The sequence below is a fragment of the Balaenoptera borealis genome (genome assembly GCF_965194805.1).
Source record: "Balaenoptera borealis genome assembly, chromosome: 17".
Taxonomy (NCBI): domain Eukaryota; kingdom Metazoa; phylum Chordata; class Mammalia; order Artiodactyla; family Balaenopteridae; genus Balaenoptera; species Balaenoptera borealis.
Genome location: NC_138876.1, coordinates 77,584,572 through 77,872,929, shown reverse-complemented (window position 1 = coordinate 77,872,929; position 288,358 = coordinate 77,584,572). Strand labels below are relative to the sequence as shown.

At 42.8% G+C, this 288,358-nt stretch overlaps 1 protein-coding gene, 4 long non-coding RNA genes and 1 pseudogene across 13 annotated transcripts; 3 read left to right on the top strand and 3 right to left on the bottom strand.

The window, feature by feature from the left end:
- Positions 1-5,977: 5,977 nt before the first annotated feature.
- LOC309615328 (mitochondrial intermembrane space import and assembly protein 40 pseudogene) lies at positions 5,978-9,836 on the bottom strand (annotated as a pseudogene). Its single transcript has one exon. The product of its transcript is annotated as a mitochondrial intermembrane space import and assembly protein 40 pseudogene (transcript).
- A 2,751-nt stretch (positions 9,837-12,587) lies between these two features.
- On the top strand, positions 12,588-34,770 carry LOC309615343. The gene is made up of 2 exons (XR_014236758.1): positions 12,588-13,800; positions 13,837-34,770. It is a non-coding gene; the product is annotated as an uncharacterized lncRNA (long non-coding RNA).
- Positions 34,771-59,171: 24,401 nt separating this feature from the next.
- LOC309615344 lies at positions 59,172-60,395 on the top strand. Its single transcript, XR_014236759.1, has 3 exons — positions 59,172-59,196; positions 59,289-59,324; positions 59,859-60,395. It is a non-coding gene; the product is annotated as an uncharacterized lncRNA (long non-coding RNA).
- LOC309615340 lies at positions 59,357-60,499 on the bottom strand. The gene is made up of 2 exons (XR_014236755.1): positions 60,389-60,499; positions 59,357-59,681 (listed from the first exon to the last, which is right to left on the bottom strand). It is a non-coding gene; the product is annotated as an uncharacterized lncRNA (long non-coding RNA).
- A 568-nt stretch (positions 60,500-61,067) lies between these two features.
- Positions 61,068-261,819, top strand: FAM110B (family with sequence similarity 110 member B). 7 transcript variants are annotated; one of them, XR_014236723.1, is made up of 6 exons: positions 61,068-61,106; positions 94,146-94,241; positions 116,561-116,610; positions 138,238-138,326; positions 160,100-162,333; positions 163,206-169,557. XR_014236723.1 is itself a non-coding variant. In XM_082364778.1 (6 exons), exon 6 carries the CDS (start codon positions 194,935-194,937, stop codon positions 196,048-196,050), a length of 1,116 nt encoding a protein of 371 aa, XP_082220904.1. In that variant the 5' UTR covers positions 61,068-61,106; positions 94,146-94,241; positions 116,561-116,610; positions 138,238-138,326; positions 179,550-179,630; positions 194,605-194,934; the 3' UTR covers positions 196,051-196,423. The 7 variants fall into 7 exon arrangements, 5 of the variants coding, with proteins under 5 accessions (XP_082220904.1, XP_082220903.1, XP_082220901.1 ...); XM_082364778.1 differs by lacking the exons at positions 160,100-162,333; positions 163,206-169,557 and adding exons at positions 179,550-179,630; positions 194,605-196,423; XM_082364777.1 differs by lacking the exons at positions 160,100-162,333; positions 163,206-169,557 and adding exons at positions 132,875-133,369; positions 194,605-196,423.
- LOC309615338 lies at positions 203,232-218,492 on the bottom strand. Of its 2 annotated transcripts, none has more exons than XR_014236752.1 (3): positions 217,427-218,492; positions 207,559-209,080; positions 203,232-207,495 (listed from the first exon to the last, which is right to left on the bottom strand). It is a non-coding gene; the product is annotated as an uncharacterized lncRNA (long non-coding RNA). The 2 variants fall into 2 exon arrangements; XR_014236753.1 differs by having other exon boundaries at positions 203,232-209,080; positions 217,427-217,695; positions 217,824-218,492.
- Positions 261,820-288,358: the final 26,539 nt, after the last annotated feature.

Here is a 288,358-nt window from a genome sequence, read left to right as displayed (position 1 = left end):
AATTCTGAAACTTCTTTATTTGCATACTAAGTTTGAACAAATAAGTAAATACAGTGTAGATAAGGAGAACCAGATTTGTTATTGTTAGAGAAAGAAGACACAAATAAGGAAAGGGGAAAGGCTAGAATGAACCCTGTGGTACCAGATTGGACATATCGATATGGAGTCATAGTTTATTACCTTCACACACACACACACAAACACACGCAGGTAAGTTGATTCTCCAATCAAAGAAACCAGGGATTCTTGGAGAAATGGTTGATTCCAGGGATGAGGCTAGAAAAGTACAAGGTGAACCTGGAGCATCTTATGGTTACAGAAAGTAAGAAAGAACTGAAAAAGAAAGAAAGAGAAAATGGCAGGGAGAAAGAAGAGAAGGAAGGAAGGAGGGAAGGAAGGAAAGAATGGAGGGAGGGAGGGAGGGAGGAGGGAAGGAAAGGAGGGAGGAGGGAAGGAAAGAAGGAAAAAAAGAAGGAAAAGAAAGAAAAGATGGGGACTTTGCAAAAGTCATAGGAACCAACCTGAAAGAGCTCCCGATGGCCAACATTAGAACAACTTAAGCAACAAATCAATAACAATAAGTTCATATTATGGGACAAAGATAAAATAGATATCCATGAGTTCATATTGATAGAAATAAAAATTTTTGGTCTATAATCCAAAAGTATTGTTACTTATTTCTTACTCGAGTTGTTCTGTTTTTTGCATCCTTCTCAGTGTTCCACAGCTACTAAGCGGCAAACACAGGGTTGAAGCCAGATTTTTCTAATTCTCAAGCCCATGATAATTCTCCTGTAACCACATACCAGCTAATAAGATACTTCGTTTTACAGTTTACGATCAAGCGATTTTTATTTGTTTTACTAGCTCCAAAGCTGGCTTCACATGCTTTATTTCTCCATGATGAGTCTTTACCTTTCAAACTGAAGAGTGAGCCCCATCCTCCCATAAAACTCTCTCCTCACAAAGGGAATTTTCATCTGTCTTATCTTGATGGACCCACCCTGAGAGTGTGAGTAAGAAGAAAGGTTTTCTACAGTCTGTATGAAACCAGCCCTGACCGGTGTGATTATGCATATGAGTCTGAGCAACAATTCTTTCCTTTCAAAGTGGCACTGCACCTTGACTTCATCTGGCATAGCACAGCGTCCTAGTCTGAGCCTTACTGACGAATTATGTCTCCACTGGGGTTTTTTTTCTGAATAATGTTGAATTAGATTTAATCTGAGAACTTCTCCAGTCAGCTTATTTCCTTATAGCAAGGATTGAACTGGATCTCTCTTCTGACTCCCTTGGTTCTTTTCAGATGAGAATAGCCCATCTAATGAGATCTACATCATTCCTGGATTTGAGCAAAACCTTCAAAGCCCATGTGACTTAGCACAGTAATAAATACCTCAAATGTAGGTAAAAGAAGCCAAGGTAGAAAGAGCTGCCAGCACTAAAGCAAGGAGGGAAGGAGTAGGCAGACATTCTTTGCGGTTAATTGCAAATTAAGTCTGTCTGACAAGAAAAGAAACCCTTCCTGATATATATATTTCCCCCTTAGGATCTTAACACGGGCGTTATGCAAAATCTCTTGATAGTGATTGTCAGTGAATGTTGCCATTGCCTTGATACATATTATTTGAAAATTGGTGTTATGGAAGTAATATTCCAGAGTAAGTTTTTATTTGGATGTTTACTCATCACCCCAAACTAATCATGTTCTAAACTGAACTTACTAGTTCCCTTCTCCCACTTTGCCTCTGGCCATTTCCCTTCCTTGGGTTACCTGGCCCTGGCAACGGCCTTACCATTCTCATGTTGAACTTGGAGTCATCTCCAGTTTTACATCTTCTTTAAGAGGAAGTACAGTGCTGAGCAACTGGGCTTTGAAGTCGGATCAACCTGGGTTCCTACCCTGACTCCACCTCCTGTTGATTACATGCCACTGACCAAGTTATTTTAACCAGTTTCCCCTTTGGCTCACTCCTTGGTAATATCAGGAGCATAAAAGTCAGCCTTGCAGCACTATTGTGAGGGTTAAATGAGATAAAGTAAATAGAACATCAGGGTCTGATGCATATTAAGAGTCCAAAGTATTATATTTAGGTTCTCATTCTTTTTTTTTTTTTTTTTTTTTAAAGATTAGTTGTTTTTTTTTTAATACTTTATTTATTTATTTATGGCTACGTTGGGTCTCTTAGTTTTCGTGTGAAGGCTTTCTCTAGTTGCGGCAAGTGGGGGCCACTCCTCATCGCGGTGCGCGGGCCTCTCACTATCGCGGCCCCTCCCGTTGCGGGGCACAGGCTCCAGACGCGCAGGCTCAGTAATTGTGGCTCACGGGCCCAGTTGCTCTGCGGCATGTGGGATCTTCCCGGACCAGGGCTCGAACCCGTGTCCCCTGCATTAGCAGGCAGATTCTCAACCACTGCGCCACCAGGGAAGCCCTAGGTTCTCATTCTTAAAGATAGAAAAGAGAGGCTCTTGAAAACAATGTCTGCTTTTTTAACCAAGCCATGCGGTTAGTAAGCCAATTTGAAATTGCACCAGTAAGCTGCCACAGAACAATGGAACCTAACAGAGGAAGGACTCGACAGAAACACTCAGTAACAAGAAAACAGCTTGGTTTATACCCACTACCTTCTGGTCAACCAGGCTGAGAGGAGAAATGATTACATGACCCAGAGCAGAATTTCTCAAAGTAGGACGTTTGGGGGCAACTGGCTGGTTGTGAAGGACCAACCAGTGGGCAGCGAAAGGCTCTCAGGGAAATGCAATGTCCACACCCACAGTGTTTTTAATTTCACATTTCACTGCAGGCTCTGTATTAGTAACCTACTACGAGAGTTGTTAAAGATTAATATTATTAAAAAAAAAAAAAGATTAATATTATTCATTGTTCATATTCATAAATATTCATGCATAAAGTGAGCGCATCCATTTGTTTATGAATTGTAAAGTTCATACCATGCACACTCATAGAGTTCAAATGCCTACAATTCTCAAGAAAGTTCCAATCTCCGTTTTTTTGCCAGATACTTATGTAAAGGATATTTCTTTTATATAATACCTCCCACATACAAGTGTTAATAAGTAGTAATTATTACTGTTATTTAATTCCCCGTAACCATTCACTTGCCAAGTCCTAGATATTCTTCCTCCAAAAAGTTTCTCTCTCTCCACTTCTACCATAACCACCTTAACCCCAGCTGGCATCATCTCACAGTTTGATACTTTCCTACTAACTTTAGGCTCCCTGCCCCTTCTGCTATTCCACCCTACAGCTAAATCAAACTCCCTGAAATACCACTTGATAGTAGCATTCACTTTCTTAAGATATCTAAATCTAAACACATTGATGTGTCTGATTCTTAAGACCACCCTCCGTAATCTGCCCTTCTTATCCAGCTATCCTTAATTCCCACAGTTTGTTGATAAAAATTCTCCCTTCCTAGCAAGCCAAGCTCTTCACAGATTCACAAGGTCTATTGGGAATCCGGGAGTGGGGAGTAGGCGGAGCTTTAATTGTAGATAGGTGGAGATCTTCCCTCCACCTCTCCCAACCTCGCCAGTCAAGATACACACTATCTGCCTCCTCTTCCAAACGTTCTTTCCAAACCACTCTAGCCCACTTTCATTTCCCATCAACCAACCCTCAAAGCACTTAAATACTGTGCCACCCAATTCAACACTGTATAAATAATAAATTAATTATGCATTGTCTCACAAAGTTCTTGAACCACTCCGTATAAACTTCCCATAAATCATCATTTCCTTTCCAATAGATAATTTCCCCAAGGATGGAAAGTATGCTTTATTCGGCTCCTGCATTTTAAAATAGTGAGCATGTAATATAATGAGTTATCACATAGTATACAGTAATTACTATTAGCAAATTACGAGGCATTTTAGCTGAATTATTTAATTTAATATAACAGCAATCCTGTATGGTAGATATTTATTATAAAGATAAATATTCTGAGATTTGAAAACAAAGTTATATGCCCAAGGTCACAGAGCTACTAAACAGCAAAACCACGAGTTAATTCCGGGAATAACTGATGCCTGAGTCTTGACTGTGGCAAGTACTGAATGCAAAGTTGACTGGTGATTGGTCTTTAATACCCGCTTGTCCTAATGTATACAACTTCAATAACTTCCCCACCACTGAACGGAGCAGAGCAGAGTCTCAAATCTCAATGAATACTTGTTGGTTGATTGACTATAGGCAAAAGTCGTGTAATCAGCCTAATAAGCTTTTAGTATTTCAGTGATTAAGAGAGCACATGACTACATTTTCCAACACCACTGAGAATTTTTTCAGCTTATTTTCAAAAACTTGGAGTTCTACTACACATTTTCCACTTGGGGAAATGCACAAAGACTACCCAGATGAGAACAAAAGGAGGCTATTTATTCAGAGCTTGTAATAGCAATGGGAGTCAGCCACTATCACTTGTGTTTGGCAGGCAGCAGGGAGGTGGGAAAGCTTTATGCTGTAAAAAGGCAAGCCTTCAGGAATGCCCTGATTGGAAGTTGTTGGCCTGAGGGACGTGCAGTTGAGCTAACCAGAGAGGCTATCTCATGTGATTGGTTTGGGGAGCATATGTACCTTTCTGTGTTTGGCCCTGAGTTGAAATGGAGGTGGGATTGACAAAACTAGGAAAGCTGGCAGTCACTGACCAAGTTCTGACCTTTCTGGGCCACTTGCTGCAGAGACTGTGGGTCAGAGATCCATTGTCCTGGCCATTGTCCATTGGTTTATTCACTCTCTCACGTTTAACTCTGAGCCACGTTTTATCCTAATTTATATTTTGTAGGTATTTGGAGTCCTGCTTCTATTTGTTATTATAGAAATCCAACTTGATTTCTTTCCAAAGACTTAAGTTTATTGGGTTAATAAATTGCTTTCTTGGGAAATGCAATTTTCTATAGAGGCTCCTCATTTCTTAAAAAATAAGCTTTTCTCCCAAAAAAAGTATGAAGAAGCAATTAAATCAGAAGATGACTACAAGTGTCACTTTTCCTACATAAAACACTCAGGGAAATTCTAGTGCTAACAAAGAATGTTATTTCAGCAACCATAGGTTATAAATAAGGACATTGGCCTGGTTTCAATATAGATTACAGTGAACCCTCTCCCATAACCACACTCAGCACTATTTTAAATCTCTGAAGGTTTTGACATTTGTAAAGTTGCTGGGGGTTTTTTCTCCCACTTTTACAAGGTTCTGCCTAGCTTGTTTCTGAAAGTACCTAAAATACAGAAGGCAAAAATCCTACAAGATAATACACGTACTGGGGCAAGGGTTATATGGGAAATCTTTGTGCCTTCCTCTCAATTTTGCTGTAAGAGCAAAACTGCTCTAAAAAAAAAAGTTAAGTCAAAAAAAAAAAAACCTATTAGGTATCATATTTTTTCATGATAGCAACTCTATAACTAACTCATCTGAATTTTTGTCAACTAGTTTTGTCAAATCCAGGTGTTGAAGGACTTTATTCTCTGAAACACTTATCTTTTTTGATGCTCATTTCACTGAATCACAAGCCAATTTCTCCTCCTTACTGTAAATTAAATGTACTCCAATTCTCTCTCTCTTTCTTTCTTTTTTTTTTGGCCGCGCTGAGTCTTCGTTGCGGGCTTCTCTCTGTTTGCCACGCATAGGTTTAGTTTTCCCGTAGCGTGTGGGATCTTAGTTCCATGACCAGGGATCGAACACACGTCCCCTCCGTTGGAAGGTAGATTCTTAACCACTGGACCACCAGGGAAGTCCCTCCAATTCTCTTTATGCAGCTCATACTGGGTTGGAAATTACAACTGGTTTTATTCAAAGCTTTAGTCCTGGGTCCAAGAGAATACAGTACTTCATTATTTAGAATTGTGCCGTTACCTGTTACCTGAAAATTAGGGACAAGTCAGCATATGCTCATCCAAAAAAAAGAAAAAGCAGTTTTCTCAGGAAAAAGGTAAACTAAGAATCTTTTTAAAAATTAGGATTCTTAAAAATTAGAATTAATTAGCAGGCAACACTTTGTGCTACTGAGTAAACCAAAGGACATGGAAGCTGACCTGGTTTTCAAGAAGTTCTGATCTAGTCAAACATCACAATTCTAAGTAAACACTCCAAAACCACCAGCCCAGGTAGAGTGGAAAGGGAAATGCAAAGTACTGGAATGGGATCATACGCATGTGGGCCAGGAGGGGGGACATTAGTGAATAAAGCTTCCTGGAAGAGGCCAATTCTTAGCCAATTCTTGAACTGGCAGAAGCATTTATGATAATAAATATATATTGTAGAGTATTTTAAATATGTTCTACACACCCTAGGTGGGCAAGATAACTCACCTACCCACTGCTACTTAACTTGACATCAACTTTCAAGCTGTACTTCCTGCCACTCCAAACTATGATCTAAATGGGGTCTTAAAAGGGAAACTAGTTCGGAATTCAGCATTGCATTAGCCCAGCTGCCGGTTCGAATATTATGCCTTAGGAAATAATTCAGCATATTCTCTTCTACAAGTGCTTCTAAAACAATTTTTCTTTCTCTCTTCTGCTGCCATAAAAATGAAAATAAGAAATTCCTATATGCCTGGTGTTAGAAACATAATAGTAAATTAAGCAACATGAACACACACACACACAATACACATCTTAATTCTTGCGATAGTATTTGCATTGTAGCCCAGTTGAATGCATGAGTGGTACGGTTCAGGTGTAGTTTTGAAATTCTAGCTCAGTCTGCTTTTTCTAGTTATGACTATCAGCGAAGTCATCTGCATTGGAGGTCAGCCCTGGGAGAGAAGGAAAAAGCTTTGTCTCTGGCCCCCAGGCCACTCTTTCCAGGGAAGGAGAAATGCTTTCTTATTTCAATCCCACAACCATCATCTCTTTACGTGTCCACCTTCCTCACACTAGACTGTGAACCTTTCCAGGGCAGGGGCTGAATTCCCCACAGGGAGATCAAGGAGAGACTGCATCAGGGGGCTGGATACCTGCATCACTTTCTTTCCTTGGCAAAGTCAAACCTTTAAAGCATTTACAATTCGGCTTCGCGGCAGCCATAGTGGAATTCCTTCTATCAATAGTTTAACCATGGCTTTAGTTGCTTCACCTCTGCAACCAGCAAAACAGCCCTAACTCTCTCCCCTTGTGTGTGTCTGTGTGGTTACTGAACACGATGCACTTAGTGTGTGATCTTCAAATTTCACTGTCTGACATCTCTAGTTTACCAGCATTTGGGGAATAAATGCCCTTGACAGCTGTGTTTGAGCTGGGTTTTGGTGATGAACTAGATCAGAATGAGTGTGCCTCTGGGGTAGGACGTGTGGTCCCATCTGGTTTTTTCATTTGTTTTAAATCATGTTTTCCTTTTAATTGACATGGTTTCCTCTCTTGGGTGCTACTTTAGTAATGATTAGGTCCCCACCTCTCAAGAACATTGCATCTGAACAGGCTGAGACAGAGCCAGTGTGAGCACAGACCCCAAAGCAGGGCTTTTGGAATAGCAAGAACAGAAAAAACCAGCCTTTCTCTTCACTTACAAAGGGGGTCACTCAGAGGGTCCAAAGCTCTGTTTTCCAAATGTAGAAAACCTGGAGCTCAATGCAAACTGGAAACCAAAATATATGAGAAATGAAGCAGAGTGCTTCATCAAATACTCAAGGTCTGATCATCCCGCCTCTTCTACAAGGAATGGCCCCCCTCCAGCATTTCTAAAGGAAGATGTTTTGTTTCTGTTTCACTTTCCAACTGGGTATAAAATCTACTAAAAGGGATACAATGAATCAGAATAAATCAGCTCACCCACAAGACACTCCCAGGTAATGATTTTTGGTTGCTGAGATTATTCAGCACATTATTTCAAAGTGGCAAAATTCAGGACAATCTGAGAAGAGAATTCAAAAGTGGCAGCTACATTCGCTGATAGGTTCATGTGAGACACACATACGTACAACCCATTTTTCAGTGTAGATGTCCAGGGGCCAAGACCCCTGATCAGCTCAATAAGTTACTTTGTACATTACAGTGCACAGAACAACAGAGGGAGAGACACTTTCTTGGAGAGGTTCATCCTCTCTGAAGGAGGCTGGAGCCCAGCGCCCAGGGCCCTCATTAGCTGGACCCCTCCTCTTCTTTGGTCGTGGCGGCCTCAGAGACAGCCGTTTCCTCTAATCGATCCACTGGCTTCTCCTCCTCCTGGGGATAGAGGTCTGGGTACTTCTGCATGCACTCCTGCATGGCCCGGAATGGTCTACACAGTCCGACCCCTTGACATCCTCTGTGCTGTAGTGGAAGCAGGAGAAGGCCGCCTTGAACTGTTCCCCACGTGGGCCGCTGGCCATGCCCCCAGGCATGTTCCAGTTGATGTCGTCTCGGTGGGGCAGGATCAGTCCGTGCTCCTCGTGCGGGTCATTGGGGTCGCCGGCCACCAGCTCCGCGTTGCTTGGAGTTTCACGGTCTTCTCCGGTCACCAGTGTGATTCTATCCTTCCCTTCCTGCCGGCAGCAGGCCATGGTGCAGCCCGACGCTCCGACCTCGCGGCGATTGCGGCGGCGGCCTCACGCCGTCGGTCCCATCTGTTCAAGGCTGATGTTGAATAACTGATCATGAGTGACCAGACTCAAGTCATGCCCTGGTAACAAGATTGTTTGGAACAGCAAATACCACTTTAAAAAATATATTACAGATAAATGGTATCTCTTTGAATGCCTGGTCTAGTACTTAAAGGCCAGTTTACAATTGTTCAGTTAAAGTGATTCCTTCTTGGTTGCGTTAGTGGCAAGAAAAAACGGACACTTTATTTATTTATGGCTGTGTTGGGCCTTCGTTGCTGCACGCGGGCTTTCTCTAGTTGCGGCGAGCGGGGGCTACTCTTCATTGCGGTGCACGGGTTTCTCATTGCGGTGGCTTCTCTTGCTGCAGAGCACGGGCTCTAGGCGCGTGGACTTCAGTAGTTGTGGCTCGCGGGCTCTAGAGCACAGGCTCAGTAGTTGTGGTGCACAGGCTTAGTAGCTCCGTGGCATGTGGGATCTTCCCGGACCAGGGCTCGAACCCATGTCCACTGCATTGGCAGGCGGATTCCTAACCATTGTGCCACCAGGGAAGTCCCCCAAAAAAGGGACACTTTAGAAAGAACAGCAAATCATCCTGGTAAAGATATTTTAAGTATAAACAATGATTTCAGGAGCAAGAGTAAATATGTAATCACTTTCTCCTTAACTTCAATGTCAAACTACTAATGATCATGAAATACAGTTAAAGAATGTAGAAAAAGGAAGGTTAGAAGGAAGGAAATAGCTTTTGTACTTTTTCAGGTTTACCAGCCAGTTTTTTCCTTCCCGACACAATAGCCGTATCATTTAATATATAGAATGAAAACCCATATGTATTAAGACATGCTTGTTATTCACACAGCAACCCAGATTTGGAGGGAAAGATTAATAAAAACTAATTATGGCACAGAAATAGAATGAGAATTAGAACTCCAGTTTCGCTCGGTGTTCAATTATATTTTTATCAGCCTTAGAAGCTAAAAGGGAAAAATCCAAAACCAATAAAACCAGTAATTGATGGAAAGGTCTTTTAAAGATGCAGCGATGAATTTAAACTTTCTGCACACAATTTTAACGGTAGTGCTGTTTTTCCCCAACATTTCCTAAATCTGTGGCTTTGAGCCCGGCACCATGCTGTCAGTCTGCTTTAGCACATCATGAAGGGAAGATGGGAAACACTGCTTTTGGAACTGCATTATAGGATTTTCTAACACAGTGCCTGAGTGTATGCTTAGTATCTTAACACTTGACTTAGAAACCACTTTGAAGCTTTGAATTAGGATCATCAGTATAATAATTTGGGGCTTCCCTGGTGGCACAGTGGTTGAGAATCTGCCTGCTAATGCAGGGGACACGGGTTCGAGCCCTGGTCCGGGAAGATCCCACATGCCGCGGAGCAACTGGGCTCGTGAGCCACAACCACTGAGCCTGCGCGTCTGGAGCCTGTGCTCCGCAGCAAGAGAGGCCGCGATAGTGAGAGGCCCGCGCACCGCGATGAAGAGTGGCCCCCGCTTGCCGCAACTAGAGAAAGCCCTCGCACAGAAACGAAGACCCAACACAGCCAAAAATAAATAAGTAAATAAATAAAATTTTAAAAAAATACATATATATATAATAATTTGACAGCAATCGTTCCCCTTGGTAATAAAAAGTGATTCTTTTTTGGATTCTCTTCGCCTTACCAAAAAAACAGAGTATTCAAAGATCTCCAACACAGGTTCTAGCTCAAGGACACTTGTGTTCTAATATATATTCCTAATATATATTTGTGTTTAAAAAACATTAATATCCATTAGCCTCATAAATTTCACCATTATAATTTTATTTATCTTTATTATTAATCTCGTATGAATACTGAGGATCAAGGAATTGAAGTATAATCCGCTTTGAGACTGTCTGTGTCAACAGACTCTCAACTAAAGCCAGTTAAATATGATTTTAGGTTTCTGAAAAGCCCATGGATTATGAAAAATAAATTAGTCATTAAGAGATCTAAGATGTGGGTGAGGGAAAATGTTCCAACCAAAAACACTCTGATAACAAACAGACATAGAAAACAAATGTATGGTTATCATAAAGGGAAAGGGTGGGGGAGGGATAAATTAGGAGTTTGGGACTAATACAATAGATATACACTACTGTATATAAAATAGATAAACAACAAAGACCTACTGTATCGCACAGGGAACTATGGTCAATATCTTGTAATAACTATAATGGAAAAGAATCTGAAAAAGATCTGAATCACTTTGCTGTACACCTGAAACTAACACAACATTGTAAATCAACTATTACTTCAGTTTTTTTAAAAAAACCTCTGATAAATTAGGAACTAAATAATGACAGAGTCTGTGACACAGTGTAGAGAAGAACAAGAGGATTACAACAGTAACCTACCACCCAGGTCCATCACACTGAGCCAGAAGAGGAGGGAAAGGCAATAGCACATTTAAGGCATTAATGGCAACATTCTGACACACATTTCCACAATAGCTTCTATGGTACAGAAGACACACACCAAAATTTTTCTGTTTGCTTCTTAAAATATATGCATTTTTAAAAGTTTACTCAGAACTGAGTTAATTTAGTAAGCAAAAATTCAATTTGACTGTTGAAACAGGTGCAGGCAATTGCCTAGACTAATAAAATTAGCTGTAAAAACTACTGAAAATGTTAAATGATCTCTTAAAGCTCTAATTTGTCATGGAATAATAATAATGCCATAAGGAGTCAACATTAGGACTGGTACTGAAACCGTGCACCTCAGACTGGGACTTGAACCCATGTGCCTGGACTCAAACCCAGCCAAAACCCACAGTCTTCCAACTGAGATTACACACTTGGTTTCAGAACTTAATGAAACTCAGGTTCTTGATGTCTCATCGCAGAAAGAATTCAGTGAGAGACAAAGTGATAGGTAAGAAGTGGATTTATTTAGAGAGAAACACTCCGCAGACAGAGTGTGGACCATCTCAAAAGGTGAGAGCAGCACCAGGGTATGGAGGTTGTCAGTTTTTATAGTGGTGGGTAATTTCATAGGCTAATGAGTGGGAGGAGTATTCCTGCTATTTCAGGAAGGGGTGGGGATTTCCAGGAATTGGGCCACCGCCCACTTTTCGATCTTTATGGTCGGCCTTGGAACTGTCATGGTGCCTGTGGGTATGTCATTTCGCTTGCTGTTGTGTTATAATGAGCATACACTGAGGCTCAAGGTCTAGTGAAAGTCAGCTTGTCTGCCATCTTGGACCCATTTGGTTCTAATCAGTTTGTCATGTCCTCAGTCTACATCATTCTTCTAAAGGTTGTGCCCTGGCCCTTTCCCTCCTGTTTCAGTACCCTGATGTAGGTTATTGAGAAATCACGCTTTGTAGTTAGTTGCCTGCTCAAAGTTAAGTGAGATCAGAATTTGTAGGCTCGAGACCAGATTCTAGGAAGCCGGGAGGTCTGCGTTTTAGGCTCTTCTCACCCAACCCTTCCATTTCTTTGAGAATCCTGGGAATGTCTAGCTAAATGTCACTTCCTCCAGGAAAACTTTCCTGAATTTTCCCAACTCTGAAAGTTCGCTGTTGTCTCTTTTTCCTATACTTTTTGGCACACATCCCAGCAGCCTTGTGCATGCAGAACAAAGACTGACTCTTCATATTTGAATTCTCAACCTTTCAGAAGTTAACGGTAACGGTAACGAATACGCAGCACTCAGCGTGTGCCAGGCACTGGTCTAAGCAGTGTGTGTTTATCAACTCTCGTCTTTTCTCATAGCAGCCCTCGTGTAGGTAGTACTCTGATCCCCATCTTTCAAGTGTGGACACTGAAGCACAGAACTGGTAGGTGGGTCACCCCAGATCACGGAGCTGGCACCTCCTAAATGACCTCACCTCTGTCATGCACTGGACAGTGGCATTCCATGAACATGCCTAGATTTTGTATTTGACCAACTACCCAAAATCATACATGGAGAGTTTCCTAAAGTCTCTTCCACACCCTTAACAATTTATTCTTTTAGGGTGCATGTGTGTGTGTGTGTGTGTGTGTGTGTGTGTGTGTGTGTGTGTAAAATCTAAGCCTTTTTAGCCTCATAAAATGCAAATTTATTTTGAGTGTTAAGACTTCCTACCATACTAATTCCATTCTGGCAGTCTCCCAGGGCCTGGGATAGAAGCTTGGGGCAGCCTGCCTTTTGCTTAGCAATACAGGGCTGGGACTAAGCCCAAGTCCTGGTTTCCTCCAATCCTGACAGAAAAGTTGCCAGCCCGTGTGGCTATGGATATGTGCTCTCAGGAAAAAAAGTAACCTTCTTAGTTCCTTTTGCTTTTCCTCATTTTTCTTTTTTTTTTTTTTTTCTTTTCACATATTGGTTCCTTTTATTTACAGGGTAGCAAAATAGTTATATTTTTGTGCACTTTGTATTAGTTTTCTCTTGCTGTCTGAACAAATCATCACAAAAATATTGGCTCGCAGTTTGTAGGGCAGAAGCCCCAGTGGGCTCAGCTTGTTTTTCTGCTCCAGGTTGCACAGAGCAGAAATCAAGGTGTCAGCCTCCCTATTTGGAGCGAGGCTCAAGAGATGGATCTGTTTCCAGGCTCATTCAGACGTTGGCCGAAGGCAGTTTTTTGCAGCTGTAGCACTGACGACTGTCAGCTTCTGGAAGCCTCTACACTCCTTAGCTCAGGGCCCCCTTCCTCCATCTGAAAGCCAGCAAGTGTCCCTCTCCCACTTGGAATCTCTCTGACCTCCCCCTGTACATCCTCATTCTGACGCTCTGCTTTCCTTTTTGTCATTTAAGGTCTCATGGGATTACACTGGGCCCAAAACCATAATCCGGGATAATCTCCCTATTTTAAGGTTAACTGATAAATTACCTTAACTCCATATGAAAAGTCACTTCACAGCAGTATCTCAATTAGCATTTGATTGAATAACTGGAGGACAGGAGTCCTGGGGGCATCTTTAGAATTCTGCCAGCCACACCTTGTTGACCCTCAAAGTGTAAACATGAAAATGTTTCCTTGACCACAAGTTAAGAATGCTCATGTATTTTCATTTTTTTTTTTAATAAATTCATTTATTTATTTATTTTTGGCTGCGTTGGGTCTTCATTGCTGCGCGCGGGCTTTTCTCTAGTTGCCGTGAGCGGGGGCTACTCTTCGTTGCGGTGCGCAGGCTTCTCATTGCGGTGGCTTCTCTTGTTGTGGCACACGGGCTCTAGGCGTGTGGGCTTCAGTAGTTGTGGCACGCGGGCTCAGTAGTTGTGACTCACAGGCTCTAGAGCGCAGACTCAGTAGTTGTGGCTCACAGACTTAGTTGCTCCACTGCACGTGGGATCTTCCTGAACCAGGGCTCGAACCCGTGTCTCCTACATTGGCAGGCGGATTCTTAACCACTGCGCCACCAGGGAATTCCCGTGTTTTCATTTTTTTACTCCACATATTTTCCAACTTACTAGCTATGGTACCTGTTAACAACAAATACATTGAAACTAGGAATTTAGTTATAATTCTAATAAAAAGATACTTTTACCAGTGGGTGGATTACCTTCTATAACATTCCCTTTATGATGTGTAAATATACCAATTGAATTGAATGAAATGAAATATATGAATATGTGTATTAATATCTGGGATTTTTTACTATCAATAAAACTGTCTATAAAAATAATTTCAACATGATGATTAAATTTTGCTTCAGGTTTTACATACAGCACAGTGATGCTTACAAGGAAAGTTCTTGGTGAGTTGATGGCACATAGCCTCTAGGTGTTGTATGCCTAGAGCATTCCAGAAAGACAGTGTCGATCTTTCTCAAAAATCTCCCCAGTTACCCTACTGCATCAGACTCTCAGTGTTCACGTTTCCTCTCCTCTGACATTTCCACTGCCGCAACCAAAGGCCATTTCCTCTTGGCCTGTCAACAGTGGAAATTGAAAACAGCTGCTCCCCAATCCTTTGGATAATAGGTTCTCTGTGTACACTGGGTTACCAGGTCTTTAAGGTCACCTCCAATACCTGAAGAGGTCACAGAGGTGGAGAGTTTTGAAGTTGAAAGTGGTCTTTGTAATCATCTAATCCAATTTCCACCCAAGGCCGGGGTCCCATCTGTAACTTCCATCCCCCAGCCATCCTCTGGCCTCTGCACAAACACTTCCAGAACAGGAAATTCGTGATCCCTAAAGCAACATATTTCTCGTTTAGATGACTTGAATTGTTAGAAACGTTATTCTTTTTTTTTTTTTTATGGGTATACTATTTTATTATCATTTAAATTTCACCAAGAATGAACTCAAGTACATGCTAGCCACATGTTCAGGTTTTTGAAATAAAGATAAAATGGAAAAACAGCTTTAAGGGTGCAATGTACTTAACACTGCATAATATATTCAACTAGACAATCTAGGGGGTGGCATAACTATACACTTAGGAACACTTAGGAGCACAAAAAATATAGGGATAAGCCCTGGAATTGGAGGGAAAACCATTCGGGACTGAACAGAGGTCCTTGGTTGCTGACAGAATGTCCCCTTGACTTCAGACTTGAGACAAACCCAGGGAGTCTGTCAGAATACAAAAACCACTGATTTCAGAACGGTAATAGGATAGATTGGCCAGAGCCAATTCAGACTGCGGGGTCCAGTCTGAAGCGAGCAGGGTTGGCTGGAGGCTGGAAATGTTGTAGCTGAAGCCCAGCATCGGTAGACGAGCAGACATCTTCTAATGCACAAGTTCTGATTTATGCACAAGTTCCTAAGACCCTTTTCCCAAACAGGGTAGAAACGTCATTCTTATATTTAACTGGAATCTGACTGTCATTTCTACAGGACCTTATGAGAATGCATTCATGCATTTTCTTTTACACAGTAGTTCACCTATATGAAGAGGTCTCCTGTTCCCCTACACGGTTTATTTAAACTTTATCATTTCTTCATGTGAAACGGTTTACATTCATCTTATCCATTTTATTAATTTCTGTATGCTCTTTATTTTGTGAATGCCCCTCTTTTAAAAACTTATTCAAATAATGAAATAAGTGACCTACAGTTACAGTCAAAAATATGATTGACATTTAAAAAACAGAATACTCAGTAAAATAAGGAAGGCTCAAAAGAATATAGTATATTTCCATTCTTATAAATTCAAAATCTATCTTGTTTACAGTTGCATACATAGATATTATTATTATAAAGAAAAGCCAGTTAACAATTATTATAAAAGTCACTATAGTGCTTAATTCTTGAGACAGAATGAGGGGTGAATAGGGAAGGCCATGGGGTTGGGTTTAGGGAATGTTTTAGAGTATCAGCAGTGGTTTTTTTGTTTGTTTGCTTGTTTGTTTTGGTTTTGGCCATGTTGTGCAGCTTGTGGGATCTTAGGTCCCCAACCAGGGGTCAAACCTGTGCCCCCAGCAGTGGAACTGGGGAGTCCCTAACCACTGGACCGTCAGGGAATTCCCCTCAACAGTGCTCTATTTCCTGACTCTAGTGGTGATTTCATGATATTCACCTTACAGTTTCATTAATTGTGCATATACTTTTTTTTTTTTTTTAGATTCCATATATATGCGTTAGCACATGGTATTTGTTTTTCTCTTTCTGACTTACTTCACTCTGTATGACAGCCTCTAGGTCCATCCACCTCACTACAAATAACTGTTTCATTCCTTTTTATGGCTGAGTAATATTCCATTGTATATATGTGCCACATCTTCTTTATCCATTCATCTGTTGATGGACACTTAGGTTGCTTCCATGTCCTGGCTATTGTAAATAGAGCTGCAATGAACATTTTGGTATATGACTCTTTTTGAATTATGGTTTTCTCAGGGTATATGCCCAGTAGTGGGATTGCTGGGTCGTTTGGTAGTTCTATTTTTAGTTTTTTAAGGAACCTCCATACTGTTCTCCATAGTGGCTGTATCAATTTACATTCCCACCAACAGTGCAAGAGGGTTCCCTTTTGTCCACACCCTCTCCAGCATTTATTGTTTCTAGATTTTTTGATGATGGCCATTCTGACCGGTGTGAGATGATATCTCATTGTAGTTTTGATTTGCACTTCTCTAATGACTAATGATGTTGAGCATTCTTTCATATGTTTGTTGGCAATCTGTATATCTTCTTTGGAGAAATGTCTATTTAGGTCTTCTGCCCATTTTTGGATTGGGTTCTTTGTTTTTCTGATATTGAGCTGCATGAGTTGCTTGTATGTTTTGGAGATTAATCCTTTGTCAGTTGCTTCATTTGCAAATATTTTCTCCCATTCTGAGGGTCAGAAGAACCTAAGGGCAAGACAGGAATAAAGATGCAGACCTACTAGAGAATGGACTTGAGGATACGGGGAGGGGGAAGGGTAAGCTGGGACAAAGTGAGATAGTTGCATGGACATATATACACTACCAAACATAAAACAGATAGCTAGTGGGAAGCAGCCGCATAGCACAGGGAGATCAGCTCTGTGCTTTGTGACCACCTAGAGGGGTGGGATAGGGAGGGTGGGAGGGAGGGAGATGCAAGAGGGAAGAGATATGGGGACATATGTATATGTATAACTGATTCACTTTGTTATAAAGCAGAAACTGACACACCATTGCAAAGCAATTATACTCTAATAAAGATGTTAAAAAAAGAAAAAAAAATTGTGCATATACGTTGTATGCATTTTTCTGAATGTATATTTCACATTTGTACCCCGTTATTAGCATTTTTCTCTAAAAATGTGTATGCCTATATTTTGACTGAACAATTCACTTTCTAGAAAATTGTCCCAAGCAAATAATGAAGAATATGCACAAAATCTAGCTCAATGTATGTTTAATGCAGTAATGATTATAATAGGCAAAAAAAAAAAAAAAGGCCCAGAGTAAATTAAATACCCAAAGTTAGACTGAGTTATTTATGACATATGTATGTATTGATAGAAAAACAGTTGTGATTTTTTTTTTGCTAAATATAAAAAAATAAGATACAAACCTGTATAATTACATTTTTAGAAAATCTGAAAAGGACTTCAATGAAATATTAAGATCATCTCTCAGAGGTTTAATATGGTTTATTTTTATTTTCTTCCTCTTTTCCATCTCTGCTTTTAGATTATTCTATAATGATGTGTGCACAGTACAATTTTGTAATACAAGTATTATTAAAAATAAAAATGTAATGGACCTCGTGGACATAACACTCTAAATGTGTTGTGGATCCTGGTGACTTACCTCCTACATAGATTCCATGTGCAGCCAGTTTTGCACAGTGTTTGTAGAAGCAGCTACAGGACACTGTGTGAGAAAAGAAATGGGAATAGTCAAGTGAAATGCAAGATCAGCTGAATTCAAACCACACCTTTTTTAATTTAGGTTTTTAAAATCAAAGTTATTTAACAGCATAAAGAGTCAAGTAGTCTTGTCAAAGCCTTGGTAGGAGAAAAGCAAGCGCCAGGCTCCTCTCTTCCCCTATTTTCCACTTCCCAGATGCAACAGTTTCAAACCTTTCTGCTGATTCTTGTAGTACCTGCCTCCCTGTTCTAAACAACAGGTGGATATGGCTTCATCTTGTAGCCTGAAGCATTATCTATTGATTTCCCACTACAGGAGGTAAAGATTGATCTCTTTTCACTATTACACACATGCACATTCCTGTCCTCCCAACTTCACAAGATCACAACTTAGCTTATAAATATTTAGTGTTTACATCATCATGACAAGAATGCAACACAGCTGAGTCACAAAGTATTTATCACTGAAAACCTTTTGTTTGCCTTGGCGTTAGTAATTGTCTCCGTTTATTTGCTTGGTTTTCAATGTTCTTATCTTCCTCCGTTGTACAAACCCCAGACTCATCCCCAGTTATATAAACCTCCTCTCAGTTCATTCAATACATTCTCTATTGATCAGGTTAACAATTTTTTTTTTAAAGAAATCTTTCCCAGAGCTCCTGACTGTCTCTCATCAGACCTGGCTCCTCACTCAGACCTCTTTTGTCATCCTGGGTATTCCTTTCACTTCCCTCTTGTGTTGACCTGTGTCCTGCATCCTGTGATGTCCTCCTTCTTGAAATGTTTCCTCCCATATTTTGGTGGAACACGTTCCTTTGTAGCTTCCTAAGCAGAGCTGCATGGAAAGTCATTTCTTTTGCTATTTCAAAAGTCCCAGAAGTCTTTATGCTACCTTTTCACTTAATTGATGATTTCTGTAAGTACAGAACTCTAAGCTGGAATCATTTTCTCTCAGAATTTGGAAAGCGTTGCTCCCTGTCTTCCAGTTTCCAGTGTTGCAAAGTCCGATACCAGTTAGATTCTTGAATTTTTACAGGTAGTCTTGAGTTCTTCAGTTTTGGAAATGTCTTGAATTCTTTCTTTAATAATTTTTTCACCTCCATTTTCATACTTCTTTCCTCCTGAGTCCTCTCTTATCCAGATGTTGAAACTTCTGGAAGAGCCTTAATTTTCTTATCTTTTCTATCCATTTTCCATACTTTGTCTTTTGCTCTGCTTTCTGAGAGCTTTGTTCAAGTTTATCTCCCAATCATTCTACTGAGGTTTCCATTTCTGCTATTGCATTTTTAATTTCCAAGAGCACTTATTTTGATCTGTGAATGCTCTTTTTTTTGTATTACCCTGTTCCTAGCTCATCAATGAAATAGCTTCCCTTATCTCTCTGATAATAGTTTCTTTTTTATTTTTATTATTACCTTCCTTTTGTATTGTCTCTGTTTCTTCCAAATTGCTTTTCTTTCTCCCCCCTTGTTTTGATCTCTTATTTTCTGTTATTCTTGGCTGGATACCAAAAAGCTGATTGGAAACTCTACAAAAGAGAAAAGGGCTTGTCAATTATGGGTGTCACTGTGAGGTCATCCGGCTGAGCCAATTAGCTGGAGAATCTCCAATGTTCCTACCTTTAGATCTTTTTTCCTGGAGTTATTTGGCTTGACAGAGAAGAATTTTCTAATCTCTGCCTGAAACCAAGCAGGACCCTGTGGGGCTCCTGGGCACGGAAGACTTTCCGTGTTCCCCATTTCTTGTATGTAGGGAATGGACTCCAGCCTCCATGACCTTCCCTGAATCCCAAAGGGCAGATTTGAACAGCCTCTAATCAGGGAAGGGAGGGGATACAGAGACAAGGGCGGAACAGCCAAAAACAATAGTGCAGCCTTAGGGCAGAGTCCTGGTTCCCCCTCAAGGGATACACATAACAATATCTTTGAGAGCTTTACAGAATTAAAATCCCCAACAGTGGAAGATGTCAGCATTCTTCATTCCAGAGAAGATCACCTGCGGCCAGATTAAAGGAGCCGCAGGCTCGGCACACACCCTAATCTTAGCAGCAAACCTGCCCTTGAACCATTGCTATAAAACTCCTCACCAAATTCTCCTGCGCTGGGAAGCACAGTTTTTGAGGGCAAGAGCTCCAGCTCGCTGTGTCCCTCTTTGCCTGGCAGAGCAATAAAGCTAGTCTTTTCTACTTCACCCAAAACTCTGTCTCCGAGATTCAATTCGGCCCCCGTGCACAGAGTCCGAGTTTTCAGCATCATGCCTAGAGCGAAGAGGCCAGCATCCTAGGTCTAGCGGGGGAAGAAAGCTTGGTGGTAAGGGGGTCTCAGTCTCAATACGTGCACACTGTCACATAATCCCCCTGTTTTCAATACAGAACACCAGCTTTCAGCTCTACCAGGAGTCCTCCAGTTCGGCCAGATATTCACGAGTTTACCCACCCCAGATACTAACATCCAGCCTTTCCCAAAACCGGAGGGGAAACTGGGAGTGCCAATTTCTTAAAAACCCTTCCGTGGAGTCTTTCAGTCTCTAGCTCCCCTCTCGGCCATCTTCCAGGGATACTTGGTGCTGTTAATCCTCAGCTTTGGGGATTTTGTCCAACATGAATCAGGTGCTTCCCAGCTTTCCCACAGCCAGCTGAGATTCAGCTTTCTTAAGTCTGCTAGACCAGTAAGAATTCATCCATCTACTTTCTAGCTTCCAGTTGTCTTCTCTCCCTTTTCTTTGCCCTTGACAGTATACGTGTATTTTTTTTTTATAATCCAATTTATTAGGGATTTGGCAAGGTGCATGGATAAACACGTGTGTCTCATTCACCATCTTAATTGGAAACTACCCTTATGCTTTGTCATATGAACTTCTCTCATTACAAGTTTTTCCATATTTCATATGTTCCAATCTATTCCCTGAAAAAAAAAAAAAAAGTAGGCATGTATACTTTCAAATTTTAGGCTTGTGCTTTTTTGCTCATTTTTCACCATTTAAAGGTAATTTGGAAACTCAATCATGTGGTAGAAATGACAATAACAATAAAGAGAGCTACTATTTTGTGTGTATCCAGCACTCTACTAGATGAAAGTAATATGTATCCCTCATAAATGTGTGTTATCTGCACATCTGAGAGCTATGTTCTTTGTCTTTATTTAAGTCATGGGTTGGGAAACTACAGCCATGGCCCAAACCTGGCCTGCTGCCTGTTTTTGTAAATAGTTTCATGGGAGCTCATTTGTCTACATATTGTTTATGGCAGAGTTGAACAGTTGCAACAGAGAGCATATGATTTGTAAAGCCTAAAATACTTACTCTTTGGCCCTTGAAGATGAAGTTTGCCAACCCCTGCTTTAAGTTATTGATAAAACATTAAATATGACAAGACTGGATCTAATCCCATTCAGTGAGGCACTAACCTCCTTGTCGGCTGACATTGATTAATTAACCAGGACAATTAGACAACGAGCAATAAGTCTACTTAACTGCATGGTTTTTAGATTATACATATCAATTATATAAGGTAAACACTTAAAATTTAATGCTGACCTTAAACTGAATGTATAGTCTCAAGAGATAAGAAATCCCCTTTCGCTTTGCATTTAAGCAGTGATAACATTCAAACACAAAAGAATCACTGTAGAAACATATTTGGGTACAGGTTTCCCTAACCCTGTGCATGGGATTCTAAGGAACGTGGAATTCTAAGGGATTCTCGGAACTCACAAAATGGGTTCTAAGGAATATTAGACCTGTGGAAGAAAAAAAGGATTAATGCTACAAGTTTGTAAAATATCGTTTACTAAGTTCTCCCTCTTGGAGATTACCAATATGTTAGCACATGAAAGATTTTGAAAATTCCTGCAGTAGAAAAATCTGAATACCTTTGTTTATGCAAATGTTACCCATTGGAAATTATCTCTTCCAATTCCGAGACTCTGTGATTCCATCTTACCTGCATTTATATCATTAGAAACATTGTCAAATGCTTTGCTGACATCATGGGTACTAACTAAAATGATTAAAAATATTTTTCATGGTTTTCAGAAACTCTAACTTTATGGTTCTCTGGGTATTATAGCAGTGTTTTTCATGGAAGCTAGTCTAAAAGAAGCAGATGGTAAACCAAGACAGAGTGTTGGTTAAAACCAAGGTGTTTGTCATTCAGAATCATTAGTCATCAGGATAATCCAAATTAAAGTCACAAAGAGATACCACTACACACCCACTAAAATGGCTAAAATTAAAAAGATTGACTCTGTCAAGTGTTGACAAAGATGTGGAGCCATTAGGACAGTTGTACATTTCTGTTAGGACTACAGAGTGGTACAAACACTTTGCAAACAGTTTGGAAGTTCCTTAAAAAGTTTGACATATACTCACCATGACTCAGCAATTCAATTCCTAGGTATTTACCCAAAGAAATGAAAATGTATGTTCCCACAAAGATTTGTCCTTGAATGTTCAGCAGCTCATTATAATAACCAAAATTGTTCAATAATACCTGAATGCATAAACAAATTATGGTGCACTTACGCAACAGAATGCTATTTGGCAGTGAAAACAAAGAACGACGGATAAATGCAGCAACATGGATGAAGCTAAAGTAATTAGGCTCAGCAAGAGTAGTCAGACACAAAAGAGTGAATGCTGTATAACCTCATTTTATGAAATTCTAGAAAGGTGAAAGCAGTGCATAGGAACAGAAAGCAGATCAGTGCATTCCTAAGGTTTGCAGTACAGGTGGGGCAAGATGGAAATGTTCCTAGACCTAATAATGATGGAAATTACACAGTTGAATATACTTGTCAGAACTGTACACTTAGAATGGGTGTGTTTTATTGTATGTAAATTATACCTCAGTAAAGTTGATTTCTTAAAAGTGTACATACAGAAATAGAAAAAAATCCAGAAGTACATATTTAGGTGGTGGAATTATGGGTGATTTTTACTCCCTTTATTTTGCTCTTCTGTGTAATCTAGCATTTCCACTATTATATATAATGTTAGTGATAAAAAAAGATTAAAATAAAAATGGTATCTATTCATTAAAAAAGGAAAAGCCATGTATGTGTTTTTCTCATCTCCCAGAGTAATTTTCTTATCTTCTCATGAGAGCAAGGACAGGCTTATTCATCTCTTAATCTCCTGAATCCAACTGTAGAAACTCTAGTTCAGGTGCCTGAGCACAGCAGCCCTTCATATCTGGTGAAGTGAATTGAAGTGTTAGATTCACTTTAGATTCATCCATACCTACTGCCTGGCCTGCTGCTTCTTGAGAATCATTTAGAACTTTCTCCATCAAGGCTCTCTTTCTTAACTATTGTCCTCCACCTAGTTTTATAGCTCTACAGAGTGTATCAGTGAAAAGCTAGAGATGGGCAGGAATTAAAGCGGTAAAAAAAAAAAGATTTTACTCAAGAACTATTGCAATGGGGGAAAAGAAATCGCAGTATAAAACTAGGCTCAACTCCAAAGACAACAAGGAAAAGTGAGGATTTACAGCCAAGAAGCAGGGTGAGAAGTACTAAGACAAAACATCAAGAGTGAGGGGGATTCTGGCTAAACTGAGATCACATATCATCTGGGGGACCTGGAGGATGAGGAATTTGATCAGATACCGAGGGTAGCGATTCTTGCTAAAGGGACTTAGCAGGATTCTTGCTCTTGGTCCCAAGATGACCCAGGGGAAGAAGGGCTCAGAGAAGCCTGGTTCAGGTGCGGTCTTTGCCAGGTGTCTTTCCTCTTCCCACTCCAAATTTCAGGTGTCTGCCCTGTGTCGGCAGGCCCCCCTTCCCTGTAAGACCCAGGCAGGGAGCGGTCCCTGGAGGGGGTCCCTGGCTGCCAAGACAACCCCCATCCCAGAGCAGGGCTGTTGCCCTTCCCTGGCCCTGAGCCCACTTCCTGCCGGTAACAGGGCTCCCCCCACCCCCAACGCGGGGAGGATCACTTGTGCGGTTCCCTCTTCCTGGTCCCTTCACTCCTTGAAATCTTCTTTTTTTCCCTTTTCATTCCTCAGGCAGGAAGAGCAGCCTGCGTTTACATCACAGCCCTGTGGCTTGTGCCTCCTCCAAGAGAAGATAGAGAAAGTATCTAGCCCGTCCTGTACAGCACAAGAGGCTCCCCTGGGCGGGGGTGACAGACCTGATAAATTGAATCAGGGGACAACGGGTGAATTCCCAGGCAGAGGAAGTAAACCTCTAACACACCAGGAAACCAGCCAGACAGGAGGCAGCAAGCTGGCGAAGGTTCCTATGTGTCTTACCATCTTGCTCCGCAGCGCTTCCTCTAATGTTGGGTTTTTTTAATCATAGTCTTTTAACCACGATGTCAACAAGTCATCTCAAAGAATCGCTGAAAAGGTGCCACTTTCAGAGAATGTAGTCAGGAGACTTGCACCCCTGCCCCGCTGTGCTTCAGCCCTCGGGATGTGCAGGGGGCCCCACGGAGGGCACAGAGTTCTGGCGTCACCCGAGCCACTGGTGCAGACAGGACTGACAGCTGTGATGAGCCCTGGGCTGCGGAGACTCCGGTCCAGGGGCCTGAGACGTGACCAGACACGTGCTCCACTGGAGGGCGTGGTCATATGGATTCCGTGTCTCCTCCGATACAATGTTTCGCCTTCCTGACTCTAAATGTTTACGTTTGTGTAGAAGGAAGACAAGGAAATACAGTCATCTCTGTAGGACTCATGGAGTTGCATATAGATCAGTTGCTAAATAATTTTCAGCTATTTTAGTTCTTATAGAAAACGATAATACTGATTCAATTCTAATGGGGAAATCTGTGGTGTTGGAAATGCCGCAGACCTAGCAAGGTCACTGTCATATTCAATATTTGATAAGAGCATCTGTGAAGGATGAAGGGGGGTCTTTGGTGGAGAAATAAACCCTTGAGCCCTGCACGGGGTAATCTCCCTGAATGAATGTTCAGGGCTGAACAGAAGGTTAATGGGAGAGAGATACAAAATAATCCGAAGGTTTGAAAAATACAAACCTTTCCTCTTTCCCTTGTTATGTCCTATTTCACTTAAAGGGCAGGCTTTTTAACATGCCCTGTCTATTATCAGTATAACAGTCAAGAGTAGGAGTCGTTAAGTGAAACAGTTGCGAACTAGAACTCTTTGAGACCTGGTGTGAGTTCTTCCCTTTCAGTTCAGTGCTCTTTTGTCTGCACAGAAGGGACACACGGTCATTAAGTGGGATCAGTGAGATTACCCTCCTAAATTCTTAATTAAGTATAAGATTGAAGGAGCTACTCATTCTTCTGAAAACTGCCATTTTGCCTGCAATCTATGTCTTTAGTAACTAAACAAAATATTGTCAAGTCATGATCTTCATTTACTCCAGAACAGGAAATTCATTTATTCTAAAAAGGAGAGAAATACAGACTGATATAAATTTTAAAATTCAAAAACAAATTTTTAATGCATTATTGTTGACCAAAATGTTTTCTTAGTATTTCTGTAAAGCAGGCTCACAATAAGGTTGTTCTCAAGATCGATTACAATGTCATTACATGAAAGTAAAATCAAAATCAAAATATATGTATTACCAACTTTTCTATTTTGGTCAAATCTATTTATGGTTGGGGGGGGGGGTAAAATACAGTAAGGTGTTCTCCAGCAGTCTTCCCTGAGAAATAAAAATAAAATTGTGGTTTTGAAATACTATAATTTGTGTATTCCTGAAAAAAACTGAAGAATATTTGAATTTATTCATCAAACTAATGAGACAAATAGGCTTGATAGGCTGACAACTTAAATGCATCATTTTCATTTTCATCAAGTTTATGTCTTCATTCTGAGTATATAATAAGTAGTTATTGTGGGATTTATTGGCATCCGTTATTAGGAAGGGAAAGGTTAGATACGGTTAAAGAGCCTCAGGACTCTGGTGACAATCTGTCTCAGGGCCTAACTTTTGGAAACAGCCGGCGACCCTGCTCACTGAGAATTTCTTGGTTCTGCTTTTGTACCAGTCAACCCAGTTGAGCACTTTTGCCAGCAGGAGCCTGGGTGAATTCCGGTGGTACTGAATTTCCCCTGGAACTCTAAGTGCTACATGGAGTAGACACAGAAGGGGGCACTGGCTCATGTGGGACCCACCTTGAGTTCACAGTACCTTCTAGTAGGTCAGAGATGCCTGCTCAGCAAGTACCTGCTTTGGTTCATGGATGCAATTTTTAACACAGGGGAGAAAGCAAACCACTGTCTACCCAGGTTTCCACCTATTTTGGAAATATGAAAACTTTCCAGGCTGGCCCTTTACTGGACTCCTTCCTCCAAACATCTTCTCAAAGTTTGGTCTGTAAAAGTGGAAACTAAGTTATGGGAGGGAGCTTAAATCTGCCCCTTTTTCCTCCTAACTTTCTAAGATTTCCTATTTTCCACCAAGATAGAAGAATTAGTGGAAAAACCCTTACTATAATGTTTTGCACCTCTTTGTATACAATCCAAACTCAAAAGTGGAAGAGAGTTGTTTGTGGAAACTTAAAAACAAAGGAAAACAAAATAAAACCCCACATTCTTAGATCTCCAGTTGATGAATCCCAGACCTTTGCAACTCTCTTGAATCTACCGTTTTTAAAAGTACTTAATTCTGGAAAAACTCATCAAAGAAAGGTTTCATTCCAGTTGAATTTAAGATAAAGGCTGGGGTAGGAGGAGGAAGGTACATAAATTTGAAACTTGATTCAAATTGTTCTCCAGATTCTCTGATTCTCTCCTTCCTTTTTCTTCCTTACTTGAAGTGAAACTTTTTTTGAGAGTCAAATCTTAGTTTATAAGGGCATGAGCTGAAACAGCCATTCAGGGTTTTCTCCTGCATTTCTCTTTCTCTCTCTTTTCCTTCTTCTTGCCCTTTGATTCCTCCTCTGCCCAACTCCATCCCAAGTCTAAATTACAGTAAGTCCCCTACATACAAATGAGTTCCGTCCCGAGAGTGCGTTTGTAAGTCCAATATGTTCCTAAGTCCAACAGTGTTAGCCTAGGTACCCAGCTAACACAATCGGCTATATCGTACTGTACTGTAATAGGTTTATAATATTTTTCACACAAATAATACATAAAAATACAAACACAAAAAATAAAGAAAACATTTTTAATCTTACAGTACAGTACCTTGGAAAGTACAGTAGCACAGTATAACAGCTGGCATCCAGGGGCTGGCATCGAGTGAACAGGCAGGAAGAGTTACTGACTGGAGGAGGGAGAGGAGGTGGGAGAAGGTAGAGCTGAAGGATCGTCAGCAATAGGAGATGGAGGGCGAGCTGCAATTTCACTCACGCCTGACGTCGATGGCACAGGTTCTGGTTCCTTGCTGGGACCAGATGCACGTTCGAATCTTTGAAAGTTGGCATCTTGAAGGTTCGTATGTAGGGGACTTACTGTATTTTGTTCCTACATTATTTAGTCATTATACATTTCCCTCAGTGTTTCGGAGTCTCTTTCTCACAAGTACCCTAAGGAGCTCACCATGCTTCCTCCAGACTCGGCCAGGAGACAAGGACATTGGATTCCTCCCCCTTCCTTTCTCATCCACCCCATGAACAGAGAGATCATGGCTCCAATTTTCTCTCCAGAAACCAAGGCTTCTTCTGAAGCTCATTCTGGTGCAAGGAGCTTTCAGTGAACGTCGAGAGAGACAAACTCAATCTTGTCCCCGAGCAGAACGGGTAGCTTCTGTGCAAGTTTATCTGCACATAGAATCATCCCCCTCTACACACACCCCCTTGGCCAAATCCCTACCCCCCTTGGACTCACGATTTAGGACTTGGAAAGTTCTGAGGGAGTATCATCTATCCTACATCCTCAGGAATGCATCTAGTAATAACTTCCTCACCCCAAGGAAGCAATTCAGGCACAGTGGAACTTGGAAAATTTTCAAATCAGAGCTCTTATTCTTAGCAGACGTCTCCAAAATCGCGTTGAACCAAATTCATGAATTTTCACTTACAGAAGTCACAAATTCTTTTGTCTCAAATCAGGCCATTTAAAAAAATAATTTGGATTTCTTAATTAGATAGACTAGGTAATACAATAATTTGCTTGCTTACAAAGTTTGTCACTTTGCTTAATGATGCTAATAATTGCTATTCACTAGAAATATCAGTGAGTTAAACATACACTCCTCTTCTGTTTTCATTTCAATCATTTAGTGGAAAAGAAAAATAAGTTGAGATATCTTGAGTTACACTCAAATAACAAAAAAAAAATATTTTCAAGGGATTTCTTTGTAGAAATGTTGATGTACTGGTTCTTAGCTAAGAAGAATCCACTTACGAAAATATTTTTAGTGGTCTATGGAACAACATTAAATTCAGGAGAACACTCTTGGGTAAAAATTGAAGTATCAGATTGCAATGCCTAACTTCATTTATATGATTGTTATTGTGCTGACCTTCAAATCAATATTTCTACATAAAGAAAAAAGAAGTTTCCCTGGGTAATAATGCATTCTCTGGACTTAATATTGATTTTCATATCTGAATGTCATTTCCAAACCTACCAAAAGTAGATAATGACAAAGTGAGTCATGAGACTTCCTCTTACAAACCAAGCATGTTGTGGTGAGGTTAAAGTTTTAAATTCCTCTCCAGAGTCACTTTTCACAAATCTCAAATTTGATGCATTTAAAGATGATGCAATTTTTTAAATGGATGCCAAAAACACAGCCTGATTAATATCTACCTAATAATGTTTTTCAACCTGACGAGTCATTTATATAGTCTGGTGAAATTTTGGAATTCAAATATAGGGATATGTCCTAAATCCGATCTCATACGTGGATACTGTACACATACTCTGCAGATGTCAGCTTGAACTTACAAACCTTTCTCAGGAAACTTTGTGTAGCTCAGTGCAATTTTGGAGCTTCTGTGATTCCCTGATCTATAGCTAAAGTTCAGCTTGGGAAGGGTCATTACAAATTTTTCCATTTCAGAACTGTCCCTAGGAAATGGGGAAATGATGAGTGACCTCCAAGTGGGCTGAATGACCTCCAAGATGGGCCTCGCCATATTCTGAATTCAGACACAGTTGTAGAGAGTTTCCTAAATAGCTTATTATAACTCCACCACCATGCAGATCCAATAGTGGTAGGTTAAATCAAAGAATAACAATAGGCACAAGCATGCACTTGTGAATATCTACTCTCATTTACAACCTGAGAAACAAAAAGTAACTTGCTTTTGTGGGTCATTATTGTTTGATGTCTGTTCTTCAACAGTATATTCAGTGATTCCTTAATACTTTAATAAAGTTACTGCACTTAAGGGCAAGATAGTATAGGCACATGTATATGCTATGTAAATGTGTAGAAACTTCTGGTTAATGAGTCTTAGAGTAGCACACTAATAAGCCCTGTTCTATTCAGTCATGTCTGCTTCAAGGACCTATACTGAAAAGCCTTATTCTTTAAAGTTAAAGACCTTGAGAACTTTGTGTTTAAAACCATATCAGGGACTACAAAAACAAAATAAATAAGCTGTAGGCTGGGACGAATCAGAATGGTGAGCATGGTGACACAGCCTCGCTTCAGTCTGGGGACAATGAAATTCTTTTCCTTCTCTGATAGGTCCCATCGTAATTTTCCCACTTCTGTTAGAACAAGTCAACACCCTGTTCATTCACCCAACATGGTATGTGTACGATCTGCTCCTATATTGGTGAGTGGTGTTTCCAAATGCAGGTCTTTCTTGCCCAGCAAGAGTAATAAATTCAGTTTTCCCTTTTAGTTGTTTTGTATTCTTATTAACACTTACTCTACTAAATGCATTTGTCTGATCAGACTTTCATGTTCATGTATAATTGCAATGTAGACAAAAAACTTGATACCTGTTTGCTCTTAAACCTCTGAACCATTTCTCCAATATAAATAGAGGTAAATATTCACAGGATTGTCATTATGACTAAATGGATTAAAAACACAGAAATAGTTTGTAAATTAAAAAGTGTTTACAAATGTTGTTTATTATTATTATAGTATATAAATGCATTTACTGTGTTTTTCCTTAGATTATATCATAAGAGAAAGAAAAATTAATACTTCAGTAGTAGACTTTGTGAAAACACTTATGGATTTAAAATACTTACCTCTTACTTTTGAAGTAGATGCTGAAATTCATTAACTTGACAAAAGGATGTAGAAAAAAATTCGTAACTTTTGGAAACTATCAACTTAAGAGCATTATTCACTATTGGCATTAACTGCCCACATCACACTAGATGTTGGTGTGAAGATACAAATATGCATAAAAGACAGCTCCTAATCTCAAATAATATAAAATTTGTTTAAGCAGATGAAAACTAATGTGTACAAAATAGAGAATAATGTAGTACTAAATGCCATGATCCAGACTAAAATTAATATGAGTTCAAATAAACAAGTATAAATGAAAGTGTAGCATTCTTTGTCACTTTTTAAAACAGGAGAATCTCACTAAGGAAGAAAAAAGAAATCCATAAGACTAAAAGAAATAGGTCCTGAATCAGACTAAAGTTATTATGTGAAAAAGCGATTCTGAACCTCAGTTACATGCCATAGGAAATTATACTCTCATGGTTCATTTTATAATTATTTTTGTCTTTAAAAAACTTTAATGTAGTTAATAAAGTACTCTTGAGGAAGAAAATCTTACTGTTTTGATGAATAAAAGAGGTTAATCAAACAAGGAGAAAATATTAGGGGTTAACAGTATTATATAGCCAACTTCCAGTTGACTAGTTTCTATAACCTTGATTCTCAGACCTTAAGAATCATGTTAAAATGCAGATTACTGTCCTAGAATCCTAGACCTATTGAATCAGAATCTCTGGGGGGTAGGTCCCATATATCTGAATATTTATTAAAAACCCTGGAGATTCTGATGCAGTTAGTCGAGGGAAAACTCATAGAGAAACACAGCTCTAAGAAGTGAAAAGAATTCATGGAGAATATGGCGTCTTATCACTTAAAGGAGTAAGCAGTTTAGTTTACAAGTTAGGAAAAATGTTTTATTTAATGGATATAATTAGAAAGATTTACCCAGCTTTTAGAGAATATATATATATATTTTTTCACATGGGGAATTTATAAATATTCACCATGTTCAGTATCATATGAGTTACAGGATATGTCTATGAGAAGAAAATATTAAATAATTAATTTATTATATAGCAGGGGGAATTAGAAAATACCTAGAACTGAACAAAAATACTATATATTGAGACTTGTAGGATATAACGTCAACAGTACTTAAGGAGAAATTTATAGCCATAAATTCTTTTCTTAGGCAAAGAGAAGGGTTGAAATTTAATGAGCTAATTGTCAAAGGTAAGACAGAGAAAAACAAGAATAATTGATCCAAAGAAAATGAAAGTAATGAGATGATAAAAATAAGAGCAGAAATCAAAGACAGCAATTATATAATGAAGATCAGCATAGCCAAAAATTGGGGTTTTTTTTTAAAAGACTATAATAAAATAGACAAAGATGTCTGCTGAAAATCGTTGAAGAGAAAAAGTGATGGTGCACACACACACACACAGAAATATTTTAACAATGTAAAAACGGGATACAACATCAAAGATTAAAAAGATAGTAAGGATAATATGGATGACTTTGAACCTATTTAATTTAAAACTTGGATAAAATAAATACATTGTGGAAAAGATCCCTAAAAAATTGGCTAAAGGAGAAATACACAACCTAAACAGCCCTGTAATATTTAAAGAAATTGAATCGGTATTTAACTCTCTTCCCACAAAGAAAATATCAAACTTGGTTGTTTTTTTAACTATTTCAGTTTTCTACCAAATAGTCTAAACAAGAAAAAAAAAGGGTGTGCTCTGAAGCTCATTTGATAAGACTAAAATTACCCTGATGCTAAAATAAGAAGAGCAAATAAAAATTAAATTATCAGCCAACCCACTCATGTACATAGACACAGAAATATCCATCGGCCAAATGAATCCAAGCAATAGCCATGAACATCTAATAGATCATATCAAAGTGCTATATTTCAGGAATTGAAGATTGGTTTAAAATTAGAAAACCTATTCAAATATTTCAGCTTATTAGTAGATTAAGAGAATAAGAACAGATAATATTTTCAATAGATTCAGAAAATTTTTGATAGAACTCAAAACCTATCTATGGTAAAAAATTTAAACTTTTAAATTAGAAATAGAAGAGAATATATACTAAAAATTTACAACAAATATTATAGGTCATGATCAAATATTAGCAATCAGGAACAAGACAGTGATGTCTTATGCCATCATTTCCAATAAACATCATTCTGGAGACACTAAAAATCAGATCTGCATACATTTTGCAAGAGACTTCCAAATGTCACTACTCCAATAGGTATAGTTCCAGCCAACAAGTGTCACCTCATGCAGAGCTGATGCCTCACACACACCTGTCTTCTGTTGGAGATGTTATTAATTCCACAGCCTCCCAGACCATAACTGGAGTTTATAAGCATTTAATGGTGAGGATCAGTCCTAAATGATCTCTGTGTATTTAAGCTGAACCAAGTCCTTATAGAGTCAAGGACACTTGAGACACATCATGATTCTGCAACAGAATTTAGGATGCTGCCTGCAGTCACTGATGGAGGTAAGGCTCTATGGAGCTTAGAGCCCAAGGAAGAGGCACGTTGCTTCTCCCCTACCCGGCTATTTCTAAACTATCTCAGTCTGAAAAAGAGACCAGATGCCTCCCTTTCTGCCTAATGGGAAGAATATTCTTAAATACTGAAGAAGTGAGAAAACGGAATTCCCTGGCAGTCCACTGGTTAGGACTCGACACTCTCACTGCTGAGGGCCCGGGTTTGATCCCTGGTTGGTGAACTAAGATCCCTCAAGCTGTACGGCGTGGTCAAAAAAAAAAAAGTGAGAAAAAAAGAGAAATCAGCATAGAGATAAAAATCCCAAACTAGACCACACCAAAGATGTCGCCTGGTCAGTTCCTGAGAAATGTGACATTCATTGATTTGAAGATGAACTTGGGGAGGATACTGACTTTCGTTCCCTCAGCATCACATATCGAGCCCTGCTATGAATTCAGAATGGTGGGACGTACTGAGTCTGTCAGGGCGGTCCCTGGTCTTGAAGAACTTCCTCCAGCAATTGAAAGAGACATGAACCAGATTGTTGCAATTTTACACCCACGCAGAAAAAGAAGTTTGTGCAGTGGCAGGTTGAGGGATCTGGAAACAGTCTTGGGTATTCAGGAACGGTTTCACCAAGCTGATGTCATGCTTGGTATACAAAGGGTAAGGAAGAATTCCCCGGGCAGGGAAGAGAGAAAAGAGAAGAGAGGAAAGGGACAATCATGGTGCAAAGATAAATATGTACAAAAGAGCCCGTGTACATAAGTACACGGAGGCCTAGTGGTTCAAAAGTGAGGTGGAATTTTTAGGATGTGTGACCAGAAAAGGGGATGGAAATGGGACAAGAAGAGTGGTTTGAAGCCAGATGGTGAAGGTCCCAGGTAATCAGCAAGAGTCTAGAGTGACCTCATAGTCACCAGAAGACACAAGAGAAAGATGAAGAGATTTGGGTTTGGTGAAGCCAGGACATGAGTCAATGAAAACAGGGAAGGGTCCACTGGTGGGAAATCATCTGGGAGCCTTCATATCAATCTGCCCGAGAACACAGGGAGGCCTGAAACAAGTCTTGGTTGTGAGTGGGATCCGGGGGAGAGATTTGAGAGATATTTCAGAGCAGAATCAACTGGATTTTTCTCACTGGGCAAGAGGAGAAACGTGCCATCTGTTTAACCTGCACTTCTTAGCTTGATTAACAGTGTGCACTATACTATTAACTGAGCAGGAGAAAGAACAGAGTTGGAACAGGTTTGGAGAATTTGGGTTAAAGAAAAGGACTGAGTGGGTTGGTGGGGTAGTGAAAAATCAGGCCAGACAACTCTGTGACTACACTAAACAACATTCATTGAATTATACACTTTAAATTGGTGAATTGTATGGTGTGTGAATTACATCTCAATAAAGCTGTTAAAAAAAAAAACCTATTGAGGCCAGGGAGGAAGAATCCGCAGAAATGATAGAGCAGAGGTAACAGCATTTCAAGGAGTAGGAGGCAAATATCCTCCAGATGCTTCCTTACTTTTCTTGTTTGTTTTTTTTTTTAGAAAGACTTTTTAAAAATTTATTTATTTATTTATTTATTTATTTATTTATTTATGGCTGTGTTGGGTCTTCGTTTCTGTGCGAGGGCTTTCTCTAGTTGTGGCAAGTGGGGGCCACTCTTCATCGCGGTGCACAGGCCTCTCACTATCGCGGCCTCTCTTGTTGCGGTGCACAAGCTCCAGACGCGCAGGCTCAGTAGTTGTGGCTCACGGGCCCAGTTGCTCCGCGACATGTGGGATCTTCCCAGACCAGGGCTCTAACCCGTGTCCCCTGCATTAGCAGGCAGATTCTCAACCACTGTGCCACCAGGGAAGCCCCACTTTTCTTGTTTTGTTATTCCTATTATTTCTTATTCTATTTCCCATCTCGAGTTTCCTATTTTTTAATTCCCACCAGAAAGGGCTTGAAACTCATTTTTTAATGGACCACAGATTCTGATGATTCTGAGTCAGTAATAAACCCATGTGCTCACATTTCTCATAAAGGGAACTTGTAACTGGAGAGAGATGGTCATTTGTGCTTGATTGAGCATATGCAGAATGTCACAGAATGTACTGCACTCTAATAAAGTGAGATGTTGCATTTGCTTTATTTTTGTAAATGATTGTGAACAACCATATCAAGGAATCTTCAGAGCTTGGCGCTCTCACTGCCAGGGACCCGTGTTCGATCCCTGGTCGAGGAACTAAGATCCCACAAGCCTCATGGCACGGCTGAAAAAAATAAAAATAAATAAATAAAAGCCTTTAAAAAAAAAAAAAAAATATATATATATATATACACATAAAATGAATAATAAAAATAAAAATAAAATAAAATAAAAATAAAAATTGTATATTTTTAGGCTGTATATTTTTTAAAAAAGATTTAAAAAACTAACATATGATCTAGCAATAAATATATAATATATTTCATATATAAAATATATTCATATTTAATATACATAAAAATAAATATTTAAAAAAATTTTTTAATTAAAAAATGTTTTTAAAGAAAAAAGAAGAAGCCAATCCAGAGTGATTCTATTAAAATGCAGGTCAGATCATCATCGTGTCTCTCTTCTGCTGGAAGCCTTCCCAAGCCTTCCCGTCTCATTCAGAAAAAAAGCCAAGGGTCTTCCCCTGGCCTGTGAGGCCTCATGCCTCCTGGGCTGCCTCCCCACCCCACTTACCTTCCTGACCTGCTGTCCAGTTCTCTGCCCCCATGTCTCATGCTCCTGTGACTCTGCCCTCGATGGACCTTGAACATGGCACTCCTGCCGTTTGGCCCTGACTCTTGCTGTGCCCTCTGTCCAGGAAGCTCTTGGGCTGGAAACCACCTGGGCAGCTCCCTCACTTCCTTCAAGTCTTGATGGCCTTGCCCCCGGGCCTTTCTGTCCTCCTCCCCTGCTCTATGCCTCCCCATAGCACCTGCCCCCTCAAATGACCACATTACTGTTTATTTGGTTTCACGTCCCCTTCCCCACGCTTGAATGATGGCCCTACAGGGGCAGAGATGTTTGTTTGTTTCGTTCACTCGTGTGTCATCCACACCCAGAAGAATGTCTGGCACATAATAAGCTGTCTGTAAATATTTTTAAATGAATGAAAGAACCTATTCCTTAAAGTTTGGTCAATACATATTTATCAGTAAGTATTATAGAAGTCAATACATTCTGGAGAACTAAAAAAGATTTTTCTTGTTAACATGTATTAAGACGTGCCATGTATTTCTAATTAAAATTTCACCTCTTTGAAGTGGTGAGAATCCATTATGAATCTTAAGTACTTCAAATGATATGCACTGTATAAAGGAAATAAGTATACACAAACATGTATCGATCCAGCCTGTGGTTCACTGCTATTAACAACTGAATGTATATCAAACATCTATGAGGAGGTAACTCAAACAGTGGGTAATGCTGAAATTCTATGTTTATTTCTACATAAAATAATATTTAAATATGAATAATCTTAGTGAAATTTCTTGAATTCTTTTGCATGTGTATATATGCTTTCTTTAAATATATATTATGTTTTTTTCCCGTGTGTTGTATTTTTCGTATTGCTCCGTTGTTAACTCTGAGTGCAGAGAATACTTATCTATTTTCCTCTGTATTATTTTCAAAAGTTTTACCAAATAAATTAAAGCCAGCCCATAATATAGGTTGCTGGATGTTTGAAAGTACACAAAGACTGAGGAAGCACATTCTAAGAGTTTGATTTGCTCACAGTTATTTTGTCCAGGGCTAACTCTTCATAGAACTCTGCTCGGATTAAACAAATGATTAAATAAATAATTGAAAATCATTAGCATCTATACTGTTTGAAAAAATAATCTCTCGAGATATAGCAGAAAACACACACACACACACGTGCACACATTTTCATGAGACATTCTATTTCAGAGTCTAAAGAACATTTGGTTCATTTGGGGACATATTTCATAACCTTAAGAACGTGGAGTGGCCAAAGCCCAAGAGAATGAAATATCATGAAAAGTATATTCAGCATTACTTGAAAAGAATTTTATTGCAAAATGGTAAAGATTTATGACTGAGTCATGAAGATTAACAGTACAGTTTTCTCACTTTCTTTAATAAATAAATCATATTAATAATAGCTTTAAAAAACATCAGCCAGGTACAATGTATAATGTTTAAGTTACATAATAAATAGTGACTGGAAATATTACTAAACCAATTAAAACTTATATTCAAAATTCCCTAGTAAATTTACCTATAATTATTTTAGAGGTCTGTGAAGGTTTCCATCTTGCTGACCTGAATTTAATTACCACTTGATGTATTTTATGCACATATGTTCAAAATTTTAAGAAGTTCTACATAGATTATTAATCACTATGTCATATTCTCCCCCTCCAGTTGAAAGGTATATGGAAACAAGGAGAACAAACAAAGAGTAAAAGTTTACTGTGCGTTCTTCCATGTCCTGAATTCGACAGAGTATAAATATTGTTCGTTTAGAAATCTGCTCTTCAAGGATCATCTTTCTGAGCATAAATAAAAGAGATTCCTAATGTTATAAAGACAAAGGGAGCCAGCCAGCAGCAGGGCAATGAACTAAATGTCCATTATGAAAAGCAGATTTTTCTGACAGAATATAATGGGAGAAATATTTCAGCACTTATCACAACTATTCTGACTTCAAATTTTATGACATTGTTTTTTTCTTTATGAGTTTTAAGACCGTGGGTGGAATTTTAGCATGATTCTCAGAGCCCTGTGGTTGGTGTGATGTCAGCAGGTTTTCAGAGGCGGTTTTCACTGCTCACTCTGCCTAGCTGAGCTCTAAGAACACCATCTGTAGGCTCCTTTGCCCATACATAAGTCCATTTGCTCCTTTTAGGGAGGTATATAGGACACTTACAGAAATACGGTGTAAAACATAGACAATGCCCCTCCAACAATTCTAAATTCAGGTAAGAATATTGTCTTACTGGGAGGTTCAATTTATAAAGCCAAGAACTTCTGGGGAGAAAGTATGTTAAGACCCCAAATATAAATATCCCAAGAGCAAGTTACCTCTTCCACGACTTTTCTCCCAGCCTCTTGGCCTCTATCTGACCATAACTTGCCTCCCCAACTAGCTCTGTCATGGGAGGTCGCTACCTGTCAAAGAGCATCTAAGAAACAAACATGGAGGGAACCCTCCGAGTCTAGTTTGGGGAAGGTTTCCACAAGCTTTCCGTTGCTGAGGTGTGTGCCCCGACTTCCAGAGTGTCCTCAGATATTATTCCTCTGTACTCTGCTCTCTGACCTTTTGGAAGCAGGGCTAAATCCACAGAGTTAATAGACTGAATATATACTGTCCCTTGGGGGATATTAGGCTGGCTCTTTCTCCAGAAATATCTCTCCTTTATCCCCTTAAGACAACTGACTTTTCACCATCAAAGAAAACTTCACTTATTTGGGTTTCCGTAAAAAGAAACACCACTTGAAGGCTAATAATGTTTCTACGACTTGCAAATCCAATAGACAAAGGGAATCACTCATATGTTAAAAGACCAAGTCGTCAGGCTTCCCATTGAACAAGGAAGGGTCTGAGCACCACTTGGCTCACCTTTTCCCAAATTTCCATTAATATCCCAAGACAACATGCAAAAAAAAACCATGAAAGCTTATATCTGCATTTTAAACTCAGAATGACAGAACATGATATGCCAAGATTCTAGGGCAAGCTTTTACTCACTAGTATTAGGGCTCAGCTGAGAAAAAGAATAGTGGGTCATCCTACACTCAAACCAGTACAGCATAGTTGGGAGAAGGAAAACATGCTCATTTCTGCTCACTATTCGTTTTAAACATCCATCCCTCCCACCCACCAGAAACTGAAACTTCAAGTACAAAATACAGAGAGCATCCCAGAAAGCAAAGAAACTTTAAGAGGGGGAAAAAAAGAACATTATAGGCAAGAGAAGAGAGAAGATTCCTCAAAGAAATGTATGCTAAGGGATCTTGTCCCTTGTGTACCTAGCCCGGACCAAAAAGAACTGCTTTCTAAGCAATAAGAAGGCAGCGGGTAAAAGAGAATAATACAAATCTCACCTCTCACCTCGGTCTAAAAGATGGTACTGAATAAATATTGGATCAGTCAAAACTCTTTCTGTTGGCAGTGACAGAAACCTGAATCATCGTAAGCCAGAGGGAAGTTTATTGGCTCAGTGTTTATCTACACTCCAGCAGTGGCAGAGGTGAAGCTGGCCTCAGGGGAGGCCTGATACCACATCTAATTACCTCCCTCTCCCTTCCTTCCTTCCGTCATTTCCTTCCTTCCTTCCTTCCCTCCCTCCCTCCCCCCCTCCCTCCTTCCTTCCTTCCTTCCATCCTTCCTTCCATCCTTCCTTCTCTCCTTCCTTCCCTCCTTCCTTCCTTCCCAGTCCCTCCCTCCCTCCCTCTCTTCCTGTCTCCTTTCCTCCCAACCCTCTTCTCTCTGCCCCTTTCTTCATCTTTCCTTTCTTCACCTCAGCTTTATTCTAAGTGCAGACAGGCAACTCCACGTAGTGGGAAAACAGGCTTCCAGCAGCCCTGGGCTCATCCCGAGGTCTCTAACAGCAGAAAGAAAAGGTATCTTCCCTGTTAGCTCCATTTTAATCTTGAAAGACACCGAGAGGCTTGGCTTGGGTTACAGGCCCATCTCCGTGACAGGAGAGACAGTAACATGACCAGCATGGCCAGGGTCACATGTCCCCATCACCATGGCTAGACTGGGAGGAAAGAAGTCACCCGAAGGAAAGGGAAATGCTTTAGAAGAAAGGGTGAAAAATTCACATTATGTTTTTACTGCAAATGCCTGCAAAGCATTGGAATTTTTGCTAGGTCAGTGCTAACCTCCTCTCCAGGTATAGATTTTTTTTTTTCACAACTTCATTGTAGCATCATTGAAGCACATTAAACTTCACATATTAAAATGTACAATTTGATCAATTTTGACATATGTATACACCCTTGAAATCACCACCACAATCAAGACAATGAACATTTCTATCACCCACAAAAACTCCGTCATGCTTCTTTGCAATTTGTCCTTCTCTCACCCAGGCAGCAAAAGACCTGCTTGCTATTACGATAGATTAGCTGGCGTGTTCTAGAATCGTGCATAAGCAGAATCATACAGTAAAGGCTCTTTTGTGGCCTGACTTCTTTTACTCAAGATAATGTGTTTGGGAATCATCAGGGTTGTTGTGTACATCAGTGAGGTGTTCTTTTTATGGCTGAGTTGTATTCCATTATATGGGAGTCCAATAATTTGTCTATCCATTCAACTGTTGATAGACCTTTGGGCTGTTTTCAATTGGAGGCTATTACAAATAAAGTCATTATATATACTTGTGTACAGGCCTTTGTGTGAACATATTTTTTTGTCTTTCTTGCATAATTACCTAAAAATTGAATGACTAGCTCATATAGGTGATGTATGTTTAACTTCTAAAGGAACTTCCAAATTGTTTCCAAAGTGGTTGTGCCTTCTCCCTTTCCCATCAGCAGGATGTGAGCATTTCCGTTGCTCTACAACCTTACCAGCACTTAGTATGATAGGTCTTTTAAATTTTAGCCATTCTATTTGATCTACAGTGGTATCTCATTTTTATTTCAAGTTGCATTTAAACCTCATGATTAATGAAGGTGAGCATCTTTTAATGTGTATACTGTCCATTTTTGAACTGTACACTCAAGTCTTTTTAAATTGGGCTGTTTCCCTTCTCGTTATTAGCTGTAAGAGTTCTTTTTATGTTCTCCTTATAAGTTCTTTGTCTAATATATATGCTGTAAATATTTTCTCCTAGTCTACAGCTTGCTGAGGTATAATAACAAATAAATATTCGGTGCTTGTACCCTGTTCCTGGCACAGAGCTCCTAAAACCCTTGGGATTTCCTGAGTGATAGGAAAGTCTTTTATTATTCATAACAGGTCCCTTTCAACCACACCTGAGTTTTACTAATGAGGTGGCTTAAGGTGAGGCCAGTAAATAGCCTCAGAATGGGGTCCCCAGAAAGATCAAATAATTAGAGCATTGTTGGAACTTTAAGTCCCACCCATCTATCTTAGGTGAGGGAGTCACCTGGAAATTGAGCTCTATAGAAGCTCTTGAACATGGAGATTTGGGGAGCTTCTGAGGTGAACACATCCACGTGTTGGGAGGTGCCATGACTCAACTGCATGAGGTGAGAAGCTTCTGAACCAGGATCCTTCCAGACCTTGCCTTATGTATCTCTTTATCTGGCTATTCATTTGTATCCTTCACAATAAACCAGTAAACATAAGTAAAGTGCTTTCCTGAGTTCTGTGAGCCATTCTAGAAAATTATCAAACCTTAGGAAGGTGTCATGGGAACCTCCAACTTACAGCCAGGTGGTCAGAAGTGTGGGAGGCCTGGGACCTGCAGCTGCATCTGAGATGGGGGCTGATCTCATGGGGCTGAGCCCTTCAGCTGTGGGGTCTGTGCTAATCCTGAGTAGGTAGCATCAGAACTGAATTGCATTGAATTGTTGAACAACCAGTAGGGTTGTTGGAGAATGAGTTGGTTATTGGTGTTGTAAAACACCCAAACTTGCCTTTTCATTTGCTTAATGGTGTCTTTCACATGATACAGTCCAATTTCTCAATTTTTCCTTTGTCTTTCATGCTTTTGGTGATCTATGTAACATATTTTTTTGCCTAATCTAAGGTCTCAAAGATTTTCTCCCTATGTTTTCTTCTAGAAATTTTTATAGTTTTACATTTTATATTTAACTCTATGATCCATTTCAAGTTAATTTTTGTTTATGATGTGAAGAGTTGAGGTTCTTTTTTTTAATACAAATATCCAGTTAATCCACCACCATTTGTTAAAAAGTCTTACCTTTTCCACATTAAATTTCCTTGGCATCTTTGTCTAAAATTAATTGATATATATGTGTAGGTTTATTCACAAAAATGGGAGCAATAAGTGCCCCAGCAAATCTCCTGCATTCCAGATACACTGTTTATACATTCTGTTCCACTGATCTGTAATTAATCTTTTCACTAATTTCAAAATATTTCAACTTACTGTAAGGTAAGACTTAAAATCAAATAGAGTAAGCCCTACTTGTGAGAGATTGATTACCTGTCTCAAAATTGTTTCATCTATCATAGGTCCATTGCATTTTAATATATATTTTAATATCAGCTCTTTAAATTTGTATAAGAAATAAATGGAATATATGTTGGGAGTGTATTAAATCTATAGATCAATTTGGGGAAACTTGCATTTTCACAATATTAAGTCTTCCAATCCATGAGCATTGTATATATCATTTCATTTATTTATCTAGGTCATCTTTAATTCCTCTATGCCATATTTTATAGCTTACAGTGTAAGGGGAAGGTGCTTCAACTTCTTTTGTTATATTTATTCCTATGTATCTGTATCAGTTACAGTTCAATCAGAGAAGCAGAGACATTATATACATATATACATTTGTAACAGGAATTTGATCTAATGCAATTGTGGGAATCTCTGAAACTGTTGTCTTTGTGTTTAATGCTGAAACCTGAAGACACAGAGCAGGCAATCCTGAATGCAAGATAGTTGTAAAGTGAGGAACAGCAAAGACAAGCTGGAACCCATGAGTCCGAACTGGAACTTACGAGTATGAGCTGCTTGGAACCCACGAGGACATACTGGATCCCTGTCAGTTCTCACTGCCTTCGCCTTGATGAACTGCATGTCCTGCAGTAGAAGTGATACCCTCAGTCATGGAGATAAACACACACCTGCAGAAGCTGAAGGATGACTCATGGGAAAGTGGAGCACTTGCAGGCCCAGGCGTTGCCCCAGACCAGCGAGCTGAGCCGGCAGATAAACACCAGCATGAGTGAGCTACAGAAGGTGTCTGCTCCAGCTTCTCAAGCAAATACACAAAATGGCTCCTTCTTTACTTCTGCGTTACAAATCTCACTTGAAAATATCTCTTGTAGGGACTTCCCTGGTGGCACAGTGGTTAAGAATCCGCCTGCCAATGCAGGGGACACAAGTTCACGCCCTGGTTCAGAAGATCCCACATGCCACGGAGCAACTAAGCCTGCGAGCCACAACTACTGAGCCTGTGCGCCTAGAGCCTGTGCTCCGCAACAAGAAGCCACCGCAATAAGAAGCCCACACACCGCAACAAATAGTAGCCCCGGCTCGCCGCAGTTAGAGAAAGCCCACGCACAGCAATGAAGACCCAACACGGCCAAAAATAAAAAATATAAATTAATTAATTAATTAAAAAAAGAAAAGAAAATCTCTCTTGTGGCCCTCCTGGACTGCAAATATTCAGGGAAGGGAATTCCCGGAAACGATGATCTTGGACGAGTTGACACATTACAAAACCACACCAGTCCACACCTTGTCAACTTGCCACTCATACACGTGTCTTTAAGCCATGCATAATTTCCAAGTAGAAATAATAGCAAAGTCACATTTCTCCAAAACATGAGGCATACAACAAAAACAGGGTAACCCTTTGCCCAAAAATGAATGCGAATACCCTTCTTTGTCTTAGGTTGATGTTTATTCTTCTTCTAGATGAACTCCTCATTTGCTATCTTGTAACTTAAATACTTAAATACTGAGCCATAAATAAACCACTATTAACATATGTTAGAAGATTGGGAAAGGGGAAGAAAAAAACATTGGTATTAAAAAACATTCGTATTAAAATAAGGAAAAATGCTCAACTATTACAATACTCAGTTCTCTAAATGGTACACGGTCATAGGTGGTAATTATAACTAAGTTCTTCTACCACCCATTCAAAATTCCCTTTGCCTTCAGGAAGTGCACAGCTGATGGTGGTTCGGCTCTCGTGGGTGACCCAAACCTTCATTCCTGAACGGTCTGGTCATTAGCAATCCTGCCTGAATTGGGTTTTTGTAGTTTCCATTGACTTGACTCTCAGGACAGAAAAGTACTGAGACGTGCCCCCAGGGGACTGTGTGCATTCCAGGCGCACTGCTTCTCACCACCACTGCAGAGTAGAACCCAATGGTTCCTTATGGGCACGATCAATCATCCCAGCCAATAGAGTAACTACCTTCTTTGCCTGTTGGTTCAGTGGCTACAGCATCCCAAAGCGGCCAGGCGATAATCCCTACTTCCAGTTTCACGGAATTACTGTTGTTTTCCCTGATGGAAGCATTCCTCCCACTGGAATTTAGATCTCCAGATAAAGAGTCTAAATTGGAAGAAACAGGAAGTGCCTATTTTTCTCATGGATCACCAAGAGTTAGACATTTCCAATCCCTGATTCCCAGATGCCTGAATCCAGGGTATGAGAGAAACAACTGATTAGGGGTATTACTGTATCCTGGAGGAAGTTTCCCCAGCTCCCAAATTGCTGCTGTATAAATGATGCTCTACGTGAGTCTCCAAGGTCAGTTTGTCAGTTGCTTCAGGATGCTGGGGGACATGGTAACACCGGGGCCCAGAGGTGCACTACATTTGCTATGAAGTGAGTTTCTTATCAGAAGCAATGATATCTGAAATACCATGATGGTGGAAAAGGCATTCTGTAAGTCCACGGACGGTGGTTTTGACAGAAGCGTTGCAGACAGAGAAGGAAAATCCATATCCAGAGTAACTGACTATTGAAGTGAGAACAACGCACTGCCCCTTCCATGATGGAAGTAGTCCAAGTAATCAGCCTGCCAGCGGGTAACTGGCTGACCACTGCGGGGAACGTGCCGTAGCTGGTGCTCCAGGTTAGTCTCCACTGCAGGCTGCACACTCAGAGGGGCTGTAGTCACACCGGTCTTGGTGAGTAGAAGTCCATGTTGCTGAGCCCAGGCAGAACTTCCATCCCTGCCACTAGGGCCATTTTGTTCATGAGCCCACTGGGTTGGGGAATGAGGCTGACCGGTATCTACAGAATGGGTCATCCTCTCCACCTGATTATTAAACTCCTCCTCTGCTGAGCTCACCCTTTAGTAAGCATTCACATGGAGCACAGATAGATTCACATTTATTTTCCCATCCTCAGGCCCACCCATTCTCCCCTTCCCCTTGTGGCTGGCACTTGCACCATCCTGAGAGCAAGAACCTCTCACCGTCATGCTGACCCAGGCTCGTATCTCCAAGTCCACGTTACTGAAAGACCAAGCACATTCTATTTTAGAACTTCTAGTGTCTAACTTTTTAGAAATTGAGGAAAATGGAAAAGATGCCAGAAGACTGAAGAGGAAGAATTATTGACCAACCCTGCCCAGAAATTCTGGAAGCTATCGACTCATGCATCTCTTTACATAACCTCTAGAGCATGTCAGGCTGGGCAGTTTGGACTTTATGCTGAAAATAATAGGGAGTTATTGAAGAGATTTAAGCTTATGGAAAATGACAGATGTCATTAGAGTTGTGGTATTCATAGAAGTCTCTCTGATTGCAGTGTGGACCAGATTGGAAACGAGGAGGACACGTGTTTTTCCTGAATAAGCTTAAAAGAAATGGTGGTCATTATACCTCAAAAAAGTTGATAAGAAAAGAAGTAGTGGTCAGTTCTCACGCTAGCCTAGTCTAGGGGTGAGGGTAGGGGTATTATTGGAGTAGGAGAAACAGAGAAGTTGTAAAGATGAGATAATACTTACAGAGTCTTAGAAAAATGTGTAGATAACAAAGAGATGAGAAAAAGGGGAAATTAAATTCTAGGTAAAAAGTAAGCTGATGATAGGGATCTAGTTTAAGAATTATCAGGATATGTACAGAGTTGTTAATATGGCCCCCGGACAAGGTAATCTCGGGGAACATCAGCCCCTAGGGAAGAAGTAACTTTTTTCATCAAACCCTGAGAAATTCTAGTGCATGCAATGACACGCACATATCTATCTGAGTACTAACTGTCCTATTTCCTGCTGTGGTCCTCAGGCAATTAATTCATTTAACCTCTCTCACATCCAGGTTTGTCTTATGCACAATACTCTGAAGGTTGTTTGGAGAACTGTGAAAAATTTAACTCCATGCCCTTATGCATTAATTGCTCACAAATGGTAGTTATTATTATCACAATTATTAATAATGACAACTTGAAGAAATGTGTAGGTATGTAAATTTGTGAATCCTTCCCCAAAACTGATCCATTAATTAATGGATGTTATCCTGAAATAGGATTTTGAACTGATTCTGTCTTTGGGTTATTCTTGATTTGGTCCTATTCAAATTATTAGCAATAGCTTCAATGAAAAATAGAATACAAGTTTATTAAATTTACAAATGACATCAAGCTGGGAGAAAAAGTAGGTTTGATAGCAAACTAGAATTCAAGAAGGAGGCAAAAATGGTGGCAGGGTAGATCATTAGATGCAATTAGCAGAGATTTTTTTTTAAAAAAAGAATAAACCTGTATCAATTTTCTTTTTAGTCTTCAAACACAAAAACATGCTGAGTTAATTCTTGCATTACGGCTTTTGTGCTAGTTTTTTTCTTGCCAGAAATGTTCCACTCACTTGGCTGGCTCCACTGTGTCATTCAGATCGCAGCTCAAAGGATCACCTCTTTGGAGTGGCTTCCTTGACCCCATCTTAGACAGAATATCCTCTTCCTACCGGCAAGTTATCCTATCATTTTGTATCATTGCTGTCATTTCATTTATCCAAGTCTAACAGGTTTTCATTTCATGAAGCTCAGTTGGAATATGGCAGGTTCTTCCCTTTGTCTAATGCCTATTTCTCTGACAAGATTCTTCTTTGAGGCATTTACAAATCCAAGATCCTACACATCCGGGACTCTTCACATCTAGGCTCTGCCTAGAGTCAGAGTGGGCGCTGCTGGTCCCATAGTCAACTGCCTTCCATCGTCTCTTTAGGGAGCTGAAGTCTCCAAGCTAGAAAAAGAGCTACTGGTAACAATGGGGAGAACAAATAGGTAGGCCATTGTCTTTTCTCTGAATAGGGCCAACTCTTGTTTTCTGTTTGGGTTGGCAGGAAGCAAGGGAAGGAATTGCTGGATTCCAACATTTATTCTTGCTCAGAGCTTTGCTCCATTTTATCTGACCACATAGCTTCAGGCTAGTGATAGAAATTCTTAAAACTCCACTGATTTTTTTAAAAATACCTTATAGAAATTCTTAAAACTCCACTGATTTTTTTTAAAAAAATACCTTCTGGAAAATTGTCCCAGAAAATTGTCTGATTTTTGCAATAGGTTGACTGACATTTTGGTCTTTTCATTCTATTATCAGCATCTTTATTGCTATTTTAGAGAAAGGTTAACAGGGGCTTGGGGGCTACTATCTAAACAACCCTCATTCATACCCCTTGGATATCTTTTATATGTTCTGTTGACTGCATAAGAAGAGGTTATTTGTGGTTCTTTTAAACAGATGAGAATGACTTCATACCTATACCTATTAAGCTCCACCTTGTAGATTTGGTTTATTGTCCCAACCTGTTGCAATCTTTTAAAAATCTCTTTCTGTCAGTTTGTTCCCTTAATTAGATGCAACTTTGTGTTTCTTGAGATATAATAGGTTATGTTCATGGTTAGAAATTTATCAGTGTTATTTTAATTCCTTTCTTTGTATGTTTTTAGTACAATTTTAACTGAAACATAACTGACATGCAGATATTATTTACACATATTTAATTAAAATGTAACAATACAGATTTACATATCTATATATTTAATGAGTATAACTTAGTATACAAATCTTGAATGTAAACTTGCTGAATTATCACAAAATGAATCCCCACATAGCCACAATCCATTAAATAAACATCAAATTACTATCAACTCTTAAGCCCCTCTTGTGCTGCTTCCAAATTACTAACACCACCCTGTTGCCCAGAAGTAACCTTTATCCTGACTTCTAAAACTATAAATTAGTTTTGCCTAATATGAAAAGATACTCAACATTGTTAATTATTAAAGAAATGCAAATCAAAACTACAGTGAGATACCACTTCACGTCGGTCAGAATGGCCATCATCAAGAAGTCTACAGACAATAAATGCTGGAGAGAGTGTGGAGAAAAGGGAACCCTCTTGCACTGTTGGTGGGAATGTAAATTGATACAGCCACTATGGAGAACAGTATGGTTGTTCCTTATAAAGCTGAAAATAGAATTACCATATGATCCAGCAATCCCACTCCTGGGCATATATCTGGAAAAGATGAAAACTGTAATTTGAAAAGATACATGCACCCCTATGTTCACAGCAGCACTATTTACAGTAGCCAAGACATGGAAGGAAACTAAATGTCCATCAACAGATGAATGGATAAAGAAGATGTGTCATATATATATATATATATATATATATATATATATATATGTCATATATATGTGGAATGGACGACCACTCATCCATAAAAAAAGAATGAAATAATACCATTTGCAGCAACATGGACAGACCTAGAGATTATCATACTAAGTGAGGTAAGTCAGAAAGAGAAAGACAAATATCATATGATATCACTTATATATGGAATCTAAAAAAATAATACAAATGAACTTATTTACAAAACAGAAATAGACTCATAGACATAGAAAACAAACTTATGGTTACCAAAGGGGAAAGGGGGAAGGGATAAATTGATAATTTGGTATTAACAGATACACGCTACTATATATAAAGTAGGTAGACAACAAGGACCTACTGTATAGCACAGGCAACTATACTCAATATCTTGTAATAACCTATAATGGAAAAGAATCTGAAAAAGGAGATATATATATAATATACATATATAATCACTTTTCTGTACACCTGAATCATTGTAAATCAACTATACTTCAATTTTTTAAAAAATAAAGAAATAATAAATTAGTTTTGCCTATTATTAAACATTTTATAAATGGAATCATATGGTACTGATTCTCTTGTATCTGGCTCCTTTTATTTAATGATGTGTTTGTGAGTTTCTCCCTTGTGGTTGCATAGATCAGTAGCTAAATTATTTTCGTGCTGTGTAGTATACCATTGTATGAGTATACCACAATCAACTTATCCATTCTGTTGAAGGACGTTGGCTTTTCCAGTGCTTGGCTCTTGTAAATACTACTACTATGAACATTTTTGTGCATGTCTTTTGGTTCATGTATGTACATATTTCTTTGGGGCATATATGTAAAAGCAGAATTGCTGGGTCTTAGCGTATGAGTATGATCAGCTTTGGTAGACACTAACACAGTGCTTGTACAAACTTACACACCTCTCAGCTATGTATAAGAGTTGCAGTTTTTCCACAACTAGTCAGTTTTTTTGTTTTTTAATTTTACCCATTCTGATAGTTGTGTAATGATAATTTATTGTGGTTTTAATTTGCATTCCCCTGATTATTAATGAGGCTGGACACACTTTTCTTATATGTTTTCTGGCCATATGGACATCCTTGTTTGCGAATCCTGTTCAAATGTTTTGCCCATTTTTCTTTGTTGTCCGTGAGTTCTTTACATATTTTGTATATGAGCCTTGTGTCAGTCGTGTGTTACAAATGTCTTCTCCTACTTCGTGCTTTGCCTTTGGATGAACTGAACTTTATAATTTTAATGTAGTTCATTTCAATAATCTTTTATTTTATGTTTTAATTACTATACCTTTATAACAAATCTTGGTATTTAACAGTAAAATTCCTCCAACTTTGTCCTTTTTCAAGGTAGTCTTGAATAAAATTGTTGAAATGTTATTTAATTATTCTTTTGTGCATTTTTTAATCCGATAGGTTATAAGTTACTAAAAGGCAGATCATCATTTTTCCTAGAAAAATGATTTACAAATTGTGAAAGTTTCACATCTGTGTGATAAAAATCTCTATCTATCCCTCTGTTCTTTTCTGTAAACTAGATTAAAATCCTTGCTGACCCCAAAATGGAATCAACAGTGTTTCTGTTGTACTTTGGCTTATCCTCAATCATATCAAGTAACTGAGAGAGTTTTAATTCACTCAGTAGACACATAACCCGGTTTTGACATTAGAGAATCGTATGTTCCTCTGCTTTCAATTGATGGTCTTAATTACCCTGAACTAATTGTTTTCTTAGTCTCCTAGGGATACAAGACTCAAAAGAATTGTGAAGTATACTTTGTTTCTTAAATCTGCAAAGTTCTTCCTGATCTCAAAATGGAATATTTTCCATTACTAATTGATGTCACTTTTTCATGCCTAGTCCTTTACAGAAATACGGAATTGCTCAATCTCCTACCCACCCCACTACTCGAACTCTCATAAATTTTAAGGGTCGTCTCTCTCCTCAGTCCACCTATGACCTATTTCTAATTCCCTGAAAAAATTATCTTTGCTATCTTTAAAATGTGATAATAAAAACTAGACAAAACAGAAAGTGAGGGAAAGGCTATTTCTCAGACTTTGAAATTAACATTTTTTTCCAAATATACATTTCCAGTACCATACTGACTTTTGTAAAGCAAACAGTCTCAAAATTGTCTCATATGCAACTTATGATTAGCTGAATGAGGCTAATGAAGCCGTGGTTTCCAGACGGGGTCTCATCACTGGAGTGTTTAAGCAGAAGCTCTGTGACCACCGCCCACAATGAAGTAGGTAGTTGGGGCTTGAGATTGGACTATACGTCCCATAAGAGCTAAGGCTAAGATTATTTGACCCCTGAAACTGTTCCTATTAGTACTTCCTTAGCCTGCATTATATTGTATTTTCTTTTTTTAAAAAATTTATTTATTGTATTTTTGGCTGCATTGGGTCTTCTTTGCTGTGCATGGGCTTCTCATCGCGGTGCCTTCTCTTGTTGCAGAGCATGGGCTCTAGGCACGTGGGCTCAGTAGTTGTGGCTCGTAGGCTCTAGAGCGCAGGCTCAGTAGTTGTGGTGCACGGGCTTAGTTGCTCCACGGCATGTGGGATCTTCCCGGACCAGGGCTCGAACCTGTGTCCCCTGCACTGGCAGGCGGATTCATAACCACTGTGCCACCAGGGAAGCCCTATATTGTATTTTCTATTGTCAGTATTTATCATTAAGGGTTACCATTTTTTAAAATTCTGTATCTATATCTAATTCAATACATTATACAATCCATCTTCAAGTTCGATTCATTACACGTTCATTACACATTCCTCTGTCTTCATTACGGCCACCACGTAGCAAGCAGCCTCCATCTGCTTCCCTAGACCCCTGAGAAACTTCCAGACTGGTCTCTCAGCTTCCATTCTTAACACCATCCACTTCCCCTCACCTGCCCCCCACCCCCAACCCCAGGGAATGTGTGACACCTCAGCTAGATTAGTCTTGCAGGAACACAGGCAAGTTATGCAGCTTCCAAGGGTCCTCACCGCATGCAAAATGAAACGTACATTCCTTATCATGACCTTGCCCCTTCCCCAGCCTCACCTCCGATCCCTCCTTGCTCAATAAAAATCCAGCTATACTAGGCTTTCTTTTTCTCAAACTATAAACATAAATTACATTATGTTGTCTTTACAGCTAGCTCCTTCCTACCACAGGGCATTTGCAATAGTTATTCCTTCTGCCTGGAATGCACTTTCCCCTTATTTTTGCGTGGCTGGTTCCTTTTATTTCCTTAGCTCTCAGCTCAGATGCCATCTCCCCAGTGAGACCTTCCTGACTACCTGGTCTAACAACTCCACACCTCCATAGCCACTCGCTTTTTATCCTATTTAAAACAAACACACTCACCATCATCTGAACTTATCTTATTCATTTATTATTATTTGATGATTTTTGCTCTTCCACCATGAGAAAACGGTACAAGCACCTTGTCTACTTGCTTCCTGTTGTATTACCAGAGACAGAAACTGAGCAATATATGTTGGTTGAATAAACAAGTGAATTAATGAATAAATGAATGAGTGAACTCTTTTTATGATGTACCCATCCTTTCTGCATTTTCCTTTACTATCTTCCTCCTAATTCTGACTTGCTATTGTAAAAACAACATAATGTAATTTATGTTTATAGTTTGTAGAGTATGTAACTGCTAAGGTCTCATCTTGCTTGGTGAATTCTATAAGTCTACTTATATACAACCAGACAACCATTATCTTCAGCTTATAAGTGTTCTAGATTCTTTAATCTTTGGTTGGTCAGGTTGTTGTAAATGATTGGAAGGCTTTGCCTGTCATTTGGAGAAGCAACAAAGATACTTCATACTATTGCTGCGGTCCAAGTAACCTTATACATACCTGGAATTTCTCTTATATAAAATACTAGTCTTAGCTTCTCTTTTAAGAGTTTTGAAGCTTTTCTTATCACTGCAGAGAAAAAGTCCAAGTAAATTAAAAGGAACAGAAGCTGGAAATATGCAGGCATATTTGTGGCTGGAGTTATTCCACTACTTGTACATTACGTGGTTTACCTCAATGTGTGGAAAAATACAGTAAGTGCTTCATTGTATGGGGTGTAGTTACAGTATCGTGTAACTTAGATGGTTTATTCTTTCTTGGAAATATTTTATGATAAACACACAATATACTGAAGTTTTTTCTGAATAATTAACGTCTACTTACTTAAAGAAACATAATTGTTATCTATAAAGGATCTTTTTAAAAAGTATGTTTCTGCCTGCTCTTCCTTCACCTTTACTAAAAACCTTCACTAAAAACGTTCCAACTCCACAAATGTGGGAGAAAAAACGTCTTTAGGTTTACTGAAGTCATTTATGCATGGGAATATATGGAATAAGTAAGACCTGTCCATCAAGAAAGAAATAAAGGAAGAATTCTGAGTTATAACTATACCAGACTTGCTTACAACAGGAAATTTACAACTTTTCTATTCCAGATAACAACATTTCTCTACTATTGTTTTGGGAGGGTGTGTAAATTAATGTGTATAGTGTTTACAGAGTTTTATGTTCCACGTTTTGCATTCTTCAGTATGAACTCTTTAAAAGTAAAATCATTAAAATCATCAAAATATTTGGCTTAGCTCCTGGCAAGAAAAAGAAACACTTTTTTCTGTATTTAGTCTTGAAAATTAAGAGGGTCTTCAAGATCTACTGCTTTATTTTTCATTGCAATCTTGAGAATTATGGGGACTTAATGTTATTTTGCTATACCTGTAATATTCTGATTTAGACATTCTAATCTGAATATAAAATTAAGGTGATTTCAAAAGCATAAACCAAAACTCTTTCTTATTCCAAATGCTCACAGTTGTTTTTTTATGTACAATTTCAAAACATCTGTTTTATATTAAAATTTGTTGAATAGTAAATCATATAATTATGATTCACATTACTGTATATGTCAACTAATCCTGTCTTTATTTGTACATTAGAAAGTCTTATTTTACCAATTAGTCATGCCTATCAATAGAGGTCAAAAATACTCAACAACAATATTCTATATTAAGTTAGAGATAAAGGAACAGTGACCCTCTTGTGACTATCTAGAATCTTTGGAAACACTGTTTAGAAGCAATAAATGGCTGGCGTGCTACTGGTCATTCACTGGTGATTCTTACTCTCTCTACTTCCAAACTATCTTCCTTTAATAAATCTTTAACAAATCTATCTACCATAGACTCTTCAGAGTAGATATCAATTTTTTTCTAATTTATGCCTTATTTAATTTATAATTGCAATTTCTCTATAAGAAAAACACCACCCTCCTCTTTTTAACCCTCTCAGTATATAAAGTCCTATTAAAACTTCACTTCCTTAAAGAAACTTTTATAATTTTCCTCCATCTGATTTCTCTATAAAGCATCTGTTTGCACTTATTTGAAACTGATCCTGCATTATATTTATTAGACCTTTTTTGTCTGCTCAGTTTTTTTCATGGGTGTATTATGTTACTTAAAGAAACTGAAAATTATTTATGGGTAGAAATCCCATCTTATAATTTGCTATGACTCCTTGCAGCCCTTCTATACCATATGCACAGTGGATGTTCTACAATTTAGTGAGTGATCTTTGTAAAACCTCTTGTTATGACAGAACACAATTATTGATGAGGTGCATCTCCGTAAATTATGTAATCGCTTTATTCTGGTGGGACAGGGCAGAAGATCGCAACCTGTATATGCCAATCTATTCCTCATGCAATGGTTTATGAAAATGCCCTTTAAAATACAATAACCTTCAACATTTAAGTAGTTTTGTCCTTGTTTAAAAGATTCTCTCATTAAGCACAGCAAAGACTTTCTTAGTGAAATTATTAGTATGTGTACATATATAGAGGTAGGCAGATAGATGGTAGTGTACACATAGAACATTGGAAGCTTATGAATAATACAGTTATTGCCTAATGTCACTGCAAGTCACAAAACACTTTGCAAAGTGATTTATAGTACATTTATAGTTACAGCATTGGGTCTGTTGTGCCAGAGCGGAAATCAGAGTCTGTGGGGGGGAAAGACAGAAAAATTTACAAAATAACATTTTCTAGCACCAGAGTTGGTGTGTGCACTTCCTTCGTAGGGCGCTGTCTGGAGTGTGGCCTGTGGAGTTGGGCAGTGGAAGCTGTGTGGTTTTGTGGGGCAGCCCTGCAGAAACCAGAGGGTGTAGAGATGGATGCTGTAAAGTCTGGACTAAACCTGTTGGCTAAACCTAGTGTGGTGATCACTTCACAATATATACATGTACCCTATCATTATGCTGTACACCTTAAATTTATACAATATGTCAATTATACCTCAATGAAATTGGGGGGAAAGGACAGAAAATATTAGCACAGCCATATGCTCCTAGAGGGAGAAAGCAGAGCCAGGTGACAGGCAGGCATGCCCAGAGGATATCCCTGCCTCCAGGTTGCCAACATTCTGAAAAGCCCGTTCTCCTGCAGACCCTCCATCACCCCCATAACCCTGCCCAGATGAGTCTCGTGTCTTGTTTGGTACGAGAACTCGCATCACAATTCTATTTTCTCAAATATAGTATTTACGTGCAGAGAAAAAGAACACCTTATTCATAGGAGATTAACAAGAATATTTTGCAATTCATGTTCTTAAATGTGTGAGCTTATGGATCTTTTCAGATCCAAGGAGGAGTTAGATCTTCCTGGAATGCCCTATTCTCATTGTCTCCTGGATTCTGATGGGTGTCGCCAGCTGGGAAAGGTGCCTGCTGGCTCTCGGTAGCTGCACTCAGACTTGGCCCTTCTCCAGGATGACAACACTTCCTGTGCTCAGGACTGTGCAAGAAAAGCTGCAGTGTCCACACTTTGTACCAGTTCCTGGGGACTGGACGTTGTTGACTATAAAGTGACATCATAATTATGCCACTATTGGAGCATCTATTTACCCCAGTGAGTGTCTGATGAAATTCTGTCAGTTGCCTCTGCTTTTGCTAAGTAGTGTGAGAAATTGCACCAGGGGGGTCAGCTCCATCCCCTGTTTTCATGTAGCTCACAGTCTGGAGAGGTTAAGGAGGAGACACTCGAATACCATCAGTTGAGTTGGACAACTTATTAGTGTGTAGTGAGATCTGAGTTCCGCTATGCAATCGAATCCAATGTAACTTAGAAAGACCTTCTAAGAACAGCATGAGTAAGATGTTCACTAAGAGTTTGCGAACCCAGCCAGTCCAAAATTCATAAGGAATTATTCTTCTTTATGATTATGAGAAAACTGTGCTGGTATTTAAATTTTCTACCTATCACTTTGCATAAAACTCTCAGCTAACAAATAATAGGAAGTACAGGCTGTCAGCGGAAGACAAGTGCAAATTGATAAAATGCCATAATTACACATGGACATTTTTGTAGCCGATGCTGATTGTGTGTGTTTCCATACTTCTATCAGAAGCACCAAAATGGCAACCTATGCTGATTTGTTTTCCCAAAAGATTTCAAAACAGACTCTGATTTAGTTCTCCAGCTGAGTTTGGACAGAGCTTTTCCAATTGGGTGGAATGGTGAGCTGGGGAGTAGACACCCCCTCCGTCAGCCCATTTTGTTTTCTCCCAACCGCCCTTCCTCCATTCCTCTACCTCATCCCTCTCCTGCGACAAACTGGCTGGCAATTTGCGAATGTTGATATTCCAAAAGGATATCTACTTAGAAGTCTTGGCTGCTGGTGGTGAAACTAGCAGAAAATTAAGGGTATGTGGAATTTGTGAGTAAATAAAACAAGTTGGAATCACTGAGTGGCTGCTCAAAAGATTGATTTTTACCAATTTCGGGAAAGGAAGAATAGTCATAGAAGAGGTAACAAAGAATCCATCTGACTGGTTGTGTGATTACACAATGGACAGGGAAGCTATTGTACTAAGGGCAGGTAAGATGTGAATGATTAGATGCACAAGTGAAAACACTGACAATGAGAGATTCGGTGACAGATGAGTGAGGGAAGAATGAGTGGGTGGATTAGCTAAAATGCACATCCTTCCCCAAAGCATTCTGACATTTTGTTAAAATTTCCCGATAATTTGCAGGTGATTTCTACAAATGTCAGTTATAGCATTGCTCATCCTTACGATTAATACCAGGTGACATGAAATTCTGAGTATATCTTTATCAAACATTGAGAAACCAGAACATCCATTTTAAAAAGAGTTCGGGAAAAAGATACACATTGAACCCTAAGACTCAGAAGTCTGTGTACCTACTCACACGTGTTTTCAAGAGAAGAAACTAGTGATGAAGCATCATTACCATCTGTGGCTCAGAGACCTCATATTCCCTTACTTGTCCTTTTCTCCTTGTTCTCTCCTGCTTATTGTCTATTTTGCTCGTTAGCTGCTCTACGATATAATGGTAGAAAGAGGAGAAAAATCCAAATTAGTTCATTTTTCTGGCTACTAATGAACCGGTTTAATATTTGATTAGGAAGAGGTTGGAATGAAATTAGAGATTCCAGCTATTTGTGTCACCTCTGATTTTTGATTCCAGGGAAAATGAGAATTGGTGAGCTCTGCACAAAATAGATGGATGATATTTCTATGAAGTAGGTGAACATTCTAAGTTCATCTTGTCACACATAGTTTAACTATCCTTAGTACGTTATTTCACCCTGTCTATGAGACTACAGAGGGCACATAATAAACCTAATATTCCATGTACTATGCAAGCAAATTCTGACAATTTAATCCTTTCGAAATAGTTGAAAATCTTGAAGTAAGTGAAAGTTCCGAGCCAAATGAAAATAAGAGTTCATGTATTTATTTCATAGAAGCAGACACAGCATGTCAGTGCTGAAGCCTAGATCAGTTTTAGAGCTGGAAAGGACCTGAGCAGCTTCAAAACTTCTGCATCACTAACTTGTTATATGCAATATTTAGCAATCAAGAGTTCCCCAGGAAATTTTTATATGTGTTCAGTGTCAATAACAGAATAGGAAATTCAATTCAATTTAGTTAAACAGAGAGCATCTGCATGCCCTGTATGGTCTCAGCTCCTGGGGGCAATCCTTGTTATTCCTGGAAACTGATCAGTTCATCAGCTCCAAATCCCAGGGCCCAATGACACCACCTTCTCCTTTATCTGCTCTCTTATGGGAGAGTTTCCTGCTCCTGCTAAAATCTAGGTTGGCTCACCTTCTCTTGTTTGTCTTTTCAGCTTCTCCAGCATTTTTGTAAGTGGTTCCCTGTATTCACTTCCCTGTTTCCTGCCTAGATCCTGACTCATGCTTGGGGGATAATAATAACGTCAGTATTGACAAGTGTAGGTAAAGAGCAGTAGGGGCCCAGGAGACCACCATGTGGAGTCAAGTACAGTGTTTGTTTGTCTGTTTGGTTTAAATTTCCAATCCATGGCAGTCTGTTATTTACATATATACTATAGAATACGACAAATCATGTCCCAGCAGTGTCGGATTGCTAGAAAAGTGTCTAAACACAGGCTTCCACCTTATAAACCCATCTTGTCCTAGAGCAGTATCAACAATTCACAGACCACTGCTGTGGTCCAGAGACAGCACTCTATAAGTAGCACCAGTCCGGTAAAGGGCTAGAAAAAGAAACTGTTCTGAAGATCAGACACCGAGGTGGGAGTTAGAGATGAAAATTCTGCAGTCACTGGCAAACTGGTGGTAGTTGGAGATACGGAATTGGGAAAAAACCCATAGGAAGTGTGCACAGGCAAGTTTGGTTTAGAGTAAAAGATACACAGGCTTTGGCACCATGTGGATCCGCCTTTAAATCCCCTAATTACTAACTCTATGACCTTGGATGTGTCACTCGCCTCCCCTGGGCCTGAATTTCTTCTTTATAAAATGGGGTCAAAATATTTATGTTTAGGGCCATTGTGATGGCTGAAAATGAGGCAGGTATACAGCCTAGCACAGACCAAGTATTCAATAATGAGAGCTATTACTGGTATTAAATGATGTGAGTCTGTATTCATGAACATAACTCAACTGTTCTGACTCCTCTGGTCATTAGCATGAACAGGTAATAAACCGTGAAATATGCAATAAGAGATTCCCCGGGCGACTGTCTCTGGCGGAGTCACCTCTTCCCGAAGCAACTGGCCATGCTTTTCTACTTAGAGATTCTCTTATCTCTGCCTTGCTGTGAGCTGTCCTATTTCAGCGTGATTGCTTCTAGCAAATCCTCCTCCTCCTAAGGAGCATTCCTCTCTGTTTTTTCTATAACCTTGGAGGAACTAAAGGCTGTTCAGGGGAAAAGATAAATTGAGCTTGTTCAATCAACTTTAATTTTACATACAATCCTAAATCAGTGGAGCCTGACCAGAGGCTTTCTCAAGTCTCTTCCCGTGGAATTAAGAGCAGGTATTCGCAGACCTTGTTTACTTTCACCCTGGCTGATCATCACAATCTCTTAGGGGAATGTTTTAAAAAATACATGTCTGTCCCTCCTCCCCCCAGCCTGGAGACCTGGAATTCAGGAGCACTCAGGTGATTCTGTTTCAGGGTTTGAAAGCCAAGGGTGTATGCCATGTTCCCGGGGTGGGTTCTGGACAGACAGATGAGGTTGTCGGAGCCCAGGTGAACTCGCAGATTGCTCTTATCACTCTTGGGTAAGGAAATGGCACAGACATTACTTGGATCTGGCACAGGGATGCGGGCAGACTCTGGATATTTGATAGACATTTCCACTGGAGAATCATAGCGAGTCATTTGGATGTGTCATTCAGAGCTGGGCTAGGATTCCAGAACTACTTTTTCTTTACTTTTCCTCCGAGGCTGCCCTGTCATGTTTCTGGAGATGGTTCACCTCCATGTACTGTTCTTTTCTGGGACTCAGATCTGTTTATGATATATTATTATTCGGCTCATGGGCTTTTATACATGAAATTCCGCTAGTTGTCCACACAACTGGGTACATATCCATGTGAAGAAAGGCTGATGAAAACTCTGAATTGAGATCAGAGTTCCCATAAGAAAAAACTCTTGGAATCAAAGGCTCAAAGCAATGCCTTTGGGCGCATCCAGCCCACTCCCTTGCCATCAACACTCCTAGTGTTCACCATGACCTGTGAGTAATGGTTAAGCAACACACTGATTAGTGTGTGAATGCTCATTAGGGTACTAGTCAAATATTTTTACATACTTTTAGAGACAAAAGTCTCTGTGAGACAAAAGAATTCCAAGCATAAGCCAATGGCCTACTTCTCCTCAACAGTAAAATTCCAGCACAACAAACCAATCTCACCAGTCCCCAAGAGTCTGTAGCTGACCCTACAATTGTGAGTCCAGAAAAGAAGAAAGGTCTTATATCAGCAAATATTCGGGATTATGAAAGCACCTTTTACTGGAATAATTGATAAAAACATTTACTGGGATGTTCTAGTTTCGATGTGTTTTTCTCTTCTCTCTCATTTTCTAACCACATCTTTTATTAATTTTTGGTTTGGGGAAGGACAATGTGAAAATATGAAATCTACCCTGGGCAACAGTAATTCCCTAAATGAGACCCTTAGTCCTGCCACAAGGTAGGGCTTCCTGGTAAGTGGACTTCTTGGTATCTACTTTATTATGAAGAAGCAATTTAAGTGACAAGGAAGCTACAACTCATTGGTTACATTCCTGATTTTCAGAGCATGGGTCATATGGGAGCTTCCACGGCTTTTTAAGTGAGTATTTTGAAAAGCAGCCTAGCTCAAAATAGAATAAGCTAAAAAGACAATTTATTGGTGCATTTCCTCAGACGTCCAGGAGTTTTGACTGGTTTCGGAGATGGCTGCCTGGACGGGCTTGTTAATGTCATCAGGACTCTGCCTGTTTCCGTGGCGCAGGTGGCTTTCTTCTGGTTTGGCTTTCTTCTCTAATAGGCTACCTCCAGCTGCTGTAGGCTTACATGGCATGGTCTCTGAAGCTGCCATATCAGTTCAGAAAAAGGACCTCCCCGCCTTTGAACATGCGCCAGCCCCCTCCCCTTGGAGGGGGGGCTATGAGATGCACTCTGGTTAGCAGACCTGGTTCATGAGCCCCTGAAATGGCAGGGGGTAGGGTGTCACACACAACAGCACGGAGCAATTCCCAGAAGGAACTTGTTGGGGCAAAGAAGTTATTATTATTATTATTTTTTAATAGACTACTTTGGAGTGAGAGAAGTTGGTTCATTTGCCATGGGAATGATGAAAAATAACTTCATTTTACTGTTACAGGACTTTTGGAGTTAATGGAGACCACAACATAATCTGTGATCACATGGAATGCATTAGTATGCCAAAGGAAAGTTCCATTGAAAACCCAGTATCATGTCACTTTCTTAAAATGGTTCTCTTGTAAATGACCAAAAATTTATTATGGGAGCCTGAGTTTTATTTATTTGATAATTTCTGAACTAGAGTGAAATAAGAGTCATACAATTCAAATATAGATGATCTTTCTGAGAAAATGCGATGAATGCAACTGTATTTCAAATGTACTAAAGATACAAAACACATTTTTGCTACATATTTTAGAGAAGTAATCATGTTGTGAATTCGTGTCGCATTCAAAATCAACCGTTTTGATAAATATAGATTTTGCCTTTTAGAATTCCCAGTAGCAAACACTCAACTGGAATGGGTTTAATCTTCCTAAAACAGTAAACCCCTCAAAACCCCAATCAAGTTATTAAGCAAATCTAAAGAAAAAGCATTACCAAGCCATGCAATATGAAATGAATAAGGATGCACCCCAAAACGCTTACTTGATTTTGAAACATCAGCTGGCCCCTTCTCTAGGGCCAGTACCTTGTGGTCGGAGATTTTTTTTCTACATTCTCTACTGTCTTCTTCAAATCTTTTTTGGAGTCTTACAAGTGCCTTCAGAAGGTTAGTCTACAAATACTAAGGCGGTCCGTCTGAGTGTATGAAAGTTAGTCAACAGAGGATGTTGTCAGGCACCGGGATCTGGATGGACCGACTGTCGGGTCATCACGCTCACAAAACAGGCTCCGGGTCTGGGGTTTCCTGGCGGTGGAGGTCCGGCGGTTCTCCACCGGGGAGGGAGCTGGGGTCGAGCGCGGGGGGTTTGGAGGCGGGGCGGGAGTGAGGGGAGGGGGCGGGGCCGTGGGAGGGCGGGGCCTGGGCGGGGCGCTCGGGGGCGTGCCCACTCGGCGGATCCACGCGCCCGGGGCCGCGGCGACTCGCTCCAAGTTCCCTCCCTCGCGCCCTGGCGAAGGCTGCCCGAGCCCTCCCACTCGGCGGAGACCGAGCCGCCGCGGCCGCCGCCGCCAGCCGGGCCCTCCGCCGCCCCGCGCCCCAGGCCTCTTCGGCCGGCCCCGTCCGCGCTCCGCCCTCCCGCGGCCCCGGCGGCCCGGCCCCCGTCCCTCGCGGGCCCCGACTCCTTGTCTGTGCAGCCCCCGGAGCCCGGAGCCCGGAGCCCGGCTCGGGCCGCACCGCCCGCGGCCGGGGAGAGCGGCCGAGGTAAGGCTGGGCCGGGGGCCGGGTCGGGGGGCCGCGCCGCGTCCCAATCGCGGACAATGCGGAAGCCGCGCGCGGCCGCGGAGCCGCCGGGTCCGTCTCTGCCGCTCCGGCCCGGCCTGGGGCTCGGTCTAGCCGGGCCCGGGGGCCGCATGGCCCGGACCGACGCCGGCCGGCGTTCCGGGCAGCGAGCTCGCCGCGCGCCCGGGGTCGGCGGGAGGCCGGGCGGAGGCCGGGGCGGGGGCCGGGCAGGCGGGGTGCGCGGGGCGGGGGGCGGCGAGGGACGGGGACCCCCTCGGCCAGGGCTCCTCGCAGGGCCTTTCGTCTCGGGGGCTGAGTGCTTTGGGAGCATCGGGCTCTCCCCGTCGCGGGCTGGGAATTCCTGCAAGAAATGCAGATTCGGAGGCTCCGAAAGTTTGTTTTTGGTGGCCCCCTCCAGCTCCATCCGTGGTCTCCGTTGTCTCGACTTTATTTGAAAGCGTACAGATTGAAATGGAATGAAGTGACCCCTGGCGCACTCGTGCTCCGTCACGCCGCGGAGCTCGGAACTCGGCCGCCCAGCGCTTGCAGGTTGGGGGGAGCCGCCGAGCCCGTTGCCCAGCCCGGGGGCCCCGCTGGTGGTGAGAACCCGTGCGGCAGGGTGTAGACGGTGGTGACAGCTCTCCCTCCGTGCAGGGTGCAGGCCGGGCAGGGAAGCGGAGAGAACTTCGGTGTAAGCTTAAATCACTCTGGAGAGTGGAAAGCAAACGCCAGGTGCCCGGCTTTTTAACCCTTTCGAGTTGGTATTCAGATGTATTGAGCCACAAAAACAAGCAGGCTTTATTTCCCGCAGGAGATGCAAGCTAACTTTGCGCTTTTCCTCCCGGCCACGTCCTGTGCAAAATCTGGCTCACATCTGTGACAACACCGCATGGCTGGCGTGGTGAGGACTACACACGGGTGTGATTCTGAGAAGGGGAATATGATAGTAGACTAAGCATTTTTGCAGTATAAATAGTAAATGACTGTAAATGACTTCCATTTTCTCCATTTCCCCTGTTGGCGGTGAAGATATTTATTTAGCCTTTTCCCCCCAATTTACACTTAGAGTCATTCCATGGAAAATACCTGTATTAACTTGTACTTGTTTTGTGACATCACCACCCCTGGTCGTTCCAATGAGCTATTTATTAAGCATAGTTTTTTTTAACATAAGGGTGAGTTAATGGTAAGCCAGACTTCTTCCTCGGGTTAACATTCCCTTGACTTACCCTATGGTACTTAATCTATGGTATTACTATAGATGGTATTTTGACAACCTGATAATCTGTAAAGAGCTTAGAATAGTGCCCTACGGAACACGGTGCTACGTGCCAGCTGGTTTTAGTTTTAATTTGTATTATCGGTTCATGTGCTTTTTTCTCTTTGGAAAATGGTTGTTTTGGTTTTTTAAGTCCCAGATCTTTTAAATCATGGTCTGTTTTAAGTCTGCAGTTTAATTTTAGGTCAGAATTGAGGTTGGGTTTTTGTTTTGCTTATGACGGACAAGCTGTTCTGTGTATTCTTATGTATGAAGTATAGCAGATTTGTGAGGACGAGAACACAGTCCTGCACCGGGTCGTATGCCGGTACGTTTCGCGAGACTTCATTATCCTGAAGGGCCTACCTGTCTAAGGAAAAGCCTAGACATTAGGAGAAACCTGGGCTCTGAACCCCTCCCCGAATCCCCTTGTTCTATAGGTTGAAAATCATACTTTCCATTCCGCGTTGCTGCTATAAACAGCGGTTAGGTAACTCCTACCATGTCAAAAGGTAATAAAAGATAAATATATGTACTGTATACACATGCATCAACCAGAACGGATAAATCTTACCCGTGCTTTAAAATCTGCAGAGCAGAGTTTATAGTGTAACTAGCCAAGAAAAATTAAAACTACTTAATTGTCTGTTAGTAACCAAAAGATTATGTTTGTTGTCTAGATATTTGAAAAGATTGTCAGGAGTTTACCTTCATTCTGAGGTCGCCCCCGCTTTTAACTTTGAAGTGACATCTTTTTCATTCCTAAACAGTTAACTTAGCTAAGCTGAGGCTTGGCGTTAATTCTTGGGGGCCCTGCAGAGCCAGGGCTGCTGTGCGGACAGTTGGGCAGTAGATGGCGCTGTGGATGATGCTGGTGGACAGCCGTGTGCTCAAGGAAAACTGCAGGGATTCCTTTAGCAATTTCACTGCTTGCCCTCTCCCCAAAATATACTCTGTCTGCACTGACACTTCCTAACAATCTTCTTAGGAATAAACTTTTTAAAAAGTTTGTCCTTTGTCTTTTCAACTTTTAAAGAATATTGGCCAGATTTTTCTCTCTGAGAACCAGGGTATTTCAGGTGTTAAGAGAAACATTGTCAAAATATTATTTAGTCGACTGTACCCTTTACTCTTATTTTCCCATAATAGAGTAAGATTGACTGTTCTGAGCGTTGGGGATCTCCAACAATCCTGGACTTTTTTTTTTTTTCAGTGTTTAACTTCTAGGAGAGAGAAACAAATGATAAGAAACCTACTTGCTTCTTGACTTTAATTAAGACAACAACTTCCTAGGGTGAATTCTCATTTATTCTGGTTTTTACCACCATTCTGCCTCCCAGTATGATGCAGTGAGAATTGCAATTCAGGCTGAAGGCTCTGGAGCTCTGCAAAGCCATGACTCATCACGAAAACATATTCATTCTACTTAGTACAGCACCGAGGAGAGGAGGTGCGCTCGGAACAAGGGTTTTGTGGATTGTGATGGGAGTTATCTCTGCGGCCGGCGTGGGGCCCCGTCCAGTCCCAGACAGATGACGGTGCGTTCCCTTAACTCCTCCAGCGCGGGGTCCTTGCTGCAGGTGAGGCAGGTGACTCGGCTGAGTCACGGAGCTCAGAAGAAGCAAAGCTGATTTCATGTTGTAATGGTGATCTTGTTTGGTATTGAAAGCATTATAGAAACACACAAAGGTAATGCTTGAGAATTGTTCAGAGGAGAACACAAATTATGCCCAAAAATGTTCATCGAAGAAGCTAAATGTAGCATTGATTCTGAACTTTGTCAGGATAAGTTACGGGGTGATTTGCATGGAAGATTTTGGAGAATAGTAGTTAAGAAATTTAGTTTTTCATTGTTCATGGATGTCATGGTCCAAATAATTAATTGCAGGTAATTAGTTACTGGCAAGGAAATGTATTGCAGAATACATTTTCATCCTGTTTTTAAACCGGGGTTTGTTTCCGGATGATCTTTTGTAATACAACATTAATGAATTTAGGTCATGCATATTCACTCCTATTCTGACATGTTTGGTTCCCTCCTACTTGTGAGAAGGGCCTGCATGTGATTTTCACATTTTTAACTTTTTGTGGTTTGAGTCTCACAAGGAGAATCACATAAGAACACAGCATTTGAAGACATCAGTCTTGTTTTTTAAAAAATTAAAAAAAAAATTTTTTAAGGAAATGTTAATAGGTGAAACAAATTGCTTCCTTTTTCCAGTACGATTAAACAATTCTAAAGTGGAACTGGCGCTAAAGATGGGATTTTTAAAATTGTAAACACTTCACGGAGAAGTTCAAAGGTGAATACTCAGCCCAAGGAAACCATACGTCATTCAGCAGACAGGTTTCTAGAAGAATTATAAGGATTCTGTGCTGTATTTTATACATCAGAGCAAGATCAGTGGGTTTTGAAGTTGTCCAGTTCCGGGTAAAGCTTTTCAAAGTACAATTTGGAAGCATATGGGAAATTTTGGAGTAGTTATGTTGTAACGCGAAGCATTTTACCCCTCAGGGCCCCTTTAGAAGTTCGTTGCATCTTTTTGTCTTTTTCAGGAAGAATCACTGATTTCCTTCAAAATGGTCATTCTTGACAGCAAGTTTTATGTCCCATTGACTGGACTGTGATGAAAAGGAAGTAATTATGTGAAATAATGTAATTTAGTAATTTCTTCTATTATGATTGTTATATATATATGTTTTTTAAAGATTTATTTATTGATTGATTGCTATGTTGGGTCTTCGTTTCTGTGCGAGGGCTTTCTCTAGTTGCAGCGAGCGGGGGCCACTCTTCATCACGGTGCGCGGGCCTCTCACTATCGCGGCCTCTCTTGTTGCGAAGCACAGGCTCCAGACGCGCAGGCTCAGTAGTTGTGGCTCACGGGCCTAGTTGCTCCGCGGCATGTGGGATCCTCCCAGACCAGGGCTCGAACCCGTGTCCCCTGCATTAGCAGGCAGATTCTCAACCACTGTGCCACCAGGGAAGCCCTATATATATTTTTTTAATTGTTATATATTTTTTCTTTCTTTATTATTTTTTGGCTGCGTTGGGTCTTCGCTGCTGCGTGTGGGCTTTCTCTAGCTGCGGCGAGCCGGGGCTGCTGTTTGTTGCGGTGCACGGGCTTCTCATTGCGGTGGTCTCTCCCGTTGAAGAGCACGGGCTCTAGGCCCGTGGGCCTCAGTAGTTGTGGCTCATGGGCTCTAGAGCACAGGCTCAGTAGTTGTGGCGCACGGGTTTAGTTGCTCCGCGGCACGTGGGATCTTCCTGGACCAGGGCTCGAACCCGTGTCCCCTGCATTGGCAGGCGGACTCTTAACCACTGCGTCACCAGGGAAGTCCCGATGATTGTTATGTTAAACAGATATTTATAGATTGATTGTGTGCCAGGTGCTGGGGATAAGCAGTGCCCAGGAAAGACAAGGTCCCTGCCTCTCTAAGGCATCCTAGTGTCAAGTGGGGCAAAATAGATGATAAAGTAAACAAACAAATGAAAAGCTAACTTGAAGCAGTAATGATTGCAGTCAAGAGTGAGGGTGGCGTTCTCATCTGGGCTGGGTGGTGTGGGAGGGCCTCATGGAAGATGTTTGAGCTGAGACATATGTGAAAAAAAGAGGCAACCTCTGGAAGGCCTCTGGGCAGAGAGGACAGACAGCCTGTGCAAAGGCCCTGTGGCCTTTGTGAGGAACAGGAGACAGCGGCAGAAGAACCAGGTCAGCAGGGCCTTCCTTGTAGCCCACCTCTGGATGGGAAGCTGCAGTGGTAACCTGCATCCTGTGCAAGTGGTCTTACTGATTCTCACAAACCACATGAGAAGGTATTTGTAGATGCCGTTGCTTCCAGGTGCACTGCAGGCTGATGGTGTCAGAGATCAAGGAGACTGGGACAGCCCAGATTTGTCAGGTTCAAGGGGAGTCACAGACACCGTGAGCACATTCAGAATGGGTGGCAGATCCCTTGGGAGTTCTGAGCTTTGTCTGTTACCCCATTGGGGGCGGGGCAGGGTGAGGGCTTGAGCACCGCTGCGGGGATTCCAGGCCAAACACTTAGTTGTCCCAGCAAATAGGTAGGTCAGTGCCCAAGGGGCTGGGAGGGGGCGCATTTCTAGTTGAGCCCGTCTGGGTGCAAAGATCGGCTCTGTAGGTTGAACAGGTTACCCAGGCTTCTGGAACCTCAGTATCCCGATCTGTAAAATGGGGAAAACTGCAGGACCTACTTCATGGGCTCGTTGTGAGGTTTTAGGAGGAAGATGCTTGCACGGTGCCGGGTACTCCGTGGAGGTTGGTTGCGCTTGGGTGTTACTGTCTCGTGGATGTCATCCGTCCCTCCATCCGTCTTGTATATTCTTATCACACGGGTAACAGGGTGAAAGGCACTTTTTCAGAGACTCACCCTGACTGCTGAAGCTAAGGTTGGCCCTCCTCCAGCCGCTCCGTGTCCCCCAGTCCTATGTTATTTTATTCACAGCCCTCATTCCTAAGGGAAATTGTGTACTTTGTTTAGACGTTGTTATTAGTACATTTCTCCTGGTTGAGATGGTCCCTGTCATGTCGGCTGCTGTATCCGCAGGGCCTGGGACGGGGCTTAGTTACCAACCGACTGTGCAGATGACACTGCTGACTCTGGGGTCCTTCCCGTGGGAGCCAAAGGCACAGCAGAAATGCCTGTCCTCAGGCAGGGTTCTTCTCTGGCTCTGTTTTTTGTGCTGAGATGATGGGCCTTCCAGCCCAGGTGTATAAACCCGGGGTCCAGCGGGCAGGCTCCAAGCCGGCCTTGAGAGAGCATTTTGGGGACGGGGGTCAGAGGAGAGGGAGAATTGGTATCTGGAAACGTGGGTTTCTTGGGGTAGTGGGGCATGCTTATGGCTTTACCCCGGCACTTCAGAGGGTGTCACCTGCTTCGTCTTCCATAAATGTCAGCGGGGGCTTGCCTAATACCTGAGATGCCAGCTTAGAGGCACCCACCTCCTTCTATAAACCACAAGAGGAGACATGTGGGGAAGTGCACCCGCTGCGAAAGGGACCATGCTTGTCACGTTGCTCCCCCCCGGAAGCGGGCACTGAAATCAGGGCCAGAGCCGGCAGCCTGGTGGACCTGCCTAGTCAGCGCTCTGGACTGTGGGTTATTTCCCCCCACCCCCCGTTTCCAAGTCATATCTTGTCACTAATGATGCTGTGTCCCATTATAATGACGTTTGTTGGTGCACTGATTTTGATTCTATATTTTTGTATTTTTCAAAAGGAAATCATACCCATTTTAGAAATAAGAATATTTATATGTTCTTCTCCAGGCTTTAATCCTTCCCAGTACTGGCTTGTTGACTGTAATCTTTGGGTGAAGTTTAGTGAATGAAACGTAAAGACGTATTTTCAGGTCGTTGTGCAGACACTCCTCCATCCTAGATGTGTGAGCCTATGTATTTGCACACGTGCAAACTATCATCTTCTGATCCCTGGCTACCAGGGGGCCACCGTTTCCACTAGGGGGTCAGAAACAGACAGGTGAAACGGGAAACTCAGTGGTGTCCGGAAATACCAGTGAATCCTGACAGCACTTCTGTGTTTTGACTACATCGTTAGAACAAGGTGAATTGGGAGTTTCCCTGTACACTTAACTTGAGTTGGGGATTTTTCAAATCCTTTTAATCTATCCCTGGCCGGTGCTCATTCAAATGATCACTGATTGGAATGTTGTGATTTTTAAGAATCAGATGTTTTTCTTCCCTGTACATTTTGTTCTTGTTCAGTGACCATGAAGGAAGAAGAGAAATCATTGTTTAATTTAACAGAGATTTTTTTTCTAATCCTTGTTAGTGAATTTATATTTACCGTTCTTATAGGGGGAGAGTATTATAGAGTCATATAAATCTATATTCTGTGGAAAGTTGGAATATTCTGTTAGGTCGTGCTAGAGATTTGCGGTTTATCTGTAGAGTCTGGAATTTGGTTTTAAGAGAACTTTCCATGTAAGTGATGGGAGCCCCACACATGTCACATAGTTGGGGTGTGTGTGTGTGTGTGTATGTATATGAGAACTTCACTTCTCCAGCTCTAAGCCCCGTGTTCAGTGTGAGCTTCCCACGGTCCACGATTACCCAGTTAGAAGCTGCCCTGCCCTCGCTCCAGCACTGAAGGGTTCCAGCTCACGTGGCCTGATGTGCTTATCGGGTTTCTCCCACAGGTATTTTTCCTTTCAGAATCCACTGGCACAGGACCGAACCGCTTTGGTTCTTAATCCCCCATTGCTATTTCCACATGCTTTTTCCAGAGTAATTTCAGCATGAAGCATTCAGCTGTTGAAAAGCTCTGTCCTCTCTTTGGATCTTTCCCCAAAAGTGTTTAGGTGAGTTCAGTTAATGATAAAGAGACTGCATCCCAAAGCCTTTTAATTCAGCACGCCAAGATGTTATCAAACATCCTTATACGCTTTGTGTCGGAAATACCTAAGGATCTTCATTTTAATTTGGATTTTTCATTTTACCAGATAGTATTTATTATTCTATCTGGTGTTAACCCTGGTGTTAGTCAGGGTTCTCCAGAGAAACAGAACCAATAGGATCTTGGTCTTGATCTCAAGGAAGTTTATTATAAGGAGTTGATTGGCTCGTGCAGTTTTGGAGGCTGAGAAGTCCCAGGATTCGTCATCTGCAGGTGGGAGACCCCAGAGAGACGAGGGCTCAGCTCCGGTGTGAGGGCGAGTGGAGACCCGGGTCTCAGCTCAGCCGGGCAGAGAGATCTCCCTCCCCCTCTTCCCCCCTCTTGTTGGGTTCAGGTCCTCCACAGATGAGACGAGGCCACCCACACCGGGGAGGGCCACCTGCTTTACCCAGGGCACCAATTTGAATGTTAATCGCATCCAGAAACGTCCTCACAGACACACCCAGGACCACGTTTAACCAAATGCCTGGGCACCTCGAATCCCAGTCCAGTTGATGCGTAAAATTGACCCCGACACGTGGGCAGTATAATCAAAGCATTTCAGGAACTAGATGGGCTGTTGTGAAAACGTTTTGTAGAACTACTGTTTCCCAAGCCTGTTTCAGTGAACTGCCCCCCGGAGTGCCAAGGCCAGGGACCCGCCTCCGTGAAGACTCTCCCAGCAGGACCTGCAACGTTGCACCTGTGCCTTGCCGGCCAGCACTTCCTGCACTCATTCAGTTGATCGCTGTATCTTCTGATGTGTTCTTGGTTCCTGGTTCCTTTAGTGAGACAATGAGTTCATCAGGGATGGAGGCACTGTGTGTATTTCTCCGCATGAGTGTTGCCTGCACGAGGAAAACACAGTCGTGTCACTGACACCCCTTCTTCTCCCTATCTGTGTGGTCCTGGTGTAGCCCACACCCATGGAGATGACCTTCACAGCCGTGAGCACGGAGGCCTAAGTCTCCACCTTATGGCTGATCCCCGACACAATTTACGTTCAAGTTTAAAGCAGTTACCCTGTATAATTATGTCTGATTTCCAGTTTGTTTGTTTTGGGCTGCGGCTTGTGAGATCTCAGGTCCCCAACCAGGGGCTGAACCCAGGCCACAGCAGTGAAAGCCTGGAATCCTAACCACTAGGCCACCGGGGAACTGCCTCACTTTTTTTTTTTTTTTTTTCCTGAATGAGAGATAGGTGCCTTTTGTTAAGAGAGTTCCCCTCACTCTTATTTGGTCTTAAGATTTCAACCTGTTAGGGAAATGTCTCAAAGCTTGGTGCTCTGTGATGAGCTCGATTGGTAGGATGGGGGTGGGAGGCTGGGGGAGAAGGAGGTCTGAGATGGGAGGGGACGTATGTACATGTAGAGCTGATTCACTTCGTTGTACAGCAGAAACTAACACACCATTGTAAAGCAGCTGTACTCCAATTAAAAACAAAATTGAAAGAAGAAACTTGAAAACATACATTTTTCTGGTTTCAACAGAAGGTAGTTATTAGATTTGATGGTAGATACTATTTATTATTGCATAACCTAGTGAATATAGGAAGGAATTGAGTGCAATATTTGTTTTTTATAGGATTATTCATACCTCTGATTTTTCCCTGCCTTAGCCTGTGTAATCAATGATAATGATAACGATATCATTATCAAGTCAGACCCTTACACAGTGTTTAGTACGTTCCATCACTCTTTTCAGCACTTTACCTATATTCTTTGTATTTGCGTGATGGCTCTGCCATCTTCTAGTTGAAATAGTTGATGCATTTATGCTTATTTTTTTCAGTGACATTGAGCTTTAAGAGGCAAATAACTGATCAGTTGCCTGTAACTAAAACTTTAATTTCTCCCAGAGGTCACTTTTAGATTGACTTGTTTAGAATGGTCTGGGCTTTCCTGAGGTTCCTTATCTGGCCGTGTTTGGATTATGAGTTGGTTTGAGACTAGAAGCAGCAGTTTGGTACAGGGCCTGGTGACCTTGACAACGGTGGGTGGCCTTGGCAGGTTCCAGTAGGCTGACTTTCAGGTCTTTATTAGACCCCAGAGGAGAGTTTTATCTAGAATCCTGATCTCCTTAGATAAAACTGGCTGAGGCCAAGGTACGTAGAGCTAAAATCTTCTCACCTGCCGTGTTTCACCATTAGGACATGGACGCCATGCTTCATTGAGCTGTTTTCCAAAACCAGTGTTCAGATTCTGGTCAGCTGATGCAGGGACTAGGGGTGTCGCTAGTCACTGGCACCACTTCCATTTCAACACATGCATGCTTGAGTGCCTGCTGTTTGCCAGGGACCGCACTGCTACCAGGTTGGGTGGGCGTCGCATCTTCACTCGTCCTGAAGCTCTGGGCGGCTCCGAGCCTATGGGCCACCTCCCTTAGAACTTCCATCTTCATCTCAGCCATCTCTTAGAACTTCATTTCTTCAGTTCTGACCCCAGGTTCCTGCCCATCATGGAGAATTGACGTGACCTCAGGGTGCTTCCACCCGCGTCCATCCTCTGAAATGTCCTGTTGCTCTTGTTGAAATTGTCAGTGTTCCTTGCGAGTGGGGTCACGTGATTCACGGTGTTGCCCACTTGACGTGGGGAATGCAGCATCCCTGAAGCAAAGATTCGTCTTTTTATTCTAGGAGAAAAATAAAGCTTCGTCCCTTTTTCTTTTTACCGTTACTTTTTGGCCCCTCTATCCCCTCTTTGAACAAAAAGTAATACCGAGAGAATATTATGTCAGAAAGTATTTTTTTCTTGCATTTTGAAAAGGAGCAGCAAAGCTCCTGTAAGAAACTTCCTTCTACCGATAAGAGCGTGAATGCCTCAGACCTAAAATAGCAAACCTAGTAGCAAGCAAGACAACTTCGGTCTGTGCTCGTAGATGTTAAATGCTTTGTGGTCTAATGAAGCGACCGCGTAGGAGCCATGAAAAGCTTACCTTTGGGAAGGGGTGACTTCTGCACCCGCCCCTGCATCTGAGCTGATCTGAACTGACGGCGGAAGGCAGGCTGGTGTTCTTCAGCCTGTGCTCCTGCCGGCTGATGCCTAGCTCACCATCACCCCGTCCTGAAGTGAGGACCCTCGTCCCCTTTGACATCCTCTCTGGGTTTTCCCCTCCATCTGATTCTGAAATGTCTCTCCTGCCCGGCCCAGCTCTGCGTTCCTGATGTACCTTGCCCGACCCTCGGTCAACTGAGACCGACCCCCAGGCCTCCATCCTCTCTTCTTTGCTGGCTGATACCCCCACCTTGGCCTTCTTCCCTTTCCTGCGTCTATTGCACTTTCTCCGGAATTAGCTGCATCGCCGGTCTGTCACGTTGCTCAGCCGCTCCAGGGCCCGCCCAGGTGCCCAGGACAAAATCTTGTTAACCCACCGTCCAGGCTTCCCTGACTTGGCACCAGGGCCCCTCCAGCCCCTTCCCTGGGCGCCTCCCGTCCACTGCACCTGGTGTTTCCTCTCTCTCTGCTTCGTGAAGTCCTGGTCATTCTAAAAGGCTCTGTCACGCCTCCTCTCTAATTCTTTTCCTTGACTTCATGTGGTCTGAATAAAAAGAACAGAGGAAACAATCACGCCTTTTATGATGCTCAAGTAACGTGAATGCAAAGGCGTAAAAGTATATCTCTGCCTTGTCACTCGATAGAGGGGTGGGAATCATATCCAAACCAGTAGCCTCTTGTGAGAATCTGCTTCACTCTTAGCCCACTCTGCTACCCTGAAAGTGGTTTGCATCTCAAGATTGAGGTGAAGGGCCTCTCAGGTGCGGAGGGAGTTTGCAGATGGGATCAAGGTAGCACTATTGATAATATCCTGAGAGATCATGGAGAAGACAGGGGGTGCCAGAATTAAAATAAATGCCCTGAGTTTTCAGAAAACGCCACGAGATCCTAGCCCTGCACTGTCCAGTGTGCTGGCCGCTGGCTATGTGACTGGCCTGAATTGCTATATCCTCTAAGCGTGAAGTAGCAGATATTGAAGATTTGCTTGAAAAAAGAATGTAAAATAGCTCATGAATAATTTTTTACGTTGCATGTTGACATGATACTATTTTGGACGGATTGGGTAAAATATATTATCAAGTTTATGAGTAAAATATATCATCAAGATAATTTCATCTGTTTTTTTAATTTTTACTACAGCTACAAGAAAACTTAAAAGAACGTACACGGTTCACGTTTGCAGCTTGCATTCTGTTTCCCTGGGAGGGTGCTGTTTTAGACTCTACGATTCATTGCTTTTCCTTCACATCCTTGGCAACATCCTACAGCACAGTGTGGAACTGATGGCTGAGTGCTCGTAGGAAAGGAAGTAGTCAGAGCTAAAAGCAGGATAGTTTACCGAAGAACAAATCATGCCAGGCCAACGTCATTTGTTTTTCGTAAGGTTACGAGGCTAGAAGATCAGAACAGTTCTGTAGATTCATATTGGAAACACCTCCTCTGATGAGCTCGAGGACAATTTAGGGAACGTAGAGTTGTGGTTGATGGCGTGGCCGTGTCTGTGGCTGATTGAACGCAGTTCCCAGAATGTCGTATGTTGATGGTGGTGTCGGGAACAGGCTGGGGGATGCTCTCAGTCTTCCCAAAGAGCTTGTTTCATAAACGAAGGTCATTTATGAAGATGTCAAGTTTGACCAGGTTTTGGTAGTCTGGGAAAGGTTACCCATGCCAGCTGTGGTCTGGAACTCATTCACCGAGCACGTGTGTTGAGGGCCTGTGTGCCCAGGCACCTCGTTGGTTGGGTGCTGGGAGTGAGGACTAATGATGTATTGTCCCTGACCTCTAGAGTGACCTTCAAACTGTTGTTTCTGAAAGAACATTCTGGCTTTGCCCACTAGGTACCTGTTTGGCTGCATCCGTACAGAAGTAGATGGTTCTGCGTCTGGTCAGGGTTTTTGAACTTTAGGTGAAAGTTATGGACCTTCTGAGCTCTTAACAATCTGAAGCTTGTGGGAGATTCTTTCTCATGTTTCTGCAGCCCATCCACTGCTCTGCTTCCCTCAGAGTTCATCTCCTATGTGTGTAGGAAGTAGCCGTAGGCAGAGTTTAGGTGACAAGGAGTCGTCTTAGACCCTCCTGGAATGGCCTTCCTGACGGAGAAGCCCTCTGGTCCATGCCGCTCTCCACTGTGGTTGGAGGATATTCCAGAAGCGGCCACATGACACCTTTGCCTGTATTTTGGTGGAGATGTTGTCAGTATGTCCCGCATCGTTATCACTCAGTGTGCTCAACCATTTACACACTTACAAATTTGTCAAAAACATGCAAGGCAAATCACTTGATGATAAACGGTAAACTTTAGGCAAAATTGAAGCTCGACTATAACAACTTAGTAGGAAATTATGGCTGGTTTCTTCTCTATCTTGTCCTGTTTCTATGCTTTAATTTTCTCTAAGTCCTGAAATTTTAATTCTCTGTTTGTCTCTGATTTTATTTTCTTTTTTCTTGAAGGTATCTCACATCTTTTTGTGAAAGAAAGCAAGGCTTAAAGTAAAACTAGACGCTTTCTTAATGGTTGTTTAAACTCTTTACATTGGGAAGGTAGGAGTTTTATATTTGTATCAAAGCTTTCACATTACCTATTTAGATCAGCAGTGGGCAGCTTTCCAGTTTTTTATTTATGTATTTTTTTGTAGATGAGAAAAATATTTAGAGGTTACATTTTTTTTTTTCCATTCAAAATTACAGGACTTATTGATACCTTTGTGTGGAGGAAGGGAGGGGCAGGATTCTTACAACCTAATTATCTCTTGAGTAGAAAATCTCGAGGAGAAGTTTGGTTATGTTTCTGGGCCATGAACGGGGCCCTCTCTGGGCGTGTTTGGGTGGTCGCAGTGCCCGGCAGGCAGGCCTCTGGGCTCCTGTGCTTGTGCGGGGATGCTCCGGGTCCCCTGGGGTTATCCCATACCTTTCTCAGAACAGCCTGCGGGGTTGGCATTTCTACTGTCCCACCTAACTTGGTGCCGAGAGCTGAGGTGGGATCTTCCAGGTGCTGGCGAGGGGCAGAGCTGGTCTAGTGCCTGCACTCAGGGAGCCAGGGCTGTGGCCTTGGCCGTGAGCGGAAAGAGAGGTCCTCACTGCCCTCCTGGCCTGGCCTTCCCTTTCCTGGGCTCGTGCATCTCACCACCCCCGACCTGGGCTGGCGGGGTGGAGTAAACATCCCCACCTTTGTCTTCCCCGGCTGGAGCTCCCTGCCCGGGGCTGCTCCCAGAGGCCCTGAGGTCCGCTCTACCCAGGGCTGTCCCTTCTGCCCACCCGCCCTCCCCAGGCCTAGAGGGGCTGTTGATGGGGCTGGGGTCCAGAAGGGGCTGGACAGTCAGCTCTCTGTCTCCCACGCCGAGGCCCAGATTATTTCCATCCTGACACGTGTCGGCTTCACCCATAACCTGCTGTTGCTGTTGCCATTTCTAGCACCATCTTTTTTTTTACTTCTCATTCTGGGTTTATTGCATCTCGTTTAGAAGCTCTGAGTCGGCTCCACAGTAGATTTAACAGAGTCTATTCAGGGCGCTGTCTCAGGGGCACGTTGCTGGAAAACAAGGTCACGTCTCTCTTTAACACCAAGACAAACTGATAAATGCTTGTAAGAGGAGCGAAGTAGCGGCCTTCAGCTCTGGAGTGTTTGTTCCCGTGCTGGGAAGGAGGCCGGGACCTGTGTCTCCTGGGCACGGGGGTTTTCTGTGCCCTGAGATCCGGGCCTCTTGTGTGCAGGGTCATGCTTTTGCCCTCTGTTCTCTCTGGCTTGGCAAAGGGCCAAGCAAAATGGGAACTCTTAGGGTGAACTTGGTGTCACAGTTCTTCCTCGAAAGGCCCTTCAAGATTACCTGCTCCAGTGGTCCCCACCGTGGGCCCCTTAAGGACACCTGGGATTCTGTAGCATCCTAGTGGGAAATTGGGGGAGCGCCCAGGTTGCCTCTGGGGGTGCCAGTGATGGGCAGGTGGCTTTAGGAGCCCTTGATCTGGGCCAGTGATTCCCAGACTCTAGCACACCAGAGTTAACCTGGAGGGTTAAACACGAATAGCTGGTCTGTTCCCAGAGTTTCTGATTCACTGGGTCCTGGAGGGCCTGAGAATTTGCATTTTTAATGGATTCCCTGGTGATGTTGAACCTGATCTGGGGGAAGTCCTCATTCTTAAAGATGCCTGGTGCTTGATTTGAGAGCCCCCAGGCACCAGAAAACTTTGCAAGATCCTGGGCTGGAGGGAGGGTGATTGAGGGTGGAGGTCTTATAGGCAAAATGTTGCGAAGGCAGAAAGTGTTATAAAAGCTCACCCTGAGGAGATGACCTGTGTGTCACAGGTTTTAACTTTCTCACCAAGAATCTGAAACAGAGTGGATAACTTTTAATGTAACACTTCTGCTTAATTAGCCAAGAATGTGTTGTGTATTTCTATAGCCACTTTGCATTTGTCTTTAGTTCCTGTGCATTTTCATAGTTAAAATATCAGTTCCTTTATGGTTTGCTTTGGGGGCGGGTACCATTTATTAAGCATTTTAAGACATTTGGAAGCAAGACTATGAGCTTCATATTCTATTTTAAAAGAAAAAAATTTTAATGGAAATCTGTTCTTGGAGCATATTCAGCTTTTATAAAATATTTTAAAATGAAGTGAGTATAAGATATCTTTGTTAATTAACATCAAGACTTTGGACTGTGAAAATGTACTTTATTTCCTTAGATTTAAAAAAATGTTTTTATGAAATAATATCCTTGTCTTGGGAATTTTAATTTTTTTAGCTGCGTTAGTGCTGTTCCTGCTTTCAGACAGCTTGGTTCTTTTTTAATTGTTTTAGAGTACATAAAATTTACATTCTTGGAACACTTTTTCTTATTTCAACAAAAATTAATGTAGGTATTATTAAATTGATTATATTTAATTGAATATAGTGAAGATAATTTCTAAATTTAGTCTTAGGTCCTTAAGTAAAATTGCCCTCAGTGAGCTGAAACTTTTTTTTTTTTTTTTTTTAGTTACAGGGATTTAAAGTGACATCTAGTGAAATGTATATTCTATAATTAAAATAAGTCCCATTTGGAAACAAATTTGACTCATAGATAGAATGTTGAACTATTTCTTATTATATCATTCAATGCATTCTATTTTTATGATTTAATTATATAGTTGACCCATTTAATCTGAGTACCTCACAAAACAGAAACTAGGGTATCTTTTAAACTATTTTAGAATCTGAGCAATCGGCTGTCTCTTTGGTGAGTGTGGCCAGAGGGAACCAGAACATGTATTCTCTGTGTCCCTTTGATGATCTTTTTATCTATGAAATAGATACTTTTAGATAAATGATTACACTGGGCAAAAAGAACACTAGGAGTTGAAGTAAAATCTGTATTATCTACTGTTGCATAACGAGTGACCCCAAAACGTAGTGTCCCCAAATGATAAAGGTTTCCCATCTTCACATTTCTGTGGCATTCGGGTGTCTAGGGGGTTGCTGGGTCCACAGTCCCCTGGAGGTGGGACACGGCCTGGAGGAGCTGCATCTGAGGTGGCCCAGCTGGGTGGCAGGTGGGTTGATGCTGCTCTAGGTGGGTCGGGAGAGCTGGGTTCACCCTCACCTGGGACCTTTCCTGGCACTCTCTGAACTGTTTTGGTTAGAGGTCAACTTCTTAGCCAGGGAAGCACCAGACGGGTGATCCTTCACGGTGTCCCAGACTGGCTCGCTGCCCAGCTCCACATATTTGTCCTGAGGTGCCACCTTGTGCCAGGAAGTGCCAGGCACCACGTTCCGTGCCCCCAGTGAGACGATGCCCTGAGCAGATGCGCAGGTGTGGGAGGGATCTAGCCCAGGGAGGCTTTCCTGAAGAGGGTCCCATGTGGGCCCAGTCAGATCTTCCTACCTCTTAGGGAAAGGTGGGTGGGTGTTCGGTAGGTGAAGGGATGGGCTGGCGGAAGGCCGCTGGTCGGGGAGAGATTCAGAGGGAAATTCTAGCCAGGTAGGTAGGACCAAGTCAAGGGATTAAGGCGTGAAATGGCAGAGCAAGCCTGAGGTGCTTCTGGTAGTCTAGATTTGCTGTGTGAGGTGAAATGCTTGAGCTGCAGAAAGAGTCGGGGAATGGAGAAACCTAGCGCGGCAGGTGCAGGGCTTGCACCTCGTCCTGTAATTCCGCGCTTCCGAGCCACACAGTGTGGATGCGGGGTCACATTGTTCATCGTGTGCATTGTCTCATCATTCCTTTGACGAAGGGCTGAGCACCTACAAGGTTTAAGGCTTTGCACCGCGCCCCTTCCTCCCGCGAGGTGGAGATGTCTCCATCTTGCAGAGGAGAGACTGGTGGAGGGAGGTGAATTGACTTGCGCCGGTTCCTGTGGCTGGTGAGCACCGGCTGAGGGTTTATATGCCTCCATGTGAAAATGTAAAGGTAGAGTTAAACGCAAACTGGTTTTTCATAAGAATCACCCGAGGCACATATTTAAAACAAAGAGTTCGAGCCCCACCTTAGAGTTATTTATCTGTAGGGGAAAGGCCTCGGGGGTACTGAGAATTGGTGGAGTTGAGAGCCTAGCTTTGCTTTAGGCTGGGACTTTGTCTCAGTGTGGGTGGGAGAATTGGGGGACAGGGGAAGTTATGTATGGGGTGAGAGGCATGAAGACCAAAGGATTTATTGAGAAAGTTCTGAGTGACATTACAGGAGTATTTTCTTTTAAAAGATTTCCAAAGTTTCTAAAAAATAAATTGTGAAAGAAGATACCCAGAAGCTTCAGTATTTTGGAAAGCAACACACCATTTGATTTTTGATAATTGATTTGATTTGGTATTTGTCGTTTGGTTTGATTTGATATTTCATTTGAGTGAATAGCTGAAAGGTGCTAATGAGGTATTTGATACTTATACTGGAACCAAAAGCTGAGAAATACCTGAACACAAGAGCCCAGACCAGTATTAATGTCCTGGGTTTCCTTAGAACTAGAGAAAACCATAAAGAGTAAATTCCTAAGAATTATTTTAAAAAGGTACTTTGGTGTTAAGGATTGCTCTGTATTTCAAGTTTATTTAGAAAAGAACACTAGTTAATTATGTTTTTAAATGCTCAAACCAATATATTCAAATTTTTTATACCCTTATCAATTTTTTTGTCTACTTCTATCAGTCATTGTATGAAGAGCGCTAAAAATCTCCAGCTATCCAACTATGATTGTGGATTTGTCTATTTCTCTCCTTAGTTCTGTAAATTTTTGCTTTATTTAGTTTGAGGTTCTATATTAGGTGCATATACATTTAGAAATCTTAATGTCTTTGCGTTGAATTGACTCATCATTATGTAATGTTCCCTTCTTATCTCTGGGGAGACTTCTTGTCTTGAAGTCTACTTTTTCTGATCTTAATGTAGCCATACCAGTTTTTATGATTTGTGGTGCGTGATATCTATCTATATCCATCTGTGTATGTCTAGATATATAAACACAGATACCTATGGATATACACACAATCATGTACCATGATATATTATATATCATGATATAGTATATATCGTATTACTATATTTTATAAATATATATATATGTTGTATTCTTTTATTTTTGACTTACCTGGTTTTTACACTTAAAGGATGTTTCTTATAAATTGCATATAGTTAGATGTTGCTTTTTTATCCAGTCTTGACAAACTCTCCCTTTTAATTGAGAATTTTCTCCATTTACATTTAATATAATTATTGATATGGCTGATTTTAAGTCTGCTCTCTTATTATTTGTATTGTTTGTCTGATGTGTTTTTTTCTTCTTTCCTGCCTCATTTTGGATTAATCAAGTATTTTTTAGTATTTTATTTTGCCTCCTTGGCTTTTTAGCCAAGGTTTGGTTTTATATTTTACTGGCTGCTCAAGGGGTATATATACATATATATAAAATCATTGTCTACACTGAATTAATATTACTACTTAACATTTAATCTAAGAATATTGCAACTATATATTTCCATTTACTTTCTTCCCATACTTTGTGCTGTTGTTATATATTTTACTTCTACGTATGCTATAAACTCCACAATATATTATTATGCTTTGCTTTACAGCCAATTGCCTTTTTTAAAAAAAGTTTTAAAAAAGATACCTTTTTACATTTATCCCCACATTTATCATTTCTGTGTTCTTCATTCCTTCCTGTATATATGTGAGTTTTTCCATTTGGTACTATTTCCCTTCAACCTGAAGAACTTTTTCAGTCATTTATTGTAATGTGGGTCTGCTAGTAACAAAGTGTTCAGTTTGCATTTAACAGGAAACTTCTTTAATTTGCCTTCATTTTGGGGGGGTAATTCTGCCACGTATAGGATTCTAGGATGGTAGCTTTTTTTTTTTCCTCTTAGCATTTTAACTATGCTGTTCCATTCTGCTTCCCTTATCCCTGATGAGAAGGTAGCCATCATTATCTTTGTTCCTAGTGTGTCTTCCCCCCCCCACCGCCGCTTTTTAAAAGTTTTTTCTTTCTATGTTGTATTTTCAGCAATTAGACTATGATGTACCTAGGTCTGGTTTTCCTTGTATCTACCTGGGATTCATTGAGCTTCTTGGGTTGGTGGGATGATTTTATCAAATTTCGTACATTTTATTCACATTTCTTCAAATATTTTTAATACTATTGTTCTCTTTCCTCTTCTCTAATTACCATATTTTTTTATCACAGTAAATGATACTAATTCCCAAGTCACTGATACTTAGTTCATTTTTTCCTGTTCTTCTTCTCTGTTTAATTTGGAAAATGTAAGGTTACTGACTTGTTCTTTTGCAATGTCCAATTAGCAAGTCTATCCAGTACATTTTTAATTTCAAATATTGTATTTTTAGTCCTAGATTTTTTTTAGTTCTATATTAGAGTTTCTTTTGTATCCTAAAATAATTAATCTCTTTTCCCATTATATACTTATTTTCCTATAAATTCTTTAACATATTTATTATAGTTCTTTTAAAGTACTATTAATTTCATTAATGGGGTCATCTGAGATTTTGTTCTTATTAACTGTGTTAATTCTTAATTATCGGTCACAGTTTCCTATTTACTTATATGTTTTGTAATTTTAAAAATTGTATGCCTGGGGCTGTGAATAAAGTAATAGATTGAAATATAATATTTTGTTTCACTTCTCAGAGAGTGCAAGGGTGGAGTGAGAAGTGGACATTCAGATCCCTCAGAATCGAGCTAAAGTCAGAGTTACACTTCTAACTAGTTTGAGTTCACCTAATCTGCCTTTTTCATCTTTGTCAGTATTTCAGCTTGGAGAGGGTAGGACTACAGTTTTAGCTATTTTTGATTTGCCTTTGGTTTCAGAGATGGAAGCATCATAAGAATGTATAGGCTGTGTGATTTCTCTCTGTTTTCTAAACTTTATACCGTTACTTTCTCTGATACTTTTGGGGGTTGGGGCGGACTTACTAGGAAAGGTGATTTGCTTTTCACTTGTTGTTCTTGCGGATTCCAGTCTCCTCTACCAGTTCCCACTGTTGTGTCAGGCTTGTCTGTCTCTCCCGTACCTGCTGAGTCTCTCTGAGGGTTCCTCCTCCCCAATCCAGGCTGGCAGGGCACAGCCCTCAGATATGGAACCTCCATGGGCTTTCAGCTCGCCTGCAAAGGCCTTTTTTTCTTGTTGAAATTAGGATCATTAAGTCTCCATTGTATTTATTCCTCTTTCCTAGACTCATAGAAAAGTATGTTTTCATTTTGTCCAGGTGAAATTTCTTGTTACCATGAGATCAAAGGCCTTTCATGTACCCTGTATCTTAACTGGAAATGGAAGTCACACATGCATTTTTTTTTTAACGTCTTTATTGGAGTATAATTGCTTTACAGTGGTGTGTTAGTTTCTGCTGTATAACAAAGTGAATCAGCTATACATATACATATATCCCCATATCTCCTCCCTCTTGCGTCTCCCTCCCATCCTCCCTATCCCGCCCCTCTAGGTGGTCACAAAGCACCTAGCTGATCTCCCTGTGCTATGCGGCTGCTTCCCACTAGCTATCTGTTTTACATTTGGTAGTGTATATATGTCCATGCTACTCTCTCACTTTGTCCCAGCTTACCCATCCCCCTCCCTGTGTCCTCAAGTCCATTCTCTATGTCTGTCTCTTTATTCCTGTCCTGCCTCTAGGTTCTTCAGAACCTTTTATTTTTTCAGATTCCATATATATGTGTTAGCATATGGTGTTTGTTTTTCTCTTTCTGACTTACTTCACTCTGTATGACAGACTCTAGGTCCATGCACCTCACTACAAATAACTCAATTTCGTTTCCTTTTATGGCTGTAAATGCCTGAAAGTATGAAGTCCATCAGTGAGTTCCCTTGCCCTGTGGCCCTGGGTTGACCCATGGAAAGCAGTGGCAGAAGATCAGTATCCAATTGAATGTATTGAGTGACATTCTTCTAATTTTTCCTTTTCTTGAGACTAAAATCTGTGATATCTGTGTTATTCTAGTGAGCCACCACTGGTTACTGATAACTGCCAACAGAACAGGATATCTGAAAGGGAATAAAAAATAAAATCAAGCATTGTTCTCTAGGACTTGCCCTGAGACAAACTCCTTTTCAGTTATGAAATTGCCTAATCAAATGTAGGTCAGAGAACCGGAAGAGTTAAAGATATGGGCATAAAGTGCATTCATAGCTGTCGTGGTCTCTTTGAGTGGCTCCCCAGACTGGGTGGCTTGCCCAGCAGACATTTACTTCTCACAGTTCTGGCAACCGGGAAGTCCAAGATCAAGGTGCAGGCAGATTCCGTGTATCATGAAGGCTGGCTTCCTCGTTCATAGACAACAATCTTGTTTCTGAGTCCTTTCTTGACAGAAGGGGCAAGGAAGCTCTCTGGGGTCTCTTTTATAAGGGCACTAATCCCATTCCTGAGGGCTCCATCCTCACGACTTAATCACCTGCCAATACCATCACATTGGGGTTTAGGATTTCAACATATTAATTTGGGGGGAACACATTCAGTCCATTGCAATAATGGTCCTACTACTAATGGTTTAAAGGTGATGGATTATTTACCATGTTTCAGGTTCCAAGTCAGTGGTGTTAAATGTATTGTCATTTAATTCAGAACAAGTTTACCTTTAACCACCAAGATATAAATACTACCTGGTTTAACCACTTTTTTGGATGATTAATCAATTTATTTTTTATGTTTTAGATTGTCCTATCAATCCCTTTTTGATCAACCCATAATATTTTAATCTAACACCTACTTTATTGTGGACATTGATTTGAGAGTAGAACATGATGGACATAAAAGAATTCAAAGACTGTTTGTGAAACATACAATTTAGTTAGAAAAGTAAGGATTACATAAAAGAGCCAAACAGCCAAAAACTGCTACAAACGATCATATACTAAATGCCCTATTTTATGGAGCAAGCCGTATTCCTTACCATGCCATTTAGTATTGCCATTAAGATAGCAGAACTACCTTAAATGTAACGGGGCCATTAATTTGATGTTTACTCATAGCGTCCCTCTTTCCATGCCAGTCCTTCCTATTGACGTTCGTTTCTCAAAGCCCTAAAGATAGCCTATAGCAGACACTGAAGATGAAAATTTCGGTCCTCGGTGAAACTTCACCCTGACTTATTTTACAGACGTGCCGGCAGCCTGGCTCACACCTCCCCTTGCTCACATGCTGGGGGGCAGCGCTGAAGGTTTGAGGGTTGCACCAGGGAGAAGGGGGCTGACGGCAGCCTTCTGCAGGGCTGGCGACACTCGTCGTTCTGGAGGGGCCTTTGTGGTCAGGCTCTTCCTGTCATAACCACAGTGGTGTATATTTAGCCCGTCCATTCTTAGGGCTTCACAGGTGAAGAGCACCTGGCTCTACGTTTCTCTCCTGAAGCTGTTTTCCTGGGACATGAAAAGTAAAGAGGTGCCCATTAGACACCCGCTACCCCATGGATGAACCCGGAGGATATGGTGCTGACGAGTGAGCCGGTCACAGAAGGACCACTGCTGTACCATCCCGCTTACAGGAAGTACTTAGAATAGTCCGATTGCTAGGGACAGAAAGTAGAGTGGTGGTTGCTAGGGGCTGGGGGAGAGGGGAATGAGAAGTTAATATTTAACCGGTACAGAATTTCCGTTTTTCGAGATGAAGGGTTCTGGAGATGGATGGTGGTGATGGTCACACAACAGTGTGAATGTACCTAATGCCACTGGACTATATCCTTAAAAATGGTTACGATGGTAAATTTTAGGTTATATGTATTTTCCCAGATTAAAAAAGTATAATACTGTAAAACAGGATGCCTCAATAAAGCCCTGCTTAAGTGTTCACAAAAAAGCGCCCCATAGATTATATTACATTTTATTGATATTACGCTGAATTTTTGTAGGAGAGCAGAAGATACCAGTGTTTATGTTGGCACTGTTCTCCATTTGCTTGTTAATGAGATGAATAGCTTTGTTTTTAGAGAAAGCTAAAAGTAGAGAATCTTTGGCCTGAAATCATTGCCACCTGCTCTGGAAAGCACTTGAAGGGGACTCCAGTTACATTTCTTACCTAGACAGGAGAGCCCCAAACCTCAGGGTTGTGAAACAAGTTTGTTCTCTTGAGGACCAGAAAATAATGTGGGAAAGCTGTGCCCATGTGCTCGATGAGCATTAGGAGTGCGTGTCTTTCAAACAGCTTAAGTGATACTTGGAGCCCCTGTAGTCCAACATTGACTATGCCGTGGAGACTAATTTTTTTTTTTTTTTTTTAGGTTGCATTGGGTCTTCGTTGCTGCACGCGGGCTTTCTCTAGTTGTGGCGAGCAGGGGCTGCTCTTTATTGTGGTGCGTGGGCTTCTTATTGCGGTGGCTTCTTTTGTTGCAGAGCACAGGCTCTAGGCGCTCGGGCTTCAGTAGTTGCAGCAAGTGGGCTCAGTAGTTGTGGCTCGCAGGCTCTAGCGCGCAGGCTCAGTAGCTGTGGCGCACGGGCTTAGTTGCTCTGTGGCATGTGGAATCTTCCCAGACCAGGGCTCGAACCCCGGTCCCCTGCCTTGGCAGGTGGATTCTTAACCACTGTACCACCAAGGAAGTCCCACAACTAATTTTTTAAGAAAAAAAAAAGAAGAGGAGACTTTAGTCTCATCAACGCTCTCTCTTATTTGGTATTTAGAGATGCCCAGGAGGATGGAAAATTGCCAGTTTATAATCATAGCAGAAAAACAGAAATTTGTTGACAAAATTTCTTGGCATGATATTCTAGGGTTATTTAAATAATATTACATAATTTCTATTTTTGTTTTTCAAGGAACATAGTGACTTATTTAATAGATAGTCATTTAAAAAATATACTTTATAGAAGTAGAATTATCATATGACCCAGTAATTCCACTGCTGGGTATATACCCAAAAGAATCTAAAGCAGGGTCTTGAAGAAATATTTGTATACCCACGTTCATAGCAGCATTATTCACAATAGCTAAAATATGGAGGCAACTCAAGTGTCCATCAAAGGATGAATGACTAATCAAAATGTGGTCGATACACATGATGCAATAATATTTAGCCTTAAAAAGGAAAGAAATTCTGACCCATGCTACAACATGGATGAACCTTGAAGACTTTATGCTAAGTGAAATAAGCCAGTCACAAAAAGACATACCATATGATTCCACTAATATGAAATACTTAGGCAAATTCATGGAGACAGAAATTAGAATGGTGGTTGCCAGGGGCTGGAGGAGGGGGAATGGGGAGTTATTGTTTAATGGGTCTAGAGTTTCAGTTCTGCAAGATAAAAAGTGTTCTGGAAATGGATGGTGGTGATAGTTGTACAGCATTGTGATGTATTTAATACCACTGAACTGTACACTTAAAAATGGTTAAGATGGTAAATTTTGTATTATATGTATTTAGCACAATAGAAAAATTGAAAAAAAAATTAAAGATCAGCCTCCAGATAAGATAAATGCTTTCTGCCATAGGTTGTAATGAGTTCCTTATTCCTATGTTTTTTTCTTGAAAGAAATATTTTTCATAATGTAGGTTAGTAAGGGATTTTGCACATAAAAATTTGAGTAGCTACAAAATACACATTTTCTACAATGGTGTCTGCTGGGTAAAGAAGAATAGTAACTTTGTTTTTCTAGTTTTTTGAGCAACCTCCATACTGTTTTCCATAATGGCTGCACCAGTTTACATTCCCACCAGCAGTGCACAAGGGTTCTCTTTTTTCCACATCCTCACCAACATTTGTTATTTATGGTCTGTTTGATGATAGCCGCTCTGACAGGTGTGAGGTGATATCTCATTGTGGTTTTGCTTTGTTTTTCCCTGTTGATTAGTGATGTTGAGCACCTTTTCATGTACCTGTTGGCCATCTGTATGTCTTCTTTGGAAAAATGTTTATTCAGATCCTCTACCCAGTTTTTAATTGGGTTGCCTGTTATTTTGATATTGAGTTGTATGAGCTACTTATATATTTTGGATATTAACCCCTTATCAGACTATCATTTGCAAATATTATCTCCCATTCAGGAAGTTGTCTTTTTTGTTTTTTTGGTGGTTTCCTTTGCTGTGCAAAAGCTTTTAAATTTAATTAGGTCTCATTTGTTTATTTTTGCTTTTGCTTCCTTTGCCCAAGGAGACAGATCAAAAAATATTGCTACAACTCATGTCAGTGAGTGTTCTGCTTAGATTTTCTTCCAGGGGTTTTATGGTTTCCGGTCTTGCATTTAGGTCTTTAATCCAATTTGAGTTTATTTTTGTAAATGGTATGAGAAGTACAGTGACTTTGGAAGAACCGTGCTGACCAAAAAGAAAATCTCTCTTAATAGATTTTGGATTTGGGAAATCTCTGGTGTTGTACAAGTTTGCAAATTTTTAAGGAAGGAAGCTCCTCTGTTCTTTCTTCCCAGAGTAGCATATTAGTCCCACAGAATATGGCAAGATCACCCTTGTTTACATTCAGGTTCCTGCATCTAAATAACAGTCCCACCCAGCTGCTGCTGGTATTTAGTCTGGAGCCACTATAAACTCTGTTTGCTTTGTTATTTTACTAATCTTTTCTAAATGAGATATTATTTCCAGCTACTGACTCAGAATCATTAAAACCCTGGAAAATGACAATATTCATAATTGGGTTGTACCCAGTTAATACCATGCTAAGTTTAAAAACATGTATTTGGGGCTTCCCTGGTGGTGCAGTGGTTAAGGATCCGCCTGCCAATGCAGGGGGCACGGGTTCGAGCCCTGGCCTGGGAAGATCCCACATGCCACGGAGCAACTAAGCCCGTGCTCCACAACTACTGAGCCTGCGCTCTAGAGCCCTCGAGCCACAACTACTGAGCCCGCGTGCCACAACTACTGAAGCCCGCGCGCCTAGAGCCTGTGGTCCGCAACAAAGAGAAGCCACTGCAATGAAAAGCCTGTGCACTGCAACGAAGAGTAGCCCCGCTCGCTGCAACTAGGGAAAGCCCGCGCGCAGCAACGAAGACCCAACACAGCCAAAAATAAATAAAATAAAATAAAAAACCCAGTATGTACAATAGAATCCAAAATTTAAAAAAACCAAACATGTATTTGTATAATAAGCTGTGTGTCAGAGTCCCATTTTGAAGAGTGTTAAAAATGAACATTTGAGGTGTGCAACACTCTTTTTTTAAAATGTCTTATTTAGAACCAGGTGCATTTATCCTTGAAAATAAAAAAATCGTGACATTGACATAAGCGTTTTACAGGTTTTTCCATTATGACATTCTTCAGAAATTTCTGTCTTGGATATATGTGGGTTTGCTAAGTGTTATTGTGTCTAAAGAATCAATGAACAAAAGTGATGGGATACATCTGAGTGAATTTAATGAAACTTTTCAGTATACTTCTTTTTTTTAAAAAAAAAAAGCCTGGAGAAATAGAGGATCTGTTTCAACTCAGTCCAAATAAATGAATTATTGGAACACATAAAAGACCTCTTTTCAAGGTGAATTCACAGCATGTGAAAAGCATGACAGTGAGGTGATTATGGTCTTTTTAGTTTGAACCTCAAGAAGATGTCTCTGGTTGTATAATCCTGCCTTTTTGGAAATAAAAGGTAAATTTCTAGAATGTTTCAAAATCAGTGATTCATAATCAAGTGACTCCTCTGTGCCTGGCATTTTTACACATTTTTGCTGAAACACCTTACTCCAAAGTAGGTATTATTTCCATTTGTTGACGAACAGTGGGCAGAAAGAGGTTGCTTAGTGATCAGCCCCCATTTAGTGAGGTGAGCGCCATGTACTGATTCCTTTGCTAACTCCTCTGTGATACACTGGCATTTAATCTTTGCAGTGACCCTTTGAGGTAAGGGCCATAGTTATCTCCATTTTCAGACCAGGAAATCTGGGCTTTGAGAGGTTTACTTACTCAAGGTCACATGGTTAGTGAAGGTGTGAAAGCAGGATTGAACCCAGCCAAATGAATACTCAAGAGAATCCGTCAGGTAATCACCTTGGTTCCAGTGCTGTATCCCAACTAAGGCTGTCTGGACTCCTTAGAGAGGTGCCCACCTCCATCTTCTGTAGCCTCGAGATGATGGAACATTTGCCCTGACTTATTCTATACCAGCGGAATAACCCACATCGCTACACTGCCGATGGGGGTAAGATCAGACAGGACATGCAGAGCTGGATTACCTTAGAATCCCTGACTCATTTAGAAATATCTATGAAGTGTCACATCCTGGGAGCCTCGGGTTTAAGTCTTAGGGATTGAGATAACCAGGCGGGGTTTATGGTTTATCAGGGAGATACAGCCGTGACTAATCTTTCTACCTGGGGTGAACGTTTGCATGGAGATGGGTAAGGCACCATGGGCATGGAGAGGACAAGGTGGTAAAAGCATGGAGAGGTCGAGGAAATGCTTCTCGAAGGAGGGATGGTCTGAGCTGCCAAGGCTGAGTGGGGGTGATGGAGAGCTACTGAGGGAGTGGGCAGGGGTGGGAGGATGGCAGGGCATGGTCATAATCCAATATAAAAAGATCATTTTTGCTGCTACGTGGAAGGCTGACAATCTGGGCTTTGGGAGACGGGTTGTGAGGTGCTAATAACGATCCAGGTGCCTCATTATGATGAAATGTGAGGACGAGAGTGTGGTTACATTTTCAGTTCAGCAAACTTGCTGTTGCCGGGTCTCCCTACCTTAGGATGCACTCTGTTCAAATTTGAGGTTGTTCAAGGCTGGAATGCTTTTATCATGAACCACATTTGCCTCTGTAACTCCTGCCACTCAGAATGATGTCTCTTCTCCTGTAGGACGGTCTACCTTCCACTCCCCCCCACCAGGCACTTCCTCAGTTAATTGAAATATTTCTAGGTCCCCTCCCTAACTGTCCGAGCCTCAGTTGTCAAGGTCTGGGAGTAGTCAGCACTCTTACCAGCCTGGATTGTGTCATAGGTACTGGGTAGTTCCAGGCTCAGGCATCGTCTTAGACATGTGGCGGGGTTCTGGGGTGGGTGGCAACATTACAGAAGATTCGGGCACCTAAGCTGGCCTTCGGAAGGGGGCTTGTGAGGAGTACATCCAGAGCACAATAGAACATTACCCACACCCCTACACCAGCTGACCAGTGTAGAGCAGAGTAGTACTTGTGTATATTTCCACTGAATTCAATACTTCTCTTAGTTCAGCCTGTAACTTCACTAGTATTTATGCTGTAGTTAAGAGCTGAAAAATAAACTGGTAGGTCTTTTCCAGATTGATCAGTTCATAACTTCCGTGGAGTGCATTACTTACATTTTTTGGATGATGAACTTTGTAAGGTCAAGGGCTCTTTCCTACTTAATCCTGGTGCCTTTTTCCATCTAGCTTAGTGACTAATACATGGTAGCCCTTCAGGAAATAGTTGTTGAATGAATGCAATTTGGGTTTTTTTGACCTATATTTGACATTAGTATTAGGAAATTGTTCCATCATCACATGTTTGGAGTCATGATTCTTTTATATAACATTTTAGTCATTTTAAACCTCGGATTAGCTGTAACTGTGATAAACCTGTTTTATATCTTTATTTACATCATAGCTAAGCATGTCCAGTGGACTAGGAGATAGACTTGTGGATGTTTAAGAAGTATTTCCCAATTAATGTATCAAAGAGTTTTAAAGAATAGTTTTAGAGTTGATTTATCATCTGGCCCACATTTATTTAAGTTTCCACACTTGTTTTTTTTCTACACGTTTCTTGGTAGTTCTTCTATCTCTTATACCCTCCATGGATCAGCAATCGTTTTAGGAAAGTTATCCTTTTACGTTGAGGAGGTTTATCTTAGACTAGTCGTTATAAAGCCACTTTCTGGGAATCTATTAAAAGACCACAACCAATAGGTTGTAGGAAGTTGTAGAACAAGGGGATAGTTTAGTTTTCCTATAAGCAGTATTATTGACTGTCGGTTTTTCCTTTTCTCTCTTGGTGGTGTCCAGTTACTTAGCCATCACTGATTGCTCTAATCCTGGTTAAGTATTTGAAGATGTTGAGTACCATCTGCTGAAGGAGTTTCAGAACTTATTGATAAGGTTAATGATTTTCAAATTAAATGATGGTGGCACTGAATTTTGTTTTGTTTGTTTTTAATCAGTTTTGTTGAGGTATATAATGCATATACGATTAAATTAACTAATTTTAATGAATAATTCAATGAATTTTCACAAATAAGCACAATCATGTACTCACCACTACAGTCATGAAACAGAACCTTTCCATTCCCCAGTGTGGTCTGTTATGCCTCTTTGCAGTCAGCCTTTACTGCCACTCTGACCCGTGGCAACAATTGATCTGCTTTCTAGTGCTATAGTTTGCCTTCTCTAAAATTACCTATAAGTGGATTTATATATTTAGTCTTTTGTGTTTGGCTTCTTTCCCATAGTGTAATGTTTTTGAGATTCACTTATTTGTTGTATCATCAGTAGTTCAGTAATATTTGTATTACTAAGTACGGTCCCTGTGCCATACACCACAATTTCTTTATCCATTCACCAGTTGATGGACATTTTAGTTCTTTCAAGTTTGGGGCATTATAAATAAGACTACTGTGAACATTCTTGTACAAGTCTTTGTGTGGAATTTGTGTCTTTACATTTCTCTTGGGTAAACACCTAGGAGTGGAATTGCTGGGTCGTATGGTAAGTGTATGTTTAACTTTACAAGAAACTGCCAAATTATTTTTCAAAGTGCCTGCAACATTTTGAATTTTCCACCAGCTTTATAATGAGGCTCCCAGTTGCTCCAGATCCATGCCATCACCTGATGTTTTTGCCCTTTTAAATTTAGCCATTCTAGTGCGTATACAGCGGTACCTCATTAAGGTTTTATTTTGCATTTCCCTACTGACTAATTATGTTGATGATCCCGTGTGCTTACTTGGCATTTGTTCGTTTTCTTTGTTGAAAGTGTTCATTCAGATTGTCTTTTTTTTTTTTCATGATGTTGTTTTTGGGCACTGAGTTTTAATACCATTAATGAGTTAATACGAAAAATTATAAGGGAGGTATTTTGTTGCTGACATATTTTCAGGAAAGGAATCTTTTTAATGGATATTTTGTTTCCTGCACCATTTTTCTTTCTTCTTTTGGGCTTGTAGAGGGAAATCTCTTGTCATCTGTTGGCCTATTTTAACTTTTCTTGCCTGCTTCGCTACGTGTACTTTTTACTGAATCTATCAACTCATAATCTCTGGGAAAACCACATGTGAAGGTACTAACTGCCTCTCTAAACATACTCTCACACGTGTGCTTCCATCGTGTGTAAGCCTTGACTCCCGTGCCACTGTGAAGGCCCCTTAACTGACCCCAGTCGGCAGCCTGTAGTAGGCAAGGACATCCTTCCGTGCTTTTTGGGTCCCTTGCACCTACCACTGTACACTGTAAATTATTGGGGAGTCAACAAGTGACTGTTGGTGATGGTAAGCTGCTGATCTGGGTAAATTAAGGGCTCTTGAATGATTCCAGAGTTTTAGAGAATAAGAGTCTGTCTGAACTGGTGGATCTAATAGTAAATTATCTTGAAATCCTTACTTTAGAAACTGCTAAAGTAAACTGTAGAATACCTACATTTTGCTTGAGAGCTATCTATAAAATCCACTTGAAAAAATGTGTTGTAGCAAAGCTATGATTATGATTTGGCTATGAATAAGATGGGGTAAATCTATTTGCAGAGTAGATGTTTCTAGGTTAGATATCCTAAGAGAATCCCAAATTTGGTTTCAGATTTCTCATGGGCCTTAATGGTTTAATCTAGCTGTATCCATAGAGCCAAAGGCATAGTATGTTCTTGATCATTTTGAGCCGTGTCTTGTATTAATATAAAGTTGGGTTGGCTCATCAAGGGGGGTCCATGCTGTGTAGGATAATGGATGTGTAGAAAGATAGATGAAATTATGAGCTCTTAAGAAGTTATATATGGAAATTATGATCTAATAGAGCACTGGATTGGCACCTAGCAGATCTGAGATCTAGGACCAGCTTCGCTGTGTGATTTTGGAGAGGTCACTTGACCACTCTGGGGTTTCATTTCACTTCAGCTCTGAAATGAGTCAACTGAAATAATATGTGCTATGAATTATTTCTATTAGGATGGTTTTGAGGTCACATGACAACTTCGAAGCTAATTCCAGCCCTGAAGTTCTTCATATATGGTGTTATCCCCCATTCCGATCATAATTGTGTAACTTTTCTGTCTCTGAATTGTTAGGGTTAAAGTTCAGCACTTTGTTACTTTGTCTCTTCCAAAGTATGAGAAGGAAAAGGCAAAAATAATGATAAAGATGAAAAGGAATTTTTCATACAATTTTAGGACAAAACAAAAAATACTGTTTTCAAGATAGTAAAATACAAAACTTTTTCCTTTGTTATTATGGGTCACAATCAATTTAAATGGGGCCCAGAGATATTTTGGATTAAAATTTCTCTAATGTCCTTATAAATGTCTATGATGTTATTCATTTGAATTCCTGGAATCCCATATATTTCAGCAGGCAAATAAAATACAATCTTAAATTGCAGGCAGTAAACAATCAAAAGGAGCCATAGAACTTGGAGTTTATATTTCATTTTAATTTAGTACTAATTCTGGCTTTATGTTCTTGCTGAACATTGTTAGGTAATAAGAGAAAGTAGATTATTTTGACAGTTTTAAACGTGAGAGTGGGAATTATCAGTCTTAGTTGTTACTTAAACAGACATTTTCAGGCTTGCTTTTTATTTTTTTGAAGCTATTCAAAATCTAGGTCAAGATTTGCAGCCTTACTCATAAACTCCTGGCACATTGTTCATTACACATCACTCCAGAAAGGAGCTAATGATGGTTGGGAAACTTGCGTCGACCTTAATGAAGTGGTACTCAGGCGTCATCTGTTGAAGTCCCAAGTGCCTCCTTAAAAATTTTACTGTTGGTTACTCCTACACCCATGCAAAACATGAGTAAATCTCAACAAAACACATAACTATTACAGTCAGAGCAACTCCCATCCCTGTCTGCTGGCTCTCACTGTCAAGTAAAAAAAGATGTCGTTGTCTGGGCTCGTGGCATCCAACGAAAGCAGATGCTAGAGGAGAAGACGTTAAGTTTTCCATCATATTTTCTTGAGTTGCCAGATGTCCAGATAACAATCACTTCCATGATTCATCCAAGTATCTCCAAATAGAGTAAGAACACCTACGTGTCACTCAGACCTGGAGACACGACTTTCCTCAAAAAACCTCAGTGTCTTGCCCCCTTTGTAAAGTGGAGTCACATTGTTTCTGGACCTGAGTATGTGCCCAGTCAATGTTAATTATTTCCTTCCTAAAAATGAAATACTCAAAAAGTGGGGCAGTGTCGCCTCCCAGGGCTGTCCTTGTTTCAGGAGAAAGAAAGTCGGGACAACAAGGCACGTGTTTGTGAGCTCGGGTAGGAACTGCATTTGGAGGACATGATAAGAGAAAATGCTGACTTGTAATATTTTATTCCCTTGCAAACATAAACAAAGTTTCTGCAACACAAACAATATATTCTTTGCCACCCCAGTTGTGCAGTTGCTTGCGAGGAGGCTGCATCATTTCCTGCACGGTTTTGTGAATTGAAGGACGCCCTGCTGCACTGGGGATGTTGAGCTTGGAGCGAGGCGGAGCCTTGCCGGGGTCTCCGGGCTAGTGGCAGCCCACAGGCTCGTTCGGTTGTTTTCCATTAAATGCACAAACATAGCCTACCTTCTAGTTGATTTTTGTCTTCTTTCTGAATCGATTTAAAGTTTACTAGAGCAGCTATATTGGAAAGAGGCTTTGGACCCAGTTTTTTCCCCAGGTATGTTAGGAAATACCCTGTCCCTGTTACTCAGTGAAAATCGGTTTCTTTTTAATGATACTTGAAAAATTCATCACTTCTCTTCTCCAGAATAATAATAATAATCTGTGCTCTTTTATTTTAGCCATCTCCAACTGGACATCCAGGGCACCTCTCCTGTTCTTTCTGAGTCTTCAGTTGGAAGTTAACAAGACTCTACGGCCTGAAAGGGAAATCAAAGGTAATTACATGTTAAAAAGTATATTATTACATTCGTGTATACATCTGATGATCATAAAGTAACGACAACCCCTTATTTGTTGAGCGGAATTCGGGTGTCCCCCACCCCCTCATTTTCCCACCGTTTCTCTCCTGTTTGCCCCCTCCCTCCTTGCCTTCCTCCCCTGCCGCCCCTCCCTCCTCTCCTCCCTCCTCTCCCTCGTTTGCATGTATTCGCTCAGCAAATGTTTGTGGAGTCTGCCCTGTGGGGTCACTGGCAGGAATGGGAGGGGCCGCCTCTGAAGAGGGCCTCGCCCGCCAGCTCTGTGCCTGCAGGCCTGGCCGAGAGGCTGGCCTGGCTTCCGCCTGCCCCCTTGCTGTCCCCAGAGCGCTCCCCCTGGGCCGTGAAATACATGCACTTCCGCTGAAGTGCATGGCCTGTTCTGCTCAATAACTGAGAGCCTGGGGAGGTCCGGCACCTGGTGGGCCATAGGAACTAAGCGACTGATGAGCGTTGGGTGGACATAGGGCATCGTCCAGACCAGGACTCTTTATCCCGGGACACCTTGCACGCTGCTCAGAAGCCCCAGGGACAGTGGAGCTGTGCCAGCTTTGAGGCAGGCATATTTTCCTTACAGTGAGTTTTTCCAGGGAAACTTGGGGGGACGGTCCCAGCCAGATTTATGAGTTGGCTTGTGGATGGGGGGGGCGTCCAGCTCTGGCCAACCCACCCCTTGCCCCCTTCCTGCCTGCTGCTGGAGCTCTTCTCATAGGTGGGACACAGCCAGACTCCCTGGGGCTGGTGGCTTTGGTGACAGGAGGCTCTGGGTCCGCGTCTGGACTCGGCCATGTGTAATGTACGTGATGTTGGAAAGCTGTTCACTGTCTGTGCCTCGGTTTCTCCACCTGCCGCGTCAGGATGATAGCAGTGCCCACGTCGTGGGATCGTTGTGAGCACTGAAGGATGAGTTGCTGTGTAGAGTGGCACGTGGGAAACATTTAATACATGTTAGTAGCTTTTGTTCTATCATCTTCTGCAGAACAGAGGTGATAATACCTATTTCTCGTGGTTACTATAAGCGTTAAATGAGGTGGTGCGTGTGAAATAGGCGGTGCTGGGCACACAGCACTCTTCGCCTGTGGCAGTCCTCAGTGATAAGGTAAAATAACAACAACGTTGTCAGCAGATGCGATCAGAACAGGGCAGACGTTGTGACCCCAAGTGTGGCAAACATCTAAGGGTAGAGGTGGGCCCAAACAGCTGTCCGTTCAGCTTGTCAACTTGCATGTATATCAAGTTATGTTATTAACTAAAATCTCATCCTTAGTTTATTAGACCATTGTCTACACTTTGGTCACAAAAGTCAATTCATAAATGTTTTGGTTGTGATTGGCCATTGGAGTGAGTAGTTAAGAGTTACATACTCCCATAATCCTTTTATTCTTAGCAATATTCTTATCTTTTAAATATAAAGGGCGGTGTTTTGGGGGTTTATATGAAATTTTAAAAGTAACTTAAAAATGAACATGATAGATGTTGAATAGCATTAGAATCCATTAGCACCTGTCTGTGATCATGATACGTATGTGTAGTTGTTTAGGTTTCTCTCTTTAGATGATGCCTTTCTTCCATCACTCTTAAATGTGAAGAATACTAATGTTTTATCACCCATGCTATATGGTTGTTCCAAAACTATAAAAAGGGAAGCCAATGGAAATCTAATAACATTTGATTCTACTATATCTAAATTAAATGATGCTTGTAGGAAACACTTTGACATTCTTTTCCCTGTACTTTGAACCCAAAAAACATTTGAGCCATGGTGTATTAGAGAACTTCTTACCATTTGTTTTACACATTTGCTTTCTGTACACTTGAAACAAGTGATATTACTTGGCTTAAGAATATCTTTTAAAGAAAAGAGAACATAATTCAGGTGACGGTGAGTCACCTCAGAAAGCAAAGGTTTTTGAGCCCTTCTGGAGGTGGAGACCTGCCTTGTTATCTTCGCACCTGTGCCTGACATTGGGTTGCTCAGTGAAGCTGGGAGTGGCAAGGGGATCGATTGGAGCACAGAAACTCCTTTGTTAGAATGCTGAGAATATGATGACTTTTCAAATTTGCCTGAAGTGTTACTGTAATACAGTTTAAACTGTAAATAAAGACGTTTCCTTGGGGGGGGGGAGGTGATATTTTGTGTGTTTTTGAATGCAGTGAAACTAGCACGTGTTCTGTCCTGAGCTTAGGATGCTGGTGGGCTGGAGTCTGTCTCTTCCTTCTTTCTGCCCTCCCTCCCCACCCCCCTCCTTCCCCATCTGCCCTCTCCCCTACCCCCGCCTCCTGCCTGCTCAGGAGAAAGACCCTGACTGAGGCCCCATCAGTCCCTGCTCTCTCAGCGGCTACCGAGCAGTGGCAGTGGCCTGGGCTTCTTCCGGGGTCCTGATGAGAAGTCCAGCTACCAGCAGTAAGGAGGCTGGAGCAGTAATGCCACCCCTGCCCTTTCTGCTGCTGACTTGTACTCTGATCGACGCCCCTCTCCATACGTGACACACCCAGGGGAGGGCACAGTCCGCCTGTCCGTTCCGATCCATGGGGGGGCATCTCTGATATTGACTCAGACCCACCTCTTTGAGGGTTTTGTCAATGTCCTTTGCTCTATCTTTTCTCAGCTAACTTGGGAGGAAAACATGCTGCTCTATTAGCATCACTGCTTTGTGGCAGTGAACAGCCTAACCATTGTGTTTAGCAGGAGAGACCCAGGTTCAGGCAGAAGTTTTATGTTCCCTTTGAAATCAAGACGTAGTCTTTTATCTGCAGTGCTCATTCCTACGCTAGAAATCTCACACTGTGACCTCTGATCTTACTTAATGCTTTTCCAAGAGGACACGTTAACCTCTTTGATTAGGTTGGTTTGTTTTTTCTTTTTTTTTCGAAATTTGCACAACTTAAAAAATTCGACTTGGTTACGTGGTTGCACATAGGTTATGATTTGTCCTGAGAATAAGCAAGTAAAAGCAATACAGCTACTTCTCAAATTTTGTAGCAGTGCTTAATGAAAGTTTCTGCAAATCTCAGAGTAGTTGAGTTGCTGCTCTGAATGGCATAAATGAGTGGGTCCCTCCCCTGCGGACGCACAACCCCGGAGGTGACATTTGGTTTAAACTCTCATTGAGTTCGCCTCCTTATTTGCCTTTGGCATTGATCTGACCTGAGTACCAGCAGAGAGCAAACCATTTAAGCAGGAGTATATTTCAATAGGTAGTGATATACGCTTCTTCAAACCCTAAGACTTTGAATTTTTTTTTCTCCAGGTACTGAGTGTCCTGTCTTTTTGAATTTCTGTAATATAAATTTTGATTTTCCTTGACTGGATTTCCCTGATTAATATCCAGCCATACGTTTATTGATTTATTTTTACCTTGTTTTACTGTTGAGTTAAAGGAGAAAAACATCTGATGGTAAGTTTTGGTTTCTGAGGGTTTTTTGAGATCATTAAGCTAATTTTAATTGATAGACCTCTCATGTATTCACGGCATAAAGGTACAAGTATGTTAAAAAATTTTTTTCCAACTTGGTCTATAATCCTAGGCTCTGATTAACCTTCTGCAAAGCCTGTTATCTACAGTAAATATTTCTAATTGGTACATATGATACTTTGTAAAGAAACACAATACTTAGCACTTTTTCAGGTTTCTGTACACAAATGTGTAGTTTGGCTTTCCTTCGCTGAAGGAAAATTTGTTTATTTTATTGACCGAAAATGTTTCCAATTTAAGATGCACACTTCATAAAGATGATGTTCCATTTTAAGGAGGAGTGCAGTTTATAGTCTTTCAAATGTTTTTAGTAACGTCTCTTTTCAACGAGTACTGTTCTTGGCTACGTGTTCTGACTTGTTTCCTAAGCTAATTAGAATTGGAAAGCAGACATTTCTCTTCTCTCTTTTTCACTGTCATTCAGGGCCACCAAGTGTCATTATCTTGATTTTCCTCCCCTGTGTCCACCCTGCAGTTTGCATTTTATCTCAAAGGATGCTCTTCTTTCTTTGGTCTCTGTCTGAGCAGATAGGCATCACCAAAACGTGACACAGACAGGGACTGTCTGGGTTTGAGATGCAGGCTGTATGGGACCCAATGAATTCTAGATTGTTCTGACCTAGTAACTCACCCAATTTTTGTTTCTTAATCTTCAAAAGGTCCTTTTAGGAGGGTGATTGTATTGAAAAAGCGTGTCATTCTTCTTTCTGTGATTGCTGATGGCACATAAATGTGTCATAGCTTTTTCTCACTTAAATTTTATTTTATTTTATTTTATTTATTTTATTTTTTTTAAAGGGAGGTTGTTGGTTGATCCACAGTTCCAGATTGGGACTATGTCTGATGGAGGCTAAGGGAATATCTTTTTGTTTGTTTGTTTGTTTATTGACTTTTATTTATTTATTTATTTATTTATGGCTGTGTTGGGTCTTTGTTTCTGTGCGAGGGCTTTCTCTAGTTGCGGCAAGCAGGGGCCACTCTACATCGCGGTGCGCGGGCCTCTCCCTATCGCGGCCTCTCTTGTTGCGGAGCAGAGGCTCCAGACACACAGGCTCAGTAGTTGTGGCTCACGGGCCTAGTTGCTCCACGGCATGTGGAATCTTCCCAGACCAGGGCTCAAACCCGTGTCCCCTGCATTGGCAGGCAGATTCTCAACGACTGCGCCACCAGGGAAGCCCCTTACATTTTATTTTATTTTTTAATTTTTTTTTTTCGGTCATACCGCACAGCTTGCAGGATCTTAGTTACCCGACCAGGCATCGAACCCGGGCCCCTGCAGTGGAAGCACGGAGTCCCAACCACTGGACCGCCAGGGAAGTCCCTTCTCACTTAAATCTCAGGTGTTGCTCACTCTGGATCAGGTGACACAGCTGCCATCACTCCCTCCATCAACCCTAGGACATCACTGATGTCTGTGCTGTTTACTCAGAGCTGTGTTGTATTTTCCATACGAAATCCTGCAGTGTTTAAGACGTTGCAGGTTTAACTTTAACTCCTTATTTTACAGGGGAGAAAATTGAGACCATTTGACAGTTGCCTTCATTGAATGTATTTATAAGAATGCAGCAAAGATGTCTTTTTCTATTGTTATTAATATAGGTATTCTTCATGTAATTAAAATATTTACGGAAAGTAACTAGTGCATTAAATCATACTGCAAGTGATCAGCCTTCAATATGCACCCCAGTACGGGCCAGCTGTGCTTCACCTGGGGGCTCTGGGAGCAGAGCTGACACCCAGGAGTTTCCCAAGTGGCCGTGTGGTTGCATCTGCTCCTTTAATAGTTCACTGAGCAGACGTGTCCTGGGTATCCACAGTACCATGTGAGAAGGCAGGGCCCCTGCTCTTAAGAAGTGCACAGTTAATCTAATCTGCCAGGGTTGTTACCTGATCCCATATTTCTATATATTTAACATTTGACAGAGCCACCAAGATATTTTGATTCAAGTTCCCTGATGGAGCTGAAAAAAGCATACCAGCCCTGCATTAGTGTTGACGAACTGGCATTTTCCCTGTGTCCTTCTGGGGTAGTCCTGCAGAGTCTTGCCTGCAGGGCCTGGGATTAGGGTGCAGTTGAAACCGAGCAGGACCCTGCAGGGCCTTCCCAGGGACCGAACCCCCCACGCCCCCCGCCTCTTATTTGTAAAAAAGCTTTAGCCTCCTAGGCCATCCCTGAGTTCCAAAGAACAGATTTAATCAGAAAGTTTAAAAAGTGCAGAAACAAAGGAAAGCAGTCAAGCAAGACAAGATAATAATAGTTTAGCCATAAAACAAAGTCAGGGACCTTTAGTTCCTCCTCAAGGGCTTACAGATAATATCCTGAGCCATATTCTTGAGTTGTTTTGCAGATACTAAAACTCCCACCAGGTGGAAGAAGTAACTGCATGCTGACCACCAACACCCAGACCCCAGACCAGCTGGAACCAGAAGGTTGAGTTTCCCAAAACACCTCCCTGTTACCTCACCACCAGCCATTCAGAGAATTGAGCATGAGCTGACCACACACCCTGTGACTGTCTCCCTCACCCTGTCTTTGAAAACCCTTCCCTGAAAGCTATCAGGGATTTTAGGGCTTTTAAGCACTAGCTGCCCGTTCTCCTTGCTTGGCTCTACAATAAATGCTGTACTTTCCTTCATCACACCCTGGTGTCAGTAGACTGGCTTTGCTGCTCCTTGGGCAAGTGGACCCACATTCAGTTTGGTGACACAGTTCACCTGGCTGTGTTAACAGTTAACGATCCCAGGACCCCTCCTCACTGGCCCGGCTTTAGGAAGGGAAGATGAGCCCTGGGAATGGTGGGAGGATGACCCCTTGTGAGAGCCGCCTGCAAGTGGGGCAGGTTAAAAATGCAGAGGCTTTGGTCATTCTGAATTTGAGTGAATGTGATGTGTTCAACACCTGCTTTGTGGGTTGGCAGGGGCCGAGGGTGCCCGGGGAACCTCGGGCAGTGCCCCCATGAGCACAGAAGCCTTTGTCACCAGCTCCTTGTTCCCTTTCGAACTTCCCGCCATCCCTGGAGAAAGCCTTGTCAATGTGGGGTCGCATTGAGTTTGCTTGGTCTTGCGTTTTACTACCTGGAGCTCTTCTTGCACAATTTTTAAAATAGTAATTAAGTTATTTCTGTGTCATGGGCTGTGAGGAGCCAGGCCTGTCTGTTGGGCAGTGGGAAGCACACCAGGAATTTCAGAACTGGGTCCTGCTCTGCCCTCTAACCATGGTCCAAGCGGACTGGAGAGAAGTCTGTCTCCTTCTCTGAAGGTTGCCTCTTCTTTGACTTGCCTCAGCTCTCCTTGGGTTGTCCCTTTACTTTTTTTTTTTTTCCTGCAAAACATTTACCTTTTCTTACTCTTGATTGGGGCACAAATTATTGTCCCCAGAGCGAATTCATCTGTGTTCTGTGACAATTTATTGACTGTCTAGCAAGCAGAAGCAGTTTGCTTTTCTCTGAGCATTTCATTTTACCAACATCCAAAATGATACACTCAAAGAGAGACTGATGTACACACACTTAGAGGCCCAGACCAGGTGCTCCCGGGCCTTAGGTGCTCTAGGGTCTCCCTCAGATCAGGACCAGCGTTACGTAAACTCAGTTTTAATGAGGCTTTAAATGTCCACTTACGATTTTTCCTTTCTCTCCCATCCTTATTTCAGCAACTTTGTTGGCATAGGATTTATTGCTAAAATAAATTTTAGTGACAAATGCACATGTTTTGGGTTTTGTTTTTTTAAAGAGGGGTTTAGAAATGGGTTTAGAAATGGGAAAATCTCAATTGCTAGGGCACCACACAATAACTCAACCATGTGAATAAACATTAAGTGGAAATGGTCATTTTAGCAAGAAATAGGACCACCCTTTAATTCTAAACCATGGTGCTGTTTCCCACTCTTCTCCTATTCTACCCTTTTACTCAAACTTAAAGCGTCCTGTCCTGATTATGTATTTCGGTGTTCCCCATCACTTAACTGGTGGTAACATTTCAACCAACAACTAAAGAACACATGAAAGTGTTCTTTCATGATGCGGTGTCTCCCCGCCCCCCATAGTGACTTGACATTGTTCTGTCACTTCTGCCTGTTTGGAGGGGAAGCCACAGTCACAGGAAGTCCCAGTAGGTGAGCCGTGAGCGGGGGAGTCTTGCTGCCTGGTAGGGAAATTCACTCATTAGGATGGTCACCAACTGTCACAAACATGTGGCATTGGGGTTTTGGTGGAGGAAGGACTTCAGGTCGACAACACTTCCTGGTGTGACCCGACCGGTAAGTGTGCACACATCACCCCTCTCTCACTTTCAGCTACAGGACTTGACGAACCTGTAGGGACCTGACCACCAGCACTTAACAGTGCTGCTGTAAGTCAGGAAGCAGCACTAAGCATTGAACTTATTTCCTGGCACCCAGGTCTTTCTTGTATAGAATAAGCAGGGATCTGGCTTCAGCCCTTGGCAGGATTTGGCCTCAGATAAGCTGTATAAACTCTCCAAGCCTTAGTTTCCTCATATTTATCTTGAAGAGAGATTGATTCGGATTTCTCTGCTTCCATAAGACATCATTTTTTATTTGACTGTTACAATAAAGCAGTTAGGTTAGAACAGGTAATGCTATTAGACTGAAAATAATGTTATTCCTTCTTTTTAGATACCATACTCTATGTTTGATCCAGGATATTACACTAATTACATTTATGATGGAGACATTTGAAAATCACAGATGTTCGTTGATTTAAAAATAGAACATGTGCATTTTTATTAAGCTGTTGAGAAAAGGGTTTGGGTGCTTTTTCCTCATTTTCTAGCTCAATGCAACAGTGATGAGAACTGTGGGGGAAATGCTAATGTCACTCAGAGATGATGTCATGTGACCCATTTGGGTTTTGGCCCTTTTACACAGATTGTCTTACACAGTGTACCTTTTCCTGGCTTATTCAGACTTCTGGTTTATCTGGATTTTTTACTATACAAATTTAAATTTTGCCCAGTGCAATCTCCCGATCTCATTTCTTAAGAGAGGGGGGCTAGTTAGTTGATGTTAACACAGCCCCTGGAGACCAGTCTAAGAGGTGGGTGCTCTGGACGATTTTGGAACAGCTGGACAGTGTGTGCATGGCCCGTGTGTAGTGCTCTGGGCAAGACTGCACTTTTCTCGTGCACTGGATGGAGGGGCCAGGGAAGAACTGCTTTCCTGTGCATGTTGTTTTCCATTATCTAAGAGCTGTAATCTGCATCAAAATCAGTGATCAAATCTCCCTGGACCCTTGTTTCAAATTTGAAATAGATAAAAAGCATCCGCTCGTTAACACACCCAGACCTTTTCTGATTTCTAGCTGTCCCACTTCACATTGTGGAACTAAACCTGGGTCCCTCGGGGCGCCAGGAAGGGACACTGTTTGCACTGAAATGAATGAGATGATTTTCCAAGGTGCGAGTGGAACGCACCGGGGATTGGCTGATATTTAAAAAACATGAATGAAAACAGTAGGCACCTCACCCGGCCGAGAAGCAGAGCTTTTTGAGAATGATTCTCTCCTAGGATTTGAAGTCTTGTCGACGGCTGATAATGTACACTGGACTTGTTTGTCCACTGGCTGTGCCCCTCCCCACGAGGAGAGGCAGCCAGTAAATGTCAGCCCAGGTGGCCCGTTAGGGATGACCTGTGTCATCATCAAAGCCATGAAGAGCATGGGAGTTTGCTTTTCAGACCTAAGTATTACTTCAAGTCGCAGGTTTTACCTTTTCAAAAAGTTGGAATGTAAAACGTGTGGTCTCAGGGAAACTCTTTCTTGTAAATCAAGAGCTTTCGTTTTCATTCTGTAGTAAATCACTGACTAATTCTCAAACCCATGACAAGTCATTTAATCTCTTTCTGTTTTGATTTTCTTACCCAATAATACTAACACCAAATCTGAATAGTTAAATAGTGGTTACTATTGCCAGGCCCTGTTCTAGCTACTTCACATGTTTCGCCTCATTCAATCCTCATTCCAGCTCTGGGTTCAGTTCTGCTTTATCCCCATTTTATAGATGAAGAAACTGAGGCATAGAGAGGTGAAATAGTTTGTCCAGGTTACACAGCTAATAAGTAATGAAATAGGATTTGAACCCAATCAGACTGGCTCTAGACTTCCGTTCTCAAATGACATGCCTCTCTGTCTCTCCAAAAAAATTAATATACTGCTACCTGATTCCTTTGTGTTTGGTTTGATTGTGCGAATATACATGAACCCTTTCATCAGAGGTATGTGAACCAATGAATATGACTACTCTTCGTCCGGTTCTGACATACGTTTGGGGGGCTTGCATAAAGCCCTGTCTGTGCTACTTGGGAATTGCTTTCTGCAGCAGTACGGGTACACACGGAGACATTTGGGTGGTCAGAGGCACCATGCGCATTTATCCAAGTGAATGGCGTGTGGTCCTAGGGTGCCACTCACATGGACCGCAGTGGTCGTGACATCTCCAAGGACGATTAGTATAACTCAGCCTGTACCACTGTCTGCTTTGTTTAGAAAACTTTCATGAGCATATAGAAAATGAATATACTGTACCTATGAAATGAGTTCGTGCTTTATAAACTCACCTTAGTGCATCAAAGCTCCCTTTCGGTTAAAAATGTGTGAATGAAAAAAATAAATATTTTATGTAGCAAACTTCCATACACTAAAACTCCTATATGAAAGCAGCAGCTACTAGGAAAGTAAAACTGCTAGGACTGCAACAGAAGAATCAAAATAAATCCCTGTGCTAATTTCTAAAGTAGATGGAGTTGGCCAGGCCGTGGATATTACACTTACAAAATAATCAGCTTAGTAATTTTGCAAATTATAGACCTCACGCAATAGAATCACAAAATAAAAGCCAGTGTGAAATAATTTGGCCGTCGTTTAGCTGCAGGCCAACAAAACTCACTCACGCATTGGAATTTAGGGATTCACGGATACTCTTTAGGAAAGTGCCAGTTGTGGTTAAAATCTGGCAGCACTTGGAAATTCTCATAAAACAAGGACAAAAGACTGTGTGGATGAATTGAAACGAAGCCTGCAAGCTGCTTTGTGAATTAAATATGTTCAGCATTAAATAGGATGTATAGCACGTATACTCCTTAGTTCTAGGAAATAATGAGTTAACTGGCTAAAATAAAAAGCTCTTTTTTTTAAAGCAGTTTTAATTCGTTAAAAGTCAAAGTTTAATAGTCTGTTAAAGAGTTGTTTTAAAAATTAGTGAAGTGACATTAATCATCATCTGACAGTAAGTGGGTGAGTGCAGGTCTGTGCAGTGGGCTGTCTGTTGCCACGTTTATTGCAGGAGGAGACCCAGCACTGGGTCTCCCCCATGTGTGGCTCAGGGCACTAGAACTGCGTTCTCTCTCTCTCTCTCTTTTTTTTAATGTGTTCTTTTTCCATATGTTGTTGGTAATTTTTTTTTTATTGAAGTATAGTTGATTTACAATGTTTATGTTAGTTTCTGCTGTATACAAAGTGATTCAGTTATACATATATATACATTATTTTTTATATTCTTTTCCATTATGGTTTATCCCAGGATACTGAATATAGTTCCCTGTGCTCTACAGTAGGACCTTGTTGTTAATCCATGAAATTGTGTTCTCTTAGCCCCTCAGAGCGGCACTGGGTGTGTCACGTCATCACGGGTGCAGTGTGTCCCCATCTCTGACACTGTGATCACACTCTCCCTGGCTGCTGTGTTCCTATTCAGTTAGGAAGTTGACAAGTAGAGCTAGGAGGTAATAAGTGCCGTGAGGGCATCTTGTATGTTTGTTGACAGCTCTGTCCCCAGGGTCTGGAGCAGTGCCTGACCCCAGTGGGTGCTCCAGTGTATGAACTGACCTGCTTGCTGCCTTGCCCGGGTACCCTCTGTGCTCAGGAGGCCTGGGTCTTGCATGTTTCCATGACTAGCTGTACTTCATGTGCTGCCTTTTAATGCAATTCCAGTTTCATCTATTCATTTATTCATCTATTCAGTGACCACCTGTGCAAACCATTGCAATGGTTGAGCACACAAACCAAGGAGTATTTTCATCTTATAAAACAAAAAGAGGGACTTCCCTAGTGGCACAGTGGTTAAGAATCTGCCTGCCAATGCAGGGGACACGGGTTCGAGCCCTGGTCTGGGAAGATCCCACATGCCACGGAGCAACTAAGCCCGTGCGCCACAACTACTGAGCCTGCGCTCGAGCCCGCGAGCCACGACTACTGAGCCCACGTGCCACAACTACTGAAGCCCATGCACCTAGAGCCCATGATCCACAACAAGAGAAGCCACCGCAATGAGAAGCCCATGCACCACAACGAAGAGTAGTCCCCGCTCGCCGCAACTAGAGAAAGCCCTTGCACAGCAACAAAGACCCAACTCAACCAAAAATAAAATTAAAAAAAAAAAAAAAGAAATTGTATTAAGATTGTCATACCACAAGGCAGGCGTTTCTTTAAGGAGAATTTTTCTTTCAGCTAAGAGCACTTATTCACATCAGAAAAGTAAAATGTGATACCCCCCGGGCATGATGACCAAATTAGCATTATCACATTAACTATAGTTGAATTTTTATATTTTATGCAATTAAATTATCAGAACTAGTCTCTACTATATATTAATACACAATGTAGACTTTAAAATAAAATATTAGTAATTCAGTCTTCTAGATTCTCAGAAGTCATTTGTTGTTTTGTGGCAATTCTGGAGTGCCCATTTCATAGATGAGGAAACTGAGGCACAGAGAGGTTGTAGGAGCCCAGACATTAACTGTCAGATATAACCTGAAGCCTTGTCATTCCATACATTGTGTTCTTCCTGTTATGCTGTATATACCAAGAATCCTCACTAAGTGCAAGTTACCCTTTAAGGAATCTGAGATAAACAGAATGTCTGAGTACCACCTCTACATGTATAATTTCTTCCTTTCTGGTTCATCTTTGGGAACCCCTTAGGTCAGGGATTTGAAGGAAATGTGCGTGCACATCTTACCGTTTCTTAGTCTTCAACTTGTATCACCTGCTCACATTCACTTTTGTAAAAGAGTGATTGATGCCCAGTCAGGCAGGCACTAGTTGTAAGTTTTAAACTCTCCATCTGCTTGCTTATGCTACACTGTGCTGGGTGTGTGCCGTGTGCCAGAGGACGGCTGTGGGTCACATTCCCTGGTTGATCATGGTGCAATTGAGTATACAACGCCAAGTGGCCTTACACGTGCCGGAGAGAATAGTACGTAGGGTCTTAGGTCTTACGGCTTGAACCAAGGAGCCTGTTTAGATTTCTAGAGCTGACGTTGGTGACAGCCATCATGTTAACACACTTTCAAAGCACAAGAAAGTTGGATGGACGTCATGAAGAGAAAATACTGGTGATGGCAGGGAGTGTTTTCAGACAATATACTGAAATAGTGTTCCCTGCATGAACCTAATGAGGTGGAAAATGGGAACTCAGTAGACTTCCCTGCTATGAGAGCTGAAGACGATACAAGAAGAATGAGCTCCTTTACGTTTTGGGGAAGCAGCGACCTGAACATTCTGCAGGATTCCAAGTGGTGACATCATTCTTATGCCTTAGTCCAGGCGTCCCGGCCGATCTGTAGGGAAGAGGTAAATATGAATGACCTGAGCTTTGGCGTCATGGTCTGGGTTTGGATAGGATGCTCGTAGTGAGGTTTGAGGACGAGGGAGTGTACTCATGGGCTGGAACCTCATGTGCGTGGACCTGGAGGCTGCAGCTTTTTCTCTCATCACCTCGTGTTATGCCTGGAGGCTGCGGGGCCTGGGATGTGGTTCCGGACACGGAGGCTCAGTGGCTGGTGAGACGCATGGGAGACCTCATGGGATTGCAGATAATTATGTCCTCTTTTCCGTTCTCTCTCTTTGCTTTCGAAATGGACATTAATCAAGCAAGATACTTAGTAAGTATGTGAAGAGGTAATTTCCAATCAAACAGTAATAGAGGAAGTCTGTCTCTGTACAGTTTATACTTGTTTTGGTAAATGACTGCTCTCTTGTAAAACTTGAGAGACTATTTAATGTGCATAATGAATATTGAGATTTTAGTGTTTTTAAAAATAGATTCTTCAGGGAGGAAGTTAGTGTGCTTGGCGACCAATTTGAGAATTTTGAAAAGAAATTGTTTTAACGTCAAAGTAGGACTTAATTTAAACTTCAGCTTACCTCCCTTTCAACTTCTCCAGAACAGCTATTAGCATAAAAGCTTAATGGATTCACATTCCTTGGATTACATATGTGCTGTTGAAATTCAGTGTTGATTCTAAATACTTGCCTAATAATCCTTCAGCCCAGCCTGAGGCTCTCGAGTGCTTGAGCACAGTTCATTATCACCGAGTCAGTCAGCAGTGGGTTGTTTAGCAAACAGTATTTTGCAGTGGTTTTTCTCTTAGTCCCTTTCAGAAGCACATGTAAGTTCTTTTCAGGAAAATTTTCTGTTCATAGTTTGAGGATAAAAATAGAAGCATAATTGTTCCTTTAGTGCAGGTTTGGTGGGGAATATTTCGGTGACGCTACATATTTTTTGTTTTAAAGGGGATATTGATGTAAGATTCAGTGTTAATTTCACTCTTCTCACCCTCTGAGCCCTGACGCCCTCGCCCCCACATCATGGAGAAGAAGGGTTTTTCTTCTCCACGCCCTGTCCTGTCCGTGGTCATCCTCCTCCGTCCTTCCCCTGCGCCCTCCCTCGGCTCTGCCTCGTTTCTGTGCTCTCTCTAGGCTCTTGATCCGATTGATAAATCAGGAACACGTTTGGTTCATTCCTCCTCCCCTCACCTCAGGACCTTGTGACGTGCCGCTCGGTCCTCCCAGGTCAGAGTCTCTCGCCTCCTCCCTGCCCTCTCTGTCCATTCACTTCCTGTGACCTAAGTGTGTGCATCCCCCAGGGCTCAGGCTTGGCCAGTGGTTCACTTTATGCCCAGGAACGTCACACCACACCTGTGCTTCCCCATTGATTATCCCAACCTTTATGCCACTTGCTAGACCCACAGCATCAATATTCCATTCCAGACTCAAATTCACAGTGTCACGAATGGCTCCCTGATCTTCCTGCGAAGCCAGCATCCTCTCCTGACTGTTCTTCTGATACCACTGAGCTTCCATTAGCAAGGCACCATCTTCGGAAAACCTTGGAGCATCCGCTCATTAAGTATTCTTGTTCTTTCATGTTTGCCCTTTTCTTTCTACCTTTCCTCTTCCAAGGTAACTAACCCCCATCTTCTCTTTACCACATAGTTTTGCCTCCGATCAGTCCCTCTGTCCCTTAGCTGTTCCCTTTTCAGTCTTCCCTGCATGTTGCCTGTAGGTGGATCTCAATGAAATAGTATCCCATGTCACCTTCATTTTTAGAAGCCTTGCGCTAACTGCCCTGGACCACAGGGGTAAAAGGTACGCATGTGGACACTGGGCGCTCAGCTGCAGCCGTTGTCGAGTTCAGGTTTACCTCCCCAGCCATTCCCGCTCTCCTCCTTGGAACTCTTCTCAGCTGTACTGATCTACTTGCCGTCTCAAAGGCTTTTTTCTCGAAGGCTTTCTGCAAAACCTGCTCTTTTCCTTTGCTTGAAATCCCTGCCCCTTTTCTTCACTCAGCCAAGTAATGATGATACACGTCATTTATGAAGTACTACATGCCTGGCAAAATGCTCATGATCATAAAATATTGTTGTCACTTAATCCTCACAACGACCCTATCCTGCTGGCCCCATTCTGTTATTTCTAGATTGTTCTCCCGGCCCGGCACCTGCTTCGAAAGGTTCTGGTGAGAATTACATGCGACGCTCCTCACAAGTGCTTAGTGCAGTGCTGGGCCCGAGGTGCCCTTCACACAGACGTTCACCGTCCCTTTCATTATCCCCTCGGGCAGACAGGACACCAAGATGCAATGTCTGTGGCGGGGCTGGGGGCGTGTCGTGTGTGACCATGGCTCCAGGCTCCCCTGTGCTGTGCCGGCATCTCCCCAAGCCTGGCTCTGAGCGCCTTCTTTGAGCAGCCTTTAGACTTTTGTTTTTAGTTGGGAATAAATGGTTACTCCTTAGTCACTAAGTTAAAGTAACTAAAATTTGGAATTCATAAACTGAAGAGGCCCCATGTCACCCGCTGTGGGAGGTCGCACAACGGAGCATCTGCGGGACCTCGTGGCAGGTGGGTTGCCCGCCTTTTGGGACAGAGCAGGGATCATCTGTTGGAAGTATTCCCCTCCTGCTCCTCTTGTTGCTTCATGTATTATTGCTTTTTAATGTCCTGCGTGTTTATTAGCCAAATCTCTACAGCCGACGTATGAACTCCGTGACGGCTTGGGGTCACGTACTGTCCGTTGCACTGTGTCCCGTCAGCATGTTCTTTCCATGCCTGTGATTTCTAAGCACGGTGTTTTGCATCCCTGACTTTGTCAAGCGCACAGCAGATGTTAAACATCTGACGACTGAGTCTAACAAAGTTCTTTTAGGAATAATTTTAAGGGGTGGAATTTGAAAACAGCTTGTGTGAAAAGTCATGGCTCATCCTTTTAAAAATAAACGCCAAATAAGACAAGCATTATCACGGGGAAATTTCTCACTTAAGAAAAACCTTGGTAGAGTGATGGGGATTAAGATTTTCATTTCCTCCCAGCAGGACTGGTATAATAAGATACTGTGTGTGTGTGCGTGCACGCATGCGTGTGCGCATGCATGTGTGTTTGTGTGTGTGTGCATGCGTGTGTGCGCGTGTGTGTTCATAAACTATAACACTCAGTATTTTCTACTTTAATGACTCTACCCCTCCAAGAATACAATTATTGTCATTTTGCGTTGCTGGGTCAGGGTGAAATGTTTGGTTTGATTCAGGTCCCAAACGCTCATATACTCTGTTTCTGGGGAGTCGGTGTGGTTTTAATGCCACTTTCTATCAGAACTTTAGAGGTTAGCGAATAAAATGGTGTTCCCTTTCCAGGGGCGGGTAAAGTTTTGTTGTACTAAGACTGTTGTATTAGAAATGTGTAAACTTAATTGTGACAGATTAAGAACTGGCCGCTGCCTTCCATATTTGAGTAGACGACGGTGCACAGACGTATTTCATGAAAAGCTAGTTTTCCCTCATTAAAAATAGTAGTTGATCACAGTGCTTAGGCACACAGCAAATGTGAGAACGGCCCTTAATTCGGGCAGATGTTTCTGTTTAACTCGTAAGAGTCTTGGATGGATGGATGGACGGACGGACGGACGGACGGACAGATGCACGGATGGATGGGTGGAGATACACACTTTCTTAATTGACTACTCAGCACCATTGCGCTGAACATTATATAATTCCCAGGCTACGCTGCACCTTATGTAATACCCATACCACTAATATTGCACCGATGGAACTTGCTCGTTTCAATTCTTAATAGCCTTGTTTCTCTCTCTTAATAGACTCTGGGCCACTGGAAATCAGGGGCTGACTTACTATCTGTGTTTCTTAGTGCCTAGCAGAGAGCCTAGCATGGAGTAGAAATGAAACAAATATCTATACATTAAAATAATTAGGATTGCTTATAAAAGCAAAATGAAATACAGAACATTTGTAATTTAGTGATTAATGGTTACTGTTAAGAAAACCAGTGGGCAAACATCCTCTAATATTTACTTTTTCTTGTAATAATATGTAGATGGCATGTTTTTCTTAGCCTTCCCTGGAATTAGTCAGTAAGCACTTACAACGGATACTGTATATAGTAGGTAATCAATTATTCTTTTGATGAATAAAAGATGAACACCTTTCCTAATATATGTCATAGGAACCTGAATAAATTATAATGTTCATGCGGCCATTATTGATGTTAACGTTAGTAAAATATCGTGGAAGGGACGATTCCTATTTTAACATTTCTGAGGAGTATTGCTTATACGTGATGATCTTTAGAGTAGGCACTGTCTGTCGTTACAGATTTGTATACTCTACTTGTTCCCAGGTTTCATGGTTTTGTAAGAAGGATAGAGATTTCCTTGGAGGTCTCTTATGCTTTTCTTTCTCTTTGTCTTTTTGGCTATACATTGCTACCCATGAGGACAGTCGACAGTCCTGGAGGTGCTTTTAGGATGTCGTTTCATGTGAGCAGAAGCTGCGCTTAGAGGAAAGCATGTTGGTTTTCTGCATGACATTTCCACAGACAACAGCTGTTTCTCAGCTCCTGTGAGTCCTGTGGTCACAAGTCCTTCCTGGTTGGACTTGGATCTGCTCAGGGCCTCACAGTCAAGATGTTGGCCAGGCCGTGGTCTAGATCGAGGCCCTGGGGAGGAATCAGTTTCTAAGCTCATTCAGGTTGTAGGCAAGACTGAGGCCGAGGCTGCCATCAGTTCCTAGAAGTTTCTAGAAACCACTCACCGTTCCTTGCCCCGGGCCCTGTCGTGACATCACAGCAGCATCTCCTTGGACCCCCTCAGCTTTTAGTCGCTTCGTTTTCTCTTCTGTGACCTGCCAGAGAAAACTCTGCTTTTAAAGGATGCATGAGAGTGCAGGATCCATCCGGACAGACCCCCTAGCTGAGGTTAATGTGACACGTAACATTCCTAATCACAGGAGTGAGACCCACTGTGTTTACTGTCCTGGGACTGTGCAGGCCTGTGCCCCAGGGGGCTGGGAATTCCTGGGGCCCCTGTTGGAATTCTGCCTCCACAGAAAGCTCAGTTAAGATGCCTGGGAGGGCTTCCCTGGTGGCGCAGTGGTTGAGAATCTGCCTGCCAGTGCAGGGGACACGAGTTCGAGCCCTGGTCTGGGAAGATCCCACGTGCCGCAGAGCAACTAAGCCCGTGCGCCACAACTACTGAGCCTGCACTCTAGAGCCCGTGAGCCACAACTACTGAGCCCGCGCACCTAGAGCCCATGCTCCGCAGCAAGAGAAGCCACCGCAATGAGGAGCCCACGCACCGCAATGAAGAGTAGCCCCCGCTCGCCGCAACTAGAGAAAGCCCGCGTGCAGCAACGAAGACCCAACACAGCCAAAAAATAAATAAATAAATTTATTTCTAAAAAATGAAACTACATTAAAAAAAAAAAAAGGATGCTTGGGAAATGCCAAATTTACCTCCGTAATACTTTTCAATTTACCTTTATTGTGCTTCAGTTTGAGATGCTGAAGACCATGTTTTATGGACTTTCTTCGTTCTTAACCTTACTGTGTTTCTAAGGGAAAGAGAAGCAGTCTGTCCTCCACGTGAAGAGATGTCTCTACAGTCAGTAGGGCTTAGGGTTTGATGTTTGTGATTTTCATTCATTGATCTGTGTCCTTTTAGCCAATCACTCCAAGGCCAGTGGTGGCCAGATGAGGATGGAGTCAAGTGGTCAGAGTCTTGCTGTTAACACAGAAGCCAGACTGACCCAGGCTACAGGCCTAACCCAGGTTAGGAACTTGACAAGCGAGACCCCAGAGAGGGCTGTGAACTTGAGGAGCGAGGCCATAGGGAGCCACCCTGAGTTCATAACCAGAGGAGGGACTTCCCAGAATCACTGGTTTTGGCAGATTAACCTGGAAACTGTACATATGGTTAGAGGAGAGAAGCCAGAAGCAGAAACCAGCCAGGAATGCAGAAATGAATGCTCATTTATCTTTGGCGAGGGAGATTTAGAAATTTATTGTGTTCCTTGAATTACGTTAGTAGTAGTAGTGCTAGTAAAATAAACAGGAGTGGGAAAAGTTAAACAAGATGAAAGAGACAATCAGCCTGCCTTTTACAACCTGTGATCACCTGAGTGGCATTCGGTGACTTTTAGTGCAGGCCACGTGTGCGTGGTTTTTAGTCTGGACGTCAGGTAAGTCATCAATTTGTTACAGAACTTGCAGTTGGGTTTATGAGTATTGTTTTATGTGCATACATTTTTTTATCACCTAAAAAAACTTTGCTAACCACAGGCGCATGGGGTAAAACAGATACCCAGTGCGTATATTTCACAGTTATGTTTGCTGCCTCTGAAAACCATACTTCTCTTGTTTCAGTCACTGACTTAGTCACATACTCGTGGTTTTCTTGGAGTCATTGTTCAAAGGGAGCTTGGCTTTTACTTCCTACTTTCTCCACTGTTTGACTGAAGATTATTTTTAAGATTAAAAAACAAACAGAAGTCATCTCAGAGCCTGGGAACCGGACATTAAACATATCTGTTTTCGCGTATGCTTAAAAATGGTGGTTTGCAAATATTCAGTGTGGCATTCTCACTACATAGTTGGCTGATAAAACTATAAATAAAGTAAAACTATATAGCTTTGCGACCATGGAAAGGATAATGTTTAGCTTGATCTTTTGTGACTGAACAAAGTTCTGATGTAAGGCAACCAACTACAGTGGAAAGAGGTGGCAGAAATCTGTGCTTAGCAGTGGAATCGGAGATGTTGAGATGCTGACTTTTTTAGGCAAACCTAGGTAGTGAATCATTCATTCATTCAATAAATACTTGTGGATAAGTGCTGTGAGCCAGGTAGGATTCTTCTACAGGCTGGGGATATAGCAGTAAACAAAAACAGGCGAAACGTTCTGCCCTGGTGAGGCTTATATTTCAGTGAGATGAAGCAGAAATGTGGAAGTGTATAAGGTATTTGTTATTTCAAATGGTAAAAAGCACTATAGAGGAAAATAAATCGGGGGGGGGTTTATATGCGTGTTGTGGGAGTGGGTGGCAGCGTTTTAGAGGCGTGGGTGGCAGAGTTCTGAGGTGCCCCCTGTGTTGGGTGGGTGGGGCTAATAGCGTCTGCTGAGGGTGATGGATAGCACTTCTGTGATTACCAGGTTACCTCGCGTAGGACTCCGTCTCAGCAGACTGGAGTGGAGATTCTCCTGCTGGCCTTGGAGAAGGGAGCTGAGAGCTGCCTCTAGGAGAGGAGGGTGGCACCCACTGACAGCCAGCAGGAAAACTGGGGCCTCAGTGCTCCAGCCTCAAGGGGCTGAATTCTGCTAACAACCATGGGGACTTGAAGGAGGCCCCTGAGCTTCTTAGAGGAAGGCCATCCAGACCACACCGTGATGGCAGCCTTGTGAGACCCGAGCCTAGGTTGGAGCCAGCCAAGCCATGCCCGGGCCTTGACAGAGACCGCAATAGTAAGCGAGTGGGGTGCTTGTTACACAGCAACAGAAACTAATGCAGATGGGGGGCCAGGGAGGGCCTCACTAGGAGCAGAGAGACACATGGAGACCTTGAGGTGCTGTTGGACATACCAGTCTGGAGGTCGGGGGAGAAGATGGACGTGCGGGAGCCGGGAACACATATATGGGACATAGAGCCACGTGGTCCCGAGAACAGTGATTGCAGAGAGGCAGGAAAAGGGGTTGAGACCTGGGCCTTGGTGCTCCAGGAAGATGTTTTCAGTTATTGTGTCTCAGTGACTTATGTCTTATTCTAAGCTTCTGTTCAATATTTGGCCTGACTTACAATATTTTTCTCTCCCTCTCTGGAACTTCAGCTCAGTTTAAAATTTTTTCTGTTTGGTTTCAATGTACAGTATTAGATACGAGACCCTGGCAGGTGGGGCAGTGAAGCTGGGTGTGAAAGTCCTCCTGCCACGTCCTGATAGGAAGATTCTAGCTTCAGCTAGGAGCAGTGTACACCCAGATCCCTTCCTCCTGAAGGCAAACGGATGTGTACGTCTCAAGTCTCCTTCAACCCCAGCCGACAAGAGCAAGCAGATCGTTTCTGTAACTTGCCCTGGTCCTCAACTGATTCTCAGCTGAAGAATCAGTAGCGATCGCTGTGGTTTTCCAAAACGGGATTTGCAGAAGACCCATTGCTAGCTGGGTTTAGTTGCTGTATTTCTTTAGACACAACTGAACAAATAGATAAAGAAGAGGAGGGTGTACTCTGGGGATTTAGTAAATAGGAAAAGATGGAGACTGTGAAGATCAGAGCAGTTGAGAGGAGTCTGTGGACCATTTTGTAACCTGCATTTACCGAGATATTTGTAGCTGGAGGCCTGTCAGGGTTGACGGTGGGAGTGTCCCTCAAAAGCAAAAGACCTCTACATGTGGATACATCTGTTTGTATATAAATAATAGCTTTTGTTGGTAGTTTTCTTTTTCAGACTAGTTACATGTTTATTCATATATCTTAAAAATTAACAATTATTTCACAGCACCTTCTCAGTCCTTCTTTGCTTTTTTTGTTTGTTTGTTTGTTTTTCCTCTATTTTCTACACCATGTTATCAGATGGGCCATTGAATCTTGGACTGAATTGCTACCTTCTCAAAGTAGTACTTTTTTAAAAAGACTCCCACCGATGGTGATATACAATGTGAGATCATTATTCATACCCTCTCTCGTTCCAGAAAGGACTCAGGCGGCAAACTTGGAGAGTTTGGGTTTTGAGTGGTTTGCCTTCCATAGTGAGGGTGCCAGCCCAGGGAGGCCCCTGTCACCCGGGAGACTGAGCATTTTAGCATGTGCACCGTGGTTTACCGTGTTAGGAGCCCAGCAGGGCCGCGACTCTACCTGCCGGGAGCCTTTGCTGACCCCTGGTGGCAGGTGCACTGCTGAGGGTCTTGCGTTAGCCCACTTCATTTGAATAGGCTCTTTCTTCTCCCAGTTCTCTACTTCAGCTTTTTTGTCTCTCTTTTCCCACTGGGGGTTATGTTCCTTTTTGGCATTTAAATAGTCACCATTCCTGATCTAAAGATTACATTTTAGTTCATTGTCCTTAGGCCCGTGGACACAAATTCTTTCGTGTCATCTGAGGACACGTCATGCTCTTCTCTCCTCCTCCGTGTTTTGTGTGTCTCTCAAAGCCTGGCATTTCCAGTGCCCTTTGGGAGCTGAGGGATTCAGTTGTGCTCTTAAGTGACAGAAGTGACTTTTTCTTTTTCAGGTGCCTTGGGCCTGCTGAGATCCAGCCCCAGTCAGATGAAGCCTTCCCTTGTGAGTAGAACCCTTTCTTTGCCATCTCGAATCATACCCAGGACACGCTGTTTCCAGCTGTGATCGGCATTAACACCCATTCATGTGCTGTGTGGACTTCCAAATCTTGTAAATTAGTAACATCCAGAAACTCAAGGAGCATTTGCCGCATCTAACATTATACAGCTGGATACAAGGGGTTGCTTTCTATAGTTCTTTTTTGCTCTGAAGTACCAGTTTCCAGTACACATTAGAGACCAGATTCCACACTATTTTAGTCTAGCCTTGATCAGAGGCTGGCAAAGATGGCCCATGGGCCAAATCCATCCAGCTGTCGGTGTTTGTAAATAAAGTTTTATTGGGACACAGTCATGCTTCTGCATTGAAGTGTTGACTGCGGCTGGTTTCAAGCTGTAGCGGGTGAGGTGAGGACTGTGTGGCCTGCAGAGCCTCAAATATTCACGCTCTGGACCTTACCAAAAAAAAATTGCCAAGCTCTGGTCTAAAATATGTAACTGATTTTTAAACTGAAAATTTTCAGTCATAAAATAATTTTGGAATAATGGATATCTCTAGCTTTTTAAAGTTCTCAGGACAAGGCCGTCTGAAATATAGCCAGGGGTTTAAAACAAATGAAATTTAAGTGTTGTCATGTTTTTTAGTACCATTTCAATTTCTACAGGTTATCAAAACTTATTTAACTTAAGAAGCATAATGTGTGGAAATGTAAAATAAAAACATCAGGTCACACTACAAGAGAACACTGACATTTCTGTGTGAACCTAAGTATCAGATTACATTTTCATTGGGCTTGATCACATTTAAAACTAAGATCTTTGGGAAGGCAAAATTCACACGTCTCCCGAGGGCTCCCTTATAAATTGCCCAAGATGATATGTTTATAGCTTACACTGAAGGCTGAGTTTGCTTTGACTAAAATCAAATGAGAGCTTCTTTTGCATAGATTCCTGTGTGTACACATGTCTGTGAAGGTTTCGGTGCTTTTCTGATAGGTTAATTAAATTTTCACACTGATGCGTAGTTTATTTGAACTGCTGTTGCATTTTCCAGCTTGTGGTTGTTAATGTGGGTTCCAGTACGATGAGGACAGAACCCTCTCTCCCAGTGGTCTTTTCATCCCCATCCCTGGTGCATTTGCAGGGTGTTGTCACTGAACCTGGACCCTGAGGGAATGTGCTTTCCAGGGCTGTCTGGTGCTTTGGGGGCCAAGGCGGAGCACAAGCCAGAGTGAAGAGGCCTGCGTTTTCAGTGGGAAGGGTCAGCCTTTCTTTTCCACTCAGGGCCACTAAATGAGGGCAACAGAAGGGTTGGGTTCAATGCTGCAAAATCTAATCACCTCTTGATTTATAGCCACGTACACACCACGGCTGAGGGCCGAGTTCACCACCTTGAAAACACGCTCTGACGGTCGTGGGCTGCCTGGAGGGCTCTGCTGTCCTCTGTCGGCCCCTCGGTTGGTCATGGCCCTCCTCAGTGAGAGCACCAGCCAGCTCGCAGGTCCCCTGCCGTGGGCCCACCAGTGAGGCTGAGGAAAGGCCTGGCCTGCTGGTAGAGCACCTGAGAGGGGCTGGGGGTGCCCACGCACACACACGTACACACACATATGCACATACACACACACACACATATACACATATATATACACACACATGCACGCATGCTTACACACATACATATACACGTGTGCACACACATACATATATACATACACATATACATACATACACACATACACAATATACATACACACATGCACGCATGCTACACATACACATGCACACGTGCACACACGTACACATATACACATATATACACACATACATATACACACATACACAATATACATACACATGCACACATGCTTACATATACATATACACACGTGCACATGTGCACACACATATGTGCACATGTATACATACATACACACATATACATATACACACATACACAATATGCATACACACATGCACACATACTTACACACATATACATATACATGTGCACATGTGCATATACACACATATACACATACATAATACACAATACACACATGCATACACACATACACATACACCCATACACATACACACATACACAATACAAACATACAATCACATAAACACATACATGCATACACACATGCACATACATATGCACACACATATCCATACACACAGACACATAAATCCATACACATATACACATACATATACACATACGCACACACATGCAGGCATACATGTACACACGTGCACACATACATATACACACATGCACACACATGGGGCACATTTAGGTAGCTAAGTGCACCGTTTGGGGCAAGGCTGCTCTTCTCTGTTCCCTGGACCTTGGGGGATTAGAGTGTAGGAGCAGAACTGGAGGCTCTGCCCTTGTAATTGTTCTTCTTTCTCGTCCTGCTGCGCATCACGCTTGAGAATCCAAATTCTTCAAAACTGTCTTAATCGAGATCCCCCCCTTCTGACCCCGGCTCCCTCGCCATCACTGGAGGGGTGAAGGCCTGGAAGCTCAGAAATACGAGTGCGGCTTCCTGGCGCAAAGGCAGGTGCTGGATTGACTGCCAGCCCCACCCGCATCCCACCACGCGCCCGAGTAGCCTCCAGAAGGTTCCCGACCTCTCAGCCAGTTTCCTCCACTGAAAAGTGGTAACAGTGGTATCTGCTTCATGGAACCGTCGCAAGGATTAAATGATTAATGGGCTTTAGTTCAGGGCCAGGCTCGTAGGGAGTGTTCAAGGAAGGTAAGCTGTTCTGGGCCCTCAGAGGGGCTGCCAGGCTGTGTGACTTTGGGGGCGGCTTGCCCCATGGGGACAGGTATTTTATTCCTGATCTGCTTTAGAATTGTCTGCAAGGGGCTTTATGATTATTGTTTACATTCTCTGCAGACAGGGCACCTCCTCAGTAGCTGCAGGGGCCCAGCTCCCACCCCCGCCTCCTTTTTTTGAAGCTATGAAATAGCTATTGGTACAACCATTTTTATTTAAGAAGAAATTGTCTTAAGGAAATTAAATAATTTAACCTAAATTCATATAACTCGTGAAAAAACAGGATATTCAAACTCAAGACTGTTATTAAAGCCTCCTTTGGCCTGAAGATGCTTAGTTGTGAGTTTCTTTTGTGAGTGATATACAAGTCAGTCTGGGGGAAAAAAAGGCCATTGTATAATTATATTCATATAAAATATATACTAATATCTTCTGGAAAACTGCTTTCTGACAAATACGAAACAAATAGAAGAAAAATTGGCCAAAGCTGACCTCCCTTACCAAAAATTGGTAAAAGCTGAAGAGGTAAAAATAAAAGAAAGGTGTTTTAAGTGGATGTTAACAGCGGTTCATGGTTTTAAACGAACTGAGGGCCTATGAATCAAAAAAAATATTCTAAGGTTCTGATAAAGTAATAATATAAAGGCGCAATATGACATTCAAATGAGTAAACTTAACTGTCGTTTAAAATCACGTAGAATTGAGTTACCCTTTTTTTCTCTGTGTATACACAGCATACTACATATGAATAAGAGATTGAAAGGTTCGGAAGAATTTGAGATATAAATAATTTCATTAGGATGTCAAGTCAGTAATGAAACCTTCTTCAAAACTTTGTAGCAAGACTATATTGGTATTACTGTTTTTTAATACAATATGGGTTTTGTTTTGTTTTTTGAGGTAAAATTTACAGATCTTAGGTGTACGGTTTGGTAAGATCTAACGAATACATGCACTTATGTAACCACCCTAATAAAGACATGGAGCACTTCTATCACCCCAGCAAATTCTCTCTTGCCACTCTCTAGTCAAATCCCCCTTTTCCACCCAGGGAAAAATTATTATTCTATCACCATAAATTAGTCTTATGTGTTTTTAAATTTATATGGATAGAATCATCCAGTGAATACCCTTTGTACTGGTTCCTTTCATCCCATACCATGTCTTCGAGATTCATCGTGTCTTTGAGATTCATCCTTGTTGTTGTATCAGTAGCTGAGTTAATATTTATTTCATTATGTGTGTGTACTGCAATTTGTTTATTCTTCTGTTATTGGGCATTTGGATCGTTTCCAGTTGGGCATTTTGAATATAAGTTGCCATGAACATTGTTGAATGAGTCTTTTTATGGATATACGTTTTCCTCTACCTTGGATAATACCCCTTAGTGGAATTGCCAGATAATGGGGTCAGTGTTTGATTAACTCAGACTTCCTTGTTGGCAGTGTGTGAGAGTCCATTTGTTCCATATTCTTGCTAATGTTTGCTATTGTCTCTTTATCTTTAGTGATTTAAGTGGCTATGGAATAGTGTATTATTGTGGGCTTAATTTGTATTTGCCTCATGATGAATGACGTTGACTGTCTTTACATATACTCACAGGTCTTTTGTGTATCTTCCTTTGCAAAGTGTTCGTTCAACTTTTTGCCTTTTTTTAAAGTTGGATTGTATGTCCTTTTGTTATTGATTAGTCACTCTTTATTTTTTTCTGGCTAAAAGTTCTTTTTCATATCTATGTATAGGATATATTTTCTCTCATTTAGTGGTTTGTCTTTTCATTTTCTTCACAGTGTCTTGATGAGCAGAAGTTGAAAACTTTTTTAAAGACCATTTTGTCAGTTTTTTCTTTTACAGTTAGTGTTTTTGTGACTCTAGGAAATTTTTACCTACTCCAAGGTTGCAAAAATATTCTCCTCTGCTTTTTTTTCTAGAAGCATTATAGTTTTAGTTTTTAACTTTTAGGTCTCTGATCTATCTCAGGTTGATATTTTAGGTGTGAGGTAGGGATCAAAGTTTACTATTTTTTCCAAATGGGTATCCAATTTTTCATCATCATTTGTTGAAAGGGCTTTTCACTCTTCATTGAATTGTCTGGGTTCCTTTGTGAAAAGTCAGTTGTAAGTCTGTGGATCTGTTTCTGAGCTCTCTCTCCCTTCTGCCTCATTGATCTAACTTGTTTATCCTTATTAAACCACAGTGTTGGAATTTCAGTGTCTTCATGGAAGAGCTTCCCGTCCTCTTCTGGGAGGACAATCCTTTCTTATCCATGGGAACTCAGGGGAACCACCACCGTCTGGGTTCCTCACTGTGGCACACATTTCCCCAAAATGCAGAACATCGCTAATGGATGACTCTGACAGGAATTTTGCAGGTGAACTGCGTTTTGCAGTTGGATGACTTCAGTTTGTTCAGATATGAAAAATTTGGTGTCATGCAGTCCATTTCACTGCAATTTAGGTCAGAGAGTCATGCTGAAAAGAAACATGTATGGAGGCATGAGTGAGCACAGACTACAGAACAGCCTCCAAACTAGTAAATCAAAAAGGACCATAGGTTAATTGAAATTCCAGTTAATTTCACACAACTAAGACTCACCAGTGCTTAAAATATCAGTGCTTTAAGATTACTTTCTCTTGGTTGCCAACAGAGGGGTTTTTTTTTGTTTCATCCTTCCAAAAAGTACACAGCGTCAGCATCTTTGGGGAAGACAGAAATTGTTATTTTTCAAACAAGAAAAAAATAATAGAAAAAATTCTGTATAAGTTCCATTGCTGAAAATGAGGACATTTTAAGGAAAGTTGTAATTACAAATCAAAAAAGACTTTTTTTTCACTCTCCTTCCTCCCCTGGCCTGTCCCAGGCTAGGGCTTGGGGCAGGAGGCCCTTGCTTCATCTCTGCAGGACCCTGGCTCTCACCGAGACCATCTCCAGGGGTTGGAGTATTGATTCTCATCAGTGGGACCACCCATCACTACCGTTGGAGGAGCAATCAGATTTTCTATTTACTTCACCCAGGGAAGCCAGGACCCACTCTTCTATGTGGATGAGGTATGCCCATTGTAGACAAAATAAAATTAACTAAGAACCACCCACTTCTCCCCCATCCCCACTCTCAGGATAACCCGGTGAGGTACCATCTTTCTAAAGCCTGGTACTGACTTACATCACATATTCAAATTATTTTTGTTCTTAAACAGCACTAAAAACATATGGGAAGATTATGCTTACACCTTTGGAGGAAGATGATTAACACTTCAAAAGCTTCTTTACTCTATAAAAGGTGCAAAATACCATCAAGACGTCAGGTGGGCAGTTTCTGTCTCTGCCCTGCCGACTCCTGCAGTGCTTTTACACTAACCTGTCAGGTCCTTTATGCCATTTATTCCCATGGCAGAACATCTCTGGGATAGTCATTTAAAAACCTTCTATATAATTTAGTACAAAAAAACCCACTTGTGTAGGCTTGACTCAGACTTTATGATAAAAAACATTCATCATGTGCGCTTCCATGTAAGAGGAATTTAAACTCTCCTCTTCATTAGGAGACCTGCCTGCAGTGGAATTAAAATAGCTTCGCCCTGAATGGGAACACTGACTTGGCAAAGATCAGGGGCAGTCATTCAAGAGGAATGTAATTGAATACTTGAAATTTAAATTAGCTTGTAATCTGACTTTGAAAATAAAGTAAAAGAGAAGCCCAAGAAAGTTTCCTTTAAGGTGAATTAATGTCCTTCAAATCACTTCCAGTTTCAAAGCTTATAATAATGTACACACGATAAAAGTAATATGCAGTGAAGCTTATCTTTTCTATGTGCTTGTTCTCCCTGATACACTGATACTGGCCTTAGGAAAGGTGCCCTACATAGAGAGAACCCACATCTGCAGAAATAACTTGCAAACATCACCAGAGATTTACAAACTGTTTCAGTGCCGTTTAGAGGGACAACTTTTTTCTTTATTGTGTCCATAAAGCAAACATTGTTAACCCAAGAAAGGACCTTAAATAAGTGACACAGATTTTCTGCTTTATTTAGAAACTATTCAGATGTTCATATTTTCAAAGGATTCTTTCTCTTCAGTAAGTTCTTCCTCATTCTTGAAGGACGCTGTATTTTTTCTGTTCAAATCACTGAGTGGTAAACTTTCCAGGAGAATAACATTTGTTAAATGAAAAAACTTACCTAATTATTGTCCCTGCCTTGAATAGGATTACATAATGAAAAACTGTCTCTTTGCTGTAAAAGAAAACGTAGAAAAGGATCTCTACATATGAAAATAGAAACAGGAGAAATCTAGGGAATCCAGATTCAGAAAACCATTATGAAAAAGTTAACATTCAAAAAAGAAACTGGGGGGGGGGGGCGATTATTTTCAGTAAGAAAAAAAAAATTCTTGGCTTTTGGCTTTACAGGTAATTACACACTTAACAGTATAGATAGAACAGAGCTCAGTTTGCTTCAAGGCAAATTTCTGTTAAATAAATCCCATTTGCACATTATTTTCTATTGTAGAGCTTTAAAAATTGGTCCCTAGATATAATAAAATTACCTTTAAAATATACACATGTAAATGGAAATATCTTTCTAACAAAACCTTGGAACCATTATCTGTTAATGAGCGCTATGGTTCACAAGACTTTTCAAACTGTGAAAGCAAAAACAGAGTCAGTATAGGCAGACACACTGAAAGGTGATTGCTTTGCTTTACCTTATTTTAAGCTTGATTCCTACTAGAGTAGGTAACAATCCACAAGCTTCCGAAACTTGCCAAGGTGCCAGTCAGTCTTCAGTGACGCTAATGTATCTAACTTTATATCCAAAGAAATTATTTTCCTTTTTTTCTCCATCACTTCTTTCCTTTTTTTCTCCATCACTTCTTTCCAGGCGCTTGAACCTGGACCTATCTTTTAAGTGCATAAGAGTGCCTTTAGATAAAAGGAGAGAATTACCCAAATAACTCAGGGAAGGAATGTCTGAGCTGTACAGTACGTACTTAGCAGTGAGGACTTGCTGTAGTGTCAGCAGAGGCCCTAATGCCTAACAATCATCAGCAGATTGACTGACAATCCAGGCTGAACTTTCGGTTCCCACCGTGATGGTTTGAGTTCTGGCTGGGATCGATTAGTACATCAACATCGTGTTTGCTGAGACTGCTGCTTACTGGCTGGTTAGAAAAGCTGAGCTGCATCCTGTAGACTAGCTGGAGGCCAGAGCCGATGACCAGGGAAGGCAGCAGAGCCTCCAAGCCTGAGACTTTAGAGGGACCACTCGTTAAAAACTTGCCACCCTTAGTTTTTTCTTTTCCTTGGGTGGGAGTGGGAAAAATATGAAGTTTTAATTAAAAATTTATGTTCAGCATGAGTAGCACAGTAGAAAAATTAAACAATTTGGACAAGTTGACCATGCAAAGATAAAAACTATTCACATTTGCCCCTCGACTTTTTCTCCGTATATAGTCACAGAGGTATGTGCGTGTATACCCAGAGAGATAATTTTAACAAAAATAGAATCATAATATACATCGATTTGACTCTCTCTTAATATTCAGCTATATTTCCATTTAATAAATATTATTCTATAGTATCACTTTTGAATAGCTGCATACTGTTCCATTCATTTTATTTATACGCCATCATTTATGTAGTAGCTATTGTTGAATAAGATTTTTGTTTCTTTTTTTGTTTCTTTTCTTTTGGCTCTATAAAGGATACTGTGATAAATTCCTTACTTGTATTTTTTTTGCACATGTCCTTAATCATTTCTAATTTAGCACATGATCCCAACTATTTCCTGGGGATGATTTTCCCTAAGTGAGTGGCCAGGGGAAAGGTATACATATTTGTAAAATTTTCAAGAAGTTTTTCCAAATTGTCACAGAAAAGAAGTCATGCTTATATAAGTTTCAGAATTTCTAGATGTTATTAACAAACTCTTAACAGTATAGCATTTCCCATCTGGGTTGTGCTCAGGGCATGCATGATAGTTATTTATTTTTATTATCTAGTTCTTTTTCTACAGAGGGTCAGTTTTTCTAATTACATTAAAATCATTTGGCCTGGATGTTCTAATTTTGCCATCAGCCAAGTGGAGAGAACTTAGATAACATTTACAAAATGCTGAGCACTCCCTAAATGCTTTCTATATATATTAACTCATTTAATTACACATCATCATCATACTCATGTTACAGATGAGAAAATTCAAGCATGAGGAAGTTAAGTAATCTACCCAAGGTTACCAGCTGAAAAGTGGCTAGACTGGGATAAAAAATAATGGGATAGAAGGTGAGAAATATATGATGATATTGTTCTAGCAACGTAGTTCTCTCAAAGAGTATCCTTCAGACTGTAACCTCCGAAGTTCTGATATGACATTTTTCAAGACAGCTATTCTTTGGCCTCTACTGACTTTAAAAGTTTCATAAGGACCCCAGATGAATTTCATACCAAATTATGTTCTATAGTTACATATTTGTTTGGATAAGAGCCTAATCTTTCAAAATTAGTAATGTTAAAACATAATTATGAACATTCATGCCATGCATACTTGAAGTTCTTCCATGAAGTTTTTACTTAAAATAGCAGCATGCATTACCCATGCAAGATTATATGCCTTGATTTTGGACCATACGTGTAGAGTTGCATTCCAGAACTGGTACTGATGCTTTACAGACGTTACCCATGCAAGATTATATGCCCTGATATTGGACAATACATGTAGTAGAGTTACATTCCAGAACTGGTACTGATGCTTTGCAGAACTATTTATAGCTATAGGAAACTGCATTTAACTGAAATGTGTAGGCATTCCACTTTAGAAGACAGAGCTGAAATGTAGGACATTAATCCACTTATTATAATTTAAGGTTTTGTAGGAATTATCCAGTGGTCAATAGAGAGAGTCTAATCCTGGTCCTTTTGGTAGTACAGAGACTTTCACGTCCTAGAAGATACCTGGCAGCATTCAGAAGACATGGTACAGTTTGAGAACAGAAGGGACGCTAATAAGCTCAGGGGAACTTCTGCCACCTAATTCATAGCTCTTATTAGATAATGGTATCTAAATATTATTATTATATCTAATTATTAGATTATAATAATTATTATATATCAGATTACTTAATAATATTTAATAATGTTTAATTCTATACTCACGGGTTATAATAATTCATTTTTTGTGTGTTGGAACAAACATGGTTTTAGTGAAAAGAGGAGCAAAATAGGAAGGAATTGAGTCTGGAGTCCTGAGCAAACCTGTACCTGCCCTGGGCTGGTTTCCTCATCTCTAAAATGAGAAAAACTGTAAGAACACCTCCCTGACAGCATTTAGGAGAGACTCAAAGCAAAAGTGAATGTGAAATTTCCTTGTCAGTTTGAAAACTTGGTTCATTTCATTGGTGGTGGTGTCTTTTTTTTTTTTAAGTACATTTTTTTTTAAATTAATTAATTAATTTATTTATTTATTTTTGGCTGTGTTGGGTCTTCGCTTCTGTGCGAGGGCCTTCTCTAGTTGTGGCAAGTGGGGGCCACTCTTCGTCGCGGTGCGCGGGCCTCTCACTATCGCGGCCTCTCCTGTCGCGGAGCACAGGCTCCAGACACACAGGCTCAGTAGTTGTGGCTCACAGGCCCAGTCGCTCTGCGGCATGTGGGATCCTCCCAGACCGGGACACGAACCCGTGTGCCCTGCATTGGCAGGCAGATTCTCAACCACTGCGCCACCAGGGAAGCCCCACATTGGTGTTGTTTTATTTGGCTCCTTCCCTGGTTTGGAGGGTCCACGTCCTCATCCTAGCACAGTACCTGACAAATGATAGGAGCTAAATAAATACCAGTTAAGCGTCATTATGACGAGATGGAGGAAGGGCCTAGATACCAAGGAACCCCGTCTGAGAACCGAGTAAGTTCCAGGCCCCAGTGGAGGAGGAATAGCGACTTCTCAACTCCGGGTGTTGCCCGGTGACTGGCAGCCTTCTCGGTGCTTTCCATGTGAGTTCATGTCTCGTCATCACAGAAACCTTGGGGAGAACGTTCTGCTGGTCGGTTTACCTGCTGGATGAGGACAGCGGGACACCCATGAGGCTCGGTGACGTGACCGCGGTCACGGTGCCCGTGAGCGGTGGAGCTAGATGCCCCTCGTCTGACTCCGAGTGTGCCTAACTGCAGGGGTGCCCGCCTCCGGACCCGCCTTCTCAGCGCCTCGAGGCCAGGGCCTTTCTACTTAGCTTCATGTTTCAGTGCCCCGCGTGAAACAGCACCAATGTTTGCCGAATAAATTCAGAAAACCCTTTCTGTTTTACATAATCTTTTTTTTCTTTTTGGCCAAGAGCCTTTACACACCACACTGAATAACATTCATATCAAGATGGCCCCATTTTCTGTGAAAAGTCTGAGGTGAAGATATAAAAGAGTCATTTTTTCTAGTTTGTGGAGAAAAATCCGTATGCTTATATGTCCATATATAGCGGATAACGTCAGTAAGTCGTCCGAAAACAAAGATGCGGTCTCTGCTCTTCCCACTGTGAGGGTCCAGGACCGTCGTCCCCAGTTGGGTCTCGACCCGACTTCCAACCTTCTGTCTCGCTGTGTGTCCCCAGGCCCGCGTCTCTGAGGTCTCAGCTTTGTCACTGGCCAAGCGGGGTGGTGAACACAGTGGAACGGTAAGGACAGAATTCCACGTTTGAAGACAAAGCCTGCCAGGAAGGCCTGAGACAGCATTTCAGTGTTGTCCTAGTGTGTGGCTCCTTTGCTGAAGCCCATCCCCCTCCAGCAGGCTCCCAGGTGTTTACTGTCTCCCTCACTGGTGAGCTCTGTTCGGGGGGAGGGGCCACATCCCAACCCATGGTCACATCATAGGTGCTCAGTATGCATTTCTTGAATTAATGAAGCAGTGTCCCCTTAGTATTTTAGGTTCTCAACCCTCTCTTCTTTATTCTAAACTTCCATTTCTTAAGAGCTTCAAGTGAGGATGTTAAGGATTAATCTTACTGGTTATTTAAAATCATTCCCAGTACTTCACCAGTACTAGGAAATGTGAATCCTTAGAAGAAAACAAAAGAGGGGATTCCTGGCGGTCCAGTGGTTAGAAGACTCCGAGCTTCCACTGCAGGGGGCACGGGTTCAATCCCTGGTCCGGGGAACTAAGGTCCCACAAGCGAAGTGATGCTGCAAAAAAAAAAAAAGGAAAAAGAAAGAAAAAAAAAAAGGTGACAGAGTGGGGGCCAGGCTTGAGAAGATGCTGAAGATGTGCACCTGGATTTTACACCAAGCCCCACAGAGCCCGGCAAGAGGATGGTCCGAAGACAGTCACCTCCCTCAGCGGGGGGCTCCCCAGGGGCCCCGGAAGGGACTCACCCCACAGGGTCCCATGCGAGGCCCCGTTCAGGCGGTGGGGACACGTCCTGGTCAACGGAGCAGGTCGCTGAGTACCTGAAAGGGGAGGGAGCTGAGGGCTGCCCTGCCGGGGAGGCAGCCTGACTCAGCCTTGCCCAGCCCGGCCACGGTGCAGGGGCACCGAGATCCCCTTATGCCACATGCTGCTAAAGAAAGAGAAAGAAAACAGAGAAGGAAAGCGGACGGATGTGCGGGTGTTAGGAACAGAGAAGGAAGGGGCACCCGACGCCGACGCCCCGGTGCTTCCTCACCTGCCGTCCTGCCCGGACGGCCGGAGGACCCTGCCGCAGCCTGGGCCCTCCCGTCTCGCCCTTGGAGTGGGGTCCGTGGCGGCCCGGAGCCCCTCGCGTGGGCTGGGGAGCCGCGTGTTGGCATCTCTGCCCGGTCCCACGGCAGCGACTTCCCGCTGGTGGCCTGAACCATCACCGTGGAAATGCCACGGTCTCCGGCCCACCCCGCTTCACGGGGGCTGGGGTCTCTGGCTCCCCCGGGACCCCCCTGGGTGCTGGTCCCTCCTTCCTGCCTCGGCGGAGCTGGGGGAGGAGAGCTGGCCAGGGCGGAGGCACCCCAGCCCTGGGGGCCCAGCGCGCGGTCGGGTCTCCGAGCAGAGACAGATCTCTGGGTCCCTTCCGGCAAGACGCAGCTTGACCAACAACCAAAACTGAGCCGGTTCTGGCGGGAGTATTCTGACCAGTCTACAGTTATCTTGGAGCCGTGGGCTTAGAACCGTTCTGCGTACGTGAACCCTGATTTCTTTCCCAAGGGAAGAAGACTGTCACCGCGCTCTGCATGGCCCTCCTTTTTATTATTATTATTATTATTTAGTTATTTCTGAGATATACATTTTAAAGTAATAACTAGAATTATGACTTATAACATTATACCAGAACATACAAGAGTTTTAGAAATTTCATGTAATGTCTGAAACATTTATATTAGCATATTTCCATACAAATAACCCAAAGAAAATTTAGTATTAGTTGTTTTTTTGTTTGTTTTTTTATACTGCAGGTTCTTATTAGTCATCAGTTTTATACACATCAGTGTTTACATGTCAATCCCAATCGCCCAATTCAGCACACCGCCACCCCCACCCCACCGCGGCTTTCCCCCCTTGGTGTCCATACGTTTGTTCTCTACATCTGTGTCTCAACTTCTGTACATGGCCCTTCTTGATACACAGGCTCTCCTTTCCTCGTCCTCCAAGGTTAGAGAATCAAAACAGAACTTGCAGAACCCCATTCAGTGGGGTGGACGTTTCTGGGTGACTGTCACCTGCTCCTCCCTCCCCCCCCGACCCCCCGTGCAGTCAGTGTGAAACGTACATGTTTTCACGCCTCGTGCAGAGAAGGGTGAGTGAGGGTGGGACTTGGAAGATAACTAGAAAGAAGGGGGGCTGGAGGATACATCCTTCCTGTTGAGGATACATTCAACACGCAGCTTTCCAGAGGCTCGGACCAAACCCTTTCCTCGCCCCGAGTCTGCTGTTTGCAGCTGTGCCTCTACTTTCCGTCTGGGTCCCCTGGCTCCAGCCGCCTCTCCGGGACTTCATAGCTCTCTTGGTCACACCCAGCCAAAAGCATCCTTCAACTGCAGACCAGACTCTCACCCCAACTTGTATCCTTTCGCAGCACTTCGCCCCCCATCATAATTACCCCTGGGTTGATGCATCACTTACTGTTTATGCCTCATTAGAATGGAAGCTCCACTGAGAATCCGGGGCCCCTGCCAACTCCCTGCAGGGTCCCCAATGTCCAGCACGGTCCTTACACAGAGTAGGTGCTCCAAACTCTTCATTGAGTTTTGATTTTTCAGAATCAAGGCAGAGTTGACTGAAGTTCAAAGACAAAAGCTCTCATTCCAGAGGTTAAAAAAAAAAAAAAATCTAGGCTCCCCCGGCCGAGGGGCAATAGAACGATCAGAAATTAACTGTTACTCACTTTCAAACTAACATAGGGGCTCTCAGCTTGAGACCTAAGAAAGGATCAGTTGCTTCTTTCTCTTAACAAAGTGTCTGTTTAAATGGCTTATACAAAACAGGAACAAGACAAATTAATCAACAGCTTTTTAAAAGTGCCCCCTTTTTGAGCCAGCAGTCTGTTACATGAAGAGGAAGTGCTTCTAGCGTTTCCCAGACGAATGCCTGCGAGTTGGTACCAGGCGGTATCCCGGCAGCCTCCAGGGAGTGGTGCCTTAGGCCAAATCACTGAAGCCAATTCCTCTTGAAGTTTTAGCTCCTGATAATGGTGACGGCGGTTTCATAATCCACATGGACACTGCTTCAAGGTAGCACATGTGAGGGTCATTTTAGGAAATCTGTCTCTATCATATTTTCTCACAGTTGGTGTCTGTGTCTACATTTCTACACACTTTTTCACTCTTGGATGTATAGACCATGAGTTTCTGTGCTTTCCCCTGACGTTTATGGGCCATGCTGTTCCTTTCCTTAGTTTATTTCCCATCCAGTTTGTGGTACCCAGAGATGGAAGGATGAAGGATGCCGCTTCGTCAGTATTTTTTTCCACAGCTACTAATTAACCCCTGGGAGTATTTGGTTCCTCAGAGCAAATCATAATGCCTGTTGAGCATGTCAGCTTTCTGTAAAGGTTTTCAAAGAAAAACCAAAGCACAGCATAACTACAGAAATGAGAAGTTTGCATGTAATCATTGGATTGGAACTTGACTGGTAGAACATATACCGATTTGGGGAAATTACAGAAAAGAAGTTTAACAGATTAACAGATTTGATTAATATCATTGGAGGACTGTTAATTTTGTAGAACATATTGAAGAAATGACTTGAAGGGAAAACAAGTAAATAAATGGATACGGGGACAAAAGTTGCATTTGACTAGCTGACCTCTCTCCTCTCCCCTTTTCACATAAATGCCTCATTTTAAATTTAATCAACCTCCTCATTACAGACTTGCCCCAATTTATATTCCATCGAAAACACTTTCTCAAATGTATAATGGCATTTAATCTATATTGCAAATCATTAACAAAATGCAATTTTAAACCCCAATTTCCTGAAAATTCCTCTTAAGATTGGTTCATATAGAATAAACTGAAATTAGTGACTAACGCATATCCAGAAAGAAGTAGGTGAAATACTGTTTGTTACTACAGTGAATACCAATAATGGTTCTTCATGATTAATCAAGTCTGCTCTTGGCTTGTCACCATTAATTACTTCTAAATGGTATTTCTGACAAAGCTGTACACTGGAGAAGTTTAGATACTTCTTTTTTGAGTAGTCTGACACCAGAAAAGAAGGGAGACACTATGGTATTGTGAAAAGATTGCTGCTATTAATAATAGCTTAATTTAGAACTCACTCTGTGCCAGGCCCTGCGCTGAGAGCTGAGTACTCATTGCTTCTGGCAGTGATGCTGCAAGGTGCCTCCCACTATTGCCTCTGAGACTCAGAGACATCCAGCCTCTTGCCCCAAGTCACCCAGGAGGGAGTACCTGATCCAGGCAGCCTGGCTATTGGAATGCATGGTTTTCTCCTGTGCCTCTTGCAAGATTCAGCTTCTAGAACTATTGTTGCCATTAAGTTGTGCCGTGGGCAGATTTCCTTAATTTTCCCTTTACAATGACTTCTGATATTCCTTTTCCATCTCTTGTACCTCTGAATTATTATTCATCACTGTAGTCAAGGTGATGATTTTTGACACCTTGATTAGTACATTTCCACGATGGGTGGAAATTAGTACATTTCCACCATGGGTATTTCAAACTATATTGAGAGACTAATTAGCACTTTAGGACAAATAAGTGGCAAATTGCTAATCAGGGTGAATAAAGTGAAGTCTCAGATTTTATAGCACCACCAGTAATACCTTCCTACTATTGACTTTATTATTTATTCTTCAGTGCTGGAATCTGTGAAGTTTTTTTTTTTTAATTTATTTTATAGAAGTATAGTTGATTTACAATGTTGTATTAATTTCTACTGTACAACAAAGTGATTCAGTTATACATATATATATATATATATACATTATTTTTCATATTCTTTGGAATCTGTTAAGTTTAAGGAAACTGGCTATACCATACATTGATTTAACCACTCTTTGTTTCTCTAGATTGGAAGAAAAACAAGAATGCACTTTAAAAACCACTTCTGGTTTATAAGGTGACACATTAATCCTCAAAATGACAGGAAATCAAGATGATTCTGTCTGCGGGGTTTCATTTATTAAAATTTAATTTGCTCCTGTGCTTTGCTCCAATCGCTCTGTGCTAGCAAACTAGCTATAATTAGATTAGCAGCCTGCTAAACGCTGGTGACAGCCTGAGCCTCAGAGAGCATGTGCCGGATTCCGCCCGAGCCGCTCCTCATTGGCTGCTAGCCTAGCTGCTCGCCGGTTTGATAGGTTTCCACAGTACTCTTTATGCTGCATTGGAGACACGGATACAGAGATACTCTGCTGCGTTCTGGCCACGGTGGAGGTGCTTAGCTGGTAACGTTACAGGAGGAATCAGGCACCGAGGAGAAGGCGATCGTCTTTGTTGAGAGAGCGAGGCAGTCACCGACTGCCGGCTGCCAGAGGAGATCAAGGAAGAAGTTTCAGTTCATGGTAATTACTTTGAGTCTTTATCTCGCCTGAAAAACACGGCCATGCATGAAATGAAGTGTGTTCATCATGTCATCTGTTTAATTTGATCTTGCTTTTGTTAATATCACACGCTCTCCGGCGTTCCATGTAAAATATGTCCTCCCGGAGAAGGCTGGGCTGGTAAACAGCTACCGTCTTCATGTAGGAATCTTGTTTTTACCTGGATTCAAGAGTGCATGTGCTGGGGGGCGCTTCTTATTGGTTCTCTGCTGTTTAGGAAAGCCCGATGTTGCATCCATTTAGGTGTCTTTGGAGGTGCGTTTCAGTGCCCTGTCGACTTTGTTTGCATGGGGTCCGGACCCTCCTGAATAATGAGCCACGGAGGAGAGTTCGGAGAAATACACTTTAATTAGGACAGAGCAGCGGGTCTCCTGGTGTCAACGCAGGGTCTCAGCAGAAGTAATGCCCATTGTTTCTTCAAAGATGTGTGCAGCCTTCATTTTGGATGGTTCTCTTTGTTTCCCCTTCTGTAGTTTTCATGAAGCCTTTTTCATATAGAGGATGGTAGCATATCCCGTTCTGCCAGAAACACTTCTCGGTGTGTATTCGGCCTGTGCTGAACAGAATTTTTGACTCGGGCTTTGTTTAACAAGGATGTTGTTTCGGGAGTTGAAATCACAGAAGGTGGGGTTCTCACCACTTTGACTTATGTTTGACAACATTTTAAAATTTCTATTCATGGTCGCCTGGATGATTTTCCAAATCAAACAATAAATAATCTTGAATTCTGTGATAAAGATGATACATTCGGAAGGAAAAATATTTAAACGGCCAAGGCTGAGCTTAAAGGAATGCAAACAAATGCAATGCGAGTGTCTGCTTCTCAGCGTACCTTCTCCACAGAGTTCTGTTTTATTCGGGAAGAGCCCCTTGCCGCCATTTAGCCCTCAGACTTAAATATTGATGTCCTCACCGTGTGAGACGGTGGAGACCACAGAAACTTGTGTGTTAAGTCACCAGTCACACGGCTGGATGGCTGCCACCATGCGTCTGGGATCCGTGGAGAGCTCTGCTGGTATCTGAAGGCTGTCAGGAATTACCTCCCTGCTCCTGAAAAGCCAGACGTTGCCGTGTCAGAATTTGGTTAAAGCAACTGCTTTGATTTGAAGCTATAATCTGGTTCAAGGGGTTCGTCGTGTTCTTTGGTCGAGGAAAACTTCAGAATCCTAACTGTGTTTCCCTCCCCATCCGTACCCTCAGCCCCTGTGAATTCCCTCCCTCGTCCATTCCTGGGGTGTACTGTTTCTCCCCAATAACAGTTTGAAGAAAAGAACAAGGAATATTCTGAAAGTTTGTCGTTTATTGTGATAGGGTGTCGCCTGTAATAAGAAAGTCGAGTGTGGTTCATCGTCAGCCGGCCTCTGGGTTTTGAGATGTCGTGTCTGGTGAAATGGGCACTGGAGGGGGTCACCCTGCGGGGGGCACTGACTTCCTCTTTGGACGCCCCGATGACGCAAACCACGCCCCAGTCACATTTCACGAGGTTGCGTGGTGGGGGGCGGAGGGCGCAGCTCAGTTCCGGGCTTTGCTCTTCCTCACCTGCCCAGAGCCCTCCTGCCTCTTCATTCTTTGCCTGAGGTGCTCCCTGTGCAGACGTGGAAAATATCCTCCTATCCACAGACGGGCTCAGACCCTCACTTGGGGAACAGTAAACTGATGCGATCCCGTCGTTGTCTGTCCCTCTCCCTTTTCTTAATCTCGTGAAACGCTTCCTAAGTTACCCTGGTCTTAGAGCATTCTAAGAAGTCGGCTGCCTTAAAAGTAAATTATTGTCCAAACGCAAGCTGTGTGACTCTCCGCTGCAAGCACCGTTGTTAGGCTGTGCGTCACGGGAAGCCGTGGGAAGTGGTTCTGGCTGATGCTGATTCTCAGGGTTGGATCTTAAAAGACTTTCCGTGTCTAGAAGGAACTTCTCAAAAAGGTAAATATAAATATAACCGTCTGCGAATATTGTGTAGTAGTTTACTGTGATATCCTGGAGGGCCTTTTAACATACACTAAAGGGGCATTTTTCTAATAGCACTAAGTAAAATGTCATTCATGTTTTTGCAGAGTAACAAAATCTGCACTTTTATCTTCAGATGAATCACATCTTAACATTTTTTTTAACTACACGAAGGGGAATCGTTATGTATTTCTGAGATGAGAAAGTAAAAATAAATGTCTTGGGCACTTTAAAATTTTGTTCTCTCTCATCCTTATAATTCCATAACTTTATTGATGAATGACATTTCTGACCCATCAAAAATAGGTCTATTAGCATGAACTAGAGTATAAAGCATATAATATTTTAAAATTAAAACATTGTCTGCTATAAGAGATACTTTCTCACTTTCTCTTCTAGGGGCTTATAATCACAGCAGGAAAAATGATAATCAGTTTAAAAATGAAAAGTCCCTCCATGTAGAATATGATGTGCCACAAAGCAACTGGGCTGAACAGGGCCTGAAAGTTACAGTAAAAAGGAAGGAGTGGGGGGCAGTCCAGGCCATGGGGTGAAGAGTTGCCAGGTGGTGCCTGCAGGCGGCTCTCTGGCTGGTCCCCTGGCATCTGTGGCATCAAAAGCACTGAGGGAGGTCTGTCATTCACAATTGATAAATATTTCAGGGTCGAACCTCCAGAACCTGCCTGGGTTGGAAAAATGTTTGAGGAGCCATCAGGCCTCATCTAAGTGTGTCTAGTTTTTCTGTCATTATTTATTCTATAATTACGGGCACCTACCACGTGCTAGGTTCTGTGCTAAGCCTTAAGAAAGGAAAGAAGGCACAGCCCTATCAGCAGGAAGTGGCAGATTGTGGAGGGGAGGCCGTGAGATAAATGATAATGGGGTGCAGGGGGCAGGGGGAGGCACCCAGCCTGGGGATCCTGAGGAGGAGTGACCAGGGGTGGGGTGTGAAGACTTCAGGACAAGGGCAGTAGTGCTGGATCCAGAACTCTTTTGCACCACATACACCGCTCTTAGTGTCAAGTAGGAGTCAGGGTGGGCTGCCGACCTGGTTCCTCTTTCATATGGACTTTCAGTCTCCCTGTTGCCTTATGTGTGATCTGTAATATTAAATGTCATAAATAGGAACTGTTGTGTCTTTTCTTCCTCCTCCTAACCCTCCTCAGAATGCACACTAGATTGCTGCCTGGAAGTGTTTTTATTGCAATAGATTTATATCACGTGGGATTCGAGAAAATTTTTTAAGTGCACCCAGTAATTTAAAGATGCATCTTAAAGGCATCACAAAACACCTTCCTTACTGTTGTACCGTTAAGTAATTTAGGGATTGCTTTTGGAACTGCTTGCATTGTCAGGAGTTATCATTTGCGATGGGACGCCGGTTGACTGCTTTATTTATTTAATTAGCTCTTTTATTTATTTCAGTCATTTATTTTGTATGTGCTCATTAAAGACAAGCTTGTAAATTCTGGGCTTGGAATATAACACTTGCATTTGACCTTCCTATGATTAAGGCCTTTTGCTCTCCTTATACATTTGATGGAATTCAGACAGATTTTCAATCTTGCCAGATTTGGAGGGGAAGTCCCCCTTAAGGGTCACACACTTGCATTAGCTCTTGCCATCAGGAAAATGTCTACATGGAACAAGGCCCTGCATTTCCGATACTTTGGGGCCTGCAGTCAGAACACCGTCCAGATGCTCTAGTGTTCTGCCCTGTCAGGCTTGCACACCGACTTTTGCACAGCCCGTCAGAAGAGCAGCGTCTGTCTTTCCCTCTGTCCTTACCCCGCCCTCCTCGCTGAGCTGCAAGTATTCTCCATCAGAGCTGATTTTAGAGCCGGCAGCCAACCCTGCTGGCTTCCCGTCCCTGGCTGTTCCTTCCCAGCTGCCTTTTCTGCCCCCCTTTTAAATAGATGTTCTCCAAGGTTCTGCCCTCCGTTAGCCCCCCTGTTACCTGCACTCCATCGGTTGGTTCATCCATCGCCACAGACTCAACCGCCCCCCTGTGTGTCCGCAGGGCCCCCGCTCCAGCCACACCGGCCTCCTTGCTCCCCCTCCTCGGGGCCCCGGCCGCCCCCCTGCTCCGAGGGTGCTTCCCCCGGTAGACCCAAGGCTTGTTCCCTCAGTGCCTTCGGGATTATGCTCAAGTGTCCCCAGCTGCCATTCCAGTGGGACAGTCTAAGACAGTAGCTGTTGTATTTAGTCTCCCCTCTCTGGAGGTCAGGGAGTTGGTCTTAACCCCCAGAGCCTAGAACAGAACTTGGTCCGTAGAAAGTGCTCAGTCAGTCCTGGAGAGTGAATGAACGAATGAATGAATGAATGGCTACGGGCGTGGCAGCCTGCAGTGCCGTGAAGGGCGCCCCGGTGGCAGTCAGGAGCTCTGCCCCAGCCAGCTGGGTGGTCTGCGCTGAGCCCTCGCCCTGAGTGGGCTCTGTGTCGTGGACTGAAGTGGGGTTTGTCCCAGGTGGGCTCTAAGGCCCCTTGAGACTCTGACAGCCTGTCACTCCCCGCGCACACGCGGACCTCCGTGTGCAGAACAGCAGTTCTGAGGATGAGATGACGCCCTGTCAACCTTCGTTTGTGTGACTTCCCACAACTTGGTGTTGATATTCTTCTGTCTTTATACTTGCTATCTGCGGCTAAACGTCTCCTTCAAAAACTAGTCAAGGTGAACAAAACACTTAGCTTCTAACTGAAACGTGTATGTAAAAACTAAAAACTAACACAGTTTGGTTTACCTCCGTGTTCGTTATCTGTTTTTTTAAATTTATTGACAAATTTTTAAAAGAATTTTCATTTTCTGTTGTTGTATATCTTTAATACCTGCCTATTTTTGTCAAATAAAAAAGCAATAGCGATCTTTTCTTTTCTCTGTTTTTAGATATTTCGTGCAGCAGAGAGTACTTTAAGAGAGGAAGGATTCCCTGTGACTTCTGCCTGCAATCCGTAAAATACTCAGTCCTCTTTCAAGTAAGTGTATTGCTTTGCTTTGATCCATTCTGAGCAGAAGATATTGATTGTCTCTGAAAACCTATGTCATATTACACTAAGACAAAGAGGCTGAGGTTTCAGATATTTTTCTCTCTGGCAAAAAAAGAGGAGTCCCACCTTTGAGGTCCTGCAGGACCAAAATAACAGTGACGATGATTTCCTTCCCCAGGGGTTTCCGTGATATGTTGTCTGCATGTCTCCCAGCAGTTCTACTCTTTTAAGGGCTGTGTAATATTTACTAGTAATCTCCCTGGTATCTAGAAGTGCATGGATTCGAAAACAGTTCTAAAAAATGAACGTTTTTACACTCCAGTGCGAAGTACACTGTCTGTGCTTGGGGAGTGAGGTGGTGTTTTCTGGCAGCCCTAATGCTGTAGGGCCAACAGCAAATGCCTGGGAATTTGGGGCACAGAGATGTTTGCAGGATGGCCTCCCTAGGGAGGTCCCGTCAGGAGGGCAGAACCTAGATGTCAGCCAGGGGACAGACCGAGAGGGTGGGGCAGGTGTTGGAGAACAGTCAGCAGACGTGAGAATGTGTGTGTCCATAAAGGACATTGCTGGGTGCTTTGTCCCATGTCCACGCCACTGGATTCCTTCCTGATGGCAAGCCTGGAGACATCCTTTAGCCAGACCCATCTTCCCATGAAGGAGCTGAGGAAGCGGATGAGCAGTGGTCAAGGTCCAGATGGCTCCTCCCCTTTGACAGAGGGGCTGAGAGCTCAGTGTCACCAAATGAGGAAGTTGAGAATGTTTAGGAAATTGACAGACAGCTCTCCAGTTAACTCACGTGTGCAAGGACCTGACACGTGGTAAAGAGCAGCCCTTGTGAGGTCACCAAGTCTTAGCCTCGGCGCCCATGTTCCCGAGTGACCACATGCTTTGGTTTGATTGACAGCTATCCTCGAGCCTCTCTTCCAGCATCCATATGTAACGTACCATTACCTGGATAGCACGCCATGCATTTTATAGCTGTTTATCATTCCATCATGCAGAACTTTGTTGGGTAGATGGTGTTGGTCTCCTGGAATCTTAGCATCTAACTTAGGCTGACAAATAAGAATCAGCCTCTGCCAGGTGGAATTCTGCAATCTGTGGAAAGAGGGATTAAAGAAAAAGCCAACAGCACATATCAGTGAGACACACTGAAATCCATCAATCTTATCACCATGTTCCCTTATCACAGATATAAGAAGTTCTGATACGAAAGCCTTGGGCTCCTCTTGGCTGGAGGGAACTCAGCATCTCCCATCCCCAGCCCCCAGCTCGTAGAATTGCACCTCTGCACAGATGGGTTTAATGGGGGTCGTCTCCAACAGGGCCTGTCTTCCCCACTCCGCCCGTTCTAGGAGCCCACCCATCTCGATTTGCCCACAAGTGAGAGGTTTTCTGGAACATGGGACTTTCAAGTGCTAAAAGCAGGACAAGTCCCCAGCAATCAGGGGCCTCTTGTTCCCTCTCAGGATTCCCTGCGCCCCTCCTCCCACCCAGCTGGCTCCCGACAGCAGGTGAATTGGCAGCCCTAGTGGCCAGGAAAGAACTGCAAGGTTGAATAGACATGAGTGTAACCTCAGGTCCGCTGCATACTAACCCTGCCATTGGACTTCACCTCTAAGCCTCAGTTTCCCACGTGCCAAGTAAGAATACGAACACGCTCCTAGGGATTTGGGGAAGGTCACATGACACAGCCACAGGCAGTGCCAGGGAGAGGGTAGGCCTGGAGAAGCAGGGGGGCCCCTCCTTCCTCCTTCCCGGACCAGATAGTGAGTTGCCTTCACAGGCATAATCGTCTTGAGCTTTGTCAATATTATTATTTGGCCAGGCCCTGCATCAGGAAGATTAGACAGGATTCAGCCCTGTCAATCATTAACGCAGTATCTCCTGGGTTATGTAGACTCTAAATCTGGGCTCCTATGTCTGATTCTCAAGTAATGCCAGGTCTCTGTGTGCTGGTTACTTTAAATTGTTTTTATACCAGTTTCCCCTAAAGAAGATAGAAACAAACAAAAAAGCGCTCTAAAGATTGTTGTGAAAAACATAGTTTTTGTCTTATTATCCAAATGTTTCCAATTGTTTTAGGCTATTTTCACATTTAAAGTTATTTAAAACTTGTTCGTTTCTGAGTTTATAAATGACAGATAAGTCGCCTTATAAAGAATATGTATTATTATTGTCATCAACATTTTTCACCACTCCTCAATACGTGTATTTAAGGTTATTATGTTTTAAAAGTACAAGATGGGTCTTTTTTAAAAAGTGGTCCCTTCTTTTAGGAAACTCAAAAAGCAAATGCAGGCATACAATGACCTTGTAATGTGCTTTGAATCAAACTTTTGAGTTTTTTCAACCTAGAACCTCAGTCCTCACATGTAATGTACATGTAAGTCACCTTTCAAGGGGACACACAACTACCAACCTCTGCATTATTCAGGTGATTGCAGTTTCAGGAAGTAAGTTACAATGTTTCCCTTGTTTTTAGTTGCTCATTATCTTAATCAAACTGAAATAATTGATAAAGTCAGTTTCTCCTGGAAAGTTGCCTTTTTCAAAACTTCTCTGGGATGGAGTTTTGTTCTTTTATAGTGTGAGTGCTGGGGACTTGAGATTGCTGGGAGCAAAAGCAGACTTGCAGTTTTGTTTGTGTGTTAAATGGTCCTGACCAAGAATACCTGCCAGCTTGCCACAAACACCTTTTCTCCCTCTCAGTGTTTCCTGAAGCTGGTCCTCCGCAGCGAGGGATCTGTTTCCCCTCCATGACTCATCTACCTTTCACGCCAGCACCTCTGACTTCTGCCTTTTCCCACATCACTTCTTTGCCAAGCGAGTGACTCAGAGCTCAGGTTCCACCAGAACCATCCGGTGGCTCCTCGAAGCCGGCTCGGCTGACCTTGAGCAGGTCTCCTGGGGCCGGGGAGAGCAGGCTGCTGCCGAGAGCCCCTGACCGGGCTCGCTGCCTTTTAAAAAAGAAGAGGGAGAGGAGGGGACGTACTTGGGAAAAAGCAGCTGGGATTTCAGTTGTTTTATTCCCCTTGTTCACAAAGAGCCTATAGGCTTCTGGAAGGAAAGATATAAGGATATTTCCCTCTCTAAAATAAATACCCCTCCCCATGGGACTTCCCTGGTGGTCCAGTGATTAAGACTTCACCTTCCAATGCAAGGGGTGCAGGTTTGATCCCTGGTTGGGGAGCTAAGATCCCACAAGGCTCGGGGCCAAAAAAAAGCAAAAGTAAAAACAGAAGCAATATTGTAACAAACTCAATAAAGACTTAAAAAATGGTCCACATCAGAAAATCTTCAAAAAAAAAATTAAAAAAATAAAATAACATAAATACCCCTGTATGCAGATTCTATTTGTGAGGATTTAACACACATTTATTATGAAGTTCAAGAAGCCACTGTTGATTACAATTTAAATTACTAAATTACTGTTTAAGTTATTTGGCATATTTAAAATGCTGTTTTTTGAAATCAAATGAAAGACAAATTCTGTAGGTTGCTGTGTGTGCATAGTTTGTTGTTGTTCACTATTAATGGCTGTTACACTTTAAGTCAGTTTACTGTCAATGGAGGCATTGCTTTTCTACAAAGACCAGCAGAAAAGTTAAGGCTGTCATCTGTGGAAGGCCTGCTCTGGGACCCCAATGCTGGAAGCGTCACGTGCCTGCAGAGAAGGTGTAGAGTCTTCATGGTGTAGACAGGGGTACAAGAATCAAAGAGGTTAACCTCATATAAAGGGCAACCATGTGACCAGACACACACTGGGTGTAGCACCCAGGTCCACTTCTTCTATCAGACCCCAGACCTTTCACACCAGTTGGTTTCTTTATAGTGATGGGGTCATAAATGGAACAGGAAAGTTGGTTGAGGGCCCCATAAGAGCATGCCCGTTAGAGAGAGAGGAGGACACCTGCTGAGGGATTAGACCTTCACATTCATTCTCCAGCCTGCTCTGTGTCTGCTGCATCCCTGCGGATTGGGAAAGCGTTTATGCGTTCTGAATACTCAGCGAAGTTCAGAAACACGGAGTGTCCTCTCCACGCTGGTCCATGCATGATAGCCCAGTGCTGTGGTCTCAGTGTGTGTGTCCCCCCTCAAATTCAAACGTTGAACTCCTGGTGGCCAGTGGGGAGGTAATTAGGAGATGGGGCCTCTGGTAGGTGCTGAAGTCCTGAGGGTGGCGCCCTCATGAATGGGAGGGATTAGTGCCCTTTACAGAAGCGGCTCCGGGGAGATGCCTTACCCCTTCCGCCACGTGAGGATGGGGCAGGGAGTCTGCAGCCCAGAGGGGGGCCTTCACCAGAACACGGCCGTGCCGGCACCGTGATCTTGGACGTCCAGCCTCCAAAACTGTGGAAAATAAACGTCTGTTGTTCATAAGCCGCCTAGTCTGTGGCGTTCTGTTATAGCAGCCTGAACATAGCAGAGACCCCTAGGATAAACCTATGTTAAATATTCAGTTCTGTTATTTTGTTACGTACCTGGGTTCATAGATAAAACAGAAACCTGAGAATCCTCCTAATCTGCGTTTCTTCTTTGGGGAATTCCTCCTGTTTAGCTGAGGAGGAGAAGCCACTTTCTCTGCCCCTGGTCTTTGGGTGGTGTTTGGACATGCTTCACGGAGCACTGGTCCATCGGTGACCAGAAATACTGATCTCTTGCCGCTACTTGAGTCTAGTGGGTCTGATTCTCTGTAGGACACACTTAAAGCTGAGTTCAACGTCATCCTTGGTCAAAGAGAGGCAGCTTTGACCAGGACGGCCAGCGGAAGGACGTTCCTCTGGAAGGACACCCCGTGGCGTGACTCCTGGTGCTTTACCCCACGTGCCTGTATAGGCGCCAAGCTTTGCGGACCCTCCATGTGCCCCGTGCCTCGGCACTGTCATCTCGTTGTCACCAGACAGCTCCATTCCTGACTTCGCCCTCTGTTCGCGAGCCTGCCTTAGCCTTTGCTCTCAGACCAGTCCGCTTGGTAAGCAGGAAAGTCTTTTGCAGGCACTGTTTTCATCTTGTTACTCCCCTGCTCCAAAATCCTGTTTCCTCCCAGTTACCTATGGATCAGGTTTAAATTCCAGAGCCTGGCAGTTAAAGCCACCTCTCAAGTGGGATCCCCACCCTCATCAAGTATCAGTATCAGTATCCAGGGGCTTCCCTGGTGGTCCAGTGGTTAGGACTCCGAGCTTCCACTGCAGGGGGCACGGGTTCCATCCCTGGTTGGGGAACTAAGATCCCACATGCCATGCAGCATGCCCCCCCCACCAAAATTAAACCCCCAAACAAACCAAAAAAAAACCCAAAAAACACAAATATCCATTTCATCATCAGAGTGTATGAGCTTTTCCTTGCCTGGAATTCCTTATCAATTCCTGTCTCCCAGAGGCTGGGAGTTCCTTTGAGGCCCATTTCAAAAGTTACTTTTTCCTTTTAAAACAAAAGTCTTGGGGAACTAAGATCCCGCAAGCTATAATGTGTGGCCCCCCAAAAAAAAAAAAAAAAGTCTTTTGAGCAAAATCCAAGAATTTTTACCTTTCATTCCTTCAAATTTTTTCACAATTCAATACATACTAGGTACATGTATAAGTAGTCTTGAAATTATTTTTTGCTTTAAGCGTGTATGTGATTCTCAAGTTACATGGTAAGTTGATGTAAAACTTTTCCCTTCGTGCAAAGACTGCTCGGGCTCTCAGTTGTCTGAGAGAATGAATAAACAAGCGGCACCAGGCAAGCCAGCCCGGGCGTCCACACGGCGCACCGGGAGAAGGTGGGCTGGAGTTGAAATCCGAGAGGAAACCGCGGAGCGTTTTGCCGCATTAGCAGAGTTCTGAAGACTGATTAACTTCCTGGAGAGGGATGAAGCTATTTATCAACCTGGGAAGCCCTCCACAAAAATAACAATTTTATTCAGCAACCCAGACTGGAAAGCTGTTGTCAGTTCTTAAATGTCCATAATCGAGTGACATCTGAATAGACACGTACTAACACGATCAAGAGGAAAACAACAGCATCTCCTCCGGAAGGTGAAACAGACCCACTGACAGCAAGAAGCACAAGTAGAAACTCGGTCAAAATCCCCCTCAGTTGGGGGGCTCAGTTCAGATTTCCTCTCCTGTGCGGAGACTCTTCTTATCCCTAAATCTGCGTTTATTCAGAACTTACAGATTCCTGTACTCGTGGTCCCTTCGGGCTGTGCGTGCAGTCGGGTCCTCTTTTCATTCTCTGAGGACATAAAGGGCGCTCATTAGTCTGGTTTGTGTAACGGGAAGTCGCTGCGCCTGTTTCTAGTAGATTTTAAGCGATGTGAGGGTAGGAATTATGTTTTAACTCTGTGTCTTTAGAATCCAGCACAGAATCTAACATGATAGAGGCCTGAGAACAGTCTGTGGGCTTGAACGGGACTGAAGGACGTCCTGTACGCGAAAAGGACAGTTGTGGGTTTCACGTCCGCTGTCATACAAGTGTGACAGCAGCGTCTGCGGTTACAGGACATGGCCACGCGGGGGTTCAGAGGGCCAGCAGTCCAGGAGCCGTCTCCATTGTGGAGCATGCTGCATTGTGCTTTTGCGGAGCTGTTTATTCCTCCCCGCGTTCCTTGAGCGCCACCGGTTTGCACACGCAACATTGGTGTCCATCAGCTGTGTACTGGGCTCACTTCACAGCTGGACGTTCAGCTCCTCTGAGTGGCCTCCAGGAGGGCCAGCCAGAGTCAGGTGCCTCATTCGGAGCCTTGGAGAGCACCTCTCTCTTACTCTTAACACCCTTTGGTGACTAAGCATTCAAATAAGAGATGCTCAGTACAATTAAGAAAAACTATATAAGCCTGTGGCTTTAAATCTCCCATTAAGAACCAGGAAATTAAGAAGACATTTTATGCCAGATCTGCAGCATTTTAGGGTTTCTCATTGCACTTTATTAGTGACACTTGACATTATGTGTGTTTGCAGTGTATCTCATTAATCTTAAATACAACGACTATGTTTCAAAGCACTTTTTGATAATTAGACATTCGCATCCAATCGATCTCTTATTTTTAAGACTATTGAAACCCGGTTTTGAAGTGCTATGTGAAGTGTTCTTAAATTTTAAACTAATACGTAGCCACTTTATTGGCACTTAGCCTCATACATAAGTAGGACGGCTGTGTGCTTCTGAGGCTATGTCGTAGAGCGCTACTTCTGTTTTCAACTTGTGCACTATTGCCGTGATGTGTGAAATACTTTACAAACTGCCTCCTTTAGTTCCCAGTTTCCTCCCAGGTCAGTACCAGAGGGTGATGCCTTACAGTGCGTTTCGGGGCTTGTGCATTTGCCAGTGAAGACGCTGGCGTGGTAACGGACGGAAGGCTCCAGAGGGTAAGGATGCACGTGATGTGGCACAAGTAGGACGTTGTGGAGCCGGGGCTTTGCCTGGCATTTACTGGGCACTTCTCAGGGGCCAGGTGTGGTGCTAAGTCCTTTATGTGCATCACCTCCAGGAGTTCTCACAGTGGGTAGCTGTTGAACAAAGCAGGTAATCACGGGGTGAGATTCGAGCCCTTGTCTGTCTGGCTGCAGATCCATCCACCTTGCCAAAGTGCGTCGAGTGTGATGGTTTGGTGTGCGCGGTGTTTCTCAGACTTTGGAGGAAAATGTTTTGTCTTTTTGTTTTTTGGTTTCTTTTTCCTATTTAGAAACTGTATTCCTTGGACAGCTTAGATTTACTGAAGGTTTCTTGGAACCACAGGAATTGCTGCAGGTGCCAACCAAAGGTTCCCCTTCCAGCGGGTTTATCACATGGCGGCCCCGGAGAGACCAGTGCTGTCCGTCACCTCTGTCCTCATCTGCGGGCCATGATGGTTCTCCTCGTCACCGGGGACTCAGGTCACGGGCTTCGCTCCCAGCCCTCTGATCTGAGGCTACCCATCAGCAGTAGCGATTAGCTTTTTGATTACACACTTACACATTTCACAAAGTGCTTTCACTTCAACAGCCTTGAGGGGCGGGGCAACTGTAATCTCAGCTTGGCAGATGAGGCAGCAGGTGCCTGGGAGACAGTGACTTTTCAAAGTTGTGTGGTTCACACAGGAAGAACCAGGATACAAGCCCTCCTGTCTCCTGCTACATCCCGGCTCCGAAAGGAGACCTCTGCTGGGGCCGGCACCTCATGGGCCAATCTGTAGAACGAATGACTTCACCTTCATCGATAATTTTCCAGCTCTGTCCCCTCAAGTACTAGGGACTTCAAGGCTGAGGGGCGTTGAGATTTGAGGCTCTGCTCCAGCCCAGGCCCTCTGCGTCTGCCTGTTTTACACATTGATGTCCCAATGAGCTCGACTTGAGGCAAAGCTTTTGCAGCTAAAACATGCTCCAAAGACAGCTGAACCCCAAGGTTCTTACCACACTCGGGCCCAGTGCCAGTTTTTTTTTTTTTTTAAATCAATGAAATTAATATAAACATGAGTAAATTGTCAATGGGAAAATATTATTTGGCTTACAAAATTTGTTTGCAGCTTTCCAAAAATGTATCTGTTGGGTGAGGCCAAGAGACGCCCCTCAAAGGAAAACTCCCTCCTGCGCAGCTCAGTACGGGACACCTGGTTCAAACCCAAGTCCCTCCTTCCCTGGAGTTTTGCTGCCCTCCTTGCCCTCTTGGATCTGCTCTGCACACTCTAAAGAGCACCAGCCAGGTTTAAAGCATCAGGCAGCCGCTCCCTGCCCACTGGCTCCCATCACTTTCAAGGTCAAGTTCAGGCCCCCTCACCTGGATACAAGATTCCCTGAGACGGTCTGTCCACCTCTCCTGCTCTGTCTCCCTCCCTCACAGGGTTTCCCCCAGGATGGGGAAGGGACCCACGGCCCCTGTGAATGCCAGGCTCTCTCTGCCCTTGGCCTTGGGCTTGTGCCGTCCCTGCTCCTGACAGCCTCAGGAGCCTGCTCCAGGCATCCTTTCTTCCGGGACGGCTTACTGTCTTCCTTGAGCCTGTGACTTAGCCCTGCCCGCCCCTTGCAGGTGGTTTCATGGCCCCTCGTGTGCCTTCGTTCTGCACTGAAACAGACCCTTTCCATTCAAATGGAGTCTCTTCTCTCTGGTCTGTGATCTCAACGACAGCACAGATTGCAGTCATTTTTGTATCCCTCGTGGTCAGAATAGCACCTGGCTCCTAGGAACAGCCCAGTAACTGTCTGCCAAAATGAGATTAAATGAAAAAGTAAATTGTATTATGGTATCTGTTTCAAGCAATGCACAGAATGTAAAATATGTAATTGCTTTATAGCTGGTATAGTCTGCTAGGATTACAGATAATGTCATAATTAATTGTAAACAATAATCACAACTTTCAGTTTTTCCGTTAAAACTCATTTTACTACATGCATACATATATTCAGTGAGTCTGTATGAAACACTGAATTTCCTCACCTCCCCAGTCACTCCATAGCTGTCTTCATTATTTTACTGACTTGCTGAATTCCCAGTATCTTCAGGGCCCAAATGATGTTTTCAAGTCATGTGTCTAGTTTAGAACTCCTACAATAAAATGACATTTCCAGACAGAATGCTCCATCCTTCACAGTTAAGTGCTGAATTCAATGAAATATTCCTCTTTCTTTCCATAATGTGGTGTGTTCTCTTCGTTCTTGGAAGAGATTTGAGGAGGGATTGTGTATGTTTCTTTTTATGGCATACTATGAATATGAACACTTGGTTTCATAAACCAATTTCTATTTCTCCCATTTCCCAAAATTTAGAAACATTTATGATTCTCAGTTGATTGCGTGCCCTAGAATTTGTGTGGAAGTTTTGAAAACACTGAACACCAGTGCAGAGTTAGGCCCTCATCCTCGGAGTGAGAGGACGGGGTGGTGCAAGAGGGGAAGTGATATTTTGTCCAAAAACCATCAAGGACAGACTTTTCGGCCTTCACGCTTGCTTTTCTATCAGAGGGCTCACAAGGTGAAACCCAGGCACATCCACTTGCTACCTTGTAAATTTGATCCCTTGTAAATCTGCGACATTTTCCCTTGTTACAACAGTTTTATCTTCTCATGGACATAAATACTGTCTTTGACAGGAGCAGAGCCTGGTGCCATGAATATTCCTTTAGCAGCGGTGAAAACTCTGCAATAAAGCTTTGAGGTTTTAGGATGACAATCAAATGGTCCAACAAGGGGCAGGGACAAGCTGAAATAAAACCTTCACAGACGAGTGGTTTTATTTCACAGCAACTCCGTGGTCTCGATGCTGCCCATCATAGGCTGCCTCTCTTCATTGGCCCCGTGAAGCTGTGAACTTCACTGGGCAAGGATCATAAAGTATTTTGTCACTTGAAGGCCATCAGTGGCTAAGCTGTAATTTCTTCAGTTCTGAGAACGTGAGCGATCTCTCTCAACCTTATCCTTTGCGTTGGGGAATCTATTTAGTTGTTTAATGCTTAGATTTGACTGCTACTTCCCTCAGCTGTGGTGCTCAAAACACGGTGCCTTAAACTCACAGTAATTTAGTTCTGTGATTTGATTTACTTGTGGGTGCCTTAGTTTTATGGTTTTTGCTTTCCACGAAAAAGACATAATGGAATCTGAACTCAAAGCCATGACCTCCTACTACTTACTCAAAGTACATTTCTTTCCCTGGTCATTTTTTTTTTGTTATCAACACCCGTGGTTTCACTTTGCAATTATTCAATTTGGTGTGATAAATAAATTACGACCCAAATAAGGACCAAAATAATGATGACAATTTGAAAAGACACTCACTTGGAGCAACACCGTAAACATCCTAACATTGTAATGATAAGACAGAGAGTTTGAGAAGTAGATGTAATATGGGGGCATTGATGATAAATTTTACTTCTAAGCTAAAGTTATTAATTTTCAAAGTTCGTATGGCTCTTCTTTATTTTCAGATCGGGAGATCATCGTTTAGGAAAAAAAAAAGCATTTCATAGAAGTAAAATACCATTGAAACTAATTTTTTTTTATTTTTATTTTTTTATTTTTTTTAATTTTGGCTGTGTTGGGTCTTCGTTTCTATGCGAGAGCTTTCTCTAGTTGCGGCAAGCGGGGGCCACTCTTCATCGCGGTGCGCGGGCCTCTCACTGTCGCGGCCTCTCTTGTTGCGGAGCACAGGCTCCAGACGCGCAGGCTCAGTAGTTGTGGCTCACGGGCCTAGTTGCTCCGTGGCATGTGGGATCTTCCCGGACCGGGGCACGAACCCGTGTCCCCTGCATTGGCAGGCAGATTCTCAACCACTGCGCCACCAGGGAAGCCCGAAACTAATTTTTACTTTAAAAACGTATTTTTGTCATGATGGCATCTTTTAGAAAATTTTGTTCTTTGTTGCACCTGAAGTATGATTCTGTCCTTCTCCCCAGATGTGTCACCCGTTCGCAAGATTCAGTTCCAGTTAACTAGTTTTGTTAAAAATAAAGGCTAAGGTCTGTGCACACCCTGAAAGAATGTCAGTCAGTGTTTTCCTCTCATCCTTTATAGAGGTTGACTTGAGTTTTTGTCCACGTGGCCTCGCAGAGGACACTGCCTGAGTTCTCACGTGAGCAGTGCTAATAACTTGGACAGTAATAGTCACAGCAGCTGACGTCTATTGGACGCATGCTATGCCCTCCACCCCCTTTGAAGCATTTACCTGGATTTTCTCACTTGATCCTCTCAACATGGTCCAGATCCTTGTACCTGGAGGAAACTGAGGCATACAAGTCCCGTCCCCATGGGACTGCTCTCCACTTGGGTCCATGACTGCAGGTCTGGCCGGGCCCTTGTCCCCCTAATAAAGGCTGCCCTTTGGTGGACCACAGGTCTCTGTAGAGGGTCAGAGCAATGCCCCTCTAGAGGTGAACTCTGTAAGACAAAAGAGAAGGGCCTTTTCACACTCACCTCTCCAGCCAGCATTGCCGGTGAAGCAAAGCAGAATGGGAGCATTTCCTTCCAGCAGCACCCCTGGTGGAGACGCCCTCGTTCAGGGATTGGTGACCGTCAGCATCCGGTCACGAGCATCGCTGCACCTGTTTGCAGTTGGGGTGTAAGCCTGCCCTCGTCCATGCTTTCTGCTCGCTCCTTCTCGTGACCGCTTGGCCATTGGTCACGACTCAGTTGTCCGGCTGGTGTTCGTGAGCCCCTGCTAGACAGCGGCCACCGTGCACTCCCATCTACTTGAAGGCTGTTGTGAAGGTCCCGCGTTTCAGCTCAGCCCGTCTTGTCTCTGGGGACACAGCGTCAGGACTGGATAAGCGGGGTGCTGTAACTCACAGCAGGAAGCAGAGGGAAATCTGTGGGTGACTTTGTCACCCCCGGGGCCCCCATCAGAGCACACATCCCGGGTCGTCCACACACTGGAGAAGAGGAAAAATTGAAGCCTAGGCAACTTCTGAGCATGAATGCCGTGTGCACGCTCATAAAAATAGAAATTCTACCAAAAATCACCATGGATGATGACCCTGAAAAGCGAAAATGCAGATCTCTCTTTTCCCCTTGTGGTCGTGTTTTAGGGAATGCGTGAAATGATCTCTCCCTGGTGAAGCAGTCTGTTACCATGGAAACGCACTTACTAGTCTCTAAGCCCTTCCAGGTAGTTCCAGGAACATTAACTCTCTACTAGTATTTAAAAAAAAAAAAAGTATATAAGATTAATATCTGGCTTTTGAATAGTTATAATGATTGAAAGGAAAGCATTCATTTCAAATTACTAATAGACTCTTCTCATCTGAGAAGTATAACATTTGATGTTATTAATAATCATACTTCACATAAGCAGAGTAACGCCTGCTAGGACACGGCATGTTCTCTTGCTGCTAATTGAGCCTTCCTTTTCCATGTCATCGCTTTGGGCTTGGCTTTAGATTGATCTGGGGAACATAATTTTATTTAATCATACTTTGCTGTTTATGTACTATTTCTGTCTTTTTAATCTCAACTTCCTTACGGAGTCGTGCCCACCGTCCCTACCCAGACAGGATGAATAATTGTTCACTGTTCCTCCTGGACAGTAGATTTTGTGTGCAGTGTCTACATTCCTGCTAATTTCTTAGTTTAAACTGGGAATAACATCTAAAGGAATGTACGGAAATATTCAAGGTTATATAGTAGTTAACTGTGATATACTTAAATATTTAAATGTAGCTTTTAAAATGAATACTTAATAAGTTTAAAAATTAAACACGAGTAATTTTCAGTGTTTAAATATATTTTTGAAACTCTGAGAAAAGTATGTATTTTTTATAACATTTCTTAATGTGTGTTTTTTTTCCTATCATGTAGTATATGGTGTTACATGGAGGTGGGCCTAATGAAGGCTGTATGTTTTACATGCTTATTTTCATTTAAACACTTTTTGTTGATTTCTGTCCGCCCCTCCATTCTCTTTCCTGTTACCTAATTTCTAAGCATTCAGAATACCGCCCTTTTGTTCAGTGTCCTAGTTGCGTTTCGTGAATTTGTCCAGGCTTTCTGCATCCGCAAGTGCTCTGGCAATGCTGTCTGGCTAAACTTCTCCCTGCCGCAATCTCTGTTCTTTGTCCCTTCTTTCCCTCTTGTATCTTAGATTCTAGGAAAATCTTTTGGGATTCAGGGAGTATAAACTGTCTTCTCCTGGTCTGTGTAATACCCACCACATACACATTCACAGACTGCAAATACTGAAATGGCACTTATTACACTTAATCTGGCTCTTCCTCCATAACGTTGAAAATAGTCATTAGTTCAATTTGGGGGGCTTGTCGTTTAGTCCCGTAAGATTATTATTCCCTTTGAAGGGGGGTAGACTCCTTCACAGAGGGCAGCCTGCAGGTGTTATGTGTTGATTCTCTTCTCAGTTGAGTACATCTCACATACTGTATTCGTTTCCTAGGGCTGCCTTAATGTGGTGCCACAAGCTGAGTGGCTCAAACAGTAGAAATGTATCGCCTCACAGTTCAGGAGGCTAGAAGTCTAGGTCAAGGTGCCAGGGTTCATTCCTTGTTCCATGCCTCTCGCCTGGCTTCTATGGTCTGCTGCAATTCTTGGTGTTCCTTGGCTTGTGGAAGCATCACCCTGATCTCTGCCTTCATCCTCACATGGTGCTCTCCCTGTGTGTGTGTCTGTGTCCAAATTTCCCCTTTATATAAGGACACCAGTCATATTGGATTAGGAGCCCTCCCACCTCTGTATCATCTTAACTTAACCAATTGCATCTGCACAACCCTGTCTCCAAGTAAGGTCACATGTGGAGGTCCTGGGGTTGAGGACTTCAATATAGGAATTTTAGAGGGACACAATTCCACCCACAACACCTATCGTTATAGTAAAACTTGTTTTATATCCTAAGTCTGTTCAGCAATTTTACAACAATCAGATCTTGTGTTTGGATCACAATGCACATCAAACACAGTCGGTGTGGATGCCTTTAGTAAGCGGAGTCCGGAGCATTCGTGCCTTGGCCAGCTGCACTGAGTACCCTGCTTGTTCATGACCTTGGAGGGTCCATTTATTCTTAATCATACCAGCTTAACCTCGTTTAAAGAGTAAATTAATTGTGTCTAAACTTGCGCCAGCAATTGTTACTCCCCAATGGCAATGAAATCTCTAAACATCTTTCTAACCTTTTCATCAAATGATAATTTCATTTTAATCCCAAAATAGCCTTGACTATAATGAGTATTTAGTTAGAATTAACCACAGGATATCATTAATTAAGAGCTGTATTGATTTCCAATCTAGGTAAACTGACTTCCTCCAAAATCTAATATTTTTCATGTTTCAAGAGTTAATTTCTCGATGGTGCATTACTGCACCGTAATTTAATCGTGGTGTATTTACATCACCAGCCAGCAAGACGGCCAGGTTCTAAATGGCGAATGGCATCTGGCCGCTCACCATCACTTGTACCTCTTGGTACCTGTTTCCTTGTTCCTGCAGGTCTGTGCCCACCAGCCAGGAGGCAGTAGTAACTGTCTTAGTTTGAGTCCCAGGCCACGTGCTTTGTTTATTCCCCAGGGGAGACACTAAAGCCGAAAGCTGGAGCTATAGCGTTTGCTTACTTGTATTTATTCTGTTTAAATGGTGCTCAGGCCCTGTATCTAAAACTTGAAAGGAAAGGAAATCTTCTGTATTAACGCTGCTTGTAGTTATTTTCTAGACCAGCCCATCTTACTTTTCCTTTCTTTCAACAATACTGACTTATTCACCAACACTTCTCAAGAAGATGTTTACATTAAAGCATAGTGAGGATGTTAGCAGAAGCAGATCGCAGATAACTTTGCCGCCGCTTCAGTGGAATTCAGAGTGAGGCACCCTGCCTCAGTGACAGAAAGAGGACCTCTGATCGACAGAACTTGGAAAAGCTGACACAGAGCAGCAAAAGGATATTCCCACAAATCAATTCACTTCTGTTGTAGAGCAAAAAAAATAGGAAATGATCTATCTACAGTGTACCAATTTCTTATTGTGTAATTTGATTGTAATGCTAGAGGTTTACCATTGTTTACATAATTTGATCTTCAATAAAATTATATATTCCTCATGTCTGACTTTTGCTTCAGATTATATCTAAATTAACAAATTAACAATTTTTTAAAAATGTAGCCAACTACTTTAAACCTAGAATACATGATTTCAGTTATGGAAAGGTATTTGTTTGGGCCAAGATGACTATAAAGCTAGTTACATTCGTTGCCTAAATGAATTGATTTCCACCAAGGTCCTGGCAGTACAGGTGCCTCGCAGCTCCCTCCTCTGCCTCCGCCCTCAAGCTTCTGTTTTCCCTTCCTGCTGCTGTGCCTTAGTCGGTACCCCCAGTACGGGCTCTGCTTTTGCCTGTTCTCATTCCACGTGTGTTTTCAGCGGGGCATCTCAACTTCCCCGAGTCCCCACCTCGCCCTCCTTACCTCCGCGAAGTCCACTGCCTTCCCACACGCACTGCTCCTCATACGTTGGTCATTCCATGAACCAGGATGGACATTGATCACTCAGGCTAGAAACTTCAAAACTATTAAAGAGCTTCAAGAAGAGAGTAACATGATCAGACTTGTGCTTTAGAAAAGTCAGTCATCCTGGGAGAAAACATTATTGTCATATTATTGGCACGTATTAGGCAGTGGGTACTAGCAGTTCTGTACAGAAAAAGAAGTCTGTCTTTTCTTTGCCTTTCCCGCGAGATGAGAGCTTCCTCCAATGGGTAACCATCCACGTTGCAGCCGAGAGCTGTAAGCAGCAGTAGTACTAGGTGCTCTGGTATGGGGGCGAGGAAGGGCTTGTTTCAAAGACTTTGGCCATTTTCATAAAATCGCTTTGGGCTGCATGTTACCTAAGGTTGGAGAACAAGTTCTGGAGCTGGATGCACCTGGGTTTCATCATAGCTGTACTACCTGATGGGTGGTTATTTTTCAGAATGTTTCATGTTTCCTAGATTCAGATGTCTTTTTCAACTCGGAATGTTCATGCAAACCTTAGGAACTTGATTGCTGCCCCAGCTTAAACAAATAGGAGATACTCTGTTGTAGCCCGTGGAGTTGGAAGAAAACTGTCTGGTGCATTTGAATTCTGCCCCGTCGTTTCTCCTTGCTTTATGGGGTTCCAATCTGCGTCCATTTCCGTTACACGTTTTAGCTGAATAAAACCAGTTGCTTAAAGCCACTGTCCAAATTTCAGTTACTGCAGTATATTAGCTTTAGTTGCATGAAGTGCAAACCTCATAGCTAGTTCTTCAGCCCATAAATCACTAAGTAAACAGCAGGTGTGCATCTTGACCGATGACCGGTCACATCACCTTATTCAGAATCTGACAGTGATGGGTCACTGCACAGTTACTAGTCAGTTCACCCAGAGACAGGGAAGCATGGAGTTGTGTTTCCTCCTTGTCCCAAGGTGATAACTTGTGACCTTTTATAAACATGGATACTTAAAAAGGGAACTTCCATCAGCCAAGATGGAAATGCAGCAGAGCAGTGAAAGTGATGGTGCTGGAAGTGAGATTCCCATCAGACGTCTGTAGAGGCCATGCTGACTGTGGGGAGGTCGACACCGCTGTCATCCCAGAGGCTCTGGAGATGCAGACCGAAGCCGAGTGAAGAGGAGCGAGGAAAGTGATTGTGACAACGAGAACAAAGACATCCCAGAGCAAATGACACCATTAAAAACTTCACTTCAAAGGAATTCTCAGAGATATTCCGACTTTGAAAGCACGAAGTACTAAATGTTGGAAGCTGATCCAAACTTAGAAGAGTGACGGTTCTTGGGAGCATAGAGAAGATGCTCGCGCCGTTCGTAGGCTGTGGGATGAAATGAGGGAGGCAAACATGGAGCATTCAAACTGCTCTTAATTATCTCTTACGAAGAAACAACAAATCCTCAGTGTGTTTATGTTGCCAAATCAAATGTTTTAAGGTACAGTGTTCCTTTCCCTATGCATTTATAACCAACAGTAAAAGAGTCTTAAAGTTTTGACAAAAAATTGGTAAAACACACAGAGCCATCCTTTTTTGCTGTTGATTGTTGAGTACACATTGCCCGGTTTCAGTGTATTTGGTTCTTTCGACAGTCCTAACCTTTTAAAGCGAGGGGCCATCTGTAGTGAAAAACAGTCAAACAAATCCTGTTGCTATTTGGAATGTCTGTCACTGAAAAATTTTTTCACACATCCATTTTAATATTGTCAACTATTTTTGCAAGTATTTGCAAGTATTTTCCTAGCCTTAATTTTAAAGGCAATTCATATCGTCATAGATGCCTTAGTGATTATAGAACTTCTCTGACTTTCTATTATTTGTTACTTTTAATTATCAGAGAGTCCAGAAGTTAATATTGAGAGACTTGTATTTTCGTGGTGCTTTTATTGAAATATTTTTGTACTATAAAAGTTTTTGTTTGTTTGTTTTCATTGTAAAAGAAGGCCCCCGCTGGTATGTTCCGTAGGCAGACTGCCAAGTCGCTGGATTACACATAGCGAGTCATACTGACAGTTCCAGAATGATCGCTAGATTTACCGTTCATATCTGCCGTCTCTTTCAGGGTGAGAGACGCTGTCTTGTTTGCTCGTTAAATCAATAAGCTGTCTGTGGGGCTTCGTTGTGTGTTTTGTGGTATGCGGGCAGAATGTTTCGACTTTAAAAACGCCTAAAATAATTAAAACTGTCTTGTATCATTCAACCTTGTAAAGAATACCTAGAATTTAAAACCTCCAAATTGTTTACTTTGGGGAGATGTTAGTATAATGAATAATAATAAGAGCCTCTGGGTTGTTTGAATGCATCAGATCCTGTGCTATGGTCTGTACAAGAGAAAGGGGCCTTGATTACAGTTTCAGAGAAGGTCCCCAGTGCCACCAGCATGCCCAAGACGTTGTGCTGGTCCCTGTGGGGCTGCATGCCAACAGCGTGCTGGGTCACAGACGGTCATGAAAAGCCTTGGGTGGGGAAGGTTTGCGCATTTAAAGATTGCAGCACTATTTACAATAGCCAGGACGTGGAAGCAGCCTAAGTGCCCATCGACAGATGAATGGATAAAGGAGATGTGGCACATATATACAATGGAATATTACTCAGCCATAAAAAGAAACGAAATTGAGTTATTTGTAGTGAGGTGGATGGACCTAGAGTCTGTCATACAGAGTGAAGTAAGTCAGAAAGAGAAAAACAAATACCGTATGCTAACACATATATATGGAATCTAAGAAAAATAAAAATAAAAATGGTTCTGATGAACTTAGGGGCAGGACAGGAATAAAGACGCAGACGTAGAGAATGGACTTGAGTACATGGAGAGGGGGAGGGGGAAGCTGGGACGAAGTGAGAGAGTGACATGGACATAGATACACTACCAAATGTAAAAGAGCTAGTGGGAAGCAGCCGCATAGCACAGGGAGATCAGCTCGGTGGTTTGTGACCACCTAGAGGGGTGGGATAGGGAGGGTGGGAGGGAGACGCACGAGGGAGGGGACATGGGGATATATGTATACGTATAGCTGATTCACTTTGTTATAAAGCAGAAACTAACACACCATAGTAAAGCAATTATACTCCAATAAAGGTGTTAAAAGAAAAAAAAGTTTGGTTTAATTGTGTTCAGGGAGCAAAGCTGATTTAAACACAGCTCAGAGTAAATCTGCGGTTGGGAAAACTGACTTCTGTGCTGCCTTTTCCAACTTGTTGCTAAAGTAACCTCCTTAGTGGCCATGTGTGGCAAAGGAACTCATTGGTTTCATTCTTTTAGGGGTCTGCCCTTCTCATACACCCGAACGTTCATATAGTGTTTTGTGTGATTTATTGTATCATATTCATCAGCTCTATAGAGAAAAAAACAAAAATTTTTACTACAAACACTTTCACCTGAACCTGAGGTGAAGATTCCCACGAGGAGCAGCATGAAGCTGCCGGTGTCAGTGAAGAGAGGCGTCAGAAACGGTGATTTTGAAGATTCTTCACTAATTCTCAGACTGTGGACGTTTATTTATTTTTTTACTAACGTCCATAAACAAGGGCAATTTCTTTTTTTTTTTTAATAAATTTATTTATTTATTTATTTTTGGCTGCGTTGGGTCTTCGCTGCTGCGCGCGGGCTTTCTCTGGTTGCGGCGAGCGGGGGCTACTCTTCATTGCGGTGCGCAGGCTTCTCATTGCGGTGGCTTCTCTTGTTGCGGAGCATGGGCTCTAGGAGCACGGGCTTCAGTAGTTGTGGTGCGTGGGCTCAGTAGTTGTGGCTTGCGGGCTCTAGAGCACAGGCTCAGTAGTTGTGGCGCACGGGCTTAGTTGCTCCGCGGCATGTGGGATCTTCCCAGATCAGGGCTCGAACCCGTGTCCCCTGCATTGGCAGGCAGATCCTTAACCACTGCGCTACCAGGGAAGTCCAAGGGCAATTTCAGGAATAGGGAAATGGGGGCTATTCGAACCTGAACCAGCACTGACACGGGGAGACCTTCAGAGTGGGTGCAGGACCCCAGAAGGCAGCCCTGATGCCACCTCCGGGCAGGCCTTAACTTCAGACTTGATCTGAAAAATTCCAGGAAACCTCTCCTCTGGCTTGAGTCCCGTGTGAGGCTTTCCGGCACACTCAGGAGAACGGGCGACTTGGAATCGGCTGCTGGTCCTCGTCGGCCTCCTGGATTGCAGCGTCCCCTCCTGGGGACATTGCTGCCCCAGGAAGCCCCACAGATCCCCGGAGCCCGGGTACCCAGGAGGCCTCCAGCTCCAGCCCTGGCCCCACCTCACCACCCCCCCCCAACAGCAGCGACTCCCCATCCTCCCTGGTTTGGCTTTTGGTGGGTCATGACTTCTGCCAGGGGCACCTGCCCCTTTTCCCGCTTTGTCACTCTGTGAACCCCAGTGAAAATGCTGAGGGATTCTTCCTCCCCCTTCCCAGGAACTTCATTACTTCCTCACCGGGGCGCAGCCGGAAGTCATTTAGTCTTCCCACCCTGATACCTCCTGTTTCTTGGGTGCCTGTTATGCCCCAAGGCACCTGATACGCAGGACCTCAACCACCCCGTGACCCTATTCAGCTCTGACAGACGCTCCTAGACGTGGGAACAACCCCCCCCTTTTGGACGCTGCCAGTAGAGTGGCATTCGGATCGCAGCGCTGTCCTCTTGTATAGCACGCTGCACGTGGCAGGACTGTAGTCTGCCTGCTTCATTTTTATCTTCCCCCCTAGACTGTAAAGTCCTCTGTCTCATCTGTTTACTGTCACTTCCGCCTCCACCCTAAACCTCCAGCCCCGTGATTGGCCCAAAGCCCTCGTTCTATGAATAAAGTTTATCAAAGGACCAGATGAGGGGTTGAATGGAAGTCTGAGTCAGTTCCCAAGGAGCCACACGGTCGGAACAGAGTCAGCAAGAAAGACTAAAATCCACGTTAACAAAAGTAACCTAATATGTGCAGGAATAATTTTCTGCTATTCAAGTTTGGCCCTGCTGAGAGTCTTGTAAACAGAAATGTTACAGACCCCAGGGGTAAATTTACTTACCGCTCTCCAACAAAGTCACGGTAGCTGTTTCTGTTAAGGGCGCTAAAAAATGCTGATTTCGTTTTCCGCAGTACGAAGCCTGGGTAGGGCCCCTTTTCTCGTTACTGGCCAGGGGGTACATGAGGGCAGTTTGGGGAGGACGGCTTGTCGGTGTCTCGAGCGGCTTTTATACTCCTCCACTGCCACGGTTGAAGGACAGACAGGAAAACGAGGTCAGCGATCCTGGACAGTGGCAAGATGCCCAGGCACTGATGCGGAAGGAATTGAACTTGCTATTTTCTTAATATCCATTGTTTACATTTGGACTGTTTAGAAGTATTTATTCAAGAAACTCTTCCACGCAGGTGACTATATTATCATACCTACTTGTTTGGAGGAGGAAATGTACTTACCAGTCTAATTTGCCCCAAACCAGAAAGTACTACTAAATGCTATGATTAGAAAAAAGAAATTTATCTTTATTTATTTATGAACTGTACTTATGACATTATTATGCACTTTAATTTGTAGAGGACAAAAAGGAAAGGAACTGGTTAAGACAATTAAAATGTAAATTTCTCCTATGGAGAATCAGTGAAGAAATAAATAATAAATAAATGATCACAGTTGGAAATGTTACCCTGATTTATGTATAATGAAAATGTAATTCAGTTTTAAGTAAAGATAACAGTATTGCAAGTATATTTTACTTGGCAGCATTATTTTTCTCATAATTTCTTTCTTTAGCATAAATCAGAGCCCCTGGACCAAGGATTCTTTTTATTCTGGAAAAATTATATCAGAACTTGATGTGGCCTGTGTCATTGGCCAAGTATTAAACATCCTTTATTATTTCAAATGCAGACCAACAGAGGGAAGAAAATCAGATTAAAACAAGTGCATTTTTTTGTTTTTGTGAAAATTTCCACAGAAAGTCAGTTATATATTAAGCATTTGCATGTGTCCCTTGAACAGTGCTGTAAATTGTGCCAAACACTTTAAGGAATGACACAGAAGGGGAAACACTGGTGGTTACTGTTCCCCAAATCAAAGGTTCCTCTTTAAATAGCTCTGAAAGATGCTATGGGAAAATAGATTCCAAATTATAATAGGCCAAATAGAAAATCTCTTCTAAATGTTATTTTGGAACTTTACTTTTCTGAAGATAGCTTTATTTCTAATTCTCTAAAGTGGATTTGATTGGATATTGTTACTTGATTATAGCAATTTGTAAATTTTAGGTTAGGAAAAATGTTGGACTTTTGAATTATGGGAATTTATTAATCTTTATAAAAATAATTTGATGTTTAGTTGCAATTCTCTGCATCTCTTTTGCAAACAGAAAGCAACATTCTAAATACACACATTGATTTTGTGCCAGACCCAACCCCCATCTACCTGTAAATTTAAAAAATAATTCTGTGCTCAGAAAATGGCCCTCTCAATATAATGCCATGAAAATACACTCTTCACTCCTAAACTGTCCCTCCAGTGCCTAATTGACTTATATTTAATGCAGATTTTAAAAATTTGAACTTAAGTAGATTAGAGGAAGGAATTGTGAAGGGGTTGGGAGACTTCTGGACACAAGAGTAATGACAAGACAGTTCATAACTAATGGCCTGGTTCCGTGAGAAGTACCAGAAATCTGGAAAAGCGGACACCTACAGACAGCGTTTACATGTACTGTAGTCATGTGATAGCTGTGAATGATCAATAAACAGGTGTAGAAGTGTATAAACTACTTCTAAAAGATCCCATCACAAATGCTTCTTTAAGCAAACTGTTTAGACCCTTAAGTAAACATGTGGTGAGTCAGTAGAAGGGCTTCCCTTTTCTGTGTCCTCACAGGTGTGCACAGGCCCCTCACTCCCTGACTCCAGGAGCTACTGGAGGGCCTAACACTGCATCCTCTCAGCCATTCACTGAGGCCAGGTTTGTCCCTGACCTCGTGCTCTGCACTTTCTGTGTCTTATCTAAGAAGCAAATTCACCCATGGATATCCGGATAGCCATAGCTCGGATTACACTTACAGCAAAAGGCCATGGGTAAAAAAAATAGAACTCTGTTTTGGGTTGTTTTTAGTACAGTTTACAATTATAACAATATTAAAGTTTTTTTTTTTTTAAACATCTTTATTGGAGTATAATTGCTTTACAATGGTGTGTTAGTTCCTGCTTTATAACAAAGTGAATCAGCTATACATATACATATGTTCCCATATCTCTTCCCTCTTGCATCTCCCTCCCTCCCACCCTCCCTATCCCACCCCTCTAGGTGGTCACAAAGCACCGAGCTGATCTCCCTGTGCTATGCGGCTGCTTCCCACTAGCTATCTATTTTACATTTGGTAGTGTATATATGTCCATGCCACTCTCTCACCCTGTCACATCTCACCCCTCCCCCTCCCCATATCCTCAAGTCCATTCTCTAGTAAGTCTGTGTCTTTATTCCCGTCTTGCCACTAGGTTCTTCATGACCTTTTTGTAGTGAGGTGGATGGAGTTAGAGTCTGTCATACAGAGTGAAGTAAGTAAGAAAGAGAAAAACAAATACAGTATGCTAACACATATATATGGAATCTAAGGAAACAGTATTAAAGTTTAAAATTAGTATCTTCCCATCAGTAGCTTACTTAGTCATTTTTACAAGTAAGTTCTAATTCACTTTTGCTTGAAAAATGATGACTGTCACCTTGTGTAAGCTAGACTTCCAAAGTCTGAGTGCCCCAGTCTGTGCTTGAACATTTGTTTGTATCGCTCATAAGGATCCCCACGCATCCTGCAGCTACACCTCACTGCTGGGACTGCCTGATCCAGCCTGGTTCTAGATGAGTGCTGATTCCCATCAAGCCTAGAAACAATTTCTAGCAATGTGTTCCCAGGAACATCCCGAGAGGAAATATCATCTGGCTTTATGGCTTTAAGGGATCTTTTAAAGTTTCCTGCAAAAGAAGAAAACAAATCTCTGACTGAGAGTGATTCGTTGGTAAAGCAGGGTCCTGTGGGTACAGATATTTGACGGCGTTTCATAGGTCTCTATATCCACAATTGCTCTGGACTCAGGTCTTGGCTAAAACTCAGCAAGCAAAGGAAGAAGGTAAATGTCAGAGGAGAGTATAAGTGACTTCTCCAGCATTTTTTAAAAGGCTCACACTCACTCATAGCCTCTTTGTTTTGGTATTCTGTGTTTTAAAGTAACTCACATCCTGCCCTGCCTTTAAAGTCATCCACGAACTTAATAAGTTTGCTCTAGCCTGCCCTCTGGGTCTTTAATGAGCAAGTCCTGTCCCTTAAGAAGGGAAGTACTCACTAGTAACTCCAAGGCTAATATTTGTACAGGGAGACACCGTTTTCCCAGATTACTGCCGTGATGTGAGATGGACTCAGAAGTCCTGACAGATTCTGTCTATGACTGGTCGCCTTTCCATGACAAGGGATAGTATTAGCCCAGGAGCATTCTCCCAGAAGCCATAGTTGCTGTCCCTCAAGTGAAGTAGATTTATATTTAATAATTAATTATTCTGGTAACGAGACAAGAATAAATTACACATTTCCAGGAACTCTCAGGACTTTCTTTGAAAGCTGTAGTTAAGCGTGACCCTCAGAAAGAGACACTGACACTCTCCGCAGGCATGGTCGTCCCCGACCCCGGGGCCTCCCTCATCACAGCCAACCTCGCGCTGGCCTCGTGGTTTCCGTTCTTGAAAATGAGGCTTCACGCCGATCTCTCTTGAACCTCAGGAGTGGGATGCAAGCCTTGTCCTCCCGGACTCACACAACAAAGAGGGTTTCTTAGTTACCTGCATGGGTCGGGGAGGTGTTAGACGCATTTGCTGGCCCTGGGGTGAGAGACAAACCCACAGGTGAAGTAACCAGCGTTCAGTAAGGGTTAATTATCCATGTGAGTCAGGCACTGTTCTAAACGTTTTGCACGTGTTAATTTATTTCATCCCGATTTCATGTTCCTAGGAGACGGGTCACATCTCTTTTTACAGATGAGGCGATTGAGATGCAGGGAATTGAAGTATCTTGCCGAAGGACATTTAGCTGGTCAGGTAGAGGCCGTACCTAAACCCAGCAGGTGCCTCTCCAGACTCTGTGCTGTGCTGTCCTCGGGCTTCAGGCAGCAGGAGAGACGGTGTTAACTGGCATCAGACCCCAGAGAGGCCGAGCGCTGTTGTTGTTGTTTTAATCTGTAGCTGCATCACTGTAGATTCTGGGGAACTTGACCTTCCTCAGAACCTGTGACTCACCTTGACGAACACTGTTTTCTGAACTATTCCATTGCTCACCTACTCGTGCCCATCCCCACACCCTATCCCAGCCAGTTTCTTAAAGTGACTTTCCTGGCTCGTTTTCCATTTTCTTTAGGACTACAGAAGGGAATTCCCCTGCATGTCCTCGTGATGTTCTGCATGTAATGTTAGCAGAAGCGAAACAACACAGTGATTATGAACTGGGATTTGGAAGTGAGACGGGCCTGGGCTGGAGTCCTAGTTTGGCCATTTGGCTGCACTTGGAACTTGGGCAGGTTCACCGCGTATCTGTAGACGTGTGTGTCCCAGGCACTGCTCTGAGCTCTGGAGACGCAGAGAACAGACAAAGGCTGCTCCAGTGGAACTGAATACTAGTGTAGGAGACAGACAGTGAACAAAGCAAGTCCCCTACATACGAACCTTCAAGTTGCAAACTTTCGAAGATGCAAATGTGCGTTCTCAGGTCTAATCACGTAAGTTAGTACACGTGTCTGGCGTTCATTGCCACGTGCGTGCATCCTCTACAAGTGGTTGTGCTTTTGTGTGCTTTACTGTGCGGTACTGTGTAGAGCGCAGTAGTACAGGATCTTTATTTCAAGCCCAGGATGTCCGGAAGCAAGCGTGAAAGCAGCGGTGATGCAGCTGGTCCTGTACTGTGCTTCTCAAGGTCCTGTACTGTAAGATTAAAAATGTTTCCTTTATTTTTTGTGTTTGTTTTTTATGTATGATCTGTGTGAAAAGTATTATAAACCTATTACAGTAGAGTACTATATAGCCAATGGTGTTAGCTGGGTACCTAGGCTAACTTTGTTGGACTTAAACAAAGCGCTCTCAGAACGGAACTCGTTCGTATGTAGGGGACTTAACCGTACAATAATCCTGTCGGCTCCACCTTTAACATATATCCAGAAATTGACCAGTTCTCCCCACCCCACTACCGTCACCAAGCTCCAAACCCCTGGGATCATGGTGAGAGCCGGTTTGCTGGCCCCTGCTTCCATCCTGGCCCCTGCAGACTCTTCTCAGCAGAGCATCGGAGGGCCCCCTCCAACTCCTGAGTCCAAGCCCTCACTCCAGTGGCGCCGGCTGTGTGCGGGGAGAGTCGTGGTCCTGCAGCAGCCCCTGGCGCCCGCCTCCTTCCTCTCATGCCAGCCACGCGGGGGCCTCCGCACTCGTCTTCCCCCTGCGTCTCTGTGATCCCTCCCTCATCTCCCTCACAGCTTTGCCGAGATGTCCCCTTTCCAGGGAGGCCCTACTGTCTGACATGTAGAACCTTGCCGGAATGCAGGAGGAGCTGACTTAGCCATTGAACATACAAACATGCCCACCCTAAAATTCAGACCAGATGTGTGTGCCTTCACACTTCTGGTCGTCCTGTGACCTGGCCGTAGAATAATAAATCAGCCCATTTCAAAGGTCTTGGGAGGCCTGTTCCTCGCAGACACTGAGATTTGGATGTGTCATGACAGTTAACCCAGAGATTATGAAAGAGTGAACATTCAACCTCTTAGGAAGAGATACGGAAGAGACAAGCAAATGACCTTATTCTTGTCCAGAACAGAATTTATTCCATTTCAGGCTTGTGATTCTGGATTCCAGAGGCTGGAGGATATAACGAACTGGAAAGCATCCGGAATAGTTTGTTAACTCAAAACCATTTCGAGCTTCTCCTTAATGCGATGCACACGGCATTTGGGGGCTGCCTCTAGGAGTCTAAGCCCAGCAGTTCCCTCAAGACCTAAAAAAAAGCAAGTGAGAAATCCAGAAAACACATGTCTCATGACCCCATGGGATGGCTTAAAAAGCAAAGAGCCTCTTTTGTAACAAGTTTATTTTATAGCGTTTTTGTGCAGCTCTGTCCAAAATCCCTTAAGCAGGAAAAATAAAATAAAACAGAATCGATAGTAGGTAAACCAATTAGGGAATCTAAGTGAAATCACTTCTCTGAGTCTAACAAAGCAGGAAGCAAGCCGACTCCATGAGAAGAGTCGATAGGGTTCTGCGCTGGGCTTTCCTAGTGGCAGCTGGACGCAGAGTCAGGAACAAAGAGCCGCTTGTTCAAGTCCGCTCCCCAGCGGGACAGCCCGTGGACCAACATTCAGGAAAAGAGCTGGGGAAACTTAGAGAGAGGAAAGGTGCAGAGGTCTCAGTCTTACGTGTAAGCACAGAGAGACAGAGCTATTGCCAAAAGGGGGGGGAGGGGAGCAAGTTTGGGGGTGTCCTTAACCTCTGGGGACCTTGGTTTCTTCATCAGGCAGATGTGATCATGGCCCTGCATGTTCGCATTCGTGTTCCAGCTCCACTTCTTGGTAGCTGAGGGGCAGCGAGCATTTTCTTGGGCAAATTCTTGAGCATCTTAACATCTTGGGGCCTCGGTTTCTTCATTTGTAAAATGAAGGCTCATAATAGCTCCTGCCTAATAGAACTGTTGAGGGGAGTTGATGTGTGATTATTTGTAAAGCCCCTTCCAGCTGACCTGGTGCACAGTGATACCAGCCAGGGGTGATTTCTCTGATCAGTGCTGCATGTAGTAGGTACCTAATGAGTACTTACATCAATAAACACGGTCTGTCTTTATAACCAGAAGGCATCTTTGCAATTTCCTTATTTAATCTGCATTAAATTTAATAGAGACTTAGGTTTCCTCTTTCATTAGAAAACACAGAGAGATTAAGTACAGGACAGCATTTTTAAAAAATAAGTCAAAAAGTATCTGCCTTTATAAATACTTATGCAATATTGGGAAATTTCTTGTCCTCCAAAATGCGAGTATCAGAAAGATTCTAGAGTGAGATCCTTAGATATGAAAATGATATCTCCTGCGTGCACAGATGTCGTTAAGTTTTTAAAATGTTTCCCAATTATCATCAATCTCTTTACTGATAATAATGCCATTTCCATAATCCCGAGGGACTTAATTGGACATATTCCTTTTCTCTTTCCTCCTCTCTGCACCGACCTTGTTCTATGACATCATTTCCACGCCTTTGATGAATGAGCTCATTCTGTCATGGAAATGCCTGTCCCACTAGTGGGGGCCATGCAGGTTGATAAAACCAAGAAGCAAGCATTGGTCTCTGGAGACTCATGATCAGGGAAACCAGCCTCACGTTCCAGGGTGTTCAGATTTCAAGTGCTCTTCCCATCCTGAAACTGGCCGTCTTGTTTTGCAGGACCAAATGGGACACCAGGGCGCTGTATCAGAAGGTCTGTGCTGGGAGGTTTAGTAGGTGGCTGGCTGGGATGAAAAACGTCATCGCAAATGATTACTTCTAAGCAGGGGGTCCTCAGGGGGGCATGTATGGCCATGGTACAAGGAGCCGAGAAGCTTCCAGAGAGGCTGCACTAAGGAGATTTTGACTCAACACACTCTTACTTCCAGCTGCAAATCAGCAAGCTCTGCAGCAGCTTCAGTTGGGAACATCTTCCAGGCCACTTAGGTTAAAACTCCAAAGATTCCCTCTTGAACCTTAAAAGCGTGGTTTGAAAAGTACCTCTTTTTTACAGCTTAGACATGCAGATGTTAATTTGGTGTGCAACCCGGGAAAAACTGTTTCCCTTTGCTATTCTAAAACAAGTAACAATAATAATAATGATAACATTTAAAAAACCACTCAACCATATTTGTGCTTCTAGCCTTACAATCTCATCTTTCAATTCTCATTGTAACATTGCCTACAGACATAAGTTACTTTAAACATTCAGAGTGAATGTTATTCATGATTTTTCTGAACAAGTGGGATAATGGTATCCTCCAAAAACTCAAGAGATGTGCCCATCCACGTGCCTCTGTCTCAACAGCAGGACTCAGCCCAGGATGGAGGAATAAAGATCCGGCAGCATCACTGAAGAAAATTAATGTTTCTCTTAACTTGAGTTTGAGGGGGAAACGTGGTATGCCAGTTTCTCATTGGGATAGAAGATCTAACACAGCAACTGACTTGCTTCTCACTGGTAAGGGTTTGAAAAATCGGTTGAAATAGATTCTTTACTTTTCATGTGGGTCCTTGTAGCCTTCTTGTGGCAGTGGCCATAGAACGTATTCAGAGAACTCCAAAGGCCCTGGTCCCTCCTGATGGCCCGTTAGCAGACACTGCAGGCTGTGCTGCTTCTCCGGCTGCCCTTGGGCAGGAGTGTGGCCGTGGCTCTGGTGTGTGTTTACCATTCTCCGCATCCTGCTAAGTGCTTTGCACTTGTTACCTCGTTTTCAACCCGCAGGCATCCGGTAAGGTGGCTTGTGTGTGCTGTTCCTTTACTGTCAAGAAAGCCGAGGCTCTGGTATAGGTAAATAACCTGCTTCAGGGACATGCAGCCAGTGAGCGATGGAGCCCAGGGTCAAGCCAAGTTCATGCTTACGTCCGGTCAGCATTTGTACTGTCACCGAACAAGTGAGCAAAACACCCTGCTTCCCACACTTGCGTCCCTGACTCCAAGGGCACCTTCTGCCAGGGCACGTGGTTTCTGGTAGGACGAGGACTGGGAAAAGGCACGTGGCCTGAGCGCGTTTAAAGAAGATAGCCAAACTGCCTGCGCCCGTAAATATTTTATCATTATGCAGGGTGCCCTGAACGTAACGCGCTGCCTTCCTCCTGACATGGCTTTGGGAAATCTTCATTACGCCTCCCTTTTTCTGGGTGCTTCCCTTTTGATCTTCCCGACCTAGGTCTCCTGGTCTGAATTATCCTGTTAACTGTTTAACAGGATGGTTAAACAGTTTAGTGAAGAGTGATGGGGGATGTAGGAATAAGAAAATAACCCAGCGATACTCAGTATCTAGCAGGAGGAATCCCAGGCGGGGCACCTCGGGAAGGACGCCTGGTATTTCAACAGGTAACTTCTTTGTCTGTAGTTTATTTTTGAATCAGAACACGTGCTTACAGACGGCAGGATCCCACCCCAGAAATAGCTGCCCCTTGGTTGTAGCCCAGGTTCAGTGGTCGAGAACTCAAAGGGGGATTACCAGCCCATCTTGTTGACGTTTTTGACTTACCTACCCAAGAGCGGAGTGGTAAAGAATCCAGCATTTTAAGTGCACGCCTCTGGGATCCATGCAATTCCTGACGTGGGGAAACAGAAGGGATGTGACGGGGGGGAGTTCTGTAAAACACAGGAGGGCAGGCTGGAATCAGTCAGCCAAGGTCATCGTCCATCGGACACATGCCTCGTCCATCCGGGCAACAACACGTGAGCGGAGCCTGAGGACTGGTGTTCGGAGCGTCCACCGGGGGAAGCGCCAGGTTAGGGGTGCTCAGTGGGAGCTGCTTTGGGGGCGTGTGAGAACCACGTGTCTCCCCCTTCTTCCCATTTGACCATTCAGTCATTTGCATATCAACGACGCCCCCTGGAGATACTGAGGGGAATAACAGAGGCTGCGATGTCCTCATGGGGCTTGCGTTCTGATGCAGGAGACAGATGATAAAGGAATAAGAGTTCAGTCCGTGACAGGGCTGTGCAGAAAAATAAGCATTGTGAGAGGATGGGGAGAGATGGGAGACCAAGTGCCGCAACTGCTGGAGGGAAGAGGTGACATCAGAGCAGGGACGGGAATGAGGTGAGCCAGTGGGTCCTGGACTCCTTTGTCCCTGTGCACACACCGCGGATGCAGCTTAAATTGTCTCACTGACAGAAACACATACTAAAGCCTTTGGTTTATCCTAACGTGGGTCTGAGAAGTGTGGTAAAGATCATCACACCAAGAGAAAACGATTTGAATTGTATTCAGTGTTAGGGTCCCAGATCCCAAACATCTATCTGAGAATGCTCTATATATAAAGTTTCGAAAATTTTCATCTGTACTGTACACAGGTGCACGGTTCCAAGCTAATTTTTTATTGTTTTATCACTTGAATTGCCCAGGGAATAGCCAGACAGCAGAAATTATATAACGTGTAGAGTCTTTATAATTAGTTTCTGTTTTATGTTAACTCGATTAGGAACGATGTGACATAGCTACACACTCTGCTATGTACACAATTAATTTATGTGCTGCAACCGAATTTTTCTTTTCGAAAACTGTCCTGTTTTGTAGAGTTCCTAATGGCCTCTTTCTGTCTTTTACCTTACTTTCTAATCTACCTAGAGTCTGTCTGTATCCCAAATGTTCCAACATTTCTGCCATATGCCTCTTAATAATATTTCACGAATACTCACACATCTTCTGGAGCGTTTTCTCCCGGGGCCATTCCAAGCCCAGTTGCTCTGAGCTGCTCAACAGCTGCTGTAACTTCTCGTCAACAGAACCCGAGAACCGACCTTGGCTGCTTCTTGGGACGCGGGGTAGAGGGGAAGGAATCCCCCCTCTTTTCTTGGGTTGCTGTATCTTTTCCTTCCAGGTTTATACCCCCATCTGACAAAGCACATGCTCTGTAAGCCTCAGTGCCTGGGAGGTCTATTTTTGAATTCTTACATGTCTGAAAAGTGTCTTTACTCTGTTCTTGTGCTTGAAGAAGGATGACCTGGGCATAAAATTTTAGGTTAAAAAGTATTTTCCCTCCCTTGTGAAGACTTGGTGCCATTGTTTTCTAGAATCTAGTGCTGCCCTTAAGAAGTCCAGGGCATTCGGGCACCTTACGTATCCTGCTTTGTGAGATGTCTTTATCCTAATGATCTGAAAGTTCACAGCGACATGAGTCTTACTGTGGACTTTTTTTGTTTGCTTCTTTATTCTTTGGACTGCTATTTCTGGCTCTGGATGCCTGGACCCTTCCATCTGACTAACTTTTTAGTGTTATTTCTTAAATAATTTCTCCCCTTCCATATTCTGTGATCTCTTTGCCTAGGGTTTTTAATTATTTGAATATTGGACCTTCTGGATGGATCCTCGCATCTTTGTCATCTTTTCTTTCCTATTTTCTAACCTCTGTTCTTTTGCTCTACTTTCTGAGAGATTTCCTTGATTTTCCTTCAAATCCTCCTATGGAAGAAATCTTTATTTCAATTAAATATTTGATTTCCAACTCTTATTTTTGCCTCTTTTTAAATTTTTTTTTTAAGAACATCAGGTTTTTATTTTAGGGCTTCTGTAGCCTCACTTATTTCTCTAGATGATATCCTAGACTTTTTGAAGTTTTCTTCAAATGTCCTTTGAATTTCTCATTTTCCTCCCAGTTTCTTTTTTTGTTTCTGTTTGATGACTTGAGTCTCTAGCTTTCATGTTTGATGCCTGACTGCCCGTTAACACTTAAAAGAGAGTTGCCGAGCATCGAGCATCGGGTGGGGAGCTCGGTGTGTGAAGGTGAGGGTTGTTGATGGCGGGACACACTGGGTGGGATCACACGCTGAGCCAGCTTTCTCCAAATTGGAACCCCTAAACCTCAGTAGGTGCCCCGTCCCCCCGTCCCAACACACACCCCTACCCAAGGCTGATCAGTTTTTTCAGAGAGAAAAAAGTGCTTTCCTTCCTGGAAAGCACCCTCTGTCCCACCGCTGGCACTGGGAGGGTGCAGGGGAGGAGGCGAGCTTCAGGCCCCTGCACCGGCACCTTCATTATAACTCAGTCCTGCTATTGCAGTAACTCAGTCCTGCTATTGCAGGAAGGGGGACCCTTTCCAGGGCCCGAGAGTGGGCTCTTGTCTAACACTCGGAAAGGAACTGTCCGAGGAGACACACGTGCTGACACAACAAGAGACTTTATTGGGAAGAGGCACCCGGGCGGAGAGCAGGAGGGTGAGGGACCCCAGGAGGACTGCTGTGGCACGTGGCTCGCAGTCTCGGGTTTTATGGTGATGGGGTGAGTTGCCAGGTTGTCTCTGGCCAATCACTCTGACTCAGGGTCCTTCCTGGTGGCTCGAGCACCGCTCAGCCAAGATGGATTCCAGCGAGGAGGATTCTGGGAGGTTGGTAGGACATATGGGCTGGCGTCTCCTCTCTCCTTTTGACCTTTCCCGAATTCTTCGGGCTGGTGGTAGCTTGTTAGTTCCGTGTTCCTTACCAGGACCTCCTGTTGTGAGATAACTCATGCAAGTGGTTACTATTGAGCCTGGCCAGGGCGGGCGGTTTCAGTCACTGGTTCCCCTAACACTGCCTTAGGCTGCTTTCTGCCCACCTGGGAGTCCTGGGGGCCACGCAGAGGTCACGGTGGGATCTCGAGCCAGGCAGTACTGTGCTTAGAGTTTCATAAGCTCCATATTTTCAGCTGGGTTTCTAACTCTCCGCTCTGGGTCTGTCCTGCTCCGAGGTCCTGTCACTTTGTGGTGGTGGGAGTGATGCCAGAAAAATCACTCACTTTTCCCTGGAATCTTCCACCAGACACTTAGAGTATAACTTCCAAGGCCCATTAGGTTAATTACTAGTCATCCTTCTGCTTTGTGTCTCGTGCTCTTTTTGCCTTTTTATTATTTTATTCTCATTTTAGCAGGGTCCGGGGAATGAAAGGAGATAAACAAAGGCAGTCACACTACTGTTTTGAACCAAAAGTAACGTTTGGGATTTTTTTCACTTTATGTATATTTCACATTATTCAAATTATAGCCATCTGTTGTGTGAGCTAATAATAGTCCCCCTAGGATGCTTCCGTCTTTAGAAACCATTGTGCAGAAAAAGCTAAATCCTGTAACCCATCAACATGATATGGTAAAGATTTTATACAGTTAGTAATTATAAATTATTTGATTATTCACATGACTTCTGCTTTATAAAGATTAATTGAGAGAGAATTTGTCAGTTGTGCCAGACTTGGTTTTGTTGCTGTCCTGATTATAGATTCTGAGATACAGTTTCCTCATGTACAGACACCCTTTGGAAGACAGAATAAAAGCAGATTTCTAAGTTAATTAATAGTGTTTGTGACAGGGATTCAATTTTGTTCTATTTCTGTGGAAAATGTGTTATTCTGACTCCTTACAAATGAGGAGGATTTGCTAGCCATATAGGGAAAGGGTTTTTAATTTTATATCCTCTTTTACATCTCTGTTAATCTGCTTTACCTTATCTCTGGTATCTATTTCAGTATTTTATTTTGGGGAGGGGGTGGAGTGATCCCTGATTAATTAATAAAAGTGTCAACCTAGAGAAATTGAAAATGGAAGCATTCAGCCCTTAAAAAAAAAAAAAAAGACTGGGTTCCCAAGTGACATCTTCTTAACCACAGATCTAATAATTAGATTTAAGCTTATTCTACAGATTAGAGGCCATATATACCGGCAGAACCTTCAGAACTGGATTACTCAGTCACCCTGCAGTACGATGAATTGGACTCGAGGGGTCTTTTAAGTCCCTTCTGACTATGAAATCTGTGAAATCCTCTGCTTCCTTGATAGCGAGGCATAGTGGACTTGTAATAGATCCGTTCTTGGGTTGCTCTGTCTACCAGAAAAATTTATCCTCAAAGCCAAACAGATCTAACAGGCTAGCTTTAAATAGAGATTGGGATTCCATTATTACACTGCACAAGTCACTTTTTTCCTTAGACATTTTTATTAACTTTGCTTACACTCTTTAAATCCCAGAAAAGCGTAATAGCCCATATCCTAGTGACCTGTGTCAAGGGAGGTAGAAAACAAGAGGGATGCATCCTGAACTGGCCTGGGGTGTTTTTGAGACCTACCAAAGGATAAGAAACCTGTTTGCTTATTTATTCATTTAGCATCACTAATTCTAGAACAGGTTTCCACATTTAAATAGAACTCAAATTTACAAAACAAGTGCTGTTTTTAAAACTTTGCCAATCACCTTATACACATCTCTATTAGCATGGTCATTTAAAATATAGAATTAATGAAGAAGAATTAGGAAAGGTCAAGTATATTTCTGAATCTTATTCTTCTTAGTAGACTATAGAGAAACTGAGGGATTTTAAAAGAAAAATGATTTATTCCTTTTAAGTTTGACCAACCAGTCAGTTCTGCCCCAAATCCTGTTCTTTGATGCTGACTTTTTAAAAAAATATAGTTGATATGCAATATTATGTTAGTTTCAGGTGTGCTAGGTAGTGATTGGACATCTATGTACATTACAAGATGATCCCGAAGATAAGTCTGGTAACCGTCTGTCCCCATACAAAGTTACCACAATATTATTGACTATATTTCTCATGCTGTATATTACATCCCCATGGCTTATTTATTGTGTAACTGGAAGCTTGTACGTCTTAATCTCTTATCAAAACAAGTTGAAAGCACTTCAGTTTGGAGTAGGAAACCATTGAAATCTGGAATTGTTCTGTTTGAATGATGGAATCCTTATGTGAAAATATTTTTGAGAAACTATTTCAAAAAGCACCATGAATGTATTAATTTTCTTTGGTTTCTGGTCTCATCTGCTCATACCCCTTCCCCTTGGTATCGCCTGGGCAAGAGTAAGTTCATATGATAGTGCCTTACTGTCTTCAGTACTGTTTAAATGACATATTCCAACCCAGGCCATATTCGGAACCATAATAAGGGAAGAACACTTCTTTTCAAAGCAAAGTTTCATTTTAGAATTTTGGAGCAATTTAGGAAACTTAGTCCCGGTCTTTCTGATTTTGAGGCAAAAGTTTGAGCCTTAGGTTGTTTTCTCGATAGTAAGAGATGACAAATGTTAAAGCCTATTTCTCCCTATAAAATGTCTTGTAACCTGCCAATCATGTTCATTTCTATTGTAATTTAATCTCCTGGGTTATTTATTTATTTATTTTTTAATTATTTATTTTTGGCTGTGTTGGGTCTTCGTTTCCGTGCGAGGGCTTTCTCTAGTTGTGGCGAGCAGGGGCCACTCTTCATCACGGTGCGTGGGCCTCTCACTGTCGCGGCCTCTCTTGTTGCGGAGCACAGGCTCCAGACGCGCAGGTTCAGCAGTTGTGGCTCACGGGCCCAGCTGCTCCGCGACATGTGGGATCTTCCCAGACCAGGGCTCGAACCCGCGTCCCCCGCATTGGCAGGCAGATTCTCAACCACTGCGCCACCAGGGAAGCCCTCCTGGGTTATTTTTGAAATCATGATTGTTCATTTATTTCAGGGGCAGATTGTGTGTTCCAACTCCCCCGCTACAACCAGGCGTTTGTTTTTTTTTTACTTTTTTTTTATTTTGAAAATTTAGACTCACAGGAAGTTACAAAGAGAGCAAAGAGGTCCCATGTACCATCACCCAGCTTCCCCCTCCTCGCATTATGTCTTATGTAATTAGAGTGCAGTGTTGAACCCAGGAAATCGACATCGGTACAGCGTGTGTATAGTTGTGTCCTTTTATCGCACGTGTAGGCTCATGGAACCATCACCACAGTCAAGATTCTAACCAAAGCACGAAGCTCTCCCTTTCCATACCCCTTTACGCCCAGACACACCCGCTCCCATCCCTAACCCCCGACAACCGTTTATCTGTTCCCCACTCTAGAATTTCGTAATTTGGGAATGTTCTATAGCTGGAATCATGCAGTGTGTGACTTTCTGCTATTGGCTTTGTTCACTCAGCATGAGTGCCACTGAGATACATCCAACTGTTCCTTTTCCTTTCCGAGCAGCGCTCTGTGCTCGGATGACCAGCCGTTATTAACATTCACCTATTAAGGGGCACTGTGGCCCTTTATAGTTTCTAGTTTCTGATTATTACAGATACAGCTGCAGTGGACACGTGTGTGCAGGGTTTTGTGTGGTTGTAGTTTTCGTCTTCTCTGGAATCGACGCCCAGGAGTGCAGTTGCTGGGCTGTGCCATGTTCTATGGCTGCCGTCGACGTCCATGGTGGACCAGTGTCTCTGCCTGTTCCCAGCATCTAACCAGTGGGGGCACTTTTTCACCTTAGTTCCTCCAGCAAGTGTGTGGTGATAGCTCATTGTCGTCCCAGGGGCTAGTATTGGGGAGCATCTGTTTGTGGGTTTGTTTGCCCTTCGAATGCCCTCTTTGTTGAGACCTTTTGTTGAAACCTTCATATCTTTTGTCCATTTTCTAATTGGATTATTTGGTTTTTTAAAGTTGAATTTTGAGAGTTATTTATATATTCTAGGTGTAAGTTCATTGTCAGATATGTGTTTTGCAGCTATTTTCTCCCGGTCTGTAGCTTGTCTTTTTATCCTTGTAACAGGGTCATTCACAGAACAAACGTTTTTTTGAAAATTTTGATAAGTCAAATTTTTTTCTTTTATGGATCAAGATTTTAATATCATATCTGAGAACCCTTCATCAAGCCCCACATCCCAAAGATTTTCTCCTGTGTTATCTCCTAAAAAATGTATAGTTTTGTGTTTTACAAGTAAATCTCTGATCCTTTCTGAGTTAGTTTCTGCATGAGGAATGAGGGTTAGGTCAAGGTTCATATTTGTGCTCGTGGATGTCCAATCACTCCAGCACCATTTGTTGGAAAGACTGTTCTTCCTCCATTGAATTGCTTTTGCACTTTTGTCAAAATAAGTTGACTGTACCTCTGGGTCCCTATTTGGGTTCTCTATTCTGTTCTGTCGATCTGTGTGTCTGTCTCAATATATACCACAATCTTGATTACTATAGCTGTATAGTAAATCAAGAAACTGAGTACTAGAGTGATTCCTCCCACTTTTTTCTTCTTTTTCAATATCCTTTTAGCTATTACAGTTCCTTTGCCTTTCCTTGGAATTTTCGAATAATCATGCGCATGTTTGCCTATAGCTACTGGAAAGTTCTGCTTGGTGCTCACTTTTCTTCCACTCTCTCTTATTGTTCAGCCCAGTTTGCTCCTACCTGCTTCTTTGTTGTCGATTTTGTCTGACATGATCGTCTATTTAGAAAATATCAAGGTGTCTACAAAACAAACAAAAAAACCCTAGAACTAAAAAAGTGATTTGGCAAGATCACAGGATACAAGATCAACATGCGAAAGTCAGTTGTATTTCTATATAGTAGTGATGAGCACATGGAAGGCAAAATTAAAAATACAGAACTATTTACAATGGCTCAAAAAAATGAAATACTTCAGTGTAAACCTAACAAAACCCATATAGGACTCATGTGCTGAAAACTCTAGAACTCGGATGAAGGAAATCAGAGAAGGTCTAAATCAATGGAGAGACATACCATGTTAAAGAACTGGGAGAAGCAATCCAGTAAAGATGTCAATTCCTCCCCCATCGCTAAACGGATTTAGTGCAATGCCTCGCAAAATCCCAGAAAGATCTTTTGTAGATACAGATTCTGTTTTGATGCATTTCTTTTTTACAAGAACATCTGGAACTATGTGACTTGAAAACAATAAATTGACCAGGGAAATGGTTTTCCAGTGATACCTGTGGGTACTTTCAGTGCTTTCGATCACGTTTACTGTAAAAATTCAGTGCCTGCCTTCTGTGAGCCAGGCCCCATGCTGAGTGCCTTCCGTTCTCTGAGTCCCGTCATCTCATCTCCCCACCCTGTGGGGAAGGTGCTGTTAGGATCCTCACTTTACAGACAGGAAAATGGAAGTACCTAGAGGGAATTTACTTGCCCGAGGCCACAGAGCTAGAGGATTCAGAAGCAAGATTCAAACGTAGACCCACTTGGGTCCAAAATCTGCTCTGCACTCGGTGTTCCTGTCCCTGTAGGGGTTTCAGGCCAAGTGCCCTCTTAGATAACCCTGCTTTTTGAGAATCTCTGTAGTCCTTACATCACTTTACTGCCTAGTTCCCTGCCAGGCTCTGTCGTGAGTATCCCCAGTCTACACTCCGGTTCCAGCTAGAGAGCTGCACCCAAGGACTGTTCCAAATTACCCAGCTAGAAGGGAACATTTGATACTTTGCAGAATAACTTTTTTTCTTGAAATTTTTATTTAAAAGAGACTTTCCCATCTGGCAGAGAAGGATGACTATAGAAGTACTGTTGCTTGCCTTGCAAGTGGGAGAAATGGATTTTGGAATGACACATCACTTTTCTTAGGTGTCAGGGGAAGTAGGTCACTTTAGAGTGTTTATAATATTTGAAAAAAGCTGGCATTGAAAAATGAGAAGTTGAATATTGAGTAGTTCTCCGAGCAAAGACTAGAAATGGACTGCTGAAATATTTTCTGAGATAGACCATAACTTTTTAATATAGTTTCTTTTTTCCAGTGTCTCCCTAAGATAAGTTTTATTTTAATAGTCAATTGTAGCTTGATAAAAGGAGCAATTTAGTCTTTATGGTATATATATATTGGCTTCATTTATTGCAATGTCTTTCTAGATATAAACACAGGAAAGCTTTAACCTCCTTGAGTTCTAGAAACAGCGATTGGAGTGATCTAGAGGTCCTTAGTAAGTAAAATAGATGAACATGAACGTTTAAAAGCCTCCATCTACCTTTAAGGCTGTTAAACAAATGAGAAAAGTCCAATCCCCTCTCTGTAGAAATCAATAAAGAATAAACAATGCCACAGAAGCGTCGGATCCCCTCTAAGCTAATGGAGGAGAAATTACACGAATCCAGACGTTCGACTGGAGACTTCGGCATTGCATCCGAAGTGGTTTCTGGCAACATCTCCCAGTTCGGAGCCCGTGGCTTCCTTTTGCACACTTACCAGGTCCTGAATGCAGAATTTCATAAGTCGGTTACTAAACTGCAGTTGCCGGCTAAATGTTTTCTGAAGAATTTGGGGTGACGTGATCGTAAACACAGGCTAACATGTTACACGCCAGTATAACTGCCGTTAGCACGTTTACTACAGGGACCATCCAGCCCTTGGTAACAGGAGAGGCTGCCTCTGACCTCCAGGTACCAGCGCCCCCATCCTCAGCCCTGGTCATCACCCCTCAGCCCCGTAAATGGCTCCTGACAATGATTCCCTCCATCAGGCTGTAAACTCATGGGCAGTTTCAGAGTCTGTGCGCTGCTTAAAGAACTCTGCACGTTCTATATACAGAAACAGGCTGCATAAGAAGTATGAGAATTTCAAGGCCATAAAGGATATAAGAGATCATCCGTGTTGCAGGTCCAGGACGACTAGAGCAGAGCGGAAGGAAAGGTCCACCACGTTCCGAGCACAGTTGGGTCCTGCTGTCTCTTCATCCACCCCACCTTGCTCATACCTTCCTCTTCTTTACTCTCTTGTTTCTTGGGAGATTTAATCCACTTCACTTTCTTAATATATTACATTTAATTCTTCGTTCAGTGATCAATACCTTACATACGGTTTATCTTCAAACTTTCCTTCTGTCTGCATGTTTCCTCTGTCCTCGTGCTCCTGTCTTCTTGCTTTGAACACAGTAAATTAAATATCAGCAGCGAGAAAAAGTTTCCAAGAATCACAGAACTTATTATTCGTCTGCCATCCCCTCATCCACTGCAGGAATCCCCTCTAAAGTTTCTTGGGCTGATGGTAAGACTTTGTCTGCACAGGCCCATTCTGGGATGAAAAGCTCACTCTTTACAAAGGAGTTAATACCAGTTTGGGACAGTTTTGTTTAAAAAGTCTTCCTTAAATCGATCTACAAATTGCCTCTACAGTCTGTGACATTCTGATGGCGTTGTCTCTAGCTCACTACAAAGGACAGTGGCTAACATGTATTACCCCCAACACACCAGGAAGGGCTCCTGGCGTCATCCTCGTGGTGCAGGTGAGGAACCCGAAGGTTAGAGAGACCCGAGGTCACACGGGAGTAAAGAGTGGAGCTGGGGGTGCGGAGCTCGTATTCTGACCCCAGACCCTGGAGGAGGGGCCCCGCCAGCCCCTTCTCCGCCAGGACGCTGTCCTCCAGGGTCACACCTGCTCTCTGGGCCCCTTTCTCCTTGCTGTGTTCTTACCCCGCTAGGTCTTCTGTCTTCTGTTTCCCAGATGCCCTTCCCCTGTCTCGCCATCGGAATGGTCATGGGCTACTATCCTCTTGTTTCCACTCGGGTCCTCCCCTGCCCGTGTTCCCTGGAATCTCCCCGCCCTGACACTGCATTGTGCAGACTGCAGCTGGCACATTGTGAATGTTGTGACGGCCACACTGCGTCCGTCTCAGGCACATCAGCCTCTCCTGGCCCATGGTAGGCACTGAGTGGTCTTTGTCGAAGGATCGCATTCCCTTCCCTGGCTATTATATACTCTACGACTTCTTAGTTGTTTTTCCCTGGGGTCTCTGATTCCCCGTGGTTAAACCTTAAATTTGCAAAAGCAGTACATTCTTCCTCTCTCTGCTCGGAGACGGAATTATAATTCATCCGATGCTTTGCTTTTGGCAGGAGGAGAAGCAAATGGGGACTTGCCGCTTCCCAGCACTGTTAAGTGTTGCTTCTGTGGCGGCTCAGCATCTGCACTAGAAGGTAACTGCTGACTCACTGGGTCTGTGTCCCCGCGGCAGCGTCACTGCCTTTCTTCTCGCCCGTCAGCCCCGGCAGGTGCTCTGTGCCCCGAGCCCAGCTCGGGCTCCCGGGAGGGTCCGTACAGGTACTGCCCTCACCCCCAGGAGCGCCGGCCCCTGCCACTGCTGTAGCGCCGTCATCACCTCCAGAGGTCTCCTCCGATGTCCCGGGCCAGGTATGAAAAGTCCCGTAGAGCCTCCTGGCGCCTGTAAGCCAGAACTTACCCCTGTGCTAAGGCTTCTGCTTCTCATTTTTATCTCCCTGTTTTCAGTGCCTCCGTAGGAAATCTGTCTCCTGCATCCTGTGCGTTGGTCTTTCTCTTTCTGCTGTACCGCTCCTGTCAACATACAAATGTGCTGTCGTTTCTACCATCTTAAAAAAAAACTCCCTCTCTTGATCCTGCTGACACCTCCAGCCCTCACCTCCTCTCCAAGCTCCTGGGACACATCAGCAGCCCTTGTCCCCCACTATTGGAATCAGCAGCAGTTTCCACCTTGCTGAATGCTGGTTCTCCCCTTCTGTTTAGCACCTGGACGTATCGTGCTGCATATTGCATTTATTTATGCCATATTTGTGAGCTCCAGGTAGCGTTCATTGTGTTCACTGCCTGGCATGAGTAGATGCTCGGGAAACATTATTTTCTGAAGGCACAGATACATAACTGGTGCTTTGTGCGTTCTAGATCTTCTGTCTGTATAAACATGCCCCCTTGGGGGTCTGTCCCTTGGGGGTGGGAGGATCACAGGAAGTGGTCTTTGTCGTATTGGGTGGGTCTCCGTGGCCTGGAGGATTCCGGCCCAATCCTCCAGGCAAGTGCAGGGAAGTCTGCTTTGTATCGAATCAGGTGATGACTAGATTGTTATTTTTCTGTTGTTCAGAAGATATTCTAATTTCCTTAGCAAGATATTAGAATAATTATTTTCTCCCGCAGAGGGAGCAGTGAAATTTTGAGAGCTCCTTAGAGAATCTTACCAAAGGGCTTTTATTGTCACTGCCACAAATTGGATTTCGCGGGCCTATTCTTTATATTTTAGGAATGCCGTCTCCCCGCAGAGTTTCCAGAGCATCTTCCTGCCTCTTAACTCCCCCTCACTGCTTTCTCCTCTGGCACTGCAAGTACTGCGAACTCCAGCTTCTCTGGCAGTGGGCACACAGATTCTGCCACCACAGCAGGAAAGAGGCTTTGTCCTGGAAGCAGCCTAAGGCCTGGCATCCTCCGGGCTAGGGGTGGGGAGGAGGGCGCCAGCTAATGTTCTTTCCTCCCTTCCTTTCAGGCTCACGTCCAAATCCAGCCCCTCTTCACCCCTGGCAGCCTGGGACGTTTCCATGACTGTTGAGGGCTGTACCTGGGACGTTTCCATGACTGTTGAGGGCTGTACCTGGGACGTTTCCATGACTGTTGAGGACTGTACCTGGGACGTTTCCATGACTGTAGAGGGCTGTACCTGGGACGTTTCCATGACTGTTGAGGGTTGTACCTGGGACATTTCCATGACTGTTGAGGGCTGTACCTGGGACGTTTCCATGACTATTGAGGGCTGTACCTGGGACGGTTCCATGACTTTTGAGGGCTGTACCAGGGCACCGGTTTAGAAAACAGAAGGACCTGGGGTTGCTCCTTCAACTGACCAGCTTCAGGCAACTCACTTAAACCTTCCGAGCCTCAGTTTCCCCATCTGCTAAGTGGGACAGGTGATACTTGTTGATTCTAAGGTGTCCATCCCATCTGGCCGGAGGTGTTGCAGAAGGAAGAGTCCCCATAAATGGCTGCCGCTGCATTTCTCTCCTGAGCGTTAAGTGATGCGCGCAGAATCAAAAGCTTCAGATACCAGGAAGCTGTAAACATCAACAACTACCTTTCGCCCCAAGCAAAATAATCCTCTTTCTTGTTAAAAAATAATAGAAAATTTCATTTCTCACTAAACAAATGTAAACAATGATAGAGACTGAGGAAAAAAAGAACTATTTCTAAAAGCCAACTCCCTTTTTTCACTTTGGATGAGTCATTTTTTTTTTTAGTAAACAGGAATGAGAAACAGTTAATCAAGATAGAGGCAGATAGTTTCATTTTAAAAGAACAGCATGAAGGAATAGGGTAAAAAAGCGTATTGTGTTGGAATGAATATGGAAGGCAGAGTTTTCAGATCTCATGAAAGATTTGCTTTGTCCATCCAGCAGTGTCTGTAGCTTTTAAAGTATTTATCAAAATTACTTTTAATATAGGTTTTTTTATTATCATCATCCTTAGAGAGACTCTTCAGTGAGCTGGCTTTGTTAGTTTGTTTGTTTGTTTTGGCAGCGGGAGTAGGAAGGTGGGGAAGTAAGCAAAGCCTTTGTGATAGTTTTAGCTTCTTATTCTTTTGCATTGGGGCAAACACACATCCTGTGCTGGACACACGTCAGACAAGGGTCCCTACAAGAGATTCTGAGCTCTGCTGTCCCGCAGGGTCCGGTGCTACGCTGGGCTGACCAGGTGTCCGTGGCTGGGGGAAGGGCAGTGCCAGGGAGGAGGGATGGCACACAGAATGAGAGGTCAGAAAAGACTTCGCGGTGCGTCTGGGGACACTTGGAAGGCTCTGGTCCAGGCCAGGCGGAGGAGGGCTGGGGGATGCCAGGGCAGGGAGGCGCCGGCGTCAGCGAGCGTGCCCGGGGGGAGGGGGCCCTGGGGGCAGGTGACGATGGACAGGCAGGGGAGGGCCTGTGGCCGCAGAGCATAGCAGTTGGGCCACCTGCCCGCTGCTTTCGCTCCGGCCAGCTTGGAGCAGAGCTGGAACGGGCCTGGGCAAGGTGCAGTGACCGTATCAGCCACTCCTGAGCCCCTTGTCGCTTGGACCCCAGAATGACATTTCCAGTGTAGACTGTGGTGAAGCCTTACCTCATGCCGTTCTAGGCTTGAAAATGGTTTATGTGAGACGTGTTAAGTGCTAAAGATTAAAATATGTGCTGCAAAAATAGGTGTCTACAGACTTGCCTGTCTTACTTTGAATTGTCCCAGAATTCAGTCTGAATTCTTAAAAGTGAAAAAATACTGTTTGTCTTTTCTGAGTACACTTGAGGCAAGGAACTAGTTGTTTTAACAACTGCTGGACTTTTCCAGCACTAAGATTGATTCCAGAGATGGAAAATAATTCTAGGTGTTGCTTGGCAAATAACATCAACAGTATTCATTCTTTTTTTTTTTAAAGCAGAACCTACTGGTTCTGCTTTAAAATTCTACCTTGTATTGATTTCCCTTTGGACCGTATTTGTGTTGTAAGCACAGTTCAGGGCTAATGTGTTCGTTAAGCTGTGAATAAACAGTTTCTGTGCGTTTGTGGGCCGGTGCCCCAAGCTCTCCAATCAAAAGAAGGCACTTGGAGTGTTGTTTCAAATTTATAAACAGTGCATCCTGAGGTTCGCTTCCTGGGTTTTTTATCTGAGGCCATCATTGAGCTTTTATAATATAAAATAATGTGCTAGGTAGTCTACTAAGGGTTTTGCATTTTACATTTTAGTTCAGCTGGGTGCCCATTTTAGTGAGCGCCTACTGTGTACACGGCTGGGGGCTTTAGTAGAAATGGCAGTAAAAAGTGAGTTCTCCCTACTCTCCAGATGCTCCGTGTTGTAGACAGAATGAAACACAGTCTCTGTTGCTTGTTTTTCTTTTTTTATTTATTTATTTATTTATTTATTTATGGCTGTGTTGGGTCTTCATTTCTGTGCGAGGGCTTTCTCTAGTTGTGGCAAGCGGGGGCCACTCTTCATCGCGGTGCGCGGGCCTCTCACTATCACGGCCTCTCTTGTTGCGGAGCACAGGCTCCAGACGCGCAGGCTCAGTAACTGTGGCTCACGGGCCCAGTTGCTCCGCGGCATGTGGGATCTTCCCAGACCAGGGCTCGAACCCGTGTCCCCTGCATTGGCAGGCGGATTCTCAACCACTGCGCCACCAGGGAAGCCCCTGCTTGTTGTTCTTTTTAATCTCTCATGATTTTCATCAGAGTTCAGCTAACTTTGATGGATCTGCAGTCACTGGTGTCAAGAAAGAAAATTAAATTAATGGAACTCAGTTGTTAAACATTTCACCTTCTCTGCTTGTGCGTTTAAGCTGTAAGCAAGTAACATGATTATTTGACGTTAAGAAAAAGTTTAAGCGATTTCTCGTCCTCCTCTTCCTGCTAGGGGAAGCCGGTACTCAGCAGTGAATGGCCAAGAGAGTAGATCTTAGAGCTTAGGGACTAAACTACAATTAGTGTGGCTTCCTAATGTAAATGCACTTACATTATTTAAATGTAAACCATTTAGAACTACATCACGCCCACCTTTTAAGAGCTGGAATGAGGGTGTGACATGGGGAGGTGGAGCAAGGGGTAGGCATGCAGATCAGGTTGTGGAGCCCTCAGCCACCTGGTAGCCGAGTATCTTAGACAACTTTGTTGGTGTCTTTGGACATGACTTTCCTCATCTGTAAGTGGGGATAATAACACTTGCTTTAGAGATGTTGGTGGGATTGAATCGTAAAACCTTTAAACCGCATTAGTACAGTTCTCTGTGCATTAGTACCTCATATGTGCTTAACAGGAAATGGTCATTATGAACAGGTTAATTTTTAAACGTAAATTAAATAGCAGTTTTCCTAATACACTCCCAGTGAACTTGGTCCACTCCCCCCATAATGCTGCTTTATTTTTCCTTCTTTCAAGTTGATATGTGTCACCGTTTTAACACATATTTATTTCAGAGTATTTACACACATATGTATTTACACACGTATTCACACACATATGTATTTACACACGTATTCACACACATATTTAATACATACTTATTTCACTAGAAATTGAAAATATTTTCACAAATAAAGGTTCTGTCTATATTGCCACCCTGCTACGGTTGCCGTAGAGTATGTACAAGTTTACACAGCCAAAGAAAAATGCAAATTGCGGGTGCCTACAACCCATGTCAGTGGGACAACCAGATGCCGGGTCCCCAGATCCACGCAGCCCCGGGTTCTGGTGGGGGTGCCACTCGCAAGTACTTACCCTCTTGCTGGTACAGGGGGATCAGACCCCTCGTAAGGGAGTAATTGTGAGGATGGATGAGATGGGGCGTGTGAGCCCTGCACGGTGTCTCCATGAGCTGCTACTGAAGTTCATAATCCTCGAGTTTGCTGAGATGTCATTGCTGCTGCTAGAAGGTGCTCCTGGTCAGCCTGGGACCTGAAGGGGCTAGCCTGTGCGAAGGGCCGGGGCTCTCACTGAGACTTTGGCTGTGCCTCACACGTTCTCACAGCCGAGCACAGAGCCGAGTGAAGCCCCCTCCAGGAGAGGACAAAGAGGCCGAAAGTGGGATCACTTTATGTTCGTTTGGACAAGGCAAGCAGTCCCACTGGAATTCTGTCATTAGGAATTCTAGTCACCCTGCTTTTAATTACTTGTCGTTATTTCCATCAAGCAAGCCATCGTATTTCCGAACGATTTTTGGTGCTGGCTTCTGAGATCTCGGGGGCAGGGCAGGGCTCCCCGACACTGACACAAGCTGGTGGCCCTGTTATAGCAAAACTTTCTCTGCCTTTGGCCACGGAAGACTGTTGAACCAGAAATGGGATTTTATTTTTTCTGACTCTCAATTTCATTTTACCTGTAATTGTCTTAAATAAGAGAAGTGCATTTTAAAAGAAACCCATGACATTTCTTTTTAGAGTGGACTTACTTACAAATGAAAATGAAGCCTGTGAACGAGTTTTCTAAATGACCTTGGAGAATGACATCAAAGTCAAGACTCCATCCCAGATTGAGATTTGACCGGCTCTTTTTCTCCTATCGACCTTAGGTTTGATTTCATTTTTAATAATGGCTTTATTATTTTCTCTAGGCTGTTTCACTCGCACAACTGTTTGCTTTGAAATTTGAAACCACACATTTTTGTTGTCGCTCAAATCAAAATGGGGTCACGCGAGTGACCTTGTAGATAGAAACTGCCTGGTCAACCCACCTTGAAATCGCACACACGCTCTCACCTGAGACCCGTGGAATCATTTTAAGACAAAAGATCATTCAGTGACCGTAAAGCTTGAAACCTGATGAGGGGGGACGAAATGTAATAACAGCTCACGTCGCCTGAACAGACGCAATGCTCCACACCGGCCCCTCGACGCGCTCCCTCGCGGAATTCTCACGGCAGCCCCAGCACACGTACCGTCCGGAGGAAACTGAGGCACACCGAGCTCGGGGAACGTGCCCAGGGTCGCAGAGCTGTGAGTGGCCGGGCTCTGGAGTAAACGCGGTTGACCTTGAACCCTGGACCTGGCTCTGGACTGAGGGGCTCTGCGTCAGCAGGCGGACAGACAGAAACCCCGAAGGATGCCACCTGGACCGGTTCTACTGTCTGGCCTGGATTCGTTAGGGGATGAACAGGAAGCGAGTGTCCTCTTTTCTCATGCCCTAAGAATGCACCCTGAATTCTCCTCTCCGCCTCTGGGATGAAATCTCAGAGACGACCCGTAGCCTCTTCGTTTCATCTTAAATAATTCAAAGTCCTCAGGTCAGTTTCAGGCATGAACGACTGAAGACCTCCAGCCTCTCCTCCTGTTTCAGCTGGGCTCCCCCTCTCCCGGCTCAGGCCTGTGTTGGCTTCGAAACCTCGGTGGAGGAGGGGGCTGAATAAACCTTGTGCGTTTTCCCAGCTCCTTTCCGGCTCCATATTAGGCATCACTTCTAACCTGGGGGCAGGTCCATGGGGGTCTGTGGACGTGCGGGGGGACGATGACGGGGGTCCTCTTCTTGGCTCTGACACCCATCATCCCCTGGGCATGGGGGAGTCCAGAGCTCGTTCTCTTTGGGGGCTTTTGGGGTCCCTGGGGGCAGCCGCACGTCTCCCACCGCTGGGGGTGCTCACGGCCTTCCCCCCAGTGCAGGGCTCTTGGCTTTCTCGGGGTGGGTGACTCTTTGGGCGCAGTTCCTTTTAAGATAACCCTAGGCCACCTTTCCCCAAGTTCACGTGTGGCCTAGGAAACCCTTGTACTCGTGGAAACGCAGCTTCCTCTGGCCCGTGTCCTGGGGTGGAGGGTCCAGCACAGTCTTTCTTTAGACCTCTCAGACTCCAGCTACAAGCCAGTCTCCATCAGCTCCAGGAGACCTGGGTCAGGCTCTCTGGAGGTGGGCAGGGGTCCTGAATCCAACCTCAGTCTGTCTGGGGTGAGGGTAGGCACACGCCAAGGTCCAAACCACAGCTCTGAGCAAAGAGCTGAGTCAGCCCCGATACCGGCTCCTTAGGTGACATTGTCTCCCACTCCTTCTTTGCCCCCTGACATCACGGGAAAGCGCTGTGGGTAACAAGTTGTACCCCCTCCGTGCTTCCCTGCAGATTTGCTCAGTTCACAGCGCCACCTGGAGGCTGCTGCCGTAATACAGCACACGACTGTCAGTAATTTCCACGCGTTTATCAAAGCGCCTGTGCAAGTGTGTGGTGCTCACCCGCGTGTCGGGCGCACCCTAGGAGAGCCCCGGGGGGCATTGCTCCTTGGTCCATATCCATGACGGCCTAGAAGGTAAAGCTGGCCTCTTGGCATCTCTTCACTATTCCAACGTGCATTTCTGTCCTCCGGCTGCACAGAATGGATGTGTCAAAAGAAACAAGGCTTAAAGGACCTGCTGAAAAGTGGACAGATGGTTTACCCAACAGGTGGAAAATGAAAACAAAATCATGAAAACCCAGGGCAAGAATTTTTTTATTATGTAACATTTGAAGACCTACTCTAGCCAACTGAAAGAGTAAGCTAAAAAATGACTAGGAAAAAAAAAAAATGACTAGGATACCAGAATCAAAAGTTTAAATGTTGTTAGGACAAGTCCATGGTTTCCAAGAATATACAAAGTGAGAGTGTTGTTGGCAAGAAGATTATTTCATTTACAGCTTGGAGCTGATTGCTGATGGCAACACTGAGGTCAGAAAAGAGAAGAGCCAGCCATCAGGATTATAGATGTTGAGGGATTTCACCAGGCAATAAGCAAGGAGGCACGTCATTCAGTAAATGAAAAAAACAACAGGTCCTGAAAGGGCGGTGGTTTTGACTTAACGCTTCCAGATGTTTGGGCCTCTCATTTCTTAGTTTCCGTTCAATTTATCGTGTGCAAATTTAGTCTTTTTTGGATACATGCTTTTGTTACTCCCCCGTTTACCTTTTCACTTTTGTTCTTCTCCTTTTGCACTCTTTACAAGTTATTTTCACAGCATAAAAGGAGTTAATAAAGTGAATGACATTAGGAAGGGAAGGAAAAGGGAAAATGGTGAAAAACATGGCATATTAATTAAAATGGATAAGTTAATGTCTTCCAAATGCAGTGCCATTACTTCCTTTAACCTACAGAACTAAGCATTTAATTTAGGAATACATCTTGCTTCTAAATGTAATTTTCACGATGGCCACAACATTGTTAACTATTTGCGATGCGTATTAAGGAGATGACAAGTTTCCTCCTGAAACCCTGCTGGTTACAGTCGTCTCGGGCAGAGGGAGGACAGATGTGTGAACGTGCACAGCTGGTTCGGAGAGGCTGCCGTGGTTCTGTTTGGCTCAAGCCTGGGGTGCAGAGGAGGAAGCGAGGGAAGATTAGAGTGTGTGCTTCCTGCCCACACACCACGTGCCAGCAGTCAAGCAGGAAGCCCGGAATCATCCTCAACGGCTCCCTCACCCTCCACAACCAGACCGACACCAAGTTCGGCCCAGTGCAGGTCTTAAACATCTCTTGAAATTGTCCACGCTTCTCTCCATCCCCAAAGACCCCTTCCTCATTAGGGTGACATGAATGAGAAGTGCCTCTGTGCCCTTATTTAACCTTCTCAAGTGCCCTGAATAGGTAGGTGGTATCATTATCCCCATTTTAGAGATGGGAAACCTGAGGCCCAGGATGGAGAAGTGACCTGCCCAAGGCTACTCAGCCCTTACGGGGCAGAGCCAGGATTCGGGCCCACGGGCCGTGCCCAGGGGGCCACCGCTCAGAGCCCACTGCCTCTCCCTCCCCTGGGCAGCTCTGCCCAGCCTCTCTGCAGCTGTTCCTGCTCCCCCTCTCATCCTGGTCCCTCCCCACAGCCAGGGGAGTTCTTAGAACTACAGACCTGACCCTGTCACTGGTGCACGATCACCCTCTAGGGCTCCCCCATTGCTCTGCATGAAATCCAAAGTCCATCTGCCCCATCCTCACCCCAGTAGGTCTGTCCCCGTCCCCCTGCCACCAGCACTCTGCACTGGCTGTCGGGTGTGTTTCAGGTTTCTTGAATGAACCACGAACTCAGTGGAGAGCTTCCCTGAGGACGGATGCCCCACGACCGTGCCTTTACTCCAGTTCTTCCCTCCTGCTCTGTCATCTGACTCCCGAGAAGTGGTTGGTGGGGAAGTGCATTGTGACAGTCTTGCCACACTGATCAACATTATTTAATTAATATTCACTGTATGTATTTTGAATATTTTTTTCTAAATTGCCATGACTTTCCTGTTTCTTTACATCTTACACATAATTGCTCAGTCACTAGGTACTAATCAATTGATTCAACCCAGCCCACAACTCAGTAAGCTGAATTAGATTCAGCACTCTTAGATTTTGAGTGCTTTTCTCTTACATGTGTAAAGAATTCAAAAGTTAACGGTGTCATGTGAGACTGCATTCTTACTTCAATTGTAAGGAGGTTTCTCTGCTCTTAAATGGGAAAAAACAAGAATACAGTTATGAAGGTTGGAATCTTACGGCTAAAGTCAGTAAGCACAGATGCTGTTCCCAAAAAAATCAGAAAGCAACAAGGGACAAGTTTACCCAGATTGTAAATGTTTTGTGATCCGAAACTAGAAGAATCGGTTCTTCCAGAGCTCTTATTAACCTCAAAGGTAAATTGCTTCTTTTGCTCTTTGCCTCCAAGAGTGTTTGAGCAGGGCTTCCCTGGTGGTGCAGTGGTTAAGAATCCGCCTGCCAATGCAGGGGACACGGGTTCGAGCCCTGGTCCGGGAAGATCCCACATGCTGCGGAGCAACTAAGCCCGTGCGCTACAACTACTGAGCCTGCGCTCTAGAGCCCGCGAGCCACAACTACTGAGCCCGTGTGCCACAACTACTGAGCCTGTGAGCCACAACTACTGAAGCCCACAAGCCACAACTACTGAAGCCCATGCACCTAGAGCCCATGCTCCGCAACAAGAGAAGCCACCGCAATGAGAAGCCCACGCGCCGCAACAAAGAGTAGCCCCCGCTCGCCACAACTAGAGAAAGCCCGCGCACGGCAACGAAGACCCAACACAGCCAAAAGAAAAAAAAGAATGTTTGAGCGGAAAGCATTTTCAAGCTCACCGAATTCAACACATTCATTTTCATAGATGAGATCCAGACGCCGAGATGTTCAGTGACTCAGAGTGGAATTAGTCAGACTCCCTCCTTAAAGCAGTATTCCACCTTTTTTCTGCCATAACACACGAGAAATGACCAGTTTTCACATATCTGAGAAACTTCTACAGGTGAATCTGGGATTATGTTCATTCCCAGGGTGCTTGCTGTAACTGCAGGACTCTCTTCCTGCCTGGAACGTAAAGATCAATTAGGCGTTAATTGTCTGTTTCTCTTTACTTTACCAGAAGCACATGGCCCACGGTGTCTTCTATGATTGAATCTTAAAATCAAGAGACACCACACAGAAATCTGGGTTTGCTGTGTCAACTGTGAAAGCCATTCCCCGCGGCAGCCCCGTAGCTGGAGGCCCCTTCACACAGGCCACAGTCACCGTGATCCGACTGACCTCGGAGGCACCGAGGCTCACGTTGCCTGGGTTACAGGAAATTGGCTTTCAGCCTTTTTCACATAAACTGTGTGTACGGCGGCTCACTTTCTATCCCTCACTGCCCCCAGGGTTGTAAATGCTCTGAGACCGGCGTGCTGGGTCTCCCCAGTGTCACCCGTCAGCCCAGGTCCTGGTCTCTACCTAACTGCCCCCATGGGCAGCTGGCAGATGTGAAGTTAGACGGATCCAGGCCACTTTGGTTTTGGAAGTTCCAGTTCTCTGGGATTGCTGTTTCCATGTCCCCAAAGCCCCAGACTTTTACTCATGTAAGAGACAAGAAAGCCTGGCTCACGTTCTCCGTGCCAGCATCTAGCGCCGACTCTGACGCTCGCTGGTACAGGAGTGAGATTCTTTCCATGTCCTCTTGCCACTCAAAGGCTGGACCAGCTTCCTGGGCATCACCTGGCGTCTGGTGAGAAATGCAGAGTCTGGGGTGTCCAGCAGACCCCCGGATGCACAGGCACATTCAAGTTTGAGAGGCATCACTAGGGCCAGCAGGAGTCACCGTGTCTTTGCCCCTGTGTCCTCTGCCCCTGGCTGGCTCTGTGCCCCATCAGCCCTCCCCATGCAGGCAACATGACCCCTCCGGCCCCGGTCCTCCATCGGGAAGGAGCTGCTGGGGGAGCTCTGCCCACGATGACCCCCACCCGGGCTGCTGGTGAGTTCACGTTGCCCTGACTCAGAGGGCCGCTCTGTCCCTCGGTTCTGCCACATTTTTTTCTCCAATCCATGTTATGCTTTCACGAAATTTTTAAATGGATATTCAGCAGGGTAGAATGTAGGCAAAATGGGCTGTGAATGGAAGCTTCCCTCAGGCTTGTGTCCTCTCTCCTTAGCCCTCCATCAGGGATCAAGCAGGGCCGGATAATTACCTTTGTTGATGAAACCTCACGTGGCTGAGGTCGAATTTTTCTGAAACGAGATGAAGAGGCATAGAGGCCCCTTCAGGCCTGCTTCCAGCAGTGCCCGGGCCTGTCCTGATGTCAGGGGCCTGGGCAAGCCTGCCATCAGCGGAGGACCATGTGATCCCTGAACACAGGCCATGGTTATCATATTTGTGACGTCACGATGGAGTTCCAGGTTTCCAGGTGTCTTGAATGTACCTGGTCTGCATCACACCAAAGTCTACACTCCAGAACTCTGGGTGGGTCTGTACAGCTCCGTCCCAGCCAACACTGTTTGAACATCAAAAAGTAACAGAGCAGAAGTTAAGGATTATGTCACAATTAAGAGAAGGAGCAGCCTTTGCCACCTTCATTATTTTTGAAGTAGTGCGTTGGCTAAAACAGGTAGGAAACATCACCTGCACCGTATTATTATCCTGTAGCACCCCACCAGTTCCTACAGCTTTTTCCGTGGCTTTCAAGCCTTCTGATAAGATGCTGTCCTCCCCACCTCCAGGAGTTTCAATTAGAACGTTTCAGCTGTGACCACGGTCATTTCTAAACATCACCAGCATGTTGACAGTTATTAGGGAAATTGGGAATGACAAAGGGAAGGCAGACGGAAGAGGGGTAGAAACAGGAAGGAAATGGAGTGTGAATTAGTTACAAATAATCACTGGTTTTCTAACATAAACGCTCACGCCGGTTTTGTGTCTAGTACCTGCTTCCTCGGCTGGAGGGCGTGCAGAATGGGAGCGCTTGGAGGAGCCGTCCCCTGGCTCCTCTGGGTGCCTCTGTTCACCCATTCTCAGGCCTGCTTTTCCATGAAGACAGAAAGCAGGGCGGGAGGAGGACGAGCTTCCTGGGAAATGCTTCCTAGAAAGTAGCCTGGGAGTCCTCGGTCCCGAGAGTGCAGAGAGATGACTTTCATTTAGTTCGGAACGGCACCAAAGTCCCCCTGGACAGACAGCTCGGCACACTGGAAAGTCGGTCGGTAGCGGTGGCCATTTGGGGGTTCCAGTCCGAATACGATGGAATTCGAAAAGAACACGGTCGTGCGGGCCAGCGTGAGCTTTACCGCCAGTGACCGTCACGTGATCACTACAACTCATCATGTGAAGAACCTTCTCCTAAGAACAGTGAATGCCGGAAGCATAGAAGAGTTCACAGGCCAGTATTCCCATGGGCCTTTTTTGAAACTGGAAATAACTCACTTGTCCTTAGCTCCTCAGAGCCACGTGCTTTTAGAGGGAGAAGGACTCGTGGGAATCTCGTCCAAGCGCTCGTGTCACAGATGAGGAGCCAAGGCCCCAGGGGAAGGGGCAGAGGCTCTACCTCCTGTCACCCGCTGGGCGATCTTCCCCCTTGCTGGAGGTTTGCCCTGGTCCTTAGGCACAAAGGTCACAGGCACAGCTTTCCGTGGTGTCCTTCACTCTGCCCCTGAACCTTCTGGCACTGTCCCCTCTGTGGACACATTTTGGAAGCTGCAGAGGTAACCAGTGAAGATGTTATACGCGCTCGGGAGAAACAAGGCCTGTCCTGGGGGCTGTCAGGTGCCCTGGGGGTGATCCAGCGGGGTTGCCTCCGGGCCCCGGCTCCGCTGCCTGCTCTGGCTGCAGCCCCCTCCTGGAGGACCAGGCTCGTCCTCCGGGTGAGATGTACGCAGGCTCGTGGATGAGCAGACCCGAGGATCTGCAGAGGAATCCGCACTCCTCCTCTGGTATTTCATTCAGAATATGTCCAAAGAAACAGTCTTACTTCCTCTTCATGAGAGGAGGTGATTTTTGAAACTAAATTGAAGTATCATAATAGAACCGCACAATTAAAGGAAATCATTATGGAGGAGTTGCCTTGGGGCTTCTTACATCTTGCATAGGAAAGTATTTTTATTAGAACGAATCCTTCTGCAGATTACCAAAATGGTCTCTAACAAAACATGACGATGGGTGTACTTCGAGATTAAGAGTTTTAAAAGATGTGAAGGAAAAATATCAGCCCCCCGCCCCAAGCTTATTTTAAGACACTTCATTTTCTTCCCGTGAGAGCAGATCATTTTACAGTAATACCGCTTTATTTTGTAAATGAGTTATTTGACAAGTTAGTTGACTACATTATTCTCTTAATACTCCTAATTACAACCAAAGATGCTGAAAAGGTCTTTCACCAGTGCTTTGGAAGGCTGAGGCGTCCATCAGTGCTCTGTGCCAGCAGTGACAGGCAGAGGTGGCTGGTGCTGAGAGGGCTGCTGAGATAAATGCTTCATGAAACGCTCCAAGCAGCAAGACTCCCTCAAGATTTATGCTGGGAGTGTTGATGAGTGTTCCGTTATCGTGGGCTTGGGTGGGGGCGTGAGGGAGTCAAGTTGCTCAGAAAGCCATAAATAAGCCCCATGAATGCTTACCTATTATACAAGTTTTCCATAAAGTAACATATTTAGGTTTGATTGACACCTTAAGATTGTGTTCTTAGTTCTCTAGGGGATCTGGGAAAATACATACCACAAAGAAACTTGATTTCTGCTCATGGTGTGAAAAATTTGTGGAGCATTTATAATCAGAGTGTCTATTTATATGGTTGATCTAGAAGTATGTCCAGGTTTTTTTGTTTGTTTTTTGTTTGTTTTAGTTAAAAAATAAGCTTGTGTTTAATGGGTTGAACTTCATACGCATTCCATGCGCAGGAGAATGTGTTTTCAAATGTATTGGTTGGCAAAAGTAAGATAAACATGTTGACTTTTTAAAAAATATTTTCGTGTTTACTGCCGTTTCTTGCCCATCTTTTCAGTTTTTGAAGAGTTGGGTGCTTGTTGAAGCGTTAGGAGAGATTGATAGTCAGAAGTCTGAAGGTTTGCTTCGTCGCAAGAGGCATATTAGACGTCATCGATGCTGTAGCCTAAAGCAGCAAAGGGATTCTCAGGAACCCAGTGGCATTTCATGAACGGGGAACGACCCGCATTTCTGCACTCGTCTAGCGTTTCCGGGGTTTGGGTATAAGTGATGCCAGCCGGGCGTGATCGGGAGGCGGGTCTCCCCGCTGGGAAGGCGGCGGGAGGAGTTGGCGCGTGGGAACCCTCTGCCGCTGCTTCTCCGAGCGCGGGGCGCGGGGCGCGGGCCTCGTGCGGCCGCCGGGATCGCCCCCCTCCCGGGCGGGCGGGCGGCGGGGGTGCCCTGGGGCGGGGGCGCGCGGCTCCGCCGTTGCTGCAGCCGTGATGTCACTCGCCCGTCCTAACCCGCGGTTGGTTGCTGTGTGTTTCAGCTCTGCCTGCAGTCGAACACAAAGACCTGGAGGAGACTCCCACATCCTTCGGGGAGGAGAAAGGAGGCGGCGAAGCAGCTGAAAGGAACTTGGGGCTTGGGGCCTCTCCGCACCGGGCGGCCGGCGAGGCGGCCAGGGAACTAAAGCCGCGGGGCGGTGAACGAGCCGGGAGATGAGGCGCTGCCGCCGCTGCTGCCGCCGCCGCCGCCGCTGACACTCGGTTCCGGACCGTCCGCTGCCCTTTGTGCCGCCCGCACATGTGTCTGCCCAGCGCATCCGGAGGCGCGCAGACGAGCATCCACCACGGCCGCCGGGGAGAGAGCGCCCGCCATGCCCACGGAGAGCCTACAGACAGGTAGCATGGTGAAGCCGGTCAGCCCCGCCGGCACCTTCACGTCGGCCGTGCCCCTGCGCATCCTCAACAAGGGGCCCGACTACTTTCGCCGGCAGGCGGAGCCCAACCCCAAGCGACTCAGCGCCGTGGAGCGGCTGGAGGCCGACAAGGCCAAGTACGTCAAGAGCCAGGAGGTCATCAACGCCAAGCAGGAGCCCGTGAAGCCGGCCGTGCTGGCCAAGCCCCCCGTGTGCCCGGGCGCCAAGCGCGCGCTCGGCAGCCCCACGCTCAAGGGCTTCGGCGGCGGCGCCAAGAGCGAGGGCGGCGCGCCGCGCGAGACCCTGAAGCTCGAGATCCTCAAGAACATCCTCAACAGCTCGGAGGGCTCGAGCGCGGGCTCGGGCCACAAGCACGGCGCGCGGAACTGGCCGGCGCCGCGCGCCGACGCGCCCGAGCTGCACCGGCACTCGTTCGCCGAGTCGCTGCGCGTGCGCGCCACGCCCGGCCGCGGCAGCCCGCAGGAGGGCGGCTCGCACGTGGGCCGGCGGCCGCTCGAGCCCGCCGCCGCCGACGCCTTCCTGCACGTGTCGCACAGCTCCTCGGACATCCGCAAGGTGACGGGCGCCAAGCCCCTGAAGGCCATCCCCTGCAGCAGCTCCGCGCCGCCGCTGCCCCCCAAGCCCAAGGTCGCCGCCCCGGCCGCGGTCAGGTCCCCCGAGGCCGAGGCGGCCGAGCCGGCCTGCGGGGTGGGCCGGAGACCCTCGCTCCAGCGGTCCAAGTCGGACCTGAGCGACAGGTACTTCCGGGTGGACGCCGACGTGGAGCGCTTCTTCAACTACTGCGGACTGGACCCCGAGGAGCTGGAAACCCTAGGCATGGAGAACTTCGCCCGCGCCAACTCCGACATCATCTCCCTCAACTTCCGCAGCGCCAGCATGATCAGCTCAGACTGTGAACAGTCCCAGGACAGCAACAGTGACCTTAGAAACGATGACAGTGCCAATGACCGGGTGCCCTATGGCATCTCCGCGATCGAGAGAAACGCTCGCATCATCAAGTGGTTGTATAGCATCAAACAAGCCAGAGAGTCGCAGAAGGTGTCCCACGTGTAAGAGGAAGCGCGCGCAGCGGAGGGAGGGGGGTCTCTGTCCGTGCCTCGGCAGTTATGGAGGTTGTGAGGTCTCCTTGCAGTGTTGTGAGCTTCTCCACTCTCTTTGTGTTGCTTGTTGTGCAATGTCTTTCAAGTTGCATGCCCCCCAATGTGGGGACTGACCTGGCGTCCTCGGCCACCGTCGCTGCAGAGCCTGGCCGATCGCTCGTCATCCGCCAGAAGTTCCGGGCCAGATTCACACTAGGGCTTCGATCTTCAGCAAAACTGTTTACAAGGAAAACGGTATACAACTTCTTCAATATTTATGTGGTTCCTGTGTTTTTATATCCCGCGCTATGGTGTCTTAATTAAAAGTTTTATCCACTGGCTTTTAAGTTGGGAGTAGCATCTTTTTGAAATTAAAAAAAAAAAAAAGCCAATCGGCCTACACTGGAGACCGAAACGGTGGGAAAACGAATGGGGTCTGCTTACCAAACAGATAGTGACTGACCCAAGAGAGAACCAGGCTGGGCTTTCTGAGGAAGAAAGTGGGGACCCCGGTGTTAATTGTGTAGGTATTGACATCCGCTCGCCACGTACTCAAGTTAGGGTTGGGGCGACGGTGCTACGTACGTTTTGTGTCCGATTCGGTGTGTAAATGTTGGTGGTTCTGTGTAATGCTGACCCCAAGGAAAGACAATCAGATACAATGAAGGTGATTAAATCCGGAGGTTGGGTGTTGGCAGGCTTTGTTGATATTGTTCTGATTTAGGTTGATTCAGAAATTTCCACTGTTAATCTTTTGACAGGATGGCCACCCTAGAGCTGATACTGAATGTCTTTTTTTTTTTAAGTTGGTTTTTTGGTCAAGAACTAATCCCATGCGGATTCTCTTCACTCCCTTTGTTGTTGTTGTTGATAAAGGGAGAGGGGAGTGGGGCTTGGGCAGGTGAGAGGTATCTGAAGACATGAACACAAACGGAAATACCAGCCATATCGGTATAGAGCCTCCCATTCACAAGTCAATACCTTTGGTAGCTGAACCAGACCTGAGCAGCTTGACTGTACCCTCACACATGTGTTAATCTGTCAGGCTGTGGACCTTTGTTATGGCTCTAGGAAACTGGAAACACAACTCTAGGTAGCTTTAACAGCCTGTGGTCCCTAGTGCTGCATATCAGCTTGTTCCTTTTCCCCCATAACCTGTCCTCCAGGTGGTCTAGTTAGGTGTCCATCAGCTGCTGTAGCGGAGAGGTCCACCTGCAGCTTCCTTGCTCTTGTAGACACGCTCTGGAGCTCCCAGCAGCACTGCCTTAGGCTTCATCAGCTAATAGGACACTTTCTATGGTGTAAATGCTGTAAGACTTTGTACATACTTCAATTGTTACGAAATCTTTAAGAAGAAAAAAAGGAAAAGTTACTCTAATAAATAGCTCTGGTGCAGGCACTCATGGTGGTGGTTTCTTTGTCCTTTCCTTTGCTCCCTCCGTGGAACTTTCACCTTGGACCGTGAGCCAGAAGCAGATTTTTGATGGTCTTGAAGGAGCAGCATTTCATTAAGTTATTTTCACCATGACAATTATTCTGAACAGCCGTGTTCTTCATTGTAGTTAGAGCAGTGTGCTTTTTGCTAAAATAGTTTCATCGAGGTTCCTAAAATCTGCTGCTGCTTTACTTAGTTCACACTTTCAGCATTTTTATCTTTTCGTAAATATCAGAATTTTTCACGTCTTCCACCAGACTCTTTAGTTGTAAATATTTGTGAGTTCTGATGGTAGAGACATACTTTTGAAATTTATAGCCTTGTTCTTATTTGTACAAGTCCAATGTCATTAACATTACATGTGCTCAGACACTGGTCCACTCATTCATTCATTCATCCATTCCTCTTTCAAAAGGGCGTTCGTTGACTGATTCCCTTTTCAGTCCTCACCGTTGACCCGGGACTGCTGTGGTCAACAACACAGTGTCTGCCTCAAGGAACTTAGATTTTCACTTTTACTTTAAGAGAAGAATCATTCCTCTCAATGGACATGTCTTACCTCCTGTTATTAGGACATTGAGTATTCAACAGGTATTTAATGAATCAAGTTATTTGAAGATTAACATTTCTTTTAAAGTTCCATACAACATGTAAAAGTAAAAGAAAGGATTATTTTTAAAGTTTCAGAAACAAACGATATGATTCCCAACTCTTAACCGTTCACAAACGTTTTCCTTATGAAAATCAAATTTGGTTCCTTGACTCTCCACTGGTTTTGAATTTTTCTGGTTCTCTGCTTAACTTCTAGTTCAACTAGAGCTCTACTTTCCATAAGAAAGACTTTGAAATACTGCTATGAGTGGTGATAGTACAATGCATTCAAGATAATAGGATGAAAGTTTTATATTTTTATATACACACACATGTTTTCTCCCCTCACCATTTGGATAGACATGTGGCCATTTAAAATATTCTTGGCTTAGCATTTATATATCCATCTCTTTCTGGGGCTATTGAAATACTAAAGATAGATGTTATTTTCCTAAGGTAACTGGTTTTGGGGGGAGATGAGTACTTGGCGAATTTAATATCCCTGCCTATGCTGATTTTGTTTGAATCTCCCAACACTTCAAAACCACCTTTAATCTGTGTTCCAACAGAGCTATAAATCACCCCACTGTAGTTCAGTCTAATCTTCTGGGGCCTCTTTATACCATGGACAAATGTGAGGCTTTGGGTTCCTATGGAAGATGGGAGTTCATTATTTTCTTTTTGTTCTTGAAATTAGAGTTTCTATAAAGGACAATTTCAAATGCTTAATATTAAATCCTGAGAGTAAGACATTTTCTACTTGTGAAGTCCTCTTTGCAAAAGGCTCACTTTTGTAGCTCATGGGATTAAGTATCTTGAGTGTGTGTGTGTGTGATGATGATGGTACTGTTGGTGTGACTATATGGCTGTAATATAGTTCAGCCCACTTTTATTACCCCACACAATGCAGGGTGACACAGGATTGCACTACATGGCTTTGGAGACTGGTCGTTTCTTTTTTCAAGCCACCATGTCTTAAGACAGTCCTCCCATATCCATCCCCTCTGCCATTGCCATAGTTCAGGCTCTCATCTTCTCTTAACTGGACTGTTGTTCCTAGAACTCTGTAACTGGAACTCCCCCTCCCCACAACCAGCCTCTTCCCATCCCATTTCATGCCAGGGATATCATAATCAACTCTGATGATGTCACTCCTCTATGCGAAAACATGCTCCAGCTTGAATAAGTTGCTAATAGGATAAATCCTAACTTTGACAGGGAAAGTTGGGCATTTCCCTCTCAGACCTCATCTTCTGTGTCCCCTTCAGCCACCCAGCCTAGGCCTCCAGGCTCCAACCAAAGAGAATTTTCCACTGGGGACTTTTTACCACTGCATCAGTGATCTATGGCTGCATAACAAATTTCCCCAGTACTCGGCAACTTAAGGCAATAAATATTTATAATCTTGGTTTCTGTGGATCAGGAATCCTGGAGTGGCTTAGCCAGTTGGTTCTGGCTCAGGTGTCTGGTTAGACTGCAGACAAGATGTCAGCCAGGGCTGCATCATCTGAAGGCTTGACCAAGGCTAGAAGATCTGCTTCCAAGACGGCTCACGTGGTGTTGGCAAGAGTCCTTACAACATGGCAGCTGGCTTCCCCCAGAGGGAGTGACCCGAGAAAGCAGGGAGGAAGCCACAGTGCCTTTGGTGACCTGGCATCCTAAGTCACACACCTGCACCGTGCTCAGTTCATCAGGAGAGTGTCGCTAAATGCAGCCACACTCATGGAGAGGAGAATGAGGCGCCACCTTTTAAAGGAAGGAAGATCAAAGAATTTGTGGACATGTTTTAATATCGCCATTACTGCTGAGTTGCCGTAGCTTTTCATTCTGTGAGGAATGCTTTCTTCTCCCTCCTTGGCCTCACAGACTCGACTATCAACCACTGCGATATTTTTGAGTTTCAACATTGCCTTTTCCAGTTAGATGATCATTTTTGTCATGACCACCATGGACCCAGACTTTGCTAGACTGCATGGGTGCCTTTGTGTGAATTTTGAGACAGTATACTTTCCTCAAAACATTTCATCTTCTGCCCCAGGGAGGAAGCAGGGGAACCGGTCCTAATAAATGCACAAATCTCTGATGGTTACGATGTGAACTAGGGCCCGAGAGTCGGGCACAGAAGCCCAAGGAGTATAGTAGATGCTTAATAAGTGTTGATATTTTTAAGCTATCACACTTAAGTCCTATACTAGTTACACTATAAATGTTATCACGATGAACCCAAGGTGATAACTACTGACCCATTTTAGAGATGAAGACCCTCAGTTCCACAGAGATTAAGCCCCTTAGCTGAGACCCCAGGGGAAGTGGCAGAAGGGAACTTGAACTCAGGTCTGTGGCTCCTGCTCTGCGCTCCCTACAGCCCAACTCAAGACAAGCACAGGCGGACTGAGTGTGTTGTACTAAAACCCAAAGCGCCCTTAAATTCACCTGGATAATTTTATCTGCCGCCTGTGTATACAAGCATGTCTCAAACAGTCAGATTTTCAGCAATTTCACTCTTACCCAAATGGTAACCAATAAAATTTTAACAAAGACTTCAGCCCGCTGAGTTCAAAGAGACAAGTCTATAGAATCGCATTCTTTCACTCTTGAGCGAGCCATTTTGAAGCCCCGTCCTGTCTTTTTTGATCAAGGACTTTGAGAAGGGCAAACTGGAGGGAAAGGTCTGGCCACGACTCAGCAATCAGGAAACACGTTTTGACGATTCGGTGAATCAGCATCGCTCCCCTGTCCCAGCCTTGGAGATGTACACAGTGTGTACTGACCAGAAGATGCACTGAGGAAGGAATAAATGGGTGAAGGGTGCTCCAGAGGAATGGAAGAGATTCTTCACTGAGAAAAGACGACTCACCTCACCACGATTTTTTTTCATATAAATTTATTTATTTATTTATGGCTGCATTTGGGTCTTCACTGCTGCGCGCGGGCTTTCTCTAGTTGTGGCGAATGGGGGCTACTCTTTGTTGTGGTGCACGGGCTTCTCACTGTGGTGGCTTCTCTTGTTGTGGAGCACAGGCTCTAGGTGCACGGGCTTCAGTAGTTGTGGCACACGGGCTTCAGTAGTTGTGGCTCGTGGGCTCAGTAGTTGTGGTGCACGGGCTTAGTTGCTCCATGGCATGTGGGATCTTCCCGGACCAGGGCTCGAACCCGTGTCCCTTGCATTGGCAAGCGGGTTCTTAACCACTGTCCCACCACGGAAGCCCTCACCGTGATTTGTGAAATGTCCACCCTCCTTGTCCACTTAGCCCTAGAGGATGGCAGAGAGTTCTGCCGTCTTCCACTCTGCTGTCCATGAGCTGCCCCGCCGGGGGCCAGAGGCTCGGTGGCTACACATTTGGCGCTGGACAAGTCAGGTGCACAGAGGGTTTCTCGGGTGTTCAGCTCACGCCCTTGCTTTGGCAGAAACCCAGCAGAAGGAAAGTCCAGAGGGTAAGGGACCTCCACAGCCCTTTGGAGCCCCCTTCCTTCAATAACTGAGACCCATCTGCCTAAAAGTTTGCCTGCACTCCCTCATCTGTGAAATGCGAGGGAACCCGCTGATGTGTGCGTTCTCTTCGGGGCTTTGCGACAGCACCGGGGGCTGTTTGGGGAGCGTCAGGATGAAGTGCGGGGAGTGAAAATTCAGAGGAGACTAGGCTGCAAGCAGGACAGCACGCGAGGCCTGACGGGGGCCAAACACGCCACTGACGGGCATTTCAGGCACCAGCTGCCCCAGTGAGTTTTAGCTGGGGAAGGAAATGAAGTCTATAAAAGGATTCTTCTCTGAATGGAAGGAATCTCCTGAAAACTTTCAGGTTGTCAGAAGCTGGCAGGATTCAATGTGGCCAGGTACACACCGTGGACAAAGCTCCAAGGATGATGATAATAATGATACAGTCTTTCACTAGCTGGGCATTTCATTCATTGCACATTCATGAAACAGCTATCAGGATGTCTTCGACGCAATGCTAAGCCCGTTGTCACATCATCTTACGTTACTCTCACGAGAACTTTGGAAATAAATTAGAATCCGTTTTGCTCATGAGAGATCTGAGGATTAACCAGCTTCTCGAAGGCACACGTCCAGTAAGTGGCAAAAGTGAAATGAAAACCCAGGTTAATAAAGCACGTCCTAAGACTCGTTCCACAATGAACGTTTAGCATCTAGGGGGGCAGGAGCCATTTTTGCTCCTTTGCAGTAAGTCACCTTGCAGAATATTTCTCAGAAGCTTAAAATACCATTGCATATCCTGGTTTGTGGTTTTCCATACAGGGAGTGACCCAAAACTCTTCATCATATTTGATCACATCAGGACTGAAGCTTCTGGGTTCTTCTGAGAGATGTTAGTGATCCACGGTCTCTCTCCAACTCAGTTCGCAGAGGAAGAAACAGATGCAGAGAAGTAAGGCGGTGGGTCTCAGGCAGGGCTGAAGAGCAGTTAGGTGGCAGATGGGGGTACAGCAGAGGAGCCTGGTGCCCTGGCACCTCCACCAAGTACCAGGCTTAAGGAAGAGCAGGACTGAGTACCACTAAAAATTCCATCATGCCACGTGATTAGCATAAACTCTGTTCTTCCTACGCTGTGTTCCTTGTCTCAAACACTATCAGATATTTAAAGAAATTTCAATTAGGAGGCTTTCTGTTAACATACATTAACTATTTATTAATCCTAGCAGATATAAAATACTATTAAAAGATTAAGAAATTTCTCGAGGGACGTTATGGGCAATTTTTGGAAAGAATTACCACTATTTTAATATTAGTGTAGTGCCTCACCCTCCATTGATGCCCTGTGTTCCTCAAGAGCTTAGGAACCATCGGACTTCCATGGGGGCGCAGTGGTTAAGACTCCGCCTGCCAATACAGGGGACACGGGTTCGAGCCCTGGTCCGGGAAGATCCCACATGCCGCGGAGCAAGTAAGCCCGTGCGCCACAACTACTTGAGCCTGCGCTCTAGAGCCTGCAAGCCACAACTACTGAGCCTACATGCCACAACTACTGAAGCCTGCACACCTAGAGCCCATGCTCTGCAACAAGAGAAGCCACCACAATGAGAAGCCCGCGCACTGCAACGAAGAGGAACCCCAGCTCGCCACAACTAGAGAAAGCCCGTGCACAGTAACGAAGACCCCACGCAGCCAAAAATAAATAAATTAAATAAAGTTAATTAATTTTTTTTAAAAAGAGCTTAGGAACCATCTTTCCAGGCCTGATGCCTCTGCCTCCTGTATCCCTTGGGGCAGATGTTGCCACCGTTTCCAATATCCATATACCTCTCCTCTGGGCTCACAAGAAGTTTGCATTGTCACACCCCACAGCATTAGGTGTGGCCAATGAACCGTGAATGGAAGTGACACATGTTATAGCTGGGAGAGCCAGTCCCAGCTTTGCCATCTTCTCTTCCCCCAAACATGGCAGCCAACAAAATTCCCGAGAGCAGAGCTGCCATCAGGACCCTGAATGAAGGCAATGTGGAACAGAGCCCTCTGCCCCCAACCCAGGGGATGAACTTTGACCTTGTAAGCCACTGAGAGTTTGAGGATTGTTTTTTGTTTTTCTTTTGTTTTTTGTTTTTTGTTTTCTGCAGCACAACCTAGCCCATCCTGACTGCTGCCTCAGGGGAAGACCAATACAGACATGGCAGCAAATACATAAAAGACCACCATGGTAATCTGGCAGGGCGAAGAATCAAACGGCCAGGCTTAACACATTTGAATTCCTTGAGGTTCTCAGTACAAAGCAAATTCCTGAGCTCTGCACCAGGTCTAGGAATCTGCTTTTTTTTTTACAAGTACCCTCCAAAAGATTCTTAGGCGTTAAAATTCTGGAGTCTCTACTTTCACAAATAATCAACTTTCAGTGTTACTAACTAGATAACTGGTGAAAATGTTACAGTTGCCAGATATTTGAAAATACCTTTGTTACATTTTAGAATCATAGTTACAAGCACTAGCCTTTAGGAGTCTAATTTTCAGAAATGAAAAATACATTCAAGACTACCTGCCATAAACAGGACTAATTACTATAGTTCAAAACTCTACTGATTGGGATGGGCAGGGGAAGGGGAACAAAAATCTAAGTCTGCAGACATGATTTTCATCTTGACTCCCTCCTTTGTCCCAAAGGTCAAGGAGTAGCATACATACCTTTTCTTTGCCAAAATACAAAAGCTAACCCTTTACGTGAAAATACGTAGTCAACATGGCGCTGCTGGGTAGTAACCATTGAAGGCCTCCTGGCCGACTGTCTCCAAGCGTAGAAACACCTCCCACTTTTCAATGTGTGTGTGCTGACCTCTCAGCCATGGGTTCACCATCCTGTTCTCTGACAGCTCTGCTTACTAGGGTAGAGAAAAAAAAAAGCAAGCCACGCATGAGTGCAACTGCTCCCTCCACTGAGTCAAACTGCGGTGGCTCGTAATTGAGAACATACAGAATTTCAACCGCGGAAGGAAAGTCCGACAACGCCTGGCTTCACAGCTTCCGCCTTCATACGTGTAAATAAGTTTGAAGCTTTCGAGGATTTCTAGGCATCCTTAATCTTTTCCAGTTTTTTCTTCTCTTTTATAATAGATGGAGAAGAGCAGCCAGGTGAGTTCTTTATGTGCAACATGAGCTCACCTTCTGGCAGACAGGCTTCCAAATGCTTCAGTCACATCCCTTTCCTCTATTGAGTTCTAGACCGTTTTAAGGACTTGAACTACGGAGCATTTTATTTTGGTGGAAAAAGGTGAAACATTCATTTAGTAACTTCATGGGCACGTGGTTATTTCACTAAAGGCTCTTCCTATTTTCTCCCAATGAACTGACAGCTGCACACGGTTTAGGAATGCGGGGCTCAAGTCTGTGGCGACAGGAAAATCACTCCACTCGGTCTGGGCAAAGGCTTGATGTGTTCTGTCCACGTTTCAAATTTCCCAGAGCATCCCAGTGTACAAGCATCTGATATAAAACCGACCTTCTCCCCTAAAGACGCTCTGAGTTCATAGATTTGCGTCGATCTGCTAAGAATTCTTTGCTTGAAAGAATTTGAGAATTGAGATTTGGATGGCATTTCAGGTTCCCGAGGTTTTGTTTTCACCCCCAGATTACCACCTGATGCCTTTTAAATACAGTTTAATAGCTGAAATGGATTTTTGTACTACTTTCTGCACTTAAATGATTATGTGTTCATGTGCATGCACACGCTGGATTTCTTAAAGAATTTGTTCCAGACAACTGTGTGGAGGGTCGCATTACATCACAGTTATTTTTTTAAATTAGAATCCTAGTGATCTGGGGAGGTCTGTTCAGAGGGATTTGAAATTCTATGCAGCCCAGCAGATAGTAAGGCTGATTTCAAGCTGAAAAGGAAATATTCAGCATCTTCTCTTCTTTAGCACCGATTTGCTCTTAACCCTTTTTCCTGGTGACTGAGCTGCTTTTTCACACATTCAGTTTTAGGGGAAAAGAAAACAATGGAGAGCAAACGTCTTGCTTAGTGAGAAGACAAACCTACAGCTAATGCGGTGGATGTAGTTCTGCTGGATTTTCCTCTTTCTGTCCCTGCACACGTGCCCGCCAGTAGGTTACCTCCCTGTGGGCAGGCGCTTTTTTCCCCACTACTGGGTCACCGCTGTCTGGTTAACTGTCTGGTGTGTATTGGGTGCAGGTGCTTGATGCTTGTTGGAGGAACGTGTGGTAGGGAGAAGCCAGGATCACTTTAGGAGTGTCATCGAGAGGAGAGACCAGAAAGGCTCAGCAAGTGGCTCCATCAGCTGTGCCCTTCCCTCCACTGGGCTCCCCAAACACACGTGCCATTTGTCCTTCCCTGCGGCCTCCTCCACCTCATTCCCCTGCCCTGAGTCGCTGGTCTGCTCTAGGCTCAAGGCCTGGCGCTACAGCAGCGAGCCCACCAGACAGACGCCCACCCACAAAGAGTTCTGGTCCCCTTGGAAAGTAAGTTAAATAAGACAGTTACATAGAATGTTAGACAATGACCCATGCTTAGGAGAAAGGAATAAAACAGGGATGAGTGACAGGAAGTGGCCTTACTCAGGGTGACAGTTGTGCAAAGACTGAAGGAAGTGAGGGAGGAAACTTGCAGAGATCTGGGGAAAGCAATCCAGGCTGCAGACGCAGCAAAAACACAGTGGGAAGCTGGCCCACAGGGCTGAAGCGGAATGAAGGGGGATCAGGTAGGGCCCGTTAGCTGTTTAGTGGTAAGCGTCTAAGAAAGAAAAATGTTCTAGAGATCAAATGCCACTTAGGGAAAAGTCCAGGTTAAGCAAACTTAAGCTGGTTCTCTGGGATCTTTATCGAGCCATTAACCTCCAAAAGGCAGTTTTAGTGCAAACCGTTTCCTAAGTGAATGTGAGTCCAGAACCACTTTTGGGGAAACTCAGTTCTGTAGAGACCACAGAAGCAAGCTGAGGGACAGGAGGGTGGATGGGTGGCTGGGCGGGCTGACTTGAGGGCCCCCAGCTGTGTCCCCAGCGTTCCCTAACCAGCCTGAGACGTTCAACCATCAGAGAAAGAGGGGGAGGGCTAGAGGGAGCTGCTGTGTCAGGCGACAGAAAGAGCATCATAAAAATATTACATTTTCCTTACACATAGGAATAGAACTAAGTCCCACTGTTCCTTACTACCAATTGGCACTGTTGGTCAGTCCTATTTTTTTTTAATAAATTTATTTATTTATCTTTTTATTTTTGGCTGCGTTGGGTCTTCGTTGCTGTGCACGGGCTTCATTAGTTGTGGCACACGGGCTTCAGTAGTTGTGATGTGTGGGCTCAGTAGTTGTGGCTCGCAGGCTCTAGAGCGCAGGCTCAGTAGTTGTGGTGCACGGGCTTAGTTGCTCCGCGGCATGTGGGATCTTCCCGGACCAGGGCTCGAACCCCTGTCCCCTGCATTGGCAGGCGGATTCTTAACCACTGCACCACCAGCGAAGTCCCTGGCCAGTCCTATTTTTATTTTCTTTATTAATAGCATTTGTGTAACAGAAAAGTAAATAATACAGAATAATATAATTTCAAATAGACACCTTTATGCATATCTTTATAATAAAGCAACAACACATATGTGTATAATTGTATATATACATATATAGTGAGCATACACTATATATACATATATAACATACATTTCCTTAAATATGCTCGTGTATATATATATACATGAGTACATACTATACCTATGTATGTATGTAACATACATACATATACTATACATAAATGTATTATACATATATAACATATATAACCTATGCTAAATGTACATATATAATATACACACATGTACTATAAGTATATTTCTAAATATATGTATATATAGTATACACATATACCACGTATATGTGTATGTACGTGCATGTGTGTGTATCTGTGCATGTGTGTATGTATGTGTGTACATGTGTTGTGTACATGCACCTCCACGTGCATGTATCTGTGCATGTGTGTATGTGTGTACGTACACGTGTTGTGTACATGCACCTCCACGTGCATGTGTGTTGGTATATGTATATGTACAAGCCCGTCTCCCTGCTTGAGCTCAGAGCTCAGCGGTGAGCTGGGGGAGGCATTCGCCACCAGCCCACCTGGAGAACAAAGACAACAGGAACCATCAAAACCATGGAGACCAGCGATCAGCAGGGCGAAATCTCCTAGAGCCAGAAAGGCCGTGACCTAGGCTGAGCCGACCACAGGGGCTGGGGCACTTCCGAGAGCTCAAGCCTCCCAGCTCCTGCCCGCGGAGACACCTCCACCCTCCGACCCGCTCCCGGGCAGGGCCAAGCCCCTCCCCGACTCCCAGCAGAAGGCAGCGGAGGGGCGGGAGGAGCCCACTCCCAGTGCCTTCCCTTCCGGCCGTGACCCTGCATCAACCCACTCACAGTGGCTGAGCCTCAGTCTCCTCATCTGTGAAGTGGACACACTGTTGCCTCCTTCTCAGTAGGTGCGAGGGTTAAATTTGCGTGCACAGGGGTCGGTGCCTCCCCGCCTCCTTCCTGCTGTGCTCTTTCCTTCCAGGAAGGACAGACCAAATGTGCTGTCACCACAAAGGGGGTGAACTTCAGGACAGGATTAGCCACGGGAAAATGGCTTTCATTCACTTACATAAGCATTACCACTGCAGGCCTGAGTCTGGAACCCGGAAAGGAGTCAAACAGGTGAGCAGAGGAGAGGGCGGGCATCCGCGTCTGGAGCTCCGCCCACCCCCCCTGCCACACTTGCTTTCCCAGCAGGAAGCGGCCTTGCTTCTGCACTCGCTTATGACAGTTATTCATTGCACAGAACATTTGGCAGTAAATCATGGGTGGCCTTGTGGCATGTCTTCTGTAGTGTTTCAATTTGTTGTTAGAAATTGTTGTTTAAATCTTACCTTAGTCTATTTAACTTTTCCCACTGGGAAGGCGATGGGAAAACCCACCCGTGGAAATTGCACACTGCGGCTTCATCTGGGAAAAGCCACTTTGCATACGCGCTGCCCTGGCATTAACTCAAACGCAAATTGACTTCCTAAGACTTTCCGGTGTGGGTTTATCTATAAAAGTAACTGTAGTTCTAAAAATAATTGTGGTTCCAATGGGGGAGGGGGGAGGCATACACACGTGCAGTTAATTAAAGACCTAGATAGACGCTCCAGGCTCTGAATTGAACGCTGCCATTCCTTTCATTGTGCATCATTGTGAATGCCTGCAGACCAATATCATTTAATTGCTTTAAATTCTGTTTTCCATTGTGCTGCATTGGTACCGTAATAGGCACTTCATTTGGGGGGGTAGGGAGGGCGGGAAACCAAGGAGAGAGAGAGAGAAGTTTCCCTGAGCGCTGTATACAGTTGTGAGCCGGACTTATTGCAATAAAGCTTTCTGTAGAACTCATTTGGTATTACAACTCTGCAGCACACCATACCTTACCTAGCAGACAAGCATTTATACCTACTCACCGTGGTTCGGAGCTCAGCTGCGTAGCACGGTGTTACGGCCCTCAACGTGAAGTAGAAGGAGGCAGCTGGCTGGAAAACAGACCAAGAGTGGCAACTGAGTGAAAACCACCTCATTTACAGAGCTCACCTGAGATCCTTCTCCTACCGCCGGCCCAGGAGGGCAGAGGGGCTGCAAGACCACCAAACGAGATTGAATGATGTTCTAGATACTGTTGGAAATTGAACACTGGAAGGCTTAGAAGTGTTACATCCAAAGGATTTTGTGTGAATGCTTTTCTAGGGGTGTGTGTGTGTGTGTGTGTGTGTGTGTGTGTGTGTGTGTTCATACTTTCATCAGAGAAGTTGTGCTCTGTAATTTAGGGATTGGAAAGTGTGACTAGGGGGTGCAAGCCTCTGCACTGTGGGCCTTGTTTGCTGCTTCTTGCTCTATCTGAGCTGATATTTTAGGCAGCTGATCTCATTTCCACCCTGAGACCTTGCAGATAAGACGGATGTCCCTGCAGATAAGACAAGGCTGGCTGGGGAGCTGCAGACACCCTCGCCGGGACGGTTCCCTACACACTGGCCAGTCAGAGACCAGCAAAGACAATGAATGGCCTTTTCTCTACAAAGAGCACACGGTGTCGAGCAGAGCCCGTTAAGCCTCCAGCATCACTGACCTCTGTGTGAGGCGGCATCTCTTAAATGACAGCAGTCTGTGAGTTCGGTAGAGGGGGGAACATCCTGAGGGTGCTGACAACGGGACGCTGTGCTCCCCGCAGGACAGAGGGGAGAGTCTGTGCCAAGCTCGGGGGCAGAAGGAGCGAGCAGAGACCCCACACCCACCCAAGAAATCTAGAGACAGAAAAAGGGAAGGGCAGCGAGCCAAGGCCACTTCCAGGACTGAAGGTCCAAGCGGGTCAGGTAACGATCTTGGCCTTGACCTTGTTGCTGTTGTTCTGATTCATAAGTGCCCAGAGCAGGTTAACCTCTAACAAATATTCTTCTCTCTTGAAATGAATACCTAGGTATTTTGTCCCGCAGAGGTGTTGCTGATTATGTCTGATTCTCCAGCAGGACAGCACCGAGTGCGTCTCCACAGAGCAGGGGCAGCTGGCCTGCGGGGACCACACGGCTCCCCGGTGCCTGCCTCGGAGCACGGCCACGGGTCCAGGACACACACGGGGCCCCGGTGCCTGCCTCGGAGCACGGCCACGGGGCCAGGACACACACGGGGCCCCGGTGCCTGCCTCGGAGCACGGCCATGGGGCCAGGACACACACGGGGCCCCAGTGTCCTGTCCTCAGTTTCACTCACTCAGAGGGAACTAGAAACGGTCCGTGTGAGCCACGCTCCTGGCCCACGTGCCTCACAAGCCATGCCTGGGGACACGGTGGTTTCGTGGGTGCAGCATTACACGTGCCCCTAACTTCCTTCAGACGCCGAGGCTACCACCCGCACCTCCCACCCCATCCACTCTCGGCAGAGGGTTCGTATGTGACTCAGGGTCCCAACTCCTGACCCAGCCCGAGGTCCCCCAGTGAGAAGTGGGGGGAGGAACCCCTGGGGGAGCTTGCTGTCCAGCCACACCCAGCAGACTTTCAGTTCTGTGGGCAAAAAACAAAGAAAATCGCCCCCGCCTTTTTGCATCAGGTTGAGTGGGGTTTTCTGTGGCTTTCCAAGAAGTTCTGACTACCGGCCTCTGCATGGTGTCTTTTGAGAGAGTGTGTTCGTTTGAGGACAGTGAATGCTTGCTCAGAGCAGGACGCAGCTTCTTAGACGCCTGCTCTCCTTGGACTTTGTCCACATGAAGGCTTCTTAGAGCATCAGAGCAGAACCGTCCACACGAAGGCTTCTTAGAGCATCAGAGCAGAACCGTCCACGTGAAGGCTTCTTAGAGCGTCAGAGCAGAACCGTCCCCGTGAAGACTTCTTAGAGCATCAGAGCAGAACCGTCCACACGAAGACCACTTGGAGCATCAGAGCAGAACCGTCCCCGTGAAGACTTCTTAGAGCATCAGAGCAGAACCGTCCACACGAAGGCTTCTTAGAGCATCAGAGCAGAACTGTCCACACAAAGACCTCTTAGAGCATCAGAGCAGAACCGTCCACACGAAGACTGCTCAGAGCATCAGAGCAGAACCGTCCACACGAAGACCACTTGGAGCATCAGAGCAGAACCGTCCCCGTGAAGACTTCTTAGAGCATCAGAGCAGAACCGTCCACACGAAGGCTTCTTAGAGCATCAGAGCAGAACTGTCCACACAAAGACCTCTTAGAGCATCAGAGCAGAACCGTCCACACGAAGACTGCTCAGAGCATCAGAGCAGAACCGTCCACACGAAGACCGCTCGGAGCATCAGAGCAGAACCGTCCACACGAAGACCACTTGGAGCATCAGAGCAGAACTGTCCCCGTGAAGACTTCTTAGAGCATCAGAGCAGAACCGTCCACACGAAGACCGCTTAGAGCATCAGAGCAGAACCGTCCACACGAAGACCGCTTGGAGCATCAGAGCAGAACCGTCCACACGAAGACCGCTTGGAGCATCAGAGCAGAACCGTCCACACGAAGACCGCTTGGAGCATCAGAGCAGAACCGTCCACGTGAAGGCTTCTTAGAGCATCAGAGCAGAACCGTCCACGTGAAGGCTTCTTAGAGCATCAGAGCAGAACCGTCCACGTGAAGGCTTCTTAGAGTGTCAGAGCAGAACCGTCCAGAGGGAAGGGATCAGCGGCTATTAAGATGGTCTGGGCCGAAGGGCGCCACTCGGCCCCCCCAAGTCAGGGGGTCCCCTCCCCAGGAGGTGATCTGCCCTCTGACATGATGTGCCCTTTCAAACATAAACTTGTTTGTTCTGATCATGCAAGTGATACATAGTTATAGAAAAACTGGAAAAAACCAGTAGGATAAAAAGAAACAAAGTAGTAACATTTCTCCCTAATTCTCACTGTACATGAAGGTAAAGAGGTTGCTAATTCTGGTCTCTCCCTGCAATGCCCTTTAAACACACAGAAGGGGCTGTGTCTTTTTCGCTCTTATAATTCCAAGATCTAGCGCTGTGCCTGCCTCATAGTAAGGATAGTAATCAATTAAAATAGTGAGTAAGGAATGAAGTGGTGGAGCACAAGGCAGTACTTCCAGACCGTCCACGCCTCCACAAAACATCATACATGTAAGGCACCCAGGGATAAAGGGGGCTACATGCTGCTGGACACAGAAAGCTAGGCCTCCTTGGATGCCCGAGCCCTGCTTGGCCATCTCTCTCAGGTACATCTCAGGATACAGCTGGGGGAAGCTCAGGTGTAGTTCTGCACTGCACTTGGCTTTGGAGTCAGACTTGCATTCGGTCTTGGCTCAGAGACTTGCTAGGCTTTTGAGCTTCAATAAATGTCCAATGCAGTGATCTCATCCACTGGGTTCTGTTCTCCCAAGACGCCCAAGATGGGGTCTTCTTTCCACCCAAAGGATCGAAGTTCAGCTGCACAGTGGCTTTCTTTGGCCCTCATTCCGAGACAGGGAGTGTCCTCCTTGGTGTATGAACTTGAACCTGGGCCCACAAATCTGAAATTGGACACATTTCCTTTTGGATGGATCATCCTCATGTTTATAAATTGGATTCATTTTGGGAAACAACAAAAGGAAAATAATAGGAGTGATCAAACTTTATTTTTTATTTTAGAATAAGATATAGAATAAATGATACATGGATCGTTCTTAGGAGGTTTTTCAAAATGTATCTCAGAATCATTCCAAAAACAGAGCTCCAGAGTATTTTTAGAAATGACACCTCTGTGAGAATGCATAGAGCACCTCCCACGGTGACTACTCGGAAGTTAAGCCTCACTTAGATGTATGAGCTCCAGCCAGTTTACTGAAAAGCATCTGTCCTCACTGTAACACCATACAACCGCAATCACTCCACAAATACCCAGTCACCTTAGTTTGGGAACGTGTAAAATATTGTTTATCTGGAGTCGAGTCCCTCTCACCGTCACAGAGATTCATTGTCTAAGAGCCTTGGGGGCACGTACCCAATAAATATGGGGTTTGTCTTGCCCTGACCCAAAAGGAGCCTGGTGACCCCGCTCAGCCCCAGGTGTGGAAGGCACTACAAGGAACAATGTTTAGGCTTTTATGAAAAGCCCAACTAGAATCATTAGCAATGAGGGGCAAGGTTATTCTTCAACTTCTATATTCATCAGGGTTTTTTTTTTAACATCTTTATTGGAGTATAATTGCTTTACAATGAGGTGTTAGTTTCTGCTGTGTAACAAAGTGAATCAGCTATACATATACATATAACCCCATATCTCCTCCCTCTTGCGTCTCCCTCCCACCCTCCCTATCCCACCCTTCTAGGTGGTCACAAAGCACTGAGCTGATCTCCCTGTGTTATGTAGCTGCTTCCCACTAGCTATCTATTTTACATTTGGTAGTGTATATATGTCCATGCCACTCTCTCACTTCATCCCAGCTTAACCTTCCCCCTCCCCGTATTCTCAAGTCCATTCTCTACATCTGCATCTTTATTCCTGTCCTGCCCCTAGGTTCATCAGAACCTTTTTTTTTTTTTTTTTTAGATTCCATATATATATGTTAGCATACAGTATTTGTTTTTCTCTTTCTGACTTACTTCACTCTGTATGACAGACTCTAGGTCCATCCACCTCACTACAAATAACTCAATTTCATTTCTTTTTATGGCCGAGTAATATTCCATTGTATATATGTGCCACATCTTCTTTATCCATTCATCTGTCATATTCATCAGTATTTTATACTAAGTTCAAGCTCAGCTCTTAAAATTCTTTTTTGGAAATTAAACCGAGTTCAACAACCATGTTAGTTTTCTTTCTACATGATGTAAAATTATATCAAATAGCTATTTTAATGAATACTACATTGAAATAAAATACATTACGTGATGCTATATTATATACTCATGGCATTCAGTATTAGGCCATACTATATTATATTAATTGTTGGCAAGTTATGCCATATTAATAACAATCATCAAAATATACCCTGTCTCTAATGATAAAAAAAACACAGAATAAAAGCGGGAACCAGACTTTAGTACATTCATCTTATTAGTTAGTTGTAGGCACTGAATTCTCGAAGAAACATTGAGAGAAAAGAGTATGATTCCCCCTCTGCCCGGCTGGGGAAACTGAGGCCACCGGGCAGGATTTTGATTTTGCATGTTCAATCTAGAGTGTTATCTCAGGGCCTTAATTCCCGGAGTAAAATCCATGGGATGTTGAGGTCTAACCCAAGACTTGAAGGGAGGTGTGGTTTTGTTTTTTTCTCCCTCTAAGACACAAGCACATCTCTCTGACGGGGCCTGTCTGGGACGGGAGGCGGAAGGTCAAGCACTGTTTCCCTCCACAGAGGCCAGGCTAACCAACGGGTCCTCTCGTGGTGACAGGAATTCACAGGCACGGTGTCCTTTGGTCCCATGTGAGCCCCGCTGGAGGTAGGTGGCTGGGACGGTGCTGGAGGGAAAGCATTCCAGGGTAAGAAGGGCTCCCTCAAAGCTGCCTGTCTCAGTCTCTGCCCGTGAGGGCCCCTCGGCCTAGCATGTGCTTTTCATCTCCCCAACCCCTCACTAGCAAATGCCTGCTCCCTCTTCATGTCTCAGATGAAACACCGCTTACGGCGATTACACAGCCTTCCCTGACACCCCTCAGGACCCCACAGCACTTTTTGCAGATTTGTCTACTTTTGATCATTTGCGCATGCATTGATCATCTTATCTTTGGCATTAGACAGGAAGCTCCATGGGGAGGGGGCGGAGACGCCTTATTGTCTGTTGTACCCCCAGTGCTTAACCGCAGTTCCCAGGACGTAGCTAAGAGTTAATAACAAACATTTATTGAAAGAATAAACAAACTATGTAAATTCCTTGAAGCAAAGTCTTTGTCTTATTCACTGTTATACTATCAGAGTTCAATTCAGGCAATGAATGAATGCAGAAGCAATGATGGATTAGGATTTTACCATTTTACCACCAACACAGCAATAATTGATTCAGGCAAGAGTCATCAGTGCATGCTAAAACTGATGGATGTATGCTTGGTGAGGAACAAGGATATTTACACAGCCTCCAAGAAGCTCGCCACAAACTCCTAGCTCATTATAAAGGGACAAATAGTAACCTTATAGTGGAGAGCCTGGTGGATACCACCTTAACCAATGGATCCAAGTTAACATCACTGATGTTGGGACAAACCAACCGCACTTGATACCTGATAAGATGCTCCAAAAGGACAGAGCGTCATCTAGGTAGAGCCTGTGTGGAATAGGAATTGGAATATGGAAGGAGCAGAAAGATTTTTAGTTGGTTCTCATGACAAGCCCAGTGACACAGGAACCTTGTGATTATAGGAAAGGCTCGTTCCTATAGTATAAACGAGGAGGTAGATTCAGTGCAATTTGATGACTTGGCAACAATCAAGGCTAGAAAGTCTCAGAGTCGGACCTCTCAGCAGGACGTCCAGCTCCAGCCTAAGTCTTCCCTCCACTTCCTGCTGCCTCTCTCAGGCCTCAGACATACAAGGAAGGTTAATGAGTGGCTCCAACAAGGGGAAGGAGGCCTAGTGGTGAGTGCATGGAGAGGGAGGCTGCAGACTCGAGCTCCTTCCTCTCCTGCCTCGGCCACCAGCCACTGGTGGGAATGGACGGGGGGAACCTCTGCACCCCCAGTTCCCTTTCTGAAAAAGGCAGTTCCTGCCTCATCTCTGATTCTAGGAAGTAGATCCTTCTGTCCAAACTTTTGTTTCATAGACTTCGCAACCACTCATTTGTAGTGTGATTTGGAAACTTGCTACGAATGTTGTAAGAGAAGCAGTTTCCTTCAGAGTCAGATGTTTTGACAAAATGACTACATTATCTTAGATTTGAGACAGGAAAAAAGAAAGGAACCTACTTCCTTTCTTTTGCCCACTAGGCAAATCCTTCCAAGTATGATAAAAAATGAAGCAAATCTCCCAGTGTCCCCCGACAACAGGTCAAAATCATTCATTCATTCATTCATTCATTGAATCATTTACTAGTTGAACCATACTTTCCAAAGCCACATCTCTAACAAAAAAATCTTCATGACATAAAAATCTTCTAGCGCTTAGAAACCTAAGTCTTGATTTGCTGAACTAAACAACAAAATGACACTGCCCCCATCCTGAAGAGGAAAGAGTTCTTGCTTAAATGTCTTCATCACGGGACATTTAATGAACATCTATTGTGCGCAAGGCATTCTGCTCTGGGATATCAAGGAAAGTTTAATGTAGGACATGAATGGGCGGGGGGATAAAGGACTGGTAGACTTTGTGCATGTGCATTTGGAAGGTAGGGGCCCTGCAAGCACGTACCAGGGGTGGGCAGGATGGGGCTTATACGAAGGACCGCTGGTCGTTCAGTTCAGTTACCTGCCCCGGTGTATGAATATCAGTGTGGGGAAGGTAGATAAGGGTTAAGGAAGTTGAACTCTGCTTTGTAGCCATTTAGGATTCCTTAAGAATGATCTTTTTTTTTTTAACAGAAGCTCCCTGCTTCAGGAGTTGTTTTGTTTGTTTGTTTAAAAGATGCTGGAATGTCTGGAATGTCCCCTGTAGTGTACAGGCCACGGGAGGGAGCTGGAGCCCAGACCCAGCAGCAGAAATGAAACCTCTGATGGAAATGGGTGCTTGAAGCACAGTGAGTTGGAAGGGTCTCAGGGCTTCTTTTCCATTTAAATTTCTTATTCTCTTTTAAAATACTATACAGTGAAAAATGAACAAGCCTTCTCAGCCACCAGACAAGGCTGGTTTCCCTCTTGGGGGACCTTGTCACCCCGCTCCATACACACCCCTGCTTCTTCTCCAAAATCCTCCCCACACCCCCATCCACTTGTACCCTTACTATCCCTGTCTTCCACAGTGATGAGGCCCCAGAAAGGGGGCACAGGATGGGAAGATGGAGAGTGGGGGAGTCCCCTTGAGCTCTCGAATCTGGGTGGGTCAGGGAGCACCCCACATCCACAGGCGGAGAATGGGGTGTTCAGGGTGAGATCGGGGCCTTAGAGGATAAAGGCACATCCAGTCTGATGGGGAATAAGAGAGGCTCCCCTCCCCCTGGGGGGCAGGGGGGAGGAGAGGGAGGGAGGTGACCCTGTTACGCACCCCTCCACTAGCCGCTGGAGGCTGGGGGGACCCAAGCTGCGGTGCTGCCCCTCCCTGGTAGGTAAGAGCAGCTCCAGAGCCGGGCAGGATGGGAGGTTTTATGAAACTCTCTGCTGGGTCTTGGACACCTGTTCCAGGCCTGGAGCTCCCCATTCCTGCCTGGGTTGGTTAGAAAGAGCTGAGGCTAAAGTCACAGCTGAGACGATCCACTCAGGCTGTGCAGGAGCTACTTGAGAACCCAGAAGCAGACAGAAGCCAAAACAGCCCATAAATACCTGATGCACAGGCAGAAGCTCTTGCCTGGGTTCTCAGCGAATTCTATCAACAGTCCTGGGAGCCTCTGAGGAAGTACTCGCGGATTCCGGGCTCAGGCCAGGCTCTTTTCCTGGTGGTCATGGTCCCTTGCTGGAAACGTGTCCAGGCTTGAAGCATTCTCAGAAGCTCCCCCGCTGCACATCGGAGATCTCTTTGGAGTTGGCCCCACACTAGAGTCACGTACCCGAATATGTACCAGCTTCTGTTGTGTTTCTAGAGGAAAACCGGGCTATGGAGAAGAGCAAGGACAAATTATCTGAGAGGAAACCATTGACGAGATAAATGATGGTTTTGCCCCTTGGCTCTAAGTACCCGGACGGCTGTCAGAGGGTGCGTCTGCTGACCTGCATACTTTACCTGGCAAGGACGTCAGGAGGTCACTCGCAAAACGTCCAGCGGCCCTATTCAAAGGGGGACGGGGAGCGGTCTGGGAACCGGTGCTGGCCTACAGGATGCTTGTTACTAGTTCACAAAGAGATACGTTCGGAAATAATGAGTCCACGTTCAGAAACATTTCTGGCGACTTGACGTGGCTGCAATACCCAAGCATCTGATCCGGAGCTCTGTCTCACTGGGCAGATAAAACACTTGTCTGCTACAGACTGGAAATGAAAGCAACAACAATGAACACAGACAAAAAGCCAAAGAGATCCTTCACTGCAGCTCGTTTTAACAGCGGTGCTGTGGGGAGCACAGTGGGGAGGGGACGGAATTTCAGTGGTTTGTCATCAGCTTGCTTTGAGTGCCAGCTGTGTGGCAGCAGCTGGGGAAGGAGGGCTCAATACTGTCCTTGAAGTGTTCTCAGCGCAGTCGGGAAAGTAGACGGGTCAACCGATGCCTGGAACCCAACTGGACAGACACTAGGACAGAGCTTACTCTTGGGGTTTACCGCCCAGCACCTCCAAAGCAAGGGTGCTCTTCTCGGCCATTTGGGATGCCTGGTGTCGAGGATGACAGCGACCATTTATTGAGCACTTACATGGTGGCAGACTCTAAATTTAAAACTTTACATGCATTATTATTATTATTATTTGCCACGCTGCGAGGCTTGCGGGATCTTAGTTCCCCGATCAGGGATTGAACCCGGGCCCTGGGCACTGAAAGCGAGGATTCCCAACTACTGGACCACCAGGGAATTCCCTATATGCATTATTTATTTAATCCCCACAAGAACCCTCTGGGCTGGGTACCTTATTGTCACTTTCAATTTATAGATGTGGAAATTGGGGCTCAGAGAGGATAAAAAAATCTTGTTCAAGATCATAGATTTAATAAATGGAGCAACCAGAGTTCACAGACTGCCGGACTTCAGAGCTCAAATTCTTAACCCCAACTCCACTGCCTTTAATTGATCCCGTTGTCTTTGCCTGTGTAGTGGGTGGGCAGGGGGGGAGAAAGACCCTGAACTTCTGGAAGGCACTGCCTCTTTAGCAGCTTACAGTGGTTGGCACAGAGGAGACCACTGTTTAGCAGATATTCATCCCCTCCCTCCCCAACCAGACTCCAGGGAAGATGTGTACCTCCATCCCCAAACCACTGATGGTGAGCGTGGCCCTGTGACTAGTTTGGCTAATAGAATGTGCCGGCGTGCCAGCTCTGATCACAAGAGCAGCACATGTTTCGTCCTGCCACCCTTGTGCTTCTGCCAATCTTGGATATCCAGTGACCTAAGGAAGATGGAAAGTAAATCGAGCGGACCCAGATCCATTTCACAGTTGAGAACCAAGCTCAGCACAGCCAGCCTGCGTCAGCTTACACCCACCTAACAGGCAGATGAGTGAATAAGGAATAAAAGCTTATTGTTGTCTGTCATGAGGCTTTATAATTGTGACTGGTCATTTTGCAGCAATACCTGATGATAAGAATGTTCAAGAAATATTTGTTGAATAATGAAGCTGGTGCCTTGGGGGCATAGAAAAAGGTACTGACTCAGTGGAAGGAGAAAGAAAGGAATCCTCCCAGGGGAGCACTTCCTTGAGTTAGTTATTTATGCAAGTTTATCCCAGAATGGATCAATCCCCAGTGCTTTATCCAGCGCCCAGCACCAAGTGGGGGATTAACATCAACTAGATGAATGAAATCCAAAAAGGTAGATTCATATAAAGTGATGTATATGAGCTAGAAAAGACTTTTTAATCTAAAGGATTAAAGTTATTACTACTAAAATTTACAACTTAAAAGCACAGCGTCCTTAAATTTTATCACAGTTCAGTGTCTCAAATCTGAGATGGTCACAGCTGTCCCTTCATCCTGTACATCCACTGATGTCACATGAAGCCAATGGTGAAAGTACAGTCCTTCCTTTCTCTCTCAAAATAGGGATGTTGACTCAGTACCTGCATCTCTCCTTTGCAGCCAGGGCTCAGAGGAGAAGTGATGAAATGCCATGAGGTAGATAATGTACCTAGGATTGTCAGTGTGAAAGAAAGCCAGCAGTGCCGGCAAACTTCGCAAAAAAAGGCTGCTCTCAAAAAATCCTGGCTGGATTTTTTGCAGATGCAAGAGGTTTAAATAAACATCCAAACTTTCTCATGCTTATCAAGACCGAACCTCTGAACCTGCCACATACAAAAAGATCTAAAGCAAGAGACTAAGAAAGACTCAGAGAGCTCATGAATAAAAATTATATCTAACTGAAAATGCCCCCTTGCTCCTGGTGGTTCCCACAGAAGGACGATAGACAGTATTTTGAACAGATCAGTCAAAACCGTCAGCATACGTAGGTTACACCTAAAACAAAGTAAGTAGCATGTGATGTCCCCTTAACAGACACAAACCTGATGACAAAAATGCAGATTTGCCTGGTGTAGCCCATCTAGAAGTATCAATGATTTTTTTTATAAAGAATGTATTTCTATTTGATTTCCATGAATATTTGATGTATCCATAGTCCCACGTTTTCATTTGTCTGCTGCATAAGCAGATGGCTAATAGTATAATACCTTGGAACTTATTAAAACATCTGAATCCCAGGCCATTTGGTTCATTTTGAATACCAAATTGAGTATTTGAATGTTTTAAAGTGCATAATTCTTTCCACCTTGATTAGATGTTTAAATTCTGTACATAGATGAACTAATGAAATCACAATCATGGAAAAGTTAAGAAATAAGGCATGATAGGTCCTTTTTAAGAAAAAAATCATTTATTCCTTAGGATGGAGGAGGTAAAAAAATCTTATGCCAACCCCTTCTTCCTTGATTATTTATATGGCACACATTATAAAGGAATGTTATCTTCTTCCATGTTACTCAAAATACCTTATTGTATTGTGTATTGAAACTAGCCGGCCCACTGGTTCCCAAAATCACTGGACGTGTCCCTGTTGGCTGTACCTCCATTTTTCAGTGATATTCTCTTCCCTTCTACCTCCGAAGCAATCCATTTCTTCCGAGTGGCTTCCCAAATTATTTGATAAAGATATTGGCAATTAGTTCCTCTGGTGACTTTTCGGGTGGGGCTGAGAGAACAGGTCCACATCTCTGCGGACGTGGGAAGTAAAGCAGGCAGGCCAAGCACGAGCTGTGCTGCTCTCTGCTCCCTCCAAGCTGGCCCCGATGCTTCTCCCATTGCCTGAGGATGTGGCTCCCGCCGCCGGGGGGCCCATGTCCGTGCAGCTTCAGGCCCTCCCTTCTGTGTGGTCCCACCTCTCAGCCCTTCATCCTGCTGTGGAATCCCTGAAGTTAAAAATACCGCCAAACAAGAATGATCCAGAGCCTCCCAGACACCCTGTCTCGTTCTCTGTCTACCCAGAGCCAAACTTCTCAGATTTGCCCACATTCTCAGCTTCTGCCTTCTCCTGTCCCTTTCACGCTTGCAATCCACCTTCAGGTCACTGAATCTGCCCTGTCAGCGTCGCCCGTGGCCCCCAAGTTGCAGGGTGAAAGGGGCGTTTCTCAGCCCGCCCTCCTCTTTCTCAGCTTGCAGCAGCCAATCGACACGTTCCTGCCGCTCCTCCTTCTCCGATGCCTTCCACCTACTTGCACTTCAAGGCATCACACTTTCCTGCTTTTCGTCCTGCTTTGTCGGCCACTCTTTCTCAGTTTCCTTTGCCAAAACTTTAAAAATGGTGGGGCGCCTCAGCGCTGACTTTGGAGCCCATTTCTCTCCTCTGCTGTATCTGCTGTATCTCCTCATTCGGCCTCGTCGATGTGCTGAAGGTTTACAGGTTTATGTCCTCAGTTCTAGCATCTCACCTGAGTTACAGGCCTATGACACTCACTCTCTGCTTGTTATTTCTACCTGCATAATCTAAAACCAAAAACGGGTTACACAACAGCAACTAAAGCACTGAATTACCGATTTAACTTCCCCATCTGTCTCCCCGCCCCCAGTCTTCCCCATCTTAGTAACTGGCATCGCTTATCCCCCTGCAGTGCAAATCATTTCACTAGCCCCACTTCAGATCGCTAAGTCAGTCCGACTGGCGTTATCGTCAAGATGTATCCCCAATCTGTTTACTTCTTTTCACCCCCAAGGCTACCATCCTTGTCTAAGACATTGTTGTCTGTCACCACGAATATTGCATCAGACCAGTGGTTCTCAAAGTGTGGTTCCTGGACCAGCAGCATCTGGGAAATTGCTAGAAATACAAATTCTGAAATATTGAATCAAAAACTCTGGGGTGGGTCCCAGAAATCTGTTTTAACAGGCCCTCCTGGTGATCAAGACTAATGTGCCTTTCTGCTTAATGTTCGTCTCAGATTATACTCTTGCAATAAAACTTCCAATGGCTACACTTCTACTTTTTTTTTTTTTTATAGAAAGAGTTTGGTTTTTATAAATTTATTTATTTATTTATTTATTTTTGGCTGTGTTGGGTCTTCGTTTCTGTGCGAGGGCTTTCTCTAGTTGTGGCAAGCGGGGGCCACTCTTCATGGCGGTGCGCGGGCCTCTCACTATCGCGGCCTCTCTTGTTGCGGAGCACAGGCTCCAGACGCGCAGGCTCAGCAGTTGTGGCTCACGGGCCCAGTTGCTCCGCGGCATGTGGGATCTTCCCAGACCAGGGCTCGAACCCACGTCCCCTACATTGGCAGGCGGACTCTCAACCACTGCGCCACCAGGGAAGCGCAACACTTCTACTTTTTATTTATTTTTTTAACCATAGTCCATAAAATTCTACCTGGTCCCTTTCTGTATCTCTGATCATATCTCATAGAGCATCCTGCACCCACCCCCCAATGCCCCGTTCTCATTGGCCTTCTCTGTTCCGTGATTACACCAAACTCGTGTCCACCTCTGTGCCTCATGATGCTTGTTCATCGTTCCTGCAAGTCTCTTCCCCAGCTCCTCCCAATCTGCCTCTTCCTTATCATTCAGCTTTCAGCTGAAATGTAAACTCTACAAACAATCTTCTCTAACCTTCATATCTGCACCCCAAATCACTTTCTAGTGCATAAAACGTTGATTTTGTTACTACTTACAATTATTTATTGGTTCGCCTGGTTATCGTTTTTCTCTCCAATAGAATTTAAGCTCCAGGAAAACGGTGACCTCACTCATTTCTCTATCACCAATGCCTAGAATAGTGCCTGACACACAGTATCTGCTGAATGAATGAAGATCTGTGTTCTAGTGCTAACCCCACCTCAGACTTGTTGTGTGACTTTGAGTTAGTAACTTTTCTGGTCCTGAATATCTTGCCCTGTATAAATAAGGCAGCTGGAGTACTTAATTTTCTGAATTTCTATCCTTCTCTATAATTTATTGAAATCTTTAAATGTAAACCCTATTTCTGCCTCATGTTTTAACAAACAAAGATGTTTCAAAAAATAATTTTATATACTGTAAAGGAATATCAGAAAAGATGCTTTAAGAAGAAGAAAAGGAAGATGAGAGAAAAAGGACTAAGGAAGCAAGAGAGACAAAGAGAAGGAAAAAACAAGAGGAGTAGGAAGAAGAGAAAGAAGAACCACCTGTGGTCCCACAAACCAGAAATAATCACTGTTAGAATTTTTGTGTTTTCCAGCCAATCTTTCTACTATGGGTATTTCCCTTCCTCATCCTTAAAAATGGAATTACATTGTACCTTTTTATAAATTCCCAATTTCACTTAATGTTTTATAATAATCTTTCCATACGTATTAGTTAGGGGTCTTATTTGCAAGCAACAAAAGTTGGTTGACTCTGGCTAAAATTAGCTAGAATTAGAAAAAGAATTCTGAAAAGGATATTGAGTAGGTTACAGACTCACCCAAAGGGCTGGAGAATCAGGCCTGGAGCTCATTGGCCAAAAGTAGCACCGAAAATGATACCACAGAATTGGAAAGTATGGCTGTAGCTATTGCCACTCATGCAGTCTATCGCCAGAATGAATTTTTTTTGCATCACCAACTTCCAATTCAATACTTGATGGCAAAGGCCTACTATGCACACATCCCTTCACTACAAGACAGTCAAGAAAACGAGTATCTGGCATTTTCAGCTTCTATGGTTGAAGCCAAATTGAGTTCCATAAGATAAGAAATTCCCCCAATATAATTCCTCACAGATGCTATGTGGCTTAAAATAAAAGACAAATTTTCACTACAGCTCACTCTTAAGACACACGCACACACACAAAATGCAACTATAATGCAATTAACCCTCTGAAAATATGCTCACCACTTCCCCAAAAGTGATCAATCCAAATTCTCATTAATTACTGCAGTCATCATGATTCAGAATGTCAAAATTATGTTCATTCTTCCTTTAGTTCTGTCGTAATCCTGTCTTTTTATTCTGTAGCCTATGGACTAAATGGTACGATGACAATAAACAATAACAAAAATACACACATACACACACACACAATGGATAAAAGGAGAAGACAGAAGAATAGTAGTTAATAAATATATGCATGAAAATACCAAGAATAAAATGCAATTACATGCTCAAGTTCCTGTTTCTAAACTAATCCCTAGGCTTCATAACCCTATTTTCTTACCTGTTTGTCCAGTGAATGAAGAGTCTGAAATAGCCGGTTAACAATCTCAGCATGACCAGCTATGTAATTTGCAGAGCCCAGTGCAAAATGAAATGTGAGACCCTTGTTAAAAATGTATTAAGAATTTCAATGGGACTTCCCTGGCGGTCCACTGGTTAAGAGCTCGCCTTCCAATGCAGGGGATGCAGGTTCGATCTCTGGTTGGGAGCTAAGATCCCACATGCCTCGCGGCCAGAAAACCAAAACATAAAAACAGAAACAATGTTGTATCAAATTCAATAAAGACTTTAAAAATGGTCCACATCAAAAAGAACTTTAAAAAAATGTATTAAGACTTTCAAGATGGCAATAGCAGAGCAGTGAACCAGACATGGGGCCCTTCTAAGCGAGGGGCCCTGCGTGACTGTAGTGGCCACCTGCCCATGATCCAGCCCCAAGTCTCAGCTTTGAATTCAATGGAACAAGCATTGTGTCCTATGGTAGACTGTATTTTATTGCTGCATCAGTATGTCTTCCATTCCACATGCTCATCTTCCAATGTGCCATTAACACTCCCCCACTGAGAGGGGAGGTCTATGTTTCTTTGCCTTGAACCTCCCTCCCTCCTTCCCTTCCTCCCTCCTCCCATGTACTCTGGTAACTCTGAGCTGCCCTGAAGCTGCCATGCTGGAAAGATCGCATGAAGATGTGATGGGCAGTGAGATGCCCAAGGAGCCCCAGCTGTTCTGGCCCCCAGATATTCTAGTCTTCCCACCCCAGGCACCAGACTTGTGAAGGAAGACGTTCTGGAGATGAGCCACCATCCCCCTTAGGGTAAAGGACAAGATGTTGCATCTTGCACCCGTATCGCTTGGATCTGTAGGCAACATACCCCTTACTTGGGACTGCTGCTCACACCCTTTATCAGATGACTTGAAGGGGGCCTATTTTGAGTGGGGCCCAAAGCAAGGGAGACCTCTGCTGTAGGTTTAGGTTCTGACACTCAGGCTCTGTGGCCCAGCAGATGCAGCAGCACTGGAGGAGCCTGTGTGTGGCAGCACCCGGGGAAAGTGTTGCAGCCTGGAGCCCTAGAGGTCTGAAGTGAGGCCCGCCCTCTGCAGCAGGAACTGTTTGACTAGCTACCCCCACGTGCTGCTGGGCCCTAGTAGAGACTGAGCACTTGACAATGGGCTATCAAGTAACAGAGTGGCCAGCCTGCCCATCATAGGCTGAGATTTGTGACAAGGTAGAGCCTGGGAGCAATCCATTGTGCCACGGAAATGGTACAATAGGGGATCATGCCAGAGTAGGGAGAGGGCCCAAGAAAGATGAGTAAGAGTGCCACCTCCCTTAGCTCATACCTGTGGCTTCAAAGGATGTTGATGAAGGAGGGAGAGCCTGGGGCTTCTCCGGGGTTGGCTCCATATATCTTTGTGTGATTTGAAAAGGGGTTCCCGCAGCCCTGGGGCCGACTGTGACCAACGGCCTCACCTGTATCAAGACAGTGCATCTACTTTCAAGGAGTGACCTTGTATGCAGACTTTCTCAAAGATAAGGGTATACACTAATCTCTCAAACATTCTATGTTTCATAGGAAAATGACATCATTCTGTAATTATAGTACTAATCTTAAATTAACCCTGCCTTTACTTGTTATAGCCAGATTATTTAGCTAGAATTAATGAATAAAATTTGCAATTTAGCTAGTAAACAATTACAAGACTTCTTAGGCCAATGTTAAATGAACTGTCAAAATACCTTTCATGCACATACAGATATATATAAACAATAAACAGATATATAATTTTTAAAAATTCTTTGTAGTTTACTGTATATCTCAGGATAATATTTTATATTCATAGTATTATACAATAACCCATCATATCTATCTATCTATCTATATCAACGTGTTTTTTGATACCCTTTAGCTCTGCTAAATAATAACCTTTGTATTATATTAGTGTTTGTCATAAATTAGAGGTGTCCTGACTTCAGATACACATGAAGTTTTATTGCCAGTCCATTTGCTTGTATTCAGTAACAGAAGGAACAGAATAGAGTTGCAAATGGATTCTTTGGTTCTAGCAGCTGTTCTAAACGTATCTAATTTGAATTTTCCATTTACACAGCTGGTTTTATTTGCTCTGAGGTATTACTGCAAAAAGGATCAAAGCAGCATATGTGTCACACTAAGCTTAAGGCTCATTTAAACATTTTATCTTCCAAATCCTGAACTACAATTGGCCCTTTCAAATTCAGATTTATACTTACTACTAAAATTATTAAAATTCCTGTTTTTAGAAAAGCACAGAAAAAAAAATATTGGGAATAAAATCCATCTCTCAAAGCCTACTAAATAATTATAAATGGAGCTAAAATTATTAATATTTCTTAAATAACTCTAAAAGATACGAGTGAAGTACACAAGTACAGCAATTCTATATTTGCTAGTATTCCATTTGTTTAAAATATTATTGATATTTGTTCCTACTTCTTTATTATCTAGACTCCTGATTCCAAAACTTCAGGCACAAAAGCCCTCTTGAATTTGTCCCATATTCTAATATTAGGAGCCTTACCTATGAATATTAACTTTATGTTTTGGTGATGACTTTCTTTATGGTATCTATTATAAAGTGATGGAACCATAAAAAATACATAAAACACATCATGTGGAGTATTTTATATTAAGCTTAAGAGTAAAAGCTACTGCAAAGGAGGATTTTCTGAGGTAATAAATCATCGTTTTGAAAATCACATTTTTTTAATCTAGTTTCATTTTAGAAAGATGAAATGTAGTGTTTGTATCAATAGAAACACTGGGTTTCCACCCACTCCCCAAAGGCACAGTTAGATTACCTATGGAAACAGAAAACGGGTCTTCAGCAAAGCTTAGAGGTGAACACTGTGATTTGCATCAACATTAAGTGCAGGCCACAATAATCACTCCCTTAATTTAGTGATTCCCTAAAGGGGAATGTCGGCTTGAAATCAGCCATGGTGGGTTTATTTACACCAAGAACATAGCTAAACACTGCAAATCACTCCAAGCCTCCAACCCTCAACCACAAGAACTGCTTGCTAAATATTCATATATTCTATCCCATCATCTGTAGATTTTGTGGTAAGAATTAATTAAGGGGATTGCACTTATATTTATCATTTATCATAGGAATTGTTAATTGCGAATTATAGTCAATAGGCTGTTAAATGTTTCTACGGAACTCCTTTTCAGAAGTAAACTCTCTGGAGGGAGAGCATCATATTAGCACTTGCTGCACCAAGCAACTGTTTTAGGAGCTGCCTGACCATTTAGTTAGCTGAAAGTATTTTACAAACCAATATTTCTCTGGGAAAAAAAAATTCACTCTAGTAATCATACATTCAGACCGAAAAAAACCCACACAGAACCTTAGCTTGGACACTAGTCTGTATTAGAAAATATAGATTTTATTCTATATTCCTGGATTATAGGCAATAAATCTCAATTTTCTGGTAGCTGGCTTGTTCCTAAGCTCATGGTACACTCACAGACTGACTTGGCTCTTTTGACTTCCATGTATTATTTTCACACTTGTGTTTATTGCCTTATCACTTTGGTGATTCTTTTTCTTGATAAAAACATAACAGAGAAAGCTTATTTTTAAAACCCAAATTAATTTGTTTCTAACCACAGTAGTTTTGCTGTAACATATTTATGTGCCAGAGCAAATGAACTTATTATTTAATTTTTCTAACCAATGGATATAGACCAGATTTAAACAGCGGGGGCACCAATATTGTCCTCAGGAGAACAAAGCCAAGGCTATCTGTGTTCCCTGTCCCAGAATCTCAAGGAGTTGCTAGTCAGCTGATTTGGGTTATAACTTTACAGTAGCTCTTTTTGTTTGTTGCTTTTTTGTGCTGGTGTAGATTTCATGGAGATCTCTTTATCAGACTGGATAACGTAACAACAGCTGGAAAGTTTGATTTCATTTTCTTTTCCTTCTACTTGTTGTGAGAGGCTTCTAGGAGCCTTGCATGCATAAGAGGTGCATTTTAATTATTAAACCATATAATAGGTTTTACTGTATCAAATTCGGAAGATCAAGAAGAAAAGCGATTTATACATGGCATCTATGATGTAGTATTATTTAAGACATAGATGCAATTTAATACAATATGTTAAATTTAGCCATTATCTGTAGGCTCCATCCTCCCCCAGATTTACGGAACCAAATAGGAAGACATGATTTTAATGACTCTTCCAAAACATCATGTTAACTGTGTGGGTGCTTTCAAGGAGCTACGCCTAGGAAGAGTATGAGATTCTAGAAGATCTTACTATATACCACTTAATTTAAGGCCTCGCTACAGCTAATGGCTGCAGTACCCACAGTGCACAGGACAAAGTCTGGAGTTCCTCTTTCCTTTTACAAGGCTTCCGGAAAGGCTGAAAAGTGGGAGGATAAAGCAAGGGTCTTAGGCAGAAACAGTAAAAACAGGAGAACAATTTGGACACAGGGAACAGTTGAATATCTTTTCTTCCACACATTTTTTCAGCATTAGAGCTAAAAATCATCTGGCTATACTTTAAGCAACAAAGTCATTACCTAACTAATCTCATAGTTACAAATATGTAACTTAAATATAAGAAGTGCAAGCCCTGAGTGCGGAAAATTTTTTTCTAGGTAATGTATTCTCTAAGGATATTTCAGTAATAAACAAATCTTATGGGTGTATACGCTCTTTAATAGATAATAGATAGATAGATAGATAACAGAGACAGACGATCAGATACATTTATACGAATATACATAACTGGCCCCCTTTCTCTCCCTTCACCCTTTGCCCATTCCCTATGGGATCCAGGAGCACGGGATCTGTCAACCTCTTCTTTCTGTGCCCACATGAATAAGTGTCCAATGTGCAATAAAGTATCTAAGCTACCATTGCTCCTCTCCATTTTTAAATTTCAGCCCCGTACTCACCACAAACCATATGACCAGTTACCCAGGATGAAGAAAGTTTCCAGTTGAAGAACTCATAGATGCCCTAATAGGAGCACAGGCCAGCTTGGGAACCAATTTATGGTTTCTGTCTTTATCCAGTAACTCCCTCAGGAGTGTCACTGCTTTACTCATTGTTTTGATAAAAGCCTCCTAGAAGGAGAATCTTAAGTACAGGTGCATATGGAGGCACTTGGCAATGCCCCCCACAGAGAGAGCTGTCATCAGTAAATCCGGCTCCTTCTCTTGTAACGTCCATTTTATGTTGCTAAGGAAGAAACAGCACTGAAACATTTGTCATGTAGAATATGTTTTTCAACTTGGAAAGCAACAGAATGTATCTCTGAGGAAAACTAATCTGAGGCTAGCACTGCAAATTAAATGGGAGGTTTCTGAGTCTGGAAATTTGATTTAAGGAATCATTCTTGCACAAATAGATTCATATTTGCATTTTCAGGTAAATATAAGCAGTATATCACTTACTTCACATGTAACCTTACAGCTAAAAATGGCGGGGGGGGGGTCGATTGGATGATGACAGTTAGGGGAAAATTATAAGAAGATAACTCTTGAAATAAAATGATATGATAAAAGTTGTAACCTGGCATTTTTTTTCTTTCTGATTTAGACAATGAGGAAAGAAAATTACAAATACTTTCAGTAATGAACTTGAGTTCCATGCAACTGACAGTAGAAGTGAGATTGGCATATATTTTGATTGACGTTAGCAGTCTATTCCTGTTTATTTAACTCTGAGTTACCATTATTTTGATATTAAGTTAATAGAGAGAGAAAAGACATACTATCATCTTGTCAAGCTATGAAGAGAAATAGATCTGACTTCCTACTGGGAAATGATAAACATATCTTCTTTCCTGTTGGGATAAAATCAGAACTGTAGTTCATTTTCTATTGGCCTTATACTGGCTGCCTCTGTATCACTGTTAATGTAGAAGTGGTGAGATGGTTTGTGTGTCAGAATCATGACGGTGAAAAATATCTGTGCAGGAGAAGAACGCAAAGGGGAGCCTAGGGTATAGCAATATGAGATAATCAAATGCATATGTTGGGTTTTTTTTTAAACATCTTTATTGGAGTATAATTGCTTTACAATGGTATGTTAGTTGGATATGTTGGTTTTTTAACTGTATTTTTAAAGTAAAATCTTGAATGTGCATAGTTAGTATATGCGTTTCTTCAGATGGCTGGTTTTTTTCTCATCTGAATATATCATTTTTTCTTTGTTATAGCTCAGTAAGTATTTATTAAAAGGTTCATATTATTGAAACTGTCGGTTGACTTTTGTTTGTTATGCAATTATATGTTTATCAGAAGCAGAAGATGAAAACTATTTAGAATGTCTGGTCTATACAGGGCAAAGGATGATCACAGAGGCCTCTTATGAAGGGAACTCTACCTCAGTGAATTACAACGTGATGGGAGTTAGAAGTTCCATGGAGCTTTTCACTCCACCAATGGATGTTTGAGAGAAAACATGCATTCTTGCAAAAGGAACACACTGTCAGCACGTGTCATCCCCACTAGACCTGGGATAAGTCACGAAATTACATCTCTCCTATGGTGGCCACACATTCCGAATGACCACATTCTCCCCACTGTGTTATGCGGTACAAGTCAGTTCACCTAACCTTCAACAATAGTTCTTTCCTCTTTCCTAACATAAGCCCTGGTCAAGTCCTCTGGTATCTACAAACATAATCAGGAAAAGGATCTCTACCTCATCTCAGGGGGCTCAATGGGGAAACCAAAATAAAAGTAAAGTGTAGAGATTTAATGGCCCTTTAATAGAACATCATTAAGTCATTATTAAAACTGCATTTCAGTGTTTCAGAGTGGAATCATTTCTTCCCTTGTTGATCTTTAAGTTTTCAGAAGTTCGTTCCTCCTCTCCTTACGATGATTACAAGGACATGAAATTAGATACAAAAAATTGTATTTCTTCATTCAAAAGAGTGGTTGCTATAAGCCTACTATGTGTTAAGCACTATTCTAGGCCCAGGATGCTGTGCTGATTAGACAAAGCTACTAACCTCATAGCGTTTATGTTCTAGGGGAGAATCCAGACAATAAAAAATAAATGTGTAATGCCATGGCCGCAGCGATAAAAGCTCTGAAGAAAAACAAAGCAGAGTTGGGGGAGTGGAGGATGGTCTGAGAGAAGAGAGACAGGTGGTCAGGGAATATGTCTCTGAGGAGGTGACATTTAACACAGAATGTATGCTGGTGATGTTAAGGTGTCAAGCCACATCGAGAAGCTCTCTGGAGGGGTATCCCAAGCCAAGGGAACAGCAAGTGCGAAAGCCTTGAGGAAGCAAGAACCTTGATGTAAAGGAATAGTAAAAATGCTGATGGAGCGAGTGAGGCTGGCTTTAAGATGAGGCCAGAGAGACAAAGGTCGGCTCACGAAGGGCGTCCTGGGTGACGTGAAGGACGATGACGTGAAGGGCTCTGGATTCTTCTCAGCATGACGGGGCAGCCACTGGGAAATCTACAGCATAGAAATGACATAGCAGATTTATATTTAAAATAAAATCCCTCTGATTGCTATGGGAAGAACTGGATGTGGGGGGAGGGCGAGGCAGAGTGGGGGACAAGGGGCAAGATGAGGGGCAAAGAAGACCAGGCAGGAGATGATGGTGGAGACTCAGACCAGAAGGCGGAGGCAGAAGTGGCAAGAAGATGTCAGACTCGGATCTATTTCAAAGGAGGAGCTGATGAGATTTGCTGATGGACTGGATGTTAGGGGAGAGATGAATAGTAGGGGTGAGGATATTTGTAGGATTATAAGTGGAAGAATGGAGTTATTATTTATGGGACAGGGAAGACTGGGGAAGGAGTGTTTGGGGGAGGAGCTTCCTATGCCCTTGGGAAGTTTGAGATGCGTATCAGAGACGTTGACATAGAGTTCAGAGAAGTGTTCTAGGCTGGAGATATGCATTTCGCAAGCACTTGAATATTGATGGTATGTAAATCCATGGGACGGGGCGAGACTCTCCAGGAAATGAGCTTAGATGAAGAAGACATATGAGGGCTGAGCACTGAACTCTGAGATGTTCCGCAGTTTAGCAAGAGAGGAGGGGAGGAGTTGGCAGTGAAGATGAGGAGGCACAGGGAGGTGGGAAGAACACCAGGAGGTCACAGTGCCCTGAAAGCCAAAAGAAGAAAGACTTCCAGGGGGACAAGAGGCATCCCTACCTCATATGCACCCCAGAGGTTGAGTACAATGACCTTGGGACCTTGACAGTTATGTTTTCAGTCTGGAGGCATGGGTGGAGCTGGAGTGGAAGGAACTGAAGAGAGGATTGAAGACGAGGAGGTGGAGGGTCTGTAGAGACAATGCTTTCTAGATGGATGGTTAAAAGGCTACAGAGGATTAGGGCTGAGTCTGAAGGTGATGAGGATCCTTAGAAGAACATTTTTATTTTTATGGGAAATTAGTATGTATGTTTGTTGATAGTTATGATCTAGGACAGAAAAATAAACGGATGAACTAGGAAAGAGAGGGAATAATTACAGGATGGATGTCATTGTGTAGGTGAGATCCAACACATACGCTGAGTGGTTGGCCTCAGATAGGAGTACACAGAGTTCAAGCATTGTAAGAGATGGGTACACAGACAATGGGCAGAGATGTCAGTAGGCTGGTAGATTTGATGGAGGACAGACAGGCTACTTCTTTTCCTAATAGTTATTACTTTTTAAGTGAACTAAGAAGTAACATTATCATTTAAGAATAAGAAGAGAAGAGGGGTAATTGGAGTTTTGAGGAAAGAGAAGATGTGAAATAGTAATCTCCGGGTGGAAGAATTAGCTGACTAGGTAGTTAAAGCTGATTTTCAGGGCAGTGTTGAAGGCTTACTTGAAAATGTTGGCCATAAATGTCAACTGAGCTCATTTGGCTTCGGCATGGGTTTCTATTCAGCCCATTCTGCTGCTCACAGGCGGGTAAGGAGCGGATGAGAAGTGGAGTTCTTCCAAGTGAATGTGATGGAGAGAAGGTCTTGGGCATAGATTAGAGAACTCTTCCTGTAAATGGTCAGACAGTAAATATAGATATTTTAGGCTTGCTCTGTGGCCATACAGTGTCTGTCACAACTACTCAGCTCACCACTTTAGTGCAAAAGCAGCCAGAGACAATACCTAAATTAAAGGGGGTGGCTGCATTCCAAATCCACTGTTTATAAAGCCTGTCCACCGGTTGATTTGGCCTGAGGGCTCAGTTTACTGACCCATCGTCTAGGGCATGGAGAGCATATCCAGGAGATCTATTATAGTGATGAACCGTGGACTTGAAGATGGTGATGGATGAAGTGGATGTACAAGGGTGTGATGGATTGTAAATGGCTTGCAGGGCCCATGGGGTCAATGAACTACTGGAATGGGTGTGCTGACGAAAATGAACTGGAAAGAGAGAAGTTAGTGCTTAGCGTGTTCGCTACTTGACATCTAGTCATTAGAGGTGATGCCCTCTTAGATAAGAGCCCTACGAGGACAGGAACCTGGGAGCCTTGGAGCTTTGCGGGCATCCTTTAAATGTTCCAGGGCTGAGCCTTGGTGAGGGGAAGGAACACTGTACCAAGAGCGAGGAAACCGCTCTCAAATCGGGGCACCTAGAGTTTCTGTAGGTTTCCTTTATAGATTGCCATGAGCGGCAAGACGGGCCTGACATGCCAGGACTCAGATCTCCCCCAAACCCTGAGAGGGATGGCACGACCAAATAGAAGTCACTTTGCAAGAGTCTGTGTGCCCTAAATTCTCACTTTAATTCATTTGTTGATTACTTCCAGCATATCTGATACCACATCTATTCCAGATCATCATTTGTTAATGTTCTATGGGGGTGGGGGGGTGGGACAGGGTTATTATTATTCTTGCAATATCACCTTAGTTGATAACTTTCACCCAGCAACATTCTTGCTATATGTTTCTCAAATAATGCAGTATTTTTGTTGTAAGTCTTCTCATTAGGAAAATTTAACAGTCATTACAGATATAAAATATTATTATTGATAGTCAGATTCCCAAATTAACTCATCTGTTTATTCATTCATCTTATATGTTAGTCAGATAAAATATTTAAGGCATAGTCTCCGCCCTCAAGATACTGAGACTGGAATTGGAGTGGATAATGTAAATAAATAATTGCAAGACACTGAATTAATTGCTATTGCAGAGCAAAAAGAGTAATCATTTGTAATGCATCACACGTTTCTTTTTTACTGCTTTCTACATGCCAGGCAGGTAAAAATAAATAAGATATTTTCTTTTCTGTTCGGGTGCTTAGAGGCTAGGTGTGGATATATAGACAGGTAACTGCAAGACAACACTTACTGCTACAATAAAAGGTATGAATAAGCTACACTGATAACACAAAGGAGGGAAAGATCACTTTGTATGGAAAGTGAAGAAAGCTTTCACAAAAGAGAAGACTCCTGAACTGGGTCTTGTAAGATGATTAGGATATCGTCAAGAGCAAAGGAGCATTCTAGGGCAACTGGTAAACGTGTAGAGTTTGAGTTTGGCTGGAGAACTGGGACAAGAAAGGTGAGTAACAGGCCATGAGGTTGGAAAGTTAGGAGAGCCAGAGAAGAGGATGCCAGAAGGAGGAATCCAGACCTTATCAGGCAGGCTTTGGGAGACCCAGAAGAGTTTAAGCAGGAAGATAAACGTCAAATTTGCATCTCAGAGAGATGGTAGAGAATGGATTAAAGGAAGGTGAGAAGGGAGGTGAAATTTTTCTAGTTTATTTTTCTTTACTTAAAAAAAGTTTTGTTTTGGTTATGACCAAATAAATTGATATCATAACCACTAATGGGCCGAGTTATGAAACACAAAACCCAGAGTTGGATGCTTCACCAGGTGCTTCATCATTTTCACCTGTGCTGGTTAAGGTCCCCTCCTCCGCATTCAGTGTTTGGAGCCATCACTGCACAGACCAGGTCACATGGCAGATATCCATATATGGGTCTTTCTCTGACACCGAACTGGGAATTCCTTGAGGAACAAGACTTGTTTAGCTGAGTGTACATCTGCCTAAGGTCTCATTGTACAAGCTCAACGATTACTGAACTGAGCAAAACACTTATTGTTTTATAATCAATAGATGTTGCATAATTGGAGTTGGCGGGCAGCGGGGTGGGGGGAGGATATGTCTACTAGCAATCTTCTTGGTGACCTGAGGCCTCACCAAACAATGGAAACAGGGCAACATGCTCAAACGTCTAAAACATAGCTTAGCTAATATTGCTAACTTAAATAATCTAAAAGAAAAAAGAAAGGGACATCTACTGGGTTTAATGTGATTCTAACTTCTTCAAAGTAGATTTTTTTTAACCTGCTTATAATTTACTTCCTAAGATGGTTCCTCATCGTACAATACATGAACGTGACATAAAAGCAATTTTGGAGGCAATATTAGAAAACCCTGAAGTTAGGTTCTAACTCAAAAGGATTGTCAAAAGCAAAGGGAGAAGATGATCTTGTACACAGGTAATCAGCTTTTTATGACTCTGTTGGTCTCTGCTGCTTCAGGCATTGTTATCTCTGTAGTTTTATCACATCACCTGCTCCACAGTACCAACAGAATAGCTGTTTTAGTAGACTTTATTTTCTCATTTTTCCCCTAAACATTGCCTAACACAACTTGATAGTCATGACACTATTTCAGTAGTGTACTAGCCACTGGATAAGACATAACTTCAAAAATGAATTCCACGTTATATTCTTTCTAGTATAATTTAAAATATACTGATGCCCTTCAGCACTATGGAATAGATGAAACACAGCTCTGCCTAGAAGTCCTAAGATGCAGGTGGGATCTTGAAAATTGTGTTATTTTAAAAGAATGCTGACAAATAAATTATTTACAGGTCGCAAAAGAAAATGATCCTTGGGTTCCCTGCAGGAATGGGAGGGGCAATATGCCTAAACGTTACTGGTTTGAGATCTCTGGTTATGGTATCAAGAATGAGTGTGTCTTTTCCAGGCTTAGAGTACAAGACATTTATAACCTGAGGCTAGAACTCTTGCATTTATGGCAGTTATATGCAAAGGTGCATTCTCAGAGAAGATTGGTTTTTCTTCCTCTGGGCAAGGAAGACCCCAACTATATAACTCGTTTCTTTTCACAGTGACAAGAGTAACACTTAGTACTTATATAATAGACCCACATGCTTTAAAAGATATCACATTTCTATGAATTATGTCTTGTGGCATTATTTAATATTTATAGCTTATATATCACGGACGATGAACAGGTTGTTCTGACTTTCCAAGGGGGAGTGGGGAGAGAGACAAACGAGGCATTCTTTAGTGAGGAATCTCACCATGTGTTCACGTTAGTTGGTAGTCTCTTTATTATTGAATTTCTTCATGTAAAAGTTAATAAGTAATCAGGAATTTCTAACCCTACAGAATGTACTGAATCAGTCTGAAATGATCACTTAGCCACTGGTCAAAATATGACACTGGTTAACTGCCAGAAAGCCTAGAGGGCCTTTCATCAAGGAATTCTACAGATGACACAACCACTTTACTCTGCCCCAGGCACCACCATAAGTCTCATTTTCATTCTTCACGTCAGGACCTTTGCACTCCATGACACATCCATGCATGTGAAGTTTCATAAGATTTAGGTAAAGAAAAGCAAGAATAATTTGGGCTAAATAAGAAGTGAATTGAAATGAATCACCAAGGGAGACTGTCAAATCACTTTCATTCTGTGGTATCTGAGCTGTTTTGGATGTGACCCTAGAAAGTACACGTGATGTTTATTTTGTGTGTTAACTTGGAGGGTGTTTGGGGTGAGATTATTTAAATCAGTGAACTTTTAGTAAGCAGATTGTGATCTATAATGTGAATGAATCTTGTCCAATCTACTGAAGGCCTGAATAGAACAAAAAGACCAGCCTTCCCACGTAAGGGGGAATTCCCCAGTAGACTGCCTTCAGATTTCATCAGCACCATCGACTCTCCTTGGTCTCCAGGGGACCCTTAGACTGGAACTTCATCAGTTATCCTGAGTCTCAAGCCTGAAGGCCCACCCTGCAGATTCTGACTTGCCAGTCTCCATAACCATGTGATCCAACACCTTATAACTAATCTCTTTTTATATATACACATCCTATTGGTTCTGTTTCTCTTGAGAACCCTAATAAGTACGATAGTCATCAACAGACCAATTGTTTATCAGTAGACTTATGGAACTCAGAACCAACATTGATTGGTCTATAAGACCACACTAAAGATGACTGCTCTGGTAGGTATGCTTTGTCATCTCTCTTTGGCTTATTTGACACTCTTTGAATTTCTTCACAACTCAGTGAAGGGCAGGTCTAGGTACACAACTTCATGGCTACAATTTCCTGGACCAGATAACTGACTAGGGAGGTTGGAGGGCGGCTAATCCATAGGTTAGCCTGAGCCAAACAGGCACTTAGGGATTTGAACTCAGAGACATTGAGACAGTCAGGGTACACATTGCTGATTAAAACAAGTACTTATAAGAGGGTCTCCTGCCAACTTCTAAACCCACGGGAGGCTAGCCGAAGAAGGCATGGGGAGTGGAGAGGAAGGAGAGCAGAGCCCCTATGGTGAGCTAAAGTGGGAAGGGCCTTCATTGGGAAGAGGAGGATCACACACTCACGTGCTAATAACTAGGGAGGCTAAGAAATACACAGGGCACTGAGGACCCAGAGAGACCCCCCACCTCCGCCAATGCCCTGTGGATTTAGCTTCTGGCTCCAGCTACACCAATATCTGACCCTGGAAAAGTCACTTGACCTTCTCTAGGCTTTAGTTTTCTCATCTATAAAATAAAAGGCTGAGCATTAATGTGTGGAGTTCTAGAGAATCCAGTGGTTTTTAAGTTTGTCCTATGAAATAGGGACTGTTTAATGGTGGTTTCTCCTTTAATGTTATTAGGCGCTGAATCCTATCAGTTTCTGATGCAACCACGGGGTTGTGTTCCTTAAGGAAATCATTTGCAAACCATTTTTCTTCGCCACAGAGAACTTTGTTAAAAAGAAGTCTTCCAGGGAGTTCTAAGCAACTGAAACAGATAAAAGTTGAGCAGATCTGATCAGAGTGACTGAGTCTTGAAGCTTCACCCCCGTGGCCTTTCCTACCCTCCCCCGTCCCCACATACTCTATATCCCAAGCTCTGCAGACTCCAGTTTGAAAGCCTTTGCCCTTGAGAAAGAACCAAGATGAATTAGGAAGAGGGAGAACGAAATAAAGTTATGAACTGCAGGAGCAGCTGGAGACCAGCAGGATTTCAGAGATACACAATCTGGAAGTATTTCCTGCCTTGGCTTGGTAAATTCCAGCAAACAGCACAGGCAGGAACCTTGAAGGGCAGGGGCTGGGGAGAGACAGCTGCAAAACCAGGGCCAGAGGTAAACGGGTACCATGGGGAAAAATAACAGGAGGGGGCAAAAGTGTGCGACGTGGGGTTACTATGTCCCTGGCTTCAGACGACATAGGAAAAAATATAAGAGAAAAGGAAGGGGAACACCTCCCAAATATGGTTAAGAGGTTTAAAAGAAGGATACTTTTAAATTTACCTAAAAAGAGGAAACAAGAAAGACTAAGAAGGAGATTTTCTCATACATTTTCTCGAAAAGACCAGATTTAGTGTTATTTCAATCACAATCAGAGAAGATGAGGACACCAACAGAAATGGCAGAATAAAGATCTCCAAAAAGTCTCTCCTCCATCAAAGCAATGAGAATGCCAGCAAAACTTGTCAGACTCAACTTTTTCTGAACTCTGGAAATTAGCCAAAGCTTGTAGCAATCTGAGGAGCATTTATTCACATAAAAGAGCTAAATGTCAGTGAGAATAGTGAGCTTTGTGGCGTTCTCACTTGCCCTGTCCTCCTTTTCCCCTCTGTAGTTCTGTGGGAGCCTTGAAAATGAACAGCCAGAAATCACGGTGGAAACCAGCAACCTGGCAGCCTCTGGAGGCAGCGTGGGGCTGGTGGAGCTCCTTTAAGACCTATTCGCAGAGAATCACCATTGTTTAACCTATGTGGTATTTCCCTGTACTATTCCACTTGCGGGGTTACCTTTATTTGACCTGACTTAGAGCTCAACCTGTACATGAGGCTTTCCCCCCATGGACATTTGTTGAAAACAATCAGAAGCAACTGAACATCATGGCTGCTTGAAGCAGTAAATAACAGTTGAAGGAAACAAAATGCTGAACAAAATGATTAACAAGAAAAGCTGGAGCATACGATGTCCATAGGGAGCTTCAAAAGGCTGAAACATATTCCTGGGAATCTAGAAGGCCACATATATCTTTAGGACCAAATGCATGCCCAGAGCTCTGTGCATGCTCATAAAAGACCAGAGAAAACCCTAAGCTCTCACCTTGGTTAACCTCGAGCTTTTGCAAAAGCAAGATATGAAAGCCAGGGCAGAGTTGCAAAGTGTCTCGATGACTGTTGAAGGCATGACCCAACATAAACAGAACCCCTCAGCAAAGACTGGAAGAATTACTGATTCCAGGTTCTAAAGGAAATTCCTGTTTAATCATTAGCTGACCGATATGCTAGCCAAGCAGAGATGACAGTGGACAGCCAAAGAATATAGGCTTTACAGAATTAGTTCAGAAGTCACTAAACAAACAAACAACAACAAACAACCAAAACAACAAATTTTGGGAAAGTGGGGAGAATCTAATTTCCAGAGTCGCCACATTGTATTATTTTAAATGTCCAGTTTAAACAAAAAATATGAGACTGGCAAAGAAATAGGAAAGTTTGGACCACGCACAGGAAGAAAAATCAATCAATAGAAACTGCCCATGAGGAAGCCCAGACATTGGACATAAACAAAGTCTTTAAATCAACTATTTAAAATATGTTCAAAGAACTAAAGGAAACAATGCCTAAAGAAATAAAGGAAAATATGAGAACAAAGTTTCAGTAAATAGAGAATATTGATAAAGAGACAGAAATGATAAAAAAGAATCAACTAGAAGCTCTGTAGTTGAAAAGTACAACTGAAATGAGAAATTCACTAGAAGATTTCAATAGCAGATTTCAGCAGGCAGAAGAAAGAAACATCAAACTTGAAGATATGTCAATTTAGATTATCCAGTCTGAGGGCTGGAAAGGAAAAAGATTGAAGAAAAATAAAAAGAGCCTCACAGACCTATGAGAAACCGCCAAGCACCCCAACATATGCCTAATGTCAGTTCCAGAAGAAAAGGGTAGAAAGAAAGGGGCAGAAAGAATACTTGAAGAAAGAATGGCAAAAAACTTCCCAAATGTGATGAAAAACATAAATATACACATCCAACAATCTCAGAAACCTTCAAGAATGATAAGTGCAAAGAGATTCCCACTAAGACACATTATAATCAAACATTGACTCAACATCCCACTTTCAATACTGGATAGAACAATCACACAGAAGATCAATAAGGAAACAGAAGACTTGAACTATACATCAGCTAGAACTTACAGACATCTATAGAACACTCCACCCGACAGCAGAATACACATTCTCCTCTAGTGCACATGAAACATTCTCCAGGACAGCACGTATAATACGCTATGAACAAGTCTCCATAAGTTTTATTTTATTTTATTTTTATACATCTTTATTGGAGTATAATTGCTTTACAATGTTGGGTTAGTTTCTGCTGTATAACAAAGTGAATCCGCTATATGCATACATATATCACCATATCTCCTCCCTCTTGCGTCTCCTTCCCACCCTCGCTATCCCACCCCTCTAGGTGGTCACAAAGCACCAAACTGATCTCCCTGTGTTATGTAGCTGCTTCCCACTAGCTATCTATTTTACATTTGGTAGTGTATATATGTCAATGCTACTCTCTCACTTCGCCCTAGCTTATCCTTCCCCATCCCCATGTCCTCAAGTCCATTCTCTACATCTGCATCTTTATTCCTGTCCTGCCCCTAAGTTCATCAGAACCTTTTTTTTTTTTAGATTCCATACATATGTGCTAGCATATGGTATTTGTTTTTCTCTTTCTGACTTACTTCACTCTGTATGACAGACTCTAGGTCCATCCACCTCACTACAAATAACTCAATTTCGTTTCTTTTTATGGCTGAGTAATATTCCATTGTATATATGTGCCACATCTTCTTTATCCATTCATCTGTCGATGGACACTTAGGTTGCTTCCATGTCCTGGCTATTGTAAATAGTGCTGCAATGAACATTGTGGTACATGACTCTTTTGAGTTATGGTTTTCTCAGGGTATATGCCCAGTAGCAGGATTGCTAGGTCGTATGGTAGTTCTATTTTTAGTTTTTTAAGGAACCTCCACACTGTTCTCCATAGTGGCTGTATCAATTTACATTCCCACCAACAGTGCAAGAGGGTTCCCTTTTCTCCACACCCTTTCCAGAATTTATTGATTGTAGATTTTTTTGATGATGGCCATTCTGACCGGTGTGAGGTGATACCTCATTGTAGTTTTGATTTGCATTTCTCTAATGAATAGTGATGTTGAACATCCTTTCATGTGTTTGTTGGCAATCTGTATATCTTCTTTGGAGAAATGTCTATTTAGATCTTCTGTCCAGTTTTGGATTGGGTTGTTTGTTTTTTTGATATTGAGCTGCATGAGCTGCCTGTATATTTTGGAGATTAATCCTTTGTCAGTTGCTGCATTTGCAAATATTTTCTCCCATTCTGAGGGTTATCTTATGTCTTGTTTATGGTTCCCTTTGCTGTGCAAAAGCTTTTAAGTTTCATTAGGTCTCATTTGTTTATTTTTGTTTTTATTTCCATTTCTCTAGGAGGTGGGTCAAAAAAGATCTTGCTGTGATTTATGTCATAGAGTGTTCTTCCTATGTTTTGCTCTAAGAGTTTTATAGTGTCTGGCCTTACATTTAGGTCTTTAATCCACTTTGAGTTTATTTTTGTGTATGGTGTTAGGGAGTGTTTTAATTTCATTCTTTTACGTGTAGCTGTCCAGTTTTCCCAGCACCACTTATTGAAGAGGCTGTCTTTGCTCCATTGTATGTTCTTGCCTCCTTTATCAAAGAAAAGGTGACCATATGTGCGTGGGATTATCTCTGGGTTTCTATCCTGTTCCATTGATCTATATTTCTGTTTTTGTGCCAGTACCATACTGTCTTGATTACTGTAGCTTTGTAGTATAGTATGAAGTCTGGGAGCCTGATTCCTCCAGCTCCATTTTTCTTTCTCAAGATTACTTTGGCTATTTGGGGTCTTTTGTGTTTCCACACAAATTGTGAAATTTTTTATTCTAGTTCTGTGGAAAATGCCATTGGTAGTTTGATAGGGATTGCATTGAATCTGCAGATTGCTTTGGGTAGTATAGTCATTTTCACAATGTTGATTCTTCCAATCAAAGAACATGGTATATCTCTCCATCTGTTTGTATCATCTTTAATTTCTTTCATCAGTGTCTTATAGTGTTCTGCATACAGGTCTTTCGTCTCCTTAGGTAGGTTTATTCCTAGGTATTTTACTCTTTTTGTTGCAATGGTAAATGGGAGTGTTTCCATAATTTCTCTTTCAGATTTTTCATCATTAGTATATAGGAATGCAAGAGATTTCTGTGCATTAATTTTGTATCCTGTTACTTTACCAAATTCATTGATGAGCTCTAGTAGTTTTCTGGTAGCATCTTTAGGATTCTCTATGTAGAGTATCATGTCACCTGCAAACAGTGACAGTTCTACTTCTTTTCCAATTTGGATTCCTTTCATTTCTTTTTCTTCTCTTACTTCTGTGACTAATGCTTCCAAAACTATGTTGAACAATAGTGGTGAGAGTGGGCAACCTTGCCTTGTTCCTGATCTTAGTGGAAATGGTTTCAGTTTTTCACCATTGAGAATGATGTTGGCTGTGGGTTTGTCATATATGGCCTTTATTATGTTGAGGTAAGTTCCCTCTATGCCTACTTTCTGGAGGGTTTTTATCATAAACGGTGTTGAATTTTGTCAAAAGCTTTCTCTGCATCTATTGAGATGATCATATGTTTTTTCTCCTTCAGTTTGTTAATATGGCGTGTCACATTGATTGATTTGCATATATTGAAGAATCCTTGCATTCCTGGGATAAACCCCACTTGATCATGGTGTATGATCCTTTTAATGTGCTGTTGGATTCTGTTTGCTAGTATTTTGCTGAGGATTTTTGCATCTATGTTCATCACTGATATTGGCCTGTAGTTTTCTTTTTTTGTGGCATCTTTGTCTGGTTTTGGTATCAGGATGATGGTGGCCTCGTAGAATGAGTTTAGGAGTGTTCCTCCCTCTGCTATATTTTGGAAGAGTTGGAGATGGATAGGTGTTAGCTCTTCTCTAAATGTTTGATAGAATTCACCTGTGAAGCCATCTGGTCCTGGGCTTTTGTTTGTTGGAAGATTTTTAATCACAGTCTCAATTTCAGTGCTTGTGATTGGTCTGCTTATATTTTCTATTTCTTCCTGGTTCTGTCTCAGAAGGTTGTGCTTTTCTAAGAATTTGTCCATTTCTTCCAGGTTGTCCATTTTATTGGCATATAGTTGCTTGTGGTAATCTTTCATGATCCTTTGTATTTCTGCAGTGTCAGTTGTTACTTCTTTTTCATTTCTAATTCTGTTGATTTGAGTCTTTTCCCTTTCTTTTTTGATGAGTCTGGCTAATGTTTTATCAATTTTGTTTATCTTCTCAAAGAAACAGCTTTTAGTTTTATTGATCTTTGCTATTGTTTCCTTCATTTCTTTTCATTTATTTCTGATCTGATTTTTATGATTTCTTTCCTTCTGCTAACTTTGGGGCTTTTTTGTTCTTCTTTCTCTAATTGCTTTAGGTGTAAGGTTAGGTTGTTTATTTGAGATGTTTCTTGTTTCTTGAGGTAGGATTGTATTGCTATAAACTTCCCTCTCAGACCTGCTTTTGCTGCATCCCATAGGTTTTGGGTTGTTGAGTTTTCATTGTCTTTTGTTTCTAGGTATTTTTTGATTTCCTCTTTGATTTCTTCAGTGATGTCTTGGTTAATTAATAGTGTATTGTTTAGCTTCTCTGTGTTTGTATTTTTTACATTTTTTTTTCTGTAATTGATATCTAGTCTCATAGTGTTGTGGTCAGAATAGATACTTGATATAATTTCAATTTTCTTAAATTTACCAAGGCTTGATTTGTGAACCAAGATACAATCTATCCTGAAGAATGTTCCATGAGCACTTGAGAAGAAAGTGTATTCTGTTGTTTTTGGATGGAATGTCCTATAACTATCTATTAAGTCCATGTTGTTTAATATATCATTTAAAGCTTGTGTTTCCTTATTTATTTTCATTTTGGATGATCTGTCCATTGGTGAAAGTGGGGTGTTAAAGTCCCCTACTATGATTGTGTTGCTGTCGATTTCCCCTTTTATGGCTGTTAGCATTTGCCTTATGTATTGAGGTGCTCCTATGTTGGGTGCATAAATATTTACAATTGTATATCCTCTTCTTAGATTGATCCCTTGATCATTATGTAGTGTCCTTCTTTGTCTCTTGTAATAGTCTTTATTTTAAAGTCTATTTTGTCTGATATGAAAATTGCTACTCTGGCTTTCTTTTGATTTCCATTTGCATGGAATATCTATTTCCATCCCCTCACTTTCAGTCTGTATGTGTCCCTAGGTCTGAAGTGGGTCTCTTGTAGACAGAATATATACAGGTCTTGTTTTTGTATCCATTCAGCCAGTCTACGTCTTTTGCTTGGAGCATTTAATCCATTTACATTTAAGGTAATTATCTATATGTATGTTCCTATTTCCATTTTCTTAAATGTTTTGGGTTTGTTATTGTAGGTCTTTTCCTTCTCTCATGTTTCCTGCCTAGAGAAGTTCCTTTAGCATTTTTGTAAAGCTGGTTTGGTGGTGCTGAATTCTCTTAGCTTTTGCTTGTCTGTAAAGCTTTTAACTTCTCCATCGAATCTGAATGAGATCCTTGCTGGGTAGAGTAATCTTTGTTGTAGGTTTTTCCCTTTCATCAATTTAAATATGTCCTGCCACTCCTTTCTGGCTTGCAGTGTTTCTCCTGAAAGATCAGCTGTTATCCTTATGGGGATCCCCTTGTATGTTATTTGTTGGTTTTTCCTTGTTGCTTTTAATATTTTTTCTTTGTATTTAATTTTTGATAGTTTGATTAATATGTGTCTCCTTGGATTTATGCTGTATGGGACTCTCTGCACTTCCTGGACTTGATTGACTATTTCCTTTCCCATATTAGGGAAGTTTTCAACTATAATCTCTTCAAATATTTTCTCAGATGCTTTCTTTTCCTCTTCTTCTTCTGGGACCCCTATAATTTGAATGTTGATGCGTTTAATGTTGTCCCAGAGGTCTCTGAGACTGCCCTCAATTCTTTTCATTGTTTTTTCTTTATTCTGCTCTGCAGTAGTTATTTCCACTATTTTGTCTTCTAGGTCACTTATCCATTTTTCTGCCTCAGTTATTCTGCTATTGATTTCTTCTAGAGAATTTTTAATTTCATTTATTGTGTTGTTCATCATTGTTTGTTTGCTCATTAGTTCTTCTAGGACCTTGTTAAACATTGCTTGTATTTTCTCCATTCTATTTCCAAGATTTTGGATATCTTTACTGTCATTACTCTGAATTCTTTTTCAGGTAGACTATTTACTCTTCATTTGTTTGGTCTGGTGCATTTTTTACCTTGCTCCTGCATTTGCTGCGTATTTCTCTGTCTTCCCATGTTGCTTAACTTACCGTGTTTGGGGTCTCCTTTTTGCAGGGTGCAGGTTCATAGTTCCCATTGTTTTTGGTGTCTGCTCTCAGTGGATAAGGTTGGTTCAGTGGCCAATGTAGCCTTCCTGGTGGAGGGGACTGGTGCCTGTGTTCTGGTGGATGAGGCTGGATCTTGTCTTTCTGGTGGGCAGGACTGAGTCCGGTGGTGTGATTTGGGGTGTCAGTGAACTTAGTATGATTTTAAACAGCCTCTCTGCTAACAGGTGGTGTTGTGTTCCTCTCCTGCTAGTTGTTTGTCATGGGGTGTCCAGCACTGCAGCTTGCTGGCCGTTGGGTGGCGCTGGGTCTTAGCTTTGAGACAGAGATCTCTGGGAGAGCTCTCGCCAATTGATATTATGTGGGGCCGGGAGGTCTCTGTTGGTCCAATGTCCTGAACTTGGCTCTCCCATCTCAGAGGCTCAGGCCTGACACCAGGCCGGAAGACCGAGACCCTGTCAGCCACACGGCTTTTGCTAGATATTGTCCTCCTGGAGGCTGAAGGTGCATAATTTACATCAGATTAGTGGTTCATTACCGAGGATATTAAAGCACAGGAATCAACAGCCAGATGAAGAGATTCATAGGGTGAGGTCAAGAACCCTCAGTAAATTTTAAAAGATTGAAATCATACAAAGTATTTTCTCTGACCAGAGTGGAATGGAGCTAAAAATCAATAGTATAATGAAAACTGGAATTCACAAATATGTGGATAATAAACAACTCACTTTTAAACAACCAAAGGGTCAAAGAAGAAATTGTAAGAGAAATTAGAAAATACTTGGAGATCGATGAAAACAAAAACATAACATACCAAAAGTTATGATATGAAGAGAAAGCAGGGCACATAGGGACATTTATAGCAGTGAACTTTAAAACACATTCAAAAAAGAAGATCTCAGGAATTCCCTGGTGGTCCATGGTTAGGAGTCCGCAATTCCACTGCAGCGGGCCTGGGTTTGATCCCTGGTCAGGGAACTAAGATCCTGCATGCTGCGCAGTGTGGCCAAAAGAAAAAAAAGATCTCAAATCTAACTTTGCATCTGAAGGAAATAGTAAGAGAAGAGCAAAGGAAATCCAAAGCTATGATGGAAGGAAGTAACAAAGACTATAGTGGAGGTAAACAAAATAGAGAATAGAAGAAAATAGAATCAATGAAACTAAAAGTTGGTTCTTTGAAAAGATCAACAAAATTGACAAAATTTTAGCTGAACTGCCTAAGCAAAAAAAAGAGAAAACTCAAACTACAAAAATCAGAAATCAAAAAGGGAAACATCACTGTTGACCTTACAGAAATAAAGGACTCTAAGGGAATACTAGGAACAATTGTATACCAACAAATTAGATACCCTACATGAAACGGGAAAATTTCTAGAAAGATACAAACTATAAAAACGGATTCAATTAAAAACTAAAAAGTATGAATTGACCTATAACAAGTAAAGAGATTGAATTAGTAATCAAAATTTTCCCACCAAAAAAAAAGCCTAGGACCAGATGGCTTCATTGGTAAATTCTACAACACATTTAAAGACGAATTAACATAATTTTTCACACATTCATCCCCAAAATAGAAAAGCAAGGAATGCTGAGGGGGAAACTCATTCTGAGACCAGTATTATCCTGACAGCAAAAGAAGACAAAGACTTTGCAAGAAAAGAAAATTGCAGGCCAATATCTCTTATGAATATAAACACAAAAATCCTCATAAAAAAGACTAACAAATTGAACAGCAATATATAAAAAGGATAATACACCATACCAATTGAGATTTATCCCAGGAATACAGGTTGAGTTAATCAATCAAGGTGATACATCACATTATCAGATTAAAGGACAAAAACTACAGAATCACCTCAATGGTTGTAGTAAAAGCATTTGACAAATCCAACACCCTTCATGAGAAAAACATTTAACTAGAATTGAAGAAAACTTCCTCAACCCGATAATGGACATCTATGAAAACCCACAGCTAACACAGTTATTGGTGAGTGACTGAATGCTTTCCCCTAAGATCAGGAACAAGGCAAAGATGTCTACTCGCACCATTTCTTTTCAACGTTGTGCTGGAGGTTCTAGTCAGGGAAATTAGGCGAGAAAATAAATGAATAAGTAATAAATAAATAAATAAAAGGCTTCCAGGTTGTAAAGGAAGAAGCAAAACTATATTTCCAGATGACTTGATTTTGTATTTAGAAAATTCTCATGAATTCACAAAAAATCTATTAGAGCTACTAAAGGAGTTTAGCAAGTTTGCAGGATACAAAATTAATAGCAAAAATCAATTATATTTCTATATACTAGCAATGAGCAATCTGAAAATATAGTTAAGAAAACAATTCCATTTATAAAAGCATCAAGAAAAATAAGGTATTTAGAAATTAATTTAACAAAAAATAAAACACTTCTGTATTTTAGAAAACTATAAAACATCATTGAAAGAAATTTTAAAAGTTCTTAATAAATGGAAAGATATCCCATGTTCACAGACTGAAAGAGTTAATATTGTTAAGGTGACAATATTTCCCAAATTGATCTATAGATTCAATGTAATGCCTAACAAAATCTCGGCTGGATAGGAGTGGAATGCTGGGTCATATGGTAGTTCTATTTTTAGTTTTTTGAGAAACCTCTATACTGTTTTCTACAGTGGCTGCATGAATTTACATTCCCAACAGTGTATGAGGGTTCCCTTTTCTCCACATCCTTGCTAGTATTTGTTTATTTGTGTTCTTTTTGATGATAGCCATTCTGACAGGTGGTTTTGATTTGCATTTCCCTGATGTTTAGTGATGTTGAGCATCTTTTCATATGTCTGTTAGCCATCTGTATTTCCTCTTCAGAAAAATGTCTATTCAGTTCTTCTGCCCATTTTTTAATTGGGTGGTTTGATATATGCACCCCAATATTCATAGCAGAATTATTTACAATTGCCAAGATATGGAAGCAACCTAAGTGTCCATGAACAGATGAATGGATAAAGAAGAAGTAATATATATATGCAATGGAATACTACTCAGCCATAAAAAAGAATGAAATTTTGCCATTTGCAGCAGTGTGTATGGACTTGGAGGGCATTATGCTAAGTGAAATAAGTCAGAGAGAGAAAGACAAATACTGTATGATATCACTTATATGTAGAATCTTAAAAAATATTACAAATTAGTGAATATAACAAAAAAGAAGCAGACTCACAGATATAGAGAACACACTAGTTGTTACCAGTGGGGAGAAGGAAGGGGGGAGGGGCAAGATAGGAGTAGGGGATTAAAACGTACAAACTATTAGGTATAAAATAAGCTACAAGCATATATTGCACAACATGGGGAATATAGCCAATATTTTACAATAACTATAAATGGAGGGTAACCTTTAGAAATTGCAAATCATTATATTGTATACCTGTAACATATAATATTGTACAGCATCTACACTTCAAAAAAAAAGAAATGCTAATGTGAAAAGCATGCTTGAATGATAAAATATATACATTGAAAAATATAAAATATTGTGCCACTGAAATATCATTTTATTATTTTTCAAAACTGGGATAAGAAATATATATAATATTTAAATGAAACAATATTATGGCTTTATTTTCGAATCATGAATTAAAATGATTTTATGATTGTCACTTACAATTTAGGAAATTTTATTCTATGATTTCTAGAATGAAGGTTTCATAGACTTACAAATACAGAAAGAATTCAACTATTTAAGGCAAATAAAAACCAATTTTTAGGGGCTTCCCTGGTGGCGCAGTGGTTAAGAATCTGCCTGCCAATGTAGGGGACACGGGTTCGAGCCCTGGTCTGGGAAGATTCCACATGCCGCGGAGCAACTAAGCCCGTGAGCCACAACTACTGAGCCTGCGCATCTGGAGCCTGTGCTCCGCAATGGGAGAGGCCGTGACAGTGAGAGGCCCGCGCACCGCGATGAAGAGTGGGCCCCGCTCACCGCAACTGGAGAAAGCCCTCGCACAGAAACGAAGACCCAACACAGCCAAAAATAAATAAATTAATTAATTAATTTTTAAAAAAATCAATTTTTAGTATTAAAAAAAAATCTCAGTTGGATTTTTTGCAGAAATTGGCAATTTGCTCCTAAAATTCATGTTAGGAGATGTAAGAGGCCCAGAATAGCCAAAACAATCAGGACAAAGAACAAAGATGAAGAACTCACACTTCCCCTATTACTGCAAAGCTAAGGTAATCAACACAGTGTGGTACTAGGATAAGGTACTGATATAGATATGTGGAATAAAATTGAGAGTCCAGAATTACACTCACATATTTATGATGAATTTATTCTTTTTTTTAAAAATTAAGCATGTGGTACTTTATTTTATATAAATTTATTTATCTTTTTATTTATTTTTGGCTGCGTTGGGTCTTTGCTGCTGTGCAGGCTTCCTCTAGTTGCAGCAAGCAGGGGCTACTACTGTTCGTCGTGGTGTGCGGGCTTCTCATTGCGGTGGCTTCTCTTGTTGCAGAGCACAGGCTGTAGGCACACAGGCTTCAGTAGTTGTGGCACACAGGCTCAGTAGTTGTGGCTCGTGAGCTCTAGAGTGCAGGCTCAGTAGTTGTGGAGCACGGGCTTAGCTGCTCCACGGCATGTGGGATCTTCCCCAACGAGGGCTCGAACCGATGTCCCCTGCATTGGCAGGTGGATTCTTAACCACTGCGCCACCAGGGAAGTCCTATGATGAATTTATCCTTAACAAAGGTGCCAAAACGATTCAATGTGGGAATTTTTGCTGGTGTAATTGTATATCCACATGCAAAAGTATGATATTGGAGCCCTACCTCATACCAATACAAAAATTAATTCAAAATGGATCAAAGACCTAAATGTAAGAGCCAGAACTATAGTCTCTTAGAAGAAAACTGTTGCCAATCTTTGTGACCTTAGATTAGGCAATGGAGTCATAGATATGACACCAAAAGCACAAGCAACCAAGGAAAAAATAAACTGGACTTCATCAAAATTTTAAAAATTTGTGCTTCAAAGAACACAATAAAGAAAGTAAAAAGAAAACCTATATAATGGGAGAAAATGTTTGCACGTCATATGCCTAATAAGGGACTTATAGCTACAACTTATCAAGAATTTCTATAATTCAATAATAAAAAGACAACCCAATTTAAAAATGGGCAAAGGATCTAAATAGACATTTCTCCAAAAATTTACAGATGGCACTCAGCAAATGAAAAGATGTCCAACATCATTAATCACTAGGGAAATGTAAATCAAAACAATAATGAGATAACACTTCATACCCAAGGAGCTGGCTCAGTGTTGCAGACCTGGCCAGGTGTATGTAGATTTATCAGAAACTGTTTCTAGAATGAGGCAGATGGAACAGGTACATTGCGATAAGAGGTAAGAGAAAAAAAAATGGCATTTGGGATGATTGTGATGGAGCACAGAGAAAGGGAAAAATTATTTTTTAAAAAAGGAGGATCTATGAAATAAAAGAGAAAATGGGAATATAAGACAGAATATGCAGAGTATAGGAGGACCAGATACCATATGATTAAATATGTAAAAGAACTAAATCAAAGTAATAAATTGTTAAATAAAATTTGTTCTAGACTCCTATTTTGACAAGTATTTCTTCATAACCTGGAAGGGCCAGTCAAATATAATTTTTGTGTCCCTTGGAATTCTGCAATGAGATTTGTGCCTATGAGAGAGCTCAGGAGGTCTGCAGCCCTTAGCTCTTCCCTTCCCACTCTGACCTCCTCCCACATACAAGGGGAGCCTCCTGCACTTGACTGTGGATATCTCAGTCCAGACTGCCCACAGCCCCTGCAAACTGTGGCCACGCGGTAGATTAGCTCTACCTTGGGGAGCAGGGTCCCAGTGTGGAGATCTGTGGAGTCCCAGGAAGTGGCTTTGGGCAAGGATTTCCGGGATCCTAGGTGCCTGAATATGGTTGTCAAAGTTCTAGAAGGGGGCGCAGATTGGAGTCTGCACGTTCCCTGCTCCCCCTGGATCCCTCACCCCATGGTGAGGGGCACTTCCAGAGGAGCCAAAGAAAGGCTCCCTAAAGCATGGAGTCCAGGACAGGAACTTCTCTGGTCTGGATCAAAGGATGGTGTCAACACGAGGGTTCTGTCCCAGAGATAAAACTCTGCTACTGATGGTTGGTGGAGGCATGAAAAATGAGTGAGATAAACAGAAAAATGGTAAAGATAGTAGGACTTAGTTTGCCGCAAGATAACTTGGGAGTCAACTCAATTCTCTTTTAGAAAAGAGAAAGAATAGTATAAAGCTGGAAATGGGGGGAGGGGGTTAAATTCAGGAGAGGAAACTTGGACAGTTTATTCCAGAAAATTTAATGCATCACACTCAGGAGTATGGATGTAATACAGTCAAGGTTAGAGCTGATATGCAAAGAAGCAAAATACAGAAGAAAGAGATTTAGCAAATGGAATTCTCATATGTTTTGTTGGTTTTTAGTGTAGCTTAAGCACTCACAAAAATTTGATTTGGTCAGTAGGAGAGGAGTCTTGCAAAGGAGGAGGGAACGTTGGCGATGGGGCAGTATGGCAGGCAGGGTATACAGGGGGAGTGCTGGGGTGGTCAGAGGGAAACTGTCCTCCTTTCATCCTACAAGAAAGAGTCGTGAAGCTGGGTGCGCCCAGGGGCTGGGGAAGTAGGTCCTGTTACAATTTGTCATAGAACAGCCCTGACTATTACTTTATTTTTTTAAATATTTATTTATTTATTTATTTATTTGGTTGCACCGAGTCTTAGTTGCGGAAGGAGGGCTCCTTAGTCGTGGCATGCGAACTCTTAGTTGCGGCATGCATGTGGGATCTAGTTTTCTGATCAGGGATCGAATCCAGGCCCCCTGCATTGGGAGTGCAGTCTTACCCACTGCACCACCAGGGAAGTCCCTGACTATTACTTTAAATAGCATCAAAAACAAACTGGTATTTTGCTCTTAGGTTCATCCCTCCTCTTCCCACAGGGGCATACAAGGAAAATTCTATTTAAATATATTTCTATCATCCCAAATCCTGACGACTCTAAAGTACTGTTTCTCATAAACAATACTAAACTATAAAATGCCTAACCATTTACAGTTAAAATTTTCCTCAGTAGACATAGTATGGGAATCTATCTTACTTCGAAAATGATTTTTGCAGTGAATGGAAAACTTCTCTCATAAGAAGCCATTTCCTAGTCATCTTCATTAATAAAATATGATAAATTATTGTTTTATTTTTAATTGTTACATATGCTGTTCATTATCTTAAACCTTAAGCTCTGTTGAATTTAAGGCAAGTATACATTTGCTCTGGGGATAGTGATTTAATTGATGATATTTAGAGTACAGAAAAAAGAAAGTATAAAATTTGTACACAAAAGCAGAGACTAGAAAATTTCCTCTTTTTATTGCACCTGGATATTCTACATGACAGAAGAAATTAAACAGGGATTTAGAGACTCTTTCTTATATTGTAGAGTGGAGAGCTTTTATGATTTTACTTTAATTACCTTCAGATTTTTATTTGTTGTCTAAATTAATCAATGAAAGTTCTTTTGTCTTCCATTTATTATTATCATATCTCTTGAGCAAACTTATTTTCTTTGTATCAGATCAGACAGACCAAGGAAAAGGAATCTTCAGAAATAAAATATTGCAATTATATTTTCTAAATTATCTAGAACACTGATATTCATTAGGTACCCAATGTAACAGTCAATACAGGTCCGTATTTAAATGACGACGATGACTAAACTTCAGGTTAATTCATGCTCCTTACTTTTTCAGATTTTCCCAAATATTTGTCTCCATCATCTACTTTGCATATCCGTGGATATGTATTTGGTTAGCACTTTTTGGTAGAAACAAAGAAGCCTGTAACACTGCAGATGAATTAGCATCAGATTTTAGCAGATGGGTTGCCACTAAATTTTAGGAGGTTTCCAACTGTTTTCACTTTACCACCAGGTTTACAAGTAACCACAGCTAATATACTCGGAGCATTTTTACATCTACACACTTAATCTTCACAACAACCCTATGAGGTAGACACTCTTATGATCCCCACTTAACAGATGAGGAAACTGAGGCAAAGAGAGGTTACAAACTAAGCAAGTGAGTGCCAGAATGCGGATTTGGACCTCAGCAGTTTGGATCCATCCCCCATGCTTTTAACTACATTCTCTCTAAATACCATCATTGCTTTAGTATTAATTAAGAAAATACTGTTTAGAAGTATGATGAAGGTAATTTTGAGGTTATCATCCACCTTTTTTTAAAGTCTACCTTTTTGATAGCCTCATAGGCATTACCTCTATGAGGAGTAATAATCCAGTCTTTAAACAAAGGTAAGATATGTTACTATGAGCTGATAATCCTGATAGTCTCAAAAATAATTTTTCTTTTATTTTGCTTTCAAACTTAAAAAACATATTTATTAACTCTAATATTTGGGAAGAAATTAAGAAAGTGTTATAACTAGTACATTCGTATGGCATCATTTTAATATATACACACTTTGAAGTAAGGGCTTGTAGTTTAATTGTTCTAATTTATTTACTGCAGTACATTATATTGTTGCAAAAGTTATAAAATTTCTTTATATCATAATGCTAAGAGCATATACCTGGGAAAACTCCCTTTCTCTAACTGCATCCTCAGCACCAAAGGAGGAGAGAAGAGAGAAAAGTAAACAGAGAAGAAGGAGCCACTGCCTTGGTCCCAAGAGGGCTCTCTGATCCCTAGGCGAGGGCGTAGCTAAAGCTATTCTGGGGAATATTTAAAATGGTACCTTCTGGTGGAATCTCTTAGACTGGGATGATCACAGGGAGCAGATCTGTGCAAGTCTGAACATTTTGAGCTACACGTGTGAGCTGAGAAGCACAACAGTTATGTTTACCCCCTTCCCCTCGTTCTTGTGAGCACCAGAGCCTAAGGCTGCTCCTGGTTTTCATAGATTGTGTCTCTTAAACTCCACATTCCTCCCAGGCAGGTACTTCACCCCACGTTGTAAATATTCATTGTAACACCGTGTTGTCATGTTTCTTGGTTGTCAACCTTCTCCTATAAAAGTGTTGTAAATTGTTGCATGGGTTGTGTGCCCTAGTAAATTTCAGTGATGAATTTTGCTTTGTTGCTTGACTACACACACACACACACACACGCACACGCACACGCACACATGCGCACGCGCGCGCGTCAGGTAAAGACGGAAGCCACTTTGAAGGACTCAAATATTTGGAAACCCCTCTCTTAGTGAGAGGCATGTTTTCTCAGGTGGAACTCAAAGGCATCCTGCCAAATTCCAGGACAAGAAAGCTACTCTAATGGTATTTGGTATCCTTCAGATTATTTGAGAAGGAAAACAGATAGCAGTGCTCCTTAAACACAAATGAAGAGTAACGATTGTGATTATAATGTGTTGCATATAGGAACATATTGTGTCTCTGTCGTCCCCCTGGGAAGTAATTAAGGGGAAACCAAAGGATCAACGCAAACTCCAAGTTGGTCCTCCTGTACCAGTGGAACGTTCTCTCAACCTCTTCAGTGATAATAGGGGAATATAGGGAAGAGGGGAGTTATACCCCGGAGAGTATCTGCAATGAAGAGATGTAATTTATTGATTTATTACATACCACTTTTCCTATTTAGAAAATAGTTGATTACTACACATGGACTTAGAAAGTCACCTAGCAATTTGGTCCTTTGTACCAGACCATGCTGGTGAGTCTCTGGTCTGGATTGGTTTGCAATAAGACAGATTCAGTTGCCTCATCCACATTACTTGTTAGTAAAGAGCAAATAATCCATTACGGAACTTGGGGGATTCATTATTATTAGAAGTCTTGGATTCATCCTCTGTGGTTGAATTTGGAACAAGATTAAATTATCTGATCAACGATAATAAACAACATGCAAAAATATGCATTATGAGAATAAAGAAACTCAAATTCCTCGCACAATAAAAGCAATGACAGGGGACTTCCCTGGTGTTGCAGTGGTTAAGAATCCGCCTGCCAATGCAGGGGACACGGGTTCGGGCCCTGGTCCGGGAAGATCCCACATGCCACGGAGCAACTAAGCCCGTGCGCCACAGCTACTGAGCCTGCGCCCTAGAGCCCGTGAGCCACAACTACTGAGCCCACGTGCCACAACTACTGAAGCCCGCACGCCTAGAGCCCGTGCTCCGCAACAAGAGAAGCCACCACAATGAGAAGCCTGTGTGCTGCAATGAAGAGTAGCCCCTGCTCGCCGCAACTAGAGAAAGCCTGCACGCAGCAACGAAGACTCAACACAGCCAAAAATAAATAAATAAATTTTTATAAAAGCAATGACAGAAGAGAGATACACAACTGGCCTGGAATCTGGAGAGTGATGTTTTTTTGCCGTGCCCTATCCTGGGCATGTCTTTTTCTCTAAGAATCAGGTTAAAGATGCTTCTGAAGATAGAACGTCTAACTCAGAAATAAGCGAACGTGTCTCACTGATCTTTATTGCCTGTCTCCCTGGTGGTATCAGCAAGGGTTCAGGATTATGGTTTTTTGAACTGAGCAGGGTGTCTGATCTGAAACATTTGCTGAGGTTTTTGGAAGATGCCTTAAAATGGTGGTTCGGATTCAGTCTTGAGGAGTAAAAACTCAGTTGACCACAATAAAACACCGTCAGGGAGAGGGCTGAAAAGCGTAGAAGTCCCCTGATTATCATGAAATTAATTTTAATAATGCATTTTGTTTAACCTAATATATCCAAACTATTATCATGTCAACATTAATAAATGTCAATTCATAAAATTATTGAGATACTACATATAGATTTTTCATACTAAGTCTTTGAATCCAGCGTGTACAGCACATTTGAACTTGGACCAGCCACGTTTCCCAGTTCAAGCGCTCAGCCGCCACTGGTGGCTATTGGTCACATAGCTTCCACATCAGACAGCACAGGTTTAGCATAAAAGTCCTGTTTTTGGAATCAGATCAATTTTTATTCAGAACATGACTGTATACTTATTAGCTATGTGGCCTTAGGCCAGAGACTTAACTTTTCTCTCTCTCTTTTTTTCTTTTCTATAAAATGGGGAGAATAACATCTAACTCCCGGAGTTTTGTGACAATTAAAATAAATGCTGTATGTAAAACTGTCCACAGTGCCTGTCCTGTGGTCATTCCAATAAATGGCTGCTAATATTTGGAGCACAGCAGAGTAGATTACTGTAGTACAGCTATTGTTTTTAAGTCAGTTAGAAACAATTATCCTAATGCTGGAGTATCTGCTATATTCCAGATAAAGTGAAGGCATTCCCAGACCTATGCTAGGCTGTGCCACCCAGCCCTATGGCAATTTGAAGCATATCACTTCTGCGTAGGTTTTGGAATGTGTATATATTTTCGAGATTGGACTTTTCTGAACCTTATATTGGGAACTGTCAGTGGGAAACCATTTGGCATTCAAGGATGGGATCTCCATAATAAGAAAGAGCAAATGAGCCTCTCCAAGACCAACTATTTACCTTATTGTTAAGTCCCTGAGGACCTAAGGCCAGTGCTCAGCCAAGGGAGATGAATGAATTCCCAGAGGACCTGATATCATTTAGTCAATTACACCATCTACAGAATACTCTCATTTAATGTTTTGCAAGAAGTCACTTGACTCCCAAAGAATGGTTAATGGTAACTAGCGTCTCAGAGAGTACTAGTACTAGTGGTCCCAAGACTAGTAATTAATAGCTTGATCATGATGTCAATGATAAAGATGCTTATTGAATCCTCTGGTATCCACCGAACTATTACTGACCCAGCCATCTCTGACCCTAAGGAATTTACCATCTGCATCCCAAAAGTGAATAGTTTGGTGTTTTTTGTTTGTTTATTTACACTGTGGAATCATGTTTATCAAGATCTCTGCACCCTGACTAATCAGTAATTTTTGATCAACTTTTTTATCAAAAAGAGACAACCAAAGAAAGTCACAGCAGTCCATCTTCACGGCTGAGCTGGCTATCTGTGCAAGAGAATGGTGGTCACAAAGTGGTCAGTGAAACGTTTATACACACCCTCCCGGAAAGCTTGTAATAAATCACATATGGCAAAATCTTTCCTCAAAATATGTACTTCTGTGGTGGAGGGGGAGCATGGGGCCAGACCCCATGATGATGAAAGCAATCGTTTTTATTTTCCCAGAACTCAAACCTCCACAGTAATCTGAATAGACTTGCAATGACTAGAGGATCCTCTTTGATTCTCACTACTCAGCAGCAATAGCAACACATTCTGAGCATGTAAAGTAGCTCAGCTGAGTTGAACAGCTGAGTCAATGCTTTTCATAAAAAAGCCACTCACAGCCAAAACCAAGGGAATCAATATCGTGACCCATATTAGCTACGCAGCTGAGGATTTTAAGGCTCATTTAAATAAGACTGGGCACAAAAGTGCAAAGCCTCCCTTGATGGGACTAGGGGGCGATTCACATTTACTTGGGAAGTGAAATAAGTGCTGTTTGTCATCCTCACACGGAAGGTTGTGAAACATGCTAGGCTACGCATATATATGGAATCTAAGAAAAAAAAAAAAAAAAGGTCATGAAGAACCTGGTGGCAAGATGGGAATAAAGACACAGACCTACTAGAGAAAGGACTTGAGGATATGGGGAGGGGGAAAGGTAAGCTGGGACGAAGTGAGAGAGTGGCATGGACATATATACACTGCCAAATGTAAAATAGATAGCTAGTGGGAAGCAGCCTCATAGCACAGGGAGATCAGCTCGGTGCTTTGTGACCACCTAGAGGGGTGGGATAGGGAGGGTGGGAGGGAGGGAGATGCAAGAGGGAAGAGATATGGGAACATATGTATATGTATAGCTGATTCACTTTGTTATAAAGCAGAAACTGACACACCATTGTAAAGCAATTATACTCCAATAAAGATGTTAAAAAATAAAAAAAAAAAAAGACTGGTCTGACATAAAGTAATTAGGTTACCAACCAGAAAGGAGAAAGAAATCACTTCTGTCTGTCTGGGCTGGAGAGAAGAAACCTCCTTCGCTGCTTTGTACCATCTGTGGAAACACACCGAGCATAGACAGCATAGGCCATAAGCCCACAACCTCGTCTGGAGGAACAGCATTTCATCATTTTTCAAACTGCAGGGCTAGGTGTTTTCTGATCTTACAAATCAGTGTAGCCAGGCTGCGGCACAAACCTAGCTCTTGTGTATCAAGAGGCCTGAACCCAAGCACTGTAAGTTCCAGCTGCTTGCAACACATTCAAAACAACCAGAAACCCCATGAGGTTTCGTTTACAGGCTCCTGTGAAGATAATATTTAAACATAAATGGGCAGTCCTGACATTTTCTCTCATCACTGCCTCCCTGATGGACCTATAGGGGAATCTGGTTTGGGGAATGAACAGACCCTTCTTGGAGAAGCTTTGTGATGATCTGTGGGCAGACGCGACACATTGAGATACCCCTGCATAATGGAATAAATTGCAAGGAAAAAGCTTAAAGGCACAACTTCTATTTCTGGTTCTACATGCTGTTTGCACAAGGACAAGATGCAGATGATAAGTGGTTTGTCAAACTATTAAGAGGAATTACTAATTAAGATGATTGTAAAATATTTATGATTATAAAATAGCTATAGAAAGTTCTAGAAGTTCAAGATAATACTACAAAACTATGCTCTTACTATAAAATATAAAAGTCTCTCTAAAATATACACTTTCATGTTCCATGTAATTTATTTTATATCCATCTTAAGAGTGTAGGCACCATCTCAGACAAAAATTGGGGAAACAAGCTTAAAATATGTGGCTTTAAAAAATACACAAAATGTGACTGTAAGAAGCTGCTACTCTACAGGATACACAGGCTTGTCAAGGGAAGGTTCAAATACCTCTGCCTCTACCAAATCCCTGTCCCTTGTGAGGCGTATGGAATAAAGGGTCAGAGCCAAACTCCCCATGGCTTAGATGATGTCTTTGTAGAATTGGATAAACATTCTGGAGGGGTCCTTGGAGAGCTTAACATGTAGGCACAACTCTTCAGAAAGCATCAGGATGCTCTCAGGACCTTAGAAGGTAGGGAAGAGGTGTCTTCCAGCTGATATTTTGCCATGGTTCTGGGCACTCAGGCCCTTAGTGCCAGAACATTCTGGAAGGGCTTGGTCCACTTCTGATGTTTCATGTCCCAAGGGATCTATCTGTTGGGAACATTTGAAGAGAGTGTGGTTTTGCTATTGATGCCAAGGAAAAAATGTTCTAGGGTGAAATTGCTTGCCGTGTGGGTAAATGGGATTTATTTTTGGAGATGTTCAGAGCTGTGTCAATAATAAGCAGGTGGGGAATTGAAAACGAAACGTTCTATGCTGTTTGGAATTCATTTGGGCCACGGCCAAAGGAGGATCTTTCAGTTTTCAGGTGAGATACAGTTCTTAGGTTATGATTAATGGCCCATGAACATTTTTGCAAAAGCAAGTACTCTTGACGTGTTCTGGAGAAAATCCAATTACAGAAATTTTGTCTCTTCCATTTCCCTCTGGAGGTAAATGTGGGTATGGTATTCTTTGCCGTTTCTTTCTCTGTGCTCTTGGATAATCTTGAAGACCTTGGAAACTCTCATTTTATTTCTATTTGCTTTATAACAAAGTGAATCAGTTATACATATACATATGTTCCCATATCTCTTCCCTCTTGCATCTCCCTCCCTCCCACCCTCCCTCTTTCTATTTCCTATATAGACTGTGTCTAGTTAAGCCTTTTCAGGGGAAAGAGAACTAAATAAATAATTAAAATCAAAGAACATCTTATTAATATTATAGCTAATCTCCACTTCTTTCCATTTACCAACTGGATTCCGTTTGATTTTCTTCAGTCAAAAGATCTATATTGTAATAGCTTCCTTCCACATTATCCCAAGGACAAATTTAAGAAAGGGCTTCTTTTTCGTAGAAGCTGTATTAAATAAACAAGCCACCACCTAAATCCCTTCTAATGCCTCATGTAACCTTTGAAGACTTAGTAAATGGCTAATTCCTACCTTCAGTTTGATTTCAGAAAACCTGCAAGATCACTGTGTAAAACCATTTAACTTGCATCATGGCGAGTGGAGTGCAATAAATCTGGACTTTCTGGTATTGCATCGAGGTAGTTTATGGCACCACGTGTACCGTCTTGCAGAACCTCCCTCCACAGTGTCCCTGGAAACCAAGTCCTATTTACTATGCTGTCCTGAACAACAGAACACTGCAGTGAAGTATGGAATTGAGAATTGCCTTCTCTCTACAAATTGTCACATACAAGAAATTTACAAGCGCATTTTATCTTCACTTGGACAAAGAAGTGGCAGCCGGCTACACAACCCACCACCAGCCACAACAGGGGCAACAGCCTGGGAGAGTTTATGAGCCCACGTTGTTTTAAGCTTGTATTGTCATTTATTCTTACACTCTCCCTATGAAGCAGGAATGATTATCACCCCTATTTTATAGCTGAGGAAACGGGGGCATTGAGAGGTTAAGTGACTTGCCCAAGGTCATACCATAAGTAAATGGCGGAGTCAGGATTTGAATCCAAAACAAATAGAAAAATACCAAATGAAACATAGCATCTAATAGATTATTGCTTAATTCAGGATTGGTTTTTATTATTATCTGTTATTGGGAAATTACACTTAAAAATGAGCAACTTCCTGTTGCAGGCATTCTTTAAGCAAGGACCCGTGGATCCCTGGCAGAATCATAGACGAACTTCAGTTTCATGTAAAGTGGGTGAGTGTGTACATTTGTCCATGGCTGAGGTCGAAAGCATTTATTAAATCTCCAAAAGGATCTGCAACAACACCCCTCCCGCCAGTAATAAGCCTTTACTAGGACCCAATGGCCCACTCCATGTACCTTCCCTAAATTCTGCAGCAGGACTAGCCCTTAGTGTTCGGCAAGGCAAGGCTTAGTAAGGTACTCGTTTTCATAGTTTAGTAATTGACCTGAACAGTTGGCTGAGACGTCAGTGAGCCACACAACTGTGCCATGACCATGCTAGGGCATCACTTGCATCGGCCACTGCCATACTTACCCAAGGAAACCGCGCGAGGTTTTTCAATTGTACCAACCCAACCCTTCAATCCAGTCTCATTGGCCTTGCAGTCAGTAAAAGTTCCTAACATGGTAAGAGTCTGGTTATCAATGTGGTGCACTTTTATTCTTTGCTTTGTCTGCATGGTTATTTCCACATGGAAGTGTGAAGGGCGTAATGTTCAGGTGCCATCTGAAATCAAGCTCCTCCCCAGAGACATTTAAAAGCGTTTGGATATGCTAAACGCCACTGGTGGAGTCGCTGGCTGCCAGTTAGCTCATCCAGAGGCAGAGGCTGAGATGGAGACTGGCAAGCAGGATGTTTTCTGGGGATCATCACCTGGAGGCGGGAGGGCGGGGAAGCAGAATTGAGAAGGAGGAGGCGCCTCTAGAGCTAAGCAAACTCCGGAGGAGCCGGCAGCTGGAGGCTGTCTGCTCGTAACAGGGCAACAAGTCCTCCCTCCAGAAGTAATCCGGGTGGTGCCCCTTCATGTCCTCTGCAGTACAAGCACCATTAGATCTACTGCTTCGTACCAGCTTGAGAAGCAGCTCCTGCAGCGTTTTGGAGGAAGAGGAAGAGCAGCTGCATGAACTGCAGCCCCTGCCGGGACCGCTGGCCTCAGGGCTGCAACTGAACCTCATCCTCTTCCCTCTTCCGACCTCCATTCTAGACTCCATCACCTTCCACTAGAACTTCTGCTACTCTCGGTGGCTTACCTGATGGCATGACCGAGACTCTCATCTCTGAGAGGCCTCAGCCCCTGGGTACCACACACTTCTCAGGCCAGGGCTGTGCACTTGTCCATTTACCATCAAAGCTGAGCAACAGTACAAAAGGGCACCCAAGGGGACCACCTGATGCAAATGTGTCTCTCTATGTTCTGCCGTGTAACGGCAGCCCTCCCTCCTCCTGATGACCGAGGACAGTGACGCATCTTCTTGCCTGTTGGCCCCTTGGTACAAGGAGTCTGAAGTGTCCAGGAGGCAGTAGCAGCTTACAGTTCAATGGGACACAGGCTGTATCCTCAAGTGGAAATAATCCAATTTTAAGAACCAAGCTCTCTAAATTCCTATAACCTGGAGCTGTGGGAACAGGAAGCACAGATTTCCTGAGCGGCTCACTGGAAGTAATGCTAAGCAGGGCCAGCTCCCCTCCGCCTGCTTCCCGGGCCCGTGCATTCTTCTTGCTGGTGACACAGACCGCATTAAGGTCTTTGATGCAAAGTGCATTCTGCGCCCCCATCTCATAGGTGATCACATGGAGCTGGCACTGCGGCTGTGCTTTCCCGGCCTCATCCTGCCGGCGGCTTCTGGACACTCCGCATGAGACAGCTCGGTGATTCCAGGCCGGCTCTAGCTCACGGGGAGACGACACTCTGTAACCACTGTGCTTATAATTCCCACTTCCCTCCACTTCTCAGACAGCTGAAAACTGCGCCTACCAGATGCCCTATGTAGGCTCTAGCAGACCACCCCAATTCACCTGACAATCTCTAACTCTCAAAGTCTTGGCTCTTCCAAAACCAAAGACCGAGAGAAGGACAAGAACAAACAAACAAAAACTCTATCCCTGATTATTTCTTCTTCTGCTAGTAAATGTTATTTTTAAAAAGTACAAAAGTTGTCCCTCTGAGGTGAGCTGAAGAAAAATGCTGTATTTAGAAAGATTCTTACCAAGAGTTCTTGTTGAAGAAGAGGGCTATTTTTTTTTCTGATGACAAATGTAGGCTTCCCTAAGTGATGTGGAAGAAGACGTTTCTACTACCCTATCAGCCCTTCAGATTTCTTCTAATACATGGTGGCAGGTTTTATAGTGCCTCGCATTGGACCCAGAACTTCATTCATGTTTTTAAATCTGTATTTACAAATACCCGTCAGACCTCAGCGTGAAGCCAAGTGGGCATCAGAGAGCAGTGAGGTGATGACTAGAGGTCTGGGAATGAGGCACCTACAAATGTGTGGAGAGAACCATGAATTTGCGATTTCAATTGTAAGCTGATTTTGTTTCCTCCATGACCCCACATAATTTTAATCTTCTCTTTCCCAACTGATACAAATTGCTGATATTGATGCTTTTAACCAAGAGGGAAACAAAATGTATAAGACCGCCTTTTTTTCTTCAACAACAAGATCCTTACTAGCTTGAAAGGATAGTCAAGTAATCTGAAGGTCTCATGCCAGGTAACAAATGAACATGGCAATTTAGTAGCTCATTGTTGAGACACTGTTAGGATTGAAATGTTTCTTATCTTAGTTTTTTTTTTTTTTAAAGAATTTCACTTATTTATTTATTTATTTATTTTTGGTTGTGTTGGGTCTTCGTTTCTGTGCGAGGGCTTTCTCCAGCTGCGGCAAGCGGGGGCCACTCTTCATCGCGGTGCGCGGGCCTCTCACCATCGCAGCCTCTCTTGTTGCGGAGCACAGGCTCCAGATGCGCAGGCTCAGCAGTTGTGGCTAACGGGCCCAGTTGCTCCGCAGCATGTGGGATCTTCCCAGACCAGGGCTTGAACCCATGGTCCCCTGCATTGGCAGGCAGATTCTCAACCACTGCGCCACCAGGGAAGCCCCTTATCTTAGTTTTTTACAGTTGTGTGATTGTGATAATGGAAAATAGACAATAAAAACAGCTCCTTGGCCAGCTCCCTTTTCCGGCAAGAAAGAGGTTGAATCAAAGGGATGTACGACCTGGAAAGCAAGTCTGGGCACTAACAACAGACAGTGGTCATAGTGCTTATCCCAGCCCCACATTCTAACGACACTAATTAAACTCTGGAGACTATATTTCAACCAAAGACATAACAATTCCAATTTAAGCTGTTCTTACTCTGCCTAGTTTCAAGAACTATGTGATGTACTTTATGGTACTGCTGAATACGAATCTCCATAGAAAATGTTATAGTGGAAGGCTGATTAAATCTGCATCCTCTGAAAGTTTTAGAAAATGATCTTCACATGTGAGCTCAAGGGTATACGGGTCAACTATACATCTTCCTGTAGCTAATATTTATATTTTAAGAAAACTTACAAAAAAGTATAATAAATAATTGGGCAGTTCAATATTTATAGACTAATTTACTTGGGGTATCTCTAAAGGGAGAAAAATGAACATTTCTTTTGTGCATCAATAATTAAATAAGCCAAAGCAATTAGTTACACAGAAAATCAACCATAAATTTACCTCTTAAATGTGGTAAAGTATGACCAAGGGTCTTCTTTAGACAGAATGAATATATTGGCTACTCTGTTTCAACAGTATTCAAAATACCAATATATTATTATCCAAGTATACAAATAAAAGCTAGTTAGTTGGTTATGCAAAATCCACTGACTCCTTTAAAAAGTATCTAACATGTTCTTACTTACTGAAAATATTCAACTACACTTTCACTTTTCCTATAGAACAATTTTAAATGTACATGGGGAATATCTCAAAAGAATCCTTAACTATAAAGACCAAAGCTTCAGGACTTCACTGGCAGTCCAGTGGTTAAGACTTCACCTTCCAATGCAGGGGGTGCGGGTTTGATCCCTGGTTGGGGAGCTAAGATCCCACATGTCTCGTGGCCAAAAAATCAAAACATAAAACAGAAGCAGTGTTGTAACAAATTTGATAAAGACTTTAAAAAAACTCGTTCACATAAAAACGAAAAAACCTTAAAAAAAAAAAAAGAAGACCAAAGCTTCCATTTTCTTTAGGATCATTATTCCTCTGGAAATGTTATCAGACTAAATAAACCAGTACTAAAAAAAATGACTTGGTTAGGAAAAGCAAAGCAATGGAATCTATATTCCTATCTCAAGAATTTTTGTCTGCTAAACATTTAAGATAATCAGCTCCAATTTCATTTAGACAGTCAGTTCTGATTTTATAAAGGGTCCTCAAATTTGCATTTAGAGTAATGATTTAAGTAAGATTATTACTTGCATCCCTGAAATTGATTGATATTGGATATTACATGAATAAGAGTGAGGAACTTGATAAACATCTATAGACAATAGCATCAAGAATAGCAACATTTGTAGATTTAAAAAATACTAATGAAAAATACAAGCAACAATAAACACATGTATGAGAAAATATAGACTCAGAAATAGAAAGGCCACCTTGAACCTTCAGTAACTCTGCGTTAGCTGTTAAAACTCTTTCCAAGTCAAAGGGAGTCTAGACATGCCTGTTCCCTAACCCTGCTCTGTGGCACACTAAGTCAAGCCACTCAATCTCCCCTCCTCAATTCCCTCATCTTGAGGATGGGGGTAACAGCACTTACCTCCAATAGTTTTTGTAAGGATATCCTAAGTAAAGGGCTTGGCCCAGAGTGACTGCTCAATAAATTGTAGGTATTATGATCAGAAACTAAAGTAGAAAGCTAAATTGAAAAGACAATGTCCTTTTAAGCCTTGAACTAATGTGTTTTAAATTTACAAACGACAAGAAGTAAACATGGCAAACGGGACTGCTTACTATTATTTGTAACTTTGGAGTGTATGTCTCCAAATTTGTTCAAAAAGCTAATAATATCACAACCTAAATGGGTAAAAAGGACATATTTTAGCAGTCAATCCGTTAAGAGTAGTGAGACATCTTAGAGTTTACCTATTTCTGTTCCAAGTCTATATCCAGCTGAAGAACTCAACACCCAAAGAAGTGGAGTGATTTGCCCAGAGAACTCATGGTGGAGCCAAGATGAGGAGTTTATATCTAGATTTTCAGCTCAACACTAGCACCCTCTAGCCCACCTTCCCTTTCATATTCACCTAAATCAGCCAACACAAAAATCTCCTCTGTTGTCTTCGACCGCTAGTAAATTACACCCTATTGCAGGTTTCATCACTGATTACCATGATAACTCTCCATCCTTTTCTCACAACTACTCTTTTCACTCCCATCGCGGTTGAAAATGAAGTACAATACCAATGTTGCACTCTTTTTTTCTGGGCACTCAGCTGGGGTACTTTTCCAGCTGCCCTGGGACAATGGACTCTTACCCAATGGAATATGATGTGTTCCACTTCCAAGCCTAGCACATAAAATCCTCCTACCCCCAATTCTTATTTTTTTCTGTTCACTGACTAAATGGAGACAATGCAGAGGACCTAGAAGTGGGTGGAGCCTTAGATAGAAGGCGCCTGGGTCCTGAGTGACCACATGGAGCACAGCATGTCACACCTCCCTTCCTCCCATCCCCTACTGAGTGGCATTGGATTGTGACATGAGTACGAAATAAAAGTTCTTGGTTAAGTCTTTGAGATTTGGGGTTGTTTGTATAGTAGTTAGCCAACCCTTACTAATAGTTATACTCCAAATATTTTCACAATAGCATATCTGTTTGCTCATTTCCCCAAGAACAAGATGGGAGAGTCTTCTAGAATCAAAACTTCTTTCAGTTACCTTTTGAAATAGAAAAAAGAGTTGTACAAAGACTAAAATAAATAGACATGATTACCATAAATTTGTCAATATCTATTAAAATTTTACCCTAATAATTTCTTACTATTTGACCTAATGATTTCAATTTGTGGGCTCCACATATAGAAACAAATATTTCAGTACTTACGGACACATGTACAAAGAATTTTTTTCAGTATTGTTTCCAGTGGTTTAAAAAAAAAGCCATCCCCCATCAAAAAAAAAAAAAACTCACACAGCCTTAATCTCTATTAGTAGGAGAGTGATTGGATATACTATGACACATCTCTGTCCTTAAAAAAATGTTCCTCAGCTATTCAAAAGAATGAATTAGATCTATAATTATTGACTAGAAATAATATCCATATTGTTTCTGCTAAGTCAAAATACAAACATTGATTTAATGTGTATCATGTCATCTAATTCTGTAAAATCAAAGACAGAAACAAAATTCTTACATTTGGGCATCTGCAGAAACAAATGGAGTAAAGACGGTGTGAAATAAAATTCATATTTTATGGCAAGACAAGAAAAATTTAAACATAAGAATTTTTCTCTGCCCTCTGGCCTCTTCTCTCCCTCCGACTATGCGTTACGTATCTGCATTATACATCAACCTAACCTCCTCCATCGGCAGAAATAACCTGCTCAACTGCAACATTCTCCTAGCATCAACAAGACAACTCCTTAAAACATAACATTCCTGTGCCTGCTTCGACAGCACATATACTAAAATTGGAACGATACAGAGAAGATTAGCATGGCCCCTGTGCAAGGATGACACACAAATTCACAAAGAGTTCCATATTTTTAGCAGCACTATTCACACTAGCCAAGATATGGAAACAACCTAAGTGTCAATCAACAGATGAATGGATAAAGAAGATGGGGTACATATATACAATGGAATATTAGCCACAAAATATAACGAAATAAGGCCATTAGCAGCAACATGGATGCAACTAGAGATTATCATACTAAATGAAGTCAGAAAGAAAAAGACAAATACCATATGATATCACTTATATGTGGAATCTAAAATATGGTAGGGACTTCCTTGGTGGCGCAGTAGTTAAGAATCCACCTGCCCATGCAGGGGACATGGGTTCGAGCCCTGGTCTGGGACGATCCCACATGCCACGGAGCAACTAAGCCCATGCGCCACAACTACTGAGCCTGCGCTCTAGAGCCCACGAGCCACAATTACTGAGGCCACGTGCCACAACTACTGAAGCCCGCGCACCTAGAGCCCGTGCTCCACAACAAGAGAAGCCATTGCAATGAGAAGCCCATGCACCGCAATGAAGAGTAGCAGCCAAAAAAAATAAATTTATTTTTAAAAATGAATAAATAAAATATGGCACAAATGAACCTACCTACAAAACAGAAACAGACTCACAGACATAGGGAACAGACTTGTGGTTGCCAAGGGGGGGGGAGATGGGGGAGGGAAGGACTGGGAGTGTGGGATTAGTAGATGTAAACTATTATACATAGAATGGATGAACAACAAGGTCCTACTGTATAGTACAGGGAGCTATATTCAGTATCCTGTGATAAACCATAATGGAAAAGAATATACAGAAAAGAATGTCTATATGTGTATAACTGAGTCCCTTTGCTGCACAGCAGAGATTGGCACAATATTGTAAATCAACTATACTTCAATATTTAAAAAATAAAAGAAAATAAAGAAAAGCAAATTTGACAAAAACATTAGTGATATTTAAGTCAAGGGAAAAAATGACTCTCCTTCTCGATCGTGTAAGGGGCCACAATGACGCTTAGAGCTGGACTGCGTAAACTGTCAATAATTCGTCATTTACTGTACAGCCCTCCGTCTCAAAAAACGGTGCCTTGACTTCTAATGGGCAGAACAGTTCTTAGAGCTTTCTCAGATGCTTTTCCCGGCTTATAATCCTCATATTTGGCTCAAATAAAATTTTCCTTTTCTTTCTTAGATTGACTGATTAATTTTTCGTCAACAATGGTGTGGAAAGAGACAGACCGATCTATTGTCACAGGTTAGCTTAGAAGAGCTGGGAGATAACACTGGCATTTTCTTTACACACTCCAGTGTTGTTTTACTTTCGAAAGTTATGCTTTCTGATTTTGTAAACACTGCTAAGATGGAGACGCCCTTCAGCATGCCGGCTAAGAGCAGGTGTCTGGAGCCCCCCTGTCTGGACCCTCCAGGTACCACCTGTGGAACTTTGGACAAGGCAGTCCCCCACCTTTGATCCCAAATTCCTCAATGGAGGGATAATAAAACAGAGCTCCTGGAGCTGTCCTGGGCTCTACATCATGGGATGCACATGTAAAGCAGTTAGAGAAGAGTTTGGCACTTAGTAAAATGTCTGTGAGTGGTGATTCGTAGAATGGGAAACTCTCAAGGGCCCATCTGCACTGTTACCCTCAGTGATAAGCACTGTGATAAAGGAAAACTGGGCCCCCCTCTGTAGGCGACCAGGTAACTCATTGTTTAGCTTTTTGTCAAGCCAGTTTGGTTGCCCTGCTTTTTCTACCAAGGGAAGAGAATGAATGTGTGAAGTGAGAAGACATCAGCCCACTAGGCAATGACAGGTAAACCTCTGGAGGCGGCTTCACATCTGAGTCTTACTTCTGGTCTGAGTACCACTGAGAAGCAGGAACCTGAAACACTTGAGTTTATCAAAAGCCAAATCTTAAGCACTACAGGTGTCTCTGTTTTCATCTCTGACTCTGACTCTCTCAATCTCACACACACACACACACACGCACACGCACACACGCACTCGCTCAGGTCTCTACGTTTGTGGGTCATGTTCTGCATGTGTCTTTCCCCTCATCGACTTCTCTATAGACGAAGCCTGAGTATGGGCACCATTACCTCCCACTCAGGCCCCTCTGACCAGGGCTATGTCTTCCTGATGGACAAAGAGTTGCCTTTGGTAACCTTGAAAACACTAAGTCCCAACTCCTGGAATAAAGCTCATCTTGGGGCTCCTCGAGGCCGGTGGTTCCCAGAATAGCCCCAGTGACGAGTGAAACAGACTGGAGCTTCTGGTTCCTCCTCTAACAGGACACAACAGGTCCAGGACGTGCCTGCCCAGGTGGCAAGTGGCACTGTCCCCTTACTCATGGAGGGCGATGGAATTCCATCAGGTCGAATCTTGCTGCTGCCCGCTCAGCCTCCCTAAGGCGGGCCAGCCCCGGCCTGGACACAGGCCTCTCCTCTCTGGCTGTTTCCCCCATATCCTCCCTCCCTCCCTCCAAGTCTTCAGCCTCACTCTCACTGTTCTCACGGGGAATCACACTCATTCTTCACTGAAAACACACCTTTATTATTTGTTTCTGCGCTCTGGGAGACAAGCCTGCATTGGGTACACTTCGTGCCCTTTAGGAGCTTAAGATCTACCTCTTACCGACTTGCTTTCTTTGTAACAGGTCATAATGTCCCAGAACATTAAATCATTTACATTCAATCCAGGTCTATTTATTCTAATATCTAATAACCAAAGGTACATTGGAAAAGAATGAGTTGCTTGTAAACCCTCAAAATGTGAGCAAATGTGCAAAATGTAAGCAGATAGTACAGTTTGCATTCTTTTGTGTCCGTGGCTTGGAATGAACCCTTTAGTCCCACAAACCCAACAAATACAGAAGAAAATGTGTATCGAGTTGGGGAAAAAATAGTGTCTTCTGATAGAACATAGTGACGTCAAGTGATTTGAGTTTTACTCTAGTCGCCAGGGGCTCACGTAAGTATTTTAGAAAACAGGCCCCAGAAAGGATGCCCGGATAGCAAAGCTGTTCAGCAGCATTAAAGCTGAAGTGGTTCCCTCTGGTCTGGAGGCTCCGCAGCTGTCCTGTCATCTGCTGGTATCCCCACACTGCTTCAGTCCTCTCTGACCACGTGCACTTAGCACGGTCACCAAAGGAAGTGTCCACTAACAGTGTCGTCTGCACCTTTCTTTTAGTGTTATTTTCATCCTTCTACCTTCAGGAGACTCAGGCAAGACTCTGTTTCTCTCATAATATTCATTCAGATGCCTCTGTACCGTTTCGCTCTGACTTTGGCCTTTGTAAAACTGAAATGGAAGCTGGTTTCTGTCGACAAAGAGACTTTTACTAACTTTATATCCGGCGGAGAGGATCAGCCTGATTTCAGAGGATGCAGTGATATGATGTGGAAAGCCCCCAGCAGAGGAAAACCATCCTTGAACCCTGAGACAGGAATCCAAGTTTCTGATCAAGAGGTTTTAAAGATCACCTGGGTCCCTGATGAGGCCATTTTTCAATTCACTAAGAACCAACTGGCCTGTGTCCGCAACAGAAACAAAGGGAAAAATCAAGGCCACAATCTGGATGACTCAATTAGCATTTTAAGGAACTCTGACAATTAAATAAAGGAAATAAGAAGAAAGCTCCTCGCCCACCTCCCAGAGACATTCTGAAGACACGTGAAATACTGAAAGTGAAGGCTTTATATCAAGTGGGAGGCACAAAGGTCTTTCTCAAAGTGAAAGCCCAATTTGTAATCTTATTTGTAATCATCATGTTGTTCACATGATAATTATACCTTAGTTCTGTTGACCTTTTCAATGACGGTTCTTAATTTATCTGTTCACTATGCATTTATTTTGCCCGTGCTTTCATGCTACTTGGTAATATTCCATACAGCGTGTTCATATACTAATTTACTGAACAGATATTTGATTGGTGTTATTACACCCCAGGCATCCCCCTAGAGAAACCCAATTCCCTGCCCTCAGAAAGCTTACATCCTACTGCGGTGCTAGACAATGAATAAGGAAAATGCAAGCGAATCGGATAGGGGTAAGTGCCAAGGAGAAATACAGAGCAAGGCAAGTGCCTCGGACGCGTTGGGAGGGCAGCTGGGGTTTTAGACAGAACAGTTAGCAATGTGACATTTGAGTGGAGACCTCAAACAAAGAAGGAACAAGCCCTGAAGCTCGCAGGGGAGGAAGCTTCCAGAAGGAGGAGCAGCAAATACAGGAGGAGCATGCGTGGAAGAAGGGGGAAGAGGGTGGGGATGCGGTGGGCAGGCGCAGAGAGAGGTGGGCAGAGTAACAGGAGAAGTCGGGGAGGGCACCTGGGGCCTGGAGTACTCTGAGCAAGGGCACAACCTACTTAGTATCCAGTAGCCACAAGCAGCAGAAGAGTCCAATAGGCAACGACCAGGCCCTGAGAAACATCAATAGGAAAAGCATTACCTATGGTAATACGTGTGGGTATTTTTCTATGTGTTTCATTATTTACTTCTGATTATCAGGTAAGTCAGTATTGCTATTCCAATTTAGGGATTAGGCATCAATAAATAGTCTTTGGGATTTCAGGACCGGTAAATTTTTTTTTTTAATGTTTAGAGATTTTGTTTGTTTGTTTTTGTTTTTGTTTGTTTCCTAGAACCAAGTAAGTAGGAAAAGGACATAGGTGCAACTTAAGAGGTCAGTTTTTCAAGTGGAATGAATTTGGCTTTATGAAAACTCTTTTCTTTCAAGGTCTTGAGGAAACTATCTTAGAACAGTGATGCTTGCAAACCCGCGATTAGGAAATGCAGGGCTACAACATTTAACTGTGAGAGCCAACATATGGATTAACAAGCAGACCTGTGGGGTGAATTTCACTGCTCCAGCTGTAAGCAGGGGGTAGAACCTCCCGTGTCCCCCTCTCAGAAACACAGGGAAGACGCACGCGTGGTAATGGCTGGAAGGCCTTAAATCACCGGGATAGAGAAAGGTCCTGTTTTAATCGTGAGGCTAGTCACTCAGATTTAATGCCACCACATTCACCTTTCATAGAGAGAGACACAGTCATCTTTGAAAAGTTCTTTATGAATAATCCTAGCATATCATTGGCCACTTTTTCGTACCCCCCTCCCTTTTCCATCACCTTTAAAACTTTTTAACCTATTTAACCTTCTCATAATGAGTTCCCCTAACCTGACTGTACTCTAAAGCCTCCGATGCAGAGTTTAGCATTTGAAAATACGGAGTTGAGGTGCACTCCAGGAACTTTCAATTTTTAATGTGCTTTTGGAAGCTTCAGAGGGTTGATGGGGACTGAATTATATTTAAAGCTATGTGAGGGAAAAATCCCTTGTCCTCACAGAGCTGAGCTTTCTAAAGAATTTCTAATGCTAAGCACTTCAGCATCAAGATTCTTAGCAATACGTACATAAAATTAATTTTATTACAGCTTTTTCCATTTCTCATTTTTGCTGTAGGAAAATGCAAATTCTGCCATAAGCAGTTTTCTTTCAGCTCATTTTGTACACGATGAGCCAGATTCTCTCACATGGTATCCATGGGCCGGACCAGGCTGAACAAAGAGATGAAAAGTTGAAAGATGGGATATTGTTTATCTGAGATATGAAATGGGCTGAAGCATTAAGTGACACTCCATCACATAAGGGAAAACGGTGTCATACTGAGGCTTTTCCTTAGCTGTGACATTTCTTTAGATTTTTTTTTTTTTGGCATAAAAAATTGGGGCTTTTGTGAAAAAGTAGAAACTTCATCTCACAAAGAAAATCTCATTATGAAGATGAAGATTAGAGGTCTTTACTCAAAGCTGCACACAGGGTCTTTAACAAGTCTGCTTTAAGTTCGCTGTTTAAAATTTCCATCCAAATTTAAGAGGAAAATGTACAAGCAGTGATAAAGGTCAAGGTGCTCTGAAGGCAAACTGACAGAGGGCCGTTGAAAATTGCCTTCTCTGAACTCCTGGCAGAGTCTGCAATGGGCCAGCTACAGCAAAAGAGGACTTTTTTTGAGAAAGAATCATAGAGACTGATAGAGACTCCTTTGGTAATCTGTGAACACGAGAATAAAATCTAGTAAAATGTCAGTTTTCTAAATTCAAATTCCAGTGAACCAGAGACCAAAGGCATGAGATGGAAAAGAGGCAAAGAAAAAAGGGGAAATGCTTAAGAACAATTTTTCAATTTATACGGTAGGCTGTTTCCCTAAAGAAAAGAGGAGAATGTGATTGTGAGCTGGTCTGTGTCCCCACCAAATGATACTGAAAAGAGCCGCTTATAATTGACTGTGTAGTATGTTTTTCTCTTTTTAATTTTTTTCAATAGGTGCAACCTGGAACTAAAGATTAGGTTTAAGCAAATAGACAGGAAGCCACTTTGGTTTCAGCTCTGACATGAAATGAGCTTAGGAGTTTGTCACTCCTGCTGTTACTATAAAGACAAACAGAAAAGGAATGACTTTGCCTGGACACATCCGAGAACTGAGATTTCAGAGCAAGCCCCACCCTGAAATCTGGAGAAACAGAGAATCCAGAGAGTCACGCTTGCCTGAAGCAGAAGCTTCAGGGGTCACGAGCTGGTGAGGGGCAGCTAAACGGCAACTCTGACGAGTTACTGGAGGTACAGTATGGGTGAGTGCGAGACGGAACCACTTTGCGGGCTTAACCCAGGAATCTCACCAGGATCTCCTGGTGCAGACCCAGCAACAATGCAGAGGGAGGAGAGGAGTCACCACTGTGAAATGTCAAAAGGCCCCTTGATAACAAAGCCTCCTCTCCAGGGAAAGGACATCACCAGGGTCTTGTCTTATTGGAAGCTGAAACGGAATCACCCAACCCCGGCCCCCTTCTGGTCTTCCTGTCTCACCTGAGGGGAAATCTTTTTCTTTTTGTAATTTTAGAAACACTTGTGAAGGTATTAGCCCACAGACACAAGCTCACTGAAAACCTAAAATTTAATCATACGATTATAGAGCTTTGCCCCTCCTCCACGTTACCACCACAATATAGAGCTCCTGTGTGATAAAGTGCATTACTGGAAGGTGCACATGTCTGAGGAAGAGGACTTAGGGAAGCCCAAAGACAACAGGGAGACAAAGACAAGAACAATAGAGTAATTTAAAGCCCCTGGACCCCTACAGCTACAACCAACATTAAACATAGCCCAAATCCTGGCTAGATTAACATAAAACCTCACATTAAAGTGCCATTTACCTCAGCTCCTATGACCTGATACAGCACAGCTAGTTTTCAACAACAAAAAATTGCAAGACATGCTAAAGTTCCAGAAGGAACACAGTCTGCAGGCAAAGAGCAAACATAAAAACCAGACTCAGATATGACATGAAGTTTGGAATTATCATATAAGGAATTTAAAATAACCATGATCAAGATGATGAGGGCTCTAATGAAAGAAGTAGGCAACAAGATAAGATAGTTATGTAAGCAGAAAAAAATGGAACTTTAAGAATCAAAAGGAAATACTACAGGTCAAAAACACTGTAATTAATGAAAATTGCCTTAGATGGGCTCATTGGTGACTGGACACTACCAAAGAAAGAATCAGTGAGCTTAAAGATAGGTCAATAGAAATTTCCTAAACTGAAATGAAAATAGAAAAAAAGAATGACAAAAACAGGACATCTAATTACTGTAGGACAGTTTTTAAAAAGTATAACTCACATGCACTGGAAATATCAGAACTAGTAGAAAGAGGAAATGGAGCAAAGGAAATATTTTAACTAATAAATGGCCAAGAATTTTACAAAATTAATGATAGACAACAAATCAAAACTTCAGCAAGCTCAGAGAACACCCAGAAAGATAAATACCGAAAGCTACACCTAGGCATATCATAGTCACACTGCAGAAAATCAAAGACAAAGAAAAAAACCTGAAAGAAGCTAGGGTAAATGGAACACTTTACCTATAGAGAAGCAAGGATGGGGATGACAGCAGTCTTCTCATCAGAATCAATAATCACTTTAAATACGAATGGTCTAAATACACCAGTTAAAAGACAGAGGATGTCAGAGTGGATTAAAAAACAAGACCCCAGGGGACACTCATGTGGGAACTATATATCTACATAACTATACATTTTTAAGTAACTTTTAATACCTATATATAAGTAATATCTTGTAAGTAATTTTTATCCTCTTTATTTTGAACAGTGCAGAAATCTTATTGCTAGTGTGTCTCCATTTAAACTGTCTCTGACATCCTTTTTGGGCCATCTTAAGATTAGGTACAGATCTAACTTTCATCTTTTATATTTATTAGCTGTTGTCTTTTGAAAGAGAAATTAGATCAATTTATTCTATCCTGTTATCTTTCATAACAACATAGCTCAAGAATTTCACTGAGTTCAAAAAAAAAAAAAGTAATGTGAAAGTAAAATTCTTATTGAATTGGATAAACATAGATACTAATACATGTATTTATGCACTTGTAATTCTCCACTTTCCCTAGAGGGATTTTGAAAATCTCTTTTATGTTTGCTCTTCTATTGCTTCATCATTTTGTGTCTTTTTTTTTTTTTTTGCCTGCCTGTCACTCTGACCAAGATAATTTCAAATTTAATCATTCTCACAGTAATGTATCTCAAAATGACTTACACGCAAAAAGTAAAAGCAACTGCACTGATGTGCAAATGTTAAATCCCTTAAGTTCCGAGACTTGGACTATGTCTCAAGAAATCGCCTTTGCTAATCTGCAAAGTGTTTGCATAAAAGGGTGACTGTGTTATTCTATCATGCTTCTCCTCTCTTCTCAAATTGCTATCCACCAACCTGAAATTGTCTGGCTATGATCAAGCAGACAAGAGTCAACTTCATGTTCTTTAAGCAAAAGTACTTTAATGACCTCAAAACATAGTACATGAAACAGTCCCTTGGGGCTCAGAGTCCCTCGCTAAGCATTTCTTTTATTTTCTCTAGTTGCAGGAAGTTTCTCTGTCTCTCTCGGGCTCCAGTTCCTTGGCTGTATAAAGCAGCCTATGATTCAAGGAACAGTGAACAGAATTTAATATCCTGTATTGATCAGTCCTTCAAAACTACAAGTCCATTTCATTTGTTCATATTTCTTAATTGAAAGACAATTCAGAGAAAAAAAATGTTGGAAAGGGCTTGGCTTGCTGCTGGGTGAGCTGCACCTTTGCTTTCATGGCATTGCAAGAGAATCCCAAGGACCTGCCAATTTGCTATAGAAAAATAAATACCATTCCTATTCAATTTGTACAAAAATCAAAGCCATTAATTTTCTTAATTGTTTTTTTACTTTCATGGGAATAAGTTATCCAGATTTTCTTTCACTGAAGTTAATATTTCAAGGTTTTCCCTTTCTTCTTCCCCAATGTTTTCCATGGACCCACCCCCCTCTGCATTGGTATCTTTGGGAGTTAAGCACAAAGCAATAGAGACATACTGGACATACTGATCACTAAGTAAAATGGTTTCTCCAGCAACCATAACTCAATGAAAGCCCAGAGAACTGCCTTTCTTTTGCACATGAATTCTTTTCTAATTACTTCAGACATCACAGATGGCAGAAACAGATACAAAAGTACCTGCTCAAACAGTGTTGCTGCAAAAATAAAGCTGATTCAGCGAGAGATACTCTGCTGTGTTCTGTGGTTAGCTAATATATTCCTAATTTTAGTATACAATTTCTCAATAATTATGAAATGAATTCATTCCTTTGTGCATTACAGTGTGTGAATGTATTAGTTTTACTACTGCCATAATAAATCATCACAAACTTAGTGGCTTAAAATAACAAACATTTATTATCTTACAGTTCTGCAGGTTAGAAGTCTGACACATGTCTTACTGGACTAAAATAAGGTGTCAGCAGGACTGCATACTGCCCTGGAAGCTCTAAGGGAAAATCCATTGTCTTTCCCTTTTCAGTTTCTAGAAGACACCTGCATTCCTTGGCTCAGTACCCCCTCATCCCTTTTTTAAGCAACATCACATTTCCCCAGTCCTTCCTCCACCATCACTTCACAGCCAGTAGAGATTCTTGCTTTGAAAGACTCTTCTGATTTTATTGGGGCTGTCTGGATAATCCATAATAATCTCCCCATCTCAAGGCCATACTCTTACCCACATCTGCAAAGTCCCTTAGGCCATGTAAGGTAACATATTCATTCACCTGTTTCAGTGATTAGGCCACGTAGGTCTTTAAAGGACCACTATACTGCCTGCCGCAATGAGTCTATTGTCTGGCACATTGACAAAAAAAGAAGACGCTTCTCAAAATATTGATATGCAATAGAGCATGCACTTTGAACTGCTTCTTTTACGTATTGGTGATTATTTCACATTGATTTAAAGCAGAGGTCAGCAAACCTTTTCGGTAAGGAGCAAATCCTATATATATTCGGCTTTGCTAACCATTCAGTCTCTGTTACAACTACTCGATTCTGCTATCGTAGTGTGAAAGCAACCATTGACAATACATAAACGAATTAGCTTGGCTGCATTCCAATAAAAATCCCTAAACAAAAACAGGCAGTGGGCCAGATTTGGCCTGTGGGCTACAGTTTGCTGATTTGTAAACTAGAGCTATGAAATCTCTAATCCTGTAAGTAAAATCTGACACACATTTTCAAAACTGAGATCTCTTTTCCTGGATATAGACTATAATAAAACTAAAACTCTTCACTTGGCCTCTTTAGCAATATAACGAATAATATAAGCATTTTTCATTATCTTAAAACCGTGGTTGAGTACCAATGATAGGGAATAAGACCACAAAAAGCTAGAAGACCAAGAGTCAACCGTCGTTGGGCTTATAATTGGATGGGTGACATATTCATTAAAAGGTAATAGCATCATTTTTGATCTATATGTTTAGTTGAATACATTATCTAACCTCCAAAAATACCATCTTTAAAAGTTATATAATGGGAGTTCCACTTCTGGTGAGTTCCACTTCTGGTAATGGCAAAGTATTTTTTATTGGAACTAACCCTCCTGCAGACAACAATGATAAACTCTGGACAAAGTATTTTAAAAAATAAACTATATGTAGGCAGTGGGGACTGACCAAAAGCACACAGGACCTGGAGGGGAGTCTGTCCTTGAAAGAACATAATTTTGCTGGATAAAAATTTGTGCTCATATGACTTTTTGCTGAAGGGCACACCCCCATCTGTGTGTCAAGAGGCAGAAGAACTAAAACAGAAACCTGGTCTCACTGGCTTAAGAAGTCAAGGTATGGAGTTGGGAGATGCTGGAAAGCACAGGGAATAAGGAAGAAATTCCAGAAGTTAGGGAGCCACAGAAGAGGAATCCTCAGAACTGCATATGATCTCTGTCCGAACCTTGGCTGAACCCTGAACTTTGTAGGCAATGGAGCAACACCAAGATTCCCTGTGAAAAGCAACAGCTGGAAGTGGGAAGAACTGAGCATTTTCAGCTGCTATCAATTCCAGGGGAGATAGAGATTAGGGTTTGAGTCCAAGAATACTGATAAAGTTAAGTTACTGCTAGAAAAAAAATCTACAGTTATAAGAGAAGGACCAAAATATCCAGAATATCTATCTTTACAAATGAATGAATCATTGAAAATGTGCAGTGCACTATAAACATGGAAAGAAATAGGAAAATGTGAACAATTGCTAAAAGAAAGGTAGCATATAGTAACAGACTTCAAGATAACACAGATGTTGTAATTAGTAGGCAAGGGTTTTAGAGTTGGTATAATAAATATATCAATGACTTAAAGGAGTACATGATCATTATAAATGAACACAAGGAGAAAATCTTCAGAGTAATGGAAACTATAAAAAGAGAACCAAATGGAAACTTTAGAAGAGAAAAAGTAAGACATATAGAATTAAAAATATTTATTGTATACACTTATCAACTTATCAGAGCTAGCCAAAGAAAATGTTAGTGAACTTGAAGATAAATCAAATGTGAAAAAAGGAGAAAGAGTGTGAAAGGAGTGTGAACGAGCCTAGCTGTACAACAGCAAATGATTAGCATATGTACAATTGGAGTACCAGAAGGAGAGGACGGAGAAAGTGGGGCAAAACACATTTGAAGAAATAATGACCAACAGATTTTCAACTGTACTGAAAACAGCAAGGCATAGATCTCAAGAAGCTCTGAAAACCCCAAGCATTTTTAAAAAAGAGAAAGAGAGAAGGAAGGAAAGAGAATAAGGGAGGAAGTAAATATGAAACACATCAGTTAAAATACTGAACACTGAAGAGTAAATAGAAAATCTAGAAAGCAGTCAGAGAAAAATGTCCTGTTATATATAAGTAAGTAATAACATAAATAATGGTGGACTTCTTATCAGAAACAATAATGGCCAGAATACTACTGAAGCAGAGCAAGACCCTATGGTCCTTCCCCACCATGTCCTCCGCCTGACTTTTGTCTGTGGAAAAACTTTAGCCGAAGAATAAGTTTAATCAGAGAAGTGAGAAAATGCAGAAACAAAGGAAAACAGTCCAACAAGTCTAAATAATAATAGTTTAGTCAGTAAGCAAAGTCAAGGACCTTTAGTTCCTTCTCAAGGGCTATAGATAATATTCTGAGCCGTATCCTGTGAGCTGTCTTATAGGTAATGAAACCCTCACCAGGTGTAAAAAGTTAACTACATGATGAGCAGACTGTAGCCATGACATACGCTGCCACAGTTCTAAGAATTGGCCTTAAGGAAATGGGAGCAAACCGACCCTGGAACTGAAGACTAACTGTACTTAAAATAAATCAAGATGACGCTGGTCAGACCACCGAGGATCAATTTCAAGATGACTGTCAGAGCCGACTGTGCTGTTTCTGCATGTAGCGCCCTCCCTCCATCTATAAAATCTCTTGCCCCCTGATTGTCAGTGGAGGGAGTCGGCCTTTGGACAGAAATCTTCCCTCCCCCCCACCCCCATTGCCGGCATCCAAAATAAAGCAAACTTTCCTTTCCACCAACCTGGCCTCTTTATTGGCTTTTGAATGGTGAGCAGCCGGACCCCACTTTCAGTTACACTACGTCAGGCAAAAATACAAAAAGTGACATTGGAAGAAAATCATTTTTAGATAAAAGGAAGTTAAGAGAAATTTCCACCAGTAAACCTGCACTATAAGAAATACTAACAGAAATTCTTTTCTTGGAAGGTAAATGACACCAGATGAAAACTAGGATCTACAGGAAGAAATTGAGTGTTTGAAATGGGTACATATATAAAACTCTTGCTCTTTTTGTGCATGTATGTGTGTATCTCTCCAGGTATTTTTTGCTTTTCTTAACAAATTCAAAAGTCATGTGAATGTTTAAAGCAAAAATAAAAGTACTAATACTGTATTGTGGAATTTATAACGTACTTGAGGTAAGACACACAACAACAATAGCACTTAGGATGGGGCAATAAATTATGCTAAACTGCTGCACGGTTCTTACATTTTACATGAAGGGCTACACTATTAGCACTAAGTACATTGTGATAAATTAAGTGTCTATACTGTAATCCCTAAGGCAAACACACACACACACACACACACACACACACACACACGCTGCAAAGGGGCATAGCTACAAAGTCAATAGAGGACTTATACTGAAACACTAAAAAGTATTCGGTAAATCCAAGAAGGCAGAAAAGGTGAAATAAGTGAACATAAAGCTGATGGGACAAAGAGAAATGAATAACAAAATTTATGGACTTAAATCAAAGCATATCAATAATAATTAAATATAAATGAATTAAGCACTCCCAATAAGAAGCAGAAAGTATCAGCCTGAATTTAAAAAGCCATCTATGAGAGCGACACCTGAAATATAAAGGCATGAGTAGGCTGGAAGTAAAAGGATGGAAAGTGATACACCATGCAGAGTGACCTGAGTGGCTGTATTACTACCTGGAGAAAAATGACATCATCACAAGGATTATTACCACAGATTAAGAGAGGCAGCTCATCGTGATAAAAGCTTAATTCACCAGAAAGACATAATGATTATCAAGTCTGTGCAATAGTTGAAGAGCTTAAAAATATACAAAGCAACCTTGACAGAATTCAATGGAACAACGAACAAATCCATACTCACAGATTAGATGAGTCAATACTGTTAAAATACCACTTCTCTCAAAATTGATCTATAGAGTCAATGCAATTACAGTTAAAGTCTCAGCAGGATATTTTTTGTAAATAATCACAAGTTAACTCCAAAATTTATATGGAAATGCTCAGGACCTAAAATAGCCAAATAATCTTAAAAAAAAAAAAATTCGGAAGACTTTCACAACCAGATTTCAAGAGTTACTACAAAGCTATGTTAATCAGGATAGTATGGCAGTGATATACGATTGATAAATAGCCTAATAGAATCGACCCATTCTTAGATGATCAATTGATTTTTTAGCCAAGGGACCAAATTAATATAGTGGGAAAAGGAAAGTCTTTTTCAACAAATTATGATGGAAAAACTGGCTGAAAGTAATTTAATTTGGGTCATAGAGCTAAAAGTAAACCTAAAACTCCAAAGGAACATCTAGAAGAAAACATAGAGAAATATCTCCAAACACTTGTGATAGGAGAAAATTCCTTAGGATTCAGAAAGCATTCTCCATGTAAGGAAATATTGGTAAAATGTATTTCATCAAAATTAAAAATTCTGCTCATCAAAAGACACTGTCAGAATAAGACTAGACTGGTCACACCAGAAAAAAACATTACATTATATATTATAATATTTATAATACGTCCAGAATATTTAAAGAATTCTTACCACTCTATAATGAAAAGACAAACAACTCCAAAAAAATAAACTTGAAACAACAACAAACGTATGGACACCAAGGGGGGAAAGCAGGCTGGGGGGTTATGAATTGGGAGATTGGGTTGACATATATACATTAATATGTATAAAATAGGTAACTAACAAGAACCTCCTGTATAGCACAGGGAACTCCACTTCACTGTACAGTAGAAACTAACACAACATTGTAAAACAACTCTACCCCAATAAAAAAACAAATAATAATAAATTAATTAATTAATTGTAAAGAAAGACACTTTAAAATGGAGTGTATTTTAAAAAGGCCAATAAGCACATGAAAAAGTGTTCCACACTGTTAGCCAAGGAGAAATGCAAATTATTACCACTAACACCCACTATGATGGCTAAAATTTTAAAAACAAAAACAAAACCCTTGAGTTCAACTCCAAACGTAGGTAAGATGTGGAGTGACTGGAAATCAAATACCTTGCTGGTGGCATAGTCCAGACAGACCTCCTCTTACTGTGCTTCTCTTCATTGTGCATCACAGGTACCGTATTTTTTACCAATTGAATGTTTGTGGCAGTCCTGCATCAAGCATTTGCTCACTTCGTGTCTCTGTGTCACATTTTGGTAATGCACACAATATTTCAATGTTTTTCATTGTTAACATATTTGTTATGGTGACCCGTGATCTTTGATGTTACTATTGTAATTGTTGTGGGGCATCACAAACCGCACCCGTATTAGACAGCGAACTTAATTGATAAATGTGGCGTGTGTTCTGACTCCCCTACAGACCAGCTGTTCCCTGTCTCTCTCCCTCTCCCCAGGCCTCCTGTTCCCTGCGACACAACAGTATTGAAATTAGGCCAATCAGTAAACCTACAGTGGCCTCTAGGCATTTAAGTGAAAGGAAGAGTCGCACATCTCTCGCTTTAAAGTCAAAGCTAGAAATGATTAAGCACAGTGTGGAAGGCTGGAAAGTCAAGACAGGCCAAAAGCGAGGCCTCCTGTGCCAGTTAGCCAAGTTGTGGATGCAAAGTTCCTGAAGGAAATTAAAAGTGCTCCTCCAGGGAACACACAAATGATAAGAAAGCAAAACACAAAAAAAAGAAAGCAAAAAGCCTTATTCTTGATATGGAGAAAGTCTCAGGGGTCTGGACAGAAGATCAAACCAGCCACAACATTCCCTTAAGCCAAAGCCTAATCCAGAGCAAGGCCCTAACTCTCTTCAATTCTATGAAGGCTGAGAGAGGTAAGGAAGCTGCAGAAGAGAAGTTTGAAGCCAGCAGAAGTTGGTTCATGAGGTTTAAGGAAAGAAGCCATCTTCATAACATCAAAGTGCAAAGTGAAGCAGCAAGTGCTGATGTAGGAGCTGTAGCAAGTTATCCAGAAGATCTGGCTAAGATATTCATGATGGTGGCTACACTAAACAACAGATTTTTAATGTAGAAGAAACAGCCTTCTATTGGAAGAAGATGCCATCTAGGCCTTTCATAGCTAGAGGGGAGAAGTCAGTGTCTGGCTTCAAAGCTTCAAAGGACAGGCTCTCTTGTTAGAGGCCAGTGCAGCTGGTGACTTTAAGCAGAAGCCAAGCCTCATTTACTATCCTGAAAATCCTAGGGTCCTTAAGAATTATGCTAAATCTATTCTGTCTGAGCTCTATAAATGGAACAACAAAGCCTGGATGACAGCATATCTGTTTATAATATGGTTTACTAAATATTTTAAGCCCACTGTTGAGACCTACCACTCAGAAAAAAAGATTCCTTTCAAAATATTACTGCTCATGGACAGTGCACTTGGTCACCCAAGAGCTCTGCTGGAGATGCACAATGAGATTAAAGTTGCTTTCATGCCTGCTAACACAACATCTATTCCGCTGTCCATGGATCAAGGAGTAATTTTGACTTTCACACCTTATGATCTAAGAAATACATTTTGTAAGGCTGTAGCTGCCATACAGCGTGATTCCTCTGATGGATCTGGACAAAGTCAATTGAAAACATTCTGGAAGGGATTCACCATTCTAGATGCCATTAAGACATTCATGATTTGTGGGAAGAGATCAAAATATCAATATCAACAGAAGTTTGGAAGAAGTTGATTCCAACCCTCATGGATGACTTTGAGGGGTTCAAGACTTCAGTGGAGGAAGGACTGCAGATGTGGTGGAAATAGCAAGAGAACTAGAATTAGAAGTGGAGCCCAAAGCTGTGACTGAATTACTATAATCTCAGAATAAAAGTTTAACAAATGAGGAGTTCAGTTAATGAATGATGAGCAAAGAAAGTGGTTTCTTGAAATGGAATCTACTCCCAGTGAAGATGCTGTGAAGATTGGTGAAATACAACCAGGGATTTAGAACTTTACATACACTTAGTTGATAAAGCAGTGGCGGAGTTTGAGGGGGTTGAGTCCAATTGTGAAAGAAGGTCTACTGTGGGTAAAATGCTATCAAACAGCATTGCAGGCTACAGAGAAATCATTCGTGAAAGGAAGAGTCAATCAATGTAGCAAACTTCACTGTTGCCTTAGTTTAAGAAACTGCCATGGCCACCCCAACTTCAGCACCCACCATCCTGATCCGTCAGCAGCCATCAACATCGAGGCAAGACCCTCCACCAGCAAAAAGATTAGGACTTGCTGAAGGCTCAGATGATGTTCAGCATTTTTTAGCAACCAAGTATTTTTAAATTAAGGTATGTACATTTTTTAGACATAATGCTATTGCACACTCAATGGACTACAGTATCATATAAACCTAACTTTTATATGTGCTAGGAAACCAAAAAAGTCATGTGACTCGCTTTACTTTGATATTCGCTTTATTGTGGTTGTCTGGGATGAAACCCACAATATCTCTGAAAAATTCCTGTGACCCCTTTTGGAGAAAGGTTTGGCAGCCTATTATGAAGTTAAACGTTTACCTACCCTATCAACTAGAAATTTCACTCCCAGATGTGGCTCAGTTTACAGAATGTTCTAGAACAGACAAAACTCATTTGTGTCTAAAAAATATCAGAAAAACTGTTGCCTCTGTGGGGGGGGAGGGGGGTGAATTCACCTGGAAGCAACATGACAGAACTTTCTAGGGTGATGGAAATGTTCCATTTCTGGATAAAGTATTAGGCAGGTGTATGTATTAATTAAATGTATCAAATTGTTCACTTAAGACTTGTGTATATCATTATCTATAAATTTTATGTTAAAGAAAACTCTGTAAGCGAAAATTAAACTCTAGTTAGTAAGTTTGCTTTCCACACTAGTATTGTTAGCAATTTGGAAACTACTTTGTGTTTATTATAGGAATGAACAAACGAGCAGCTACATATAATGGCGGGAGTCAAGTTCCCCCTGCTGAAGAAGAGAGTTACAAGTGCAGGAAGGTAAGGACTAGAATTTATCCTCTGGTGTTTTATTGTTCTCATGGAATTGGATGTGTCAGTATTAACTTGTACTCCTAACTTCTTGTAAAACTTTGTCGGGACTTCCCTGGTGGTCCAGTGGGTAGGACTCTGCCCTCCCGATGCAAGGGGCCCAGGTTCGATCCCTGGATGGGGAACTAGATCCAACATGCCACAACTAGGAGTTCGAATGCCACAGCTAAGAGTCCACATGCTGCAACTAAGGGTCCCGCATGCCGCAACGAGGACACCGCGTGCCACAGCTAAGACCCAGCACGGCCAAAATAAATAAATAAATAAATATAGAAAAAGAACTTTGTCTCTTTCTTTTTCCTCTTGCTTCATCTCTGTCTCTGCCTTCTCCTCCTCCTACTTCTTCTTTCCTCTCTCTCTCTCTCTCTCTGAATATGTAGACACACACACACGCATATTTCCTAGCTCTATTTGCTCAGGAAATCTATAAATAATTATAATATGAAGGCAATGAGCACATCTGACACCTAGATCTTGGTTTCTAAGTACCCTTGCCCACTTCAAGAAGCCAGCCTTCTTCAAGAAAAATCTGATTCCAGGATTGGCAGAGAAAAAACAAGCTGAAATTGGAAGATCTTTTGTCAGAAAATAAGTGTGATGGTCAGTTTTATGTATCGACTTGGCTAGACTCTAGCCCCAGTTACTCAATCAAATGATAGTCTAAGTGCCATGGAAAGGGCATTTTGTAGATGTGATTAACTTTAAGTAAAGGAGATTATCCAGGATAATTTCCATGGACATGATCCAATCAGTTAAAAGGATTTAAGAGCCAAACTGAGGTTTCCCTGAAAAGAAAGAAATTTTCCTATGGACTGCTGTTTTAGCTCCTGCACAAGAGTTTCTATTTTTCCAGAGTGTCTTATAGATTTCAGATTTGCCTAGGCAGCCCTACAGCAGTGTTGTCAATTCTTAGCAATAAATTATCTGCCTATCTATCTATCTATCTATCTATCTATCTATCTATCTATCTATCATCTACCTGTCTTCTACTGAGTCTGTTTCTCTGGTGGAACCCTAATTGATACGGTAACAGAGTACAAAATGATGGCAACATATCAAAAAGACATAGCAGCTGGCTTGAAGAGGCTTCTACTTACCCAGATGGGAAGTCAGGGCATCAAAACAAATAATGGGTTAAAACTCACTGAAGAAAGTAAAATTCTATGTGTCTATACTAACATAATAAATACATAAATAGGTAAATAAATAAATACAAGAAAGTGTGAAGTTAAGAATGATTGTCCTTGCAGTAGAATGCCAACTAACAAATGTAAAAGAAATAGTGTAGGTAGAAAATCCTCGATGGATGCTGAAACTGCTGACTACAACATCAACTGATGTAAAAGTTGGTGAGGAACAGGATATTTACAGTCTAGTCTCCAAGTATCTCCCCAGGGATTATTAATTATAGAGAAATATAGTAACTTTACAGTGGACCGCATCATCTAAATTAAAGGATCAAAGTCAACACCATCAATATTGGGACAAACCAAGTGCCTCTTGATATAACGCACTCAGAGGGACATAGCATCACTTCTGTGGTACACCTGACAATATACATAACTAGAATCTAATCAAGGAGAAATAGCCAAACCCCAAATGAAGGAGATTCTGTAAAATCATGCCTGTTTTCCTTTAAAATGGCAATGTCCAAAAAGATTTTTAAAAGGCTGATGGATTGTTTGGGGATAAAAGAGTAAATTAGCATGACAACAAAGCATTTGTAATCCTGGATTACATCCTACAAGAGAAAATAAAATTAGCTATAAAGGACATTATTGGGATAACTGACAGTTTTGTCTGTGGATCAGATAGTAGTAGTGTATCAACGTTAAATTTCCCA

What these genes read in the sequence shown, in the direction of transcription:
- FAM110B (XM_082364779.1), top strand. Translation starts at nt 194,935, where the DNA reads ATGCCCACGGAGAGCCTACAGACAGGTAGCATGGTGAAGCCGGTCAGC.